Source organism: Sus scrofa, chromosome 6, assembly GCF_000003025.6.
Source record: "Sus scrofa isolate TJ Tabasco breed Duroc chromosome 6, Sscrofa11.1, whole genome shotgun sequence".
NCBI lineage: Eukaryota > Metazoa > Chordata > Mammalia > Artiodactyla > Suidae > Sus > Sus scrofa.
The window spans coordinates 64,187,990-64,459,257 of record NC_010448.4 but is presented as its reverse complement, the minus strand read 5'-3'; the positions used below and the strand labels follow the sequence as shown (position 1 = coordinate 64,459,257).

Genomic DNA, 271,268 nt, shown 5'->3' with positions numbered 1-271,268 from the left:
GACCTACAACACAGCTCATGGCAACACCAGATCCTTAACCCACTGAGCAAGGCCAGGGATCAAACCTGCATCCTCATGGATGTTCCCTGGGTTCGCTAACCACTGAGCCACGATGAGAATTCCTAAGGTGATGTTGCAAATGGCATTGCCCTTATAATTTAAAATCCCAGCTCATTGCTGATATACAGGAAAGCAACTGACTTGTTACGAATGTTATGTTATGTATGTTATGTATGTTGTATGTTATCCCTGTGTCCTGAGACCTGCTATGGTCTCTTGTCAGTTCCAGGGGGGATTTTGCTTGATTCTTTGAAATGGTCTACACAGACGATCGTGTCATCTGCAAACAGAGTTTTATTACGTCCCGTTCTACCTGTGTGTGTACCTTTTATTTCCTTCTCTTGTTGTTCTGAACCAGCAGGACCCCATGCGGTGCTGGCTAGGACAGCGCTGCCTGTCCCCGTCTTAGGGGACGTTTCCCGTTAGCCCTGCGTGGTTTTGTACATGTCTTGCTCCGTTCCATTTCTTTTCATCTTTTTCTTTGTGGTTCAGGTTGGATAACTGATACTGACCTTTACATGCTGACACTAGCACTTTCGTCTGTAGAGGCAGGGGGTTGTTAAAGCTAAAAATTGAATTCTTCGCCCCTTGTCTCACATTTCCACTTAGTTCTTTTTTATAGTTTCCGTTTGGTAAAATTCACCTCATAGCTCCATGCATTGTCCGTCTTTTGTACAAGACCGTGTGACTTCAGCATTGGGGTCATTTTAAATACTTTGCTGACTCTGACACGTGATCACCAACAAACGCCCCTCTTTGCGCTGTTTCGGGTCCCTTTGGCCTGCTTCCTCGTGGGGGAGGGTTTCTCCCAGCTTTCCTGCCCCGCCCCCGCCTTCAGGCACCGCCTCCGTGCAGGGAGGGGGGCGCCGGTGAAAGAACCTGAGGGCAGGTGCGATGCTCTCTGGGCTCTCGGGAACCTGGATCCCTCCCAAGCCAGCGGCGAGCTCGGAGCGCTCCTTAACTGGGCCTCCGCTCTGAGGCCCCGCCCCTTGCCCGCCCCTTGCCCCTCCTCCTTCTCCGCCCCCTGCCCCTCCTAGAGTCCCCGCCCCGCCGCTGGTGAAACAGCCGCTACCCCCAGTCACTCCCGGGAGGGCTGAGCTGTTTCTGGAAGGCGGTTCTTTTGGTCTCTTTATGTTGTTGGCTCTCTGCCGCCTTCCAAGACTCTCCTGTCTCCTCTCCGGCTTGCTGTCCTTGTTCGGTGTGTCTCTTTGGCGGCCACTCTTCCGCCCCCTTGTCCCGGGGCTCCCGGTTACTGAGCGCGGCAGACGCCCCGGGTGGCAGCCAGACGCCCCCACTCAGCACTTCCCGTCTCTTTCTCACCCGTGGGATTTCCTTGTCTTCTCCGAAGCTCAGATGGACCTTTAAACCGCGGGCCTCAATCTGTGTATCACTTTTCTCCCGTTTGCCCGGGACTGGGCGCCCCTTAAGGACGGGGCGGGTCGGGGACCCGGACTTGAATCTCCAGAACGCGGCCCGGGGCTGGCTTGTGAGGTTAACAAGTGTCAGGTTCATGGACTATTCGTGGAAGTGGAAAGAGCAGCAACAGACAGGAGCAAAAGAGGCACCTGTCCCCACCCCAGCCCCAGATGACACGTCTGGTGAACACTCCTGCCGATGGTCTGGCCCCCCAGGGCCACCCAGCTTGTTCAGGGCCTCCTGTCCCCTATGCAGGCTCGAGGGTGGGCTAAACTGGGTCCCAAACCTGCCCAGAGCCCCAGCCTGGACGAAGCCCTGTCCCCTCCTGCCCGTCAGGCCTCCGTGGGCTCCCTGGAGGAGGATGGGCAGGCCTGCTGGGCTCTTCCCTGGGCCTGAGTCTCCTCTTCCCCCCAGCAGCCCTCCTCCCCACGCCCCCTCCAGGTGTGGACAGCTGTCCCAGAAGATGCCGCTGCTGACCAGGCAGCGCTCCCACCCCGCGGGGCAGACAGATGGGGCAGGGCTTTGAACCTCCAGCTGCCTGCAAAAGTGGAGGGGCTGGAGCAGAGGGTGGCCAGTGGGCCAGAAAGTGACCCCCGGAGGACCTCCTTCCCCCTGAAGGAGTTTATCGCTCTCCCTTGGCCCCCGGGAGCTGCCCACTTGCCCAAGGGGACGCCCTGGCCCCCACGGCAGAGGAGGATGTTAGAGGGCCCTTTAGGGAAGAGGCCCTGCCTCAGGCGCTCGGCCCGGCCGCTGGGGGCCCCCAGACAGTAAGGCTGGCAAGCCAGGGGAGCCCCTTCCCCCTCCGCTCGGGTCTGACTTCGGCTGGGGTCCCGGTGTCCCGGTTCCCTGGTGACCAGCCCTCACGACAGCAGCACACTGGAAGCGCCTGGACTCCCCCGCCCGCCCGGAGGAGGAGGATGCCAGGGTGGGTCCAGGCAGGCCCCAGCCCAAGACGGAAGGCTGAGTGCTGTGTTTCTCCCCAGGGAAGCAGCTGCCACTCTTTTCTAGCCGGCTTTGCTTCTCAAAGGAAGAGAAGACCGTTGTAAAACGAGCACCCCGAGGTAGCCCCGCCGTCCCCACCTCGGCCCGAGCAGCGGGCTGGGAAACCGGGCCGGGCTCCACAGCCAGCCAAGGGCGTGTGGCAGGAAGGCGGGGCCCTGGCCCTGCCCAGGCATCAGAGCTTGGGGGGAAGAGAGGGCGGTGGCAGGGATGCAGCCGAGTTCACCCGCTGGGGGCGGGATGCTCCTGGGGCTCAAGAGCCGCTCCCCTTGACACATGCGGATGCCACAAGGGGGTGGCGGTGGGGAGAGCATAAGGCTGTGCGGGGATGGGACGGCATGGCAGGCTGCCTGAAGGAGGTGACCCCTGGCGGGGTGAGAGCTGGCTGGGCAGACAGGCAGGAGGGCAGAAGGGCCGGCTCCAGCCCTCAGGGGTCTGGGGAAGCTATGGGGGTCAGTGGAGCCAGAGGGTCTAAAGGGGCTCCCAGGGCACTGCTGAGATCAAGCCAGAATGAGCTTATGGTCACTCTTAAGTGGCCCCAGGCCCGCCCTCGCCCCACCCCCCAACCGGGGAGGGTGCAGGCTGCCCCCCGGACGCCCTCAAGGCCACAGGCCAGAACACCCACGGGGCGGGGGCAGCGTGGAGACTAGACCCTACCTGCCCCATCCCTCCCCACTCCCTGTGCCCCTTCCCGCAGCCCCCCCCGCACCCCGTAGGCCCCTACGTGCTCAAGCTGCTCCTTGTCCTCAGACCTCAAAGCGCCCGAGGATGCAGTGGAGCTCTGCACCAGCCCGGGCTGCGTGATGGCAGGTGAGCCCCCCGCCCTCCAAGCCTCCCTCCGTGCAGGGCTGAGGCCCGAGATGCTGGCTGGCAGCAGGGCCTCCGCAGTGGGTGGAGGAAGCAATCTGCTCCTGCTTCTCACCCACCACCCCCAGGCCCCCAGGAGGCCGCGCCCTGCCCCTCAGGCCCCTGTGACCCCAGCGAAGCTGCCGGGACCGCAGGGCCTCTTTTCTGCCTTCGTGAAAGATCGCTCTCTCTCTCACTCACACACACACACACACACACACACACACATGCACATGCACATGCACACACTCCAGGTTTCTCCCAGGAGTTCGTCTTAAAATTGGGCGCCATATGCCATCATTTGCAGATAAAACACAGTGAAAAGGGTGTGAAGAAACACTGGTGTAAAAACCCAGAAATGTGATTTTTCAGCCCCTTTGGGGTCCGGGATGGAATCCTGGGGGGGTGCCTCCTGTGAGGTCCCATCTGGGTGGCACAGTGTGAGGGAGGGTCCCGGGTGGGCTCCAGCCCCGCCACCTCAGCTGGAAGCACTCAGCCGGGGACCTCGGCCACACGCTCCCTGCGGACTCGGGCTTCTGGGGTAGAGGCATCCATCCAACAAAAGGGAAGCCTGCGGTGGGTAAGAGCCCCTCGCCGGGGACCGGCTGGCCGGGCAGGGGCTCCAGGGGCAGGGCCAGCTGCTGAGCCCAGAGGTGCGGTGTGGACTTGGGTGGGGGGGCTGGCCACGGGTTCCGTTGCCTCCGGAATCCCCTGCTCCACCCTTGAGGCCAGAGGGTGACCCCGCCCCGTGGGCAAGGGCTGCATTTCCGACAGCCCCTCGGGCCGCCCACACCGCGATCCCCTCTCCCCCCAACCCACCCACCCCGGGGGCCCGCAGCCGCCAGGATCCTCCAGAACATGGACCCATCCAAGGAGCCGTGTGACGACTTCTACCAGTACGCCTGCGGGGGCTGGCTGCGGCGCCACGTGATCCCCGAGACCAACTCCCGCTACAGCGTCTTCGACATCCTGCGGGAGGAGCTGGAAATCATCCTCAAAGGTGGCTGTGGCCTGGAGCTGGGGTGGGGCCGCCGCCGAGCCCTCCTCGGGCCGGGGCACCCAGGCCCAGCGGGGCAGGAGGGACGCCTGTGACTGCATGTGGCCGAGGCATGGCCACCTTCGACCTGCCCCCCAGCCACCACCTCAGGCCTCTGTCCAGCTTCCTCCTCTGCCCACAGGGGTGCTGGAGAATTCGACCGCCAAGGACCGGCCGGCCATGCAGAAGGCCAGGACGCTGTACCGCTCGTGTATGAACGAGAGTGAGTCGGCGGGGTGGGAGGTGGGGGGGCGCTGCCAGGACCTCGTCCCCCTCCAGGACCCCTCGGCCCTGGGGCAGAGCGGGATGGAGTGGTACCACTCGGAACTCACGCCAGGGGGGCTGTGTGCCCCCCCACCCCGTCCCCGGGTCCAGGCTCCCCGTGGAGTCCGTCACCAGCTCACCCCCTGACCCCAGGAGGCCACAGTGTGTCCAGGCAGGAGGAAGACGATGCGGAGCCTGCCTGAGCCCCAGGGAAAGTGCATGCGTGCATGTGTGTGTGTGTGTGTGTGTGTGCGTGCGTGTGTGCGTGCGTGCGTGTTAAGGAAACATGATCAGTGACACTTGCTAAAGGTGTGAGGCAGCCTATTTAGGGCGTCTCAGTAGGTGCAGGAACCACTGCAGTGGGGTTTGCGGGGGGAGAGCCTGGCCTCCACTCCAAAAACGGGGCGTCGGGGGGGCTAGTGGGGATGTACAGCCGAGGAGCAGGGGCTCAGCCGATGGAAACCGCTAATGGGGAACACCCGCAGTGTTGGGGGGCTTGTCTGGGAACTAACCTAATAGGATGCTTGCTGAAGGCAGGGCCGCTGGGGCCAGTGGGGGACGAGGACACTGAGCAGCCGTCTAGAGGGACCAGACATGGAGGGCGGGGGTTCTGTCAAAACGACCGCAGAGTCTCCTCCAAACCACTTTGACCAGGAAGCGCACTGATGTGCCCAGTGGGGGTTTAGGAGCCTGACTGAGGAAGCAGAGAGTGTGTGTGTCTGTGTGTGCATGTGTACACATATGTGTGTGTATGCATGTGTGTGTCTGTGTGTGTGCAGGCATATGTGTTTCTGTCTATATGTGTGTGTGGGTTTGTGTGTGCATGTGTGTATACGTGTCTTTGTGTGTATGTGTGTTTGTGTGTACATCTTTGGGTGTATCTTTGTGTGTCTGTTGTGTATGTGAGTTTATGTGTCTTTGTGTGAATGTGTGTGAGTGTTGGGGGGGTTCGGGATTTTTCTCGGGGCTTTGAAAGCTATTAATTTTTTTTTTTTTTTGGCATTTTCTTGGGCCGCTCTCGTGGCATATGGAGGTTCCCAAGCTAGGGGTCTAATCGGAGTTGTAGCCACCAGCCTACGCCAGAGCCACAGCAACGCTGGATCCGAGCCATGTCTGCAACCTATACCACAGCTCACGGCAACACCGGATCGTTAACCCACTGAGCAAGGGCAGGGATCGAACCCGCAACCTCATGGTTCCTAGTCGGGTTCGTTAACCACTGCGCCACAACGGGAACTCCTGAATCCTATTAAGAGGATCCATTTAGATTTCCCGTTGTGGCTCAGCAGGTTAAGAACCCGACTAGAATCCGTGAGGATGCAGGTTCGATCCCTGGCCTCGCTCAGTGGGTTAGGGATCCCGCATTGCTGTGGCTGTGGTGTAGGCTGGCAGCTGCAGCTCTGATTCAACCCCCAGCACAGGAACTTCCATGTGCTGCGGGTGGGGCCATAAAACGAAGAAAAAGAGGATTCTCGCACTTGGGCACCTGCAGGCTGACCCACCCCCAGCCCCGGGAGCCTGCTTGGGGCTTGCAAACCCAGCCTGTGGCGTCTGCTCCCCTCTCCTTGGCAGCAGGGGTCAAGGCCGGCTGTTTCCCAGGGGTCTCCTGGAGGGCAGGGCTTGTCGCCTGGTACACCTGACCCCGGTTACGGGGGTGTGTCCGTGGGATCCCCACTTGCGCACTCCTCTCCCCTCCATGGAAGTGCAAGGTCACGTCACCCAGGCTGGCCAGCACCCACTGAAGGAGACTTCCTGCGTCCCTTCCCTTACGGGATTTCTGGCCTGAAGGCCTGAATGTATGTACAGAGGACAAAGGCCAGACTGCATGTCAAAATACACCTCTGCCCAGTCTGCCGCCAGGAGGCCCGTCCATCAGCTACGGGACCAGCCCGGGAAGCCAGACAATAGCACTTATAATGGCCAGCCCTGGACAGCCAGCCCTTGATCCGTCACTGGCGGCTCTTACGTTTTGTCCCTGCTTCCAACTCAGGAGCAAAGAAAGACAGCTCAGAGTGCCCCACCAGCCACGCGGGACACCCCCCTCCGGGCGAGCCTCAGGGCTCACCCAGGCCCTTGGCTCCTGGAACCTCCCTGCCCCCACCCGAGGGCTCCCTTCCCAGGCTCCCGCAAGTCCAGTTGCCCGGCCAGGCCCTCCCAGCCCAGAAGACTCTGCCCTCGCAGTGGGCCCCTCCCTATTCCCGCCTTCGCTTGGTTCTTGACCGAAGTTCTCCCTAGCTGCCAGGGACGCTTTGGTCTGTGCCCTGTCCAGCAGGTGCAGGCTGCCCGGCGCTGGAGGGCTTCAGGGCTTCCTGACCCAGTTGGCACCCCCCACCCCCGCCACCAGGTGCCCAGTGCCACCCTTTCCCGCACCCATCAGAGCACTGCCTGGGCACCCCCCCCATGGGGCCTCCCCTCCCCGCCCTCGTCCTGGTGGCACCTGTGCCTTCACGGTCCGCAGCCCCTTTCACGCCTGACTCCCACCTCTGCTCCTTCCAGTCGCTGCAGAGGCTGTGACAGGAGGGCTGGACTTTGGCAGGGGAGCAGCGCCCTCCAGGTCTGTGTGACAGCGGCTGTCACACCCACCGGGCATCGGGGTGAGTGACTGCTCCCTCCCCCTCAGGTGTGATAGAGAAGCGGGACTCAAAGCCCCTGCTGGACATCCTAGAGGTGGTAGGGGGCTGGCCAGTGGCCATGGACAAATGGAGCGAGAACGCAGGTAAGGCCATGTGTGGTGGTAGCTCGCAGGGGTGGGTGGCCCTGGGCCTGAGGCTCCTTGGCACTGAGGCTTCCAGGCCCAGGCCGGGGAGTTTGCCGTAGCTGCTGGCGGGCTCTGAGCGGCTGGTCTGTGCCGGCTCTGCAGAGGGGCATCCCTCCCAGAGCCCAAGAGGGGGACCCAGGGCTCAGGTCCCCAGCACGTGTCCTGCTCTCTGCACTGGTGGGGGGGCGCCCCTGGCCATCGGCAGCCACCCCCACAGGGCTGCTCTCAGGGAGCCGTTGCTCCCTGTGGACAATGTGGGGAAGCAGACCCGAGTCCCCCACCCCAAGGCCCGCAGGTGTGCTTGCCACCAAAGGCCGGGCAGGGGTCCCCCGTGCCCCCCAGTTCTGGGCTCAGGAGCCTGGGATTCGCCGTCGGAAGAGGGCTGGGCTCGGACGCCAGGGCCGGCGGGTCTCCAGCATGGGGCGCTGACCCCCAGGCCCCGGGTGGGAGCTGGAGCGGCAGCTGGCCGTGATGAACGCGCAGTTCAACAGGCGGGTCCTCATCGACCTCTTCATCTGGAACGACGACCAGAACTCCAGCCGGCACATCATCTACGTACGCGCCAGGGCAGGGCACGGGCGTCCCCGAGGGCCGGGGTCGGCAGGGGGCCGGGGGCTGGCTAGAGGCTCTCACAGGGCCATGGCCAGGGGCACAGGTGGGCTCTGGGTTTCTGTTGGGCCCTCCAGGGCCTGAGAGCTGGCCCATGCGGCCCATGTGCCGAGCTGGCCCTCGGGACCGTCCGGCCAGGCCCTTGGCACCAGTGCAGAAAGCCCAGCCTCGGGGCCACCGCGGGCCACAGCCAGACCTGGTGCGGAACGTGCCCACCGGCAGTGCGGCCCCAGAGCAGGGCAGTCCAGACGGAGCTCCTGTCCCCACCGGAGCTCCACGCCCAGCTCCATGCCCGGTTCCCACACTGTGTCTCCAGATAGACCAGCCCACCCTGGGCATGCCGTCCCGGGAGCACTACTTCAGCGCGGGCGCCAACCAGAAGGTGAGTCAGGCTGCCCAGCACTGTCCTGCCTCCCCCCACCTCCGCCCATCACTTCAGGGCCACCCGTGGCCCCGGGTGTCCTCCTGACCCTTGCCCCCCACGGCGAGCCTTTGAGGGCACCTGCGTGAGTCAAGCCAGTGCTGAGGGCTGGGGACGCAGGCATGGACCTCTGCCTTTATCACCACCATCCGGGCGTCCCTGGACACCTAGAGCCGGGCCCGAGGACCAGCCCAGCCCGGCAGCCCCAAGAGGCACACCCGTCACCCCCATTTCATCAGGGCAAGACTGTGGTCCACGCTGCAGGCTCACTGCATGGGGCCAGGAGAGATCTGAACGCAGGCCGGCCGGGCCCTGGGCCTGCCCCTTGAGCCATGCTGCTCCTGCACCAGGAGGAGAGAAACAGGAACTGCTGGCAGAAGGCGGGCAGGACAGGGCCAGCGGGGCCGATGGGGGGAGTCGGGGGAGGGAGAATGGGGAGCAGATTGAAAAGGCAGGAGGCAACATGACCCACGGCCGTGAGGCGATAGGGCAGACCTCCGGGCAGAGGCGGCGATGAGCGAGGTTGAGAAGGGTGGGTCCAGTGTAACCAAAAGAAGGAACTGTGGCTGGGGCAGTGCGGCCTGGACAGCAGACCAGGGGGCCCGACTCAGAGCAGCCGGGACCCAGCATCTAGAAGGGCACACCTGGCAGCCAGGGGTCAGGTGGGCAGCTGCTGGCCAGGACTGGCCTGGGGGCCTCAGCAGGAGGCTGACTCACTGGGAGAAGTTGGCCTCTGCAGTTCTTGCCTGCAAATGAGGGAGCCCGTCCAGACAGGCCACAAAGAAGGCGGCCGTGGGGGCCTAATTCCTGGCTAAGGCAGCCCCCTCAACCCTGGCACCAGGTGGCCCTGGCCTCTCCTGGCACCTGCTGTGTACCTGGCACTCTGTAGGCGGCCATGTGACTCCCTGGACTAGGCCTCCAGGTCCCAGGAAGCTCAGGAACCGAGTCACATATGGAAGTGGGGGAAGGAGGAGGGAGCCCAGCCCTGAGAGTCTGGGTGTGGCTCCGGTGCAGCCCATGGCGTGGGTCTGAGGGAGCAGGGCCCACCCGTCCACGGAGCCCACGGCCCCCACCCCAGCTCGTGGGGGTGTGAGCCCCTGATCTGGAGGCATTCGCTGCCTGGGCCCCCCTCCCTCAGGGCATCCTGGGGGCTGTTCTGTGCACCCCGCCCCCACAGAGAGCTCCATGGGGGCCCAGGTGGCCGAGGCCGCCAGACTGTCCCGCATCCTCTGGCCCAGGTTCGAGAAGCCTACCTGCAGTTCATGGTGTCAGTGGCCACGATGCTGCGGGCGGACATGAGTCTCCCAGAGGACAGCAGCCTGGTGCAGGAGGACATGGCGCAGGTGCTGGAGCTGGAGACGCAGCTGGCCAACGTGAGGCCGCAGCCCAAGGGGGTGGGGGGACCAGACCCGCCACCCGCCCCCACGTGACCACCCGCCCGCCCCCCACAGGCCACGGCCCCCCAGGAGGAGCGGCACGACGTCACCGCCCTGTACCACAGGATGGACCTGGAGGAGCTCCAGGACAAGTTCGGGCTGAAGGTGAGCCCCGGCCGCCGCCCGCCTCTCCTCTAAGCTTACAACCTGCCCACCCCAAGCAGCAGCCTTGGACCTGATCACCCAGCCACTTCCCGGACAGCAGGTGCCAGCTGTGTGGGGATGCAGGGCCACCCCGTCTGCGAGCAAATTCACCCACTCGAGTCGGACAGACTCCCATGCAGGGCCTTCTGTCCCCACGCCCAGCTCGGGACCCCAGCACTGTTCTCCCCCTGACGGAGGGCACAGACCCGCCCCCTCCCCACTGGCCGGGCCTTAGGCTTGAGGGCCGGGGCTGGGGAGGGGCAGCCTAGCCCGGAAGAGGGAACTCGGTTTGCAGCCCCCCAGCCCCCACACTGCCTGCTCTGACCACACTGAGCAGAGGGACCTCGGCCTGTGGAAGGAGGGGCAGGAAGGGGGTTCCAGCCACCGCCCACTGACTGCAGCAGCTACAGGCCCAGGTCAGAGGGAGGAGGGCGCAGCTGGGGACAGAACCAGCGTCGGAGGGCAGAGATGAGGCCCGTAGCTCCTGCCTCCAACCAGAAACCTAAACATCTAGAGCCAGAGCGCAGGACGGGAAAGTTAGGGGAGCCCCCTGAGGGCTCCTTCGCCAGGGGCTCCAGAAGCCCGATGGTCCCTGGATCTTCCCTCCTGGCTCCCAGGGGGACCCGTTGGGGCACCCCTCCCCTAGAGCCTAACGGCTCGCCCCCTTCCCAGCAGGCACTTGCTGGGGCCTCTCCCTGGACAAAGCTGGCAGCCCCGCCTGGAGTCTGGGTCAGGAAGGAGAAGTAGCCTGCAGAGTGGGTCAGGGGACAGGCAAGGGGGGATGAGGGCAGCCAGGAGGCTGAGCGCGGGAATACCTGGAGGGGGGCCAGCGAGTGCCAGGGTCCTGCCGCACGGGCGAGGGCGGCTAGAGGCCAGCCAGGACCAGGGAGGGTGGGTGGATGGACTGCGCCAGTTTGATGGGACAGGACTTGCCTCTGATCGAAGAGGATCTGGCTGCTGAGCAAACAGGAAAAGGACCGAGGGCCAGAAGCAGGGAACGTGGTCGGGAAGCAGCACCGCCCAGACGGGACGAGGCGGCAGCAGAGGCGCGGGGAGAGGTGGCTTCCCAGTCTGTTTAGAAGGAAAACCCGGAGTTCCCGTCGTGGCGCAGTGGTTAACGAATCCGACTAGGAACCATGAGGTTGCGGGTTCGGTCCCTGCCCTTGCTCAGTGGGTTAACGATCCGGCGTTGCCGTGAGCTGTGGTGTAGGTTGCAGACGCGGCTCGGATCCCGCGTTGCTGTGGCTCTGGCGTAGGCTGGTGGCTACAGCGCCGATTCAACCTCTAGCCTGGGAACCTCCATATGCCACGGGAGCGGCCCAAGAAATAGCAACAACAACAACAACAACAACAACAACAAAGACAAAAGACAAAAGACAAAAAAAAAAAAAAAAAAAAAAAGAAGGAAAACCCAACACACCAACACAACCTGCAAAGGGACCAAGCAGGTGGAGTGAGAGATGGGAGGGAACACAGAGGCCCAGAGGTCCCCCCGAGATGAAACGCGGAGCAGGCGTGAGGGCCCGCGCAGGAGCCCAGGGCTTGGGCTGTGGGGTTTATAACACTTAGAGTTGCTGTGTGTGAGCCTGTCCACACAGCCTCACTCAGATCAGGAAGGAAGCCGTCCCTGACACCCCACCTTGTGCCCTTCCCCCCAAAGCAGCCCCCACCCCCGGCCCTTCCCACCACAAGCTGGCACCGGCTTCTTTGGGTCCACGTTTTGTGGGTGAGACCTCGTCTCCCCAGGGAGGCAGCAGCGACCTCTCTCTCGCTCTGAACACACGACCGCCACACCCCTGTGCTGCTCTAGCTGGGCCTCTGGGTCAGTTCTTGTTCTGGATCTCCCTGAATGGTATGGCTTGGGTTCGTCCGTGTGCGTGCCCTTTGGAGAGCCCGTGGCAGCATCTGTGGCAGGTGTGCTCCTAGGGAAGAAGTGGCCAGGTCCTGACATAGGTCATCGCACAGCTTTACGCGCCCTGACGGGAGCGTGTGAAACGCCCTCTCTGGGCTCTGCAGTGTCCGTTCCTTCCCTCTTAGCCCATCTGTGGACATGCCGTGGAATCTCACCCGGGCTGTATTTGTCTTGCCACCAGCGCGACTTCACTGACTGGCCAGCGGTGGTCCTTTTGTGAAGCCTCTCTTCCTCTGTCCCCGTCGGGGCTCTGCCTTCTTCTCACCGGCTTTACTTCTTTGTATGTTGGGCATGACCCCTTGGCCAGTTCCGGTGGAGCAAACATCTTCTCCACTTGGTGGCTGTGCTGCTTTCCTCTCATGCTGGCTCTTTTTCTTAAAGGAGGTTTTAAAAGAGTCCGATTTAGGAGTTCTCTGGCGGCCTAGCTGGTTAAGGGTCCAGCATTGCCACTGCTGTCGCTTGGGTCACCACTGTGGTGCAGGTTCCACCCCTGGCCAGGGAATTTCTGCATGATGAGGGCGTGGCCAGAAAGAAATAAACAAAATGAAAAGAGTCCCGTTAATTGATCAACTTCTTCAAGATGGAGCAACCTTTGCTCTTGGCGAGTGTTCTCTGTGTCCTGCTTTGCCTGTCGAGGCCGTTTAGGTCTACAGTCTACCCTGAGTTGACTCTTTATACGCAAGGAGAAGAAGGAACGGTTTCATTTCTACCGGGTGGCTGTCCAGATGGTCCAACACCATTTATTGAAAAGACTCCCTCATTAGCCATTGCGCTGTACGCCACCTTTGTTAAAAACCGAGTTCCCGTTGTGGCTCAGCAGGTTAAGATGCTGACATGGTCTCCACAAGAATGTGGGTTTGATCCCCGGCCTCGCTCAGCGGGCTAAGGATCCAGCATTGTGGCAGGCGGCAGTGTAGATCGAAGAGGTGGCTCAGATCCCGCCACATTTGACCCTTAGCCTGGGAACTTCCATACGCCATGGGCGCCATGGGCACGGCCCTAAAAAGACAAAAGAAAGAGGGAGAGAGAGAGAAGGAAGGAAGAAACGGGGAGAGAGGAAGAAAGGCAGAAGAACAAAAAAACAAAAACCGAGTGTCTGTGTGTGTGTGTGCGCATGTGCCTCCGTGTGTGTCTGTGTCCCTGTGTGTGCACCGGTGTGGGTCTGCACTCTCTTCCATTCCATTGGTCTGTGTGTTCCCACACCAGCACCTCCTGCCTGCATGGCCACAGCTCTGTGATGAGCTTCGATGTCAACCGACCTGTTCTTCAAGATCAAATCCATTGCTCCCGATCTTTTGCATTTTCTCACAAGACCCAGAGTCTGCTAACCTGGGGTTTTTGTGGATTTTTTATTCCACAAAAAATCCTGCTGTGATTTTTTTTTTTTTTTTTTTTTTTGTCTTTTGAGGGCTGCACCTGCGGCATATGGAGATTCCCAGGCTAGAGGTTGAATAGGAAGTGTAGCCACTGGCCTACACCACAGTTCACGGTAACACCAGATCCTTAACCCACTGAGCGAGGCCAGGGATCGAACCTGAAACCTCATGGTTCCTAGTCGGATTCGTTGCTGCTGTGCCTTGATAGGAACTCCTCCTGCTGCAATTTTGATAGGGATTTGCTCCAAGTCTAGGTTTCCGTTTGGGGAAAATCAGCGTCTTTATGAGGTTGCATCTGCGGATCTGTGACCTCCCACGTATTTACTTCCGTGTGTTTATGTTTCTTTCATTTCTCTCAACACGTTTTATAGTTTCTATTTCAAGGCTTGATACATCTTTCATTAGATTTGCATTGGATTTGTTCCTAAGTGGTTTTTTTTGTTGGTGGTGGTCGTGATTTCGTGTGTGTGTGTGTGTGTGTGTGTGTGTGCGCGCGCGTGCTTTTCAGGGCTGCACCTGTGGCATATGAAGGTTCCCAGGCTAGGGGGTCCAATCAGAGCTGTAGCCACCGGCCTACACCACAGCCACAGCAACATCAGATCCGAGCTGTGTCTGCAACCTACACCACAGCTCATGGCAACACCAGATCCTTAACCCACTGAGTGAGGCCAGGGATCAAACCCACATCCTCATGGATGCTAGGCGGGTTTGTTACCACTGAACCACCAGGGGCACTCCTGATGTTTGAATAGCATTGTAAATGGTATCATTTTGTAATTGATCTTATGTTTTGTTGCTAGTATATAGAAATACTTGCATTCAGCAAATTTACTCAATGCATTAGTAGTTCCAATAGTTTATCCTTTCATGTTTTATATACATCCTCATGTCCTTTGTGAAAAACGTGATTTATTGCTTCCCTTTCAGTCCTTACTGGTTTTATTTTTTCTTGTCTTTTTGAATTGGCTAGGACTTTCAGCGTAATGCTGCAAGTCCTGACAGTAGGTATGTCCTGATCTCAGAAGAAAAGCTTGCAACATCTCATTGCTTAATTTCGTTTGCTGTAGAGTGGTTTTTGTTTGTTGTCACTGCTGTTGCTGTTTAGACCCCTTTATTAAATTATGGGACTTTTTCTAATTTACTAAGAGTATCACGAATAGACAGCTTTCGATGCCTTTTCGGCATCTATGGAAATTACCATGTGATTTTCTGTCTTCATTCAGTCATCATAGTGAATTATATTGATTTTCAAATGTTAGACCACACTGTATTCCTTGAGTAAACCTATTTGGCAGTTGCATTATCCATTTTATATGGGTATGGATGAATTCCAATTACTAATATTTTGCTTAGAATTTTTGTATCAATTATCGTAAATGAGACTGGCCTATTTTCTATCAATATCTTCATTTCAGTATTAAGGTTGTTCTTGGCCTCAGAGATAAATTGCAAGAGTTTTCTCTTTTTCCTTTCTCTGGGAAGTTGGAGTGCTCCTGGCAGTGTGTAGTCCTTAAATGTCAGATAGCGTCCACTGGAAAAGCCGGATGAGTCTGGAAATTTCTATGTGGGAATATTTTAAATTCACTCCCCAGTTTATTACACATCAAACCATTTATATTTTCTATGTCTTCCTTCATTTGCGCTAATGCATGGTTTTCCAGGGACTCTTCCGCTAGACTTGGGTTGTCAAATCCATCAGCGTCATCTCTGCTCACACGTTGTAGGCCCTGTAGTGACGTCACCTGCCTTTCTCCTGATTCTCCCTGCGCCTTCTCTCCTGGTTCTTGCATGTTCTTTGGTGGGGGCTGGGTCTTAGTAGCCCATGAACTGTGTCGGCCCCTCCCTTCCCCTCTCCCCGCCCCCTCATCCCTCTTCCCCAGGGATTTAACTGGACTCTCTTCATACAAGCCGTGCTGTCCTCCGTCAACACCACGCTGCTGCCAGATGAGCAGGTAGTGGTGTACGGCATCCCCTACCTCCAGCACCTGGAGGACATCATTGACGTCTACTCCCCCAGGTGAGGCCCCGGCACCCTCCCTGCTCTCTCCCCACCGCCAACGGCCCCTCCTCTCAGGACAGGGCCTCGCAGAGCGGTACTCTGGGGCACCGGGGGGCATGATGGGGGCAAACAAGAGTGACCCGGGGAAACTGGCCCTAGAGAGGTGAGCCCCTCCCTGAGGCACCCAGGGGCAGGCAGGATGGAGCTGGGGGACTGTCTTAAAGCTTTTCTCCGCCACCCTGCACTCCCTGCTCGGGTAGAACCTGCTGTCCAAGGGCCCACAAGACACATCCTCTGCGGGGCAGATCCAATACACCTGTCCCAGCGCTGCCCTCTGCCCTCTGCCCCTGCTCAGGACCATGCAGAATTACCTGGTCTGGCGCCTGGTGCTGGACCGTATCAGCAGCCTGAGCCAGAGATTCAAGGACGCCCGTGCCAGCTACCGCAAGGTGAGCAACACCCCCACACAGCCTGACTGGGCACTCGTTCACTGATGCTGCCGAGCACCCGCTGTGGGCCGAGCTCGGAGGTCCCCTCGGGGCCCAGAGCACAATCGAGGCAGACGAGGCACCAACCCTCTTGGCCATAGGCCGTCGACAAACCCAAGATCTGCTCTTTCCAAACCAGTGAGTCAGAGGCAAGGGGTGGGGAGGAGGCAGGGGGAGCCTCTCAGTGAAAGTGACCGTGAGACCTTAAGGCAAGAATGGCCCAGATGTGAAAGGACAGCGAGCGGGTTCCCAGGGAGCAGAGACCACCAGGCCCCCGGGGCCACGCAGAGGAAAGGATGGGATGGGTCAGGGCGGGAGGCAGGGCCGGCAGTCGAGGGCCAGACGGCACCTGGTCCACTGGGGTGTTCAGAGTGGGAAGCTGCCATGGAGTAGAGGGTTAAGAATCCCACTGCAGTGGCTTGGGTCACTGTGCAGCTGTGGGTTCCATCCCTGGCACAGCACAGTGGGTTAAGGATCCGGCACTGCTACAGCTCTGGCATAGGTCACAGCAGAGTGGGGTTCAGTCCCTGGCCTGGGAACTCCATATGCAGCAGGTGCATAAAAAAAAAAAAGAGTAGGGGGGAGTTCCTGTCATGGTGCAGCAGAAACGAATCCGACTAGGAACCATGAGGTTGCAAGTTCAATCCCTGGCCTCGCTCAGTGGGTTAAGGCTCCAGCGTTGCCGTGAGCTGTGGTGTAGGTGGCAGACGTGGCTCGGATCTGGCGTTGCTGTGGCTGTGGCGTAGGCCGGCAGCTATAGCTCCAATTAGACCCCTAGCCTGGGAACCTCCATATGCTGCAGGTGCAGCCCTAAAAGGATAAAAAACCAAAAAAAAAAAAGAGAGAGAGAGAGAGTGGGAACCACAGTCTGATGTCCTGCTCATGTGGTCATTCTTGTTGCTGGGGGGACACAGGCAGAGCAGAAGCAGGTGCCACCACCCAGGTGGGGGCTAGGGGCTGGACCAGCAGCAGGTGGAGGTGCTGACACCAGGCAGTTGTGTGGTTGAGGGACGAGGACCCGGAGTCCCCAGAGGCAGGGCAGAGCAGGCTGGGGCGAGTCAGGCCTCCTGCTTTGCCACGCGGGGCTGAAAAAATTACGAGCCGAGCATAGGGAAGGGAAGCAAGTCCCAGAGCACAGAGGAGAGAGTCATATGACTTCCAAGGGGGCGGGAAAGCCCAGGAAGGTGTTTCCAGATGCTGGGCAGAGCTCCAGGTTGGCTGAGATTTGCGGCCAGAAACCTAACGCTGGACACGTTTCCCTCTTGTGCCCAGTGTCCCTGGGGGCAGGTGGGCAGGCATTCTCTCTGTCACTTTGGAGACGGGAAAGCCAGGGCCCAGACAGCTGACGGCTCAAGGCTGTGCTGGATGAGGCCTCCAAGGTCAATGCCACCAGCCTGTGCTTTGGGGCAGGGGGCGGCTAGAGCCCATGAGAGCAGCGTCTGGTCAGACAGCCAGGCCAGGTGGCAGGGACGGGGACAAGGAGGCACTCGGGGCCGGGATCCCTGCCGTCCCAGCTGCTCCCCTGTCCTCCCACTCCCGGGCCGTCGTTCAAGGGTCTGTCTGCGCTGACATAGCAGGCCTCAGCGGCCCCTCGCCCTGCTAGCGCCACCTCCGGTGTGCAGCAGTGACTCGGCAGACCCCAACTGAGCGCCTGCTGTGTGCTCGGGGCAGAGTTCCTCCTGCAGCCTTGACAGGGGCCATGCGCATGCACACGCATGCACGCGCACGCATACTCACCCCCCCACACACACACACCTTCACACACTCACACCCTCTCCTCCAGGACAGTAACAGGAGGGTCCCCAACCCCTCCTCGGGCCATCGCCCCGTGACCACTGCCTCCTCGAGGCCACATCTAGAAGATTCTTTTTCCCTTCTGTTACTCTGTAAGCTCTGAGGCATTTGGAAAGGCATGAACAAACCCTGGGCCAGAGGATGCCCGGGGCTCCGAGAACCAGAAGGGGCCCTCTCCAGGGCTCTGTAAGGGCTTCCTGCCCACAGCTTAGAGCAGGCAGTCCCAAGCGCCAGGCCTTCACAGGCCTCCAACCTTTCTGTCAGACAAGGCCTCCTATGCTCTTCCTTCCTTCATTTGTTTTAACGCAACAGACTTGCTTTTAACTCACTCACCAATTTTAGTCGCATGCTAGGCAACCCATCCCTGCAGTCCCATGGTAAGTGCACAGAGTTAAACATGCAAATGAGTGCAGAGCCCCTAGGAAAACACAAAGGAAGTATCTGCGTTCACCCGTGTCCCCCACCCGCCGTGGGCACCGGGGTCCGAGGACAGGGAGGAGGTCGGTAGGCGCCGTGGAGGATGACCGAGCGGGGCCCGCCAGGCGCTGTACGGCACGACAGTGGAGGAGGTGCGCTGGCGGGAGTGTGTCAGCTACGTCAACAGCAACATGGAAAGCGCCGTGGGCTCGCTCTACGTCACGGAGGCCTTCCCTGGGGACAGCAAGAGCGCGGTGGGTGCTCAGCGACCCGCCCCACGGGGACCCCAGCCCTGCACCTCCACGCTCACATGGTGACTCAGCCCCAGCAGCTCCTGTGCGCTCAGTGGCACCTCAGTGGCACACGTGCTCACCCGGTGCCCCACTTGTGGGGGGGGTTGATGCGGGGAAGCCCAGCCTGCCCCCATCCCCAGCCCCGAAGGCCACCTGGTGTGAGTCCAGGGCTGGCAGGACTCACCCAGGACAACACACCGCCAAGGGGGCCCTGTCCTGGGGGCCTTTCCTGCCTCCCAGCCCCACCACATCCAGAGTGGCCCGCACGGGGCTTTGGGCCAGCCCCCCGCAGAGACCCCAGCGCTGGACGTCCAGCACCAGGGCCGTGCGCTGCCCACAGGTCAGAGAGCTCATCGGCAAAGTGCGGGCGGTGTTCGTGGAGACGCTGGACGAGCTGAGCTGGATGGATGAGTCATCCAGGAAGAAGGCTCGGGAGAAGGTGGGCAGGAGACCTCGGCCAGGCCTCCCACCAAGAGAGGGCAGCGCCTGAGGGGTGATCATCACCAGGAAGGGGCTGTGGGCAGAGGGGAGACGGGAAGCCAGGCCTGGGAGGCCCTGGCAATTGGGGGGGGGCACAGGAGCAGGAGCCCCACCCCAGGCCCTGAGCTGGTGGTGGGTACCAAGGTCGGTCTTCAGCCGACCCCTTCCACGTTCTGCCCCCTAACCTCCCTACAGCCCTTCAGCCCCCTACCCACATGGCAGGGGGCAGAGCCAGGATGCCCACGGTGTGGTGGGCACAGACCGGCCCTCTCCTCCCCAGGCCATGAGCATCCGGGAGCAGATTGGCTACCCTGACTACATCCTAGAGGAGAAGGACAAGCACCTGGACGAGGAGTATTCCAGCGTACGTGCCCCCCCGGGTCCCCCCAGGCCCCCTGTCCCCCACCCACCCAATCTGCCCTGAATCGGCCCCATGGACCTTGGGCCCTCACCTGCCTAGGGTGTGGAGTTCTGCCCATAACTCAGCCGTCTGGCCACATGCTGGGCACTGGCACTACCCCGACACAGACGGGCAACTGAGGACGGGAGGGGCTTGGACCTCCCCAGTCGCATACGTGCACAGAGCCAGGCTTGGTCCCTGAGTCCCGCTGCACGCAGAGCCTGTTGGCCACGTGCAGGACTGCCTGGCAAGTCCCAAGGCCAGTCCCCAGCCGCCCTCGACCTCCCCCGGCCCGGGCCCCTGGGGGACTCCGCACGCCCGTCAGAAGTGACCCGCCCCTCTCCTGTAGCTGAACTTCTCAGAGGATCTGTACTTTGAGAACGGTCTGCAGAACCTCAAGGCTGGCGCCCAGCGGAGCCTCAAGAAACTTCGGGAGAAGGTGGACCAGAACCTGTGAGTGGGGACGGCCCGTGGGCACCAGTGGGCTGGGCGCCGGGCAGGCAGGAGAGGGTGGTGGGTCTGATCAGAGCCCCACCCCCACCCCACGCTGGCCCTCTGCTTGTGGGACCCCAGGGAGAAGCCCAATCTTTGGGTGGGCAGCGCTGGCCCCATGGGGGGCTGCTGTGCATGCACCCTCGCGGTGGGCTCTGGTCAGAGGGGTAGGGGGGCCTGGGCTCCAAATGACCCACTTGTCTATCACAGCTGGATCATCGGGGCCGCCGTGGTGAACGCGTTCTACTCTCCAAACCGAAACCAGATCGGTGCGTTCACGCCCTCCCCCCACCCTGTCCCTCCATCCCTCAGCACCAGAGAACCTGAGCAGCACAGAACAGCAGAGAGAACTGAGTCCCGGACGCACCACCACGCGCCCAGCCCTCTGGGCTTCTGAGCCTTAGTTTTCTCCTCTGTAAAATGGGGGTGGGGGTCATACCTCCGCAGCTGGGGTGTCAAACGACAGGACCCCTGGGGTGGCTGCCCTGGCTGGCACACAGGCGCGCCCGCTCACGGCTCATTCCGTCTCCCCTCCCCCGCGGCAGTGTTCCCGGCCGGGATCCTCCAGCCCCCTTTCTTCAGCAAGGAGCAGCCCCAGGCCTTGAACTTCGGGGGCATCGGGATGGTGATTGGGCATGAGATCACCCACGGCTTTGATGACAATGGTAGGGGGCCCCCTGGGGGTCAGAGCGGCACCTCGGATCACAAACACACCCCAATTGCTGGCACCCAGGGAGGCTGGCTTTCCCACAGGGCTGGACCGTCCTGACCTTGTGAGGGCGGCCCTGTGTCCCCAGGGTCCACGCACTCCCCTGACATCACAGCAAGGGTCATTAGTCCACAGTGCCCCTGGGGTGCCAGGACCGGAGACCCCAGGCCCTAACCTTGGGAGCGGCACAGGCACCACTGAGCCTTCGGCCTCCCAGAGCCCAAGCAGCCCTTCGGGGGCCCACTCTGCTCACAGACGTGAGCTCCAGACCCCGCGCCCCCTGGGAGGACGTGCTGGAGGCCCGGTGGGCAGCCCCCTCTGCCCCTGCCCCCTGGGAGGACGTGCTGGAGGCCCGGTGGGCAGCCCCCTCTGCCCCTGCCCCCTGGGAGGACGTGCTGGAGGCCCGGTGGGCAGCCCCCCTCTTCCCCTGCCCCCCAGGCCGCAACTTCGACAAGGACGGCAACATGCTGGATTGGTGGAGTAACTTCTCGGCACAGCACTTCCAGGAGCAGTCGGAGTGCATGGTCCACCAGTACGGGAACTACTCCTGGGACCTGGCAGACGACCAAAACGTGAGCGGCCACTGCCCACCGCCGGCCTGGGAGCGGGAGGGGAGGGAGCCGGGCAGCCACCATCCTGTCTCCTGCGCAGGTGAATGGGTTCAGCACGCTGGGTGAAAACATCGCCGACAATGGAGGGGTGCGGCAGGCGTACAAGGTGGGTCCGAGTAGGGCCCCTCGAGGTGGGGAAGGGGAGCATCCAGCCCAGGGACAGGACCCTCGGCATGGCAGGGACTACCCTGCCACACTGCCGCCCAAGCAAGGCCTGGCCAAGGTCCCTTCTCCATCCGACTGCAGGGGCAGCAGTGCCCGGAGGGGCCTGCCGGCCGCAGGTGGGCGGGCACCATGGCCATCTGCCTACGTGCTACCCCACCCTTAGCGGAGACCTCCACACCCTGGGGAGGCCACTGTCCAGTCCCAAGTAAGACAGTGACAGTCACCGCACGCTTTCCAGCCTCAGCAACTCCCGGGCACTGGCAGCCTCAGACCCTGGGCGTCAGGAGCTCATTCTGGCGGGGCCGGGGGGCACCCTGTGGGGGCTGCCTGGCAGTGAGCCCCCCCAAAGGTGTGTGGATGGCCACTGAGTAATTGCCACGGTGGGCACCCACCGCTGGGTGTGCTCAGAGGGCCCCTCACTGCAGAAGTGGGACTGCCCACGGGGGAGGCCAGGGAGCCAGACCTCCATTCTGCCCTGGCCAGAGGACTCTGGAGTCCTGGCCAGGCTGGTGCTGCCCCGGGGTGGGGATGGGGGGCCGGGCCGGCCGGGACAGCACCCTGTTTGGTGCCTACAGGCATATCTAAAGTGGCTGTCAGAGGGCGGCAAGGACCGGCAGCTGCCAGGCCTGGAGCTGACCCACGAGCAGCTGTTCTTCGTCAACTACGCACAGGTGGGAGTCACGGCCCCCCGCGCCCCCGCACCAGCTGGAAATCCGCCGCCCGTCCATATCCTTGGAGAGCCCCCACTGTGGGGTGCCTCCCGGGACGCCACGGGCGGGCAAGTCTGGCAGAACCAGAATTAACGGGCCAGGAAGGCTTCCCAGAGGCAAAGGATGGCAGGGCCATTGGAGCTGGGGAGGAGCCTGACGTGGCCGTGGAGGAACCGGGGCCTGGCGGGACCCCTGTGCCCAGAGAGGAAGGAAACCGCACTCCATTCTTGCGGCGTCCAGGGGCGCCCCGCCTCCCCAGGCCCGCCTCCGCCCCCTCCGGGGTCCCCGCGGGTCCCCCCTTACCCCGCCCAGCCCCGCCCCCAGCCCCGCGGCCTCGCCCCTCGTGCCCCCGCAGGTGTGGTGCGGCTCCTATCGGCCCGAGTTCGCCGTGCAGTCCATCAAGACTGACGTCCACAGTCCCCTGAAGTACAGGCAAGTGGCCCCCGCGCCCCCGCGCCCCGCGCCGCGCGCCTGGCACCGTCTCAGGCTCCTCCGTCCCCCCGCAGGGTGCTGGGCTCGCTGCAGAACCTGGCGGCCTTCGCGGACGCGTTCCACTGCGCGCGGGGCACCCCCATGCACCCGAAGGTGCGATGCCGCGTCTGGTAGCCAAGGCCGAGCCGCGCTGCGCGGCCCACGCCCACCCGCCGCCCCGAGGCGCCCCGTCCGCGCTGAGACCGTACAGCCGGCGGGAACCGGGCGTGCGCCCCGCGCCCGTCTGGCCACCTGCGCCGCGCCCTGCCTGGAGCGCGGCCGCCGCCCCGGGCACGTGCGGGTGCGGGAGGCCCGGCCCGGCCCCCTCGGCGCGGGAGGCCCGGCCCGGCCCCCTCGGCGCCCGCTCGCCCGCCCACGATGGTGTACGCCGACCACCCAGCCCTGTAGACGCAGCTATCGGTCTTCCCGCCCGCTCTCCAAAGCGCTCCTCAGTTGTCCACCAGCTTCCGATCTAAGTAAACGCTTTCGAGAAGCGCGCTGCCGTGTTTGCGTAGCAGGGGCCCCGAGGGCAGTGGGGTCACAGTGCGTGAGAAAGTGCCCGGTTCTGCCGCTGACCGCTGGTGGCCAAATGGGGAACTGCAGGGCGCTCAGGGGAGGAGGGGGCACCCCAACAACCTCCCCGGGGGCTTGGTGCTGGGGGCACAGCAAAGACCAGGAAGCCCCCGAAGGTCCGCCCTCAGGGGGCCACGGGTCAGACACGGGGAGAGGCTACTGACTCAGGAAGGCGCTGAGGTCCAGGATGGGGCAGGGGGCCCCCAGGTGCAGCCCACTCTGGATCTGGGGCTTTGTGTAACTGGAAGCCAGTGAGGGGTTAAACCTTGTCACCTGCCTGAGTTTGGTTTTGTTTTTTTTGCTCTTTAGGGCCACACTGGGGGCATACGGAGGTTCCCAGGCTAGGGGGAGAATCGAGCCACGGCAACGCCAGATCCCCGACCCACAGAGGGAGGCCAGGGATCGAACCTGCATCCTCATGGATACCAGGTGGGCTCATTACCTCTGAGTCACAATGGGAACTTCCTGCCCTTTGTTTTTAAACGACCACAGAGAGGATGGGGGACCAGGGAGGCCAGCTGGAAGGCCACTGTGGGCATATCCAGGCCTGGAGCAGGAGCACAGGGGAGGTGCCGTGTGTCATCTGGACCTAATCAGAGGAGGGGGGGTGGACCGGAGTCCTGCTCTAGACCTGGTAGGTGTTGGGTGCTTGTCACCCCCTTATGCTGGTCGAATAGGGGGAGCTGGACATGTCAGCTGGGCCAGAAGCCCCCTAGGCTGGCCACCCCCAGGGTGCAAATGACGATTCTCCAGAGAGTGAGGGTCCTTTCCCTAAAAGTCCCTGATGGTCCACCAGACGGGCAGGCAGGATGGAAAACATCTCCTTGGAAACCATGAGCTGCGACCCAAACCCTCAGGGGCCAGGCTCCTCCTCCCAGGGCCTGGGGCGATTCCTCACTACCAGCCGGAGCCCGACCCCACCCCTGTCCCCTGCTCTCTGGGCACCCCCAACCCGCCAGGGAAAGCAACTTTCCTTGGTGAGGAACGCGACGCCTCGTGCATGACCGCCCCGCTGGCCCGGGCGAAGCCAAGAGTCGGAGGCAATGAAGAAACGCTGCCCAGGAACCACCCTTTAATGCTCGATGCTGCCTGTAGACCAGGCGGAGTTCAGCCCAGCCCAGAGATTCCGGAGTTTCTTCACACCCAACTTGCAGTGTGTCCAGGGCGGGAGTCATGGGGGCCTGGGGTCTTCACCTAGAGCACGCCTCCTCATCACACTGCGGGGACAGGGGCCCCGTCAGGCCGGCCACATGTCCCAAAGCCAGGAGCAGCTGACCCCACCCTCCAGGGTGTGTGGCCCAAGCAGAGGAGAGAGACAGTCCCCTCCATTTAGGGCACAGGAGGCCGGCCACCAAGACCATGCTAACATGGCTTACAGTCACCCCCCCCAAGGCTGAGAGGATGAGCGGCCCCTCCGCCTGCAGCCAGAGTAGCCCACAGGCCTCTGCAGAGGGCCCTGCTGTGCCTGCTCGTCTGGCTACCCTGCCCTGGCCTGCCACTGCCGTGAGCCCAGAATCATCTAGAGCCCACAAAGTCCAGCTTAGCATCTGACCACATCAAACATTCAACCCAGGGGAGTCGGGGGTTGTGGGGGATGGGGTGGGGTCTTAGCAAGCAGCCTGCCCTAGGCCGGGCTCACCTGGGGTGGCTGGTGGGTGCAGGCCGCCTCTGCAGAGATGCATAGAGCCTGCAAGATGCTCTCCTGGGGGGCGTAGTCGCCCGGAGACTTCTGCACAAAGTGCAGCAGCACTTTGTCACCACCTGCAGCAATGGGTGGTCAGGGTGTCCCTGTATGGCCACCACCCACCTGAGTACCGAGAAGAGGGAGCTGTTCTGGCCACACCACCCAGCTAAGACGAGACTCAAAGCTGGGCCACGTCACACGGGGGACTGTGGCAAGATCGATAAGCCGGAGGGAGGGAGGGAGGGAGGGTCAGGGCAGGGTCAAGTTCAGCAAGACCTTCCCACTGAGTACTGGCCCCCTTCCCGCTCCCCAGCCCAGGACCAGTGTTGGCCCCTGATGCCCCTCCCCTGGCCCACCTTTGGCCACCACCAGCAGCCCTCCACTCTGCAGCAGATCCCCAGACAGATTCCCCTGGATGCCCGCAGCCTTGGCCTGGAGGGAGGGGAGCAGGCCCAGGTCAGCCCCAGGCAGAGGCCCCTGCAGCCGAATCCCACATGACCTTGGCCGGCACAAACCTTGGCGGCCACATCACGAACGGGCTTCCCCAGGGCGGCCGGCAGGATGCTCAAACTGCTGTACCTGCCAAGACACAGTGGGCTTGTTCAGGCTCTGACTTTTCACCAAAGACAGCCCCAGCACCTGCCCACCGCCCCCCCCCAGCGCAGCCCCAGCACCTTTGCCCCACACCGCGTGCCTGCCCCTCCCCCAGCACCTGCCCCCCAGTCGCCACAAGATGCACAGTCCAGTCCCTACAAGCAGGCCCCACCCCTTCTTAGCAGAGGCTCGGGACACAGGGCAGAAAGACCAGCAACCGCCCAGCCAGGAGCAGCTGCCAGAGCCATGGGGCACCCAGCCTGTGGCCTGGGGCCCCACAGAGGGTGTGGGAGGGCAGACTGGGTAAGCCTGGGGAGCTGGCTCAGCTGGTGCTGCCAATCAGACGAAACAGCCAGCCCGTGGCCCAGGCACGGGGGTGATTGGAAGGGACCCTGACTGGGGCACTAGACCCAAGCCCCCTGTTCAGCCAGCTGGGCGCGGGGGGGCCCTCGGTGAGAAGCCTAATTTTCAGCTGATAACAGATACCCAGCACCCAAGGGAGAGTCCGGCAGAGCTGGCAGGAGGAGCAGTTGCGGGGGGGGGGGGGGCGCAGGGAAAAGAGGAATAAAGAAACAGTGAACCCCCATGCCCCAGCTCACCGCTTGAAGCCCAGCTCCTTGTAAAACTGCTTGCTCTCATCCAGATAGAGATCTGGAAAGCAGAGGGCACAAGTCTGGGCCCTAGGCCCACCGGCCACCCCAGCTCATGCTCCTGCATCCTGCCCTCTGTCCACCCTTGGTGCCCAGCTGGCCCACCTAGGGCCAGGAGGGGCAGAGCAGGGCTGAGTGTCCCCACTGTTAGAGGTGAGCAGAGGCCCAGAGGTGACAGAAAGGGAGGAGCAGGACTTGTCTGAATTGTGCCACTGGTCCCAGGGCTCTGCAAGGGCACATCCTGGGTGCAGGGGAGAGGCCAGTGGGGTGGGGGTGGGAGGCAGCCGCCAGCTGGGCCCTTGTCCCAGAGGGTGGGGAGGGGATAGAAGCATCTGGGGACCTTGGATCTGGCGTCTGGGTAGGTGGGGAGCTTGCAGCTGATTTGGTCAAGATTTTTGGTCCTGATTGGAGGCCAGAGTTACTGCTGAGCCAGTGTCCCTCCACAGAGGAAGGAACAGCATGGCTGGGGCAGGCGGGTAGAGGCCACAGCTGGGGATGCAGAGGAGGGGAGGGGACACAGGAGCATATCAAGGCCCCTTCTGGAGTGAGAAGGGCCAGGGCTGGGCAAGGAGGAGGCAGTGAATGCGAGCAGAGTTTGAGGAGGGGGTTTCAGGGCGGTTGGGCAGTTTAGGGGGTGTTGCTCCAGGGGCAGGAGGGTAGGGAGTGCAGGCACCTCCCGCGAAGTAGCCACCGTCCAGGAACTCCTGCAGGCCCAGGGCCTCGGGCCCCACGCCCACCAGGCGCACGCCGTGCTGGTCCAAGAGCCCCTTGAGGCTGCTGAGGTCCCGGGCGATCCAGCGACACACCATGCAGCCGAAGCGCCGAAGGCCGGCCACCACGCACGCCTGCTCCTGCCACAGGCTTCGTAGCTCCACGGCCTGCGCGGGGGCGGGTAAGGGGCGCTGCCAGACCTCGGTCCCGCGCACGTCCACACCCCCAGCCCCACTCCGCCCCACGCCCCGGGCCCGCAGCAGCACCGAGCAAGCCCAGCCTACTCCCCCGGCCCCGGCCCCGCCCCGCGCCCCGGCGCCGGCCTCCGATGCCCCTGCCAGGCGCCGAGGCGCACCCACCGCCCCGGGCCCGTCCGGCCTCACCTCCCCGGTCACTGCGTGCTTCAGGACACACGCTCCCACGCGGGCAAGGTCCACCGTGCTCATGGCGGCGACCGCCCGGAACCCCTGCCGCAAGCCCGGCTCCGCACCAGCCCTCTCCGCCTGCAGTCCTGCGCGCGACCCGGCTCCGCCCCAGACAGGCCCCCAGACGTCGCCCCGCCCCGCCTCGGGACTGCGCGCAGCCCGGCTCCGCCCTGGCCCCGCCTACCCCAAAATAGGTTCTCGCGGTATGCAAATTAGGCTCTTGGTCACCTATTTTGTATATGCATAAGCCTGTCAGCCAATGGAGCCGCCGCACTGGTAGCGGGGGGGAGCTTGGCGTCCAGGCGCGGTGCGCCTGCGCAGAGTGCCTGGCTGGGGGCGCGCTCCCGTCGGGTAGACATAGACTTTGAGAGATAGAACAGCGGCGGGGGCCCCGGGATCACCCGACAGACGGCAGCAGGAGCTGCCACCCGAAGTTGGAGTGGCGGCGACGAAGCGTGCGGTTTGCAGGGCAAGGTTAAGGCGAGCAGACTGAGTGTCCCTATCACGGATGGGGAAGCTGGCGGGAGTCCCAGCTGGCGGAGGAGTCCAAGGGCTTTTAGCCTCTCCTGAGATCTGTTTCATCTTGAAAATCCGTGAGAATGCAGCGTTTTCTCAATTACACGTCCGTGTTGGCTTTAATCATAAAATACTATCAATTTAGTGCCAGCTAAATATCTGCTTTTGACCCCAAAACTTCGGGTACAATGGTCCCAAAAGAGATAGCAGCTTACTAGGTGTCTTGGGAATTTGCCTTGGTTTCTTCCTCACGACGCCTTTCAGGATCACCCAGTTTTTACCCACGAGGGCCCAGGCACGGAGGCCGAGAGTGGAGCCAAGGTTACACAGACAGTGGGGTCCCACCTGGTCATGCCTGAGCCCCACTCCCCACGGTGGGTCTGCGACACCTGGCCCTCGGCCTCACTCCCCAGCAGACAGCTCCAGGCCCTGGGCCAGGCTGCAGAAGGAAGGGGCAGGGGTCTGCCCTGAGTTTGAAGAAGCGGGAGCCCCCCCTCTTGACACCACACTGTATTCCATAGGACCCCCAGTAGAGAGGGGCAAAGCTGAGGCCCAAGAGGGGTGCTGCTGCCTCCTTAGCCTGCCCTTGGGCCTGGGAGGATGAAGGTGGGAGTGGCTGAAGGCCCAGGCCTGGAAACGGAGTTACTATGTCAAAGGGAGAAAGATTCCGTTTCCTGGTGTTGAAGGTAGGAAGAGCAAAAATAAGGGCAGGCCCTACGGAGACAATCTCTGCAGGACCCCTGGGCCAGCAGGAAAGGAGAAGCAAGGGGGAAGTGGCCCTGTTTCAGAAGCAGGAGCGCAGCCCCAGGGGCCGTGGTACCTCCTGGGTCTCCGAACACAGGTGTCCAGGTGTCAGTGCGCTGCTCTGCATTCCCACCTCTGCTCTCTCCAAGGCACAGCAGCCCTTTGGGATGGAAGCAGACCCTGGGGCCAGCAGCACAAACGTCACATGTTCTTCCTGGAGCATTGACCCGTGGTTCTCTTCCCTGTCATTCCTGGGGAACGTGGCACGGTATAGGGCAATGCACGAACACCAGAAGGCCACCTGGTGAGCCATAGCTCTGATCGTATCCAGGCTCAGGTCACAGCTCCAGGACCCTCCAAGCTCCATCCCTCCAGTCTGGATGAGGCAGACCCCAAGAGTATGTCAGGCATCCTTTGGCCCCTTAGAGATATGGATTTCCCTGGAGCCAGCGCCACCATGTCACAGGACCTCTCGAGGGTGTGGGGACAGGACGGGGAGTCCCTGTCCAAGGGACCCTCTGCCTCCGCGATGCCCACTCCCTGCCGTGCACTCAGAGCTCCCGGCCACCCTCAGAGGGCAGTGGGAACACAGGGCAGCTGCACATACCTGGGAGAGGTACTGGGATGAAAAGTGAGAGGCCCCGAGGGCAAGGCTGTGTCCCCGCCGAGAGCCTAAGTGTCCCTCATGCCTTTAATGCTTCCTTGTCCTCTTTCTGCCCTGCTCCGGACTCCTTGCCTGGGCCAGGTCCTACCCTCATGACTTTAATGCTTCCTTGTCCTCTTTCTGCCCTGCTCCAGACTCCTTGCCTGGGCCAGGTCCTAGCTGGGCACCAGGAGCCACGCTGCGGAGATCCAGCTGTGGCCTTTGGGAGGGCCCAGGCCTCCCCAAAGGGGCAGGGACTCAGCAAGGTTGGCGACAGTCTCAGGTGGTGTCAGCAAATCCTTGCTGTGTCCTCATCCTGGGCCCCCCAAAGGCTCTGGCGGGGAGGCCACAGCCGAGGTTGCTGGGCAGCTCTGGGTGTGACCTCAGGTCTATCTGACCCTCCAGCCCCCCCCCCCCCGGGGTGAGGGGGAAGAAAGCGGAAAGAGAACCAGGACCAGGATGAGGAGGGAGAGAAGAAAGGGGAGGGCAAGGGCAACAGGAGCAGGGAGGGAGTGAGAGCAGAGACGCGGCACGGCTGGTGCCACCGCCAGTGGGAGGAAAGAGAGAGGAGCCTGCGCCCCTTCTCTGCAGCAGTCGCCCCAGTCTCCGACCCCCTCCCAGCCAGGGATCAGCACCTAAGTCAGCTCAGGGAACGGAGTGGGCACCGGGGGTCCTGCTGCAGGAGGAGGGGTCCTCGCTTCTTCAGGAACCTCCGTTACCACCTCCCTGTGACTCCAGAAGGGCAGGAAGTCCACCCTCAGGCCCGACCCAGAACCACAGGGGCCCAGAGATCTGGCAGCTGCACCCCGGGAAGCTGGTACATGCTGACACTCGGCTCTGCCCTGCATGGCATGTGTGCAAGCCCAGCATGCAAGCAGGTGTCTTCTAGATGCCAGCCCCAGACAAGGAGCAGCCGGGTCAAGCCTTTGGGCTTCCTCCTAGGGGAGGGCCCTTATCTCCCAGGGGGGCGTGGAGGAGACGCTCCCAGGGACCACCTACGGGCCCAGGGCTGGCACTCCTCCGGGGTCCTGTCCAGAGAAGGTCCCAGGCGGGCCTTCCACCCAGTCCTGCCACCCAGTGCCTGAAAGATGAGAGGGGCGGGCAGAGGTGCCCAAGAGCCCAGGCCAGGAGGGGAGCTAGGCTTGCAGCCCCAGGCCTGGGTCTGGGATCTGTCTCTTCAGAGGACTTCACTGGGCAGGGAGACCTGGAGGTCGAGAGGCCCAGCACCTCCGGCCCCCCTCTCTTGGCCTGGTCTGCAGGTGGTATGGGGCCTGGCCCCGGGACAGTGATCCCCGTTCTTGCTAATGCAGAAGTGGCCTTGGTGGCCGCCACACGGTACTGTCCATGCTAGTTCACTTCTGCCTGGAACCGGGCCCATGGCTGGGGTCCGAGAGCAGGAGCTGAGAGCAGCAGCAAGGACTCCTCCGGGCGGTGGTGAGCACCCAGCCTGGGGGGGGACCAAGCAGAGGCCTGGGCAGCCCCTGAAGAACTGAGGGCTCCTACGGGGGTCCAGGCGACATGGGGTGATGGGGCCTCAGCCAGCCCTGCAGCCCAGGGGTGTGTGTCTGGCCCCAATTCTGCCTCCACCAGAGAATGGGCAGGTGCGGCCCCAGCGCAGCCACGTGTGGTGCCCAGAGACGCCAGACACAGGGGGTGTGAGGCCCAAAGGGCCTTGAAGGATATTAGGAGCAGCGGCAGTGGGGGGGCCAGCCAGTGGGAGGATGGGCAGGGGGGGCTGAGACGTTCTCTCCCCTGGGCTCAGACGGGAAGCAGGAACCACAGTCAGCTAAGGGGGCAGGTCCCCGCCCAGAGCCACCCACCCCTGAAGACCCACCCCTCAGACGGGACTTAGTATGCAAACCAGGCTAGTCAGATGGCAGAGACAGACCCGTGAGAGCACCCCCTCAGCTGGCAGTGGGGTGGATAGGGAAGGCCTGACCCCCTTCTGAGGGACAACCTCATGTGTCATTGCCCCCAGATCCCACCCCAATCAGAGAGGGGTTTTCTTGGGGGGGGGGAGTAGGATCGGTATGCACCTTGAAGCTCTGAGCCCCAATCCCTGCCCTGCTGATCCCCAAAGCATTCCAGCCTCCAATTTGGTCTGTCCTTCCTCCAGGGGTCCCGCCTCCCCAGACCACATGCCCTGGGCAGGAAGGCCAAGGGTCCGAGTACTGAGCCCGCAAAGAGGGCCCCTGCAGCTGTGGTATGTGGGGACCATCAGGGCCTGAGCACCTGCCTCCAGGGACCACAGGCCATGAAGGCATCAACCGACCCTCTTCTCTGGCGGGGACTGTCCCAGGCTTGGGTGCCCATGACACAAATGTGTCCTGGAGCTCAGGGCCCAGGTGACAGGGTGATGGGGGGCTCACAGGTGTGAACCGAGGTCCAAGTCTCACGTGACAGACCCCCCTCAGGGAGCACCCCTGGGAGACGGGCTTGACCGGGCGGAGCAGCAGCAGTCCTGCAGGTATGGGTGCATGGTGGCAGCAGGATTCGGGGTTGCAGTCAGCTTTCTCACCCCGGTCATGGACTCAGCATTGCAGACACTCGCTCAGGCCATCGAGGCGGGTGGCAGAGGTCCCAGGGTGCAGGGAGCACACAACATGCTGGGCACCTTCACCTGTACCCTGCAGCCCGGGGTCCATGGCCCTCGGGGCTGGGAGGGGCTGAGTGCCAAGGGAGCCCGCCCATCACTGGTACCTGGACACACTTTGCAGTCATGACACCACCTATGGGGACCGAAAGGCCCCTGAGCCCTTCCCACCCAGTAGTGCCTGCTGCTCCCACCAGGGAGCCTGCAGGGGGCAGGGGGTGAGACCACTGGGTGAGAAGGTAGAGGCCTCCATGGACACCCAGGTCTGGGGCTGTCACAGCGCCCGCTCTGAGCCCCTGACTCAAAAATGGGCGAGCCAGTACCCGGGATGGGTCCCCCGAGCAGTGTGGCTGTGAGGGTCTGGGGGGGAAGAGCGGAAGCTGAAGGGGGTGCCCTGGGGCGCTCATGCCCCCCACCCCCAGTCTGTGCCCCCTGCCAGGGTTTTCAGGCCGCCCTCGGTGGGGGGCGCTGCGAACAGAGGAGCTTCTGGATGCGGAAGGGGCAGAGTGTCTGCCCTCAGCCCACGGCACTGGCCCCCCAAACTCGCCCCCAGAGGAGGTCCCTCCAGGACTGCACTTGGGCAGCTCTCAGCTCCTCCTCTGTGCACCTGGTCACCAGCAGGGCACCCCAGTGGGAGACCCCAGAGGAGGAGGCGCAGTGCCTATGGGAGATGGCATGGCCTTGGTCTCGCCCTCTGTGAAGTGGGGCAGCAGCCCCGGCAGGGGGCAGTGCCCAACAGGGGTGACACGGATGGACCCAGGACAGGCTCCGAGAATGATAGAATGCCTCCCCCCTCCACTCAGGCCTTTCCTTTGCCTGCCCTGGGAAGCCCTGAGTCCTCTGGACTGGCCAGCCTGCTGGCCTCCCTGCTGCCTGTGCGGGGCCTGCTGAGCCCTGGGAGCAGCAGGGGCAGAACAGGGAGGCGCTCAGGGGCTCACAGGCCCACCCAGCAGGGGAGTCAGGCTGCTCTGGGCCTGGAGCTGGGGGAGGCCTTGGGGGGGCTTGGCAGTCAGGGGCTTCCCTGAGAAGTAAAGGCCTAGCCTGGCAGGGAGGGTGCCACCCCGCCCACCTGTGGTCTCTGCCCCCATGGCAGCAACATTGGTCCTTATCAACCAGGACGGCTGCTGGGTGCAGGTGGAGTTCAGGGTTCCTCAAGGGACGTACCAGCCAGGCTTTCCAAAGGTACCGGGAAGGGAGGCACCCTCCCCAGGTCAGGCTCACCCAGGGCCCTGAATGGGGCTGGGGCAGGGCACAGAGGAGAGTTTCTGCTGGTGTGGACATAGCTTTCCTGCCTGTGTCCCCCAGTCCCTGAGGTCAGGCACTCAGATCTGGCACTGCTGTGGCTGTGGTGTAGGCCGGCAGCTGCAGCTCCAATTCGACCCGTAGCCTGGGAATTTCCATATGCCACAGGTGCAGCCCTAAAATAGCAAAAATAAGAAAAAAGGGTTTTTTGTTTGTTTGTTTTTTCAGAGAAAGTAGAGGTGGTCCTTGGGGTGGTAGAATGTCCTGAGCTTGACTGGATCAGCGCCCCCTGCTCCGATCCCCGGACCACAGGCGTTACGGTGGGAACACCAGGTGATGGCCCCTGGGATCCTTCTGCGCTATTTCTGACAAGTCCCTGTAAATTATCTCCAAACAAAACATGCAATTGCAAGAATAAAGAGAAAAGAGAAGCACTCCGAGTTGAAGTTGCATGAAGAGTTGGCCAACAGGAGCTGGAGCTCACGCTGGGGCTCCTGCACCTACAGAGGTGACACCCGGGGGTTTCACCAGCTTCCGTCCTCAGCCGGAAACAGGAAATGCTGCCTGGAGGCGGCGATGTGTGGAGGGCTGGGCGTTGGAGGGCTGGTAGTCGGAGGGCTGGAGTTCCCTTCCTGTCCACCTTCAAGGACGATAGTTTCTCTGTTTAAAAAACATGTGGGCGATCCTGTCGTGGCTCAGCAGAAACGAATCTGACCGGCATCCGTGAGCACGCAGGTTCGATCCCTGGCCTCGCTCAGTGGGTTATGGATCCAGTGTTGCCGTGAGCTGTGGTGTAGGTTGCAGACGAGGCTTGGATCCTGCATTGTGCTGTGGCTGTGGTGTAGACTGCAGCTGCAACTCTGATTCAACCCCTAGCCTGAGAACTTCCATATTTCACGGGTGCAGCCCTAAAAAGACCAAAAAAAAAAAAAAAATGTGAACCATATCATATTTTCCCCCTGAATTTTTTTTTTTTTTTTTTTGGTCTTTTTGCCTTTTCTAGGGCCGCTCCTGTGGCATATGGAGGCTCCCAGGCTAAGGGTCTAATCAGAGCTGTAGCCACCAGCTTACACCAGAGTCAGCAACACGGGATCTGAGCCAGGTCTGCAACCTACACCACAGCTCACAGCAATGCCAGATCCTTAGCCCACTGAGCGAGGCCAGGGATTGAACCCGCAACCTCATGGTTCCTAGTCGGATTCGTTAACCACTGAGCCACGACAGGAACTCCCTGAATTGTCTTCAGAAAATAAAAAGATCACTCCAGCTGGCCTGCCTCCTTTGTTGAAATATGGGCACAGGATGTAATTTCACAAAGAAAGCCTGGGACAGTGAAGGGAACATTGGTTTGTGGCCACAGCCACTCACCCGTTCTTGCCGGTTCGAGCAGCGTTTATGGGGCAGCCCTGAGTCCCCACCCCGCCTGTGAAATGGCCAGGCTCACCAATGTCCTCCGCAGAAGGACTCAGGCAGCCCTTGGTCGGCCCCCAAATAATCTATCTTGTCCGGGGCACCCCTGCACTGCTGCTGCGGTATCTGACAGGTGACGGATCCGCTCCCTGGATTTGCCCCCGAGCCGTACTGACCAGCTGTCCACAGGACCCAAAAGCAGAGGCCCGTGTTTAGGGCCCCAGCCCGGCCCTGGACAAAGGCCCTGAGGTAGGCTGGCCGGCAGAAGAGGGGCGTCTGCGCAGGGACCAGGCAGTTGCCTGTGGCAGGGCTAAGGGTCTCTGACAGGGAAGCTGGAAGGCGCTGGGCAAGCCCCAAGGCCTGGCTGGGATGACTGGGTGCACGGAGCCACTCCCCTGCCACAGACAGTACAGCACTTGTAACACACAAAACCCTGGTCCGGGACCCCTCCTTCCACCCCCGGCAACTGCGGTAGGCTGGGCTGCCCAGCCTTGGCCCAGGTGGGCAGGAAAAGGAGAGGAAACCAGTCTACACTTCGGGAGGAGCGCTGCGCCCAGCCAGCCCGGCCCCCTCCTCTGGGTCCAGGAGTTCTTGCAAAGCCGCACCAGGGCCTCCCCAGAACCCTCGTGGGAGGGCTGCACGGGCACGCTGCTCGGATGCAGCGGCGAAGGGGAATTCTTCTGGAAATCACTCTTCAGCTCAGCCTGAAACCCTCACTGGCTAGGAGAGGTCCAGAGGGCTTCACGGAGGCGGCGCGCCTTCCCGGATCCATCCGCGGTGCGGGCAGCGTCAGGGAGGCTGCTCGGCGGGAGGGGAGCGTGCGCGCAGCCGGTGACCTCGCTGCGAGAGCAGGGGCAGTCTGGCCGCCCGACCCTCAAGCTCGGGTGACATCCCCCGCCACCACCCGCTCCAGGCTGGGTGCGGTGATCACCAGGGGTGGTGCCACCTCAGTCTCCACTGTGTCCCTTCCCCAGCTAGGCCCTGGGCTGGCGCCGCGCAAACTTCTCGAACATAAGGGAGAGCAGAGACAGTGCCCCCCACCCCGAGTGCGCCCTGCGCCCTAATCGGGGTTCATTTTAAGGGTGCTCAAAGGGCCACGCCTGCCGCCAGGAGCGAGGAGTCGCGGCGTCAGGCATGGAAGGAAGGCGGGAAGGCGCTGGCGGAGGTGCCTTTATGGGACGGGGTGGGGGCGGTCCCAAGGCTAGGCGCACCGCCCCCACGATGGGTAGCCAATCGGCGGCCAGAGCTGGACAAAGCTGGGGCTGTCAGAGGCCGATGGGCTGGGAAAATGACGTGCCTCCGCCCCCAGCAGGTGGGCTGTGGGCGGGACCAATGGGGGACACGTGGGGAGCCAACCGGATGCCCCTGCTCCTGAGTCCAGCCCTCGAGCCCCCACAGAGCGGCCCCAGCGGTCCAGCCAGGGGTCCGGGAGGCAGGGCCGGGAGAAGTGTCCTTCCGTTGCGTCTGAAAACCCAGGGCGGTTCCTTCCCTGACACCAAAGACAAGGGTCCCTGCTGGCCACCCTCTGGTTACCCTCTGGTCACTCCCTGTCCACCAGGGACACACTCGGTCCCTCCCATGAACCTCTCCAATGCCTCACACCTGACCAGCAGCTCTCTCCACCAGGGGACCTGCTGGACCTGGCCATTCTCATCAGGTGACAAAAGTGGCTGCAGGGGCCACCCAGGATGTGGGAGCAGCATGAAAACACAGCCTGCAACAGAGAGGGTCCTTACCAACAGGGCTGAACAGAGGGGTCAGGGCCCCTGGACTCCCGCTTGCTTTAGAGAGGGCCGGCTCCTCCTCCAGGACACTACCCTGACGCCTCCAGGCTGGTCCTCATCTGATGTGGTCTGGGCACTTAATTTCTGGGGGCAGGTACCCTGACGTCCCCCCACCCCACCCCACCTCTGCTCCTCCAGGACCTGTTTCTATTGTTGTTTGTTGTTCTGTTTGGTTTTGGTTTCGTATTTTTAGAGCTGCACCCGCAGCATATGGAAATTCCCAGGCTAGGGGTCGAACTGGAGCTGTAGCTACTGGCCTACACCACAGCCACAGCAACACCAGATCCAAGCCTCATCTGCGACCTACACCACAGCTCAGCACAACACCAGATCCCTAACCCACTGACCGAGGCCAGGGGTCGAACCTGCGTCCTCATGGAACCAATCCGACTGGTTTCCTCTGAGCCATGGGAACTCCAAGGATCTGGTATTTTTAAACAGCTGAACCCCGGGGGGCTCTTCCTGCATCTCAGATGAAGAAGCTGAGGCCAAGGAGGAGGCCCTGCCAGCCCTCTGCCCCATGTCCCCTCCTGTCACCTGCACTGTGTGGCAGAGCAGGGTCAGGTGGGTGAGAGTTTCCAAAGAGGAGGTAAGAGCACACGGCCAGACTTGCAACGCGGTGGCAGCACAGCGGCCGGCGAGGGACGGTCGGAGAGAGAAGGCCCAGAATGAGTGATGGGGCCCAGGAAGTGTGCCAGCCTCGGGCAAGTGGCGGGGCGGGGCAGGTGGCTGGCCTGGGTGGCCGCGCAAGAGCCTGAAGTGCTCAGCCCCGGAGACCAATTGGGGCCCCTTGGCCAGCGGGCAGGCGCTGCCCCATGGACGCCGGCGGTGCTGGGGGGTGGCCAGGTAGCCCGGCTGCGCCTCTGCTCACCCCGCCCGCCTGCGGGCCCTGAAAGGCTGGGAGCCTTTTGTGGGAGAGCAGCTGGCGGCCGGCCTTTATGTGGGGCTGTGGGAAAGTCCTGGGCCAGCCTCTCACAGCCTCTCAAAGGCAGGGATTATCTCGGCCTGCGGGGACATCCTCTCAGGGACATCCCTCCCGGCGTGGTGGGGGCAGGGCGCCTCCGCAGAAGTCCTGCTGCCAAGCCCTGGCCTCACAGGCCCCTTGGCCAGGAAGGGCCCCCTGAGTGGACCCCCCGACCCTCACTCCCTGCCTCCAGCCATCCAGCTGCCTGGCTCCGAACCGCCCGCCACCCAAGGTGGGGCTTTGGGGGAACCCCACCCACTTAGCCCCCGTGGGGCTCTCCTTTCTGATGGGCCAGGCTCCTGGCCCTTTGGGGGTCACAGCCCCCTCCCACCCCACTCCCACAGCTGGGCTGACTCAGGGCAGGCCCAGGGCTGTGGTCGGGGGCCTGGCTGGGAGGGCGGGGTGTGCACATGTGGCACCTACTGCGTGCGTGCGGGCAGAGCAGGACGCACACTCATTGGACTACCTGAAATCCTGAGAGGCGGGCAGACGAACTCCTGCCCCGCCGAGGAGGGGACAAACCCAGACCCAGCTCCCTGCCACTGTCACGCCTTCACCCCCTCCTGGGTGCACTGCAGCCCCAGCACCCAGCCAAAAAGCTTTCCTGTGCCATTAGCTAGCTTCTAGGCGGCCCAGAGGTGGGCAGGGATCGCCCACCCAAGAAACCAGACCAAGTGGGCAGAGACCAAGGCTCTAGATGGCCCTGGCATTAATGCCCATGGCGACTGCGAGCTGCCCAAATATCCTGCCATTATCCACTCCCTCCACCCTCAGCACACGCCCGTGGTACTGTCATTAGCCCCATTTTACAGACGAAGAAACTGAGGTCCACGGAGACCAGCCACTAAGTGGCGGTGCCTGGACTTGCATCCTGAGCCCACAGCCCTGTCCCGAGGCCGGGCTGCCCACAGAGGGTCTCCGGAGACTCATCCAAGCAGCAGCAATCTGAGGTGGGGGCGGGGAGGTGGCCCCGGGTGCCTCTGTCGTGCCTAGCTGTGCCCAGCCAGGGCGTGCAGGCACCGCCCAGGGGCTGTGGGACAGGAAGACAAGGCCAGGCCAGATGTGCGGCCTTCCAGCACGTTGCTGGGAAGCCGCTGCTGCTTCCCCAACCTTCAAAGGCGACTCAGGGCCCCGCCCGCTGGACGACTGCTCCCCAGATGGCCTCTGGGCCCGCAGCTCGGAACACAAAGCCGGGCGGCCCGTGTGAATGAGTTTGTCGCCGGGCACGCGCCTTTTGTGCTGAATGAATGCCCTCCTTGGGGGGCGGGGTGTGGGAAGCCACCCGGAGCGGGCCTCCCGCCCGATTCCCGCTGGTCTGGGGTGGGCAGGGCGGCGGGCGGCGGGCGGTTATGAGGAACACAGCCCAGGGCCAGGAGCTGGCAGCCGCCGTGGACAGCCCACACTCTGTGCCCACACTCCTGGGCCTTCCCAAGTGGCATCAGAGCAACAGAGACCCCGGGGTCCTGGCAGGGCCGTCCCGTTCCCGTGAGAGCGGGCTCCAGGGTAGGTGGCAGCTGCCCCCTGCTAGACACTTCTGGTTGCAACCAGGAGCCACCTGAGATACGGAGGGCAGGGCAGGACAGTGAAGACGGGTCACTGCCAGACTTGGGGGCAGCCAGGAGGGGCCACCTTCCAGAGCTGTCACCTCTGTCACCTCTACCCAGTGCCTTCAGCCATCACCTTGCTGAGCCTCACCCATGGCCAGGCTCTGGGCACTCTACCTGGCACACAGCAGCCACTTTAAGTGGGTAATTATTGCCCAGCCAGGGGTGGGCAGCCTTGCCATTGCCACCCCCTAAGCCTTCTGCTGGCCAGGATCCCACCCTTGGCTTCATCTGTGAACCCTGCCCCACTGAGTGGACCAAAGGAGACCCCCAGCCCCGCAGTGGGTGGGAAGCCCCGAGCCCCTGCCAGCAGGCCCTGACCGCCAGCTATGAGGCGGGGTCTGCAGGAGGCAGGGCCAGCAGGTACCCGAAGAGAATGCTGAAAAGACTTGTCATTTGGAGTCAGGGCAGGGGTCCTATGAGGGGCTGGAGGAGTCCAGGATGAGGGTGGAGGGCCCTCGAGGGCCACGGAGCCTGCGCCCCACATCTGTGATCCGTTGGTCCCCTAAGACCTGGCAGCAGAGGGTCCCGGCTGGGATGGTACCTGAAGAGCTGGGGTTCTTCTCTCCTTTTGCCATCAGAGGACTCAGTTGGGGGGGGTGTCAGTCCAATGAGGTAAAGAGAAAGCACTTCCAACTCGGCACCCCAGAGCTACAGGTCCCCTTCCCACCCGCTCCATCCCCCTTAGCTGATCCACCAGCAGGTGGGCAGTCCTGACCTCAGGGCCCTGTGCCCTCTCCTGCCGTCCCCCAAATCCCTCATCTTCAGCATCCCCCGCCCCCCACCCCGCCAGAAAGCAGGATGCCCCCCACCTGGCTTCATACGCAAGTCCCCAGGGACCTGACCAGGAGGCAGAGGCGCTCCTTAAAGACCAGCCAGGCCAACCCAACCATCAGATGGGGAAAATGAGGCCCAGAGCAGGCGGCCTGGTCTCCAGCAGGCCCACAGCTGAACCACTGGTGGATGTGGGGCCTGGCTGAGCACATGTTGTTAAGAGCGAACTTAGCCAGGGAGCGGAAGCGGGGGCGCTCTCAGGACAAGATGGATCTTCCACAGGTGTGCCATGGTACACGTGTTCTTGGGGGCGCTGACCACCTGGTGGGTGAGAAGAGAAAGATCCCCCCAGGCCCTAGAAGAAGCACAAGCGGGGATCTGGAGGCTGAGTGACCTTGGTGCTTTCTGGGGGAGAGGGACCTGCCCCATCTGCCTGCCCCGGGCTCCAGTCCAGCCACCAACGGGCTGCTTGGTCTGGGGCACAAACTTCAGTGGGCTTTGGTTTGCCTGCCTGTGAAGTGGGCATGAAGTAGCCACCTCAGCAAGGCGGCCACTCCTGAGGGGCTCCCACACCAGCCCCCGGGGTGGTAAGGACAGAGGTTAACACGGCCACAGTGAGGGGGCAGAGTCATCTGTTAGGGTCCAGGCGGCTGCATCTCACCCTTGGCCCTGCCTCGCATCAGGAAAGCAGCAGTCTCGGTGGTAAAGCAACTGCCTGGCTGCATTCCAATGAAAAGTTATTTATGGGAGCTGAAATTTGAATTTCAGCTCATTTTCAGGCGTCTCAAAATATTTTTCTTCTTTGGGTGGTTTTTCAGGGATTTAAAAATGGAACAACGTCCTTCTTAGAAGGCACAAAAATGGGGGGCCTGATGCTAACCCAGATCTCAGCACCCTACCTTAACCCGGTGGCCCCTCCAAAGCCTAGCAGGTGGGCGCTGGCGTCGCCCTGCCCTCCTTAGATAAGGAAGCGGAGGCGCCCGGGTCAGTGCCCTACCCTAAGTCGCCGGGCGAGACACCGGGGAGGGTCTCAGCAGTCCTCCGGCGCCTCCCACCCGCAAGCCTCCCCACGGGCTCCCTGCAGCCCGGGCGGGAGCTCCGCAGGCGCCGATCCGCGCCCCTCCCGCGGCGGCGCGGGCTGTGGGTCCGCGCTGCCCGGCGGTTCCCACACTGCGGCGGCGGCCACGGAAGCGTGCCTGCCCCCCGCGGCATTAGTGCCGGGGTCTGCGTCTGAATGAATGAGGGCGGCCGCGGGGGGCGAGGGGGGGCAACTCCCAAAAGACCATCTGGCTCCGCGTTATAATAGAGCAATAAAGGGCTTGTCTGCCTTTCAGAGGTTGGGAACGAGCTGCTCTCTGACACCGCGGGGTTTTTAACCAGCTGGGGACAGCGACCCGGCCCTGCCCCGGCCTCGGGGGTGGGGGGGCGGGGGCGGGGCGCGGCCACGTGGGCCGGCGCGGCCCCTAATCCGGAGGCGCCCGTGAGACGCGCGGCCTCCGCGCTTTCCCACCGCCCACCTCTGCGCGTCCCTGCGGCCACCGCCCTGGCCCCGCTGCGCACCTGCGAAACCAAACCCTGGCCCAGGAGGCCGCGGCTGGTCGCGCCTGGGCTCTGGCCCAGGAGGTTCCACCATCCGAGGGTCGCCCTCTTTGGACGTGAAGCCTGGTTGGGTCGGGAAATGCCAAGGTCCCCAAGTCTGTCCAGGGCACTGGGCTGGGCTGCCATCCTGGCGGACCCCACCCCCACTCCCGAGTCCCTCATCTACTGACGCTCTGCCCAACCCCACCATCAGGTCCCAGGGGAGCAACTGACCTGCATCAGGTGAAAGGAGGCGGCGGGGGGGGGGGGGGGGGGGCGCTGGGCAGCCACCCCAGGGCAGCTTCTGGGGAAAGGTCCAAGCCCCTGAATCACAGGATCTGATCAAGTCACTGGGTTGGTGACCTGAGCCCCCAGGGGGCGGACCCCAACTGGGCAGGCCTTGGAGATGGACCCTTGCTCTGCCTCCTGGACCCTTGCACACAACCCTCCCTGGGCCCCCTTCTCCGCCCGGGCCCCCACTGCAGACAGAGAGGTTGCTGCATGGATGGGGACGTGGAAGACCCCGTTCCCTGACAATATGGCCCTGACTCAGTGCACCCCGTGAGAATCACAGGCAACTCCAAGTCGTCAGCCCCAGCAAGCAGGCTCCTTCTGGGCCAGGGGCCCAACAATGCCTCAGCCCCCCTTCAGCCACCCACAGTCCCCTCCAGCAGCCTGGACCCGGTCTCTCCATCAGGTGGTCTTGGCAGGGAGAGTCCACCCTGCACAGGCAAACTGAGGCCCAGAAGACCAAGGGCAGAGCCCAACGTCAGCCTGGACGCCCCCTGCACCCAGCCCCCCCACCCCGTGCACTACTGAAATGCCCGTGCAAGACCATCCTCAGGGATGTGTCCACACACGTGGGGCACTACAGACCCAAGAACCTGGCAGCCAGCTGTGGAGCCCGGCCGACCAGGGGGAAGGCCATCGTGGTGCCGTCTGGCATCCAGGGGGAGGTGCCACCAGGTGCCCCCAGCAGAGCCCCTGGAAACCGCCCCACCTTGGATGGGGGCTGCGGCGGGACTCTGGGCACCCAGCCTGGAGAACTGCGGGCCTGGGGATCAAGTCAGAGGCTGAGAGTCTGGCCCTCTGGGGCGGGCCTGGGCGGGGGGTCCATCGGGAGGAACAGCCCCGGGCCAGAGCCAGGGGTGGGTAGAGAGGAGCCAAGCACAAAGACAGAGCTGCCCGCCCCTGACCCGGCCCCTCCAGCCGCACCTCTTCTGACCTGTGGGCAGGAGGGTCTGCAGGGCCCCAGCTGTCTGGCTCTCACTGTGGCCTGGGGCCAGTCCCCTCCCCTTCCAAAGCCTCAGTTTCCTCATCTGTGCAATGGATGTGGGAGTTATCATCCCTAAGGCCCTTGGTCGCTGTCTGGGGGGAAGACCCTCCCCTGCGCTTGGGTGCAGAGGGTGCTCAGGAAGGGCCAGCTCTACCTAGGGCACTGGGGGCAGCCTGGCTGACAGGGTGACTGGTGTCCACCTCGGGCAGATAAGATGCCCAGCCCCGACAGAGGAGACGCAGTCTACAGGTCTGGCTGGAAGAGGCTCCCTGCATGGGGGCTGGTGTGTGTGCCCATGTATGTGTGCCTGCCTGTGCGTGTACACGCCTGTGTGCGGGAACCCCAGGAGGGGTGGCACAGAGCAGTGCTTGGCCCAACTCAGGCACCCCTCCCTTCGGGGCCTCTCATGGCCAGGCAGCGGGGCAGGGCTGCAGAGGACACCAGAGACGTGTCCACACAGTGACCAGCCAGGGAAAGAGGGCCAAGCTGGGGGCCGGCAGGGGTCGGGGACGGCAGTGCCAGGCCCTTGATCTCAGGCACAGCGCACAGTCACAGGCGCACATGGGTGGGCACACATACCAGCACCCACGCGGGGAGCCTCTTCTAGCCAGACCTGCAGACTCCCAGCCCCATTGCAGCTCACGCCCAAGTCAGCCCAGCCATTCTCTTTGCCTGGACAAAGCTCCCGGAATCCCTCAGGTGGGACACACCCAGTCTCCCTTCAAGGACCTCCTCGGGCATCGTCTCCTCCAGGAAGCCCTCCTTTGGTTTCCCCGCCCTTCCTTTCATCCCCCGAAATCCAGGGCCCTTCTGAAAAATATCGGCGCCTTGAGTCTTCCCCAAGACACTCCCACACTCCCCTGGCCCCTGCAGGAGCCTCAATGTGCATAAGTCCTTCTAGAAATTTCAGTGGTAGGTGCTCCTTCAAGAAAATCTGGACAGTAGTTCCCGTCGTGGCACAGTGGTTAACGAATCCGACTAGGAACCATGAGGTTGCGGGTTCGGTCCCTGCCCTTGCTCAGTGGGTTAAGGATCCGGCGTTGCCGTGAGCTGTGGTGTAGGTTGCAGACGCGGCTCGGATCCTGCGTTGCTGTGGCTCTGGCGTAGGCCGGTGGCTACAGCTCCAATTCGACCCCTAGCCTGGGAACCTCCATATGCCGCAGGAGCGGCCCAAGAAATAGCAGCAACAACAACAACAACAACAACAACAACAACAAAAGACAAAAAGACAAAAAGAAAAAAAAAAGAAAAGAAAAGAAAATCTGGACAGAAAAAAAGAAAAAGAAAAAGGAAATCTGAAGAATGAAGACAGAGGAAGAACTCACCCAATTTCCGGCCCCCAAACCGCTGGCATTTGGGAGCTTCCCCTCACCTCTCACCAGTGTCAGGTGGGCCTTGTGGCCACAAGCTGGTCTGTCTTCAATGTCACTCCACGGTGGGCGGGACCACACACCCAAAGTGACTCCTACATGTAAGGGTCTCTCCAGCTCCAATTTCAGCTCTTCTCTGGCCACCCATGCCCAGGGCAGGGGCCCGGGCTCAGTCCCCTCTCAGCCCAGCTGTGCCCAGGTGTCTGCTGCCCAGAGAAGGGAAGCCTGCAGGGAGAGGAAGGAAAGAGCTCCGTCTTCTATCCGGTTCTTTGGTTTGGTTCTGGGGGGTGCGGGGAGCTAGGATGGAGGGGGCTGGGGAGCGGAGGGCTGGGACATCTTCCTGCACACACCCCCCCCGATCACCCCCACTGCAGTGCAGCCATGCAGCGGTTGTTTCCACACTTTGGGATCCACGCCTTTGCATTCAAGGCAACAAGGCAGCCCGCATGCCTGGCAGGCCCCCTGACAGCTGCGGGCACCCTCTGTCTGCTGTCCTGGTCACCCGTCTTCTGGAGCGCAGCTCAGGCCAGGGGTCCACGTGGAGGGGAGAGCCCAGCCCGGCTTGGCGCACCCCTTCCCTCCCTCCACCCACCTCCGCAGGTTTGAGTCCCCCCGCCCCCCCGTGGCTCCAGCAATCTCTCTATGCCCATGGGCTCTGGGCAAAGGGGATACCAATGCTGGCTCCGGTCCGCAGGCAGGTCTACGCTGGTGCATATACCGGGGTGCTTAGCCCTGCCCGGTGTGAAATAGCAAGAAGTGGTTGAAAACAGTGTCTCATCGTCATCACCCAGTCAGCTGTCCCGAGCACAGGATCCCGGACACGGCTTAACCTCCGTGACCCCCGGGTCCCCGCCGTGGAGGGGGTGCCCTCACCTCGCAGGCCCTTCTAAGGAGGTGGATTCCTGCTCCTGCCCAGGGCCTCATAGAGGCGCAGCAACTGGGACTCTCCCCACTGCCCCTTCAGCCCTGCCAGGCTCCCCACGGAGAGACCAACCCCCTCCCGGCCCCCAGACACAGCAGCCTACAGTCCCAGCCCTCCAGGGCCCCCAGGGGGCTTGCGTGGCAGGGACTGGACTCCCTTCACACCTGGGACATGAGCTAGCGCCTCCCTGCTGTCCTGGGCGCCTCCTCAGGGGTCTGCAGGGGGGGGGCGGGGGCACCGTGCTGCGTTTGGAGGGGCCAGGGCCAGGGCCAGGGCCCAGAACAACCCCAGGGGCGCCTGGCTCCGTGCTGTGTGCAGCCTGGCGGCCACCATGGATCATCCTGTCCCCCCTTTCCCAGGGAAGCCCAGCCTCACTCCTGCCCTCCTCCGCCTGCCTCATCCCCACCTCCCAGCAGGAAACCCTCTAGGGGCCACCTGCTGCTCCTTAGGATCCCACTCTGCGGCAGGCAGGGGCTGGGGTGTCCCCTCAGACCCTGTCCCCTCTGGCACAGGGTCAGCTGAGACTGGGCGAGGGCCTGGCGGGAGGAGGGAGGGGCTCTTTGCCAAGGAATCGTCCTTGTTCAATTTCACATAACCTGAAATTCACCATCTCACCCACTTCTGAGTGCCCAGCTCAGTGGCATGAAGCATGTTCCTGTCCTGCAACCGTCACCCCCGCCACCTCCAGACCGTTCTCTTCTTCCCAAACGAACGTCCCGTCCCCTCCCCGGCCCGGCCCCATCCTCCAACGTTCCGTCTGGACTCCGGCTCCTCCAGGGACATCGGGAGTGCATCACACAGGCCTCGGGCCTCTGTGTCGCTGATGCCACTCGGCGTGACATCCTCAGGGCTCGTCCCCGCAGCCGCGGGCATCCGTGTCCTCCCTTCCCAAGGCTGAGTGTCACTGCCCCAGGGACAGACCGTGTGTTCTCATCCTCAGCTTGGGATGGACCCTTGGCTTCTTTCCACCCCTCAGTGACTGTGAAGACAAGGCATACAAGTGTCTCTTTGAGACCCTGCTTTCAATTCTTGGGGGTACAGAGCACGAGTGGAATTGCTGGGCCTCGTGGGAAGTCTGTGCTTAATTCTGGAGGAAGCACCACAGCCTCCTCATGCTCCACAGAGGCTGTACCACCCGCATTCCCACCCAGAAACTTTCCCTCGACCTGGGGGCAAAGACCGCTGGATTCCACCCCCACCCCCAGCCCCATGGTGCCCTGTGCTTAGCGGTCAGCCCGGGAGGGGTGGAGTTGGGGGCATGGGCTATTTAGAAATGGGTAATGGTCCTAGTTTCCTGAATTCCAGCAGTATCATACCCGCTGTGGGGCATGGAGCAAAGGCCTCATGGCTGTTTCCAGGGGCATCGACTGTCGGCACCCAGCCCAGCCTAACTGGCCAGCCCCTCAGGCCTAGCGAGCTCTCAGGGTGGGGCAGGACGAACTCTCCTCCTCACCAGCTGCCGGGCAGCCAGCGCGGAGGGTCTGGCCCCCCTCCACATTCTGGGAGCTTCTGCGCAAAGCCTGCCAGCCATGAGCGGCCCTGGCCCTCCCCCCCCCCCAGCCCACCGCCCTCCTGGGCAGCCCCCCCAGGCTGCAGGGCCACTCACCTCGGACGTGTGAGCCGGGAGCCCAGCGACTTTCCCACACTTTGGCCCCATTCACAGCGTTAAACGGCCCACAAAGGCCAGGCGTGTGCCTCGGAGGCCGCGCTGCCATCTGGCCGGCACTCGGGGAGGGAGCGAGGCTTTCATCCAGTGGCCTGAGATTTAACACCATGCATTTCATATTTCCCACACCTTGAAAGTCGATCAAAGCTGCTCCAGTCCAGGGGAAGGGGGACAGGGGAGGAGGAAGGGAAGTGGCCGCCCCCACAGGCCACCCGCCACCCTCACCTCCACCCTGGCCCACTGAGGGTGGGCGTGCAGTTGGGGTGGGGTGGGGGCTGGACCACATCTCCTGGCACGTGTCTCCTTTGGGCTGGGAGCTGGCTTGGGGGAGGCAGCCAGGGCAGACACACGTCCCAGTCAAGTGGCCCCTCCAAAGCTGGGGGGGCAGGGGGACACCCAGCCTGGGTGCCGCCCTCAGTTCCAGGCAGAGCCTTGGGCCCCCCGCTGCCAGCAGCAGCCCTGGGGTAGGCACACGTGGGCATGTTTCCAGCTGATGGAGGCAGCGGCCCAGGCTCAGCCCCCTGGCCCTGTGACCCCTCTTCCTTGGCCAAGCACCTTCTTGGTGCCAGGTTGGCAGGGTGTGGGCCATGGGGACCCAGGTGACTAGGCCATGCTGCCCTGCCCTTCTCAGCCTGCCTCTGGGGAGTACTCGGGAAGGGGAGGGACCCAGAGAAACGTGGTGGCCACCCAGCTCAAGCCCTGCTTTGGCTGCACAAACGGCTCCACGAGTGCCAGCCCACTGAGTGATCTTTGTGGACTGAGGAACCTGCCAGCCCACGCTGACAGTGCCAAAGGCCGTGGAGCAGAGCACGTGTCCTGGGCACTCCCATCTCCAGTTTGCCCGATAAGGCCAGATATCTGGGGTAGGACTCCATCTACCCAAAGCACAGCCTAGGCTCGGGCTGTGGTGCCCCTCCCCCTCAAGGGCACCTGCCTCCCACGGCCTGTGCCCTCAAGACAGGTACTCTGGGGAGGAGCAGTTACCAGAGGCGAAAATGGGCTGCCTTCCATCCCCTTCCAAAGTCACCTGAAGCTTTCACCCTGGGAGCCCTGCAGCCTAACCCATCTCAGCAGGTGACCGGCTGGCTCTCACTCCAAGCAGAGCCCAACCTGGTCGTCCCAACACCATCCGCCTTCCCAGATAGGCCCATCTCTGGGTTACCAAAGGCTCCCTGTGCTGCCGACTCTTGAGCTGGTCCACCTGACAGGCCACTCGTGGCTCAGAGTCACTGCCAAGACCCTCGTGAAGGCCCTGCTACACTCGGATGTGGCTGCCATCCAGGGAACTGGGCTCCGTGAACACTGACTAAAGCGCCCTGATGCCAGCCGCCGGCTCCCCGCTGGACCTGGCTGGCTCTCACCCTGCCCCTCCCTCCAAGGCAGCCCCAGCCTCACCCCCTCCCCCAGTCCCTGCAGACCTGGACTCCTGGTTGCAGAAAACCAAAGGAAAGCAGCTGTTCTGGGCGGAGGGGTCCCTCCCCTGGGGACCCAGCGTGGGGCTGGGGGCTGGCCTGACCAGGTACCGAGAGCCTCTGTTCCTCCGGTGGGTCTGAGCTGGTACAGCATTCATGTGGGCTCCACGCAGGAGCCTCACCATGTCGGCCACCTGGCACCCCCTTCCCACTGCTGGCAGAATGCCTAAGGCCGGCAAACCCTACACGTGCTCGCGGGCTGTGCAAAAGGCCGTGGGCGGCCAAGGCTCGAGTCGCGTGGCAGCAGTGACCGCACCCCTGCAGGGAGCATGCAGGGAGTCATGTGCCCTCCCTCGCATGTTCACTGGATGGCCTCCCTCGGACTCCCATCCAGATGGGAATGGGGGGACCCTGGAGGGCAACTGCTGGTTCAGAGCACCCAGATGCCTCAGCCTGTAAACTGCTCCCTGGAGGATGGGGTGGTGCAGCAGCCCTGGGGGGACTGCCTAGGTGCCCGGCTCCATGCGGGACGTTGCAGGTACGCTGGCGCCCTGAAGCTGCCCAAAGCCCAACCAGGGAGGCACGGCAGCCCTTGTTCTAGCTTGAAGTCACGTGTCCCAGGTGACAGTCTGGGGACTTGCCACCTATGCCAGGAGGTCTGACCCTAAGAGCCTGGGCACCTACTCCACCCGTGCGGAGGGAGACGGCTGTGCCTGTGCAGGAGAAGCGAGGCTTCCTCTGATCCCCCCCACGCCACCCCACCCCACCCCCGAGGGGCAGCCGGCAGGTCCCGGCGGGGAGGGCGCCCATCCCCTGGGAGCCGCTGCACTTGTGTATTCTAAAGCTTTTCCTTGATCTGCCAGCAGCGGGGAGTCGGTGGGGAGGAGGGAGGGTGCAGAGAAAAGGGGAGGGGAGGGGCGAGGAGGGGCGCCGCTCCTTCCTGCCCCCACCCTCGGCCCCGCGGCCTGGGAAAAGGCAGCATATTGAGGCGCGGGGCTCCCAGCATCAGGCCCCGGGATGCTAATGAGGGCGAGCGCGTTCCCACAGCCCGGACATTGTGCCGCGCGGCCCACCTGCTCCTCGGGGAGCGCCCATTGTGCCCGCGCCAATTCACAGGCAATTTAGCGTGCGCTAATGGGCCGGCGCCTTTGTGCGGCCCGCGCCGCCATTGGCCGCCGAGTGTGGGAACGGCCGCGGCGCCCGGACCCCAGGCGCCAGCCCGCCGCCCGCGCCTATATAGGGGCCGGGGTCCGCGCCAGCCCGGGACGCGCCCGCTCCGCTCCCTGCCTCCTCGCCGACTCGCCGCTGCCCGCGCCAGGCATGGCCCCCAGCACCGTGGCCGTGGAGCTGCTCAGCCCCAAAGAGAAGAACCGAGTAAGTGCCCGGGCCGCCCGGAGCGCGGCCCCCCGCCGCCCCCGCGCCCTCGCGGCCCCGCTGACGCCCCCTCCTCCCGCAGCTGCGGAAGCCGGTGGTGGAGAAGATGCGCCGCGACCGCATCAACAGCAGTATCGAGCAGCTGAAGCTGCTGCTGGAGCAGGAATTCGCGCGCCACCAGCCCAACTCCAAGCTGGAGAAGGCCGACATCCTGGAGATGGCCGTCAGCTACCTGAAACACAGCAAAGGTGAGCCGGCCCCCCGCCCCGGCCCGCCCCGCGCCCCAACGCCCCCGCGCCGCGCGCCGTTCGCCTCACCGCCTCCCGGCTCCCCGCAGCCTTCGCCGCCGCCGCCGGCCCCAAGAGCCTGCACCAGGACTACAGCGAGGGCTACTCGTGGTGCCTGCAGGAGGCCGTGCAGTTCCTGACGCTGCACGCGGCCAGCGACACGCAGATGAAGCTGCTCTACCACTTCCAGCGACCCCCGGCCGCGCCCGCCACGCCCGCCAAGGAGCCCAAGGCGCCCGGCACCGCGCCCGCGCCCACCCCGGCCAAGGCCGCCGCCGCCGCCGCCGCGCGCCAGCCCGCCTGCGGCCTCTGGCGGCCGTGGTGACCGGCGGGACCGGCGGGCAGCCTCCCTGACCCAAGGACCAGAGGGCCAGCGCGGGCCTCCGGCGGAGGGAAGGGCCTTCCCCTCGTCTGTGCCGCCCCTGGCTTGCACCAGCCCCTCTCCAGGGGCTCTCTCTCCAGGCTGGCGGGCCAGCGGGAGGGTCATTCTCAGAGAATGTGTGCGCAGAGTCCTTGTCACTTAGGACAATCAGGGCCCATCTTCTGCCAAATGTCCGACCCCATGGGGTTGCTCTGTGTTTGCATTTCAGCAAGTGACTTCTGGGAAGTCCCCGCTGCTGCGGGGGTTCTATGATATTTGTAGGCGGCGGGGCTCGGCCAGCCAGCGCCCCGCGAGTAGAGGGCTTGCTTCAGATCCGGTGCTGCCGGGCCAGCGGGCCGGCCGTGCCATGGGCACATTTGCCTTTTGTAAAGGCGGAGCTCAAGGTGTATCCTCATAGGAAAGAGAGTCAGCCTGGATGGGTGCGGAAGGACCAGGCAGGGCCATGGCTGAGGGGCCCCTGCGTCGGCTTGGTCATCTGGTTCGGGGCTCACAGTGGGCTGTGTGTGGGGGGGGAGGGTCCTCCACATGATCCTTAAAGGATTCCCGTGTGGGTGGGTGTGCGTGGGCACGACTCTGTACTCAGAATTTGAACTCTCGGTCACGTGGGAGCCACGGGACTGCTCTTCGAGACTCTTCTAATAAAATCTGACTACTCAGCCCCCTCCACCGCCTGTCTCTTGTGCCTCACATGGGCCCCTGGCAGCCGCCTGGCAGGCGGGTCTGCCGGGATGAAGCGGGGGGTGGGCTCTATGCTGGCATGCAACCACGGGTGGGCAGTGTCCCGGCCAGTGACCCTCTGGAGGAAGGGCTGGGCACCCACTGAGGGGAGGAGGGAGGAAGGAGGAGGGAGGGGGGAGGGAGGCAGAGCAGAAGCCAGTGTTGAGGGGCAAGGGAACAGGCCCAGAGGCAGGGGAGAAGCAGGGCTTGGGGAAGCAGAGGAGAGGCGGGCTGGAAGGGAGCAGGCCTTGTGGAGCTCCCTGGATGCAGGAGGAGGGGATGCGGTGGGGAGGAGCTGGGGGGCCTGGGTTCCAGCCCTAGACCTCTCTAGCTCCCTGCGGGTGGGGGTGGGGACCTTCCGGCTCTGTCCAGCTGAGAGAGACCAGAAAGCCACAGCCTGCCAGGGATCTCTTGCTGCAGCAAATGGGGCTTAGCTGGCTCCAACGCACAGGAGATGGTGGCCTCTCCCTGCATATCCAACAGCCTTCGCACTTGGACGAGCTCCTGAGGGCACCTTCCTGGACAACCCACAGGTGGCTGCCCAGACTTCCCTGCAGCCCGACTGCTCCCTGGAGCAAAACAGGCAGTGCTGGCAACAAACCTGCCAAGGGCAGGCCTTGCCTTGGAAAGGGCATCTATTTTTAGGCAGGCCACAGGCTGCAGGAACCTGGAGGTGCCCAGGCTGGCCCTCCCTCCTTCCTGCTCGCCTTCCATCCCTGTCTGTCCACCCTGCGGGGGACGTCCAGAGCAGTGCTGCTAGTGGCCTCTGGGGTCCCTGCTGAGCCCTGGGACTGCCGAGCCAGGGATGGGAAGCCCCTCCCACGTCCTCCACATCTACTGCTGTAAGGCAGGCACGTCCATGAACTCAGCAGGGGCAGCACTCAGCAGGGGCAACCGCTGTCCTCGTGGGAGTGCCCCCTGGCCAGGCTGGCCCACAAGGCTGCTAGCCCTCCTGGTGCACCAGCCCCTCCCCCGAATCACCCCTGGAGCTCTGAGTTTTTGTCTCTGGAGGGCCTGTGCTCCTATGGGCCCTACCAGGCAACTGGTAGCACGCTCAAGGCCGGAAGCCAAAGACTCAAAGTAGCTGGTTCAGGGTCACCTAGAGGCAGGTCCAAAGCCACCTTAAGGGCCAACACGGGGCTCTTTCACAAAGCGCCTCGCTGCCTTAGGAGTACACCCATCCCCGAGGTTCTCAGTAACCAGCCCTGGAAGCCCATCCCCAACACCAACTGGGAGCTTTCTCAGCTTGTTCCCTGCAAACTTCCACAGTGTCCCTCTTTTGCCAGAAAAGTAACCTTTTCCAGGCAGGCTCTCGTGCCTTCCCCTGCATTTTCTTGCCCCCTTTTCTTCTTCTTCTTCTTTTTTTTTTTTTTTTTTTGGCTGCGCTGCTGAATGTGGACGTACCTGGGCCAGGGATTGAGCCCCAGCCACAACGCAGACTACATACACCAGACCCTTAACCCACTGCATCACAAGAGATTCTGGGCGGGGCGGGGTGGGGGCTCCTAGGGGGCAAAGTCACCAACTACTCCTTGTTTGCATGGGAAGTGGGGCACCGGCGGCCCTGCGCTCCCAGGGATCCAGGCTGGTGGCGCTCAAGCACCTTTGCCGTAGTTGCCAAGCTTTTCAGTACCACTCGCTGACAGAAGCGGTCCGTCTGGTGGGCTGCAAGCCCCAGGTGCCGCCTCTGCACTTGCTCAGATCACTTGAGGTCAGCATCCGGCCAGCTCAGTGAAGGGACAGCAGAGACGACGACAGCCCAGAGGTTTTGCGTGAGCTGCCCACCGCCGGGTCTCTGGAGCCCGCTTCCTGGCCAGCGCGAGTCGGCGCTTCGAGCTGCAGCGGAGACGGGGGGCGGGGGCCTGCCCGGGATCATTAGCATAATATATGCACAGGAGGCGCTTAACAGTCAAATATATGCGCATATATCTCCATGGCTGATGAGACTGGCCGGGCACATTCAAAATGGCGGAGTGTGGAGCGAGCGGCAGCGGGAGCAGCGGGGACAGCCTGGACAAGAGCATTACGCTGCCCCCCGACGAGATCTTCCGCAACCTGGAGAACGCCAAGCGCTTCGCCATAGATATAGGTCGCTGCGGGCGGGCGAGGGGAGCTGGGCGGCGGGGGTGGGCGTGGGCGCGGGGCCGGCGGGCCGGGGCGGTGGCAAGGACGAAGGGCGGGGCGTGGGCCGCGGCGCCAAAGGCTTGTCGGGCTTTGTAGTCCGCGGCTGCGGGCGCGCATGGCCTATCGGGCCTTGTAGTTCGCTACCGTCTACAGGTGCACGCTAGCCGTGGCAGCGGGACTACAGCTCCCGGCAGGCGCCTCACGACCGGAGCGGGGCATGCCGGGGTTCGTAGTCCCGCGGGAGAGGCTGCCCGGCGGGAGCTCAGGGGCCGGCGGTTTGTCGACCTAGGCGCGGACTCAGGTCGAAAGTGCCCGTGCCCCGCCCCCCCGCAGGGCCCTCCTCCCACCCTGGCGCGCTGGCCCTTGTCTCCGTTGAGGAGGAGGCGCGGCGACCCGGCCGGCCGACCGCCAACGCTAGGCTGCTGTCGCCCTGCCTGCGTGCGGCGCGCTGAGTGGGGCGGCCCTGCCTCTCGCGGTCGCAGCCGATCCGGGCTGCGGCCCGAGCTCGCGTGGTCCGGGACCCCCCAAGGCCTGGCCCATCGTGGCGCTCCTCTCCTGGAGGGGTTGGACCGGCCCGCTCCCCTGTCCTTGGGTGGGTGGGGGGGTCCCTGGAGTCACGGGTTTTGGGGGAGGGGGCCGTCCAGAGAAGTGGGGGCGGAGAGTGGCCCGCGTCCCTAGTCCCCACCTGGAAACCGCAGTGGGCTTTAGGAGACTGGCCTGGAGGCGGGGCAGAGCCAGGCGGGGCGGGGGTGGGGGTGGGCGTGGGCAGCTCTGTGACCTGGAGCTTGTCTCCCCGAGAGGGAACCTGAGGGATCCGTGCTCTGCTGGACGTCGTGCCGGGCTGGGTGGGAGCCCCAGCCCCTGGGAGCCACCTCCCATGTTCTCTGAGCCCTGCCTGCACTGCTGTGGTGGCATTTCCCCGGGGGGCGTGTGCCCTGAGGCCCCAGGCTTGGTGCCGCTTGAGTCTGCTCCAACCAGTTGGCACCTCCCGTTTCTCTTCCCCCCCGGGGTGTTCTGTGTGGCTCCTGGGGCCAGCTTGTGGCCGCAGAGGGAGGAGTGCCTGCCTGGTCCAGTTCCTTGGCAGAAGGACGCTCAAAGGAGTAGTTTCAATGGTTGGCATTTATTTCCTTGTGAGATCCCCCCACCCTGGGGCTGGGTGCTCTGTCTCTGGTTCTTCGAAGGACATGTTTGTTGCTGTGAAGCACAGACTGGCTCATGCAGCTGGTGAGAGGTCACAGGTCAGGGCAGGCAGGGGTCCTCCACCCAGGAGTCCACAAAGCCAGGGTGCTCGTCAGCGTGGGGTTGACAAGCGGGCTTCCGGTTTCCTCTCCCCTCCCCTAGCCTCCCAGTCCAGGAGAGCTCAGTTGCTGGGTCCTAGGCAAGGCTTTTCCTTTCTTGCATGGGGCACCCCTGTCCACTGGTATCCCCTCCCAAAGCGTCTGATGCTTTGTGTCAACACATTCTTGAAGCTGACTTGACTCCAGGTTCCTGTGGAAGGAAGGGTCCCTCAGGTGAAGGCAAGGGGTGTCCTGCCCGCCTTGGTGCCTGGGGTAGAAGGTCAGCCCTGTGCCAGGCCCCCGTGGGTCTGGGCAAACTGGATGGAGGGTCTTGGCTCAGGTTCCTCTTGTCAGTCAGGGATGCCCTGTGGCGTCCACAGTGCTGTGTGCCATCACCTGGTCCCTGCCCTGGTCAGGTGTGACTTGCAGGGGCAGGGGGCCCAGGTTGGCATCCCCTCTCATCCTGAGGGATCCTGGGACTAGATGAGCCCACCTGCGCCCCGCAGGCTCCGCCCTTCTGCTCTGTGCACTGAGCCGTTCAGGGTGACTGTCCTGCTCCGCTTGCACCCAGACCACCATCCAGTGGCTCCTGGGGGGGAGAAGGAGGCATTGCCCCACTCAGGGTGTGTGGTGTGCGGGACCCCCACAAACCCTAACACTGTGTTTCGGTGGTGATTTCAAGCTAAGCTAACACGCTGTCTGAGATGGCACGTCTGTGACCCAGGCCTCTGTTTGTGGTAACTCTCGATGAGCTGCTCACAATGCAGCTTCATCTCTTCGTGTTGCTTGTCCTTTGGGGAAGCCGCTTATTCACAGAGGTGACTCAGGCCCAAGCGCTTTAGTGACGCTGGTGGCCAGGCCATGGGTGGGGGCAGGGAGGAGGGATCAGGAGGCTCCAGGCCAGGTTCGCAGCTTGAGCTCGCGGCCTGGGGCTGAGACAAGCCTGTGCCGCGGTGCTTAGTAACTGAACACGGGGCCCATGAGGCCAGGTCACCGCAGGTCGGGAGGCCCTGGCCATGCTGCCAGGTGGCGGCTCCACCAGGCCAGGTGTGACCGAGCTCACACTGGGGTGGGGTTGACCTGTGTCCCCTGCCGTGGTCCTTGTGACCTTGGTGTCTCCAATATGCTTCCCCCCCCAGACGGTTCTCATACCTTCCCTCAGTGTTTGTCACGAGCCAGCAGTTGTTGACACCTGTAGCCTTCTTCTCATAACGAGGGAGTTCCCTCTGAAAACACAGTTGGTTCCAAAGCCGTCTGGCGGGGCTGAGGCTTCCGCTTCTCCGCTCACCGGCGGGCCTTGAACAGCTGCGAGCTCCCTGGCGCCTCCCCCGAAGCCTCACTTCGGCTCAGGAGAGGGCTCCCCTCATCCTCGGGAAGGACACCCTGGGGGTCTTGACGTGCCGAGGCCTCATCTGTTTCCCCGTGGTCGCCGGGTAACAGGGGGCACCTGGCTTCCAGCGATGCCCTCTGCAGGGCCTCATGGGCGTCCCCGGCCCCGAGCATCTCCCAGGCAGGCCTTCCTGGGCGCTCCCGGTGAGAACAGCCCCCTCCGCCCCTTTCCACAGGCCGCCAGGTGTGTGCTTTTCCATAAACGCAGTGAGTGTGTCCACTCTTGCCCCGGGTCCATCCTCAAGATGAGAGCTTGCAGCAGAATTTCCCAGGCCACCCGTGATCGCCGAGGTCACCCAGAAACAGTCGTTTCCTTTTCCTCTGGACGTGGCGCTGGAGGGGAAATGGGCCCTCTCAGCGCTGGTCAGGGGCCCTTTTCAGAGAAAGCAGAACGTGTGGCTCCTGCAGTTCATCCGCGTCCTCTCTCTGGCCCTGCAGGGTGTTCAAGTTCAAGCAGCATCAGATTCTTTGTGGGCAGGGCCTAGGTCTGGCAGAGGCAGGCGTGTGGAAGGGTGGCCTCTGGGTCCCTTCCAGCCGCTTCTCACCCTGCTGCGCCTGTGTCTCCCGCAGGCGGCTCTCTGACCAAGCTGGCCTACTACTCCACCGTGCAGCACAAAGTGGCCCGAGTGCGCTCCTTTGACCACTCGGGCAAGGTGAGCCTCCTGGCGGCCTCGCGGTGGGGAGCTTCCTGCCGATAACCCTTCCCTGCCGCCCCGCTCAGCGCCCCGCCATCCTGGGCCCTGGCAGAAGTGCCCCCGGCCTGCTCGCTCTGCCCTGCCTGCTCTGCCTCCCTCCTGTGGGGACTCGAGGGTCCCACGTCCCTTCGGGTGACCGAACTGCTGCTGGGGTGCTAGGGGTGGCCTAGAGCCAGCCCCTCCCTGAGGCGGCACGCGCGGGTCCCCGCCTGCATCCCCAGGACACAGAGCAGGACCACGAGCCACCCTACGAGATCTCCGTCCAGGAGGAGGTCACCGCCAGGCTGCACTTTGTCAAGTTCGAGAACACCTACATAGAAGCCTGCCTGGACTTCATCAAGGACCACCTGGTTAACACCGAGACGAAGGTCATCCAGGCGACCGGGGGCGGGGCGTACAAGTTCAAAGACCTCATTGAAGAGAAGCTGCAGCTGAAGTAAGTGGGACCCAGTCGGGCTCTGAGGAGGTGGCCGCAGTGCCCCAGGCCCTGCAATTCCCGCGTAGCCCAGCTCAGGGAGCTTCAGGTGGCGGCTGGGGGCCAGGCTCTGGGCCGGCTGCAGCAGGATGCTGGGGGTTGACCCTCCGAGTGGCTCAGGGGACCGAGGACCATGGGTGGGCACGTGGGGAGGGGCGAGGGCCGAGAGGAGGGAGATGGAGCCTCGAGACCACGTCTGCTGTGTTCCCATGGCAACGCAGCGATCCCCGGCCCCCGGGGGCCCTGGCCCTGTCGTGGGAGCAGAGGCTGGGGCCATTCGTGCCCCAGCCAAGTGCCGGGCCCTCAGGTTCCTGCAGCTGGCCCACCCCCGAGTCTCGCAGGGCCAGGTGGTGACTTCGCGAGCTGCCCGGCAGGCTGTTTCCGAGAGCCAGGTGTGCTGTTGGAGCCAGAAGGCGAGCCCGGGCTGGCAGCACCGGGCTGCGGGCCGAGGCTGTGCCATGGCCCCGCTGGTTGCAGTGGCCGGCCCTCCCTCTCAGGGTTGACAAGGAGGACGTGATGACCTGCCTGATAAAGGGCTGCAACTTCGTGCTGAAAAACATCCCGCACGAGGCGTTCGTCTACCAGAAGGACTCCGACCCCGAGTTCCGGTTCCAGACGAACCACCCCAACATCTTCCCGTACCTTCTCGTCAACATCGGCTCTGGCGTCTCTATTGTGAAGGTGAGGCCTGGCTCATGGAGGAGAACGATGCCTCAGCCGTGGCTTGTTGGGCTACTGGCTACGTGTTAGGGCCCCAACCGGGCACAGGGCCACGGACACAGATGGCCCGGCTGCAGTGTTCACAGGCCCCTCCTTCCAGCATCAGCATGTGCCCCACCGCCCAGACGCATCATCACCCAGGTCTGGGGACGCCCCTGGGCCACTGTGTCCCGAGACCTGCCTGCTGACACACCTGCCACCTTTCTGCTCCAGGTAGAGACGGAGGACAGATTTGAGTGGATCGGCGGCAGCTCCATCGGGGGTGGCACCTTCTGGGGGCTCGGGGCCCTGCTCACCAAAACCAAGGTATTGGGCAGCCGTGGGAGAAAGCCCCCACCTACGCAGGATGTCAGGCTTCCCCCGCCCCCCTCCGGAAAGGGTTGCTTGGGGGTCTGAGGCTCGTGCTTGGCTGGGATTGTTCTGAAAGTGAGTCATTCCTGGCCCTCGTCCTGAGTCCCTGAAGGACGGGCGTCCACGTGGCCGCAGCATCTCTCTTGGGTGGTCCTGGGCAAGAGGAGCTGGCTCCCCTTGGTGGGCTTGGTGTGCGGGCTGTAGGGGTCCCGTCAGCTCCTTGCTTGTCACGCGTCTCCGTCGCTCTGTCCCTGCAGAAGTTCGATGAGCTGCTGCACCTGGCGTCCCGAGGCCAGCACGCCAACGTGGACATGCTGGTGCAGGACGTCTACGGAGGGGCGCACCAGACGCTGGGGCTCAGCGGCAACCTCATCGCCAGCAGCTTTGGGAAGTCGGCCACTGCGGACAGAGGTACCGCCCGTCGCCTGCTCTCGCTCACCGGGTGCACGCTGCCCCCAGCCGCCTGCCCAGCGGCTCTGCTTCCGTCCCGCAGAGTTCTCCAGGGAGGACATGGCCAAGAGCCTGCTGCACATGATCAGCAACGACATCGGGCAGCTCGCCTGCCTCTACGCCAGGCTCCACTGCCTGGACCGGGTCTACTTCGGCGGCTTCTTCATCCGCGGCCACCCGGTCACCATGCGCACCATCACCTACAGCATCAATTTCTTCTCCAAGGTGACGCCCCCGCCCCTGCGCCGCCCCCGCGCCACCTGGCTCTGCCAGGCCGTTTGCCGGGGACAAGGCCCGGGACGGCCTCCCACTGTCCAGGGCGCCAAGTGAGCCTGGACGTGGCCGTCGCGCTGCGCCTGGCTGACGCGGGGAATCGGAGGGGTGTTGATTTTGTGACGGGAGGTGTTCAGCCTCCAGCCGGCGGGCTTTTCCATTCTGCTGTCCCGTACAGTTCCCTGCCTGGTGCTGGGACAGCCGTGTGGCGGGCAGCCCCCGCCCGCTCGAGGGGGCGGCCCGCATCCCACCAGCGCGCAGCCTTGGGCCTGTGCACAGCGAGGCCGGCTTCAGGGGGTGTTTCCACGGCAGGGGGAAGTCCAGGCGCTGTTCCTGAGGCACGAGGGCTACCTGGGAGCCATCGGCGCGTTTCTCAAGGGAGCGGAGCAAGACAGTGAGTGCCGCTGCTGCGGGTGGCGAGGGCAGGCGGGCGCAGCTACTGTCGTCAGGGGACCGAACTGGCTGTGAGCAGGGCATGGCCCACATGCAGCCTCGCCTCCGAAGGCCCTGGCCTTCCTGTGTCCTCCGGCTCCTCGTCGCTGTCGGTCTGGCGTCTGCAGGTGCTTTTCTGGTCTTTCCTTGTTGGAAGACTCGTGAAAGACCCGCAGGTGGGATTCTGCCCCAGGAGGTGCAGGGCCGGGTGCGTGGGGGTCAGCGCCAGAGAGCCAGCTGACTGTCACCGGGTCCCCAAGTGCGGGTTCACCCTGGAGGTAAATCAGGGGATGCCGTTAAGAAGCTCAGAGAGGCCTAAGCACTCCGTGCATGAGGCCCTAGTGCCCGTGAGACAGCGCGACAGGACGCTGGGCCCTGGGACACCCGCAGCGAGTCCTCTCCCCGAGGCAGTGAGGCCCGCCGCCCGACCCTCAGGTGACGCCCCTCTCTTGTCCCGCAGACCCAAACCAGTACAGCTGGGGAGAGAACTACGCCGGCAGCTCCGGGCTGATGAGCTCGTCGCCTGAGCTCTGCCCGACCCAGAGGGCCCGGAGCGGCACGGTGAGTACAGGTCCCAGTGGCTCGCTTCCCTGGGGGAGGGCCCCCCGCGCTGCCGTGGCCAAGCTCAGAAGCGCCCCCTCCTGGTGCAGGCCGGTCTCGAAACCGGACTAAGGGTCTCTCGGCAGGGCTGTGGGGCTGTTCACAGCAGAATCAGAGTCTAACTCCTGGTCGCAGGCACCTGCTCAGGCCCCTTCGCGCAGTCCTTTCTCTGTGTGACGGTTCCAAGGTGGGGCCGAGCCTGCAGAGTCTGGTGTCCTTGGGAGGTTCTGCCTGGCCTGCAGGGGGTCGAGGTCCACTGTGACTCGATGGGGGCTCCCCTGGCCTGCCAGGCCGGCCGGAACCAGCGTCAGCCAGACACGGAATGGTACCGCCCTGGCCCCGTCCCTGCGCAGATCAGTTCCACGGGTTGTTGCCAGCTTACTGACCGCGTGTCACAGATGTGTTCCTGTCGCCATTCGGGGAGTGGTTATCAGAGCCTGTGCGCTGGGCATGTCGACCCCCGCGGGTGCCTGGTCTGGGCGCGCTGGTCGGGTGCCGTCCTCAGGACAAACCTGTTTTGAGGAAAGGCTGCTTTTAGGTTGTAGATGCAGGTTCTCCGAAGGGGGAACGAGCACATCCCATCCAGCTCTCACTTCCCTGGGGACAGCCCCCCCGTTCCCACAGCGAGACCCGTGCCCTGTGCCACATCTTCCACGCCCAGCTGTGCCAGGGCACCGGGCCCTTGGCGCCCTTTGCGCTCTTTGCGAGAGCAGGCCCCATGGCCAGGGCCAAGACCTGGGCTGGGTAGGACCTGTGACTGCTGTGTGGAGAAAGGGCCGACACCCCGCAGGCCCTGCTTCTGATTCGCCGAAGGGTGATGCGGTCCCTGCTGCAGAGCTGGGTGGGTGGGCACGAAGCCCTTTAACCAGCTGCGAAGCTCAGTGTGGTCCTTATCCGCTGCAGGGCAGGCGCTGCGTGCCCCGGGCGTGATGGGTTCTCAGTGGGGCTCCCTGCCTTACCCAGGGAGGGCCCTGGCTGGGGGCGTCCTCAGGCGGGACCGGGCTGGGCACAGACCCAGCCTCGGCATCTGTCAGGGAGGCGGGTGTCCTTTGCCGGTGAGGAGGGAGGCACCCGCCGCGGCCTCTGACCCGGGATTCGCCCCAGTTCCTGCCGAACACGCTGTTCCAGGCACAGCCTAGAAGCCATCTCTCTCACGGGCAGGCCTTGTCCAGACCGTCCCCGCTCAGAGCACACCTGCCTCCCCGTCTGCTGGTGGCCAGTTGGAGCATCCCCAGCAGAGCAGGGCCCGGGCCCAGCTGGGGGCTTCCTGAAAGGTGTGGAGGGCCTGGCGGGCAAGCTCCAGGGTCAGTTGCTTCTTTTGGCCCCAGAGCAGCTGCATGGTGTGGTTTTCATCTGAGAACAGGACCAGACATGTAGGACCGTTTGTTTGGGAGATACTTCGGTCACCCCGCGGGGCTGGGGCGGGGCTTCTGGGCGCCAGGCCCGTGATGCACACACATGCCATCGGGGAGGGAGCAGCGTGTCCAGTCGGGACTCAGCAGCTTTGCCCAGGAACCAGCCCTGAGCAGGAACTACGGGACCAAGGCCTGCCGGGCAGTGAGTGAGGGTGGCGGCCGTGGCACCCTGGGCAGGAGAAGCAAGGATGGAGAGGCTATCAGTGTGAAGGGGGCGCGGCAACGGTGGGAGAAGCAGTGGGAGCGCAGGCGCCAGGGCCCGGCGCCTGGCAGGAACGGGCTTGGGGTCAGCCATCCGGCGCAGGCCACCAGAAGGGCAGGAGCACTGCAGGCTGTGAGAGGGCCTGGGGGGAGAGGGGCCCACGGACGGGGCAGAACGAGGTCGTCCCTGTCCTGCCCGCAGAAGCTTCCACTTACCCTCTGCTCTTTGTGCAGAGAAGTTGCTTCTAAGACTTGGGGGTGGGGTCTCGGTCTTTCAGAAAAAACCCATCTGACCCGCCCCTGCTTCTGGTCCCCAGTTTGACTTGCTGGAAATGGACCGGCTGGAGCGGCCGCTGGTCAACCTACCTCTTCTCCTGGACCCTTCTTCCTACGTACCCGACACGGTTGACCTCACAGACGACGCCCTGGCCCGCAAGTACTGGCTCACCTGCTTCGAGGAGGCCCTGGACGGGGTGAGGCCCGGGGCGGGGCGGTGGAAGATGCGTGCGAGAAACCGGCGGCAGGCCGGGGTGGCCCCAGCCACGTCTAACCACCTCGGGCTCCCGGGGGTGGCGGGAGCGTGATGGAGAAGGGTGGCGGTCTCCCCAGGAGCCCTTGGTCTGCGCATTTGAGGCGGGATCTGTGGCGCCTAGGGAAGAACGTGACCCTGAGTGGTGTCAGCAAGGCGCGGCCTCTCGAGCTGGCTGAGCAGCTCTGCTGGCTGCTGTGTTTCTCTGGAAAGCCAGCGGTTTGCATAGGGGTCGGGGCAGCAGTGGCCGGCCTGCAGGCTCTGGAGGGTGGTGTCTCAAGGCCACAGTAACTCCACGGGAAGCCCTGTGCCTCTGCACAGCCCCCAGGGAGGCCCGTGGGATCTTTCCTCAGAGTGAGAGTCCCACCCTGCTGTGAACCCTGCCCAGACCCTGAGCCCTGGGCAGGCAGGAGCTGGCAGCGAGTGTGCCTCCTGGCCCTCATGTTGGAGGGTGAGAAGTGAGCTTTGGGTTGGGGTTGGTGGACCCGTTCCCACCCAGCAGATGACGCATCAGGCTGGCGAGCCCATCACAGTGGCTGCCACCAACGCTGCCATCTGTGGGTCCGGGCCGCTCTGAGCACTGCTGACTGCCCCGTGCTCGGCAGGTGGTGAAGCGCGCCGTGGCCAGCCAGCCGGGCTCTGTGGACGCAGCTGAAAGGGCTGAGAAGTTCCGCCAGAAGTACTGGAACAAGCTGCAGACGCTGCGGCACCAGCCCTTGTGAGTGGGGCGGCCCTTGTGGGGGCAGCGCGCCCGGGGCCGGGGGCTCCCTCGAAGCTACTCCAAGTTTCCCAGGAAGCCACGCGGCCTCCCCACGTGGCTCGGCAGGCAGGGCGCACCCCCTCGGCCCGGCCGCCCCACTGGCTGCCTGGGTGTCTCCCTTGGGGCCGCGGGTGCAACGGGCAGCGTGCTGAGCCCTTCTGCCCGGCTCTGTCCCCAGCGCTTACGGGACGCTGACCGTGCGCAGCCTGTTGGACACGAGGGAGCACTGCCTGAACGAGTTCAACTTCCCGGACCCCTACTCCAAGGTGAGCGCCGCTGCTTGGGGCCGGCGTGGGGCAGTGGGCGGGGGCGGCAGCCTCGGAGCCCAGCCTGGTGACCGGCTGGGTCCCGCAGCCGCCTGGTGAGGGTCCACCCCCCAGGAGCAGCCGCTCCGCTGGCAGCGTCGGCCGACAGCTGCCGCACGCGGGCACCGCGCTGGCTTCCTCTTCAGGGAGGTGTCGTGGGTGGTGGGCATGTGGCGCCGAGGCCCCTCCCGAGGCCAGCCTGGAAACTCAGGGTCGGTGCTGAGAAGATCTGTCCTGGTGATGAGCCGTCAGAGCCTGGCGGGAGGCCAGGAGGGAGCTCCTTGGGCTCTTTGGTCAGGAGGCCACGTGCCCTGGAGCTGTGGCCGGGGTCCAGGGCCAGCTCGGTGCACCGGGCCCCCCTCCCCTCCCCTCCGCTTACACAGGAGACCGAGCAGCGGGAGGTCTGTGCTGAGGCGAGCAGTTGGTGCCCCCGGGGCCCTGGGTCCTCCGCCCCGGCCCAGACGCCCCGGGTCAGGCTTCGGAAGCAGCTCCCAGGGCAGCGTCACCCTGCACGGCCTCCGGCACCACCGGCTCTCGGCCCCCGACCACGATGTCCCGCATCAGCAGCGCTGACCTGGCACGGCCGTGGTGGTGGAGATGCCCCCGGGGACGGCCCAGGGAGCCTCTGTCCCCACGAGCAGGCTCAGGGCTGGCAGTGTCCCCGGCAGCACCCCTGGCAAGGTGCCCCCTCGCCCTGCCCACATCCCGACAGGCCTCTCCCCGCAGGTGAAGCAGCAGGACAACGGCGTGGCCCTGAAGTGTTTTCAGAGGGTGATCCGCTCCCTGGACGCCCTGGGCTGGGAGGAGCGGCAGCTGGCCCTGGTGAAGGGGCTGCTGGCCGGCAACGTCTTCGACTGGGGAGCGAAAGCCGTCTCCGAGTAGGTGCCTGCTGTCCTCACGGCCCCAACCCTCGGTCCGCCCGACTTGGAGCCACCAGGACGCAGCTCAGGGCTCGCACCGGGCACATGTGGCCTTGGGTGTGGTCAGGACCCCGCCTCCCCGCCCGCCCATGCAGGCGCAGGGCTTTTCAGGATTAAAGTACACGTTGACCATCACTGCCTGGAGGGGCCCCGCCATGCGGGGGACACGCGCGCCTTCCCGGCCCCCCATCCCCGCGTGTCCCGGCCCACCGGCCCTCTGGCGCCTCCCCCCTGTACCTGGGTCTCGGCTGCAGCAGCGCCGCTGCCAGCCCTCGCACCCACCCACAGGGGGCTTTTGTCCCGGACACCACAAGCGCCGCCCGCTTCATCCCTGCCCTGGGCCCTGCTGGCCCCTGGGCAGCACGTTGGGGCAGGGCTGGTGGCTGGCATCGCCCCCAGGCCTGGCTGCAGGCACAGAGGCTCCCCAGTGCCCCAACCCGCTTCCGTGACTTGAGCTCCGGTGACAAATGGCAGCGTGGGAGGGGCCTCACTCGGGGCTCACAGGAGCAATGCGGAGGCCTGGGTCAGGGCTTTGGGTGACTTTGTGTCCTCCTCTCCTGTGCAGTGTCCTTGAATCCGATCCCCAGTTTGGGTTCGAGGAGGCGAAGAAGAAGCTGCAAGGTAGGGTAGGGTGCCCAGGGCTCGTCTCTCCGGCTGGGATACGGGCTGGGCTGGGGGCGGCTCGTGGGCGGGCAAGGGCGCTGGCCACTGGGAGGGCGCAGCTGAGCTCAGCCCTGTGTCCCGCAGAGCGACCCTGGCTTGTGGACTCCTACAGCAAGTGGCTGCAGAGACTGAAGGTACCGGAGCTGCCCACCCCCTCTGTCCTGTGCTCTCGAGCCCAGGAGACAGGGCCCTGGGCGGGGTTCACGGGAGGGGAGGCAGAGCAGGGATGGGCACAGAGCTGCCCCCAGGTGGGGGCCAGGGCATCCAGCCAGGCCCCCGAGGAGTGCCCAGGGGCCCCGGAGAGTCTCCCAGCCCCGGCCCAGACTGCGAGCACATGTCGACCGCTCCCCGCTCTGAGCTTGGCTCCCGCGGGACCAGCGGTAGCTCAGCCGCAGTCCAAGGTCCTTTGAGCAACAGTTCTGGAAGCAGCAGGGGCTGGTCCTGCCCTGGCGGCCGCAGCACCTGCGGGACCAGCAGCCCCCGCCCGTCCGCGGGGGGCGTGGAGCGCGGAGGTGTCTGGAGCGCTTGGATGCGCCTGTTCCCGACTGAACGTCCTGGTTTTGTCTTACAGGGGCCCCCTCACAAATGTGCCTTAATTTTCGCAGATAACAGTGGAGTAGACGTCATTTTGGGAGTCTTCCCCTTTGTCAGGGAGCTTCTCTCTAGAGGGACGGAGGTGAGTGCGCAGGGCCGGAGGCAGGACCCTTGCCCGGGCTCCTGCGCTCGGTGGGGGCGGCGGCCAGGGCTCCTCTGTGCGCGCAGGTAGGTGCGGGGGAGGTGGCGGCCTGGCGGGAGGAGGAGACCCACCTGTCCTGTCACGGGGCTGAGGTCAGCCTGACCCCAGTGTCCCGGGGGCCATCCTTGTCCTGAGCCAAGAACCGGCCCTTTTGGAGGCCCCCAGCCGTGAGAGGTCGCCAGAGGTCATGGCCGTCCACCGGCAGCCGTGGGAGGGCGGGCAAGCCCAGGCTGGCTTGGTGCCACCCGTGGCCAAGGTCCCTAAGAGCCTGGGGCCTCCTGCCGCAGGTGATCCTGGCGTGCAACTCGGGCCCCGCCTTGAATGACGTGACCTACAGCGAGTCCCTCATCGTGGCCGAGCGCATCGCAGCCATGGACCCTGTCGTCCAGTAAGCTGGGCGGGGGGCCGGGCCGGCGTGGAGGTGGGGGCACCGTGGGGCAGCCGCCCACCCCACCTCACGGGGCAATCCTTGTGCTCGGCAGCTCAGCGCTACGGGAAGAGAGGCTACTGCTGATGCAGACGGGCTCCAGCTCCCCATGCCTGGACCTCAGGTATGCGGCCGGCCCGCCCGCCCGCGGAGGCCAAAGTCAGCCGGGCAGGGAGGGGCCGGGGGGCGCAGGGACACCGGGAGGAAGGCACAGGCACCTGGTCCCCGCCTTTAGACACCTCTCCTGGGGTGATTAGCGCATCCCTTGGGGCCTCCCACCTGGCGGGGGGCCCCTAGAAGGCAGAGAGCCCGGCCGTGGAGCAGCACTGCACAGGAGGGCGTGCCTGGGCTCGGGACCGTAGCCCCCCGACTGCTCCAGGGTTGGCATGACCCCCTCTCCAGGCCCACTGGTAACCAACAAGGGGACGATAAGAAACCTGTCGAAAGGAGTAAGACGCTTTAAAGCTCCAAGCAGAGGCGTTTCCCCAGGGCCCAGTGTTCTGAGCAGGCTGCCCGGTAGTAACAGCTGTCCCCGAGGCCCCGGGGGACAGCTGCCAGGCTGGCTGTCCTGGGAGCGGGCTGGACTTGGGGCACCTGCGGCTAGGGAGCCGAGGGTCGGGGGTCTCGCTCACTGCCACCTTCTTCCCCAAAGCCGCCTGGACAAGGGGCTGGCCGTGCTGGTGCGGGAGCGCGGCGCCGACCTGGTGGTCATTGAGGGCATGGGCCGAGCCGTCCACACCAACTACCACGCGGCCCTGCGCTGCGAGAGCCTCAAGCTGGCCGTCATCAAGAACTCGTGGCTGGCCGAGCGGCTGGGCGGCCGCCTCTTCAGCGTCATCTTCAAGTACGAGGTCCCGGCCGAGTGAGGCGCCGCCCCGCTTGCCGCTCGTCAGGCGCGCGTCTCGACGACAGCAGGGACACCGCGCGCACATCGGAGTATCTATGTCGTGCTTCTGTGCCTCAGAGCTGGGGGCATCCAGACGCGGGCACGGCGCCCGTGGCCTTGGGTCGGGCTTCTTTAAGGCTGCCGTGCTCGTCGGGGGGAGACAGCGTCTGCTCCCTGAGACGCGCGTGTCGGAGTATATTTAACTGTTAAATAATCTTTTATATATATATATATATACATATATATATAAATATAAATATATACATATATGCCTCTGACAGAGGATGCCGGAGCCTCGGGGCGCAAACCAAATAGAGTTTCCAGAGTGAGAACAGTGTCTCTGCCTTGGCCGTTTGCTTTGCTTTGGACGAGCAGGAGCCCGGGCCCAATCTGGGCGCCTGCGGGCAGCCCCGCCGACCCCTTCTCCGTGGAACCTGACCTGGGGGGGCTCTCCCTTTGGGTGCTTCGGGAACTCTTAGGCCCCCCCCTTAGCTTGGGGGCTGGAGCTGTTGCCGTGCCACGTGGCCTCCAGCATCTCTGGCCCCAAGAGGGAAGGAGGGGCAGAGTGGGTCTCTGAGCAGCACTCCTGATTCAAGAGCCGCTGAGAGGCGGCCACGGGCCTCAAGGGCCCTCAGAGCCTCTCAGCCGTGGTGGCCGGCCCTCTTCTGCTCACAGCACATCAGGCCACAGAGGTTTCGTTGCCTGGTGCTCAGCACCCTGCCCGTGGGGAGGGCCCACCCTGGCGCTGCTGCCAGAGGCCAGGGACCCCTCCCCAAGCTGGACCTGACCCTCGGGCTGTGGACCGGAGCCACAGATGCCACGTCACTGCAGAACTGGCCCTGGTGGCAGCTGCGAGGCTGCCTGTGTGCGCCAGTGGTCTTGGGAACAGGGAGCTGTGTGTAGTCCCACCGCCATGGCCCCCGGGCCTTGGGGGACAGCCCTGTGTGCTGAGGAGGCCCAGCTCCCCGGCACCTGGGCCCCTCACCTCAGGAGGACGCAGAAATGTGAGGCCACTGAGGCTGTTGCCTGCAGGGGCCTGTGCCCGGCCCTCTGTTCCCCAAACCCCCTCCTACCTGCCACCCTGCTGGGCCCTGAAAGCTGGGGCCCTACCCCCCTCCCCTGCCCCAGGAGCCTAAGTGCGGTGGTCTGGGGCCAGCGCTGAACTGCAAGGGGTGCGTGACCCGTCCGGGGCCAAGGCCTGCCCCCCAAAAGTGGGACTGGGAGCGAGGGAAGGGACAGGGCTGTAGATTGGGGGCTGTGGCCTCAGGACGCTGGGCCAGCCAAGCCCCCATGGGCACAGCCCCCAGCCCAGGAACAGCAGGTCCTGGCCCCAGAGGGACTGGCCAGCAGCCCACATGGAGCAGACGTGAACGTGTTTATTGGAGTCGCGTTCAGGGGTTTACAGAGTCTGAAACATCCCATACAGAGCAGCGTTTGTGCAGAACAAGCCAGGACTCGAGGTGGGGGTGGCGGCTCTCTGGGTCACTCTGGGCACGTGACAAGCATTCCTGGGGGCCTCGAATGGCAGGACCGAGCACACGTGCCCACGCACACCCACGCGGCCAAACCTGGTGATGGTGGAAAAGGACACGGCACCATGTTCGTGGGGTAGGAGATCGGTCTCAAAATTTAAACCTCTCTCTGTGTGTGTACACAGATCTGAACATGTCCTAGGCTCCCTCCTTCCCCAGGAGGAGGCACAGCCGCACCCAGATGGCCTTGGGGCCGGCTCGGGACAGCAGTGGCGTCCAGCCGTGGGGCTGCCTCGAGGGCGGCTGGTCAGAGTCTGAGCAGGAGGCTGGTGGGGGCAGCACCTGGCTGGTCAGTGGTGCCCTTGGCGGGAGCCAGCACATCTCCATAGCCCTCTTGGCCCACGGAGCAGGCGCCCTCAGGGGTACCCCGCTCCTCCTCCGGGGGTCCCCTCGGGCCCTGCAGCCGCTGCTGCCGCTCCTGGGCCTGGCGGGCACGGCTGGCGATGGCTCGCACCCGGCTCTGGCTGCGGGAGGAGGAACGCCGCAGGAAGCCCGGGCCCCCCGTGACCCCCTCCCTGGCCAGGCCCAGGCTGGTAGGCGACGTGATGTCCCCTGCCTGCTGGAAGCCGGTGAGCCAGCGCAGCTGCTCTGTCAGGGCGTCCGGCCGCACCCCCTGCCCTGCCGGCCTCTCTCCAGCCAGACCCAGGCTGTGGCCCAGGCTGTGGCCGAGGGGCTCCACACGTGGGGCAAAGTCATCAGCCGTCAAGTCCCCAAGGCTCTTGGACTTGGCCGTCACGGTGCAATCCCCGAGGCCCGCCAGCGGGAGGCGGCCCCGCAGCTGCCGAGGGGCCAGGGGGCGGGGCTGCAGCTTTTCCGGCGCTGCAGGCAGCTGGCCCGCCACCCGCAGGTTGGGATTGGATTTGCTCTTGGTCACAGCGGGCAGGTCCAGGCGGGCGGCCGGGGCCGAGCAGGGCCGCAGGGGCAGACAGCCTGCCGCAGCCCCTGGGAGGCTCTCGCGGCCCAGGCCCAGGCCCGGCAGGGAAAGGTCGATGACTGTGTCACCAGACGAAACGCTAGAGGACGAGGACACACTGCCACGGTGGCTGCCTGGCTCCAGCCGTTGCCACAGCCGGTCGCCACCTGTGGCATCTAAGTACATGGCGGGGCAGGGCCCGGCCAGGGGCCACCGCCCACTCGGGGGCTCTGAGGACCCCTGCCCCTCACTCTTGGCCCTTCTGGGCAGAGGGCCTGGAGCCCGAGGATGGCCCCTGCCGTCGGTCTGGTTGCTGGGGCCTCCGCTGCCACCCGCCCACTGCCAGCTTTCAGGGGCTGGCTCGGTGTCCCCTTGGCTCCTGGTCCTGAGCTGGGGGGGGCCAGAAGCTCCCAGAGCCACCCTTGGGGGGCTTGCTGAGTTGGCGCCGGGACCTGCGGAGCACTGGGGCCCTCCGGGGGAGTGTTGGGGGTGGGCAGCCACGGGCAGGGGGGCACCGGGGCCCAGGGCTGGCTCCTCGGCAATGGTTTCCAGGCTGCACAGGGAGGAGACGGACCTCTGCGTGGAGAAGGGGCGGGTGTCTGTAGGAAAGAGGGGGGGAGTGTGTCGGGGTGTCCCCATGGCTTTGCGCCCCAGGCCCCCCCGGTTAGGCCCCCCAGACACACAGAGCTGCCCCCCACCCTGCCCTCCGGCTCCAGGGCTGCTGGGGCCAGGGCAGGTCAGGGCACTGGGAGGCCGGACCCCCGTTACCTGGCACTCGGCTACTCTCAGTTCCTAACTAGGGAGGCAGCATGGGGACAGAAAGGAGAACAGAGAGGTCAGAGGGGGCGGGCCAGCGGATAGACGGGAGGATGCAGGCTGGGCGGGTGCAGGGAGGGAGCGGGAGGGAGGCTCAGCTCCCAGCCTGCCGTCCCCAGACTGGGCCTGCTTCTTGTGGCCTGGGGCCCTGAGCAGTCCTCTGTCACCACCAGCCCTTGGGGGTTGGGGGGGGGGCAGGGGATCTGGAGCTGAGCTGCTCCTGAGGGAGTCCCCAGGGCTAAGGCCACTTGCAGTCTGCTCCCCCGACCCCACACTCAGCAAACTGAGCCCCGTCCAGCGCCCAGGCCAGACTGCCCAGAGAACGGCGGGCAGGCGGGGGCAGGGGGGAGGGGGATGTGGGGTGGGAAGCCAGCAGCCTGTCCCTGAAGGGAGGCGGGAGGGTGCGTGGAAGCTGCCCCCGGGGGCCTGCAGTCAGGCCACGGAAAGGGGGCTCGGCACGGGCCCTGGGGCCGGTCTCCAGAGGTCACACTTTCAGCCACTGGCCTCAGCAAGCAGAGCCTGGCTCGCAGACTCCCCGGTCCCCACCCCAGGGCCCATTCCCTTAGCCCCTTGGGCGGACAGACCAGGGACCAGGGGCTGAGGGGCCCGAGGGACCAGCCGATGGAACACAGGAAATGAAGGCGCGTGGAGTGAGCACACGGAGGCGATGGTTCTGACACGGAAGCGCAGCAGGGACGCCTGGCCAGGCCATGCGAGGGCGGGGGGGCCAGCACGGGACTCTCGGAGGGGCCTCTGGTCTTACCGGTGGAGAACACGGGGGATTTACTCCTAATCTCCTCCAGCTTTTGAACGAACAGGGCATTCATCTCCCGCTGCAAGGCCCCCGCCTGCCTGCGGGGGGCGGCCTCGGGGCTGTGGGGGGCGACCTCGGGGCTGCCCGGGCTGCTGGAGTCTGAGGACACGGAGCCACTGCCGCCTGGACCCAGCCGCCGGGCCCCAGGGCCCTTGGGAGCCCTTCCGCTTCTCCCGGGGACGGCGCAAGCAGCCCCCAGTGCATCCGCCCAGGCCCGGGGCTGCTGGCTGATGGCCGAGTGCCCGCCCTCGGGCCCCGGGCTGGACGGCCGCCCCCTCCGCAGGCCCTCACTGTCCTCGCCGGCGCAGGAGCCCACCACACACTTCATGCAGGTGGCGGCCATCCCGGCAGGCCCAGGGCCTTCGGGGGCCCGCGGGGGCGGCTCCTGCACTGGGCGCCCCTCCGCCGGCGCCTTACCTCGGGGGCTGCAGCTGCCCGGCTTCTCCGGGGCCGGGACCTCCAGAGCAGGGCCTGGGCTGGAGGGTGCCGTGTCGCCAGCCTCCCCCTCAGAGCCCACGTCCTGCGTGCCCAGGACCAGCTCCGGGAAGGCCTTGCGGCCCGGCTTCTGGCTCTTGGTTGGGGCGCTGGCCGTGCGCCGTAGGAGCCGCTGGCTAACGGAGGGCCGGGGCGGGGGCCGCCCAGCAGCATGACTGTCCAGGGAGCCGGGCTTTGGGCCTCGGAGGAACAGACCTTTTAGGCCCAGAGCCTGTTTGACCTGCAAGAAAAAGAGACACATAGCCGACGGCCAGGCACAGGGGCCGGAGACCACCCAGCCCCGTCCAGCTGCGCCCCGGCGGGCCGCGGCCTGGGTGAGCCCGCTGCAGCCCCAGGGCCGCCTCACTGAGGGCGCTGGTGGGCGTCTGGCTTGGGCTACTCAGGGCTGTGCGTCAGGAGGAATGTCTCCGGGCCAGCTCCACCAGGGACAGCGGCTGCCTGGGCTGCAGCACAGGCAGGGCTACACCTGCCTGCACAGGGGTGGGGAGCATGGGCACCAGTGGAGGGACGGCAGCTCTGGGGCAACTGTGCCAGGGAGGGCTGGGGACGGGGCCCCGAGGGTCTCCCAAGCAGAGACCTCGTCCCAGCCCCATGCCCCCCTCGCTGGCCCCTCGCCCCCAGCTCTGGCAGGGCAGGTTGGCATGGGGCCCCTCGGGTGGTTCTGGTGTGGAGAGCAAGACGGGGTGAGACCCAGATGGAGCAGACCCCAGCCACGTTCCCCGCCCCCAGGTGCCGCGGCCGAGGAAGCAAGCACAGCCAGGCCAGCCCAGCGGTCCGCTTGCCCGTGCTACTTCTTCCAGGAAGCCTTTCTGGACTCCTCCCAGCCTCGGCCTACTCTCTGTTCACGCTGGCTTGGTGCCCCCTAAACCACTGGGCCCGGGGCGGGGGGTGGTCCCTGCAAGGCCTCTCCCCGCAGCCTCCCTGACTGAGGAGGGCAGCCGGGGTCCCCAGATATGGCTGACAAGTGCCTGGGTCAACCCCGGACAGGCTGGCAGGGTCCACACATGCAGAGACCCTGAAAACAGCTCCAGGCCCCAGTGACATAGGGGCCCTTCTGGGCAGAGGCATCGGTGGCCAGCACTTGAATCAGCTGCCTGATTCAAGATCCCAAATCCAGAGCAATTTGGTCAAAGTCGGCTGGAAAGTCATTTAGAAGAAGGTCCAGAATTCAAGCTCGGAGCTTCTGGTCCCTGGGACTCCTCCCACCCCCCCACCCCCGCCCCGGCACTGGGCACTGTGACACACACAGAGCCAGAGAGACACACAGGTAGGGGGCACACAGAGGGAAGTGGGGGAGAGGGCACAAGCACCAACAGGAGGGCCAGCGGCCGGGGACCAGACACAGAGGGGGTGGGGCAGGGAGGACGTGCGGGGTCGAAGGCCAGGGGCGGGAGCAGACACACAGGTGGCCTGGCTGAAGTCCTGGACCTGCCTCATAAATGCCTCTCTGTGCCTGAGGGGGGCGCAGGGGACCCAGAACCACGTCCCGACCCAAGTCACATGAGCTGACAGTCTCCAAAATGCTACCAGGAATCACGGATGCTAAGGGGACGGCCTGAGCATGCAGGTGGGGGCGGGCAGGCCACGCCGCCCCCGCGCTGGGGTACCTTCAAGCTCCTAACAGGGCTGCGCTTCTAAGGTGGACTTTGGACATAGAGAAGCCCACTGCAAGACCAAAGAGACAGGGTGAGCCTCGCCACACCGACGGCGGGCGCAGAGCCGCGGAGACGGAGACAGGACAGACGGGGCAGACGACGGAGCTGGGAGGCCTGCGGGGCCCACAGCGGCTGGTGCCCAGGCCGAGGAGCTCGGCAGGAGAGAGACAGTTAGTGCCGGCACCTGCGCAGACCCCCGCGTGTGCCTGACAGACGCCACCTGCCACCCTGAGCACGGAACGGGGCCTGGGGAGTCAGAGCGGGATCCATCCCGGGGCAGCGGTGCTGGCGGCTGGCGGGGGGACAGGGGGGTCAAAGCCAGGCAGACGCCCTCAAGGCGGGACAGAGAGCCAGGGGGCCCTGAGAAGTAGAAGGGGGAGGCTCAGGAGAACAGGAAGGGACTGGGGATCCTGAGGAAGGGCCGTGGCATCCGTCTCCAGGGGGCCATGGTGGCCCAGGATGTGGCAGCAGGGCTGGCGGAGACATGTCAGAGGCAACCCTTTCCTGATGGGGACACATGCCCAGTGAGGTAACCGCTAGGCCTCGTGGCCCTGGGGACAGGGAAGGGGTGGGGGTGGGGCTGTGGCTGGTGTACCCCTTCCCGCAGCCAGTGGCCCTGCAGGTGGCACTCACCTTACCACTGATGTCACTGATGGCGACGTGGACAAAGATGGAGGCCTCTTCCATCCCCTCCAGGTACACGTGCCGATAGCCTGAAACGGCCGGGGTCGAGGCTCACCCTGGCTCCCGCCCGTCCCGTCCGCGTCTCCCACGCTCAACTTAAAGGGCCCAAGGCCCTGAATACCACCCGTGAGCCCAGCCCTGGGGACTCCACCTCCTCCGGGAAGCCTGCCCACATTGCTCTGGCCTGCAGGGACCTTTTCCTCTTCTGGGGGCTGGGGGGGCTTGGTAGCTGGAAGTCCCCTCCCCCCTTCCACCCACCCAGTGCCGTGGCCTTGACCCCTCCTCCTCAGCTCCCCCTGTGTCCCCACGCCCACCCGTGGAGGGAGCCAACTGGCAGGAGGAAGCTGAGCCCACCCACCCTGTGCTGGAGCCCTCTGCTGGCCCAGGCTCTGCCCTCCTCACCCCCCACCCCACTGGCCCTCTGCCCACCTGGCATCATGCTGCTGAAGGCCAGCGTCCTTTGGCCGATGAAGTCACGCCCAATGGGGTCATGGTCCCAGACGAGGAAGCGCACCAGCGCTATCTCGGGCATGTGTACTGTGAACACCAGTGTCTCCTCCCACATGGGGTTGAATCCTGGAGGCCGCCAGGGGGAGGTGTCACTTCCTGCCCCCTCCTCACCTCGCAGGCAGGCCCGTCCGCACCACAGCTCCACCCCGGAGGCCACCCGGTGGGCTTAGGGTTAGTCTTCCGGGGAAGACTCCGTGTCCAGCAGGGGCGGGGGGCAGCCTGGACAGTTACCTGAGGCACAGGAGGTGGCTCTTGCCCTTCCCTCCCAGTCAGAGGAACTCACGGGCACAGGGGCAGTGACAGGGTCCCCTCCCGCCCGCCCGGGCTGCGCCCTCACCATTGTCGTCCACCACGCGGGTTTGCCCCTTGTCGCAGTCCACGGGGAGTCCGATGACCTCCACCTCCACGAAGGGGTCAATGATCTGCACGGAGGGCGGGGGTGGCGCGGGTCCAGCCTCGCCCAGGCCCCTCCCGCCCCCCAGGCCCGCCTCCTACCTCCCCTCGGTCACCCAGCACCGAGTCCCGCGGCTTGGGGAGCTGCTGCCCGCTGATGACCCGCAACACCAGCTGCTTCTTGAGCTGCCCCGGCAGGGGGTCCTCGGAGTGGGGGTTGAAGAAGCCTTCGGGGCGGGCGGGGCAGCCTCAGCTCCCACCTCGCCCAGCCATGGGAGGAACGGGAGGGAGCCCCTGCCCCCCCACCCCCCTCCCCCAGCAGCTGCGTGTGGGTCTCCTCTGTCCACCCACGACGGGGCCCGACTCGCTCCCTCCCGCAGGGGAACCCGGGGGCTCAGGCGTGCGAGGCCTCTCGCTGCCTCTGGGGGGGCGGGGGCTGAGCACGTTGAAAGGTGGAAAGCTGAATGCAGGTCAAGGCTGCAGAGCACAGGGGCGTGGAGGAGGATCAGGGTTCAAGTGCGAGGAAACCCACAAGAGCATTCAGCGGGTCACGGAGGAAACGGACGGTCTGGGAAGGGAGGAGGCCGCTCCTTAAAAGGCCCAGCCAGCCCTCGCTCAAGGGTGTCTGGCCTGGGGCCCCGGCCCGCTGGGGAGGGGTTCTCAGTTCCTGCACAATTGGGGGTCCTTCCCAGAGCGACCAGCCAGGTGGCTTTGCGGGGTCCCCCCTGCAGGCTCCACGCAGCCCACCCCCAAGTTTTGGGCCCACAGCCTCACCCTGGCACATGCACTGGGGCTTGAGCACGTAGCCGCAGCTGCCGTTGGCACTGAACTTGGCCCGGTTCAGCTGCAGCATCCGCCCCTCCGACTGGTAGTTCAGGGCGACTGCAGGGAAGGGTGCGAGGCAGTCGGTCAGCGCCAGACCCACGTGCCCTTGTCCGCACTGCCCGAGAACCCGCGTCTGCCTATGAGAGCAGGGGACCAGGGCCACATGTCCCCCAGGACTTCCCCGGAGCAGACACCTCGGGCCCCGCATGCCTGAGGAGCCTGGACAGACTCGCGTCACTTTCCTGCCTCGCCCTGGGCCTAAAGCCCCCGGCCCTGGGGCCCCACCCGTGCCAGCCTGGTGAAGGTGGCTGGATGCCACGAAGGTTCTTCAGAGCCACGGGCAAGACAGCCAAGCACAGTGTCCGTGGAGCGCCCGGTCTCACCCTCCTCACGCCCTGGACCCACCCATCTGGCAGCCGGCGTTCCAGAAGGGCTGCGGGTCGTAGTTGCTGGAGTCCACGCGGTAGGAGGAGGGGTAGATGCGTGAGAGCTGGTGCTGGTTGAAGCGCAGGTACTGCATTGGCTTCTGCTGCAGGATCTGCTGGGCCTTGGTCTCGCTGAAGGACGACACCTGCCAGCTGGATGCCACTGCAGGCGCGAGGGCAGCGTCAGGACTGAGCTCAGCCCAGCGCCCCCCGCCCCCCCCACACCCGGCGACCCTCACCCTCTGTCTCCACGTCATGGATGCCCACAGACTTGGTGTACTTCACCAGGTCCGAGAGGGCCCGGGACAGCTTCACCGTCTTCTTTTGCCGAGCGGCCCTGCGGGAGGGCAGGGCGGGGTCAGGACTCTGGGTGGCGCCCCGCCCTGTCCAGGCCCCAGGGCTTGCCGGGCTCCCTGATTGACCCAGAACGTCCCTCAAGCATTCACTGCGCCCCTGCGTTCCAGGTGTCAGGACACAGTGGACGGGCTGAGAGGTGACACTGGGGGAGGGGCAGGTGCTGAGCCCACCAAGGAACCTCGCCTAGGACAGGTGCTACCGAAAGGAACGCACAGACCCACCCTGGCCAGCCTGGCCACTGCACCCCGGGGTCCACACCCTGGGCCCCCACGCCCTTCCCACAGTGGATCCTGAGCCTGCACATCTGACTCCTGCCGTTGCCAGGACAACAGCCTCGGGGTTCCTGCCGCTGTCTCTTCAAGGGTCCAGACACTGTCAGGACACTGACCCTCGGCTCTGGCTGCCTTGGGAGTCCAGGTCCTCGTCCCCCTCCTCCACGCTGGCCGCCTTCTTTAGCTTGCTGCTCTTTTTCTGTGCAGAGGGAGGGTGCAGTCGGGACCCACGGAGCCCAGGCTTGGCGGGGCCCCCTGCAGAGGGTGCCTCGTGCGGGGGGAGGGCCTGCTGTCCTGGGGTCCTGGTGCCTAACCCTTAGCTGGGCCTGCCACGCCCTGCTTGGCCTGGGCCCTGGGTGACCTGAGCTCTGGGCACTGGCCAGTGTGGACCCGGGGGGCTGGTCAGGGCTCCAGACCCAGCACATACAGCAGGATGAGGCAGTCGGGAACGCCAGGACCCTCGGGGCTGGAGGAGACCCCCCCAGGGCTGGCTGGCCCAGGGAGAACTGGGCACACGGGGGCAAAGAGCGGGGTTGGCTCAGGCAGGGCCCCCGTCTGGAGCCCAACGGACCTTGTGCTTGGAGAAGCTGCTCACACGGAGCCGGCTGTTTCGTCTGCTTGGCCCGGCGTCCTCCCCGGATGCCACGTCCTCCTCGCCCTGGGAGGGGAGACAGCCGTGGGCGGGGGGCTGCTCCCAGTGCCCAGCCCCCGAGAGGCGCAGTCCCCAACCCACTCTGGGGGCGCAGTGTCAGCAGCCAGGAAGCAGCCGCCTGGGACCAGCGCACAGGGCCCAAAGGAGATGCTCGCTCTGCACATGCCCCTCTCAGGCCCCGGGATGTGCTGTTTAAACTCCTTAGGTTCCCAGGGAATTTTTCTCCCATGGATGCTGACTGCATGATAAATGCCGTTTGTGTGTCTGGAACATTCCTCAGCGTGCCTGCTTATGTAATGCTCGGACGAGGAGGATCCCTGCGGCTCTGGAGTCCTGGCCTGCTTCTTGCAGCAGCAGAGGTATTTACCTACTTAGACAACCCCCAGAGCTGCGGCCGTGCACCGTTCACTCAGCAAAGGCTGAGGTTCCTTGCCACCATTTACAGAACACGCGTGTCAGCGGCTCCCTCCTGGCTCCCGGCCCCCGGCCCAAGGGCTCCTGGGCCAAGGCACAAAACTGCCACCCACCCTGATGCTCAGCCACATCCCCAGAGCAGCTGGGAGCCTGTATAGTGTCCCAGAGGCTGCCGCAGCTGCCACCAGCCACCCCCAGCCCCTTCCACGGATGCCCCCCAAACTCTCTCAACATTGCTCAGGATGTGCCCACCGGGGCGGGAGCTGGCTTCTGTCAGGCTCCCTGGAGCCGTGCACCTGCAGCCAAAGTCCCGTGTTAGGGAGGGGTTTCAGCTGAAGGCACATGCATCGGCGCATATCTGCACCTGTGCCCTGCTGCGCCCATGCGTGCTTCTACATGCAGCCTGCGGGCGCACCTGCACGCAGGCACACCTGCACACGGGCGCATCTGCACACGGGTGCCTCCCTGGCTGCTGGCCTCTCCCCCAGCAAAGGAGCGGAGCCCCTCAGGTCTGGCTTTCTGGCGCGTGGCAGAGGAGCCTGGAGCTCAAGCAGGGGCACAAGGCGTCCCATGCCCAGCAGAGGAGGCAGGATGGTCAGTGTGTGCCCCAAGGGCAGAGGATGGGGACAGGCTTGGGGCCCCATTGCCTGGGCTCACACACTGGAAGAGGGAGCACCTGGCCAGAGACACCACCACTATCAGCTGCCCTCATGCTGGCCGCTCCTCTGAGCCCTGCCTGCGCCTCCGCCCCCTGGTAGTCAGGACAGGCGCCTCCCAGCTCCTGCCTCCAACCGGGTCTGCCCTCCCTGTGCCCTTCCAATTAGCAGAGAGCAGGGAGAGGCGCTGCTCTGGAGCCCAAGGGCACAGGTCCTCAGTAATGGAGGCGCTTGGGTCTGACCTGGTCTCTCCCAGGCCCCCAGCTCCCCTCCTCATCTGTTAGGGATGTTCCACAGGCTGGTGGGGCGCTGGACGTGTGTTTGAGCCAGCGAGCTGACACATCACCCAAAACACCGTGGTCACCCAGCACAGGAGTGCCCACGAATCTGGGCACAACCCAGAAGGGCACATGCTGGCCCAGCATCCTGAAGAAGTGCTGCAGCCAGAAACCACTGTCGCTGTCACACTGAGCCTGGCAGGGAGGCAGCGCCCATGAGCACCCACAGGAGATGGGGGCAGCAGGGCCACTTCTGGCTGCTCCCACCCAGGACATGGTGTCGACGGGCCTCTGTGCTCACAGGAGCCCGGCAGGGCGGGGACGCCTGCACCACAGGCAGGACACCCATACCTGGGACAGAGCTCAGGCTGCAGGGCCTGGCCTGGCAGGTACCTCTTGACTGAGGAGGTCCAGTCCTGGCCACACGTGGGCGCCAGGTCCCCCCAAAGGAGCAGGCCTATCCCTGGCAGAACCAGCACCCACTGGGTTGTGCCCAGCCTGTGGATGGGCATCCATCCATTGCCTACAGCCACTCCCATGGCACCCTGGGCCCCTGCCTCCTCCCAGAGGGACCCTTCCTGGGGCCTGGGGAACGGGAGGCCATGGCAGGGAGACAGAGGGGTACAGCAGGAGCAGGTCCACGACCCCACTGCCCAGATACTCCCCCTCTGCCTTGACGCCCCCTCAGGGAACGCTGGCTCCACCCCCTCGTCCCCATCGGAGGTGGGGCCACTGCGCTGGTGGGAGGGGGTGAGATTCCCTGCTCCCCTCCCAGCCCAACCCTGGGTGGCGCCTCCTCTGGGAAGCCTTCCCTGAACACCTGCCCTGCACGCAGAAGGCCGCCCTGACACGAGGTCCCGGGGCCAGACTGCCCTGCCAGTCGCCTCTGGTCCCCAGCGGAGGGAAAGCAGATTTCACACAGGCCCTGCGGGTGGGGCAGCACCACCATGCACGCTGCCCGTCTGCCCACCCGCTGGAGCTGTGGGCGCTCCGCATCCTCCCTGCCTCCACGGCACGTGACCAGCAGGGGTCAGCCGCACAGGGCCACCCTCACGTTTCTAGGGTGCCAGCTGCACCTTGTACCCCATGGTCGGACACAAACACCCACATTCAAAAACACTTGGACTTTCCACACGGCACAGCGGAAATGAATCTGACTGGCATCCGTGAGGATGCAGGTTCAATCCCTGGCCTCGTTCAGTGGGTTAAGGATCCGGCGTTGCCATGAGCTGTGGTGTAGGTCGCAGACACGGCTCGGATCTCACATTGCTGTGGCTGTGGCGTAGGCCAGCAGCTACAGTGCCAATTCAACCCCTAGCCTGGGAATCTCCATATGCCGCAGGTGCGGCCCTAAAAAAAAAGCCTATTGCTCCAGGGGTGCCCCTCACCCGGCCAGGGAGGAGACGCCTCCCCACCTAGAGCTCAGACAGCTGGTACCCCCAAGAACAGGGAGACGTCCCCCAGCCCACCTGCACAACGCGGTCTGCACGGCCGACCGGCACCTCCCAGCCCCACGGCCCACTGCTCCGCCCGCCACAGCCCCTGTGAGGGCCCCTGCCTTCCACCTACTCAGCTACTGTGACCGTCCTTCAGCGTTTTCGGGGACCCCCCAGACCGCACCACAGCCGCTCAGCCTGGCTGCCCCCCTGCCCCCCACAGCACGTCTCACTTCATCTGAGACCTCATCACCCGTGTTCTCCACACGAGCTACCCCCAGAGCGCAGCGCATCCCTGCAAAGCCAGCCCCACCTGACAGCCTGGAGCCCCGTCGCCCCCGCAGGAAGTGAGGCCCGGCCTCCTGGCCCCGCCCGCCTGGCCAAGTCCTCTTCTGTGAGGAGCTGCAGGGCCCTGGGGCCGCCTGCCCCTCCTGCCCACAGGGGGGAGGGTGTGGGCCAGAGCCACTGCCCGCAGGCCTCCAGGGGCTGCCCAGGCCACCTGCGCAGTGACCGGGGATGGCCCTGGGTCCCCCAGGATGGGAAGCAGAGCAGCCCGGTAGGAGAGCTTGGAGAACCTAGGGTAGAATAAAGATGCACCAGCAGGCAGGGGGCTGGGGCTGTGTGCGCGCAGCTGTGCGTCCAGGTGTTTGGGGGAAGGTGAGTATGTGCAGATGTGTGTGTGCAAGTGAGTGCGGGAAGCTACGTGAGCAGGTGGGGGGGGAGGTGAGTGTTGGAAGGTGCGTGTGGGGGTATGTCCAGGTGAGTGCGTGCAGGTGTGTGTGCATGCAGATGTGCACAGGCGTGCAGAGACCACACACTCGCGGCCCCTCACCCAGCTGCAGGCCCACCCCGCTGGCCTCAGGCACTCACCTTTCTGGCCTCTGCCTTGTGCCCCGGCGGGGGCAGTGGGGACACAGGGATGTCACTCGGGTCCTCACAGTCCCGGATCTTTGACTCCTTCATCAGGGAATCCAGTTTCTTCTTGGCAATGTTTTCCACGCGTTTCCGATTGGTGGAGGCCTGCGAGAGTCACACCGCCAGCCCATCAGCCTCGATTCCCAGGCTTGCGGGCAGCAGGGTCCCGGGCAGGGCCACAGGGGCCTGTAGGGAGCAGGGCCAGCGCCACCCCACCTGGCGTCTTGCAGGCAGCGCTGGCTGCAGGCTCACGCCCACGTCACACTGCTGCTCCTCAAACCAACCCTGGCTGCTCTGGGGTGCACAGCGGGCATGCGATGTGCCCCGGGGCCACGGGCAGTGGTGAGCGGGACCCGATCTAACCCTGCCTGTGTCAGCGGCACACCTTTGCCCCTGGGACCCAAGAGGCAGCTCACCTGGTGCACCGTGGGCAATCTGGGCTCTGAGAGCCACACCGCAGCTCATCTGAGAACTCATCTTGAGCCTCAGGGAGATGGGCGGGGACGGGGACAGTGCCTGGCTGGACGGCCCGCAGCGTGGCTCTGATGCCCTTGGACCCTAAGCCGCCACACCCGGGCTGGAGTAGGTACAAGACGGCTATCACAGCACGTGCGTTTACCATTGCCTCTGGCCAGGAGCATGCACCCTAAGCAGGAGGAATCCAGGGCCTCGCAGCCTCACGGCTTCTCTAAACCAATCCACTGGCGTGGCAAGGAGGCTCCTGCATGCTTGTGTCCCCATCCATGGGCCCCTCCCGCGAGGGGAGGAGTAATACCTTGACCCTCTAGGCGGGATCCAGAGGAAGGAAGATGCTAATTAGAGAGCCCCCCACCTTCATTTCGCTGCAGGAAACCCCTGCTGAGTCCTCCGCCACCCAGCATAGCCTCCAGCCCGGGCTGCTGGATGCAGAGGTGACAGCCCTCTGGCTGGGGACGTGGCGTTCATGCCCTACATAGAGGGGTAGGTGGGAGGCCTGGGCTGAGCACCTGCTCAGCAGCCTGGCAGCTTTGCAAACCACCCTCGAATCTGCCCAATGCCCCTCCCTGCCTGCCTGCCGGCTCGCGTCCTACCCACAGGGAGGCCTGCCCTCCAGGGCTGCAGCCCACGCCCCGTCCCCACTCACATCCCCATTGAGGAGCTTGCAGTCCTCCTCAATCTCATCTGCGCTGTCCTCGTCTGACACCTCGCCCTCCTCGGCGTCCTCGCTGATATTGGCTGGGAGTTTCTTGCCCTGGTGAGGGAGGGTGGACCGTGGGAGGGGCCCCGCGGGAAGTCCTGGGAGGCTGGCACCCACGGGAGCAGCGGCGCAGGAGCCTGTGGCTCTCAGGCCAGGGGATGGGGTGGCACAGGAGAGAAACGGCCAGGGGTGATGCAGAGGGCCCCTCGACTGAGGCCAGGGCAGGGGCAGGGCTTGCCGTGACTCCTCAAATCTATCACAGACAGGGGGACACCTGCCTGGAGCCGGGCACTGCCCTGGCCCTGACCCCAGGTCGGAGGCTCAGCAGGATGCTGGCCCCAGGCGAGGCAGGCAGGGCCTCACCTTCACCAGGATCTTGCCCTTGAGCATGTGCGGAGAGGGCAGTTGGGTGGCATCCTCACTGCTCACTGATGACAAGTCTAGCTTGTCTCCGAGGATGTCGGTCAGATACTGGGCCATCTTCTTTTGCTGGACAACACTGCAGTGGTTCTCAATGGACAGAATCACTGGGTACCTACAGCCCAAAGGTGGAAGGGATGGGATGAGGCCAGGGGATGCCGGGCCCCACCCATGTAGGACCACAGCTCACTTGCACCGCTGACCAAGGAGGGAGCGTCACAGGGTCCCAGGAGAGATGGGACTACCTGCCACTCTGGGAGGGGGCCCGCAGTGACTTTCCAGACCAACTGAGCGTGTGGGAAAGGAGCTGGGAGACTGCAGGGATAGGTACAGAGGGCACCCCCGCCATTAGAAAAACAAAGGCAATTCGAAACTCCAGGAAAAAATAAAAGGAAATGCTGCAGCATATCACCAAGTCATGGTTTAAGAACGGTGTGGACGGAACTGGGGTGCAACACGGAGCAGGGGGTCGGCCGTGAGGAAGGTGATTCCATCCGCCAGATGCTGAAGGTGCTGTCCTGTGCATGGCTCTGGGGCCCAACACCAGCCCCATAAACAAGGCACAGCTTGGCACACACCATCTGGGGGACACCGTTCTTACTCGCGTGGGGCACGGTGGGCCTTGCCGCACGGGGGTTTTCACGATCAGTTCTTCAGCGGTTGGAATTATTTTTTCTAGCCTTGTGCTCATTTACTGGGATTTTTTTTTTGCCAAAAGGCAACAAGACGGTTTTCGCAACTGTAAGAGGCCGGGACCTAGAAGCCCTAACGACAGAGCCCTGGGATGTGGGGGCAGGGCGGGCAGCAAAAGGGCTCAGCCCCTGATTGTGCAGGCGAGGGACTGGACTGGCGGGGGATCCTTGTGCCAGCCAAGATCGTGCGGCCACGTGAGGCTCTGGCTCCCCGTGTGTCCAGCCCCCACCCGGAGACCCCCTCCCCTGCGGAGGCCCCCCTCCCCCTCTGCGGGCCCCTGTTTCTCGTTCTAAATCAGCCTTCCTTCCCCGCCGTCCTCCTCGTCGGTGAGCCCCGCTGAACCAAGGAACAAACAGCGTGGGGAGTCAGCCTTCTGTTTCCAGAAACTAAACTGGATTTTGTTCAACAGTGTCTACAGCCGCGGCTGAGGGACAGCAAATCGAGTCTGGCCGCCAAATGGCTTCTGAAGGGCAGTGAGGCCGGACCCACCACACAGGTCTCTGCCACCAGCAGGTGTCACCAAGGGCGCGTGGACAGGCTGCTTAACACACACGCCCACAGCCTGCATGGCCCCCGCTTGCCAAGCCGCTGCTCCTGCACCCACCCCTTTCCCCTCCTGGGAGCGGGGGTCCCACCCCCTCCTCCAGCCCTCCCCCTCTCTCCACGAGAAGCCCCCAAGCCAGCCGCTCAGCCGCCACAAGCCCTGCTCCCCCAAAGGACACAGGGGAGGGCGGGAGGGCCTGTCCCCGCAGCCCGGCCGCAGCCGCTCACTCGTTCCTGGCGAAGGCGTGCTTGTTGATGGCCTCGATGACGTCTTTGAAGAGGATCTTGGAGGTCAGGGTGTAGCCATGGTGCACGACCGGCTCCCCATCCGCCCCGTCCCAGCAGTCCACTGCGCCGGGCAGCAGCCTCAGTGCGGCCCACGGCTGGCCCACCGGCGCCCGGAGACCCTCAGCCCGTGGACTCCAAGCGGAGGCTCAGCCGGCAGCAGCAGGAGAGACCTCCCCCAACCCCTGGCCAGGCAGAGGCCGGACCCTGCCCGCAGACTCCAGGGCGCTCCTGGGGCCACCCCACCTCCCACAGGAGACGCAGCCCCTGGGCCGAGGGGATATGGGGTCCCAGAGCCCCCCCCACTCACCCTCCACGCAGCGGCAGCCGGCCTGCAGGACCCAGGCGTACATGTCCACCCTGGACTGGGACATGAGCTGGTCCCCCACGAGGTAGGTGTTGTGGGACGAGGTGATGAAGTAGTGGCTCAGCGGCCGTGTCATGTCCTGGTGCACACGGTGGTGCTCCGGGTTGAAGATGTCGCCGGCGGGGCTCCGGGTGTAGTTGGTGAAGCCTGCCGGGGGAGCACAGCAGGGCCGGGGGCTCAGCCCCACCCCTGGGCTCACCTCCGGACCCCCCGCCCCCACGCCAAGTGGACCTTGGAGTGACCCGCTCAGGCGGCCGGTCGGGGCACACAGGCTGCCCGTCAGCACCCGCTGGCTGGCAGGACAGCTGGACCACTCACCATCAATGCCCATGGCCCCCTTACTCTTGTTCTCTGGGCAGGGCTCAAACTGCTCAATGATGTCTCGGCAGGTCTCCAGAGTCACGCCCGTCATCTAAGCCAGAGCAGGTGCTTGAGCCCCGGCTGGCCCGTCTCCAGCCCAGCCCAGCCCCAGGCCGCCCCTCGTCCTCCACCACCACCTCCCACCCCATCAAAACCGCCACATGGTGTGGCAGGACTGATGCGCTGGTCCCTGCTGCATGCTCCCCGCTCAGGGGGCGTGCTGAGCACACCCAGTGCCACGAGACTTGGGACTCAGTGGCCAGCAGACCACAGGAGGGTCCCATGGCTTAGGAAGAGCCAACACTGGCTGAGGATCCTTGGCAGGGGGAGGGGTCTCTGGCCTTGTCAGCTGGGCCACCCCCATCCCATTCCCAAGACTAGTGGACCAGGTGGGCTGCCAGGGGCGAGGCCCAGAGCGAGAAGGTGTGGGAGAGCCAGGACGACGTCCCACTGGGAGGAGCCCCTCCTGTCGCCGGCCTGAGTCTCTCACAAGAAAGCTGCACACAGCAGCTGAGCCAAAGCTGGTCCCGCCCTTCAGTGGGGACGTGCGCCAGAGGCTGAAGAGTTTCCCAGGGCCCTGTGGGGCAGGAACCCCAGCTCCCCGAGGCAGGCCCACCAGAGGGGCTTCCTGGACATCGCCAGGAATGTGGGAGTGGGTATGGGGGGGTGAGGGGCAAATGGGCTCAGAGCTTGGGGCAGCTGTGAACCCAGGAGGCTCAGAGTCCCAGGGTCAGGGCTCAAACCATCCGGCTCATGGACAGTCTTGGCCCCAGACTGGAGAGAAGGTGCTGGAAAGTTTAGGGCAAATGTTAGGGAGAAACTGGTCAGTCCTGCCCATCCCAGATGGGCAATATTCCCTCCCCTCCCCCAAGCACACCAGCTGACGGGACGGAAGACGTATAGCCTGGCTCCCACACCACCCAGAGTGGCCAGGCTGGGAACGGGTGCCCTGAGCAACAGGGCCAGCCAGGCTGGAGCCAGCCTCCTCTGCTTGGGCCAGCCCCCAGTGCTCCCACCAGCAGGACGGGGGTACAGGGGAGGCAGGTGGGCGGCCACAAGGATAGAGACCTGCAAACTGTCACAGCGGCCGGAAAGGAGCCTGGGGCACAGTCCGGAAAGGAGCCTGGGGCACAGCCTGTTACTGCCAGGTTTGGGGCAGCCTCACCGGGCAGAGCGGGAGATCCAGGGCAAACGCCACCCAGTCCCTGCCATGCCCAGTGCCCCATCTGGCCCACGGTGACTCTGCACGGGAGGCAGGGGGGCACGGAGGCCTCTCAGCTGCCCTCGGCCGGGGGTCATGGCCCCAGCTGAGGCTTGAATGTTGCCCCCCACCCCACTCTCCGCCCGAAAGCAGCTCTAGGAGGGTCCCGGGAAGTTACAGGCCTGGAAACCAGTCCTCACAACCTCCTCCCTCAGCCTGAGGGTGGGGCCGCATGCAGGCTGAGGTTGAACGGCTCCTCTGGGGATGCTGGCCTTCCCCCCTGCCGCCACCCACAGGCTCCCAGCCTCCCTCCAGCAGAGCGGGCAGCACCAGCCTCTGCCTGGGCCTCAGGCGAGGGGTCTGGACACTGAGCTTCAGCCGGGCAGGGCTCGGGGAGCATGCAGCCTCTCAGAGGGCCCATCCGGGGTCGAGGGAAATGGGCAGGCAGACCCTGCTGGCCCCAGAGATCTGGGCGTCTGGGGGACAAAGGTTTGATGGAGTCGGCCATGGTCCTGGTGCTCTGGGGGTAGGAACCAGCCAGACCCACGTGGCTGGACAGGGCGGGAAGGCTGGACCACGGAACCCCAGGCCAGAGGATGCTTGACGCTACAGTCAGGGTCGTGGTCAAGCTCACGGTCAGGGCTGAGCTGCTCTGCTTGGCAGCCGGCCTGGCCCGTGGTGAGGACCGAGGCAGGTCCCTTAAGTGGACCTCGAATGCCAGGCTAGTGCCCCCCTTCCCCGAGCTCTCAGCCACCCTGCTGATGGGCTCGGCCCCCCTGGGAGGCCAAGGTGAGGCCACAGCAAGAGGAAGCCTCCAGCTGGGGCGCCCTCACCTTCTGCTCCCCCTCCAGGAAGCGCTGCAGGTCCGCGGCGTCCAGGTGGTCCTTGTGGCCGCTGTAGGTCAGCATGAGCAGGTAGAGGTCCCGGCGGGTGGACATCATTTTGTAGAAGGCACAGAACTCCTCGAAGCCCAGTGTCCCCTGGTGGTCATCCGTGTCCGCTTCCTGAAACGCGAGGCCTCTGGGTCCCCTCATGCCCCTCCCTGAGCCACAACCACTCCTCAGTCTGCCCAGAGTCAAGGATCCCCCACGCCCTTCCCATGTCATTGCCCAGGTCCCTGGCTCATGAGTGCCCCCAGGCCTTGCAGCAGTGCCCTCACCCTGCCTCTCCCTCCAGGAAGCCACAGAGTGACCCTTACACAAACCTCACCCACCTTCCTCCAGGCCCTCCAAGGTCAACTTACGTCTGAATCTGGCAACTTGCCTCACCCCACCCTGGAGAACCGCCCCCCCGGAGCCGACACCCCACCTGGGGGTTAACGCCCAGCCTGTGGTTAGGGGGTCTGCCCATTGATTCGGAAAGTGCAGGACGAGGGGCCGACAGGAGCATCCTGACTCTGGCTGCCACGGCAGAGCTGCGAGGACCTCCTTACGCTCAGACAGCAGCTCACACAGGACACCCCCGCCTCCAAACCAGCAAGCCCACTGGACCCCTACTGAGGCCACAGGCTCCTCCATGAATCCACTCACTCTGGGAGCACCTACGGAGGCATCAAGCCCTGGGGACCCTGAAAGCCAAGGCCAAGGACGGGCCCAGAGGACAAGGGCACCCAGTGATGGAGGCCGGGCTGCCCAAGGAAGACTGAAGTGCTACCGGGCTGCGGGGGGGGGGGGGGTGTGCTAGGACTGGGCCCTCGGGCCCCTGAGCACTGAGGTCGTGTCCTTGGCCCAGCGAGTGGGGTGGGATGAAGATGGGGTGGGTGCAAGCCTGACTTGCTGGGAGGTGACTGCCCGGCAGAAAGCGAACCAGGCTCAGCACCATGGACAGCAGTGTCGCCGCCAGGCCCCGCCTTTCCTCCCGTGGAAACGGGGCAGCTGGGAACGGGACTGAGGGGTTCCCTCTGAACCAGGAGAGTCACCAGTGAGCCAGATGGCTGCAGCCACTCCCATGTCCCCGACCCAGAGACCGCAGGGCTCCTGGGAAGGCTGGCCCTGGCTTGTGCTCCTGGCCGCCTCCTTCCCCCCAGCACGGAGGTGGGCGCCCAGCAGGGCCCAAGCATCTTGCTCCAGGACCGAAGTGCCCACTCCAGGTGCCCATGCCAAGGCTGAGACGGGGATGAGGGGTCCCACCCAGAGCCACTTGTGCAGACGCCAGTGAGGACCCCGAGCCTGTGCCAGGTCAGAGGGCAGCCCCATGCCTGAGAGCCAGTGGGCCCTGCTGGGACCGAGGCCGGCTGGCAGCCCCGGGGCTGTGGCTGGAGCTGGGCAGAGGTGCCCACTCTGCTGAATGTCCGGGGCAGGATCGCCTGCCACTGGGCTCTGTGCGGGGTGGCGACTGGAGATATTTTGGGATGAAAAGGCCCTCGGGGACCCGGAAGGCTGGATCTGACCCCTCAGCCCCAGAAACGCCGCCTGACGGATTGAGCGGCTGTGCTTCTTACCATGAAGGGAAACGGCAGCAGCTGAAATTACAGGCCGGCCGGAGCCGATCTGCTGAGCCAGCCTCAGGGCCACCCAAGGGTGCTCACCAGGCAAGAGGCCTACAGCCACGCCAGCTGCACCCACGTAGTGCTGTTATTTTAGACTTAATGAAACAATGTTCTTACCCACCACACGGACCTCTCCTCTGATCATGCAGTTTCAGGCGGCGGAAGCAATATTGAGATGCCTCGGCAATAAAGGTGACGCTAATTATCAGATCCACCGTGCAGGGCCCGGAGGGCAGTCCTCCTTCCCGGGGCCCCAGAGGACTGGCAGAGGGCAGCGTGCAGATGGGCAGGGAGGCCCAGGCGCTCAGGGCCCACCGTGGACAACGGCCACTTGGGGCTGAGCTGCCCAGGGTCTGCGGTCAGAAGCCCCTGGCCAACAGTCCCCTGCTGGTTTCTCTCCAGGGCTCCCCCTGCAGGTCCCAGAGGCCTCCTCCAGTCTGAACAGCACCCGGACACAGCCAGGCCCGGGGCTGGTCAGAGGGCTTTGTGGGGAGCCCCTCATGTGCCTGGGAGGGCGGGAGAGACCCAGGCTCCTAACAAGAGGGGCAGGGTTTGGGTAGGGGCTCTCCAGAGCTCCCCCCGGAGGTGGGGGGGCACTTCAAGCCAGGACTTTGCCGGGAACCCTCTGGCCCCAGGAGCCTGCATGCACTCCCACTGCATTTCATCAGGGGCGCTCTCCTCTCGTCCTGCCCCCAAGGCCCTTCTGAGCCCCGGGTCCTAAGCCAGCCTACTGCCTGGCCCCTGACACATCTTGCTGTTCTGGATGGGACCCCTGACCTGGAGGCGGTGTAGGCAGGGGACAGGTGGGGGTTGCTCTGCAGGCCTGAGCGGTCTGCCCGCCCCTCCCCACCCAGGCCAGCTCTGTCCACTGGGGCCTTCAGGAGGGGCTCTGGGAGGCCCCCCTGCCCCAGTCCCCGTCAGCAGTCCTGGAGCTCTCTCACTGCCACCCCTGCCACTCACACTCAGGCCCGTCGGCTCGGAGCTGGCCAGCTCCCGTAGCACTCCAGCCAAGCGTGACCTCCTGTCCATCATGAGAGCGCAGGAGGGGGCTGCCAGGGCCCAGGCAGTGGAGTGGCTGGCTGTGTGCGTGTGTGCGTGTGTGTTTGTCTCAGGGCACGGGACCTGGTTCTAACACACAGAATGCACTTCCCAGGCAGCAGCAGGACGGCAAGGCCCGAGTCAGGGCGGGGGCACTGGCTCACCCTGACCCCAGACCTGCTGACTCCGCCTGCCTCCCCCAGCCCAGCAGGCGTTCCAGAAAGAGAGAAACTCATTAGACAATCAAGGCAGCTGCTCAGCTGAGGGTGCATTTTCCTAACTGCTAACACCAGGGTGGCTGGGGACTGGCGGCTGGGCGGCGGGTAACCAGAGCTGCTGCTCACAGGAAGGCTGGGGAGTCTCGGGGCGGGGGGGTGGGGTGTGCAGCCGCCTGTGGGTGGCTCCCCTTGCTGACCCAGTGCCTGTCCAGACGGCCCGTCCACCAGCCGGGGGAGGCCCTGGGGGCTGCTGCTATGGTGTCCACACAGCTGCCAAGAGGTGGCAACTTGGGGTGTCTGACTGCCTTCCCCCCACGGGTCCAGGAAGGCTGGCCAACTGCCACCCCGCCATTTGCTGCAGCTTGGATGGCACCGCCTGTCACCCCCTGCCCCTCCCAGACACACACCTGTGCTCCTGGAAGCCCTCGTTCGGGGCCCCATCTCCACAGCTCGAACTCCGCCCCCCGCCCCCAGCCCTGCCAACCTCACCTTGAACATCTGCTTCACCCGCTGCCGGGGCAAGTTCACGTTCAGCTTGTGCAGCAGCTGCAGGACCTCAGTGATGCTCAGGCTGCCGTCGCCGTTCTTGTCGGCCTCGTCAAACGTCTGCTTCAGCCACTTTGGGGCCAAGTTAGGGGCCAACGTGGGTCCAGCAGGGCCAGCCCCCTCCCCTCCCCCGCTTCCCGAGCAGGAACGGCGGGGGGGGGCCTCCCACCCCAGCGCCCCTCCCCAAACATGGGAGCCAGCCCAGGTGGCCAGTTGCACCCAAGGATATTGGTCGCGGGTGCGCTGGCGGCGGGCCAGGCTGTCCTCGTCGCTGATGCCGGCCATGAGGTAGCGCAGGCCCGTGACCCAGGTGCGTGCCTCGTCCCCGCTGGGCGAGACCAGGTCCAGCGACTCGCGGTGGCTGCCGTGGTAGATGCTGAAGCAGCAGTTGGGGTCAAAGCTGCCCTCTGGGTAGCGCTGGAAGATCTCGGACTGGCGCCCCTCGCTCACCTCATGGATGGAGTCAATGGAGACTGCAGGGGGTCAGGGCGGGGGGGGGGCATGGTCACAGCGCCCCCGGGCCCGGGGGCCCCACCGCAGCCCCGAGGGGCTCTCAGCCACAGCTTGGGGAGGGGGCGTTTTAAGGGACCCTCAGGGTGGGAGGGGAAAACGCAAATGCCCTACCTTCTCAGGCTGGTGAGCCCCTCCCCTCTCTGCTCCGACCCTGGTCTGCTCCCTCTCCCTTTGGGCACCCCCCACCAAAGTGAGCCTCCCGACCCAAGGGCCTGCCCTGCCCACCCTCTCCACCCTTGAGCACACGAGCGTTCATGGCGGGGAGCTCAGATTAGGGGGAGACCCCACCCACCTGCTGGCCTGTCACTCCTTCCCCAGAGGGGCTTCTGTGACCCCCACCCACCTGCTCCCTGCTCTTGGCTGCTCTGTGTTTCGCTTGTCACTCAGCATGATCCTCCTGTTGAGCGGTGTCACCCACCTCACACGCGAGGACCAGCCTCATGTCAGCGAAGTTCCCAAAGGACGCCCAGTGCCGGGAACAGCGCCCGGCACAGAGCAGGTGCTCCCGGGGGAGCACAGGGGCTCCCGCCTCACTGTGCGGGGCCCACAGGGGGGCCCCAGGCCCCTCCTCCAAGACACCCTCCCAGGGGGCTGCACGGAGTGGCTGTCTCCTGGGCCCCGCAGTGGCAGCAGTGCCCTCAGCAACCGCTGGGCTGAGGCCCTGCCCTGGCACACCTGGGTCTCTCCAGTCGGCAAAGACAGAGGGCCCCTCCCGCCTATAAGGACCCACATCTCTTCCTGACACTCAAGCCCCAGCCCGGCCCCTGCACTAATCCTCCAAGTTCACGGCCGCCCCCCAGCCCCATCCAGGCAGCCCTGCAGCCTCCACAGCCAGGCTCCTGGGCTGTCCTGCCCTCAGGGCCCCCAGCGGGGCCTCCCTCTGTGCTCCTGAGAGGACTTATCTCCCTCGAGACTGGAGGTCCTTTAGCCCCAGCATCTGGCACAGTCGCCCCCAGTCCAGGGGGCTCTGCTAGGTGGGCAACAGGGCCAGGGGTCTCTCCCCACGGCGTCCAGAGATCACCACCAATCTCCAAGGCCAGCTGAGTGCACGTGCCAAGCCAGAGCCACCTGGAGACTTCCAGGGCCCCAGGTCTCACTGCCCCTTCGGCACCCCAGGGGCTGCTCCGGCCCCGCGCCCTGAGTGCTGGGCCGCGACGCTCCCCCACCACTGTGCTCCGCCTCCCCCACTGCCACCCCCGGCACACTCACTCTTGGCCTTTTCATTCTTGCGGGAGGGCCGCCAGCGGATGCAGGAGCGATGCTCGTCCAGGAAGTAGAAGCGGACTAGGCCCTTGGAGCTGCCTCGGAGCTTCACCATCTGCGTCCCTGCCTGCATGGCGCTCATGCAGCGCTCCACTGGAGGCCCGCGAACCCAGCGCACAGACACCACACACAGACAGACAGACAGGGGTGCCGGTGAGCGCTGCGGCAGCCCCTCCCCCACCCCTTGGGCTCAGGGCCACGCGGAGACCCCCCACCACCAGGGTACCAAACCCAGACCCCCGGGTCCCAGCCCAGGTCCAGATCCATTCTGGGACCCTGCACAAGGGCTGGATCCACGCAGAGAATCAGACTCTGCCCAGCCCTGCTCCATGGCCCTGGACCCGAGTCCAGGCAAGGTGCCAGATGGACCCTGCTTGTCCCCAGCTCTGCCCTGCCCAGCCGCCTCCTCAGTATCCCCTCACCACCACTACCTGCCCCAGGGTGTGACACATGAGAGGGCAGGGACACGGTGATGAGCCACTCTCAGGAGGTCGCCGCTCTGGCACAGGGTGGGTCCTTGGTGGGCAGCAGGGAGGTGGCCCCCATGACACCCAGCCTGCTTTGCTGGCCCAGACTCCTGACAGCACGCACCCCTTCTGTGGTGCCTTGAGGAAAGCCACCCTCCGCCCAGGTGCCATGAGGGTGGCACCACACACATCCACCACTGAAGCCCCAGAGGAGGCCCCACAAGGCCAAGGCCCCCCACTGGGCGGAGACCTGGGGAGGAGCTGAGTCCCAGTGCCCACGCCCAGCCCACGGGGCCCACCTGCCTTCCCCACCCCCGGCCTTTCAGCCTCCCATCTGCAGCTTGCTTGTCTCCCAGGTCCTGGGGTGGGGGGGGCGACCAGGACAGCAGCTCCTGGCCTGGAGAGGCTGGGGGCTCCCAAAATTCCAGGGACAGGTCCGTCCCAGCCCCCCTCGCACCCTTCACAACTGCCCATGGAAAGCCCAGGACCCAGAGTGCCACCCGGTGAGGCACCCAGGGATTAAACCCCCGACATGCCCCAGGGAGGGAACCTCAGGGGCTGTGGGGGCTGTGGAGGCTGTGGGCAGAGCCAGCCTGAGGGGACCAGCCTGTGGTCCCAGGAAGCCTCTGACCTTGAACTGCAGGCATTGCCGGGGCAGGGGGCCCAGTGGGAGCCGCTCACAGGTGGGCTGGGCTCCATGGGAGACACTGGGAGCTAAGGACACAGTGTGGCAGGGAGCAGGTGGGGATGCCGGAGGGGGGGGCCTCGGAAAGCCCCAGAGGCTTAGAACAAGGTTCTGAGAGGCGCACCTGGACCAAGCTCCACCTGTCAGCTGGAGCAGAGACCCGGACGGGCAGGCAGCCCTGAGTGGGCCTTCCACGGGCCAGCGCCGCTGAGACAGACTCTCGACCCTGCCATCACCTGCAGGGCAGGCCTCGTCCCCCAATGCCAGGGCGCTCTGCTGCTTCTAAGGGCCACACACCTGGCACCAGCCTGCTGGCCACACCACACCCAGGCTGAAGGTGCCACTGCCCCCACAGGCCCAGACTCACCCCTCAGAGCGGCCAGCAAAGCCACCAGGGCCATGCCCCAGCCCCACCGTGCCCCTGGCTCTCCCTGCAACTGCTCAGCTGGGGTTCAGCCTCCAGACCCTGAGAGGGGGTCAGAGAGGCAGCCCAGGGGAGGCTGTGACCCCCAGAGGGAAACCCCAGGAGTCAGGAGTTTGTGTGGGGAGGGGGGAGCGCCCCCCCCCAGGCCTTTCACACTCCTAGGAGCAGCCCCCACCCTCCTGGTCCCAGGGACCCTGGGCCTGGGCGGAGCTCCAGCCAGGGCGCTGCAGGCCCGTCCCCGCCCAAGAGACCAGGCAGGCCTGCCCCCTTACCTAGTGGGCCAAGACGCCACCGTGGGGACACAGCCACGCTCCCGCCGACACAGAGGAAGGCCTCTGCCAAGCAGGCCACTGTTCCCTTGGACCGGCTGCGGGTAAACGGCCCAGGGACAGACATGCCAATGATGATGGCTGGGGGCGGGGGGCTCCCGGAGAGGCCAGCGCCCTCGCCCCGCCTCAGCAGCAGGTCAGGCGGTGGTGGGCAGCCCAGGGGCTCTGCGGGGCCCCCTTGTCTCCTCCGCTTCTTTCTCCTCCCTGTCACTGGCCCCGAGGCCCCCTCAGGGCTGCTCCAGGCCCCTCGGGCACTGGCTGGACTATGACCTGCTCTCCCAGAAGGCCCCCAGCCAGGCCACCCCCACCGGGGCCGCAGAGGGGTCCCAAGAGAAGCAGTGTGCCAGGGTTTGGAGGTGGGGGAGCGGCGGCGCCTCCACCCGCCTGTCTTTGCCCAATCCCCTGCGCTAATCCAAGCCTGGATCCAACCCAGCTGGCCAGAGGATTTAGGCCAAGGGAACTCCCAGCTGGGACCAGGAGGGGACCAGGCAGGTGGCAGTGTCATCCAGGCCCCAGGCCACCAGCCCCCACACCCTGGCTGAGTAACGACAGGCAGGACAGAAGAGTGGCCTCCTTGGGGACCCTTAGGACCTAGCAGCACAACGGGGGGTCCAGGGAGCATGTTCAGGCCCTGCCAGGAGCGGTCTTCCCGCCCCCCCGGGCTGGGTGCCATGCTCCAGCCCTGCCTGAGCTCAAGGAGGAGGTGCGGCTCTCACCCCCCATCTCTTGCGCTCCTGGGGAGCTCCAAGCAGGTCCCCAAGTCCCAGTGGACCTGGAGGTGGGACCCAGGCAGCACCCTGCCCCAGCGCCCAGCAGTCGGTGGGCTGGAGGCCTAGAGGCTGGCTGGCCGGGCCTGTCTGGCTCAGGGAGGCCCCAGGCACATGGGGCCCCTTTCTGCTACGACTCCCGGCTCTGGTTGAAGGAGGCAGGTCCCCAAGGGTCCACCCCTCACGCCTCCTTGCTCAGCTCTGGCCCCTGGCATGCAGCTGCCATGCCCAAGGACCAGCCCCAAGCTTGGCCTTCCCTGGTGGAGGGGCACATTCATCATGGCATTCTGCCCCCGGGGGCCGGGGCTGGCCGGGGCCCCCTGCCCTCTCCTGACCGGCCTGCCTGCTGCCTGCTAAGTGGACACAAGGCCCAATCAAGGCCATGCCAGCCGAGGCCCAGACAAGGGCAGCTCAGGGCAGCCAAGCCCAGAAGGAGCCCACTGCTCTGCAGGCAGCTCTGGGGCAAGCGAGAGACATCAAGGGTATCTCATGGGCCAGGGCCACTAGGAGCCCGAGGTGCCCGAGGCAGGCCGGCCTGGCCAGCAAGGTGCACGAGGCTGGAGGACAGAACCCCAGCCTGGTCACGGCTACTGGCCTCCCGTTCCTCCCGCCCCCGGGCCCATGAGCCCCCAAGCCCACCTGGGTCTGTGTCCCAGGCCGCCGGTGGCAGTGCCAAGCCTGCAGGCCCCAGTGCTCACGGCCATCAACCCCACTGCTCCTGGGCTGTGTGGGAACAGATGCCCTCACCCCTCCAGCCAGCACAGAGGGCAGGTGCCAGAGGCCAGGCAGCTTGGGACAGTCGCTGGGGTCCAAGGTCAGGTTGGAGGGTTGGGGGGACCGGGCCGTGAGGATGGCTCCTGTGGCCTGAGCACAAGAACCAGACCCCTGTGGGCAGATCCGATGTAACTGACTCCAAGCCAAATGCCAGAACCCAGTTAAGAGCCTGTGCCCGGAGGCACCGGCTGGGTGGCTTTCAGGAGGCAGCTCTGCTGGAACTGGAGACACTAGACTCTGAAGCAGGAAAGGGGAGCGGGTCCTGGGCATCCTTAGGACAAGGCTGGAGCCCCCTGAGCTGGGGACAACTGCGGGGAGGGGCCCAGAAAGCCCAGGGGAGCAGCAGGACCAGAGCAGAGCCAGGAGGCGGGGGGAGGTCCAGAGACAGTTCTGGCTGAGACCTGATGGCCCAGACGCTCTGTGTCCTGGGCCCGGTGGATACCACCCTCCTGAAGGGCTGCCCCTTCTTGTGGTCACTGCCCCCGTTCCCTCCTGGGCCCTGGCCGTGCAGTCCCACCCACACACGGCCTGGGCTCCTCCAGCCCAGCCCACACCGGGTCACACCTGGTCTTTCCTCCGCGGCGCTGGCCTCCGCCTCCACCCCCCAAAGCACCCTCCTAAGGTCTCACCCCTGTGCTCTCAGCCACCAGCCCAGGGAGCTGGGGGGCCCCCATCTTCCTGGGCAGGGGCTCTGGCACGGGGCACTGAATGAGGACAGCATATCCTCCACAGCAGCCCAGGCCCTAATCCTGCACTGACCAGGCAGATGAAGGCTCAGCTAATCCGGCCCCACACAGGACCCTGCTGGTAAGGCTCCTCCACCGCCCGGGGCACTCAGGTGACCCCCACGCCCCCAGCACTCCAGCAGACTCGGGGGTGCAGAACCATAGCCGCTGCGCAAAGCTGCGGGTGCCCCCGGGCTGCAGGACTCTGGGGGGAGAACAGCTGCCCAGGGGGTGGCCGCGTCACCCCCACCGTGCAGGTGGCCTCGCTGGGTGCAAAGGCCACGCCCAGGTTAGACCCCGAAACCAGGAGGCGTGGATCCCTGCCTCCCACCCCCCCCACCCCAGCCCCTCAAACGCACCAGGCCAGCAACACCAGCTGGGACCCCTACATGTGGTCACCCAAGCCAGCCCCACCCTTCTCCCCCCTGGAGTCACACTTGGGGCCTAGGTCCCAGGACCTGAGAGGCCCCCACCCCAGGGGCTGCCTGAGGCAGACCCCAGGCTAACACCTGGAGCAAGAAGGGCCTAGTTCCCCACGCCTTGACCGTTCACCCACCGACACCTGCCCCACCGCCCGGGGCCCACGCACCTTCGCTGGGGGTGGGAGGAGTCGGGGGAGGCTTCCGTTTCTCACAAGGCCCCAGACCCCAACTGTGGTCCGTGCCATCAGTCTACATGGCTGCCCAGCCAGCCGCCGCCCGGCCCTGGGGAGGCTCAGGCAGGGGTGGACAGACACCCCCGGCCTCCGGCCCTCACACTCGGCCCACCCTGTCTGACAGGCCCACCCGGGAGGCAAGCCCTGCCCTGGGACCCCCGCAGCCCCAGGCCAGGAAGGGGCAGGAGTGCTGCATCGGGGCCCTGCCCTGCACATGCCAGGGGCCACCTGGGAGCCCCTCCTGGTACGGCCCTCTCCTGGTCCCCTGTCCCGAGACCCTGAGTTATTCCTCCAGTCTTCACCGCTGCCTGACAGGACCACATGTCTCTGTCTGCACCCCCTGTGACCCCAGGACTCCCGGGTAGGGCCACCAGGTCCCACCCAGCTCTGCCCCTGGACCAGCTCACAGCAGGAGCTCCAGTGTAGGTGAGCACGGGGCCAAGGCCACCAAGCCAGCTCCTGGAAGAATCACAGAGCCAGCATCTGGTGTGGCCGTCATGGGCACTGCCCCGCCGTCCAGCTCTCCAGGGCCCAGCCACACCAGGCAGCGCCCACACCTCCAGCTGTGGCCTGGGAAGCCTGGTGTGCAGAGGTGCCCGGCAGACAGGACAGGCAGGGCCGCCTCCCGAGCGCCTTGGACCCCATGAGACACCCAGGGAGGCGTGGGTAGGACGCTCCTCACCTGAGCACCCCCTCCCGCCCCCGCAGCGGAAAGGCTGACCCAGCAGCAAAGGCCCTGGCCGGCCTGGGCTCGGTCCCCCCCGCAGCCGAAGGCCCCCAGCCTCTCACTCCTTCCTTCCCAAGCCCCACGGGGGACACGGCCATGGGACACGGGCAGCAGCTGCTCTGAGGAGGGACAGCCCTCGAGGTCGGGAGCTGGGCAGCCTGGCTGAATTCTGTTTTTATGGCATAGATGGACCTCATCCTAACACAGCGGGCAACGCGGGAGCCGCGCAGTCGGTACCTCTGCCGAGCCCCCATGAAGGCTGGAAAATCAATTTAATCTTCCAACAAACCCCACAAATTACACCCATAGGCTTCCCAGCGCGAGCACACAGACACACAGACACACACACACAAACACACACACAGACGCACACAGACCCATGAGTGCTGCGGGCACTCCCCCAGCAGTGCACACAGGGTCCCCTTACCCTTCATGGGGCAAACCTGCCCCCCCACCGCATCTGCCCCCAGCCCCTCCCTCCTCGGATGGGTCTTTGCCTTCCCCAAGGACCTTTGAGCGGGCCCCTCCCAGATCCACTTGACGCAATCGTCAGCAGCGGCGGGACCCCTGGGGACGAGGCGCCTCTGGCCCTGCCACCAGCCTGTTCCTGCCACCAGCCCCCTCCGCGGGTCAGCCCTCTGGGTGCTCAGCCCTCCGGGTGCTCAGCCCTCTGGGTGCTCTGGGTGCTCCGAGAAGGGTAAGGAAGACAGGCCCCGCCCAAGCCCCACACGGGCTCCAGCGCCCACGGGGCCTCAGCCCGGCCCCCGGCCAGCGCCTCAGGGAGGGAGGGACGGACGGGCCCACTCACATATGGCGGAGATTTTTTAAACGTCTGAGAAGCAGCGCGTCCCCCCGCACGTCTGGGCGCCTCCTCCCCAACTATTTTTATTTTATCAGGGAGTGTGAGTTGGCACCTCAAGCCCACCCTCCCAGGCAAGACCCCAGGGTGGCCGTGCCCAGGGCTGGGGGCACAGGAGCCCAGGCTGGCCCACAGGATCCATGCCAGGGCAGTGGAGCCGGAGGGCCATTTGGCCAGGTCAGCAAGGCTTGGGCTTGGCCCCAGACAAGCCTGGCAGGGGGAGGCAGAGGACGGGAGGTGGGGACAGGGGAGCAGAGGACGGGGTGGGGGGAGGAGCGGGGGAGGAGGGGAGGACGAGGAGGGGGAAGCAGCTGGGGAGGGAGATGGTTGCCAGGATGTGCCCTTTTCCTCCCGCAGAGCCCACGCCCAGGGCAGGGAGCTGGGCCCCCCAGCGGGAGAGATGCGCGTTTGATGCCAGGGGCCTGGCCTCCGGTAGGGTGGGGTACGGCCCAACTCGGCAGTGAGGAGGGTGGGTGGGAGGTGAGCAGGCCAGGCTTTGCTCTGCCCAGGCTGCTTCTGTCCAGCCACCCTCTCCAGACCTCAGGGAGCTGGGGAGCGAGTGACCTAGACGAGGGGACAGACTCTGATGGTCTACACCTTCCACCTGCCCGCAGAGGCCCCAGGTGCTCCTGCTCCGGGCGGGAACAGCAGCAGCCTGGCCCCCCAGCCCGGGCCCCTGCCAGGATCAGCCCCAGGGACCTTTCTGTCCACCACCCGACAGTGACGGAACAGAGCATTCACAACGGTCCCACCATACATAGCTGTCCCCTCTCCTGCAGCAGAGGGCACAAGCAACAGGCCATTCTCTGAGACAGGGGGTGGGGGGTGTCCAGCGCCCTGCCCTGCGCCTCCCCCTGGAGATACCCCACACTGTCATGGGGCCTTCTGAGCACCACGGGGGCCTGGGCAGCACAGCGGGGTCCCAACGTTCAGCCTGCCCCTGCCCACCCAGCAGAGCCTAGGGTCTGCAGTCCCTGCTCAGCAGTGGCTTCATCACATCCTGTAGACTTTGGGGAGAAGCCTTGCCCACAGCCATCCGTGGCCTCCTGCCCCCCGAGGGCCCTGCTGCCTGTGTTCAGGGCCCCCATCTCCCGGCCCTTACTAAGCGAGGCTGGCAGGGCGTGGGGCAGGAGGGCCACGCACCCACCTAGGTCCAAGCTCCTACCTCGAGCTGGGCCCCAGGGAGCCCCGGGGAGCGGCTGGAGGGACAGAGCGGCTCACAGCGGCACCGGGGGTGGGGCTCGTTCCTGAAAAGTCACCAGATGGAGCCCGGTCTGCCTGTCGGAGGAGAGGAAACTCCTGCAGGGTGCGTGAGGGGGCAGCTTCCAGGGTGGGGTCCTTGCGGTCCTGGCCAGTTGGCCCTGCCCCCACCCCACACCCACCCAGGCCGGCACAGGGAGGCTGGGCGGCAGCTGGCGGGGCTGGACAGCCGCCGGGCAGAGCGGGCACAGAGCCACGGAGGAGACAAGAAACAGAAGGCTGAGCCTGCGGATCCATCCCCCAGCCCGGCCGGGCCATCCAGCCAGGACAGCAGCCACCCCGAGAGCAGCTTCTTCGAGAGCCCAGGGCCTCAGCACAGAAAGGGGGTCCAGAAAGGGGGCGGGGCCTCCAAGTCTGACTTCCTCAAGTTTCCCACACATCCTGCAGGACCCCCACCTCACCTGGGCACTGGGCCAGCTGCCCACCCCTGCCCCCCGCCCTGTGGAGCCTGTAGGCCCTGCCTGGGTAAAACCCCCAAACGCACACTGCTGACCTGGGAGGAAGCTCAGGAGGGGCCACAGTCACCTCCACAGCAAGGGCCTGACCGCCAGGGAGAGTTTTCAAAGAACAGCACCTCAGCTGATGGGGGGCGGGGAGCAGGCAGGGCCGGCTCCTGCTCAAGGTGAAATCGGGGCCACATGAGTCACCAAAAGGCCTGCCTGTGGGTCCCTGGATCCGGGGACACCCCAGGACAGGGTGGCGGCCATCCCTGAGTGGAGGCTTCACAATGGCTCCGAGGAGCCTGCCTACTGATGGAGGCTTCCTTGGGCACCACACCTGCGTTCCCTGTTCCCACGTACCAGGACAGAGCTGGAGGGGGCACAGGGCCTTGGCGCTGCTGGAGCAGGTGGACTCCAGACAGCCGACCCCTCCACGCACACGGGGTGCAGTTGAGGGCTGCAGAGGTGGGTGACTTCCTCTCCCCACAGCTTCCCAGGAGCCAGGGGGACCAGCCTGTCCTGGGAGAGGTCCAACGTCCCATCTGGACGCCCATGCCCCCTGGCCTTTCCCACACGGGAAGGGGAGCCCGCGTGTGCATGGCTGGAAGCAAAGTTCCAGGAAGAAGCAGGCATTTCTGATTACTCATCCCATCCTCAGCGCCCTCCCCGGACAGCTCTCAGTGACCCTGGAGCCCCCCTCAGCTCGGCCCTCGAGGGGCCGCCGTGACCCTCCCTCTCACGCTCTGCCCCAGGAGAGGGGCTCTGCTCAATTTTCCAGGGGAAGGGGGACAGGAGCGGTGAAACCACCACTCTCAGCTCATTAGCTGTGCAGACGGAGGCCAGACCCAAGACTCCAGCCATCTGCTCCCACCCTCAGCGGCCTGTTTGAGACTCTTCTGTCACCGAGAGGGGAGCACCCGCATGCTTGTCCCAGCAAATAAGGGCCATGCCGCACGTCTCCCCCCGCAAGCCTGGCTGAGCCCTCAGCCCCAAGGATGGGGTGTGGGGGGTGGGCTCACAGATGCTCCTGCTGCCATCCAGTCCCCTCCCAAGACCAGGCCCTTCCCTCACTGGCTGCAGACCCAGGCCATGTGCAGTCAACCTGCACCTCGGGGCCAGTCCCCGCTTGGCTGCAGACATGTGTCCTGCACCCAGGGCTTCTGACCCGGCTGGACAAGCCCAGAACGGCTGATACCATGACTCTCTGCAGGCCAGACTGACAGAGATATGCTGGGCCAGCACCCCCCTCCAGGGACCACCCACTCATGGGAGCTCTGTCCTGCCCTGGGCTACGGTCAAAGAGGGGGTGCCCCCAGGGTGGCCTGAGCACACGACCAAGCCAGGTATGTCTGCACCACCAGCCCATCCACACCTGCCCCACTGTCCTCCATTCATAGAGGACAACTCAGCTCAGGACGGGGGGTGGGGGGAGGGGGGAACAGGCCCTCCTGAAGCAGCCACACAGGCCAGGCACTCACTTCTCACGGGCACCCTAGGAAGGCAACCCCCTGCGGTTCCTCCCTTGAGAGAGGCTCAGAGAGGGTGGGCACTTTGCTTGAGGTCACACGGCTCATCAGACGAACTGCCAGGGACCCATCCTTAGTCTGCGGGGCAATGACACCCCTGCTCACCATACCAGCTTTCCAGGGCTCTCCGCCCCCCCCCCACCCCCACCCTCGAAGCCCGCGGCATCAGAGGGCAGAAGAAATCAGGTCCAGAACAGCCAGGATGCAGACAAATCACCAGAAGGCAGCGCCCCCCTCCACAGACCCCAGCCCTTCATCAGGAAGTTCTCCTGTGGTCTGGCGCGAGTCGCGCCTGCGGCGGCGAAGCACTGGCTGCTTCCCCCCTTTGCCTCTCCCACCCCTGGTCTGGAGCAACTGCTGCTTTGGGGACAGAGACCCTCTTGTGAGAAGCTCTGCCCCATCCTGTCCCTGCAGGACAGGGCTTGACACCAAGCTCCAGCTGTTATCCCAAGCTCCTCAGTGCTGGGCAGCCCCGGGCAGACTCGGAGAGCTCCCTGCTCCCCTACTGACCTGTGCCGTCTGCCCAGGCAGTGCCGGCCCCAGGTCAGGACAGATTTGAGCAAGAAATTGCCCACCCCAGGTGCCAGGGTTCGGCAAACTAGGGCAGGTCCCTGGGCAGAGGCTGCCGCTGCCCTGTCCATGGTACTGACGGCCCAGGGCGGTTGGGGGTGGGGCAAACAGGGTCCCAGAGGTCGGGACACCCCAGATCTGACCCCCACAGAGGCTGATGCCTCCGGGGGCGGGCTGGTGGTCAGGGGACTGTGGGCTCTGCCAGGGTGCCTCTCCCCACGCCCGTCAGGACTGCCATCCCCCCTTCAAGAGATAAGAGCCCCAGTGGGGGTGATGTGAGGACCGGAGGGGGATGCGCAGGTGTGGGTGGGGAAGGGGTTGCCCAGAGATCCTGGTGGGGGAGCTGGGCACTGCCCATGTGGGGTCAGTGGGTCACTATGGGCAGCTCAGCCTGTCCCTGGACTCCCCGCCGGGGTCATACTAGCCTTTTTCCTCCAGCCCCTCTTGTCCCCTTACCTCGGTCCCGGCTGAGCCCGCCGGGGTCGCTGGGCACGTCCATGGCCCACAGGCGCTACCGACACCGTGAGCAGCACAGCCCAAGGGGTCCCCAGGCAGCGTGCTGGCCCCACGTGTCCCCGTGAGCCGTGCGCCCCTCGCGTGCCCATGCCCGCTCTGCGCTCCACGAAGAACGCGCTGCCCGAGCCGCCGCTGCTGCTGGGACCGCCCCTCCCCCGGGAGCCCCGCCCGCTTTAACCCTTCGCTGCCTCGCTGCCTCGGCTGCTGCTGCCACCACCAGGCTGGGGACCAGAAAGGGTGGCTTGGTGCAGGGGGCAGGGGTGGGGGCGGGCTGAGGGGGAGAGGAGGGGCAGGGGGTGGGGCAGGGCTGCACATTCCTCCAGCAGGGGCTCTGACCACTGCCCACCCCCACCCCTGCTGTCCCTGGCCTCCCTCTCACCCCAGGCCAGCCCTCCTACCGGAAGGGGTAGCTGAATGGACGCCCCCCCTTCAGGAGCTACATGTCCCCCCACCGCTGGCATCCCCCACAACCACAGGTCCTTCTGGTCACTGCACACAGCCCCCCCCCCAGCGCCCCCCAGGAAGGCTCAGCACTGCAGGGTGGCTAGCGTGACATTTCACTGGTTATCCTGGTCGGGTAACCATGTGTGCAGGGTAACGACAGCCGGTGTCCAGGAGCCCCCTGGTGATGGCCCAGCCCCTCGGCCTCCAAACCCCTCCTGTGCTCCCTCGTTTCTTCCCACTTGGCCCTTGGCGAGGGTCCTGCAGAAGCCAGATGGGGGTACCAGAGAACAGCCCCCCGGCCCTGCACACCACCAGGAGCTGGTCCTGCTGGGGCCAAGCAGGGGACGGAGTTTCAGGAGGATGAGTGCCAAGCAGCCCAGCTGGTCCCCATCCCAGCAAAGCCTGCCTCTCCCAGCTGTGCTCCGGTTTGACCTGCCTCATCCAGCTTCCAAGGGAAACAACCTTCCCCAGATCAACAAAAGGGCTCTCTCCCTCGGGTGCTGTTTTGAAAGCTGCCGTTCCTGCCCGCAGCCCTGTTTGGCAGCCCCAACCCATAGCCCCGAGGGTGGCCTGGAGGTTTATGGGGGTAAGGAGGCCTGGTCTGTGGACAGGCAGGCATCCAGCCTGAGCAGAAGGGCCTGGGGCTCCCCAGGTTCTGAGCTGCTGCCTCCCCAGAGTGTGACTGCGACTGCTCCTTGCCAGGAGGCCCCTGGGCTCAGGGGTGGGGAGGGGTTGACAACAACGCTGTCGCACCGCCACGTGGACCCTCCCTGGGGAGGGCCCAGGGCCCACGGCCAGCTCCCACCACCCCTGGTGGCCCCTCCTGGAGCCCTGGCCCCTGGCTTGGAGCGGCCACCGCCTGGGCCCCAGGGACCTGCCCTCGTGAGCCAACACTGTGATACTCTTGTGTCCACGCTAGTCATGTCTGAACAGTCAGGGTCCCCTCTGGTCAGTGGGGCTGTGGAGATGGCAGAGGGAGGGGCAGCATCAGGTCTGACCGAGGCTCCCGCTGGGGTGGCCAGAAGGGCCCTACAGCTGAGGCCTGGGGAGGGGCCGTCCAAGCAGAGGCACCAGTGCAAACATGCAAAGGATGACAGGGGCCAGGCGGTGGGGGAGGGTGGTCCAGCGGCCCACACCTGCGCTTTGAAAGTCCGGCCCCCTCTGGGAAAGGGCCAGGAGCCCCGAGATCTCAGGAGAGGGGAAACGGAAGTCAAAGGGAGACAGAGGCCACGTCTCGGAGTACCACCTGGGGGAGGGGACGTGCGGACGCAGGGTCCCAGGAAGGGGCTCTGCCCGCCAAGCAGCATCTCCCTGGAGTGGACGGAAGGGCCCTGAGCCCTCCCCCGCGGAGAAGCCGGATGAAACCCAAGTTCAGGTTCTAATGAATAATCCATCGGTGTTGCCAGCCCCACCCACCGCTTGCATCCCAGTGAGATGATTTCCGTTACTGGGCCTGCGATTAAAGGCGGTGATTAAAAGCTGCCTGCTGCACATGTTAATTTGCTTAAGATTCTGATCTCCTAAATCTCCTTTCTGGGCATTTAAGCAAAATTCTGCCTTTGAGAGCATTTGGCCTGGCTACCAGTGGGTGGGACCTCGCACGTGGAAGAAGGGCCTGCTGGCCCCCAGGAGTTTCACTTCCTTCTTATTTGAAGAAGGGTCTGGAATCAACAGTCAGGTGATGGGGAGTGGCCTGGGGCCCTGCGTGAGCCCCACCCCCGGGTGGGCTCCCTGGGCCCTTGACCCTCACTGCCGTCCCTCCCCCCAGCCCCCTCCTGCAAGTGGCACCCCCGCCTCAGGACCAGGCCTGCCTCAGGGCCAAAGGGGCAGGGGGCGTTGCCAGGCCTGGGGTTACAAGGGGTGGGTTCCCCCGCCCCTGGGGACAGCAGGTGTGGCTCCACAGGTGACACGGACAAGAAGGATCCAACCCAGGGCTGTCCCCGCTCTCGCCCCCCTGGGACGGACTGGGTCCATGTATTCTGGGTCTAAAACGCTGCTTTGGGCAGGGACCAGTCTGAGACTGGACTTGGCCGTGAGCTCCAGCTGGGAGTTCGGTTCCCAAGTACCACCCGGAGGAGGCTGGAGGGGGCCATGCCCTAAGACATGGGGCCGGCTGGGACCTTGGACCTTGAGCCCTGCGTGCCCGGCCAGGTCTGGAAGCGGGCATCCTTGGGTGCCGCCCAGCCCCGCGTGCTCGCCGTCTGTGCTCCCGAGCCAGGCTCTGCGCAGGACCGCAGCCCCTCATGCCCACTCCTGACTACCAGAACCGCGTCAAGACCCTGCCCCGCCCCTCCCTGCTCACGGTGAAGCCCCACCCAAAACTGCCCCTGCTGCTCCAAGAGCTCCATGGGCGGCCCGCAGCTAGCGCCGTGCTAGGTGCAGGCCCTGCAGCATGTCCATCTAGTTCTGTCTCAGGTGGGGTCAGCGGCAGCAGTGTTTTCCTGCTCTATAGCCTGGACAGAGACCCCAAGAAGGGCAGGAGCCGCCCAGGGTCTCCATGGCAAAACCTGGGTCCCCAACTTCCAAGGCCTGCCGGCGCCCCGCCACGCCCTGACACCTGCTTTCCACTTCAAGTTTCATAACTTACTTAAAAGATATGATGCAGCCCCCCTCTCAATGTCCTGCAGGAAAAGCTCCTACACCTCTGATCTCCCAAAACCCCATCAGGCAGCCCCGTGCCGGCAGCAGGTGACCAGAGACAGGGCCAGGCTGCAGACCTGGGCCACAGCCAGACTAGGCTCCTCCTGATTGGGGGGGTGGGGGCCAAGGGCCTATGTGTGTGCACACGCATGTGCCCAGGGGCCGTGCACACCTGTGTCATCCTGCCTCACTGTGACCCGTGGGAATCCACTGGCCTCTGGACTCAGCTCCCCTCTCTGCAATGGAGAGAGGCCCGGCCTCCAGCTGGGGCCTGGGAGGAAGGTCTGGAGGGCAGGGTGGGGCTGTGGGTACGAGGTGGGGACCCAGCTGGAGCCAGGCCACCTTGTGCCGAAGGTCCAAGGATGGCTGCCACGCGAAGAGGACAAGCTGAGCCCGGGCGCACTGCCGGGCCCGGGAGCAGGAGGCCGGGAGAGGCCACCGTCCCACCAGGGCAGGAAAAGCATTCCCCGCCCACAGCCACGGGCACCTCAGAGTCCGGCGTCTGTCCCACATAAATCTCCAAGGAAATGCCGCCTGCAACCCCCTGCAAGAAACAGGTTTGCAGGTGCAGGCGGGCTGTGCCAAGGGCCCCAGCACACGGGGCCTGGAGCACAGCAGAGGGACCACACAGCGTGTGTCCCCGATGCAGCATCTCCAGCACTGTGTCAGAAATCCTGAATCTGCAGGCCCCCAGGGACGCCCAGGTCCAACCTCTGCTTTGCTGGCAGGAAGACGGAGCAGTAGGGTCTTTGCCTGGAGTTCACAGCCGTGCAGAGGCTGCGTCAAGAGCACGAGCCAGGCCCTGACCCCCGGCGGGTCACCCCAACAGTCACACGGGCCCCCGCCGCCACCTCGAGGGTGAGCTCCGCGGCCCACGGCAGCCAGCACGCGCCCGTCTTAATCACCTCACCGAAGAGTGGTGCGTGTGTTTAAAGACGGAAAGGCGGCCCCTTGGGTGATGAGTCGGTACTGACGGCCCCGCCGCTGGGAGAAGCACGCGGCCCGGCAGCCGCGCCTGGAAGTTTTATTAATTATTCAACATTGAAGCCAATTTGGTATTGCTTCCTTGGTTGGTTTAAGGATTCTGTAAATGCTAGGGCTTCTGCTAAGGGACGGAGCCGCTGGGGAAGGATGTCCTCGTGGGTGGCGGACCCACCCCCGCCCCCCCAGACACACACTCGACACGCCAGTACGGGCTAAGCAACTTCCTGCTCTGGGAAGCACCTGGGGAAGGAGAGGCAAGGGGCATGGGGGGCCAGGCAGAGGACGTCCCCCTACAAAGACCCCCTGCTGCCCCGGGCCCGGATCCCCTCGTGGAATCACCCTGATGATGAGCTGAGCCGGGGCCAGGCCTGAGCTTGAGGTCACAGGGGAGCCCTCAGCCTGGCTGGAGAGGACAGACCAAGGGGAGCCAGCCTGACCTCAGCTCCCCGGAAGGAGCACAGGCCGTGGGGGACACCAAGGGGGGCTGGGCAGAGCCAAGGCAGCTCCCAGGCATATGGCCAGCGCACGCCAAGCTCCAGAGGCGAATCTGGGAAAGTGGGATCCAGGCCAGCTCAGACAGAGACGTGGGGTGCTGGGTGAGCAGCCCAGGAATCCCCCTAGTGCAGAGGGCCTGGGCGGGAAGGGTGCTGCTCTGGGCCTGGCATCCCCCACTACCACCAGCAGCCCCCACCAACCCCAAACAAGGCATGAATCTGCCCCCTGGTCCCCCAAGCCTGGAGGAGCCAGCTTCACAGGGAGCACTGCTCCCTCTTCCCAGGCGGAAGAGCACAGTGGCCACCATCGCGAGGAGTGGCTGGGTTTGGGGTGTATGGGGTCAGCGGCAAAGGGAAGGTGGGGTGCCACTGGCCCGGGAGGTCATGACCCCACAGCTCCTCGAGGGCTGCCCGGTCAGAAAGGGTGCTGAGGCCCCAAGGGTGGTGACGAGTGCCAATCTGGCCAGAGCCCTGGGGCCCTAGACATGCTGGTGGGAGGAGGCAGGAAGAATGGGGTGATTGGGGGCGACGATGGGCTGGCAGGGAGGGGAGGCCGCAGACAACGCGAGGGAGGAGGAGCTTCTAGAAGGCTCTGCCTGAACGGTCGAGGTCACACTCACACCCAGGACTCAGCCCCCACGAGGACACTGGCACCCAGAGCCGCGACACATATCCACACGCCTCCCTCTCGCTTCCACCAGGACAGCCCTGAGCCCTGATCAGCCAGAGGGGCCCGGCGAGGTCACTGGGTCAGGGCCCAGCCCCAGGCTGCTGTGACCCCATTGGACAGAAGCCGGGGGAGCAGGCACTGCCCGTGCCACCCGGCCAAGCCTCCCTGCACCAGCCTGACCTAGATTCCACACCCTCATGCAGCAGCCAGGCAGAGCCATGGCCGGCCTGGCACCAAGACAGCCGGCCAGATTCCAGGCCAAATGCAGCCTCATGGGCACCAGCCCAGCCCACCCAGGGCAACCCTCAGCACCCAGGTAGGGGCCGTCAGGAGCTGCCCACCTCCTGCCAGGACCGGGTGACGTCTTCAGCCCTGCCAGCCTTGCTGCACCACATGCCCAAGCAGCCCATCTTGGCTCCCGTGTGCCGCCCAGGCATGGGGCTGGGCAGCCACTTGGCCACTTGCATGTGGATTAAAAATACAAACATCCTTGAAATTAGAAGCACGTGCATGCAGTCGGCCCTGGCTTTGGCCCCCAGGCCCGCAGGACACGTTCCTTCCCAGCCGGGTCAGCCACCAGCTTGTGCCCAGACCATCCCTCCCTCCCCCGTCTCCCTCCCACCTGTTCCACAGCCCCTGCCCCCACCCCACCCCCAGCCAACAGTCAACATTTATGAAGCACCGGCTGTGTCAGGCAGCGCACTTGGGGCCAGGAGCAAACAGGGGCAGCCCCCACCCTCAGGGAGCTTTCAGTCCAGGGAAAGGCGGGGTAGCTGCTGGTGGTCCCAGCTCCCTGGGGAGCCCTGGGCACAGGTGGGCAGAGGCCGGAACTTTGCTGCTTTTACAAAGCCCAGGAGAGAACAGACCACTTCACAGGAGGCCAGGGGCGGGGGTGGGGGGCATTCCTTTGGTGGGGCAGGGGTTAGGGTACAGAGGGCACGAGGGCCGGGACAGGAGCCAAGCTGTCACCTGGGCCACGCGCACGGCAGTGGGAAGAGCTCCAGGTCCAGGACCCGGCTCAGGGCACAGAGGTGCCAGAGGAGCAAGGCGGGCTCCTGGGCCTCCTAGGCCGTCAGCACGCGCCCCACCGCTGTGCCAAGGACGGACAGCCCTGTCACGGCGCCTGCCTGAAACCATTCTCCAAGTGCCGCTGCCCCAGCCTTCCCGGCGGTGCAATTTTGTGTACAAATTATTTCTAAATTTACTCCATCACCGCATTCCGATAACTGCTTACTTCGTGTTCACTGGTAGAGTGGAAACCATTTAAAAACCCGGGGTGGAAGCTCAAGAGTCTCCAGCAAGAAAACTGTGTGAAGAAGGCAGAGGGCTCGTGATGGGGGCAGCCTTGGTCATGACGACTGGCGGGCGGGCAGGCCAGGTGCCGGGGCAAGGCCACGGAGGGCGCGGTTTGCGGTTTAGCTCCGAGGGCTCCTGGCAGGTGGAGAGAGCCTTGCTCAACCGTGCCTTCAAGATTCCCAAAGTGTCCCCAGCGCGTGGCGAGCTCCAGCCCCTCCCTGAGCTGCGTGTTCACCCCCCAGCTGTGTGTTCAGGCCCCAAGCTGTGTTCACCCGCCCTCTCCCTGAGCTGCAGGTGCGGCGGGAGGAGCCTTCAGGGCTGTCTTTACAGAGGGGCCGGGTCACCCCAGGGCAATGGTCAGCACAAAGTGAGAACACCCTGGGCCTCAGCGTGAGGTGTGGCGGCCACGGTCAGGGCTCCACCCCCCCACCTCCTTTTGGACCCAAGGAGCAATGGCTGCTACGCACAGACCTTCAAAGACGGGGAGCAGGGAGGCTGCCAAGGGGAATGAAACTCGGCCTGGGGACCATCCCGCAGAGCTGGGTCTGGGCGGGCGCGGGCAGGGGCCACAAAACAACAGCAGCTTCCCAGGGCACAGGTCTGCCCAGGGGGCCTCAGCCAGTGCCCAGCCCAGAGCCACTGCCCCTCCAGCCCCTGCCCCGCCCTGGAGTCATTCCTTCCGAGACGCGGGCAGTGACCTGACCGGCTGGCAAGTGGGAAGCAGCATCTCAGGGAGTGGGGTGGAAAACAGCAAGGGGGGTGTGAACACATACCTGGGAGAGGGGTGTGAACACACAGCTGGGAGAGGAGTGTGAACACAGCTCTTGGGTGTGAACACACAGCTGGGAGAGGGGTGTGAACACAGCTCTTGGGTGTGAACACACAGCTGCGGGGTGAACATACAGCTTAGGGAATGGGGTGACACACAGCTTGGGGGGGGTGAACACACAGCTAAGAGGGTGTGAACACACACATGGGGGGGTGAACACACAGCTGGGGGTGAACACATAGCTTGGGTGGTGAACACACAGCTCGGGGGTGTGAACACGCAGTTCGGAGACGGGGGTGAACACACAGCTGGGGAGGTGAGGGAGGAATGTGAACACATTTCGGGGGTGGGGGTGAACACAGCTCGGGGCGGGGGGAGTGAAGACACAGCTTGGAACCAGAGGCCCTGGAAAACATAGTTTCTTTCCAGACCAGAGAGATCCCAGGACCAGCCTCGACCCAGTGACCCAGCGGGACAGGGGACAGCCGAGGTCCTCGGGGCCGGGTGCAGGCCAGGCAGAGGCCGCTGCCCAGCAGGTGGTCAGTCTGGGCGCTTTCTTTCCATGAGCTTCCTGCTCAGCTTCCTTGAGGGCCCCAGCCTAGCCAGTCACCTGTCCTTCGCTTTCCAGGCCCCGAGGATGACAGGCCGGGGTGGCGACAGGTCACACTCCCTGCCACATGGTGACAACCACGTTTCCCCTCCCAAGCACTTTCACCCACAGCCTGGGGTGAAGCGAGCCCTGGAAGGACATGGGAGCCCCAGGAGCCATGACCTTGGCCCGCCTCCACCCTCGTCCTCGGCACCCCTGCCCCCCGCCCCCTCCACAGCAGATCGCGTGGGCCCCAGCACCCATCAAGCTCCACGAATGCAAATGTTTATTTTCTCTTTAGGGCAAAAAAGGAAAGAAGCAAGGGGGTTGGCCTATGGGGTGAGTCACTGGGTGCTCAAGCGAAGGGCGCGGGGTGGGGGGGGGCAGCCCAGCGCCCTGGGGCAGGACAGGAACTGTCCCGCCTCAGCCACCCTGCAGGGGCCGGGCACTGCCGTAATGCGAGGTGAGTGGATGAGCCTGGCCAGCCTCTGGCCAGCCGCTCGGAGGAAGGCTCCCTTCTCCGGGGAGTCCTCACGGACCACCTGCAGCTCCTCCACGCCCCTCAGGGAGGGAGGCCACCCAGCAGGCTCACCCTCCCTCACCCTGGGAGGAGGGGGTGCCCCCGCCATGGTGGCAGACCTCGCTTCCCCAGGGAGCATCTGAGGCGCCTTCCCCAGAGAAGCCACTGGCAGTTGCGAATGGAGGCAAAGGGGAGGGTTGCGCCCCCACTGGTGGGGCTGCTTAGGTCAAAGGCCACTCCCCTCCCCGGGCCCTGCAGCCCCTACCCCAGAGGGCAGGGCGGGCAGAAGCCCCAACTTGTCAGGGACAGGCTTCCCCTGAACGGCCCCTCAGGGCTGGATCCCATTCTTCTCCCCAAGGATGGAGCCAGCAGCCGGTCAGTCCAGGCTAGCTCCCGAGAGTCGCCCCCTGTGTCTGGCCCACCCCGAGAGAGCCGTGAGCACCCCAAAGCCCAGCTGCCACCTCCCCCCCAACCCTGGCAAGGGCTGGCCTGTGTGACAGCCATCAGGACAGGACCAAGAGCCACCGCAGTCACACATGGGCACCTGAGGGCAGGACCCGGGGTTCTGATTGGCTGCCCGCTCCTGACGGTGGCAAGGGACCCAGGCTGACCAGAGGACCTGAAGCGCAGGCCCATGGAGGGTGCAGACCGCCTCACGCTGCCCATTCCTGGGAGCGAAGGCCCAGGCCCCATCCCTTCTGGGAGTCTGTGTGGCTCCAGCCCGGCTCACAGCCCACCCACTGGGCACAGCCCTTCCCGGGCCTGGAACAGGAGAGGGGTCCTACTCCAGCTGAGGGCTGGTCCTCTGAGGACCGGGCAGAAAGTCGAGGCCAGGGCAGGGAAGGGCGCCAGGCGGCGGTGGTGGGGGGACGCGTCCAGCCCAGGGTCCCTACGCGGAGAGCACCCCACCCCTGCACTCCCCGCCCACCCCACGGGCCCAGATGGTGGCGGTCACGCACGCAACCTGGGCTCCACGGGAGGCCACCTGCTGAGGTCCCGCCTGGTCCCCAACCGGGCCTGGGGGTCTCAAAGGGGCCAAGCAGCCCCCGTGACCTTGTGCATCCCCAGGAGCAGGGCCCAGTGGCGACGGCTGAGTCACCGTGCAGGGCTTTTTAAGGCACAGCTGAGAGCGAGGGGGCAAATTTAGGTCTTTCTGAGGAGACAGGCGAGCACGTGGCAGAGAACACGAGGTCAGGGCTGAGCTTGCAGCCACGTGTCCCCCAACGTGAGGCCCCACGGATCCTGCGGGTGTCGGGGGCTGCCGCTGGGACGGGACCTGGCACCCCAGAGGTGGGCTGCGTGACGGACTCGCTCACCTGGGGGGCCGGGGTGGGCCTTGTGCACGACGAGGGGTGCAGTGTCCTACAACGGTCTGTGGACTTTGAGGCTCTGCTAGGAGGAAGGGCAGCGTCCTGTCCCGGGCAGCAGCCAGAAGAGGCTGACGGCCAGCAGCTCTGATGTGCTCTCTGGTCCCGGAGGCTTGCCGACTCCTCCTGAGACTACAGAGCCAAGCAGTGTGGGCTGGGGGGCCTCTGTCCCTCCCTGTCCATCTGTCCGTCTCTCTGCTTTCCTGGAAAAAGTCCCCCAGGACCGTGCACGGCCTAGAGCCTGGCCTTGCCTGGCACCCCCGCCGTCCAGCTCAAGCCGCAGCCTCTGCTGAGCAGCCCCGTGAGCTGGGCCGGGGAGGGCACCCCAGGCAGGACCCTCAGAACTCACAGGCAGGCGGACGGGGGCAGCCCCCCCTGCCACGCACAGCCCCCAAGGCCACCCCGAGGCACATCCAGGACCCCCCAGCTCAGCCCACCGATCCCCGTGCGCTGACGCTGTTTCCTTCAGACACAGAACGTGCCTCCCAATAATGCCAAGGCCCAAAATAGCCCCACAATGCGCCACGTGCAGAGCTCCCACCGGAGACGATGCAACTGCCGGGAGCACAGCTGCAGAGTCACTTTAAAAATACTCTAAACACGCACACGCAAACACACACACAGCGCGCTTCCAGGAGGCCTGCCCCGCCCACGGCAGGTAGTGGGTGAAGGTGGGGGCACAGGAGGGAGAGGGGCCGGTCCTCCCCCTGGGGGCCCAACAGGAGACTCCAGGCAGGGCGTGGAGGGGTGGGCGGGGCACCCCGAAAAATGCACCCACCCCTGCCTGCAGCAAAGTCCTCCAGGGCCCTTGACGGCCAGCCCTCCCTACCCTTTGCCCCCAAGACCTCTTGGATCAAGCGGGCCTGGGTAGGAGGTGCCTGGGGGCGCTCACCTCCACAGGAGGCTCCACCTGCCCCCCACCCAACTCGGCCCCCTCCTGGGCCCTCAGCCCCTCCTGCTTTCCTTGCTCCCCTCACCAACCCAAGGAGCAGCCCATGACCCAGGCCTGCGGGACGCATCCGCAGGCCAGTCGAGCCGCCATCCTCTGGCGCTGCCGGTCCCAGGCCAGGCGCATGTTGTCCAGGCCAGAGCACGTAGGAAGCATCTACAGGACCCTTGGCAGCTCCAGACCCAGAGCTCTGGTGCCCGGCCGCAGGTACCCACTGGGTCTGCTCCCATTCCAGGGGGTCCTGGGGGGCCACTCCCTGCACCCTACAGCACCACGGGGTGCAGGGAGAAATCCGCTCCGTGGTCCAGTGGCTTTTCTGAGGCCGGCTTCCTGCCCATGGACAGCCCAGCAGGGTCCAGACGCGGCTGAAGCTGATCTGGACCCCATGGACGGCTGGCGAAGCCCAAAGGGGCCCAAACCCTCTCCTTTCCCAACCTCAGGGGCTTCAGTCGAGAGGGGAGCTCAAGGGCTCTGCCGGGTCCCAGACCCTGGGATTCCCCAGGAAGGCTGGGGTGGAGGGCCAGGACCACACAGGGCATTGCTGGCCCAGCCCCTGCAGGAGAAGCCAGGACGTGAGCCTCCACAGAACGACCTCATTGCAGCCCACCCGGGGGTCGCCATGCCGGGCCTTGCCTGCTGGGCTGGACGGGCAAGGCGATGAGCACAGGCTGCAGTGACATGCCTTTAGATGCTCGGCCCAGTCCCTTGGCCCAGTCCCTCGGCCCAGCTCCACCCAGGCGGGCGCAGGCTGGCCTTGCTCTTGGGGAGCAGCCCCCCGCGCCCCCCTCACCCTCAAGCCCATCCTGGCAAACGAAGGCCCGCTGGAGCCCTGGCCCTTACCGCCCACTGGCTGGCGCACGGCCACCTGCTGCTCTGGAACTGCACTGTGCCAATCCCACTGCAGCCTGAGAAGTGGGCCACGGCCTGGCCTGGAAAGCCGTTGCTCAGAAACTGGCTCCCAGTCACGGGATCTGCTTCTGCGGCAGGCAGCCTGCAGGGAGCTGCTCGCGGCAGAGGGCCCCTTCCTCAGGGCGCACCCGTGCGCCCGGACCTGGGGAGGGGCTCCGCAGTGTCCCTTCCCCTCGCCCCCGGGGAGCAGCCCCAGAACCCCCGCCCGCTCCCTCCCACAGCAAGGCTCCAGAGGGGCTGGGTGAGGAGACCAGGCCCGGGGCTCCCCTCGCTCCCCTCTCCCCACGTGAGAAATGCAGGAAGGGCTTTCCAGCGCCCCCTGCCCCCGCGTTGGCCACAATCCTGGGGACCCTAGGGCCACGGCAGCCCACCTCAGCTGGGGGGGGAGGGGACAAGCTCAGGCGGGGCCCGCTGTGGGGTCTGCCAGAGAGGGGTGATGGCCTCCCGGGGGAGGCATGAAGACCCCGGAAGGGCAGCCCCGGACACCTGGGCTCGGCTCTCCTCTTTGGGGGGGACAGAGGCCGCGGCATGGACGGGAGGGTATGGGGCCCTGTCCCTGCCAGGAGGCCAGCGGGCCCCTCCCATGAAGGGCAGAGGGACCAGCCTACTGTGCGCACAGACGATTCTGTCTAATGAGACAGCTGAGGGCCTAGCAGCCCCGGGACTCAGGCAGTCACTCGCCAAGCCTCGGCATCCTCATCTGCTGAAAGGGGCAGAAACAGGACCAGCGCACACGGGGGAAGGGCCCCCAAGACCTAACCGATGGGCGAGGCTCTGGAAAGGGAAGCCTGTTCCTGCCTCTGGTCGGGGGGGCCCTGGCCCAGGCCCCCAGCATCCCCTCACCCTGGGAATTATTTGGGTGCCTCCCCAGGGAATCCACTTTTCTGGGAGGCTGGGGCAGTAAGCGCCCTGTGAGGAGGCCCCCTGGCCCTCCAGAGAGAAGCATCCCACCTCCCCAGCCTCCCGCTGCTCTAGATGGCAGGGCCGGTTCCCAAAGACCAGTGACATGGGGTAGGGGGAGGCAGGAGGGGAGGGGAGGGGAGAGGGGATGGGGAGAGGGGAAAGGGAGGGGAGGGGATGGGGAGAGGGGATGGGGAGAGGGGAGAGGCAGGAGGGGAGGGGGAGGGACGGGAGGGGAGGGGATGGGGGAGCACTGGGACTCTGGGTCCCCTCCAGACTGGGAGCTGACTTAAGCACCTTGGCCGGGCCGCGCTCCTGCCCAGGAGATGGGCTGAATGGTCAGCAGAATGGTCAGGCATTTCCCTGGGAACCTTGGGTTTGCTTCCTGAAGGTTCTAGTCCTTGGTCTAGCACCCAGGCCCTGGCGTCCCCCTGTCTCCCCTCTCCTTTTGTAAACTGCGTGGTCATGGTGCAGGTGGGTGAGGCAGAGTGACACGGCCTGCCCACCTGGTCCCCAGGGGTGCCTCCTCCTGGAGACAGAAGGAGGGCTGCCCTCATTCACCTGCGCCGCCAGAGGGGCCGTCAGCCCTGCTGGGCCTCCCGCCCAGGCCCTTGTGGAACGCGACCCCCACTTTATAGGTTTGGCATTTCTGAAGGATGACAAAGATCCCGGGGCTTCGAACGTGTCTTCTGTGTGAACAGACACTTGTGCACAGCGAGTCGATGCCAGCACCTCCCACAGCTCAGGCCTGAAGCACCACCTCCCGGCAGCCCGGGTGCTGGAAGGGAGCAGGGCTGGGGGCCCAGAGCCCATGGGACACAGGAGGCTGAGGCCCACCGCCCCCTGGGCCCACCGACCTGCGACCTGCAGTGCTGGCTCGGCCCCAAGGGCACGGCACAGAAGCAGGGAATCTGCTCCCCTGGGCAGCGTAGCCTCTCAGGGGGAGTGGCCGCCCGCAGCACAGACCTGCAGGACAGCCCATCACCCTTCTCAGTGAGGAAGTGAGGGGATCGCGGCACTGTGGGTGAGCTGCCTGTGGAGCTGATGCCCGGAGCTGGAGGAGACGCTACCTGGTGGGGGAGGGGGCTTCCCAGGGAGGCAGGGGCCACAGAAGGCACCCTCGAGTGGCCAGGAGCTGACAGGGCTTCCCAGCGGCCAGCTCTGCTCTGGGATCCATCTTCATTAGCCACGTTCTTGGTGACAGTTTCTGGCCTGTCCCTAAAGGTGGCAACCCTTGGTGACCCTCCCCCAAATAACTGTGGAGTTGGGGAGGCACCACTGAGCACACGCAGCTCTGGGCTCTGGACCCTACGGTTAGGAGCCAGGCCCCACCCCCCCATTCAGAGATGGGGGCACCTGGGGGCTCCAGGAGCACCTGGGCCACTTGGTGATGTGGAGGCCACCAGGCTCCATCAGCTGCCCCTGTCTGGGCTCCAATCTAAATGGAGCCCCGGGTCCTGCTTTCAGGGTCCTGCAACCAGAGCCCATCTCCTCTGGGGGCAAGTGAGGAAGCCCCAGCCCCAGCACAGCCATCACCCCCATCACAGTGCAGCCATCACCCGCCTCCCCCCACACAGCTATCGCCCCCCACCCCAGTGCAGCCATCACCGCCCCCCCCACAGCCCCTGGCACAGCCATCACACACCCCCCACCGGCGCAGCCATCACTCCCGGCTACAGGTCCCTGCTCATCCACCACCACTGTGCCCCCTTTAAGCAGATGAGGGCCTGAGGGGGGGACCAGTACCTGGCCCAGGAGCCCACAGCCCAGGAAGCAGCTCCGCAGCGGCTCCTGGGCCAGGCCTGGCGTCCCCAGGGTGAAGCTGAGCAAACAGCAGGTCCGGGAGCGCTGGGTGGGTGGGAGGCAGCAGTTAGGACCAAGCTGGTGAATCTGCTCCTTTTACTCGCTCTGGCTGCAGGAGGCCCCCAAGGAGGCCCCAGGGGAGGCCCGAATCTTCAGTGCTCAGGAAGGCTTTGGGGGCTCTTAGGAAAGGGGGGGCATGTGGACATGGGTTCAAAGCCTGTGCTGAAAAGCCACTGAGAAAGGACGGAAGGCACCTCGAGGCCCCGGAGCCCCTCCTGGGAGGCTGCGGGGTAGGGGGCCAGGGCCTCCATTATCATCCTGGTGCCAGGGGCTCAGCCACAGGAAGGGGACGGCCACCTGCGACCCAGCTTCAGAGTGCCAGCCACGGCTGGGCGGGTGCTGTGGCTCTCTTGGGAGGCCCCGGGGGAGGCTGAGCTCAGGGCGCAGAGCAGTGGCCTCACTCACCCACGGCGCAAGGCTTGCAGGCCACCGGCAGCCTCTGCTCGGCGCCGGGCACTCCGAGGCGGAGGAGGCAGAGGGAACCACGGAGTTCCGGGGAGCATCCGGGAGCAGGCAGGAGGGCAACTTGGGGAGGAGGGCGAGGAAAGGGTGGCAGAGGTCCCCGCGGGTGGCAGGGCCAGAGCTCCACACATGGACTCTCATTTGCCCTGCCCCGTGCTACTACTCGCCCATTTCACAGGTGAGGACGTTGAGGCGGAGGCCTGTCCAAGGCCACACAGGGGCTGGTGGCAGAACGGGGTGCCAACCCACGTCTGCCCACTCTGGGGCGGTGCCCCCCACCCCGGCCCACCCTGGAAGGGCCAGCCGGGGCAGAAGGTGCTCCCAGGAAGTGCAGAGCCCCTGCGGACCTGGCTCCACTCTCCGCTTACCCCACCGGGGACCCCACCCGGGATCCTGATGAAACACATGTTTCTATGGAAACAGCCCCAACCATTCTTGAATCTGCTCCTTAGGTTCCAGGGCCCTGGGGCTGTGCTGGGTCAGGAAGGCCTGCCCAGAGCCGCTGACTCTCACACTAGGGCTGCCCAATCCACTCCAGGTCCAGGGCCAGGCTGCAGCCCCCTCCTCTGCCAGCCAAGGGTGGGCCTTGAGGAGAGGGGCTCTGGGGACAGTCTGCCGGGGGCGGGGGGGCGGGTTTGGGAGCAGCTGTGCACTGAGGGAGGGTCAGGCCCCCCGCCCGTCCAGGAGTGACCTGGCCTGGCCTCCACATCCCCCAGGAGGCCAGGACCTCCAGCGCCCCCTCCCCTCCCCAGCGCAGGGCGAGGAGAGACTGGGGGAGGTGGGAGCCTGGGAGGCAGAGGCCCGGGGCTCCACAGCAGGCAGCACAGCCACCCCACCCCAGGTCAGAGACTTCCACGCCAGCCCCAGCCTCAGCAGGGAGGCCCCGGGGGGGGGGCTGAGGTTCAGGCCCCTGCCTCTGGAGGGCAGGGTTCGGCAGTGAGTGCGGCGGACAGAGACCACAGCCACTGCAGGGGCCCCAGTGATGTGACCACAGCCTAGAACCTGTTTAGGAAAGGTCTTTGCAGACGTGGTCAGGTTCAGGATCTTGAGACGCAATCATCCCGATTACTCAAGGGAACTTTCAATCCAACGACAAGTGTCCTTAGAAGAAGGGGCAGGGCATGCGGGGACCCGGCCCCGGGAGATGGAGGCAGAGGCTGGAGGGATGCAGCTGCTGGCCCGGGAAGGCGGGGGGCCAGCAGACGGGCGGGCAGGAAGGACCCCCCCCCTGCAGGTTTCAGAGGGAGCTTCCAGCCTCTAGACGCCAGAGAAGAAACCTCTGTCTGTTAAGCACCCCAGCTTGTGGCCATGTGTCCAGGAAGCCCCAGGCCACCCTGGCGGCCCCCGTTCAGGAAACAGGATGCACTCCTGAGGAGTGGGGAGCCTCTGCCCGGGGCTGGCTGCCCAGGAGGGCACTGGGACAAGGACCACAGCAGCCTCGGGCCCAGGAGCCTCCCCGCTCCCAGCATTCTTTACTTGAACGACTTTGGTCAGAACCCACGGCTCCCTGCAGTGGGCAGCTAGGTGACGGCCTGAGGTCCCACAGCCAGCGAGGGGACCAGAGAGGTCTGAGACGGCCCACCCCCCGACGGCCCACCCCCCGCCCCCACCCCCATCTGCCTGCCTTCCTGTCTCCTGGGGTCGGGGCCTCAGTCAAAGCGGAGCCCCCAGGCACAGCCCTCCCCAGCGCCTCTGCACCCGGCCCTTGTCCCTCCCTGCTCCGCACACCACCACCCCCGCTGGGTCCCCCTAGCCACTGGGAAGGACCCCCTCTGAGCACAGGGGGAAATAGGGGGACCCTGATGTACCAGCCACTCACCCTCTTCCCTGGGGGGCCTGGGGGGGAGGATGTGCACAGGTGCAGGGTTCACACGCATGTCCGCGGGCCCCGTGGGGGAAGGAGACGATGAAGGGTCACTGACCCTCAGGCGCAGGTGATGGGAGCATCTAGGGGCCCTTCCCACGCAAATGCTGGGCTCTGAGTGGACAGCCCCAGCCCAGGCCTCCTCAGGACCAGCTCGTTTGACCTCAAGCCCGAGCCTCCTGGAGCCCCCAGTCCATCTGCGTCTGACACAGAGCAGGAGCTGCCAGAACAGGTGTGAAGAGTCTGCCCTGATCTGTGGGGTGGGGACCCTGTGAGCAGCACCCAGAGGCTGCTGGGAGCCCGAAAGGAGGGAGGAACGCAGGATGAGCTCTGGGGCAGAAGGGAACCCGGGGCATCCCCCAGACACCGTGCCCCCAAGGGACGGGGACACACACACACACACACACACACACACACACACACACACACACTGTCTCTCTCGGCTGCGGGGGCTGGAGGTTATGGGAGACCCAAGCCAGATGTTCCCCAGGGAGCAAGCGCCCGCTGGCCCCGAGCCCCTCTGCACAGCCTGGGCTGGGCTGGGTGGCCAGGCAGCCTCCTTTGTCCCTTTGTGCTGGGCGGCAGAAGTGACAAAAGCTCCGCTCCCGGCTGGCTGGCGGCTGCTGGAGACATCTCCCAGGAGCCCTTCCTCCCCGTGCCGTGGATGCGGGCCTGTTACACAACAGACCTAAGAATAATCCGGAGGGCGGGCAGTGCAGGGGAGCCAGGCCGTCCTGCCTCCCGCGACCCCTCAAGCTGTGGCGGGGGTGGGGCCCACGATGTAGGTCCTGCCTCTGCCAGGGGCCTGGGTCTGTCTGGAGGCCCCAGGGACGCCCCGGAGCATACCCACCCCCGCACCTGGGGAACCCAGCCGCAAAGGCCTGGCTCCCACCCCCACCCCTGGCTGCTGGGGCCTGTCCTGGCCACTGGGAGTGGCAGGCAGGACCCCGGAAGGCCCAGGGCTGTCTGTGCCCCATGCCCCGGGAGGGTCCAAAACCCTGCAACTTTCAGTGGGTGCGTTTTCCAAGCGCCTCCCGGGAGGCCCCCAGCCCACAGGGCCATGGGTGCGGGACGGGGACGGCTGGCCCAGCAGTGACAGGAGCGCCGCCACCCACCCCTTGCCTTGCCCCCCCCAGCAGGTGGCAGGCAGCCCGTGGGTCTCCAGACCTGACCCCCCCTTCCAGGAAGCGGGAGGCATGGTGGCAGGACAGTTACCAACTAATGAAGTAGTCCTATCAGGCGCAGAGTAACCGACTGTATACAAATTGGCCCACAGCTCTTCATCTATTGCAGACATTAAAAATTAAAATCCAATTACAACCCGTATTGTCAAACCTGGCTGCTGCCTCTTACGGCAACCCGTGTGCCAGGCGGGGCTTATGTAACCTGAGCTCTCAGCTGCACAGAGTGAGGGCTGGGGAACCTCCCACCCACAAGCCCCTCTTGCACCAGTGGGACCCCACAGACCTGGTCCAAGCACCAGCTAAAGGGCCGCTGCCTCGTCACCTGCCTGGAGGGGCCACCGCCAGCCTGCCGGACACCCTCCTGGTGCCCCCAGCTGCTCCCCAATGGCGGCCTCATCAATTCTGCCAGTGGCTGGGCGAAGGCCCCACCTCTGGAGCCCCCAGCCCAGCCTCGTGCTCACCACGCACCCTGGATGGGCCACGGCTAAATGTGAAGGCCCCCGGACCCCCCCTTCTGGGAAGCCCCAGGGGCAGCAGCACTGCCAGCCTGACGGAGGGTCAGCCCTCCCGCACCCCCGGCTCAGGGCACAGGCCAGGGCAGGGCCACCAAGGAGCTGGGCCTGGGAAAGGGGTCCATGGGGACCCTTCAGATGTGCCTGACGGCACAGGCTCTACCTGCCTCCCCATCCTCTCTGGAGCCCCAGACCCTCCTCCAAGGTCTGCACGGAGGATGTGGCTGTGGCCCAAGTACCAAGGGAACGTGAAGGGACGCGGGGTGGTTGGGCGTCTTCAAAGCCAGCATCTTCCATTATCCCAGCGTCCCGGGGAGATGTGCAGCCTGCTCCTGTCGCCGCCACAGGAGAGGAACGAGGACCTCCAGCCTGCCTGAGCCCCCTCTGTGGCTGCAGCTCTCTGACTGGCAGATCACAGACGGGCCCCCAGGACAGACGCACTGGGCACCACGGAGTGTCACCTCTCAGAGGTCAGGCATAAAGGGACAAGAGAGGACACAGACCAGGTACATTTTCATGGGTGAGGGTGGAGAAGGCCATGGGGAAAGGCCAGCCTCGGCAAGGAGTCAGGGGACGCTCTGTCCAGCTCGAGGGGCACACTGGGCAGGGTAGGGGGAGGAGAGGAGAGCGGAGACCTCCTGTTCCCTTGGCATCTTCCCTCTGCCAGCTCCAGAAGTGTCCACGTCCCTTAAGACACCTGTCCCGCAGCTTTGCTGGCTCAGGCCAGGAGGACTGCTCCCCCAACCCTGGCAGCAGCACCTGCAGACAGCCTGGGGCAGAGGCGCCCCAGATCCTGGCTGGGTCCTGCCTGCCCCTGGAGTGCCCACGGCTGCCCTGCCTGCTGGCGCTGGGCGTGGTGGGCCCAGGGCCAGCAGCAGCACCTGCAGCCCTGGCAAATGGGCCAGGCCCCTCTGCGGGCTTCTATCCTCCACCTCACCACAGACCGGAGGGCAGTGTCCCTGCTTGTACCGCCCACATCGAGAGAGGGGACCGGCGGGCTGCCCAGGACTGGGCTCGCGGGGCTCCCTCTCAGACAGCCATCCTCAACCAGGGGAGGAAAGTTCGCAGGGGGCGGCCCTCAGATCCCTCAGGCCGCACCTGTGGCCTCCAAGAGAGCCCGGGACCCCTCACCTGCCCGGCGCCATCCTACACCCACACCCGCCCGACCCCTCCGAGATCGGGGCCCTCCCCTACGGGGCGTGGACCTCGGAAGCAGCTTGGCCACCAGGCGGCACGAGGGGAGCAGCGCGCGCCCCTTCCCCGCGCAGCTGGGACCGGCCGCCCGAGGCAGCGGCGCCCCCGCGCGTCCACCGAGCCCGGGCGGGCGCAGCAACAGGAGCGGCGCGGCACCTACTGTGCTTCCGCGGGGCGGCTCCCGCGTCCATTGTCTCCGCGGCGGCGGCGGCGGCGGCGGCGGCGGCGGGGGGCGGCTGGGGCGGGGGCGCCGTCAGCGGCCGGCCTCGAGCAGGGGCTGGGGCTGGGGCTGGGGCTGGCCCAGCATCGCCCCGCCGGCTCGGAAGCCCGCGGCGGGCTGTGCGCGCGGCGGGCTCGGCGCGCTGACACTGCGCCCCGTGGAGGCGCCGCGCGCGGAGAGCGCTGTCACTCGTGCCGCCCGCACCACACCCCCTGCCCGCCCCGCGCGGGGAGGGGGCCGGGGGCGCGAGCGCGCGGCGGGCGCAGAGCCCAAGCGCGGGATGCGGGGTGCACAGTGGGGCCAGCCTGCCCGCCCCGCGCCCTAGCGGCCAAAGTACTTTCCCTGCAAAGATGCGCCCGCAGCCTCCACCCCCCCCAGCCCCCGTCGGGGTGGCCCCAGCCGCGGTCCGGGAAGGGGGCGGAGCCGGGAACGGCTTCCCCATCCCCAGGCAGCGGGAGGCTTCTCTGCTGGACACTAGGCACCCCTCGGCTCATGGCAAGGGGCAGCGGGCCCTGAGTTGGTGGCGAGAGGAGGGCGCTTGGCGCTGCTGTCTTGGAAACCGTGACCACCCCGCTCCCAGGTCTGAAGAGAGCATGCAGACCAGGAGCAATAATGGGAGCTGGCCACTGTCCCCTCCCCCCTACAACTGGCCCCACGCCCCCGGGGCAGCGGGGCCCCTGCACACTCCCCCTCTCACTGCTCCAGGCCCTGGAGGCCCTAAAGCAGCAACAGGCAGGCTCTGGGCCCTGGGAACCCTCCCAGCCAGCAGGCTTCTCAGGAGCCCCCCCTCTCCGCCTCTCCCCCCTCCTTCCACTGCAGTGGAGGAGGGGAGAGACAGGTGCCGCCAGGCACCATGTCCACAGAGGCGGAGGTCCCACCAGCTGGCCCTGATCTAGTGACAACAGGGGACAAGATGCAGGCTCATGTCTCAGCTCCCCACAGATCCATGAGTGGCCTCAGCTAAACCCCTCCCCTCTTTGGGCCTCAGCTTCCCCACAGGTGTAAGACCTACTGGTTACTAGGGTTCTTTCCAGCTTCCTACAGCCCAGAGAGGTCCCCGACTTTCCCCAAGCCACACAGCAGATTCCTTGGCTGTGCCACAGACCCCAGGGTGGGTCTTGAGGTCCCTCTCAGTGCCAGAGCTGCCCCACGAGAGACCCGCTCTGGCATCTGCCCAGGCCAGCTGACCTCCAGAGGTTTCCTGCCTTCCAGGTGCCCCCGACAAGGGCTGAGCTCCAGCCGCCACCTGCCCTGCACCCCTGCACTGGCCACTGTGCCCAGGCGAGCATTTGGGGTCCCTGGTCTGGCTGAGGCTGGGCCGGCTCGGGTGGCCTTGGCTCAGGGTGGCGTCAGGCGTTCCCACTGGGCTGCGAGCAGAGTCCACAGACATTTCAGTGAGGGGCTGTCAGAGCGATGCATCCAGAGGGGCAGAGGCAGCAATTAGCTCCCCGCCACGGCGCTCCCTGCGCGGGGTCAGCTGCCTCCTGGCTCCCTGGGCCCTGGCTTCCTCTCCTGGAAGATGATCTCCAGCAACTTCTCTGCCCCCCACCCCCACCCCGTCAGGGTCAGGGCCTGACGCCCAGGCCAAGGCAGGACCGCCCACTCCTCTCCCTCCTCTGCAGCCCCAGCCCCAGATGACTAAGGTGGACCGGTGTCAGAAGGTGGAGGGTGGAGTTACCCAGAAACGTGGAGGGAGCAAAAGGGGTGAGAGCGAAAGAGCCCAGCAGGTCCTGGGGAGCTGGTGGGAGCCAAGCCCGGCCAGGACGGGACTCCCACCCGGAGGCCCCATGACATTCACACGGGTGGGTGCTCACCACAGGGGCCTGGCAGGCAGGGCTGGGGGCTTCCTTCTGCACGTTGTCCATCCCCAGCCTCCCAAGGCTGCCCTGAGGGACAGCCCTGAGCCCCTCCCGTCACTGGTGTGCTGATGGGCCCTGCGCTGGGGGCAGGCGGATGGGAAAACGGTGCGGTCCTAGTGTGCGCGGGCCTGCCTTGGCCTGGGCATCAGGCCCTGACCTAGGGGGTGGGCAGAGAAGGTGCTACCCACAGGTGGGAAAACTTCCTGGGCACCCCGAGGGGGCAGCGCCTTCTACCTGCCCACCTGCCCACCTGCACATCTGCCCCAGGCAGCATGGGGCTCAGCTGGGGGGGAGGAGTGGCTCTGTGCATGGGGACAAAGAGACCAGTCCCACTCCGACAGCCCATGGGGATGTGCCCAGGGGACAAGGCTAAGAGCCCAGGACTTGGGGACAGAGAGACACCAGGACACCCACACCCAGAGGCAGAGACCGAGAAACCAGGGGCAACAATGAGACAGGACCTGCTCCTGCACGAAGCCAAAACTGAAATGCAGACTAGAAACTTCGAAAGAAATCTCCGTCCTGAGCCAGAGACTCCGAGAGTCCCTGGAAGGAGACCACGGACACTGGGGCCGGCGGGGCTCTGGCCCCGGCCCTGGATAGACAAGGAGCTGCATGCCGCGTGCAAGGAGCCTGCCGCCCACCGGGTTCTCTGGGGCAGCTGCGGCAGCCAGGGCACACAGCCTGCCCCCAGCCCAGCGTTGCTCCCACTGAGAGCCGCCCTACCCCCCTTCCTCCCCACATCCACGCAGGCTGCTCTCCAGGCCTCCCTCAGGCTGCCTCTGGCCTCTGGGCCTCCCTCCCCTTCGGCTCCAAACCCTCAGGGCGTCTGCTCTCCTGGTAGGTGACACAGGAGCTCTCAGCCTGGTACCCACTCCCTGCCCCTCCCACTTGGCTCCCAAGGCCCCTCCTCCAGGAAGCCTTCCCTGGCTCTCTCATCTGTCGTGCTCACCCACTAGTGACACAGAATTTCCCTTGAGATGTCACCAGGACCTGTGCCGTCCAGTGAGATGATGAGGGTCCTGCAGGCAGGGCACCCCGTGCCCACCACTTCCCCCAAAATACCAGCCGACCTGGCTGCAGGTGGCCTCAGGAGTGTCTGCAGACCAAACTGAGCTCCGCCCCCTGTGCCCCGACACCATCCCCATGGGCAGCGTTGCCCGGGCCCAGGAGTAACGGGGGCCCTGATGAGAGCCTGGCTCAAAGCTTTCTGCAGCCTGAGGTCATCAGCCAGATCACACGGGCCCAGAGACACACACACAGAGGCGGCAGGAGGCACAGTGAGCGCCGTAGCCAGAGCAAGCGCACGCTCGCCAGATCAATGAGCTTAATTGGGCGGATGTGCAATCTCACCCGCTAAATTTAGAAAGTGTGTTTCAGTTTTCACCAGCATCTGCTCTCAAGACGTCTTGTTCTCAATCAGAACTCAGGACAACGCGCAGAATGATCCCAGCTCTCCCGTCTCCTGCTGCCTACACACGGCGCCCGGAGCCCGCAGCCGCCCTGGCCAGGCCTGGCCACTGCCCATCCAGGTGGCAGCCAAGCATCTCCAGGGGCACAGGAGGACGGCTGAACGACCTGGCCCCCAGCCCACGGCAGGGTTCACCCACCTGCCCCAAGGCCCCAGGGCACTTTGCTGCAACAAGGGGGTGCCAACCAGGGAGGGAGGCCTCTGGGGGCACCTCTGATGGGCCAGGGGTCTTTACAGGCACTGCCAGCTCTTGGGCACCATTGATACCACATTTCCTTTCAGGGGGAAACCGAGGTACAGCGAGAGGAAGGCACTTGCCCCAGGCCCCCCAAACCAGGTACCCTGTCCCCAAAGACACCTTTGACTGGCAGAGGTGGGTGTTTCCAGCTGGATCTGGCAGCACAGGGAGGGGGCCCCTGAACTGGGTCAGGACTGAGGGGACCTGGCCAAGGCCACATCTAATAGGACTATCCACAGGGCCAGAGCCTCAGCTCTTCCCGGCCAGCCTGGACCCCTGGGGAGGACAGCGCAGCCACACCTGGATGGGGGAGGGAGCTAGAAACGCTAGATGCCAGGAACACGGGAGCCCCCCACAGGATCTCTCTAGCCCTGGGACCCGCAGGGGAGGTGCCTGTGGAACGGCCAGGGAGGGAGGCTGCTGGGCAGGTGCGGGGCAGGGGCTGCTCCAGTTCTCCCAGTGCCAGAGCCCAGGGAGCTGCTGCTCAGAGCTAGGGTAGCTGTGGAGGCCAGGAGGAGGTGGGATGCTGCTGGGCCCAAAGGCTCAGCAGGGGTAGGAGGGATGGGCCTTTGACCTGCACAAACCAGGGGTGGCTGGAGGTGCCCTTCCTGGGCCCTGGGTAGGGGTGAGACAGGGTGGGGAAGCCCAGTCCCCTCCCGTCCTCCCTGCGGGCACCACACCACCACCCCCAGTGCCCACCACCGCCCGCTCACCTGGCTGGGGGTCAGTAGCCTGGGAAGCCAGGAAGGACCTAGGTGACAGGGAGGGAGGGGGGGGAGGGGAGTGTGTCTTGGAGGGGATGGCGGGGGGAGAGGGGGTGGCCAGAGCCCGGGAGGTGCTTCCCAGCCAAGCAGGGACCCTCCCTAGGGCCTTCCCCAGGGGGTCTCTGGACCAGGAGACACTGGACCCTGCCCCCCTTTTCTCACCCCACCCTGAGCCCCCAGCCTACTGCACCCATCACTGTTATAAACCAGCTATGGTCCCGTATGCTGGGCTGATCATTCGCCTGTTCATTTACCTGCTTGTTCCTTCATTCCTGTAACCACTGACACTTTCTCTGAGTCCCCAGGGTGCCCAGGTGGTAGCTAGGAAACCAGGGAGCCCTTAGTCCCCAAGACCCCTGTCCTAGAGGAGCCCTCTGCCCACTGGCCAGCACAAGACAACCACCTCACCATGGCATTTACAAAAACTGTCACAGCGGACACTAGGCGGTCCCTAGAGGGGGCAGAGCAGGAGGGGTCCTCAGGTGGGGGAGCTGAGCAGAGGGAGAGGGGCTGGGGGGCGTTGAGGAGGGAAAGGGATGCAGGGGCCAGATCACAGAGGGTCTTAGAGACAAAAGCGAGGGGGTGATCCTGGGTTCGGTCCCAAGGGTCACTGAGAGGGACAGCTGGGGGGAGGGGGAGGGGGACCGTGGAAGCAGGCAGTCTGGCCGCTGGCCCTTGCTCAGCAGGGCCAGGACACCCAGGTGGTTCAGACAGGCAGGGTGGGAGAGGTGGAGAAAAGTCTGGGGCCTCAAGACCCTGAGGCGCAGAATTCCGGCTCCAAGACCGCGGCCGGGGAGGGGCTTGCTACTCCATCACGCCGGAGAGCCGGGGGTCTGAAGTCAAATTTTCATGCTGATGGGTTTGAGATCCAGGCAGAACCGTCCAGCTGGCCTCGGGAGGCCCGGGGTGCACCTGGCGCCAGGGGGAGAGGCCAACGGGATCCCAGCGGGAACACAACCAGAAAGGTTCTGTCCATCTGCCTGGCCAGGAAACCCAGCACCTGGGTGCTTCTGTGTTTGCCTGAGTGAGGCATCTGGGAGGAAACGCTTTCACCGCCCACGCCAAGGCGGGCGTGTCTGACCCTCTGGGCCTCCTGTTGGAACTGTGCGTCAACTAAGAGTTAATAGACCGCAAGCGAGCACCAGAGGGAAGCGAGTGAGCTCATGGCACTTGGACGGAGGCGCTAGTGCTCCATCTACCCAGAGGCAGGGTGTGACTTTGCTTTTCCCAACCAGGCCACACTCTGGACACCGAGGAAAAGGATCCTCCACGTGAGGGGAGCAGGTCCCTGCCCAGAGGCCCTCAGGTGCGCAGGGACTACAGGGGCCCAGAGCTACGGCTGCTTTTCCCTGGTGTAGGTCGCCTTGAGGGCGCGTCCACATGTCCTGCCTTCTCCAGAAAAGCTTCTGAGCCTACACCAGGCAGGGCCTGATTCTCAAAAGGCGGCCGCAGAGACCTGGCACGGAAGCCGGAGGCGGGAGCTTCAAAGAGCTCCCTGCGCACATGAAGTGCTAGGGCCGCCGCGCCGCCAAGGAGACAACGCGAGGCACAGATTAGAGGCTGCGCGAATCTCCCTGCAGCAGGAATATAGCAGCCAGTGCTCAGAAGTCCCCGAGCTGGTCATTGACGGCTGCGGCGCCACGTCCCCCAGAGTGAGGCCATTGTTAGCATCAGGCTCCGGAAGAAGCTGTGACGTTGGAAGGGACCCGCTCCAAGCCCCCAGGCTGCGCGCTACGGGCGGGAGGCGGAGAGCCAGGTGGTGACCTGGGAACAGTGAGAAACCCGCACACCCACCAGCTCAGGAAGGGGGGTTTTCTGTACTTTCAAAGCATCTCCTCGGAGTCCTGCTTTCAGTCAGGAAAAAGAAACACAAGCAAGACCAAGGCAGAGCCGGTGCCGAGTCCCGGGGGGGAGCAGTGGATCTGAACACACCGTGGACCCGAGGGTCCGGAGTCCCCTCGCCCCCCAGCCTCATGGCCTAGAGGCCGCAGCCACCTCAGCCCCTCGGGCTCTGGGTCAACAGAGACACAGACGCACACTCCAGCTGCCAGAGCACAAGGGCCAGCGCCTCCTGCTGGCACTGGAGGGGATACAGGCCACTGGCCGGGACATCTGAACCAGCCTGCGTCTTGGCTCCAAGCTCAGCCGTTTCTCAAACAGTGTCCTGGCTGCCCCCGGAGAGGCCCAGGAGGGCTGGCGGGCTTCAGAGGCCCGCTCCATGCAGCCTGCCGCGGCCTCCCCACCCCGGTCCCCCACCAGTCAGCTCCAACACTCTGGCCTGTGTCCTGCCCTCCCAGCAACTCCCTGGCCCCCTCAGTGGGCCTGTCTGGCATCAAGATGCTAGCAGCCTCACAGAGCCTGGTGGGGGCCCCATCGGGACCAGGCTGGGGCACAGGCACCCTCAAGACATGCAGCAGCACCCCCCACCCCCATGCCCGGGGATCTGGGCGGTGCTGCCCGCCCCAGCGGGGGGCCAGCCCCCGGCCTCGGCCCCTCCCGCATCCCCCCCATCTCTGAAACTAAAGGGCAGCTCATTTGCATACTCCCTGTCCCTCAGCCTGTGGAGTGGGATTAAGTGGCTCTGAAAGAAGCCGTTACCAGGGATACAGGAGAACCAGGCTAAGAAGATGACACTGTGGCTGGGGCTGTCCCACTGCCCCAGCCCTGGGCCCGGGTCCAACACGGTCCACCTGCCCAGGCCCAACCCGGGGAGCACCATCCCTGCCAGCCACCCTCACTGCCTGGCTTGGAGCAGGGCCTGCCCCCAACATGGATGCAGCGGATGCATCCTGGTGCAGGGGGCACCGAACAGGCACTGGGTCATGTCCCTGGGCCCCAAGTAGCCGGCTCCAGAGCAGCCCCCAGGCCCACACCTCCCGGGCACTTCTCGGACCCTTAGCCACCCCCCACTGTCCACGTGTAGACAGGCTGGCATCCCCCAGGACAGGCGCTGTGGCTCACAGGAGCCCAGAAGCTCCTCGGTCCAAAGCACGTGAGTAAAAAATGTTGCTGCCACATCCGTGAACAAAGGATGCTGCAGCCATCCAATGACCACAGCTGCCCCCACGGTGACCCCTGAAGGGACGAAGGGTCGGAAGCACAGGACGCTGGTCCAGACGGCTGAGCGGCCCATCAAAGGATGCTGTCGGGGAGCCCAGACCCAGAGAGGCGCTAAAGTCCTTAACTCGAGATGTCTGATTATCTTCAATTAACAGTCACCTTTTGAAGTTCCTGCCACTTGGTCTTTGTTGCAAAAACTCCTATATCCCCTGGCTGCCCCCTGACCTCTTGGGGCCGCCCCTCCACGCCACTGCGAGGCTGCCTCCCCGGCTCACATCTTTATGTTTTACCTGCCATGTAAAACACAATCCTCAACTCTTGTGCTTTTTTCACTTGACATCTCGAAGGCTCCCCAGACAGCCTGCAGGATGTGCTGGCCCACTTCCCAGGCTTTGAGCCTGTCCCCAGCCCAAGGTCTCCCTGCCCTTGTGACTGTGAATCCTCCCTGGCTCACTGGGCGGCTGCCTTAGGAGTCTTCCAGAAGCACCTCCAAGGCCAAACCAGGTGTCCGCACTGCTGTTCTTGTCCCCGCACCTGTGCAGGACCTGCACAGGACAGCGCCAGCAAGCCAGGCGCAGAGAGGGGCGCAGGGCGCGGGGAGTGTCAGCAGTCGGAGGGTGGAGCCCCTTTCCTCCACGTCATTGGCGAGCTGGATCCTGTCACCACCAACCTACATCCAGAACTGCAGGCTCCCTCCCCCGCACCCCTTCCTCTGGGCGTCCGTTCCCCACTGAGCTGAAAGCAGGGCCCAGAGCCCGGGCAGGGGCTGTGTGCCTCTGAGCAGACCCACGCCTCTGGGAGGAGGAGACCCGTCTGGGCACATCTGGGGAACGTGGGAGGAACAAGTCAGGGCCGGCCCTCACCTCTCAGGCCTGGGGGACATGGCGCACGCAAGCCCACAGGCAAGCATGCAGGCACACGTGCACATGCACAGACCCTCGTCGGCGTGCACTCAGTTCCTGCCGCATACACCGTGCACACGCACAAAGACCCTCCCGCCACCCCCTCCCTCTCCTGGGGCCACAGCCCCCAGGAAGAGCAGGTGCTCCTGGGCAGGAGCACGCGTGCGCACATGCACGCCCCACGGAGATGCAGATCTGACGTCACTCCCGCAAGCCCCACGCTGGCCAGGCACGGTGCAGAACCTCACCCCAGGAGTGTCCCAGGAGAGCTGAGTCGGGGTCCCAGGAACTCCTATGTCCACCAAGGAGGGGCCACCAGGAGCCCCTTACCTCCCGGTGTGGCAGCCAGAGGCCGACCTGCCGCTCAGCAGAGAGCCCAGAAAACCAACCGGAAATCCACATTCCCCGGGGTCTCTCTCTCTGGGGACAAGATCCCAGAGCCCTGTGACCAGCCCGGGCACCCGGCTCCACCACACAGCTAAGCCAAACACACTGGTGTGCCGGGCACCTGGAACCACCCCCCCCAGGTCCACTCACCCCCTCTCCCAGGGGGTCTGAGCGCCCTCATATCCTGCTGCAGCAGCTCCTGAGTCGGGGGTGGCAAGCCCAGGGCCAGAGGGTGCCAGCTCAAACCAGGCCCAGGCCGGCAGGGGTCGGACACACAGAGCGCTGCCTCAACTCAGCCCAGCACGCTGGGCTCTTGGGGCAGAAAGCAGCCCACTGCTCTGGCGGGAAGGGAATGGTCCCCACCTCCTGGACAGCACAGCCTGCTGTGTAAGCCTTCCTCCCCGGGCGGTGGGGCCCATGCTATCCAGCTGCCCTGGGAAGGGCAGGGCACCACGGGGCACCCCTTCCCCTCTGCAGGGGCACTCACACCTGGCCAGGCTCACCTGCACATCTGTAATTCTGAACGAATGTTGGAGCCAGGATGCAGCAAAGCGAGAAGAGCTGTGAGCCCTGGCAGGTGGGGTACAGCCCCAGGGAGGGTGCTCAGGACCTCCCACTCCCTGCCCCCGCCCAGCCGCACCCCGAGCTCTGAGCCCCTTTCAGTGTGGATACCAGAGTCCCGTGGTTGTTAAAGTTGAGAGGGGAGTGAAGGGAGGCCACCAGTGTCACTGCCAACAGGTCGTAGAGAAACGGCAGTTAGGGCCAGGCCTGGAGGTGCCATGTGCGGCCCTGGGACACCCAGCCCAGCAGCCGAGACACGGGCTGAGGCCAGCGAGCTGGCACCGAGCTCTTGGGGGTCTGATGGGGCAGGACAGGGCTGGCAGTGCCCGAACTGTCTTCCGAATGAGTTTGTGCCAGGAGAGGTCCACGCCAACCCCCGCTCTGGAGGAGCAGGCAGGGCCCCCTCTACCCCAGGAGGGACCAGGACACCACGCTCACCAGGGAACCGAACCCGGACCTGCGCTGCCGTCAGCCCGAGGCCTCACTCACCCACAGGCAGAATGTTGATGCTCAGGAAAGGCCGTCTGCTCTCCAGGTCGGGGCCTGGGTCCTCAGGCGAGGGCGCCATCGCGGAGGGACAGAGGGCTCTGGGCTGTGGGGGCGGCTGGCAGGAGGTGGGACGGGCCTGGATGACCAGCTAGGGCCAGCCACCTGTGGGAGGCAGGAAGTGGCCACTCTGAGGTCTCGTCCCAGGCCCAGCGTCCCCATTGTGCTGGAGCCTGGCCTGCCCCCCATCCGACCTAGAGAGGGCGGGGGCCGCGGGGCTGGTGGGTGAGGCCCATCCAGCTGTCCAGGCTCCGGCCAGGGCTGGGTGCAGGATGCTGCCTGGCAGCCTGGCCCCGCCCCCCTGGAAAGAGGCAGCCTCCGAGGCGGCGGCCCAGGCCAGGAGAGGGGCAGGAAGGACCGAAGTGTGGCCGGAAGGCCACAGGCAGCCTCTCACCGGGGACAGGAGCTGTGGGGGAGGGGCAGGTGACACCAGAGAGCCCGTGACCGTATTAACGGCTTCGTCGCTAAAGTGTTGTCTGTTTCTGGGTGCTGGCACTTGTTCCATAGCCTGATGAAGTTCAAAGGCCAACCAAACCCGCCAGCCCCTTCTGTTATGACAGTGCTGGAGGCTCTGGCCAGCCTGGGCCACGCTGCAGCTCCAGGGGCCACGGGAGGAGCCCAGGGCATGGGGCGAGGGGGAGGGGCCTCGCCTTTGTCCAGCCCTCCCATTGCACTGTCACTGTGATGTCTCAGGCCCTTCCAGCCACCACTTGGTCCAGCAGTGGGGCAAGGCCGCGCTGGCATCCCGGGTACCATGTGCCCCTTGGCTGTCTGGGCTCTAGGCCCTGAACTCTCACCACCCCTAAGGGGCCCCAGGCCCCGCCCAGCCTCCCATGGCCTCCCCGCTCCCATGGGCTCAGTCCCACCCCGGCCTCTGCTCGGCCCCTCTCCTGCCTGGGCCCCCTTTCCACCTCCTCCTGTCCATCCAGCTCCTCCGCCCCAGGCCGGCTCCTTCAGACACAGTCTCCGGCCCACTCCCTCCTCTGAGCCTCCTCCCTGGGGGCCACAGAGGCCACAGAAGCCAGGCGACAGGCCTTGGCCGCTGGGCTCTGGAGCCCTTCTGACGTGTCCAGGACAGCTTCAGGCCTGACCCTCAATGGACACCAGGATACCAGGCCATCCAGAACCCAAGTCAGGCTCTGCCCAGCAGGAGAAACCGCTGGGGGCAGGCAGACAGCGCCCCTCCCCCGGGCCCTCAGAGCAGCCCCACCTTGTGGCCCTTCTCCAGCTCAGGCTCCAAGAAGAGGCCCCGGTGGCCTCAGCCCCCAAGTCCCCCCTCAGCCCACCCCCTCTGGGATCAGCAGCAGACCTGGAAGAGGCCAGCCAGGCATTCTCCCAAAGGCCCAGGGCCCCCAGAGGCCTCACCCCCCCAAGCCCATCTGGGCCTGCCCAGCGTTTCACAAGCCCACCTCCCGTCCTGGCGCCCTCCCAGCTGCCCAGCCCCCAGGCTCACCTGCAAGGTGGTCCCCAAGACGGTGGGACCCCACCACAGGCCCTGGGCCACACAGCCCGAGAGGCCAGCGCCAGCTCCGGCTGCCGTGCGGGCTGCTGCCGGGTTTCTGAGCAGGCACCACGGCTTCCTGCTCCAGCGGGAGTCCAGGAGCCATGCCCGGACACGCCTGCCAGAGCGCGGGCCGGGCGTGGGGTTCCGGCTAGGCTGGCACAGTCGAACCTAATTAGGCAACAGCGCCCACTGCAAGCCGAGGCGAGGCCGTGGAGGACCATGAGGTCAGCCATTGGCGAGCTGAGCCCCCTGGCAGCGCAGGTGCCCGTGAGCCCCTCGCCACCCATCCCCGTGCCCAAGCCATGCCAGGGCCTCTGACAGAGGCCTCACTTCCAGCCAGGCTGGCACCTATAACTTCTGAGGCCAGTAAGAGGGGGCGTCTGGAGCAGGGTTGGCGTCCCCATGGGGAGGGGGCTGAGAGTCAGAGCAGCCGGAGCTGATGACGCTGTGAGCTGCTCCCCAGCTCAGCTGCTCGTCCTCTTGCTGCCCGGCCCCCAGGCTAAGGAGGGGCCCCTCCCAACTCAGGCCTCCGGCCTCTGCTCGAGAGCCACCATCACGCCCTGGGAACTGGCCGCTGCCCAAGGCGAGCAGTCACGATGGCGTCATTCAGAGCCAGGCTGGGCCACACGGGTGGGGGGACAGGGCAGAGAGGTCCATAGACACCGGCCCCCAGAAGCCAGCCCCCTTAATCAGGACACTTGGCACAGACCCAGAAGGGCCAGAAGGTGGCCCAGGCTGAGCCCAGGTGCCCAGGGTGCAATGTCCACACTCAGACCAGCAGACCCGCCTCCACGAAGTGCAGGCCCCCCGCCTCGCAGCCCCCAAGGGGCCGTGGCTGCCAGCCCACCCACCCTTGTGGCTGATATCTTCGCAGAGGGCCCGGGTGTCCCTGAACCCCTGGCTACAGCTTCTGTTCCGACACCTGCAGTGCCCCTCGTCCATGGGGAGGCAGGCTCGACCTCTGGCCCCGCTCAGTGGGTTGAGGATCCAGCATTGCCGGGAGCTGTGGTGTAGGTCGCAGACGCGGCTCAGATCCTGCATTGCTGTGGCTGTGGTGTCAGCAGACGGCTGCAGCTCCGCTTCAACCCCTGGTCTGAGAACCTCCAAACGCAGCAGGTGCAGCCCTAAAAAGACAAAAAAAAGAAGGGTGGGTGATTGAGGCCACGTCACAGAGCACTGCTTCCCAAAGTGTGACCTACAGACACCACGGCTTCCTGCTCCAGTGGGAGTCCAGGAGCCATGCCCGGACACGCCTGCCAGAACGCGGGCCCAGAACCTTCCAGGGGCCCATGAGATGGGACCTACGCTCGCAATGGTCCCCTCCTCCCCCACACTGACATTTGCACCATGGCGAGTCACACTTGGCACGGATCGCGGCAGCGGCTCCAAGGCTACGGGGGGGCCCGTGCCAATGCCCCCCATCACCAAGCACTCAGGATTAAACAAAAGGCCAGCCCCCCAAGGATGTCCCTGACACAGCAACAAGAAGGATGCATCTGATCAAACTGCGGCGCTGGATGTGCATCTTTCTAGTTTCTGCTCCCGCTGATGCGGAAAGGCTCCTAGGTCCACGCAGAGCCGCCGCTGCTGACACGGCCGCAGCCCGCACATGTGTCCCACCCAAGGGGACAGCAGGCAAAGTGGCTGTGCCATACCGGTGCATCCAGCTGGTGGCTGTTTCCTCAAAACCACATGAGATGAGCCTGCCCCTTTGAAAGAAAATAAATAAAATGACGGGCTCTGTCACCAGCGAGAACAACCACCACTTAAGTGAACGCAAGCACTGGGAGAACTTGGACCCACACTGCGCGTTCAACAGCTTCCACACGTGAAAGGCTTTTTCTCGTGAGACAGGTGGTGGCGATAAAGCGAGAGAATGAAATGCAGACCAGGACAACGTCCAAAATCACGCACACATGAAGGTCTTTCCCAAGCGAAACCACAGCAGTGGGTGTCAAGGTCACGGAGTCCCCGATGGCCATGGATGCGGCTGCAGTCTTCACAGTGCAGGGAAATGTCAGAGTTCCCTGGTAGCAGAGTGGGTTAAGGACCTGGCATTGCCACTGCTGTGGCGAGGGTTCGATTCCTGGCCCAGGAACTTCCACACGCCGTGGGTGTGGCCAAGAAACGAAAACAAAGTGTGGAAGCCACCTAAGTGTCCATCGACAGAGGAATGGATAAAGAAGACGTGATACCTGTACACCGTGGAATATTATTCAGTCATAAAAAAGAATGAAATTCTGCCATTTGTGACACCGTGGGTGGAGGTGGAGGACATTGTGCTAAGTGAAACAAATCTGACAGAGAAACAAAAACTGTACAATATCACTTACATGTGGAATCTAGAACACACAACAGACCGGTGGATATAACAGAAAAGAAGCAGATTCACAGACGCAGGGAACAAACTGCGGGAGACCATCTCGCGGGGGTGGGGAGGGCGAGGTACAAACTTGGCTGTAGGAGAGGCTCAAGGATGTCTTGTGCAACGTGAGGACGCCAGCCAATACGTACACAATATGTATATTTTTGGCCACGTCTGCAAAACAAGGAAGTTCCTGGGCCAAAGATAAACCCCCACCACCGATGTGGCCAGAGCTGCTGAGGTGAGTGTGCTGGATCCTTAATCTGCTGTGCCTCGGGGGAACTCCACGGAGCCAATATTTTGTAATAACTGTAAATAGAGTGTAACCTTTTAAAAAGCCTAAAAAAAATGTTTAAAGGCCATTGTAATAAAACAAAAAGCATTCTGAAAAGTACCTAAAACCCAAGGTGCACACTGAACACGTCTCAGGGTGTGTCCCAAGGGGGGTCCAGGGCGGGCGAACACAATCAGTCAGTCTGCCCAGGGCCGTCCAGACCCAGGCTGGGAGGTGGCGGGCAGTGGTCCCCGGAGCCCTCTGCGCCCCAAGCCTGTAGAAGATATTGCTGTGGAAGTGGGGGTCTCCAGATCCGGACCTGGTTTGAAGGCTGCCTCCGCGTAGCCGGAAAACTCCCTCTGGGCCTTGGTCTCCTGGTCTGTAAAGCAGATGCAAGGAGACCCCTCCCCAGCAGGAGATGGTGGGCACGGAGTCACCAGCTGGCAGGCCGCCACGGGCCCCTCTGTGTCTTCCTGCCCCAGGGCCCTTCCTCACCCTTGGTCCAGGAGCGCGCCCCTCGGAGAGAGATGGGCCCTGGGAGCCCCCACCTCCACGGGCAGATCCCGGCCCTCTGTCCCCCCGGAACCTCACCCTCTCCACCCAAGCGCATTACCTGGGCCCCAACAGGCCCTGTCCCCCAACTCAAGTGGGAACCTTGACAAGCGCGGCAAGCTCAGTCCACACATCACATCACGGTGCAGGGGCTCGATGGGATCAGACGCCCCCAGGACCAGAGGAAGGGCCGGAGGAGGGATGGCAGAGGCCCCGCCTGAAGGCCCCCAGCCACAGCAGCTCCCTGGCCTTTGGAGAGGAGGCGGGTCTGCTGAGCCCAAGAGGTGAGTGGAGGCTCAGGCTCGGGCTCGGGGGGTGGCACAGGGCATCCCCGTGTCCTTAACGCAGCTCTCGCTAAGCTCCTGACCAAATGACCAGAGACCCAGGGCGGCCGAGGGTCCCTGCACCCACCCTCAGCCCACAGTAATCCGCAGGCTGGCAGGCAGGCAGACGTGGCTGGATCTGGCAGGTGCCAGGGGCCCAGAGGGGCCTGGTTGAGCTCAGGCTTCTGTGAGCAGGAGCCATTTGCAAGAGAGGCCTCAGGGAGAGGGGGCGGCCAGCACAAAGGCCCGGTGGAGGCCCCCGTCCCGTCCAGCTTCCCCAGTCACAAGCCCCAGCCGTCTTCCAAGCTGTTTCTCCCTCACTGTCCTCACATCCCAGGAGAGGCGGGAGACAGCCCCCCCGCCTGCCTCCAGCTGCCCCCCCATTTTCTCCGGGGTGTTGTTACCCCTCCAGACTCAGCAGCAAACTCAAGGGCAGACAGAGGACAGACAGCAGGACGAGCCACCCCTGGGTGACCCCTGCAGACCCCATCCTGGGGACCGTGAGGGTGGCCAGGACCACAGACCTGGGAGGCCCAGCCTCAGGGGCTGCTGGGACCCCAACAAGAGCAATTCCCGGGGGTGGCAGAGAGTGGAGGAGGGGACCTTGGAGAAGTCGTGTTTGTGGTGCAACAGGACAGGAGGGCTCAGGTCACTGAGGTCGCAGGTGCACAGTCCGGGGCAAAGAGGATGCCAGCGGCCGGGCGTTGGGGTGGGGTCCTCTGCCTGAAGTGGGAGCCTGGGGGCAGGGCTAGGAGCCCGTGACCCCCAATGGGCCCAGTGTGGGGGGCTCCTGTGGGGAGGGTTCTCCAGGCCCGGGGGTAGGGGGGAGTGGGACAGCCCTGCTGAGGCTGTGAGCACAGGTAATAAACCAAGACAACAGACAGAGCCACCAGCTCCAGGAAGGGAAACGCCACCCAAGGCCACGGCAGCCGTCGCCCACCCACCTCGCTGCCCTGCTCTGCCGCGGCGGACCCACAGAGCATCCTGCGCTGCCCACCCGAATTCCAGACCAACCCAGGGACCCACCGGCCCTCGCGGCGTCTGCAGACCTGGGGCGACAACCCGTGTCCTCCGTCCCCCAGAGCCTCCAATGAACTGGGGGAAAGGCTGCTGCCTGATTAAAGAGGGCACACACTGGACCCAGGGCCCCCCACCCCAGGAGGAGCTGTGTGGTAACAAGCCCCCCTCTGTGGCACGCCCTGCAGTCTGGTCCAGGGACAGGGCCGAGGCAACGCCTGCCCCCAGCCTCTGCCCCGAGGCCCCTCCCAGGCCAGGGCCACAGGGCCAGACCCCTGTCCCTTCCCCACCTCCGGAGCGGGTCCGTGTCCTGGCCCCTCTGAACTTTGACCTTCAGCTCTGCCCTAGGGGTGGTGCCCCTTCCCTGCTGGGCCCCTCGGGCTCGATTCCTGTGTCCTGCTCCTTGAAGCCCTGACAGTGGCCCCAGAGCTCTGGGCCAGCTGTGCTCCTGTCAGACACACCATTGGGCCAGGACGCGGGCCTCTCCGTCCCAGGCCAGCAACAGGGACACGCTGGCCCTTGCCACAGGCAGGGTTCCTAGCCAGCTGCCGGTGCCCTGCAACCTCGTACCATCACTTCCTAGGCCAGCCCAGGCCCCAGGCAGCCCTTGACCTGACGCCAGCTAACGAGTCATGGACAGAACACCACGGCAGGTCCCGAAGCAGGGCCTCCCCTGCCAGCGGCCCCCACACTGGGGGAGGCCTCCGCCCGAGGGGTTGTGGGAGCCCCAGCTCAGTTCTGGGGGTGCCACCCACCTATGGCGGTAACTCACCTCCTAGTCCAGGCACCCTCATCCTTGTGGGGGAAAAGTGACTCCGGCTCAGATCGTCACTGTTGGACAACAAGACACGTGAACATGGGGAGACGTCGACAAGGCTCTTGACTTCGGCAGAAGGGCGCGGGCGCTCCAAAAGCGCGCGCAAAAGCGGGAAGAGCCCCCATTTATCCCGATCGCAGGTGATGGACCTGCCCCTTCCCATGGGTCAGGTCAGGGCGCACATTCTTCTTGGTTGGCTAACTTGAAACAAACGGTTACTGCGGGAGTTCCCGTCATGACTCAGTGGTTAACAAATCCAACTGGGAACCATGAGGTTGCAGGTTTGATCCCTGGCCTCGCTCAGTGGGTTAAGGATCTGGCGTGGCCGTGAGCTGTGGTGTAGGTCGCAGATGCGGCTCGGGTCTGATGTTGCTGTGGCTGTGGTAGAGGCTGGCGGCTGCAGCTCCAATTAGACCCCCAGCCTGGGAACCTCCATATGTCACGGGAGCGGCCCAAGAAATGGCAAAAAGATAAAAAGAACAAAAAAATTACAAATTAAAGAGGGCGGTGAGGTGGGTGTCTCAGGAAAGCAGGAAGACGTCCTTTGATAGAAAAGACTCATGTTAATTCTCACATCCTGAGCCCGCCCTGTGCCCACCGCACTCCCACCCTGAGCACCTCCAGGGACCAGACCCGCGGCTGCCGCCACCACCACCACCACCACCACCACCACCGGCTGGAGGAATGTTCTCGGGGTTTGTCCCAAGGGAGTCTCTCTGCCCTGATGGTCATTGGGGTCAGGGCAGGGCGGTGGGCTCTTTCCCAGCCCCACACCCACCCAGGCTGGGGCTGCAGGGGACGGAGGAAAGAAGCCACGCCAGCCCCACACCCGGGGCCAGAGCTGGAGCTGCCCACAACGCACCCCCACCTCCGACAGGAGGCACCCCCTCAAAGGACAGCAGGGCCCACCTCTGCTCAGCACCCCCGAGGCACCTGCCCAGTCAGGGATGGCAGCAAGGCTGGTGCCGCTTTCCCATGTCCCCCGGCCCCTCTGCCACCCCTGGACGATGAGAGGCACGTGCTCCCCCTCTTAGGACAGGTCGAGGAACCGGGGGTCCAGGGAGGGCTCTGCGGGAGCTCCATGCCCTGCCCCCACCTAGGACAAGGGTGCACACAGTCCCATGTCCGGCAGCCACGGAAACCCTGAGCCCTGGAGACTCGCGGGGAAGTTCACACGGTGAGACCGCCTTGGCTGGCGTCAGAGGCCTGGAGCCCACCCATCCTGCCCTGCCTTCCGTGGGCCAGGCCAGACCCCACGGCAGCCACCCAAGCAAGAAGGCCTCCCAGCAGAATGACCCAGACCAGGTGGCCAGCCGGCCAGCTGGCCACCGGCTTGCCCACCAGGCTGCCCACCTCGTTCTCCTTTGGTTCTGATCCAGATTCACTCTCAGGGTGAAACTCTACCCGCTGACCTGCTGGAGCAGATGGGCCAACGGCGCCACCTGCTGGCCATTCTTGAATTTGATCCTAAACCCAAGTCATCTTCCTGGGGGCCCTGGGGACCTGGGGGCAACCCCAAACAGCAAGCCCCCCACAGCACCAACCAGGAAACTGAGGAGGTCTGAACCCAGCTGGATCCCAGGCCCCATGTCCCTGAGAACAGACACTCAGTAACATTTACGGCCTCACCCAGCCCGGTGAGTGTGCCAGTGAGAAGACAGGGGAGGATGCTGTCCTGGGCAGGGAGCTGGGACCTGCCAGTGGGGTGCGGTGCCCAGGGAAGTGCCCACCCCTCAGGCTTCCTGAAGGAGCCAGCTGGTGATCTTGAGAAAGGGGACAAAACCTCCTCCAGGGAGTTCGCATCGTGGCTCAGCAGTAACGAAGCCAACTAGTAGCCATGAGGATGAGGGTATGATCCCTGGCCTTGCTCCATGGGTGAAGGATCAGGCGTTGCTGTGAGCTGTGGTGTAGGTCACAGACGCAGCTCAGATCCCGTGTCTCGTGAGCTGTGGTGTAGGCCGGCACCTGTAGCTCCGAGTAGATCCCTAGCCTAGGAATTTCCATATGCCACAAGCGTAGACCTAAAAAAGACCAACAAATAAAAATAAAAAATAAAAAATACTCCAGCTCCAACTTGGTGCCAGTGGACACAGGCCAGGGCGTCTCTGTGGTCAGGAAGGAGCAGTGTGTTTCAGCCTGTTGGGTGAGGACTGACCAGAAATTTCTGAGGCATCAGTGTCTCCCCCAGGCCCCGCTTGTGAGTCTGTCCACCCCAGGCTGGAAGCCAAAGGAGCAGGCAGCCTCTGCGTTCAGGAAACAGGGTGTACCCACAGGCAGGGGTGCCACTCTGAAGGGACAGAGGCGCTTCATTAGCAGGAAGGACTGTGGGACCATCCAGCTTCTGCCCCTTCCCTCTAAGAGCTGCCTACAGCTGTGGGGCCCCGATAAGCTCTAGACTGTGCCCACAGCTCAATTCCAGGGGGTTGAGCTGCACCAGCCTGGGCACGTACCCACAGCTGATGCCGGGATACAGGAGCAGAAGTGAAGCCAAGAGCTGCAGCCTGTCTCAAGCCACGGCCTGCTGGCCAAAGTCACTGCTGGTGACTCCCCCACCCCCTAGGTTCACCTGCATTTTTTCTCTCCTGCTGGTCCCACAGCCCCCCCTTTGTGCCCACAGGACGGGGCCCTTTTTCACTGGGACCCCTCTGGTCTGGGGCACAGATGCAGATGTTGTGACCTGCTCCAGGCCCAGAGCCCTCAGGGTGCCCCACTTCCTCCTCCCACTGTCCTCCCCCGGGGCTCCTCCCTGGGTCCTCCTTGCAGCTCAAATCCAGCTGTGCCTGTGCCCAGGTGCTAGTCTCTCCTACCTCTGTCCCCCCTAGTGCATGGCCTCCCAAGGCCCCCAAGTCTCCCTCGGTCCCACTTATGAGAGCAGCTCAGAGAGGTCAGGGGTCTGCACTTGTGGGGCCTGGGGGGCCACCAGTATAAACACCGTAGTTCAAGAATCCGTACTCCTGGCCCCGCCCTGGGCCCCAGATCCTATTCCGCCAGCCCGCGGGGGGCGGGGGGTGGTCGCAGGGATTAGAGCACAAGGGATGCCAGCACCCCGCGGAGGGCACTGCAAGGAGAGGGAGCAACGCCCTCCTCACTTCCTGCCCCAGAGAGCGGACGACTGTCTCCGCACCGGGGAGGGCGCCCGCGCCGGCTCTGACGTTCCTCGCAATACCTGAGGGCTGTCCCCATGGCCCCTCGCCCCCATGCCCCGCCTATCCGCCCCTCCTGCTCTGCGCCTGCCCTCCCCCGGGCCGCGATCGCCCCGCACAGACCCGACCCGGCACAGAGCCGGGCGGGCTCGGCTTTGGCCTCTGCCGCCCCGCCCCGCCCCGCCCCGCCCCGCCCCGCCCCGCCCCGCCCCGCCGGCTCGGCCCCGCCCCGCGCGCTGTGACGCTCAAGGTCTGTGCCGCGCGCCACGCCGAGCCCGAGCCCCGGCCGTCATCTGGCGCCGCCGCGTGGGCGTGGCCGTCTCCGTGTCGCCGAGGCCGCAGGTCCCTTCGACTCCAAGCCCTCGGCGATGGCTCTTACGGCCGCCAGCCCCCCGGAGGTGGTCCGTGCGGCGCAGAAGGACGACTACTACCGCGGCGGGCTGCGGAGTGCGGCGGGCGACGCCCTGCACAGCCTGGCGGGTGAGGCCTCTGGGGGGGCCCGCGGGTGGTCCTGGGCGCCAGGCTGGGGGGCCAGGCGGGCGGACGAGCCCCAAACCCGTCGGCTCGGCCACCGCGGGCTCGGCCAGGCCCTGCGCGCCGCGCTGAGACCTGAGCTGCAGGAAGAAGCGAGCGCCTCGGTCTTCGCCCCCGGCTGCCGGGGGCGGGGTGGGGATCAGGCGCCAGCTGTGGGAGCGTCCACGGCTCTGGGGACACACGAAGGCCCCCGTTGAGCAGCGGCAGTGGAGCCCAGTGGACGGACGAAAGCCTGGGGTGGATTTTGGCCCACAGCTGGGCTGCTACTCGGAACAGCCGAGGCGAGGCCGGACCGTAGATTCGGGACTTGGGTGGCCGTCAGCAGGGAGGCACCCACTTGTGTATTTATTTTTGCTAATTTTTTGCCTTACTTTGTGTCAGACCCTGTTCTCTGTGCTTCAGAACATTAACTTCTTTTATTCTGAACACATCCCTGCAAGTTAGGACCTGTTACTGACAGGGAAATGTTGTAACTTGCCTGAGGTCACTGCCATTGTTGTGGGGAGCTAGGATTTGATGCTGGACGGTGGGCTCAGCTTGAGCTTCTGGTCACTGTACTACCCCGTCTGTCCTTGTGGCCCTTCTGGGCTCTGGAACAGTTGCCCAGGTGGGTCCTGGAGGGGGAGAGGGCTGTTGGTGGGTAGGTTCTCAGGACACTCAGCGGCCCAGGTGAGGCAGGTATGGATGGAGCAGAGTGGACAGCACAGAAGGCCAGGGAGAGAACAGAGTGTGGTTTAGACCAGTCTCAGCCATTGGAGCGGGGACTGGGCGGGGCCCTGGCAGCAGGAGAGAGAGCTGTTTCTAATTCTCACCAGCGCACCGCCTCACCCCCCGGCCCTCAGTAACAGGCTCTCTCTTCTCTCAGGTGCGAAGAAGTGGCTGGAGTGGAGGAGAGAGCTCGAGCTGGTGTCGGATGTAGCCTACTTCGGCCTCACCACACTTGCAGGTAGCAGCCCCAGGCGGGACCGAAGGACCCACGACACACCCAGAGGACAGGAGAGGGGCTGCCAGCCAAGGAAGGAGCTTCTGGAGGTGCTTCCTGGTGTCCCTGGCCCAGACCAGCCTCAGGGAAGCAGAGCCCCTTCCCTGGATGAGAGGCCAGGCCCAAACCCAGGCCAGGGCCCCTGGAAACTGAGAGTCCTGTCATGCAGGCCCCGGGACTGTGTGTCTGTGGCTGAACTCATGGCCCCGGGGGCCCGCCCTGAGGGAGCCTCGTCTTTTAGAGGAGGGGCGGCCGTGGTAGAGGGAAGGAGATTGCTGCCAGGTCCCCATCCCCCACAGGCTACCAGACCCTTGGGGAAGAGTACGTCAGCGTCGTCCAGGTGGACCCGTCCCAGAGCCGAGTGCCCTCCAGGCTGCGCCGCGGGATCCTGGTGGCTCTGCACACCGTCCTGCCCTACGTGCTGGACAAGGCCCTGCTCCACTTGGAGCACGAGCTGCAGGTGGCCGGCGACAGCACCCGGCCCACGCAGGGCAGCCTGGCGCCCACTGCACGCAGCCAGTCAGCCCCAAGGCGCTGGGTGCGCAGGCGGACGGCCACCCTGACGGAGCAGCAGCAGAGGGCGCTTCTGCAGGCCGCGGGGATGCTCAGGCAGGTCCTTGGCTGCCTCCGGCGGCTCCACGTTGCCTGGTTCTACATCCACGGTGCCTTCTACCACCTGGCCAAGAGGTTCACTGGCATCACCTATGTAAGTAACTGGTGCCACCTGGACCTGCTCGGTTCTGGCTCATCAGCAGGGAGCTGGCTTTTCCGGGCCTCTGTCCACGAGCAGTCACAGGCCTGGAGCCAGAACCTTCCATGGGAAACATGGGTTGTGTCGGCTCCATTTTGCCAAAAGGCCCACGGAAGTCTGCTTTCCATAAACCCTGAAGGTCGGGCTGGTCTGTCTTCCTGCAGCCTGCGCTTGAACTCTGTGCCAGGCCTGCCTCCCACGCCCCTTCCAGGCTGCCCGCCAGAGTCAGGTATAGGGACCCCGGTGGTGACCCCGCAGCAACCACGAGGCCACCCTGCTGCCAGCATCCCCACCGGTCTCCACCCTCCACCTGCAGATGCCCCTTCCCTTCGGGGTCTCAGCTGCCGCCCTTGCTTCCAGATTCACCCTGAAGGCCTCCCCAAGGGTCTGCAGGCGCCCCGCCCCAGGCCTCGCTGTGCCGGCTCTGTTGGTTGAGGTGTTTGCTGAGCTGCTGCAACAGACACAGGGTGCATCCAGTCAGGGTGTCAGGCTCCAGGCTCCAGCTGTGTGGCTGACCTGACTGTCCCCACTTCCAGCCAAGGCAAGGAGATGGACGTGCAGGGCAGGCCCCTCCCCCTCGAGGATGTGGCCTCAGTGTCCTCAGCTGCAGGAGGGGCCGGGTGGTGCCTCGCTCTGTTCCTTGGACAGGGCCACGCAGCCGTGTCTGCAACACTGAGCCCGCGCCTGTCCACTGGGTGTGCTCCTCAGGCTCGTTTGCCTCCGAGGTCTGGGTGCCTGGCCGTCCCCCTCACCCTGCGGTCCTCCCTGCAGCCAGTGTGACCTGCAGAGTCTGACCCCTGGGCTCTCATCCTCACTCAGCACTCGGCTCCCCGGGGGACCAACGGGGCCACCACTCAGTGCTCAGAGCCGGCAAGGAGCGTCTGCTCCCCGAGCAGCCAGAGGCCAGTGGTCCCTCTCCATCCTCCTTGTGCCAGAGGGTGGGCCAGGGCTTCATTCACCCGGGAGGCCTGGCCCTGGGGCGGTGGGTGCTTTGTGCAGCCGATCATGGGACTGTCCCTCCACGTCCTTGGCAGCTCCGCGTGCGCCGCCCGCCTGCCGAGGACCCCAGGGTGCGCACCGGCTACAGGCTGCTGGGGCTGCTGTCCCTGCTGCACCTGGCACTGTCCGCGGGCCTGCAGCTCTACAGCTCCCGGCAGAAGCAGCGCGCCCGGCAGGAGTGGAAGCTGCACCGCGGCCTGTCCCACCGCAGGTACGCGGGCAGGGGGCGCACCCCAGGGCGCCTGGCATCGCCACCCACCCAGAGCAGGCTGGGGACTCCGCTCTGTCCCACCGTCCCTCCCCCACCAGGAGCCATGTGGACGAGAGAGTGGTCAGCACCGCGTCCCTGTGCACGCTGTGCCTGGAGGAGCGCAGACACGCCACCGCCACGCCCTGCGGCCACCTCTTCTGCTGGGAGTGCATCACCCACTGGAGTGACACCAAGGTGGGTGCCAAGGCAGGCCTCCCGCAGGGGCGGGAGTGGGGCCACGTGCGGGGCCAGGCTCCACGGGAGCAGACGGGCTGGCTCTCGTGGCTCCACTGCAAAAGGCCTCTGGCTGCCTGCACAGCCTTGACACCCTGGGTGTGAAGCCCACCAAGTCCAGTGACCAGAGCAAGTGGCTGTGCCACCCCACCTTCCCCCCGGACCCCCTGGGCCTAGACCCCGCCGGCCTGTTCCCATGCGGGTGCTTTCCCAGTTCCAGGCCGCTTTTCGGGGGGCGCCGAGCAGAGTGGGCCTGCCTGGGCCCGGCCCTTCCCAGGGGTGAGAGGGACCCGGTCCTGAGGGGTGGACGGAGGACACGGGGTTCACTCCCTCAAACTCCTGAGCCTCTCAGGACAGCCATCATCTGTCCCAGGTCGCCGTCCCTGCTCTGCTCCCCAGGGTTGAGGCCTTCAGGTTTTGCAGCGACCCCTAAGATATCATTGGAGATGCTGGTGGGGGTGGGCCTGGGGCTCAGCTGACACGGCAGTGACCCCTCCTCCCCCAGGCGGAGTGTCCCCTCTGCAGGGAGAAGTTCCTTCCCCAGAAGCTCGTGTACCTGCGGCACTACCGCTGAGCCGACAGCCGGAGGAGGGGGTTCGTTCTCGAGGTTGGTTTGACTTGCGCAGAAACCCTAGACTCTCGCACCTTCTGTTCTTTGTCACATGAGATACTGTGCCAGCTGCTTGGGAGGACAACGCCGGCCCTGGCAGTGAACTGGCTAACCCAGGTCCTCCAGACAGGTTCGGACGTGGCCTCCGCGGCTCGCCAGCCCTGGTCTGCAGGGCCCAGCGTGCCTGGGTCACTCAGCTCCCCTCCCTTCCCCAGGCCAGTCACTGCGCGGGAAGGTTCAACACCAGGCATGGGAGAGGCCGGCCTTGCAGGCCAGGACTGTGTGCGAGCAGGGAACCAGCAGCTCGCCCCCAGGTGTGGTGGTCCGCAGGGCAGGGAGCTGCTGCTGGCCGAGCACAGCTGCTCTCAGGAGCCCTTCCTGCCGCCCGACACGCTCACAGGTGTGCCAGGTTCGTTTCCCGTCCTGGCCTCACGGCACGAAGGCTCTCCTGCTGGGAGGGCCCAGTGGGCTGGTCTTGCCCAGAGGCCAGCTGCCCACACCAGGGCACTGCTGTGTCCCGCCCACTTCCTGCCACCTCCGTTCTTTTCAGTTTTTAAAACTACGCAACTGATGCCAGGGGTAGGACTCTGCCCTGCGCCGCCCACAGAGGTGCTGAAACGGTCACGGCCCAGCGAACGGATGCCCGCAGGGAAGGCCTCCCAGAGGCCCGCCTCAGTGCCAGGCCGCTGCGACCACAGCCCTGCCGCAGACAGGCAGGAGCCTCCGGGGGCCCAGAACCACTTCTGCTCCCCAAGTGCAGGCCCTTTCCCTGCACGTCGTAGGCTTGAGTGTTCACTATGGAAACTGAAAAACAGGCAGAGGCACCTCGAGTGCTGCAGTGTGGTGGTAAAAGTGCCGACTGGAGGGAGTTCCCGTTGTGGCGCAGTGGTTAACGAATCTGACTAGGAACCATGAGGTTGTGGGTTCGCTCCCTAGCCTTGCTCAGCAGGTTAAGGATCTGGCATTGCCGTGAGCTATGGTGTAGGTGGCAGATGAGGCTCGGATCTGACGTTGCTGGGGCTCTGGCTTAGGCTGGTGGCTACAGCTCTGATTAGACCCCTAGCCTGGAAACCTCCATATGCCGTGGGTGCAGCCCCAGGAAAGACAAAAAAAAAAAAAAAAAAAAAAAAAGTACTGACTGGACAGCGTTTACATGTGGGCTGAAAATGTAGGTCCAGTTCCCATCATGGCTCAGTGGTTAGCGAACCTGACTGGCATCCATGAGGACATGGGTTTGATCCCTGGCCCTGCTCAGTGGGTTAAGGATCCAGTGTTGCTGTGGCTGTGGTGTAGACAGCAGATGCAGCTCTGATTCAACCCCTAGCCTGGTAACTTCCATATGCTGCAGGTGCATCCCTAAAGAGACTAAATAAAAGAACATTCAGGCCCAGGTATAAAAAAGATCTTAATACGGCCTCTTAAAAGTAAGAGGAGGTGCTTCCGCTGTGGCGCAGTGGGTTCGTGAACCAGCTTGCTTCTTGGAGGCACAGGTCCAGTCCCCAGCCCAGAAATTTCCATATGCTGTGTGTACAGCCAAGAAAGCAAGCAAGCCAGAGGAGCTGGTTCGGATGCAAAAGTCGGCAGAAAGAAGTGCCAGGCGATAAAGACACTGGGAGCAGGGAGCGAGAACCGCCAGCCTAAAGACCTGGGAGAAAGCACACCTATTTGTCATCAGCTTCTGGGCCTGGGGACCGTGACGGCCCCACCCTCGGCAACAGGGTCTGGGGAGGAGGCGTCTCTGGCCAGGCTTCCTGTGCAGCAGGCTGCAGCGTTTCAGACAAAGACTACACGAGAGCGGGAACACGACCTTTAATAAAGTTGGGACTGAAAAGTCATTTGGTAAAATGTTTACGAGTGTTTGTTTTTATCACATCAAAAAAGGTGCCATGCAGATCAGAGTTGTTTCCCCATAGAAAGTGGAAAAAGCCAGGTGTTAAAACCCATGAGACTGGGCAGTCTTGCCAGCTGTTTCTGAAAAGGGACTGCTGCATGGGAAGAAATTTAAATTAAAAACAAAACTCTCCATGTATCAAAGAAATGTGTCAAAATAATCTCAAACAATTAAAATATAATATATATTTATAATTTCAGGCCCTCAAAAGCAATCACGGCAGTTAAGAACACAGTTTTGAGTCATCAGGATAAGAGGCCGACCCGACACATCTCTACTGAGATGAAACTGGGAGACTGGCACTCGAGCCCAGGGTCCCCCCGGGTCTCCTTCACGCGCAGGAACCGGTGAGCTTCCTCCAGGCGGGCGATGGGGTCACGGGTGGCGTCCCTGGCGCTGGGCATCAGGGTGCCACCTGCCCTCCCCGCCCTGCCCCCCGGCCACCCTGCCTGGTCGCCTAATGGCCCTGAAAAATAAATCAATGCGATTCAGTTTAAATGCCAGTTTCTTCAAGAACCTGGTATTTCAGTTACAAATAATTGAAGCTCCTTTTTAAAAAGAAAACAACTCCCGTGATCAACTACTGTACGCGCAGGCGGCGCAGCGGGGCGGTCTAGCTGGTGAGCGTCTTGGCCGAGTCCTCCTTGCCCCTGTACGTCCTCTTGCCGTGCGTGAACGGGATGTACCGGTACTTGATCATGTGCTGGGGACAGGCACACAGGTCACAACAGCCCCCTGGGCCGCCCCTGCGCTCCCCCAGGCCCCCCGCCCCCCTCACAGGGGCAGGCAGGCCTGGAGTGGCTGCCCGGGGCCCAGCCGGGGCGCCATGCCCGGCAGACCTCCTGCACCCCGCGCCTGAGCCAAGCCCTCGCAGCCGCTCAGAGCAGCCACGCGCCCCCCCGCAGGCCCTGGACGCTGTTACCTTTATCTGCCTCTTCATGGTGATGCAGAAGAGCATGACGAAGTACATGACCAGGATGGGCCAGAACACCGGGACGTTGAAGGCCTCGAAGAAGGTGCAGACCATGGCCACGAGGACGCCCTTGGTCGCTGCGTGCCTGGGCAGAGGGACGCGGTCAGAGCCCACGACGGCCTGCACCGGCCCCGCCACCTGGGAGCAGGGGCGCTGTGACCATGACACAGCCCAGTCCCCGGAAGGCACCAGGATGCCCGAGATCACAAAGCACCAGACGCCAGCAGCTGCGCCGACACTGCTCAGGGCAGCTGCGCGGGGAGCCGAGAGGCCTCACGGGCAGTGCAGGAGCCGCGTCCAGGAGGAGCCCGTCCCAGCCTCGAGGCTCCCGTGCCACCTGCCCAGGAGGCCGAGGACAGGCCGTCGGGCCTCAGGCCCAACCCCTCAGGGTCACGGCCCCCACCCCACCCAGCTGCCCCAGCCGCCCCAGCCCGGCGCCACGAAGGTGAGGTGAAGGTGGCAGCGTGCTGCCTGCCGCTTTGGGTCCCCGACACAAGACAGACACGCAGAGATCCCCGCTCCTCCACCCTCCTGCCACATTGTCACATCACAGATGGGACGCCTCCAGGGGCCTGGGGGACGAGGCAGCCTTGCCCCAGAGCAGGGCACTCACAGTCCACCAAGTCCGAGCAGGGACAGAGCTGGTCCACCTTGGCCAGCCAGTGAGTGGGGCGCCGTGCAGAGGACCAGGGACCCACTGTGCAGCCTTCCCCCGACGCCACATCTGTGACCTACCCCGGACCCCATCCCAAAAGGGCCTCTCCGTGGCTTTGAAGCACGTGTCACCTCGCCACCCAGAGCCGCGGGCCAGGGGCTCTCCTAGCGAGGCCCAAGGCCCAGCCCCCGTCCCGGGCAAGTCGGCAACCAAGCAAGGAGACAGGACAGCATGCACGTTTCCCCAGGGGGAGGGGTCCCGGCTCTGAGCTGCTAACACGCCTCCCCGCCACGCATGGGGTCACCGGCTGGAAGGAACTCACCAAAATTTGAACTCCGGGAGCCTTCGAATGAAGGGCCGGAACTCCTCGTTCTGTTTGGTCGGCAACGAGGGGCCATCATCTGAAAGGCAGAGGGTCGGTCAGAGCCGGAGTAGGCCTTTCCCCTCGTGGTTCCCATCACTGCGCTTCTGGGGTCCCGAGGCCCCTGGCCCAGCAGCCCTGCCGCGGGCCGGGACGCCACCCTCGAAGGCGCGACGGCGCCGCCCACCCTCCAGGAACCAGTCACCACTTGGAAGATGGACACCGACGCGGGGCCCTGGCACGGGACAGCCGCCTGCCCACACGGGAAGGCGGCCTCCCCCGTCACAGAGGGAGACCCCGAGGCCAACCGAGGGACCTCTGTTTCCGAACGCCCTCAGCGCTAAATGAAAAGGTTGGTTCCTTTCAGACGTTCATCAAATACTCTAGACGGAAAATTCACAGGCTCTGCTCGCAACCTGGATGCAGGCTCACAAAGTGCCTCCATCACAAGGAGGCCCCTGCAGGCAGGAGGCTGCAAAGGGCTTTCCAGTCGACGGAGGCCCCCACCTGGCCCGGGTGTGCTAGGTGCAGTGCGATCTAGAACTTTCAACCCATCGTCCTGGGAAATCAGAGACCACCACCCTCTACGGGGCCCGCAGCCTCGTCTGCCGTGGGAAGCCGCCCACAGAGCCCAGTGCCGGGAGAGGGGACACGGACAGGTCGGCTGTCCCAGCGTCCAGGCTCAGCCCACTCCTGCGTGCGGAGGGGATGGGGCCCCCAGATCGCCCCACAGCAGATTCCCCCGGGTCGGAGTGCACGCTTTAAACTCCAGGCTCCAGATCCCAAATGTTTCCAGAGAAAACAGCACTGTGCAGCTCCCAGGGCATGAGCTGCCCTGAGGAGCACGGCAGCAGGTGGGCGGCCAGCACGCTACCTGAGTCCTCCATCAGGGAAGGGTCCACTTTGGGGGAGAGGAAAGCTATGAAGAGATTCAGGTGGTAGATCCCCAGGGCGTAGGTCACGATGTACCAGCCCTGGAAGAGAAGGGGACATGGTCAGTGACGCCACCCGCCACCAACTCCTCGCATGGACCGAGCCTGGCCACGGAGATCACAGCACGTGACAGAAGCGCAGTGACGGTCCACCGTGACAGCACCTCTCATGAAGGTCCTGAGAGCGGACAGGCCAAGGTCCCAGCGGCCAGACGCCCCCTGGGGCCGGGAGACGCACCCAGCCCCTGCCCGCCCCACGCTGAGCGCCGCCGTGGCTCCCAGGGCCCGGCCCCCGACGCTGAGACAAGCCATCGCCGTCCCCCGCTTCCTCCTCCCAGCAGCGCCTCGCACCGCCAGCCTCCCGGTTGGCAATGGTAGACCTGCTGCCCAGGAGAAATCCGAACCGGAAAATCAGGAAACAGAGAAGGCGGTCAGAGGGTGTCCAGGAGCCAACCCTGCCCCGGGACGGCCAGGCAGTGACCACTCCGCTCGTTCTTCCAGAAGAGCCGAGACGCCTAAGGCGTCTGCACCAACAAGACGGGGTCTTTCTGCTTAGGCTCTTCAGCCAGACACATGAACACTGGGTGAGACGTCAGTGGCTGAGTGTTTCCCCAGCCCCACAACGAGGGCTATGGCGGAAGGGAGGCCGAGTCAGGCACAAATTCGATTCAGAACACGGAAAACCCACCTGCACGAGGTGCCCCGCCACCCCCACCCAAATCCCTGCATCAGGGTCTCTAGGTCATTCTTCCTGTCAGAGAATGGCTTGAGGTCTGATTTTTTTTTTTTTTTAATCTAGACCCAATCACAGTAAATTCAACATTAATCGCAGGCACCCGACACACACGGCGTCCTGCTCCACTGAGCTGGACTGGGCGCGGCCTCCTGCAGGACACGGACAGAAATGGTTAAGAGCCAAGGACAAGTTTCACCCTCCGCTCAGGCGAGAAGCCGGCGCAGCACCGGGCAGAGTGGGGCGCCCGGCCAAGAGTGTCCGCCCACGTCCCGGGAGATGCCTAGAAGGAGGGTGCCTGCTGTCCAGGAGCAGACGTGGGTCCCAGTCGGAGACACAGCGCTGACGAGGCCTGAACCGGCCTCCGCCTGGACGCAGGTGACGCCGGGGACCCTCACTAGGGCCCAGGTGGCCACCAGGTCCTGGTCCCTGAGGAAAGCCCGTCCCCCGCTGGCCACCACACCCCCTCCTCAAATGCAGCACAGCTCCTGGCGCCCAGGGGATGAGGTGGCCGGACCAGGTTATTCTGTCCCCAGGGTCCCCAGCCCCCGGGCATCCTGAGGCAGCGTCGGGAAGGGGGGCACTGGGCAGACCAGGACACGGGGAGCACTGTCAGGGTCACCAGGCCCCCGGCTGACACTGAGACTCTCGGGAACCCCAGCAACAGGCTAGGAGGCACCGTGGCACGGTTGGGCTAAGAATCTGACTGCGGCAGTTTATGTCGCTACAGAGGCACAGGTGCCATTCCCTGCCCAGCACAGGGCATTAAAGGATCCAGTGTTGCCATAGCTTCGGCTCGGAATCAAACCTGGGCCTGGGAAGTTCCATACGCCTTGGGTTGGCCAAAAAAAAAAAAAAAAAAAAAAAAGGAAAGACAGTCTCTAGAATTCTCCTGTGGCTCGGTGGTTAAGGATCCAGCATTGTCACTGCTACAGCTCCGGTCGCTGCTGTGGCGTGGGTTCAATTCCTGGCCCAGGAACTTCCACATGCCATAGGTGTGGTCAAAAGTAACAACTCTTAAAAACAAAGGGCATTCCTGTTGTGGCACAGCAGAAACGAATCCAACTAGTATCCATGAAGATGCGGGTTCAATCCCCGGCCTTGCTCAGTGGGTCAAGGATCCAGTGTTGCCGTGACCCGTGGCATCGGTCACAGACAGGCTCAGACCTAGCATTGCTGTGGCTGTGGTGTTGGCCAGCAGCTGCAGTTCCGACCTGACCCCTAGCCTGCGAACCTTCACATGCTGCGTGTGTGGCCCTAAAAAGCAAAAAAAAAAAGTTTTAAAAAATAAAAATGAAAAACACAAAAATCAAGTCCCTGAGCTTCTCATATTTGGTGCTTAAAGGAAACTGATCATCAGACACCATTTCCTTCACCATAAAGCCCCTAATCCCGAGACAGAAGGACCACCACCCCCTCACTCAAGGCACGGGGACGCCGGCCGGCCCGCCTCACCTGCAGCAGGTAAACGCGCACCATGTAGACGAAGCTCAGGCCCAGCGTCACCACCCATCGCACGGCCGTGTATGGCGTCGACCTGTCCAGCCAGGACTGGTAGATCTAGAGAAAGGAGCATTCGCGCGTTAGGGAGCCTGCCAGCGCCAAACTTTAGACAGTGAGTCGCTGGCGCCAAGCAGTGACAGCACTGGGCCCAGCAATTCCTGAGGCAGGTCCAGCCCTCAAGGCAAAGCAGAACCACCTGTCACAGCAGGAGGTCCACAGCACGGGCCCCGAGGGTCACCCCAGAGAGCCCGAACTCCGAGCCCGCGAGGAAGGGGATGAGAGAAGGTGTGTCCACGTGGGCGTCACCACCAGCGCGTAGGACTCCACCTGCTCCCCCAGCCAGTACCAGCGCCCACCCAGCCTGGCAGGCACCTGCACAGCTGCACAGCGAATCCTGGCTTTTCACACATCTGCACGTTGTGTGCACACGTACTCGACAGACAGACATGGAGTCTTTCTTTTTAGAACTAAACCTGTGGCATATGGAAGTTCCCAGGCTAGGGGTCAAATCGGAGCAGCAGCTGCCAGCCTACACCACAGCCACAGCAATGCCAGATCCAAGCCGCTCTGCCACCTACACTGCAGCTCATGGCAACTCAGGATCCTTAACCCACTGAGCGAGGCCAGGGATCGAACCTGTGTCTTCACAGAGACTATGTCGGGTTCTTAACTCACTGAGCCACAACGGGAACTCCACAAATTAATTTTAATTTTGAAATTTTTTTCTTGCCTTTTTTTTAAAAAAAGGGCCGTACCTGCAGCATGTGGAAATTCCCAGACTAGGGGCCGAATTGGAGCTGCAGCTGCCGGCCTACACCACAGCCATAGAAAAGCCAAATATGAGCCACACCTGCAATCTACACCACAGCTCATGGTGATGCTGGATCCCTAACCCACTGAGCGAGGCCAGGCATCAAACCCACATCCTCACAGAAACTAGTTGGGTTCATTTCCGCTGAGCCACAGTGGGAACTCCTAATTTTGAAATTTTAATTTTGAAAACCTCAACCATTCATAAGAGGGAGGCATAAGCCCGCAGGCGCCCATCGCCTATAGCTTCACTAATCATCAGTGACTCCAGACACTGTTTCCTTTTCGTGTCAGGAAGCTCCCAGACTAGGGGTCGAATCACAGCTGCAGCTGCAGGCCTATACCACAGCCACAGAACGCCAGGGGTGAGCCCCAGTGGCAAAGCTGGATCCTTAACCCACTGAGCGAGGCCAGGGACTGAAAACACAGCCTCCTGGACACCATCAGTGTCTTAACCCACTGAGCTACAACGGGAACTCCCCAGATGCTGTTTTTAATTTTAAAAACCAAGATGTTTTTAGTTCAAACCAAAGCAGCAGTCTGTGCAGCTCTTCTTCCCCAGACCACAGTCCCTACAGGGTCAGGTGCCCGGCCCGCTCCCCAGCCCCAGTGCTGGGAGGGGGGCGGCAAAGGCAGAGCCGGGGCCCCTGTGCCTGTACCACCCAGGAGCTCGGAAGGGTTTTCACACTTTGAACGCTGCTGGAAAAAACTCACGATACTTCTGAGAGGGACTGCGAAACCAGAGGCGGTGACGCCCTCTCCTCGGGGACCGCCAGCACACTCAGGCCCCAAGGGGGAATGTCCCAGGTCAACGCTCATTCAAATTTTTACACTCCTCAGCTACCCCAGACCCACCTGCCCAAGCCGTGTGAAGAATCTGTACACCACGGAAGGCTTCCCATGGACAGAGTCTCCCACGCTGTCACCTTCGGACATTCTGCAAAGGAGAAAGACACGAGACGCTCTCACATTCAACAAGTATTAAGCGTCCGACCCTTTGCCCTACTCTCATCAGTCTATCAGGCAGGCTTCTCGGTACTTGCTCTTTCATCCGTACCCCCGCCTCGTCCCGTGTGTCTTTACCACGAGTCGTCCAGGAAAAAGAAACAGGCAAGTGACAGGCCTTGGTGGAAAGCCAGGGGGACGCACACGCAAAGTGACACGGGTGGACTTTCGCTTCTGCGAATGTCGCCATGATCACACCCCTCCTGCTGGTCCCCAGTGGCCACCCTCGCTGCCTGCAAAGACCTGGGGACACGGTTCTGTGTCCACCTCCCTAGGGCCGATCCACCACCCGTGTCGCTGCCCCCACACCTCCCCCCTCCAGCACCTGCTCCCGCCACCTCTTCTAGGCCCTGCCCTGGTTTCTGTCCAGGCTACAGCACAGTGCCAGCAGCCAGCCATGCGCCTTGCAGGCCTCTCAAGACCAGGTCCCTCCAAGGACAGGAATGTGTCACCTGCAATTCTCAGGTAATCACCGTCTGTGCCCCAGTTCCCGTGCATGGAGGTAACCCTATCCGCCCCGAGAGGAAGCGGATCAGGTGGGAAGCAGGCAGGCCTCAAAGCAAGGTCAAGAGCCCAGCCCGACCTCAGCTCTTCCAGCCGACATCTGGCCTGGCTGCCCCCAAACCTGTGGGCCACACCTTCCGAACCTGGCCCCAGGCACGGGTAGGGCTGGGGGACAGAAGTGGACTGCAGCTCTGGGTTTCTTCCCGGGGCCCCTGGGCAGCGTGGCAGTGGCCGGTGGCCTTGGCTTCCTCACCTGGAAGACGCCACTTGCTGACACAGCAGCGCTTCCCACCCAGACAACACCGCCCGCCCCACTGCGTCACCCACACCTGCCCAGATGCCCGACATGACTCTGGGTCCTGCTAACCCTTGAATAACGCAGGGTTAGGGGCACTGGCCCCCAGCCATTGACAGTCCGGAGAAAACTTTACCATTGCCTCTGAGTCCGCAGTGCCCCCAGCCTGGATCGTGCCGACTGCAGCACGCGCATCACGAGGTAACCTGCGTGTAGGGGACCCAGGCCGTTCGAACATGAGCTGTTCAAGGGTGAACTGTCCAACTCAGATATGAAAGCGACCTGAGCAGTCCTAGGCCCACTTGCGTTAAAAGCGTAACTGTGGGGTTCCTGTTGCGGAAACAAACCTGACCAGCATCCATGAGGACGCGGGTTTGATCCCTGGCCTCGCTCAGTGGGTTAAGGATCCAGCATTACCGTGAGCTGTGGTGTAGCCCAGCAACCACAGCTCCAATTCAACCCCTAGCCTGGGAACTTCCATACGCCGTGGGTGTGGCCCAAAAAGACAAAAAAAAAAGTGTAACTGTGACCCCATGACACCACTTCCTGGAGCTGCCATGCAGAGGGGGCAGGGCGTCAGGGGTGCCAAGGAGCCCCAAGTCACGCCCTTTGCTCTCCCGGGAGCCAAAGCTGAAGCAAACAGGTGGCCTGCAGCTCCTAGTGCCCTTCGGGGGGGCCGGCTTTACAGTCGGCTGAGGAGAAGCCCGTAGTTTAAAAGGGGCTGAATTCGAACTTGCTACCCGGAGGGCCAGCCGCCCGCTGAGGCCAGAGCCGGGCCAGCAGAAAACTACGGCGGCAACATTCTCTGTCCCGTGGCTCCCTACAAATTTTCCCCAATTTTACTTTTTTATGACCCAAGTGTTTACCGTGAAAATGCTTCTGCTCGAAGGGAGGGATCAGGAGGAACGTGAGAAAGAGGACCGCTGCCCACCCCGTGGGCCTGCGTGCCCTCCATAGACACGACGGCTCAGAAGCCGCATCCTTTCAGCTGAACACGTGCAAAATCCCCCAAAAGCACGCTGGCCGGCTCCAGACCACCCAGCAAACAAGCTGCAGGTGAACCGCGGCCCCGGCCTCGGCTGAGCTCCCGACGGCAATGACATGAAGGAGGTGAACTTTGGAGTCTCCGGCCCGTCTGGGGCCGCCTCAGCACACGGCTGTGAGATGCAGGCGACAGGTCCTCAGCCCCCACCCAAGACCTCCCGGGGGGAGGCTCAGCCAGGCCCTTAGAGCCGCCTCGGGAGCAAGCCAGCCTCTGCCGCACACGTCAGCCCCGTTCCCAGATCAGGGCCTGCCGTCCCTCCCTCTGCTGCTTAGAGGCCGCCTCTTCAGAGAAACACCCTCTGTGCCCAGCCCCTTAGCTCATGTCACCCTGTTTTCTTTTGTGGGACAATCATCTGCGACTGCTCTCCACTTCATTTCTCTGCTCCCTCCCGCTAGGAGGCAAGCTCCTCCAGGGGGAGTCCTGGCCGGTCCACTGCTGGGCCCTATGGCCTACAAGGGCCGGCCACTTAGCCAGTGGGGTGGGGAAGTGCTGCCGGACCTAAAGGCTTCAGGCTCGGCCACGAGGAACAGAGGAAAAAGCAAGATCAACAAATCATCCCAGGAGTTCCCGCTGTGGCTCAGCAGAAACAAACCCGCCTAGGATCCTTGAGGCTGCAGGTTTGATCCCTGGCCTCGCTCAGTGAGTTAAGGATCCGGTGTTGCTGTGGCTGGGGCAAAGGCTGGCAGCTGCAGCTCCACTTCGACCCCTAGCCTGGGAACCTCCCTATGTCACAGGTTAAAACAAACCCAAAATCCACCCCAACAGAGGCCATGAGGATCACATCTGAAGTTGTAGCCAAACCCTCCTGGGCCTATAGGTCCAGAGCCATCATTGCACCTGTTTGTGGAGTGGTTCTCCCTGCTCAGACAGCACGTAGGGCAGAGGAGCAGGCCTGCCTGGCGCCCAGGTCAGCCACCGCTTGGCTCCCACAAGCTTGCAGTTCACTGCAGCGCCCCTTCCCTCATTCCTCCTGGGTTCCCAGCAGAGTAATTTCCCACACTTTCAACCTCTGATGTCGTTCCCTGTACTACTCGGCGAGGCCCCGCGGCCGGCTCCTCCCTCCCCTGCGCGTAACCACTTTCCAGTCTCCACCTGGCCCTGATCACACGGCACCTACACTCACCAGGACCTGGGAGCCCTCACACACCTACTGGCGTCCACCTTACACATCTTGCGAAGTGGGAGACCAACCCGGCCGAGAGGAGGCGCCCTGGGACACTCCCAGCCCCAGGTGCCCAGGGCAGGTTTCCGGAGGGCAGCTCTGGGCAGGCACGCGGGGCGCCGTCGGCCGGGTCAGCCCGAGCGCTTGGGATCCTCGATTCAGAATCGCCAGGACCTCGAGCGACCCAACTCCACCGCGACGCTTCCACCCAAACCCTGCAGGCCAGCCTGGATCGGCCAGGACACCGAGGCCCCACGGCCCGGGGCGGCCGGCGGAACCCTCTCGGGACACGCCAGCGGGGGCGGGGGTCTGGTCACCGCGGGGACCCCGGGCCCGCCCCTGCCCTGCGCTCGGCCGCCAGCACCCCGGCCCGCGCCCTGCCCGTCCCGCCCGCCGGCACCTCGCGGTCCGCTGCGGCCGAGCGCGGTCTCCCGAGGGCCGCGGGAAGGAGGACGCGGGTGGCGGCCGCGCCGGCGCTTCTCTCGGTCCTAGAACGAGCAGCCGAGCACTTCCGCTCCGTCCTGTGCGGCGCCGCCTCCCGGCCCTCCAAGATGGCTGCCGGGGCGGGGCCGAGAGCCTCCAACCATTTCCGCTTCCGGTGCGGGGGGCCCAGGCCGTTGGCGGGGCGGTCGCGTCGGCGGAAGGGACGTAACCTGCGGAAATTCGCCGTCCCGCGCAACCGCAGTCGCGTCCTCTGGCTCCCGGCCCAGAGAGTTCCGCTCCAGAGATTGGTAACGCCCAGAAACTGAAACCAGGCCACGCCCCCCGCGACCAACGAGCCAATGGAGGAGGGCTGTGAGGTTGCTAAGGGAAACCTCTAGCGGCAAGATGGCTTCTGCCAGGGAGGGGAGCACGAACTCCCGCCTGACAGACCGCGACCCGCCAGGGCGGCCACCGCAGGACGGTAACCGCTGACGCATCCTACCAGGCCTCGGTCGTGGTGGGAGGGAGGCGGGCAGGTCTGGGAGCTCGCTGAGCGCCCCTGGCCCCTCACGTTCACTTTGGGAAGTCCGAGTCCTGAGCCGGGGCCAGAACCTGAGGCCCCGAGCCCCCCGACCTGCTCCTTCCCCGCGCCCAGCCCTCACGCCCGGGAAGACGGTCCCAGTGCCCGCTGGGTGGGCGGGGGCCCGGGCCCAGAGTAGCAGAACCGGCCGGGTCCTGGAGACCTAGCCAGGAGCAACCCTAGTCGGCCCTAGGTGTCCGGGCCGGCGCAGGACCGCACCTCCTGACGTCCCCAACGCGCAGTTGAGAAGGGCCGCACCCGTAGTATATGGAGGTTCCCAGGCTAGGGGGTCTAATATGAGCTACAGCTGCCGGCCTACACCACAGCCACAGCAACGCCGGATCCTTAACCCACTGAGCGAGACCAGGGATCGAACCCACAACCTCGTGGTTCCTAGTGGATTCATTTCCACTCCGCCAGGATGGGACCTCCCAGAAGGACATTTGATAGGAGTTGTTCATAGCATCAAAGAAGTGGGAACAGAGCGATCCCAGTCCATACCACTAACTTCAGGTAGAACTCAACCCTCGCTTACAGCAGATGCCAAAAGACACCGAGTCTGGCAACCCCAAGCTTCCCTAGAGCCGCCCCCGCCAAATCTGGTTTTGAAACAGGAGGGATGGTGGGGAGAGGGCCCTTCCCCCTCCAGGAACTACTGGAGTTGGGCGTGGGGGATGATGTGCCCAGCAGCTGAGTGGCAAGAAATGAAGTGGGGCAGGCCCTTCCCAGGTGCAGGTGTAGATTTTTGTCTGGAGAATGTGGTGCAGTGAGGTCCCCGCAGAGAGATGGGGGGCTCTTTCCACCCCTACCCACCCCCACCTTCACCCAGCTACTTTGGCTCAGCTGAAACGTCCCCTCTCCAGGAAAGCTCTCCGCCAGGCCTCCCGAGGACCCTGCACTCGCTCGCCCCAGCCCCCTCCCCCACCTCTGCACACCTAGTAGTTGCTCAGGTCTTTGCTGCAGTTCCAGTCCTGACCCAAACTGAGCCTGTGGGGAGAGTTCGCCGGAGGTGATGCCACGGACACCTGGAGAAGCCCCCAGCCCATCCCCACCTCACTGTTTGCTGATCATCAGCCGGGTCACCTGTGCCACGTGCTCACCTGTGTGTCTTCCTTTCAATATTCAGGTTACGGAGTCTACGTTTACCCGAATTCCTTCTTTCGATACGAAGGAGAATGGAAAGGAGGCAAGAAACACGGTAAGGATGGCCGGAGGCCTCTCCCCTCGGCCGCGCCACAGCCCCGAGGAGCTGGGGCCACGCCAGGTGCCAGCCACGATGGGCTCTCAGCTCACCAGTGCCAAGGAAGGGCCTCGCCTGTGGGGCTGAAGACCCAGCCGGCCACCCTGGTGGTAATAAAACTGGCTTTCTTGTCATTTCTGATGATAAAGACACTGCCTTTTTCGAGAGAAAACACAGACAGCAGAGAAGAGCAGGTACCACATGCAAGTCCCTGGAGTCCACCGCAGAGGTCGGCCTGGTCTTTCCGGGTTAGGCCCCCAATTGACATCTGGTTGGGGTTCAGTCTGCTCACACTCTCTGTCCTTCCGACTTTCTGCTGAAGGACTGATCTTTCAGTGTTATGACCTATTATTGTATCTGTCGGCTGCCAGTATTTTCTCTTTTTCTGGCTTTTTAGGGCCACACCTGAGGCATATGGAGGTTCCCAAGCTAGGGGTCGAATCGGAGCCACCGCCACCGGCCTACACCACAGCCACAGCAACGCGGGATCTGAGCCGCCTCTGTGACCTACACCACAGCTCACAACAATGCCAGATCCTTAACCCAAGGATGAGCGAGGCCAGGGATCAAACCTGCATTCTCTTGGATCCTAGTCAGGTTCATTTCCACTTAGCCACAACGGGAACTCGCAGCTGCCAGTATTGTCGATATCTTTAAGCTTTTGACGTTCACTGTAGTGTTTTGGCCACACAAATGTCTCTCACTTTTGTGCTGAAGTCTCCAAATCCCTGCCTCCAGGCCGGGACTCCGGACAGAGCCTGGCCTGAACCCGGTGCTTCCTCCCTTCTAACGCATCCTGCACCCCCAGCCGTGGACTCTTTCTCTGTCCTTCCGCCATTGTGCTGACACAGGCCAGGTGGCCGGCGTGTCCCCTCTGAGGAGGTCTGGGGGCGGGGTCCTTGCACTCATGACAGCCAGTCAGCAGGATGCCCAGTCATGTGTCATGGACGCGCTCACTGGTGGGCACGCACGTGGGTGAGCTGGCAGGGAACACGTGCGGGACCCGAGTTGGAACCGGACGCTGGGACCCCCGCAGCCTCACTGTCCTCCGCGAGCAGCGAGCCAGCCACTCCCGGCCATTCCCTGCCTCCGTGGTCTCCTCCACCAGGGCGCGGGAAGCTGCTGTTTAAGGACGGGAGCTACTACGAAGGCGAGTTCGCAGAGGGCGAGATCACGGGAGAGGGCTGCCGGCACTGGGCCCTGTCAGGTCAGCCCCGCCAACTCCTTCCTCCTACAGCAGCTCTGGTGTGGGCCAGCCCCTCCCTCCATCACCTGGGGACCCCCACTTTCCCGAATGCATCCCCTAACAGCCTATGCCTGCCGGGGCCAGGGCAGCTGCAGTGCAGCCTGCAGTGTGGCCAGGGGCCGTCTGCTGAAGCTCCTACCCTCCCGGGCAGGCAGTAGGTTCTCAGTGGGGAGAAGACTCACCCAGACCCTGGGCGCAGAGATGGCCCCAAGAGGGTCACCTGGCGCCAGAGTCCTCACTGTACCCAGGAGAACCCCAGCAGGAGAGAGAGGCCCTGCTCTCAAATGACACTTGCTGTCACCATGAACTGGGGACGGGCAGGACTTGGGAAATGGCCCTAACCCGGACCCTGCTCCCCTGCCACCAGGGAACACCTATACCGGACAGTTTGTGCTGGGAGAGCCTCAAGGCCACGGCGTGATGAAGTACAAAGCCGGTGGACGTTACGAGGGAGAGCTGTCCCACGGCATGAGAGAAGGTGCTAGGCTTTGGCCACCAGCCCCTGGGGCGGGAAGCTGCAGGACCTCCTGAAGCCTCGGCTCAGTCACCTCCTCCATGTCCTGGAGACAAAGGCAGGAGGCCACAGTGCAGGCGGAAGCAGGTTCTGCCCCAGGGTTGCCAGAGGGAGCAGAGAGGTCACTCTGGTCCTCGAGTAGGTGGTCAGGCCCAGCACTGCCGCCAGTTCTCAGTGTGAGCTTACACCTGCACAGCCTTGACTGCGCGGGGCACCGCCCAGCCAAGGGCAGGGCACTTCAGCCTCCAACGCTGGGGAGCCAGGCCCCTGCGTGGTGTCCCTCCTGCTCACTTGGGACCTTTGAGGTCTGTGCCTGGAGCCACCCTTGCTGCCTGGGGCGGCCAAATCTAATTGCGGGGCCCCGGGACCCCAGGCGGCCAGCCCAGAACAGCGGCCCTGCTCCTGGGGCGCCACCCCAGCCCTCTCCCAGGCACAAGGTGACACTGGGCTCTTGGCTCCTGCATCAGGACACGGGCATCTGGTGGACGCAGATGGACAAGTGTACTGGGGGTCGTTCCACAAGAACAAGCAGCACGGCCAGGGGCGGATGGTCTTCCGGTGAGTCCGCGGGCTGTCCCCTCCTCGAGTGCCCAGACCTGAGAGCACGTCAGTGTCTTTTGATATGATTCTGGCCTTTCTCCCTTAGTTACCCATATTGGTTCTGTGTGTACTTAGTGGGAAAAACATCAGTCCCACCCCCAGAAAATGCCTGGCGGGCGTGTTGTGGGGGAGGAGCGGGAGAGAGTTGGACGGCAGTGGCCGGAAGCTCCGCTTTCACACCCGGTGCCGAGCGTGGCCAACTCCGCAAACTCCGAGGCAGCTTCTGTGCACGTCCTGCCCTTGGATTTGCAGGTTTGGCCTGCCCCCATCACCTTGGATTTGCAGGTTCGCCCTGCCCGCATCATCCTCTCCAGGTCTTCACACCTGGGGCCTGGCGAGCGGACGCTGGCGGCCGTGTCCGCGTCAGGACCGGCCTCCTGTCTCTGCATCCTGCCGGGCGCCGATGCCATCTGTTCTGGGCCTATTTTTGCCTCATCCCGGTGGCGCGTGCTGAGCCCCGGTCGGAGGAGCCGGTCTGCGTCAGCACAGCCACCTGGCCCTTCCCGGGCTGAGCGTGGCCCCTGCCCTTATGTCCCTCAGGAACGGAGATGAGTATGAAGGTGACTGGGTCCAAGGCCAGCGCCAGGGCCATGGGGTGCTGCGCCGCGCCGACGGCTCCACCTACGAGGTACCTGGGACCTGGGCTGGGCTCTCGGGCCCCTGGGCACCCTCCACCCCAGGCAACCCCACGTGCAGCTCCGACGCTGCCCTTCAGGACCCTGCGAGGCAGGGTAAAGCGGCTCTTCCCGTTTTACTGATGAGAAACCTGAGGTTAAAAGCAGTTAAGGGCCCCGGCCAATACCTGTCATCCCTCTGGTTCCCGAAACGCCCCTGAGCCAGCACTGTCACCCTGTGGGAAGGACACCATGGAGCCTTCTGAGGGAAATGCCCTGGGGTCTGGGGGTGCGGGGGAGGCCCTCCCCCTCCTCGCGAGCAGGGCTCTGCGCCCCGTCCCCGTGTCATCGGGCAGCCACCACCCTTGGCTGGGTGGGGGTTTAGGGGCTAAGAGGCAAGGAGATACAGGCCCAAGGGAGACCCTCTGGGGACCCCAGAATCCACCGCCCTTGCTTTTCCTGGACACCAGCCCGTGTGCAGAGTGAGCGGGAGCTCGAGGTGCGTCCTGCCCGGGCCTGGCTCCTGCGCGCAGCCGAGGATGGCACAGCAGTCCACCTGGCGGACGAGGAGCCCCATCGACCCTGCAGACACACGGCCGGGGTGGAGAGGGCCGTGCGAGCTGGGCCAGACGTTGGGATGGGCAAAGCTGGGCTCAGAGGCAGGAAGACGCTGGCGGGGCCGGAACAGGGTGGGTGGGGAGCCAAGAGGTCAGGCGGGAGGTCCCGGCAGTCCCGCGTGGAGCCCCGGAGCCACAAGGGGTGGGAGTTTTATTCTAAGCATCCTGGAAAGTGCTGGAAGGAAACGGTGGCCTGATCCCTGCGTCGGAAGGTCCCTCCGGTCCTCACATGAGCAGTGGGAGGTGGAGAGGCGACGACAATCTGCGTGGGGTGAGCCACACTGGGGACAGTCGGGAGGCCAAAACGCCAGACTGGCCGACAGGTTAGACGTCGAGGCAGAAGCAGAAACGAGGATGTTCCCTTGGTTTTTGGCGCGAACACCCGCTGGATGGTGGCGCCCACACCGGAGTCTGCCCAGGGCACGGGCACCGCACCAGCAGTTGGGACAAGATGGGGGGAAAGTGGCAAACTGCTCAAAGGGATGAAAGCAGGAGCACGGACGCCACGGGTGTGAGAGGAGACACCCCCAAAGACGGGGTTCGGGGCCGGCCGGGTGGTGTCCCAGGGCCTGGCCGGGACTCTGACTCCCGGTGTGCAGCGGCTTTGGGAGTGACCCTGCTGCCACTGTGCTCGGCTGTGACGTGCCTGCTGAATCTAGGCCTTGGGAGCCGAGGTGGCACATGGCTGATGATGCTGAGACGTCGGCCGTGAGGCCCCTGGGGCCCGGGGACCCGTCTGGGAAGGACGGGAGCTCGGGTCTGAACCCAGCTCCAGCCTCGGCCCTGAACGCTCCCTCGTTTCTCACAGCCTCTCTCGGTGCTGGAGCAAAACTTGACTCTGGGCTGCAGAATGATGCAGTTAGTTGAGCTCACATCTCTGCCAGGCTTTTCCTGTGGCAGACCTGAGATGGGTACAGAACGGCCCGAGAGACGAGGGACAGCCAGCCCTGCGGAGGCTCGGACCCAGCAGGCAGGGAGGGTGTGGCCACAGCTGGCTGAGTGCGGGAGTTGCCCAGTGTCAGTGCCCAGAGCACGTGTGCAGGACGCGGCCCTGTGCTTTCGGAGCTCACGGTGGACCTCTGGGCCCACAGGGTCCCTGCAGCACCACATGGTAAAAACCCAAATCAAGACGCTTTAGGGTCTGGCTCCCCTGACACAGTGGTCGAGGAAGGGTGCATTTGGGGCTGGGAGCTGGTAAAGTGGCAGCTGGCCTGGCCCTGCCTGAGGTGGAGTGGGGAGTGTGGGGTCTCACAAGGCCCCCCAGCGCCCTCGCCTCGCCCAGGCCCCCTCCTGGGGCCTCAAGCCCCCGTCCAGGCAGCAGCGGCTCCCAGTGCCACACGCACGTACACTGCTGCCAACCCGCTGGGCTGCTGCGGTGGGCGGTTCGCGTGGAGCCCGTTTGCAGGCGTCGCTGTGACCTGGTGAGAGCGCTGTCTCTTCTCCCAGGAGGGAGGTCCATCCATCTTCGTGGGGCCAGGCTCAGGGCTCAGCCTGGGAATCACGGCCACCGGCCTGAATCTCCAGAGCCGCCTGGGAAGCAGGAAGCACAGGGAAACTCGGGAGAATCCCCACCCTCCTTCAGCATCCACACAGACTGCCGCTCTGGTGGTGCCAGGCACTGCCCTCGGCTCCTCTGATCCATGGACCCCCTCCACCCCTGTTTCCGCCACGGGAGGCCTCCCAGGCCAGATGGCACGGTGGGCTGGGCTGGCTGCCCAGAGACTGGACCCGGCCTCGCTGCTGCCGTCCACCAGGGGGCAGTGCAGCCCTGCCGACCGCCAGGCAGTGGCCTCCGAGTGGACGCCTGGGGCTGGTCACCCACTAGAGGTGAGGAGGCGGCTCAGCAGCGGCTTCGTCTCCCTGGGCACCTTTCAGGGGAACGAATCTTCCCCCAGAATTCAAACTCTGCCCGCGTTTCCCGGGCTCGGACGATCTGCCCGCCACCCAGGCCCTGAGTGTCCCCTTGTCCCTCCAGCCCCCTCTGCAAACGGCATCCAGCCGGTGTGGATGCAGGGTAGGCACAAGGGCCGGCGCCTCCAGGCTGCTCCCTGGTCAGGGGCACAGGGAGGTGAGGAGGCAAAGCTGGGTGGACTTGGGGCTCCCTCGTCTCAGCACCGGCCTCTCCACGCTGGGGGGTTGCCTCCTTGGCCTGACCTCTGACTTTGGCATGAAGGGGGGTGGAGCCGCCGCGATTATGCCCCCACTCCCCGCCTGCGCTCTCACTAGCTCCCTGACTGGATTGTAAAACACAGTTGTGATGAAACCCACGGTTTTGATCATTAAGTGCACAGCTCAGCGGCCTCAAGCAGGTTCCATACTCAGCCGACACCACCACCCTCTGTCTCCAGAACTTTCCCGAAGGGGAACCTGCCCAGTTAACACTTCCCAGCCCAGCCCCCGCCGCCCACTCTCTGTCCTGGACTCTGACCCGCCAGGGAGCCCTGTGAGTGACCACACATCTCTGCCCTTCTGTGTGTGGCTGACCCACTGAGCACAGGGGCCTCCAGGTCCGTCCGTGTGCGAGCAGGTGTTGGCCTCCCTCTTTAAGGCTGTGTAATATTCCTTCCACGTGTTGTCCAGTCCTTGGCTGTCCATGGACACCTGGTCTGTTTCTGCCTCTTGGCGACTGTGAGGAGAGCTGCCAGGAGCCCCCTCCAGCTCTGGGAACAGCACGGCTGCCAGATCGGGTGGTAATTCTATTTTAACTCGGAGGAAGCCAGCCCCCATTCCCACTTTCTTTCTGATTTCCTCCCAGGCCTCGTGTTCTCTTTCTTTCTGAAGCACGTGGTACTGGGGTGAGCCCGCCTGGCAGTCACGCAACTGAGGGGCATGGCCTCTCGCTCTTTCGCGGGACCTCCGCGGCCCGCGCCCTTCCTGGACCCAGCCTCGCAGCCGCGCTCTTGAGCACAAGCAGGGACGCACCTGAGTCCTCGGGCCTCACCCCGCAGCACCCGGCGCCCCTCCAGCCCTCCTAGCACCTACCCGGAGCACTCCTTGCCGTGATTTAGGTTGGAAGAGATGGAGGGTCCAGGGGAAATCGCCCAAGCCTCATGGAACTGGAAGGGAGACAGAGAACACGCTCTGGGTGCCCGTCCCCTTGATGCTGAGCTGGGGAACCTTTAAAACCTTAGTTCTAGAAAAACCTTTTCTTTCTTTCTTTTATTCAGGGCCGCACCTGTGGCATATGGAGGTTCCCAGGCTAGGGGTCGACTAGGAGCTACAGCTGCCGGCCTACACCACAGCCACAGCAATGCAGGATCCGAGCCTCATCTGCAACCTACACCGCAGCTCACGGCAACACCGGATCCTTAACCCACTGAGCGAGGCCAGGGATCCAACCCACTTCCTCCTGATACTAGTCAGACTCGTTACTGCTGTGCCACAATAGGAACTCCTAGAAAAATCTCATTCCTGAAAAAAAAGTGGTAAATCTGTTTTTGTCAGAAAATAAGAAAAATGCATCCCAAGGCCAGAGCAACACCCCTTCTGTCCAGACGGGGCCATGTGGTCAGGCCTGGTCCATCCTGGGACATGGCATCTCTGGCTGCTGCCCCCCCCAACCCCGCCACTCTCCAGTTGGGTGGCCCTGCATTCCCAGTGTGCGGTTGTGGACATTCTGTGCTGTCGCCATCCCCCCAGGATGTGGGAATACGTGTGCCCAGCAGCAACAAGCTCACCACTCCTGCTGAGGATGTGACTGCCCTGGTGACCTGTGGGGATGGGGCAGCCAGGCAGAGAGAGGCATCCTCCTGGCCTCCTGCGTGGAGTGTGGGCCGTGGCGGAGACGTGGGCATGCCGCCGGGTGAGGCTCAGCCTCTGCCTGTGAGCCGCTCCCCACCTGTGCGGCTGCACCGTGGTGCCGCCAACAGCCACGCCTCCGGCTGTCCCTGGGGCGCCATGTGCCTTGGCTGCATTTCTCGCCTTGGCTTTCCCGGAGGGAGGCCTGCTGGTCGGTGCACCTGCTCGCTGCACAGAGCAGGTGGCCGGCCGTATGCACGTCATCACCTGCTGGCGGCCCCGGCCTCCCTCTCCTCACCTGGGCGTCTGCAGGGACAACAGGGGTCTTGTGTTCCCAGCCCACTGTGCCGGCTGGGAGGTCACAGTCCAGGCATAGGGGGCCCTGGCCCAGGAGGACCGGAAGAGGCGTCTGGGCTGATCCGACCCCAAGCGAGTAGGGGCCGGGCTGCCGAGTGGAGCGGGGCTGCGCACCTGCCCGGCGGGGCTTCATGTGGCCGGATGTCGGAACCCTCCGCAGTAAGCAGCTTGTATTTGCATCAGCAGAAGCTGTCACACTTGGAAATCCAAGGAACTGATGGCCAGGATTGTGAAGATCAAGACCGATACCTCAGGGACTTGCTGCTGGTGGGGCCATGAGGGGCCTGTGTCTGTGATGGAGATTGATGGGCAGGAGCTGCCAACATGCCGACAGTGTGGCCACCGCTGCCCGGGCAGGTCATCCCGAGGCTAAGACCCCGGCTCTGGACCACCCTGGGCCAGGCAGGCCAGCAGGAGCTGTGCCCCGACCTGGTCGAGGAGCCTGGCATCAGTGAAGGCCCTCGTCCTCCGGGGCTGTGGACGCGGTCAGGGCAGATGCTGTGGGGAGGGGGACCCTCAGCCCTCCCGTGGGGTCAGCCAGAACCTGGTGCCCCGAAGGCCGGAGGGGGAGAAGGGACCGGTGGGCCGGGCGGGTGGGAGGCTTGGCGTGCCTGGAGACCCGGAAACGCCAGACGGGGCAGCGCAGCTGCAGAGGCGACGCCAGCACGAGCACCAGCACTGTCCCTGGGCAAGAAAATAGCATCGAGTAACTAGAAGACTGCTCCCGAAATGAGACGAGTCAAGCATGTCTCTCTCAATTTATTAAAAACTCGCTGTGGCGTGGGCAGCACCAGGATGCAGGTGCCTCCCCGGCCCGGCTCAGCACGTTAAAGGATCTGGCGTTGTGGCACCTGTGGCCTAGGTCACACCGTGGTGTGGATCTGACCCCTGGCCTGGGAACGCCACATGCCGTGAGGCAGCCACAACAGAAGAAAGAAAGAAAAACTCCCCTGGTGGAGACAGCGCCTGAGGAGCCCAGCCTGACCACTCGGCAAGGCTTGTCACGTCGTCACACGCCAGCGTGCAGACAGCCCCAGGGTTGCCCAGCCGCCTCAGCGATGGATGTGTCTCGCTCACCCTGGGAGGCCTTCTCCTACCTCAGCTCCCAGCCCCCTTGCTTCGTGTGCCGTGTGGGCGGGCCAGGTGGCCCTGTGGTCCTCACCTGCCTGGCCCCGAGGTCATCTGGGTGCCACCTGGCCAGCAGGACAGGGAGCAGGAGGGAGAGCGAGTAGGAGTCCCGCACCTGCTGGCCTGGCCTCCGTGAGCCGTGCTACCACGCACTTGTTCACGCTCAGGTGCGCATCTGAGAAGGGCCGGACCCTTCAAAGGCAAGATTTACTGCATTAATTAAAAGAGTCTACGCTGTTGGACCAGTGACGCTGTGGGAACACGTCTGTCGCGGGCAAGTTCTGTGTCGCAGCCTGAGCCGCAGGTGGGCTCAGATTCCGGAGGGCAGCTGAAGCATCTCAGGTCTTCAAGGACCCTGGTAATGCTGGGCTTGAGAGCACGGTGGCTTCCTGGTGGGATGGGCGCGGGCACCGTCCTCCAAGGCATGTCACTGTGCCTGCACCCCTGGGCGGACGGCAGAGGTACGGAGCCCCACGCGGTCCATGGGCCCAGAGGTCCTTGAGCTGTCAAGAGAGGCAGCCTGGCTCAGCCGAGCCCCTGTTGCCTTTTTATTCATTTGTTTATTTATTTCAATGGCTGTTCCCATGGCACATGGAGGTTCCCAGGCTAGGGGTCAAATCAGAGCTGCAGCTGCAGCGGACACCACAGCCACACAACAAAGGATCTGAGCTGCATCTGCGACCTACACCACAGCTCAGGGCAATGCTGGATCTTTAACCCACTGAGCGAGGCCAGGGATCGAACCTGTGCCCTCATGGATGCTCGTCGGATTCGTTTCTGCTGAGCTCGTCGGATTCGTTTCCCCTGAGACACGAAGGGAACTCCAAGCCCTGGTTGTCTTGATGGAGTGCAGATCAGGAGTCCTTCCCAGGAGGCCGAGGCGGCTGTGTGACGGGGGAGCGGGACCTTGCACACTGAGTTCCCAGCCGGCTTCCAGTATCTTGAACCTGTTTCCCACCCACCCCGGGCGTCCTCAGCCCTTGGCCCAGCTCCGGGGGTCTCGTGTCCATGGGGCGGCCCCAGCACCGCCGGGTCAAGAATGGGGCCTGCGGCAGTGAGGGCAGCAGCACATGCCCAGGCATTGAGTAGCACAGCCCCTGGAAGCCCCCATGGAGGTAGCCCCCTTCCCCGGGGCCCCTGCCTTCGCCAGGGCTCTCTGGGGCTTGACCATACCCCCTTATTCCATCCGTTGGTGCCCAGGCCTGGGGGCTGAGCCGCAGTGGTGTCTGGGTGCCTTGGGGGTTCACTTCGGCTCATAATCATTGCATTCGATTAACCGTGAGTCCTGCTTCCTGAGCTGAACCGCTAATGTCTCTGGTTTGGGGGCGGTCATGAGGGGAGGTCTTCCTAGAAAGCAAAGCATCCAGCAACTTCTCCACCTACAAGCATCAACCCCTTCCCAGCAGACAGACCTGCGGGGCTGGGCACAGGCAATAAGGCTGGCAGGGGTGGGTGCCACAGCTCGGGGGCAGCCACCCTGCCCTCTAGGCCACACCTCCCCTGGCCTCTGACCCCCCACCCTGCCCAGGGTCAGCGAGCATTGCTGCCCCCGGCACACGGGCACATCACAGCGGCACCCCCCGCTGTGCACACGTGGGCGCAGCACCCCTTCCTGGGACCAGGTCGCACCGATGCTTCACAGAGGCCTTACTGGCGCCAGGGCCGCTCAGCTACTCCAGGCTCCCCACCCCCAACCCAGACGGGGCCCCCATCTGCCCTGGTACCTGGGCCCCACCCCCGCCTTGGTCAGGCCCTCTGCCCCCAGACACAAGCTATGCATCTCAGGGGATGTCGCCTTCGTGTCAGCCCTGCTGGACGCTGAGCTTTCGAGGAACACAGCCCCCGTTTGGCCTCGGAGTCTGGGGGCTGGAGGAAAGAGGCTGCCTGTGACTCCAGGACAGCCAGGCCTCTGCCCCTGCCACCCCCACTGGCAGCCCGGCCCCTCCTGAAGCCACAAGCTGTTGTCCACCCGGGAGCCACAGTTGTGCAGAGCCAGGGCTGGAGGCCTCCTCCCGTCCCGTGCTGCGGCCACAGTGACCCTGTGTTCTGAACAGCCACGGGAACTCCTTTCCCCCGGCTTTGGGGGATCTGAGCGCCGCGGGGCTGCAGCTTTCCGGAGCCCCTCCAGAGCGCCCAAGGTGCCCGCGTTTCTTCCCCATGCCCCGCAGCACCCTCCCCAGGGGCAGAACCTGCTGTCCGGCCCCCACCGCTCGGCCACCTTGGGAGGATGGGTCCAATGAGCGTGTGCAGGAGAGCGGAGAGGAGCCGAGCGTGCCTTTGGCTGATTCCTCTTTAATAGGAGTAATTCGTGGTGGGATAAAACAGCAGTAAGATCTCAAAATTTTCCACGGAAATAATTTTTCCTGCTATTGACATCATTCTTCCACTTTGTGTGTGTGGTTTACAAAGCAGGCTTCTAGCGGGGGAGGCAGAGCGGGGGCTTGCAGCGAGCCGCGTCCCTCCAGGGCACGGCTGTGCGGGTTCAAACTGTGTTTTTAATTGGCCTTTCGTTATCCTGGAGCCCAGCGCCCCGGCCCCACAAGCTCAGCCACACCCGGGCCTCCCCGTGCTGCTGCGCACAGGTTCGGCGTCTCAGGGCTCAGAGGGCTTTGTGCTGAAAATGTGCCCTCTGGAGCCGTGTCTTGTTTGTGTCGTCTCTTTGTGCCGTTGTCCCCAGACCTCCCGGCTCCTCGTGAAGCAGGTCACGTCTGCCAGGACAGGTGGGTTCCGGCAGCTCTGGCCCCCGGAGGCCTGTGCGCCCAGGCACCTCGGGCTGTGCCGGGTCTGAGTGCACGCGGTCCCCCCGCAGGGCCAGTGGCACAGGGGCGTCTTCAGTGGACTGGGCAACATGGCCCACTGCTCCGGGGTCGTCTACCGAGGGATATGGATCAACGGCCACCCTGTGGGTAGGTGCACCTGGCCTTCCCCTTGGCCTGGCGGGGTCCCCCTGTGGGGTCACATCGGGGTCTGGCTGTCCTCTCTCGGGAGGTGTGGACCGGAGGCAAGGATGAGGTGGAAACTAAAACCCCTTTTGGCGCAGCGTGCTCTGACCTGTCCTCACTGGGCTCCCGACAGCAGCGGCCCCATCGGACCTCAGACTAAGGGGGTCCTGGTCCAAGCCAGACACCCAGCCCGGGGTCTCCGGGTCACAGGGGTCTCCCCCCACGGAGCTCTGGGCATCTGGCCCCCGCACAGCCTCCACCCAGCCCCCACCCTGCGTGCCCTGCACTGCCCTGCGAGCCAGGAGGCCTGTCACTGCCGGGGCCTCCGCCCCCTCCCGGGCGTGGGAGCTTCTGTTAGGTTCCATGACGAGGGTGCTGCCCCAGGGGTTAGTCTGGCCAGGGACTCAGGTCACTGGTCAGAACCTCAGACTCCTGACCCAGGCCCGTGTGTGCAGGGCGCAGTCCGAGCAGTGGGTGGAAGCACCTGCAGGAACCGCCCCCCTCCCCTGACCCCAGGGTCCCGGACACTGCCGGGCGTCCCCCCAGCGCTGGGGCTCCCCGAGGAGATCAAGTCAGCACTGAGATGAGACGTGATGGTGCTGACCCCCAGGACAGGGTTAAGCTGGTAGTGACAGTGATGGTCTTTCAGCCCCGAGGGCTGCGCTCCTCAGGGCCCCTCGTTAGGTGGGAGAGGCCTGCCCAGCAGTGTGGGACCCAGACCAGGGCTCGCCGCTGTGGCAGGGGCGGGGGGAGGTCCCGGCCCCACGCAGCTCTGCTCTCCTCTCTCCAGCACGAGCCACCAGGATGGTGATCTTGGGCCCAGAGATGATGGACGTGGTCCAAGGGTGCTCCCTCACGCTGACCGTCGAGCTGCAGCAGGACAATGGGGAGATCGCCACGAGTAAGCGTCGCAGGGAGACAGCCGCGCTTTCCCGAAAGAGAGGCGAGTGTCAGGTTCTTGAGTGGAAACACAGGATGCCACGGGTGGCTGGCATCCCGGCCATGCCGAGGTGGCCTGTGCCTGAGTTGGGGTTGCCAGCTGGCGCCTTTGTGGCGAGGACGGTGGTGGGCGAGCCCTCCAGCTGGGAGGGGGCAGCCATGCAGTGCGTGTGCGTGTGTGTCTCTCTCGGTCAACTCACAGTCAGGACAGAAGGGACCCATGGGCGCAGGGCCAGCCACTCTGCCTGGCAAGAGAAGGGTTTCTTGCTGTCCCCCGTGGGTGATTGAGGGGCCAGCTCCCCCTCTGTCTGGGCTGCTCTTTAGATGCTCTAATGAGCCCTGCAGCCGAGCTGGTGCACAGGGTGCCAAGGGCAAAGGGCCGGGCAGGACCACGGCTCTGGCTAGGAAGCCACAGCGCAGAGCTAAACCAGGTCTGATCAGTGGCAACTGGTTGACTTGCAGCATCGCTCACAGGCCATAAAATGGGTCCATATTCGTGATTCGGTGGTTTTGTAGTGAGCTTAGAGTTGAGCAGCCATGGCCACACCAATTCCGTTTCAGAATTTCTCTGACCCCAGAAAGACCCCGAGTTCCCGCCCTATCCCTGCTCTCCACTCCAGGGGCCACGGATGTCTTTTTCTGGAAGGGCACGTGGCTGGTGTCCTACGAGGCGGGTGATGCTCTGTACTCCCTTTGCGGGCCACTAGCCTTGCATCCCATCCGCGGAGCGCCGGACTCCCCTGCTGGGTGGCCTTGGAGTTCGTGGCACTTGTTGGCGGCGGGGAACATTTGTGTGCAGGCGTTTGTGTAAAGGTGTTTTCCTTTCTCTCAGGTGTGAACCTGTGAGTGGAACTTCTGGGTCAGCTCGTGTGGCAGATTTGTGCTTGGATGTTTGAAGTAACAGACAGGGCCTTTGCAGAGTGGCTGCTTGATCCCTCCCCTCCTCCCGGGGGATGTCAGCTTCCTCTCCTGGTGGGTTTGACCCGCGTTTCCCTAAAGCGCACGACGTCGAGCAGCTCGTTGGCCATTTGTGTGTCTCCTACGGAGACGTGTTGGTGCACGTACTTTTCCCATTTTTAACAATCGCATTGTCTGCCTCAGTTTTTAGCTGTGCGAGTTCTTCCTGTGTTCCGGACACAAGTCCCTAATCACATAGATTCTTTGCAGATATTTTCATTTTCTTTCAGTCTGTGGCTTATCTTTTAATCTCCTTAATGGTATCTTTTGAGATGCCAAGTTTTGGAATTTTGGCGAAGTCTAGCTGGTCAGTTTTTTCTGTTCAGAACTTGGTCTTGATGATGTGGCTCAGGATGCTCAGCCCAAGTTCACGGATTTTTTCCCCCTCTTTCCTTCCACAGCTTTTGCTCTTACGTTTAGTTTTCTGATTCCCTTTGCGTTAATTTGTGTGGCGAAGAGGTCTAAACTCATCTTTTTCCATGTGGATTCCAGTTGTCCCAGCACCGCGTGTTGCAAAAACTGTCCTTTCCCCTGTCAAAGTGGCCCCTTGACCGTGAGGGGGGGTTGACATCTGGACGTGAGGGGTCTACGTTCTGCTCTGTGGATCTGTGTCTTTCCTGACGCCCCTGCCAGACCATCCTGATTCTTGCAACTGACTGCTGCGCTTTGAGATTGGAGAATACCTTCAACTTGTTCTTTCTCGGAGTTCCCTCCGTGGCTCAGTGGTTAACAAATCCAACTGGGATCCGTGAGGCCGCGGGCTCGATCCCTGGCCTCACTCGGTGGGTTGAGGATGCAGCATTGCCGTGAGCTGTGGTGTAGGTTGCAGACGCGGCTCGGATCCCACGTTGCTGTCGCTGAGGTGGAGGCCGGCCGCTACAGCTCCGATTTGACCCCTGGCCTGGGGGATAAAAAAAGAGCGAAAAGAAAAAACTTTGTTCTTTCTCCATATTGTCTTGGCTCTTCTGGAACCTTCGAGATTCCATATAAATAGTTTAGGATCGGCTTGTCAATTTCTGGCCAACCAGAAGCAAGCCAGCCCTCTGGGGTTTCGTTAGGGATGCTTTGACTCTGGCGGGAGAGCTGCCCTCAACAGCGCCGAATCCTCTGACTCCTGCCTGGAACAGCCTTCGTCCATTTCTCTTTCCTTTCATCAGCGTTTGTAATTCTCAGTGGGTAGGTCTCGCACTTTTATTAAATTTATTGATACATGATTAATAACCTATTTAATTATGATTTGTTTATTAATAAGTCGTTTAGTCTACTATTCTAAGCAGAAGTGTTTTATCTTCAGAAATTGCTAGACGACAATTCGTTTTTATACACTGACCTTGTGTCCTTGGGCCTTGCTGAACTCATTTGCTCTGCCAGTTTTTTTCTGAGGATTTCTTAGGATTTCCTTTTCTTTTTTTCTTTTTTTTTTTTTTCTTTTCTTTTTTCTGGCTACAGCTGAGGCACATGGAAATTCCCAGGTCAGGGATCAGATCTGAGCTGCAGTTGCAGCAGCGCCGGATCCTTTAACCCACTGTGCGGGGCCAGGGATTGAACCTGCAGCCTTGGCCCTGCAGAGACACCACCGATCCTCTCGCACCACAGCGGGAACGCCAGGATTTTCTAGACACAAGCTCATGTCATCTACAAATAAACACAATTTTACTTCTTCCTTTTCAGTCTGGATGTGTTCTCATCTTTTTATTTTTTTTCCCCCTTGGCCACACCCACAGCATATGGAAGCTCCCAGGCCCGGGATTGAACTGAGCCACCACTGCAGCAATGCTGAATTCTGTAACCTACTGTACAGGGCCTGGGATCATGCCTCTGCAGTGACCCGAGCCACTGCAGTCAGATTCCCCCCGCCTCTTTTTTTTTTTTTTTTTTTTTGTCCTTTTAGGGCTGTACCCGCAGCATATGGAGGTTCCCAGACTAGGAGTCTAATCGGAGCTACAGCTGCCAGCCTACACCACAGCCACAGCAATGCAGGATCCGAGACTTGTCTGCAACCTATACCACAGCTTATGGCAACGGGATCCTTAACCCACTGAGCGAGGCCAGGGATCAAACCCACATCCTCATGGATACTGGTCGGGTTTGTTAACCACTGAGCCATGAGAGGAACTCCTAGACCGACAGCGTTGTGCCAATTTCTGCTGTACAGCCAAGTGCCCCGGACATGGACATGTATACCTTCTTTTTCTCATATTATCTTCTATCCACAAGAGATCGGATAGAGTTCCCGATCCTGTATAGCAGGGCCTCATTGCTTATCCATTTTTAATGCAACAGTCTGCATCTCCTAACCCCAAACTCCCCGCCCATCCCACTCCCTCCCCCTCTCCCTCCCCCTTGGCAACCACACGTCTGTTCTCCACGTCTGTGTGTCTGTTTCTGCTCTGCAGGTAGGTTCATTCGTGATATCACGTGGTATTTGTCTTTCTCTTTCCGTGTCGTCGGATTCTTAACCTGCACCGTGGCAGGAGCTCCTGGATGTGTTCTCTTTCTTTTTTGGCACCAGTTCATCCCCGCCAGCAGCGGCCGAGGGTTTTCATTGCTCCCCCTCCTCAGTGCTTGCTCCTGTCTCCTGGTCTGTCATCCGTCTGGGCACAGGTGGCCTCTCCCATTTCTCATCTGCGTCTCCCCTGTGAGTAGCAATAGAGCACTGACTGGCCATCCAGACATCTCCTTTGGGGAAATATCCGTTCTATCTTTGCCCATTTAAAAATTGGGGCAGTTTGTCCTTTTATTGTGAGTTATTGAGAGTTTTTTTTAAAGTCTGTTCTTTCCCTTCATTGAATGATGTGGGCATTTGATTTGCTAAAATTTCGTTTAGAATTTTTGCATGTCTGTTTATAAGGCTATTGATCTTGATTTTTTTTCTTAGGATGCCTTCGTCTGGTTTTGGGTTATGGTAACTCCGACCTCGTAGAACACGTTGGGGAAGTAGCCTCCTCTTCAACTTTCTGGAAGCGTTTGTGTTGAATTAGTGTTCTTTCTTTCTTAAATGTTTGGAAGAATTCAATATGAAGCCCGTCTGGGCCTGGACTTCTCTTCGTAGGAAGATTTTTAATGACTGAGTCCATTTCTTCTGGATACGAGGCTTTTCGGGTTTTCTATTTCTTCTTGAGTGAGCTTTGGCGGTTTACGTCTTCCAGGTTGTCACATTTCTTCACATGAGCTTGTTTATAGCATTCCTTTGCTCCCCCCTTAATACACCTAGATCACCTCTCTTCTTCCCAGTGTGGATGATTGGTGTCTTCTTTCTTTTTTTCTTGACTAGTCTAGCAGGAAGTTATCAGTTACTGTATTTTGGTTTCATTGATTTCTCTATTGCTGTTTCTTTTCTATTTCGTTAATTCCTGTTTTGATCTTATTACTTCCTTTCTTCTGTTTAGTTTGGGTTTAATTTATTCTCCTTTCTTAGTTTAGGTGGGAAGTTTCTAAGGTTATTTCAGACCTTTCTTTTCTAATATAGAAGCTTATTGCTATTAATTTCCCCCTCAGTACTGCTTTAGCTGCATCCTGCAATTTTTGATATGTCGTGCTTTCACTTTTCATTCAATTCAAAAAGCTTCTGATTTCCCTTTTGATTTCTTTTTGGACCCAAAAGTTTATGAAGAAGTGTGTTGTTTCACTTCTAAGTATTCGGAAAATTTCCAGCAATCTTTCTGTTATTGATTCTAATTTAATTCCATGCGGTTATAGTCGTGCTTTGTATGTCTTTAATTCTTTTAAATTTTTTGAGACTAGTTTAATGGCTCAGAATATGACCTATTTTGTGTGCACTTTGAGAAGAGTGTGAATTCTGCTCTTGAGTGGAATTGGGTAGAATATTCTGTAAATGTCAATCGGGTGAATTTTGTTGGTATTCTTGTCGAGTTTGCTGATTTTCTGTCTGCTTACTCCATCCATCATTGACAGTGGTATATTGAAATCTCTAGTTATACTTGTGTTTTTGACAATTTCTGCCTTCACTTCTTTCAATGTAATTAACTAATAAATTTATTTATTTATTTTAAGGCCACACCTGTGGCATAGGGAAGTTCCCAAGCTAGGGGTTGAATCAGAGCTACAGCTATGGGCCTACACCACAGCCACAGTAACGCCAGATCCAAGCCACATCTGTGACCTGCACCACAGCTTGCAGCAATGCTGGATCCTTAACCCACTGAGCAGGGCCAGGGATCAAACCCACTTCCTCGTGGATACTGGTCAGGTTCATCACCACTGAGCCCTAATGGGAAGTCTGGGTCTTGCTTTTTTATCTAATCTAACCCTCTCTCCTTTAACTGAAGTGTAGGCACCATTCACATTTAATGCAATTACTGATATAGCAGAGGTTCAAACAGCATTTCACTACTTGTTCTCTATTTTTCTCAGCTGTTTTTCCTTCTTTATACTCTGTTCCTTTCTTTTTTGGGATTCATTGAGTATTTTTTCTGTTTCCATTTTATGTTCTCTGCTGGCTTATCAAGTGGAACCCTTTGCTCTGTCATCTTAGGGGTAGCTTTAAATTTTACATTATACGTCTTTAACTTAGCACCTACTTTCAGGTATTACCATCCCACTTCCTGAATAATATAGGGGCTTTACAGTATATGCTTCCTTTTCTACAATCCCAACCTTTTCTTTTCTTTCTTTTTTTTTTTTTTTTTCAGGGCCACACCTGCGCCATATGGATGTTCCTGGATTAGGGGTCAAATCAGAGCTGCTGCTGCCGGCCTACACCACAGCCACCAGCTTACACCACAGTCACAGCAATACCAGATCTGAGCCTCATCTGCAACCTACACCACAGCTCTCAATGCCGGATCCTTAACCCACTGAGCAAGGCCAGGGATCGAACCCACGTCCTCATGGATACTAGTCAGGTTCATCCCTGCTGAGCCTCGAAGGGAGCTCCTGAACAACCCTGATCTTTATGCTGTTGTTTTCTGCACATTTTACATTCATGCGCCTACTAAGCTGTATAACACGTTGTTATTAGTTTTGTTTTAACAGCCATTTATTTTTGTTTTTTGTTTTTTTTTAATGGCCTCACTCACAGCATATGAAAATTCCTGGGCCAGGATTGAATTGGAGCTGCAGCCATGACCTGAGCTGCTGCAATCAGATTCTTAACCCCCTGCGCCACAGTGGGAACTCCTCATTTACCTTTTAAAGAGTATTTAACAAACAGAAAGAGAAATGTGGTCTGTTTGCCAACGCAGTTACCACTTCTGGTCCTCCCTCCTTCCCCGTGTTCAGCTCTCTATTTGCTCCATTTTCCCTCTGCCTGAAGGATGTACCTTTTAACCGTCCTTGTCACACATGTCCACTGGTGACGGGTTTCCTTTCGACTGGCTTTGTCACCACGCACAGGATCGTGGCTCATGTCCCCGTGCCTCCTGGTGTCACCTATCTGTGCCGTCTCCCCTGAGATTCTGCCCTCGTGACACCTGCCCTCCTCCTCTGGCTGTTTCTCAGGTTCTCTCCTCATCGGGGTTCGGGGGTTCGATCCTTTGCCTGCGGTGTGGTCTGGTGTCGTTTTCCATGTGGCTCTTGTGCTGGGAATCTGCTGCACTTCTTGGATCTGGTGGTTTACGGTTTTCATCAAACTGGGGGCTCTCTCAGCCCTTATTTTTTCTGATGGGGTCTCTGTCACAGCCTCTGCCCCATTCAGCCCCCAGGAGTCCATGTGTCACCCTGTCGTGGTTTCCCCCCCTCCTGTCCCCTCCTGTCCCTTCCCGCTTCTTTCTCCCCACGCTTCTTTTGGGTCATTTCCGTAGCTGTGTTTTCAAGTTCATGACCCTTTCTCGGCAATATCCAATCCATTTTTGGTCCCTCCACTGTGTTTTTCGTCGCGTAGTTTTCATCTCTTAATTCAGATTTTTTCTTTTTTTATCTTCATGTCTCTACTTAACTTTTCATCACATGGAATACAGTTGTGACAGTCATTTTGAGAGATGTCCTTTTCTGCGAGTGCTAGCATCTGTGTGGGTTCTGGGTTGGTTTCAGTGGACGGACTGGCCTCTGCGTTATGAACTACGCTTTCTTGCCTTCTCCGCATGCCTGGGAACCTTTGGGTGCTGGACCTGGTGAATTTTACCTTGGGAGCGAGACACGTCTGTGTCCCTATAAACATTCTTTTTTTTTCCAGCCATGTCTGCAGCATGTGGAAACTCCTGGTCCAGGGATCAAACCCAGACCACAGCAGTGACCTGAGCTGCTGCAGTGACAACACCAGGTCCTTAACCCACTGTGCCAGAAGGGAATAACCCTATAAACATTCTGAGCTTTGCCCTCAGACACAGTTGAGTTAGTTTGATCCTCTCAGGTCTTGGTTTTAGGATTTATTGGGTCTGGAGGAGGGCTTGGTCCAAGCTGCTCCCTCCCCATTACTGAGACCTCTGGCCAGCGGGACTGGCCCAACCTGTGACGCCTCGGGCCCTCTGCTCTCCTTCTCCCACCACCTGTGCACTAACCTGGGGTCCTGTCCTCCCTGCTCCTCTCTCCTGCCCAATCTCTGTCTGCACCAGCTCCGTGCTTTCTCCCAGGCGGAGACCTGGGCAGCTGTGGAGTCCACATGGTCTGTTTCCTGTCCTTTAGGGACCACGGTCCTTGCCTGAAGTCTAGGATCTTGAAACACCAAGGTCTCGTTGTATTTCGAGGGCTCTTTTGGTTGCTTCAAGTGGGAGGGCCAGAAACGGAAGCCGACCCCACCGCCGTTGGTCTTGACACGACACTGGGCCCTTCGCTCTCCGAGTCAACCCAGTTCTGACACCTGCCCCGCATGTCTCCTTTTCTAGATCTGCAAACCGGAGGCTGCCCGGGGCCCTTGCTGGCCTTGGTCAGTGCCCGTTGCCTCTGAACCCAAGTGCATTTGACCAGGCCCGTGCTAGGCGCCTGGGGCAGGGGGGTGGGCAAGTGGGACAGAGCCCATCCTCCCGGCCAAGGTGAGAGATGGGTGATGGGCACGAGGAGCAGTCCTTGATGTGTCCGCTCGCCAGCGTCCCCCACAGCCCTGAGCACATAGCCAGGGGAGCCCTGAGGCCAGCCAGCAAGGCGAGGCTGTCCGGAAGCAGGGACAGGCTGGGGCCAGAGGCACAGCGGTGCCCTGCAGCCCAGAACTGGGCTCGACGCTCCCAGGTGGGGCGGACAGCTGGGGAGGAGCAGGGGTGCGGGGGCCTGGCCTGGGGACGTCCTGCCCGGCTGGACGCCCGGCTGCAGATGCAGGGCCGGGGAGATGGGGGGCGGGGGGCGCCAGCCCTCGGCCCTCGGCCCTCGGCAGCCCTGCTCTCCCCGCAAAGGCGAGGACGGCCGGGTTCTGGAGATTTCCGCGGGCATCAGGTACGTGCAGCTCGCAGCCTACTCGGACGTCAGCTTCTTCAGAGTGGACGACGGCCACACGCGGACCCCTATCCAGACCCCGTTGTGAGTAAGGGTGACCCCGGGTGACACCGTGGGGGGAGGGGTCCCTCCTGGACTCTGAGGAGGAAGGACTGGAACCGCTCCCCCCAGAGCCCCTCCTGCGCTGCCCCCACTCCTGCCAGGACGCTGCGGGCCATGGGGACGTGACACGCTCAGTCCGGCAGAGGCGGAAGGGAAACCAGGCACCATCAGATGTGGGGCCGAGCAGGGAGGCCGGGGCTGCCGTGAGACGCCCTCCTCCTGGTCTCAGAGTGGCCGCCTTGGCCCTTTTCCTTCCTGGACCGGCCCCGGGGCCCCACGTCCCCTACAGCCCCACGTCACCCGCTGGGTGCCCTCCCTCCGCAGCGGGTTCCAGTGCATCCCCTACCCTCTGACCAGCTCCACGTCCGGGGCCCAGGAGCCTGAAGCTGCCCTGGGAGGTGCCGGAGCCAACTCAGCCATCCCCAAGGAAGACCCCAGCGGCCTGCCCGGTGAGTGAGTTAACCCAGGGGTCAGAGGGGGAGGCGGGGTCAGAGGTCACGGGGTGACAGCGATGCCCCAGAGCCGGGGCGGGAGAGGTAACGCTGACCCTGACAGCAGCGGACGTGGGAGTCCCAGGCCGTCCTGGGAGGCAGCACCAGGCCCGGGCCGGACAGCTCTAAGGGACGGTTACTGCCACCTCCAGGCTCAGGGCCCAGTCGGGGGGCGGTCCTGGGCGGCCGCAGCGCTTTAACTGTGCTCCACATGCTTACCCCGTGTTGCCGTGAATGTAGAGGGAGCCCTTTTTTTCATCCTGTGACCCGGGCCGATGGTCCCCTGAGGTGGCAAGCCCACCAAGGCCACTGCCACCAGGAGGCCTGGGTCAGCCTGGACAGGACGCCTGCGTAGTTGCCTTGGCTTTCCTGCTGATTCCGCTCCCCCTGGAGCTCGCCATGGCCGGGTCTCCGTGCGCACTTGGCGCCAGTTCTTCCCGGAGACGCACGGCCCAGGGCCCAGCAGAGCCCGACCTCCAGGCCCGGGCAGGGGACCACCTGCTTCCTGGAACGTGGGCCCGGCTTCCCACGGTGGTCCTGGGATTTGCCTGGAAGCCGGTGCTAGAGCCCAGGGGTCAGTGTCACCCTCGTCGCTGGTGCTCAGGGTTCGTCTGGGGCGAGCGTTCCAAGCCCATGGCTGGTGTCTCGGCGGGGAGCCTTTGAGTTTTGAGGGCAGGGGTCCAGCTGAGCATCTGCAGGGGCCCTCCTGGTCCCCAGGCCCTCGGGGAGGGAGTCACCGCTGTGCCCCACTCTTCTGGGAGGGTCGCTCTGTAATTGGCCTGGGGTCCACGCCAGGCAAATTCATGCCACTTTCCTGGCCCTTTGAAGGGGCCCCGTCCCCCAGCCAGCATCAGACCAAGGCCCGGGTCCTGCCCTCGTGGGGCGGGGGGCCCGCTGGTGTAAGGGACCCTTGGTGGCCTGGCCCGAGACCCCCTCTCTGCTCTCACCTTGGTCTGTGGAAGCAAATTTAGCCGCATCATCAGGGAACGTGCTTGTGTTTCATGTCTAAGCGCCCGCTGGGCGCCAGGCCTTCCCTGGCAGTGATTTCAGAGCTGCCAGGAGGTCTCAGTGGAACCCGCGCCAAACACGAGGGCCGCGTGGGCCAAGTGTGGGTTCGTGGGCTGGACGCAGCGTCCTAGGATGCGGGGGTCGCGCGGTAGAAAATTGCCTGTGGGGAGACCGAGCAGAACAGCTTTTGTTTCCAGAAAACCCGCTCATTCCAGCCTCAACCTTCCGCATTTTCGCCAAATCCGAGGGCTCCGGGTCCCCCACCAGGTACATCCAGGGACCCAGAGGGGCTCCGCTGTTTTCTGGCTGAGCCTGCCAGCCTGGTTCCTCTGTGCACCAAGAGGACGTTACAGGGTCTGCCTGGGAGCTGCCCGAGGCCCCTGCCCACCCCTCCATCCCGCCGCGGGTCTGGTCCCAGAAAGTGCCCCTCTCAGAACCCATGGCTCCCTCGGGGGAGCGGGCTCCCGCCACAGAGTGCTGGTGACATGCCCCCCGTCCCCAGGCCTGAGCCCCTCGGACTTGTTGGCTCAGGGCCACGGACTCGCCGCGCCGTCCATCCTCGGGAGCACAATTCAGCCGGTTGCGAGTGGCGCATGGCAGTGGTCGGCCGCGGGTACGAGAAACCCTAAGATAACGACGGCTTGAACCCAGGGCCTGGAGGCGACTGCCTCTTTGGGCGAGGAAGGGGGGTCCTGGGGGGCACCTAGGGGGACCTGGAACCCCGGTGCAGAGCAAAGTTCCAAACTGGCCAGAGGGGGACACGGGGCTGGGGGTGGGGATTTTAGTGAAGTGGCTGCGGGGTGAAGAGCTTTTGGTTTTAAGCTTTCGGCCTCCCTTGTCCTGAAAGAGAGCAGAGCTGGGCCTTCTAGCACCTCCCACCCCCCGCCGTGGACAGGAAACAAACCAGGAATAAGAGTGAACTTTTGGAGTTCCCGTCGTGGCGCAGTGGTTAACGAATCCAACTAGGAACCATGAGGTTGCGGGTTCGGTCCCTGCCCTTGCTCAGTGGGTTAACGATCCGGCGTTGCCGTGAGCTGTGGTGTAGGTTGCAGACGCGGCTCGGATCCTGCGTTGCTGTGGCTCTGGCATAGGCCAGTGGCTACAGCTCCGATTCGACCCCTAGCCTGGGAACCTCCACATGCCATGGGAGCGGCCCAAGAAATAGCAAAAAAAATAAAATAAAAAGAGTGAACTTTTGATCCCCCCCACGCTGACCTCAACATGACCGCCGCCCCTTGGTTCTCGGACCCGCGTCTCCCTTCGGCCAGACCTTCCTGCAGCCCCACATCTGCCCGGTGCTTCTAGGCGAGGGCCACCAGGGGCATGGAGGGCAGCCCCTGCCAAGTCTGAGGGTACCAGCATCGCTGTGAGTGCTGGGAAGTAAGGGGACCGTCCCCTCGGGGCACTGGCCGCAGCGGGATCCGCACATGAAGGCCTCCAAAGAGCAGCCCCAAGAGTTTCAGATCGAAAGGTGACTGAGCTCAAGTCCTGAAGTAAATTTGGGCCAGATGATCCCTGCAGCCACTGTCCGGGCGCGAGGGAGGCCCAAGCTGCGGGCTCCTGTGGGTGGGCTTCTCACCTGCCCCCTCTCAGCCCAGAGTCCACACGTGCTGGACAGCTCTCTCCGTCCCGCGGACACCGCGTGCTCACGGGCGCCCCTACCCCAGCCCCGGCTCCCCAGCGGACTCGGCCGTGGGGCCCAGAGCCCCTGCTTAGATGGGCTTCTTCCTGGACGGACTGTGTGCTTACGATGAGGTCTGGCTGCTTCTGACGACGAGATTGGCTTCAACGCCATCGATGTTTGCATCTCACATAAAAGTCCAGAGGCGGGGTGACATCCCTCCCGGTCGCCAGGAGCTCCAGTTTCTGTTCCCTGGTCTGCCATCAGTCCTCTTCTGTGCAGCGCCTCGTGGTCCTGCAGGGTTGCACACACACCAGCCATCGTGCCCCCATTCCAGCCAGCAGGAAAGAGGGAGCCTAAGGAGCAAGGGCCCTTCCCTTCTAAGATGCTTCGTGGGGTGTCACACCCACTCCTGCTCACCCTAACTGGCCAGAACTTGGTCACCTGACCACACCAGGCCACAAGGAGACGAGGAATGGAATTTGCCAGCTAGGACCAGGTCTGTTATCAGAGAAGAATGGAGGATAGGTCTTTGGCACTGACCAGCCATGTGCCAAGCAGTTTGGAAGCCTGAATCCGCAGTGCCATCCTCACGCTACCTCACGCTACACCAGGCCCTGCTGGGTGCCCAGCCAGTGGGAGACGGTACCCCCACCTGCCTCTCCCTTTAGGAAGTGGGCTCCGTGTACAACCCTCCCTGCCCAGCGGCCTCACCTCCAGTCCCACGACAGGACTGGAAGTTTGGGTTTGGTAAATCGGGCTGGTGGTGAAGGTACTGACCCTCTTAGAGCCACGGGGTGGTCGTGCCGTGGGGCTATTGCAGCTTTGGGAGCTGACGAGGGCAGGCAGCCCACCAGACAGGGCGGGCTGGTGGGAGTGAGTGCTGGGGGTCAGGAGCTTCCCCTGCCCGGCCATGCCCTCCTGGCCTCCTGCCTGGGGGTGTGCACTCACCAATGACAGGCCGGGCCCGGGTGTGGGGGGCTCTCACGCTGGGGTCCTGGGCCGGGGCTCCGTGGGCAAAGAGCTGGGTGCCCGGCCGCAGGGTCGGATCCAGCCTTCCTGGCCGGGCGCCTGCAGCTTTGCTCCCAGAGGTGGTACTGGGTGCGGGCGGGGGTGAACTACTGCAGCCTCCCACCCCCACAACACACCACTGGAGCACAGCTCGTGGGTTCAGACCTTGGCACAGTTGGGTTTGGGGGCTGCACTGGGAGCGGAGGGGGTGCGCGCAAAGCAGAAGCATCACGGCCGTGAGGCTGACCTCACGTTGGAGCAGAGCACCCGTGGCAGTGTCGTCTTACATTTTAAAGCAATTACCCAGTTTCAACTTGTTCTCAGACTGGAGCTCAGACCACAGAAGGCAGGAGCAGCCGCAGGGTGCCCCTCGCCCCCCAGCCCTGCCGCAGGCGCTCAGCTCGCCGGGCCCCTCCCCTGTACCCCAGAATTCTCTGGACTGAAGGGAACGTGGCCTCTCCTTCTCCATTTTGGAAACTTGGGTGCCTGGAGCCTGCACCCAGTGCGGGGGGGGGGGGGACCTAAAGCACCCCAGGGTCCCAGCCCGGCCAGCGGCCCCACCCCTCAGCCTCGCACCACCCAGCACCTGTGATGGGGGCTCGGACCTCACCCCCGAGCTGGGGCCGGGTCTCAGGAGCGTCTTTCTTCCCACACCGGGCGGCAATTAGGAAACGAAGCCTCTGAAAACCTGGCCTCCAATGATACAAATCAGTAAACGAGGGAAAATGCTTTCTCTTTCCAAAGGCCTAATGTCAGTAATACGAATTCAAAACTCCGTATTTTGTTATTTTGTTGATATGAAATATTTCAGTTGTTTAATTATTTTAACTTTTGAATAGACAATGTGCTTTTTCTTGAGAAGAAAAGACGATTTCATAGACGTGGACGCTTGCCAGATATTCTTCCAAACCCTATTTTGGTGAAATTATAGCATCCAGATTGGAGGAACAAAGCGCATTGATTTTATATTCAAAAATTTTTTTATATTTAGTCTCTTAACCTTTTGTAATTCCCACCCACAGCTTTAAACGGTGGGACCCTTTCATGTGAATTGTTGTCAGCGGGGTGTCTGCCTCGCAGCACCCCCCCGCCGCTGCCCCCCGTAATTTCAGCCTATTGAATCCTCATGCAGGTGCTGGCAATTGCCAGGAGGACATTGTCAGGCCGGCTGAGCCCGGCAGCAACAGTCCCCGGTAAACGGGATCTGGGGACCTAAAAACGCCACAGCCTCGAGAGAGAAGCCCGGCTCACTTTTGGAGGCACAGAACCCTCCCCAGAAACGTTTCCATGGATCCTAGGGTCCCTCCTCCTCCCTGAACTGCGCTTCTGAGCGCCCTTCAGGCGGGATATGGGGAACCACCACCCGCAGCCAAGAGAGGGTCTTCCAAACCCAACCAAGGTGCCCTTTGCCGCCAACCCGGTCTTGCCAATAAAAGTGACAGAACGTGTGGCAGACAACGCCTGGAAATCTCAGCGCCTCTTGGGGCACTAGGATGCTTTAATATTAATTGTCTATGGTTCATTACGGCACAGGAGCATGAAAGAGCCACATCCGTAAAGGGAAGTTGTGCTGTAAACCCCTCGCCAAGGAATCACGCCGTCTCGGGGAAGGTCGCAGACAAGCAAAGCTACCGCGCTCCTTCTGGGGCCCCAGTCAGCAGGGCGGTGGGGCCTGACCCCCAGCCGAGGCGAGCACCCCGCTGGCCTCTCCATCCCTCAGCAGGACGCCTGTGTGGTGAGCACCCGCCTCTCCGCGTGTCCTGCGGCCCCATGGGCACCGCCAGCGCGCAGACCCCTGGCACTGCCCCCAATACCCCACGCCCTTCAGCCACTGATGGTGGGTTCTTGGCGACCATCTGGTGGGAACCACAGGGTGGAGAGAAAGAAGGAAAGCGGGCCCCCGAGTTCCCAGCAGAGCTGAGGTCAGGCACCGTGGGGAACTGGCACCCCGTGGGCACTGGCACTGGGCACAAACACATCCTTAGAAGGGACTGCACCGCAGGGCACCTGGAGGTGCCTCTGGGCAACATGGTGCCAGCCTGGCCTTCTCAGCACCTGGTTGTGGCCTCAGAGACCTGTCCCCAAGGGGGCGCAGGAGAAGCCCCCAGGTGACACGTCCTCTCAGACACACCAGCAGTGAGGACGCCCTGCCAGGTGGGCACGAGTCAGCTCTCCCCATGACCTCAGGAGTCTAGACTATCTGCTTGCCGGGCCCCAGACACTGAGGACCACAGCCTTGCTTCCTGGCTTCCCCCATATCTAGACAGGACCAGGAGGCAGGCTTGGCCTTGGCTGCTAGCAGCTTCCAGCATCTGGCCCCTGCCTGGCCCCTGCTTGGGAACCACCGTTGTCCTGGGGGCGGTGGTGCAGGCCTGGCCCAGGCCCCCTGACTGGAGGGGACAGAATCAGGACAGGGTGACACACAGGAGGGAGCTGGGCTGGCAGGACGCCCTATAGGGAGGCGCCAGGGCCATGTGTGTGTCTGTGTGAATGCACACGTGTGTGAGCGTGCATGCACAGCCAGGTGTAAGTGTGTGCTTGCACCCACTGTCAGGGCCTGGCTTCCCGGGAGCATCACGGGGAAGAGGGCGAGTCCCAGGCCCCCCACCTGCTTCTGGGTTCCTGGCGTCTGGAAGCCTTGGAATCAGCATTTCGTCCTTCGAAAGGCCACTTGCCGGCTAGGTCCCCTCCAGTCCTGCCTGTGCAAGGGAAGGAGGCCAGAGGCAGCCGACTTTAGGGTGAGCTGTCCAGAGGGCCGGAGAGCTCAGAAGGCAAGATGTCCAGCTGTGCCAGGGGACAGCAGCCCATCCCCACCGGCTCCCACCGGAACCACCTGCGGTTTCGCAGAGGCAGCCATGGCCCCCATCAGGCAAGACTGTGCCTTTCCCGCCTCCTCCAGTCCTGGGCCATCTCCCAGCACTAAATGCGTCGCGGGCATCGGGCTTGACCCCCAGCTTCAGGGGCAGGAGGGCAGGAATGGGAGGCATGAGGGGTCGGTCACCTGTGGGGCTCAGGGAGCCCTCAGCTCTCATGTCAGACCCTCCAGACTGGACCCCAGGCTGCAGCAGGGCTGTTTGTCCACCGGAACACAGGGGGCGCAGCCCAGAGGGAGCCCTCGCCTGGCACCTGGCCGCCTGGAGAAGGGCCCAAGGGTGCCATCTGGCCATGCGTGGCCTTCAGGCTGCCTCCCCTACCCTGGTCATTTAGACTCACAGCCCCGCACGGCCCCCAGTGGCCGCCCAAATGCTCACTGTTCGTGTCTTTCTAACCCACCTGCTCCCTGCTGATGGAGTCTGTCCTGAAGGTGCGCCGTTCTCTTAGGGCCGATGCCATCTCAGGGGCTGGGTTCCCACAAGTGAGCAAACAGCTCTCCTGGAGCTGACTGTCCACCCGGGGCGGGGGGGGGGCTGGGCCTGCAGGAGCCTTGTTTATTCCAGAGGCTTCTTCGTCTCTCGCCTCTGTGTCCTACACAGGTGACTAGGGAGTCTAATTGAGTGGGCTGTAAAAAGATAATTAATCGGCATTTCCCTCCCAGAGAGGTCAGGCTGCCCGCTCTCCCTGGCAGGCTCAGCCTCCGCCCCCTGGAGGCAGCCCTGTGACCTTTATCTTGCTGATAAAGCCATAGCTGTCATTCAAGTCGACAGAACTCACTGCCAGAGCTGGAGTTGGGCATGGTGTTTACAGGGCCCCCTGGCTTGGCTGGCCAGGCATGGGGGCCCAGAAACGGGGCCCCAGGGCCCTGGAGGCCAGGGCAGGACCCACACCAGGGAACGTGGTCCCCACAAGGGGCTGGGGAGTGTCTTTCTCCTGAGCAGCATCCTTGGGGCCCATGGAGCCCAGATTTGGGGCTGATGGCGCCTCAGGGGCTCTGATGCCCCTTGGAGTAGCTGTGGGCCTGCCCCCAGGAGCGGCGCTGGGGGGCCATGCCGTGGCCTCACCGTGTGCCCAGCGGTGTCTCTGCAACTGAGTGTGTTGTGAGAAAGCGGCACCCGCCTTTCCTGTGGTTGGTTCGGCCGCTCGGGACCAGGTTTGCCACAAGGCGACGTGGTGAGAAAGCCCTGCGGCAACGTCCTGGGAAAGGAGGGGAGCGGAGGCCGCCTAGCATCCAGAAAGTGTGGCCTGGCTCGGCCGAGGGAGGACAGGGCCCGCTCATGCTGAGGCTGCAAGCCGTTGGGTTTCAATCCGGATTGTGGGTCCATGTGCTGGAACGGGAGGGGCGGATGGATGGCCAGAGCTGGAACCAGCAAGCAGGGCAGTGGCCTGGACCCCGAGATGGTGGCCATGGGGCTGCCGGCAAGGACAAGGACCAAAGGGGCATGGGAAGACCAGTATCAGGCGGGAGAGAGGGTCTTGCCCAGGTTCCTGGCCAAGTAACCTGTGGATGGGGCGGCCTCTCACCAAGACGGGCGCCAAGTGGCAGGAGGGCAGGAATCGGGCTTGGAGACAAAGAGGAAGCAGTCAGGTGCCCAGCACAGGCAGCACACACTTGCGGGATGGGTGCCCTCGTCAGCAACAGCACCCTCGGCCTCCTGTGCCCACGCCGGCCTGATTCCAGAGGCTGCCCTGCCGCCCGCCCTCCTTGCCTCTTTGTGGGAGCCATCCCTCGGGATTGGATGCGCTTACGGGTCCCGGGCCAGGGTCCAAATGCAGTAGAAGGTTCCCTCCCAAGACTCAGAGCTGCCTTCGTGATTTGCAGCCAGAAGGGCCCTGGAGCCCTCTGCTCTGTCCCTGGATGGTGGACGGCCCCCCTCGTGGCTGAGACGGGGAGGCAGTCCTGAGCCACCCGGGGTTTTCTGCATCCTTGCCCCACGCAGTCCGCCCACTGGGTCTCACAACGTGAGTGCCGGGGGCCGTGGCTCTCACTCTGCATCCGAGCCTCGGTCCCTTGTCATCCACGTGGCAATCAGGGCAGACCCTGTGCTCCAGGGCGGCCTGGTCTCCCGGAGAACCTCCTGCAGGGGCTGGACGCCCCCGACGGTCAGGAAGACCAGCCTCTGCAGACGGCCCGTCGGCACATGGCAGAGGCGACGAGCGCAGTTGCGTCCCTGCCGCGTCCCCAGCCCGGCCACGGTGCCTGTGGGCCCAGGCCCGAGGCGGCTGCTCTGACTGGGGGCCGCTGTGGCGCAGTCACCTTGGCAGAGGGCTGTCAGGACGGGGCCGGGGGCCTTTATAAAGGAGTCAGTCTGTGAGCTCCTCTTGCAGCTGCGTGGAAACCGGCGGCGCGTTAACAAGCGGAAATTATGCCTCCAGCAGCGGTTCCCCGTCGCTGCCCAGGACGCAAAGTGCGAGGCAGCAAAAGAAACGTGAGAAGGGCATTCGCTGGGGACGTCCTTGCAGACGGAGACTTTGCTTTTTATCGCGGCCCTAATGACGCGATTAAGACACCTCTGAGAAAAATAACTCGCCGCCCGTAACTTGGAGGTGCCATGGGGCCATCTCCCCCTCTCCCTGCAGAAGCTGGGCTCCAGGGAGGGGGGTTAATGCAGCTGCTCAGGGCTCCCCCGGTACCCGGGTGAGAGATGCCCCTCCACTCACCCAGAGCCCCCCATCCACCGGGGACCCCCCACCCACCAAGGGGGCCGCCCTGCAGGCTCGGCTGTGAGGGCCTTCAGCCGCCTCCCTGAGGCTTGGCCGCTTCTCCTTGTGGCTGCTCCCCACCGCAGGGGGCGGGCAGGGACCCTCGGGGCAGAAGGCCCAGGAGCCCAGCCGCCAAAGGACAGCGGGCATGACATGCTTATATTTGGGAGGGTCCCAGGTGCCTGGGGGCAGAGCCCCTCCAGGTTCGGTGTGGGCCCTTGGTTCAGAAGAGGCAGGGAGGGGGTGACTGGGCTGCGAGTGGGATGGGCAGGCATCCCAGTGGGGTGCCCACTGCAAGGAGTTTCGGGGTCTCCTGGGGTGTTGCCTCCATGGGGACTGCTGGCTGCAGGTTCTTCCGTGCGTGTCACTGAGGAGCCCCGTGTTGCCTGCACGCACAGCCGTCGTCAAGTAGGGATGTCGTCTGTTCCCACTGGTCAGAAGAGAGCGTTGGGCTCTGGCCGAGCACAAGGCCTCCGACCTGCAGCCTGCGCAGTCCTGCCCCAGACACCCAGGGCCTCGGCCAGCAGGGCTTTGTGGCAAGAGCATCACCTGCCAGGCCCGGAGCTGGCCCCAGGCAAAGGGGCACTAGGGGCAGTGGAGCCCAGAGCACACCCGCCACAGAGCCTGCTCTGTGCGCACCTGCCTCGGCCCACACATGGACATGGCATGTGGCCCACATGCTGGCCCCGGGGCCGGGATCCCCCGCCCCCCGAGACCCACATGACTATCCGTGTCGCGACCACCTCAGCCACACGGGCACTTCAGAGAGGCCACGGGGAAGGTTCTCTCCCATCTTTGCCTCCGACACTCGGAGGCCTTTCTGCTCTTCGTTGTTCTGAGAACCTCCTTTCCTTCAGCCAGGACACGGGCGGCCCGCTGCCCTGAGGCCTGTCGGCGAGTGGAGCGAGGCTGTGCCCAGTTCTCTGATGTCCGCCTCAGGCCCCCTCCGCCCGGGTACCACCCCATCCTCTTCCTGGACAGCCCCCTCGAGGTACGGAAGGAGAGCCCAACGTGGGGGTGCCGGCCGTGGAGCACGACAGAGCCCCTCTGACGGCCCCACTGCTCCTACAGGGCGGGGGCAGACCCGGCGGCCCAGAGCCCGGGAGGACGGCACCCACAGCGCAGGACCCGCCCGGAGGCAGCAGGTAGGCCAGGGCACCTCTCATGGGCTTGGGGCTCGGTTGGACCGCTTATCCGCTGGGCCCCTCTCCGCTCACCTGCCCCGACTCCTCTGGGGCCTGGGACGGCACAGACACCGCGAGCAAGGCTCGGCCTGCCCGGGACTGCACACACTTCCTGAACCCAGGGCCTCGCCTGGGATGGGGCAGCGCGAGTGGAGCCCACTCCTGCCCCGTGGCTGTCCTACTCGGGGACAAGGCAGGCAGGGTGGAGCCGCCACAGGGGCCTGCGGGACCCTCGGGCATGTAGACAGAGGTTGGGGCCCCACGGGGCAGGCACCACAGCCTGATGCTTTGTCTCTGCACATCTCACACGGGCTCAGGCCGCTGTGGGCCGCCACACCCCTGGGGCCGCAACCAGCCTGTCCTGCAGAGAGACAGCAGCTGATCCGGGCCAGGTTCAGGCTTCTGTCTGCCAGTGGTCAGAGCTGGTGCGTGGTCCCGTGGGCAGGTGAGGGCACACAGGGACTTGCTCCTCCAGCCCCGACCCTGCCCTGCGGGCGGAAGCCTGGATTCCAGAGAACTTTCCAAAGAGAACCTCCTACCCCCAACCCCCGCCGAGCCACGCAGCCCCAGAGGCTCAGGTGGGACTGACCCTCACCTCCCCCTAGACCCCAAGCTCCGGGGAGCCCTCAGCCCAGGGCTGGCCCCTCCTGAGGCCACCCGAGGCCTCCTTTGCAGATAGAACCTGTAGGGTGTGGCCAAGTGGAGCCAACTTGGGCCAGAAGCAGGATGTGCTGGCAACTTGGCCATGGACTCCAAGAAAAAAATCACGGCTTTTGAAAGACAGGCTGGGTGAGGCAGGAGGACATCGCCGCTCAAGTGAAAGAGAAGGGCCTCAGCCAGGGCGGGGTGCCAGGCCCTCCAAGATGCCCGCCTGCCACCAAAGCCCGGCCTCCGACCTGAGCGTGAGGCCCATCAGCCCACAGGAGCCAAGGTCAGCATGCCGTGGACACCTCTTGATGCCAGCTCAGGGCACACGTTGAAATAGCCACGTGAAAGAGCAGAGAGGCCTGTGAGCACAGACGGAGCAACAAAACTCTAGGAAAACGAGAAACACGGAGTGGGCAGAGGGCCCGCAGAGCCGTCCTGAGCTGCTGCGGCCGCCGACGCTCCCTGCAGTTAGCTTGCTCTCAGCTGGTGCCAGCGGGCATGGGATGGACTGGGACGACGGAGGCTGGCGCGGCGTCAGCAGGCTGACAGGCCTTTCCTACTTACAAGGTGGAGCTGGGATGCGCCGTTTCCAGGGGGAGGTGCCCTCCTTCTGCATTGTTCTGAGTCACGGTTTGTGCATTAAATATGAAGCTCACTTTACACGATAACCAGAGTACAGACTCAAAAGAAAAAGAGGCAAGACCCTATGAAACACGGAGACCCCACGTTGGCCCCTTGTCTTGATCTGGGCGGTGGGCGTGAGAGCCAGCGGCTGGGGCGCCTGAGGCGAATGCCCGGGACACGCACAGAGCAAACGCTCAGGGCCAGAGCCCTGCGTGATTTTGTAACCATGGGACTCGCAGCTGACGCTGGCGTGGAGACGTCTATTTCTGCGCAAAGAAGCCTCGCCCTGCCTGGTGCGCAGCCAGCCCATCCCCCGTGGCTGGGCCCGGGGCGTCCAAGCTCCTGGAGTTAAGTGTCCTCTCTGGGGGGGGCACCGTCCCGGGAAGGGCCCATCCTCCCCAGGGGTCCCATCTGAGCTGGTTCGCCGCATACAGAGATGTTTTACTGTGAACTCTCCTGCCGCTCGTGGGCCACCCGCTCCCCAGCCGGGCGTGGAGGGCGGGGCCAGTACCCAAGGATTCCCCCAGGCCTGGCGCTGCCGCGGGTGACATGGGCCAGGCTGCCATGCAAACCCTGGGGGTGCCACAGTGCCCGAGCCCACCTTCCTGGCCCCCCGCCAGGCTCTTGCAGCCCTGAGAGCAGTTGCCTCCTGGGACCCCAGAGCCCCCACAGCCCAGACGCCCTGCACAGATGCAGCACTGGCCTCCAGATGTCCTGCAACCCCAGGGGCACTGCCCCCTCAGTCTTGTGTGGTCCCAGCCCCCATCAGGGGACAGCGTGGGGAGCCTGCCCCAGGCACCCCGCACCTCCTGCAGGGCCGTGCGGTGTGGGCCCTCCTGACTGCCCCGCTGCTTCCTTGGGCTCTTCTGGGCCTCCAGGCCCTGCCCCAGTGTCCAAACCTGGCTCTTGACCCAAAAAGCCCACCTTTCAGATTTCTACAAAAATCGTCTTTTCTGGCAGCCAGGCTCTGGAAATCAGAAGCACCTGGGCTTTCAGCAGCCGCATCGGGTTTGCGTTAGGAATCCTCGGGGAGTTCCCGTCGTGGCGCAGTGGTTAACGAATCCAACTAGGAACCATGAGGTTGCGGGTTCGGTCCCTGCCCTTGCTCAGTGGGTTAACGATCCGGCGTTGCCGTGAGCTGTGGTGTAGGTTGCAGACGCGGCTTGGATCCTGCGTTGCTGTGGCTCTGGCTTAGGCCAGTGGCTACAGCTCTGATTCGACCCCTAGCCTGGGAACCTCCATATGCCGCGGGAGCGGCCCAAAGAAATGGCAAAAAGACCAAAAAAAAAAAAAAGAATCCTCGGGAAGTTCTAAACCTGGGGTTCCCGCTACGCTCACCCCCTCCATGCGGCCAGGGGCAGGGCCGACCCTAAAGGGGCAAAGGTTCCGCCCTTCCTGCCACCCTGCCCGTCCCCACACGCACCCCGAGGCCGGGCCCCTGCTGGGACTCGGGTTTGAGAATGGTGGACCTGTCGGCCTGGGGCCTGGGCAGAGAAGGGGTGTGTGGGCCCTGCAGCAGGTCCTCAGGGACCCTCAGTGCCAGCCCCCAGCCCCACCCAACACACCTGTCTCCTGATCGGCCACCACGTTGTCATCTCATAGGTGCCTGCGTTTCCCGGGAGGCCCCACAGGCTGCAGCCACCTTCTCTGGGACCCACTTTCTGTAACGGCAGCGGGGGGGCCTGCAGGCCTGACCCAGCATGTCTCCCCCAGGCTGGCTCAGCCAGATGCAGAGACCACAGGGCCCGTCCCCGTCTGGCGAGGCCAGCCCCACCCTGGGTCCTTCTGAGTTCCGCTCTGGTCTGTTAAAGTCTGCCTCCCATTTCTACCGTGAGCTGGGGGGGCTGGGGGCGGCGAAGGCAGAGGCTGGGGGTCTGCATGGGGCCCCCGTGGGCCTTACCCTGTGGCAACCACAGGGGCCCAGGTCAGGGGTCACTGCTGGTCCAGCTGGAGGCTGGCCGAGACCCGCCAGGGCCCCCAGACCCAGGCTCTCCCTGCCCCGTCTTCCCTCCCGGGTGGGGGTTCTCTGTCTCGGCCGCGTCTGAAGATGCCCATACTGACAGAGTTGGTTACGAACTACCACCACCGCCTCCTGCATCCCGGCCTCGGGCCGACGGGCAAGCACTTGCCCGCAGACCAGGCTCCCCCGGCATTATCAGTTTTTGTTGGAGGGCGATGGGGTGTGTGGAGCCCTGGAGGATGCGGGGGGTGCAGCCGAACCCTCGCCCTGACAGCAAGTGATGCTGGAAACGCTTTCTGTGTCCCTGGAACTCCTTCCCAGCAGCTTGAGTTTGGGGCCATCAGACAGGGACGACCGTGGCACCCGACACCCGGCCATGACTGTGGGGCCACTGGGCTGGCGTGTGGGTTTAGCCTTTGGATCAGACCCCAAGGCCCAGGAAGGGTGGAATAAGCAGCTGGATTCGTGGGGCCGCCAGCCCACTGGGGACCCGAGGGGGGACCAGGAGCTCTGGTGCCTGGGGAGGAGGCCCCATGTCGCCCGGGTGGCCCGTCCCTGCTCGGGCCTGTGTCTGCCCATCAGTGTCCCATCCATCCCTTACAATAGACGGGGGAAAGGTGGCTCCCTGCCCACAAGGGCCGGCCCCACTTCAGGGCTGCGCAGGACTTCATGTCACTAACAAGGGGGCGCCCTCGGGAGGAACCCCTTGCCGTGTGCCACATGTTCAGGCTTCATTTGGCCGTGTCTCCTTGGATTGAGAAACTCTACCCTCGTGCTCCTGAAACAGGCCTTTCAGTGAAGAGAAGACATCCTGCAAGGCAGTCCAGCCCTTCCAAGAGCGCAGCAGCGGCCCCCCAGGCCCTGGACCTCTGCAGAAACAGCCTCGAGTGTCTGTCCCTGGGGGGGCCCTCACTGCGCAGACCCCACCCCGCAGAGGGAGTGAGGCAGGGCGCCCACCAGGCCAGACCTCCATCCCGAGGGCCCCGCGTGCGAATGACCTGGAGGGGCTGAGTCCCGGGGTTGCAGAAGGGGTGTGGCTGCCTGGACGCTCCCTGGCAGCCCCTGGCTCTTCCCAGCAGTCACCCTTGCGGCGTCCTCGCGTCTCAAAGTCTGGTTCCCGAGTGGCTGCCCCGCCACGGTCAGGGGAGGCTGCCCTGACCGCCTGTCCAGGGTCGGGGTCCGGGCGGGGGATGCGTGGAGGGGGCGCCGCTCTGCGCCAACCGGACCCAGGAAAGCGGGCGGGCAGCCGTGCGTGCAGCGCTGCTGTCCCGGGAGAGCGCGGGCTCCGCCACGGGCCTCACTGCATTCCTGCGGAGACATTCCTGGCATATTACGGAATTTCACAACATGACACAGAGCCCTGTCAGTTCCTGGGTGACGTGGGGCTGTGTCAGCTGCAGAACGCGGGCTTTGCTCCGCAGCCGTGGCCGCGCGCTTGCCCAGCCACGAAGGAGTGTCCCGTCGCGGTGGGGGCCTGTGCCCTGGCTGCCTCTTCCCCAGGGACCCCAAGTGCACCTTCGTGATGGAAGAGGCAGCCACCCACAGCCCCGTCGGCCCAGGGCCGGGCGGAGGGCCGCTCCCCACCTGGCCCCTAACTGCTCCCTAGTGGCTCGGCGGACCCACCAGCCAGAGCCGGACACAACGGCCAGAGCCCCTCCCCCGCTCGCTCGGAGAAAAATAGGTTTAATTAAGACTTCCGCAATTAGTCATTGTATCAGTCACCAGGCCAACACAGATGGAGACAATTCATCTTCTACCTGAGCAGACAGCTGATGCTCCATGAGCCCCACCTCCACGCAGGGTCGCAGCGGCCGCACGTGGAAGACAGGCTTCGTGCCCTCGAAAGAATGTCCCCCAGCCTGCATCCCAGGGTCCCCCCCGCCTGCCACCCCCCGCCTCATCTGCATTGTCCGGGACAGCCCTGGGGGTGGGGTACAGTCCTGGAAGCCCACCCTGGACAGCCCCACTGGCCCCAGGGATGCCCTGGGCAGGAGCCACCAAGGCCAGGGGGTCCCGTCTGAGTGCGGCCCCAGCCCTGCTGCACCGGGGTCAGTCAGGGACCCCATGAAGGAGGATCTCCCTGGCTGCGGGCTGGGGTCGGGCTCCGAGCTGGGCTCCGCCAGCAGCAGCTCCCCTGAGCCCCCATGGTAGGGTCCCTCCCCGGGACCCCCAGGCCTCCTGGCCGCACCTGGTTGCCTCTGGGGACCAATTCTGGTCCCCCCCCCAACTCTGTGTCCCACACAGGGCTAAGCCCATGGGGCCACGGACAAATGCTGCAGAACTGCATCTGAAGCAGCCTCAAGAATCCCCACGGAGGACCGGGATGAAGCCCACATCCCCCACCCCCAGCACTGGAAGCTCCTCCAGGTGGGCGATCGTGGAAAACCAGAGAAACGGGACATTCTGCTCTTTTTAGAAACTTCCAAAGACAGAGGCATGCGCTTGTCTTGTCGGGGCAGGAATAACAAACCAGAGCAGGTGTGGGGGGGAACAGCTGGGCCAGGATCCCCCCCCCAGGGCAGGGCTGTTTCCCGCCTGATACAGCAGATGGAGAGGCTGGAGGCCAGGCGGGCCTTAACCCTCCACACGCCGGCGGCCGGCGACCAGCAAAGCACCACTCTCGATGGCCCCCCGAGCAAGGGGTCCCTCAGCAGGCAGGCAGACACCCCCACACAGAAAACGTCCCGCAGGCTTCCCAGGGCCTGGAGCTGACTGCACAGCGGTGCCTGGTAGGGCTGAGGAGCCTCCGCAGACACGGGCCGCGCTGTCTGGGAGAGGGGCCGGGCTGGGCCTGCGCCTGTCACTCCAGAGGCTCAGGGTCCCAGAGAGGTGACGACACTCTCCGGCCTGGCCCCAAATCCGGACGAGCCATGACGCTGTGGTCGGCCGACATCTAATTTGAGAACTTTCCTGTGTTTTCTCTGCGGGGCCACAGGCGCCTGGGGCCCAGCTCCTCATGGGCTGCAGAGCCTCTGTGTCCAGCTTCCCCTACGGGTCTGGACTGGCACTTGGCTCAGCCCCCTAAACTGGCTCCTCCCGTGGGTGCTGGTGGTCCTGCGTGATGTCCCCCCCCCCCCAGGATCCCAAGCCTTGACCTGGACTGCCGGGGGCTCTCCTAGGCCCAGGCCTCGGGAGGGCATCCCATCCCCTCACAGGAGGTCCGCCCCATGTAGACGGGCTCCCCCCCAGATCAGGTCTCAAGGGTCCACACTGCATGCTGTGCCCATGTATCCACTTCAGAGATTGGAAAAACAACGGCCACAAGGGTCAGGCCCGCACCCGCAGCGCCCTCCCCCGTGGGTCTGTGGCTGGGGCTGAACAGGCCCGGGTCATGTGGGCTGCAAGAGACACCATCACTCCAGAACAAGGACCCCTTTCTCTGCCCCCAGGGTGCGTCTGGCCACAGGGACCCGACACCAACCCCGTACGCCCTCTGCTCAGCTGCCCGAGGGAAGAATGGGGCATGTACAGATGCCCTGCCCTCCAGGGCCTGGCCGACCAGCCTCAGCTTCCTGTCCGCCGTGGCCCTTTTCTCGGCTCTGCCCGTCAGATCGCCTGTCCTGGGCTGTGAGGAAAAGCCACTGAGAAGCCACAGGCCCCAGAGCTTGTCTGTGGCCCCCAGGCCTCGCTGACCGCTCTACTCGGGGTCAGACGTGTTCATGGTCATTTCAGCGGACAAAGTCCAGGGCGGGTTCTTGGGGGCTTGTGACCCCAGTGCAGCCCTGTGACACAGCAGCTCTGGCAGGATGCTCTTCAGGGACCCTCCAGAAAGGAACGGCACGGCCACCGGTGCTGAGGGGACCTGGGCAGGTGAGCGCCTCGCAGGAGGCCCAGCTTGACCAGGTATCCCGCTGTGTCAGGCAGAGGGCAGGCCCCTGGGCCTCACGGGGGAATGGGGAACCCCATGGGTGCTTCGCCAGTCACAGGCCTCGCCTCACAGGGCACATCCATCGGGGCAGGTGCCCTCGCGCAGTCCCACCGGGGAGCCCTGCCCTGGGGATGGCCCCTGACAGAGGAGCTGGGCTCTGGACACCAGGCGTCCGCTGGGTCCATAGAGGCGGGTAACAGGCTTCTGCTTCCAGCCAAGACGCAGTGAGAGGCCGGGATTTGCCCTCCCACAAGTAAACAAGACGAGATGGGCGAGACGCGGGAAGGGGACGAGATCCAAGACGGGAACACAGTGGTGAGCCCTGGGACCACCCTCACCGCCTCAGGAGAGCCCGACTGCAGCGAGGAGGGGACCCAGGCAGGTTCAGAGGTACCCAGGGGGGAAACGTGGAGCCGGGAGTCCTGGAGAGCAAAGGATGGAGCCCCGGAGAGGAGAGCGCCCAGAGTCTGCAGAGTCCAGGTCGGCATGTGCCTGGGAGGCGAACAAGACCAAGGGGAGCCCGTCCGGAGCTCCCACGGGCGGGAAAGGCGCTCCGGCCCACGGCCAGGCAGGAAGACCTCCGAGTCCGTGGGCGTCGGTAGTTCTCGCAAGGGTCCTGCCTTAGCAGTGGGGTGTCATTAACCTTCCCCCCCAAAAAAAACCTTCAAACCAAGACCCAAAAGGATCACACCGTCTCTAAGCAGCGCAACAGCACGAAGGACCCTTCGAGAACAGAAAACATCCAGCACCAAGAAGGTAAAAGCCACACTGAAGGCATCTGGTCCAAGGCCTCCGGGCACCGGGCGTGCAAGGCTCACGCGGCCAGAGGCAGGAAAGCTGGTCAGTCACAACGGCCCCTGAAGGGCCCAGTGAGAGCCTTCAAGACCGGCGGTAATGATTGGATTCGGAAGATGTGGTATACATACACAATGGAATACTACTCAGCCATAAAAAAGAATGACATAATGCCATTTGCAGCAACATGGATGGAACTAGAGAATCTCATACTGAGTGAAATGAGCCAGAAAGACAAAGACAGATACCATATGATATCACTTATAACTGGAATCTAATATCCAGCACAAATGAACATCTCCTCAGAAAAGAAAATCATGGACTTGGAGAAGAGACTTGTGGCTGCCTGATGGGAGGGGGAGGGAATGGGAGGGATCGGGAGCTTGGGCTTATCAGATACAACTTAGAATAGATTTACAAGGAGATCCTGCTAAATAGCATTGAAAACTTTGTCTAGATACTCATGTTGCAACAGAAGAAAGGATGGGGGAAAAATATAATTGTAATGTATACATGTAAGGATAACCTGACCCCCTTGCTGTACAGTGGGAAAATTTAAAAAAAAAAAAAAAAAAAAAAGACCGTCGGTAACCGGACCGAACGAGACAAGGTATGAAAAGGCTGAATCGAACATCCGGAGACGAGGCCGCGAGGCCGCAAGGCGGGCGGCGGGGATTTGGAGACGAGGCCGAGGAGAGCGAGGTGGAGAGAAAGGCCCAGACGGGACACAGGGGGCAGCGCGTTCCCAGTAACCCGCCAGGCGGGTTGAGGATGCAGCTTTGCCTCCGCAGCAGCTCGGGTTGCTGCCGCCATGCACAGTTTCGATCCCTGGCCCAGGATCCCACCTGCTGCAGGCACAGCCAGGAATAAATCATTTAAAAGAAGAAATACTTAGCCAGGGAGACGACTCCAAGGGGCCAGACATGCCCCAAGGCGGAAGCTGCAGCGGGCGCTGGAGGCGGAGATGGAGACGCCATTGAAGAAAGCCGCCAACAGCGCCACAAATCTGATGACAACCATAAACCCACAGATCCCAGAAACTCAAGAGCCCCAAGCCCAGGCAGCCTGGAGGCAGGTAGCTCAGGGTGGGGGGCAGGACCCCCCACGGGGCGCGCCCGGCCCTCCCGCCTCCCCCGCGGCCCCCACCCCAGCCTAGTCACCGGTGGCCCCGGGGCGGGCTTCCCTGCTGACCTGGGCTCCGGGGGGCTGGGAAGCTGATCCCAGGGCTTGGCACACAGCTGGTGCCCAGTGCCCCTTTCCGAGCTCCCTCAGGACCCCCGCCTCGCACTGCCCGGTCCCCTTGCGGCCAGGCCCCGCGCCCGGCGGCTCCTCGGCCCCTCTGGCGGCTCCTTCCTGGCTCTGCCGGTTTTCCCGAAGCCCTGGGGGTTCTGTAAAAACTCTCAGGATTCTTGTAACCCCGTTTGTTTCTCTTAAGGCTGGCAGCCTGACAGGCTCTGGTTATTCTTAGAGCTAAATTATTTATCTGCCCCCCTCCCCCGCGCTTCAGAATCTTTAACGTGGCTCCTGGCTGGGAGCCAAGGCCCACTTCCCCCACTCAAAATGAAGTAATTTTAAAATCTTTTGTCTTTAATTTTTTATCACCCCAACCATGCATGTGGTATTTCAGCTTGGCAAGGTCAGAACCGGTGGGGGGGTCACAGAGCCTGTGCCAGGAGCCCCAGTGCTCCGCCCCCAGCTCCGATGACAGGAAACCGCCAGCCGCGGAGGGCAGGGCTGGGGCTCCCCGCCCCCGGCTTCCCCGAAGTCCCTTTGGAGGATAATTCAGGTCAAAGCCCAGCCCATGCACCTGGCGTGTCTGGGCCTCTAGAGCCCGAGGATCCAGGGTTGCCGTCCGTGCACACGGCCAGCCCCCTCGTGCCCAAGGACACAGACGGGACCGAGGGTGCTGCTAGACCCGGCTGGGGCACCGTGCTGTGCAGCCCGAACTTCCCTCCAAGTGGAGCCCGGGCCTGCTCACCAGGGACGCAGCCAGGTCTCCGGGGCAGGTGACCCTCCCCTGGCGGCAGCAGGGGGCCCATCACACCACAGAGCGGAAGCCTGCCCGCTGAGACAGACTCGCCAAGACTGGGCTGCTCAGTGTGGCAGCTGCGACCTGAAGAGAGGGCCTCCATCCCTCAGCCAAGTGGGCCTGGCCCGGGGACCCCACTCCCTCCTGGCTCCCCTCATGAGGGTCCCCGGGTGCCCCATGCCCCCCCCCACCACTATGTCCCACTGAGTCACTTCCTGCTGGGAAACAAACGCAGCTCATGGGTCCCTTCCAAAGAGACTCAGCAGGTCAGCTGTCTTCCCCGAGGCCCCCTGCTCTGCCCGGGGGGCTCCCCCAGAGCCTGCATGGTGGGGGCACCGTGGAGGCAGCAGTGGGCTCCTCCGCCTGAGGGCACATCCAGGTGTAGACGGTGTGGTTCAGGGGCTGAGGGCCAGGGAGCTGGGCCCCAGGCCTCGGGGGACCAGCCCCCCAGGGCAGGCAGAGGCGCTGGTGCCCACGGCCCCCCGGGGGCAGTGGTGGGCCGGGGACGGACAGTCACACGTCAGCCTGCCCAAGGCCTTTAGTGGCTCCTCCTCTTCTCCCCACAGGCCTGATGGGGTGGCCACTACAGAGCCGGCAGCAGCGGCAGCCTTCCCAGGTAGGTGGGCAGCGGGCGGACACGTATGCCAACCTCCAGAGGCTGGGTGGCCTCTACCTTCCTCTGGAGGCACCGTCAGAAGGGCAGCTCCCAGGCTCCGGGCGGGCCTTGGCTTCCCCAAGGGCCCCCAACAGGCTCCGACCCCCCCAGGCAGCACCAGACCGCCCTGGGCAGCTGGAGGAGGCCGACAGGCCAGGGTCCCCACCAAGGCCCTTCTCTCTGAAGAGTCCTGCCTCTTTGAAGAACGGCACGTGCCCAGCAGGGCCCCTCCCTGTCCCTCAGCCAAGGTCCCTGCTTCCTTGTCTCCATCCTGACTGGAAGGCCACTAGGCTTCCAGGTGTGGCCCCCACCCCTCGGGCCACTGGGAGTGATACAGACGCTGGCTGCTGGGCAGGAAGGCCCCTGGGCAGGGCAGGGCTGGGCTTCCCAGCCGTGCCCCCGCTTCAGGCGGGCACTGGCTGGCCCAGCACCATCCACACACGTCTGCTGACCGGCTGATAGAGCTGGCACCGGGGTCACCCCATCAGGACCCCAGGACCCTCACGTGTGCCGAGGAGGTGGCATGGTAGGCAGAGAAGACGTGCTGGGGAGAGGCCAGCGAGGGAGCGGCTGCATGTCCAGCCCGTGCGGGGGCAGCCAGGTGGACGGCCGCGTCTGACACGTGGGCCAGGCCGGCCCAGGCTCAGCCAAGACACCGGGGCGAGGCGGGACCACGTGGCTGTCGGGGCTGGGCCTCAGGCGGTTTCGGAGGCGGCGAGTGGCCCCCGGCCCGCCCCTCTCCCCTCTGCTGGGAGCAGGGCCTGGGGAGCAAGGTCAGATGTGGGCTGGGGCTCGGCTCTGCGGCCGCTGCCCCCCGAGCCTGCGCCCGCTCCCTTGGCTGCGGGCTGGCGGAGCCGCGTGTTCTGGGAACACCTAGAAACCGGCTGCTTGGAAACACTGCGCGTTGCCATGCGCGGTCCTCCAGGCCGGCCAGGGAGGCCTGCCTCTGGCTGCGGAATGTGGGCCCCTCCCAGGCGCCCGGCCCGGCCCCCAGGCTCCCCAGAACCGTGGGTTCTCCTGAAGGAACTGACTCCAGGCCCCGCAGATTCCTGCCAGCCCCAGAGTCTCTTTCAGGTCCTGCCCCAGGCACGTGGGGCGTCCGTCCGCGGCCCCGGGCTGGTCTGCCTCGCCGCGAGGAAGGCGGCCTGTTTTCCAGCACCGGGTGCTGGAATGTTCCCTGACGGTGGGAGCCGACGCCTGCGCCGCATCGCAGCTGTGGCCACATTCCTGGCGGGAGCCCGGCCAGCCCTGCGCGCTGCTTCCACGCCCGGGTGCCAGCCCCGCGGGCTCGGCCGGAGAGGGCGGTTTCCACGGCAACCTCACTTTCTGTTATTTCTTATTTTCCTTTTTATGGTTTCTCCAACTCTGGAGCTCTCCAGACAGTTTACGGGCTTCAGGAGGAAAAGGCCTTCCTTCTCGCAGCCCCCAGCGGGTGCCCCCCACCCCACCCCAGAGCCGCCCCCTCCCACAGAATATATGCCAGACGGCCCTGCCTTCAGAGGGTAATTATTTTTAAAAGCAGTCTCGAGGAAGCGAATTATTTCTCTCCTAAAAAGATAGGAAAGGATTTTCAACAGAACTCCTTGCCCTCTGCCACACGGCCCCGTCCCGGGGAAGGGGTCTCGAGCCCAGCCCCTCCTGCAGAGCCGGCAGGTCCCTCCGTCTGGCCCCAGCTCTGCCCCAGGACAGGAGCCTCAGCCGGGCCTGCGTCCCGACCTCGGAGATGGGCTTGTTCACCCCAGACGCGCGTGATCACCTCCGCAGCTCGGCCCGCAGCCCGGGGCGGGGTCCCTGGGCGGGGGCAGGATGGAGTAGGCAGGCGGCGGCCGCCAGGCTGAGTCCAAGCGCCCGGGTCTTGCAGGCGAGTACGTGGTCCTGGTCTGCGACGTGACCACCCCTCCGTTCCTGGGCCACACGCTGCCCACCGCCTTCAAACACCTGCGGGTCTCGGCGAAGGGGGCGGGCCAGCGGCCCCACGTCCCCGGAGAAGGCCCCGAAGCCCCGCGCTAAGGGGGCCGGCCCCGTGTACCACCGCTGTCTTTAATAAAACGCTCAACGCTGACTTCCGAGTGGCCCCCAACCAGGAGCCCAGGACGGCTCCCCGCACCCCCAGACACGAGGGCAGCTGGTCCCCAGGCGGTACAGCGGCGCCATCCACGCTCCCCAACCCCCTCCGGCTGAGCCCAGGCCAGGAGGCCCTGGTGCTGCGAAGCCGGCCCAGCCGACCCCTCGGCCCAGCATGGCCTGGAGGGTGGCCTGGGGAAGTCAGGACGGCTCCCAGGCAGGACATCAAGAGGCCACAGGCAGGCGACGGGTCTTCCAGAAACGGGTCGCGGCTGCAGGGACGCTGCCTCCAAATGCACCCACGACCAACGAACCGGGGGCAGCAGGGGGACACGCCAGGAAGGCCTGTGGGCGGCCCAACGTGAGGCCACACGGAGCAGCTGGCAGAAGGTCCTCCACCTGCCAGCCCCTCTCCTCGGGGTCCGGCCACACTCCCGCGCCACCCCCCCCGTGTGCCCAGCCCTCCTCCCCACGCTCAGCTGACCACCTGCCTCCTTCACAGAACATGAGGAAAGGGCAGGGGACCCCCAGAGCCCTCAGCCCCTCCTGGCACAGTGCTGCTTCCCGTAAACGCCCTGCCGGCCCAGGGCCCTCCAGACAGCACGCATTGCCCTCCTACGTGCTCCGTCCACACCCACCCCCGCGAGGACCCCCATCCTGCCTTCAGGGCTCACACCTGCCCTCCCTCCACCCAGCGCCCCTCCGAGGGGCCCCCGCCCCCACCCCCGACGACTCAGCGTCATGGCCAGGCTTGGTCCCCACCTCGGGCTCACTGGTCTCCTGACCCCAGACACCAGCAGCAAGGCTCAGAGGTCAGCGACAGCGGGCAGCCCCTCAGGCGACCAGGGCCCTTTGGGCTTAAGGCACCCGCAGCGGCCTTAGGCTGACACCCCCGACTCTGTCCTAAGGCCCGCATCTCTGGCTCTGCAGCCCCACAGCCTGGCCGGTCTCCGGGGTGCAGCCCCGCCCCTGCCACCTCGTGCCCCGCACTGGCCCCTGCCTCCGACACCTCTTCTCCACGTCTTTACCGGGACCCGAGCAACCAGGGCTGGTCCCCACGACGCCTGCTTCCCCCGCCAGCCACGCAGGCCCTGGTGGTCTTCCACCAAGCCCAGTGCTGCTGCCTCGGAGCCTCTGCATGCGTTCCTCCAGCTGCCTGGCTGCGGGGCTCCCTGGCATCACCTCCTCCCAAGGCCTCCTGGGCCACCTGCCCCACAGCCTCCCCTCCCGCAGCAAGGCCTCCTCTGCACAGCCCCAGCCAGCGCACCCCTGCATTTCACTCCGTCGTCACCTTTGTCACATCCCAAACGTAGGCTTCTTTCTGTTTGGGTCACCAGCACAGCTCTGCACTGGCACAGCATGTGGCCGACAGGAGGCACTCAGACAGTGCTGGTATCAAGGGGTGAATGCAGCGCCCCCTCTGTGCTGGGCCGTCTGGAGGCCAGGAGGCAGAGGAGGCGTGCTGGACAGAGGGACGGTGAACAGCCGGAGGGCCGGGCCGATGGGCGAGGGATGGGCAGCCTGGGTGGACGGAGGGAAGTGGGAACAGAGGGAGGGATGGGTGGGGATGGAGGGTGATGACCAAGGGGGGGTGGAGGAATGGGGTGTGGAGGGGGAGGAATGGGAGATGAAGGGTGATGAGTCTGGGGGATGGGGGGATGGCGGAGGGATGGGGGTGGAGGGAGGGACGGATGGGGTCGAATGCGATTTCGGGTGGAGCAGAGCTTCATCCGTCTCAGGCGCTGAGTCCTTGAGGAAGAGTTAAGAGAGGTAAGAAGAGGCTGCTAAGAGGTCCCCACCTCCACCCGGCCCAAAGCCGGAGCGCCTTCCCAGGCAGGCCAGATCCACCACCACTCTGTCCTTGCCCTTCTCCAGTTCTCCTCGGCATGCCCACATCAGCACTCAGTGGGCAGCCGGCACCCAGGGCAGCCTGGCTGACATTGGGCCCCTGCCGGACCTGAGGCACCGAGCCGGGGTCCCGGGTTATTTTGGACCTCTGCTTGGCCCCTGCTCCCAGACCAGATGGAGCAGCTGGGCCGCAAAAGGGCCAGACCCTGGGCGCTTGGAGGAATGAGAGCCAGCGAGGAGCACAGGACCAGAGGAGCGGGCTGACCCTGAGATATGGGATGGCCGCTGGGGTGCCTGGATCAAGCCGTGTCTGCCAGCCTCTTTCCAGTTCCACGAGCTCAAGGAGACAGAGATGCTGCCAGCCTGGTCCAGCTGGGCTCCTGCCTCCATCCAATAGTGGAGGCTGCGCTGCGGGTGTCCCAGTGGTGAGCTCCCAGGAAAGAGTTCTTGGGAAGCCCTGACCCCTGCGTCATGGTGCCTGGGCCCCAAGGAGCCCTGTCCCCCCAAAAGTGCAAGGAGGCAGGTGGGGCACCGGGGGACAGAGCCCCCTCCAGAGGGTGTGGTAGGTGAGCTCCGGGCGAGGGTGGAGGTGGCAGTGGCGGTGTCCACACCAGGCTGCGTGAACGGGGAGCGGGCAGAGCCCTGGCCAGGAGCCCCCCGTGCATGGCCATGTGCCCTTGAAAAACCCCCACGACAGCCCCCTTTGGGTGGCGTCATCCACGGGGTCTGTCCCAAGACTCAGCAAATTGCTGTGCAGCTCTTCTTTGCCTCAAGATGAAGCCACATTTTTGTCAAAAGAAAAGCAATGAAAATGATGTTTCAATTTAGGAAGAAAAAAATGCTGGAAACAGAAGCAGCTGCTGTGATTCCCACACGCCTGGGGCAGGAGACATCCTTGGGGCTGAATCCAATGGGCATCTCGGCTTTTAGTCCCAAACCAGGGCAGCAGGTTCAGGGTCATGGTCCCACATGGACACTGGCCTCTTTGGACACAGGGCAGCGGCTGCCCCCACACAGGCACGGGACCACGAAGCCGGCTTTCCAGAGCTGTCCCTGCCCCCAGGCCTGCCCTCTGCGGGGCGTCCTGGGTTGGGGGCCAGCAGCCTCCTGCCAATGCACCTGCACCATAAGCAGCAGGCCCTTCGGGGGACAGCCCCGGGGACTTGTCTGGACTTCCACTGAGAGCGCGAGGGTGCTGGGGGGTTCACATGTCGGGGTCCTGCCCCCAACCAACAGGACCCCCAATCCTCACAGAGTCCCACAGACACCTCAAAACTTGAACTTGCATATTAAAAAAAGAAGAGGGTCAGCAAAGGCCCCAGACACTGGCGCGGCCGTCGAGTCGGTGGAGGAGGAGCAGGCGGCTGGGGCAGGTCCTGAGAGGGGCTGCATCCAGCCTGGGCTGTGACCCTCCAGAGCAGCAAGGTGGACGCAGGCTGGGGCCCCACCTGGAGACAGCGCCCTGAAGTTCGTCCCCGGGTCTGTCTACCACCACGAGGCCCCCACAGCCCCTGAGTCCCTCCACCCTGGCCTCTGGGTCCAAGCCAGTGCCCGGCTGCCCAGACTGTCAGGCCACACGGCCAGGGAGGCGCCCAGAGCCGGCCCGCCTCTTTGGTCCCGCTGATCTTTAGGGCAGAGTGGCAAGGCATGGTGACCTGTTTCAGAGGCCCCCTTGCTGTCGGGGTTGGGGACAGGCAGGGCCGGGGCTGAGGCCCCACCGCAACTCCCCCTGGGCTTCTCCGCACCTGGACGCCCACCTGTTTGGCGGGGGGTCCTCAGCAGGTGAGGAGTGACGGCAACTTGGTCACCACTTCCAAAACTGGGGCAAAGCCGCGCGTTGCTGGCCCTGGGGGCGGAGAGCACAGCACCCAGGCGGCTGGCCGAACAGCCATCTGAGGGCAGGCGGTTCCATCAGGCCCACCTCTCGGGGCGCTATGCCCGCCTCTGGCCTGGGACCCCTGGGCCTCGTCCAAGGGAGGCAGGCCCCCCAGAGTGTCCCAGGGAACGGGTACCAAGGGGCCAGGTGGGGCCGCCAAGCCACCTCCTCCACACCGGGGGGCGGGGGGCACCATGAGGCTGCTCCCCCTGTGCCTCTGGTTTCCAGGAGGTTCCAGGAGGGGCTCCATTCTCCCCTGGGCCTCGGTGTCCCCTGCGGGTCCTCCTGCCCTGACTTCTGGGATGGGGGTGGGGAAACGCTGGTTCCGGATGGTTCTCTCATTTAATGAGTATTTTCCGAGTGACAATGACACCCTGAGCCCCTAGCAGAGAGAGCACAGATGAAAGAACATGACCCTGCCTTGACTGGAGTCTGTGGGCCAGAGTCAGAGACACGAGAGAGTTAGAGAGACACCGAGAGAGACAGAGACATGAAGAGAAACGGAGACACACGGAGAGAGACAGACACAGAGACAGAGACACAGAGAGAGACAGAGACACGGAGAGACAGCCTGGAGCGGGGCAGCGGCCATCTGCCCAGCCCACTTCCTTAGCAGGAGTCCCTCAGACCACCCAGTACGTGCTGGCCGTCAGCACAGGACAGACCCTGCCGACCACTGGCCCTGCCTGGCACAGGCCTCCCAGCCTCCTCGCCCGCTGGCCGCAGACGGGTCACCCGGGATGCTCCCGGGGGAGGCCTGCCTTCTCAGCAGCCTGGGCAGGCCGCCTGGTCTCGGTGCCAGGCGGGTGGCAAGGCCAGCTGTGTGGAGCAACCCCCCCCCCACCCGGCAGGGCTTCCTGGAGGACACTGGGTGTGCAGCCTGCCAGCCTGGTTCCCTTGCAGCCTGGGCCGCCCTGCACCCTCACCGCCTGCCCAAGGCGCTCAGGGAGCCCCCGGGGCGTCAGCGGGATCTTGGGCCTGTTTCAGCAAGGCCGCTGTGGCACCCAAGGCCTGCACCTCTCTGCACTAACAGCAGACAGCCGCCTGGGGCCTCCCACTTCCTGCCCTGTCCCTTCAGGGCAGGGCCAGCCAGCGAGGGCCAGCCCAGGGCCTCTCTGATGGAAGAGCTGGAGACCCTGGGAGGCAGGTGGGGAGCGGCTGCCATGAGCCCACCCCTCAGGCCTGGGACTGCTAGATCCCTCCTCAAGTCTGGAGCAGGGTGGGGGGGCAAGCAAGCCAGGCAGTGACCCGCACTGGCCACAGCTGCCCCAGCCCAGGCTCCTCTTGGCACGAGGCCCCCGGGTCTCTGCCACGGCCAGGGACGTTGGCTGATAGATATAAATAGGACTGTCATCGGCTGCAGGCAGCCTGACAGGGGCCGCCAGATGTGCAGGGCTGAGCCACCAGGCCAGTCCTCCAGAACAGGGACACTCCTCCAAGCGCTGGACACTGCTCCTCGTGGTAACTCCTCTTGGTAGCTGCCAGCCGCCCTGCTCTGCACCCTAGACAACCAGCTCCGGAACTGGGCGAGGTCTCTCCAACAAATGCCACTCCAGAGCCCAGGGGGTGGACCCCAGGCTGCGGGGCCTCCCTCCCAGGGCAGCCTGGGGAGGGGCGCAGGAGGAGTGCTGCCCACCCGCAACCCTCCACCCTCCTTGGCCCTCCCCACAGCACAGGTGCTGGCCAGCGGCCCAGAGGCCGCAGGGGCCTCTGCCAGATGGAGGCTGGGCTGGCCCTTCAAGGGCTTCTCGCCCGGTGAACAAAGCCTTGGGGCCCTGCAGGAGGACCCTGCTAAGAAAGAGGGTGAAGGGGGGCCTTCAGGCAGATGCCAGGGCCAGAGCTGGGGTGCACCTGGAGCCCCAAGGCCCTGACCAGGAAAGAACCTGGGGGCCGGCAGGTGTGCTGGAGAGCAGGGGAGGGCACGGGCCTGCTGTTTGCTGGGGACAGGGCCGGGCTGGGATGTGGACCGGGGAGGGGGCAGGTGGAGATCCTAGCAGCAGATGGTACCACGGAGGGCAAGGGTGTGTAGGTCAGGGGGTTGCCATCTGGGGGACAGAGGAGGCCTGGCCCCGAGGAGAGGGGGAGGGCAGGAGGATCAGGTCACCGGGCGCCTCCCCTGGCCCATCCTTCAAGGCCCATCCCACTGCCCATCCAAGCCACCCTGGGGGCTGGGGCGCCCTGGGGCGGTCCCTGGTCCAGAGGTGCTCGCCCCTCTAGCAGTGACTAGGATCAAGTCTGGGCCTGTTGGGCTGGATGGGGGGCACTGGGGAGGGACAGCGCCCAGGGCCCCTATAGACCCCAGCTACCCTTCCCGCCCAGGAAAGCTTTTCCTTCCAGCGGAAATGAGCTTCCAGAGCTCAGGGGGTCTCAAAGGACCGGGTTTTCCTCCAGCTCTGGCGTAAAAGGGAGGAGGCCCCCACTCTCCCCCGAGAAAAGGGCACCCAAGCAGGCAGAGAGGAGCCCTCCTGGGGAGGGTGGATGCGGAGCCCAGAGCGCGCCCCTCCGCGCGCTCAGCCCCTCCGCGCGCTCAGCCGGGAGCTGCAGTTCCCGCATCCGCCGCCGGGGGCCGCGGGGACATTTCCCCCCACCCCGGCCCCCTCCGCCGCGCCCCCCGAGGCCGCGCGGCGCTCGGATGCGCGGACACGTCAGCGCCCGCCCACGCAGAGGAGCGGCTCGGAGCGCGCAGGAAGCCCCGCGCCCAGCCCCGAGCGCTGCAGCCCAGGGGAAGCCCCCTCCCCCACCCCGCTTCTCGCCGGCGGGCAGGGTGGGGGGAGGGGGCGGCCGCGCTCGGGACGCGGGGGAGGGGACTTCCTGCTGCCCGGCTCCCTCCTTCCCGAACGCGCGCGCCCCTGCCGCGGGGGAGGTGGGGGCAGCCCCGGCCCGCCGTGCCCCCCAGCGGGGCCCGAACCTGCTCCCGCCCTTCGCGGAGCAGGGGCTCGGTCCCGCGCGGCCCCACCCCCGCACCCAGCGCAGGCGTAGAGACAAGGGGCCCGGGCGGTGGCGCACCGCCCCGTCAGAACCCCCTCCCCGCCACCGCCCCTCGGCCGGAAGCGCCCCCGTGCCCGCCCCCGTCGGAATCGGAGGCGGACGGAGCCGCGCGTCCCCCGCCCCTCGCCGGGCCAAGGGAGGGGAAGTGAAACCGTGCGGCGGGGGCCGGAGGCCGCGTCGAGGTTTCTGTAGACGCGTAATCGGAAACTGAGGCCGCGGGGCGGGGACGCGGCAGCCGCGCGGCCCTTCCGGAGCCCGGCCGCCTGCGTTCCCGCCGCCCCCGCCCTTCCCGGGAAGCACCATCAGCCGCGGGGACTGGGGCGCAGGACTCCCCCCCCCGCCCCCACCGCTCTGCCCTCTCCAGCTTCGCTGGATCGCCGAAGGCAGCTCCGTGGAAGGAAGTGGTGGGGAGCTGCCCTGCCCCAGCTGGGGCGGGGCCTTCCTGGGGAGGGCGCATCCCGCCCCCCTGGATCCTGGCACAGCCCTCGAGGGGCGCACACCTTCCCGTGACTCACGCCGGCGGGGACGCCCACTCCCTGCCTGACTCACTGGGCACCGGGCCCCACACGGACACCCCGTACTGGGGTGCATCTGCACGGCGTCCTAGGCCTGCGTGACTTGGGGGGCGGGGGGCTTCTTCCTGGTGTGCAGCGCGGCCTGGGGGCGTCCGGCTCCTGACCGGCAGGGCGTGGCCCCCGTGCCGGCTGCCTTCGACCCGGCAGCGGGAACACAGCAGGCGGCAGCACGGCCCCCAGGAGACCCCACCCCCGGACGGCGCACCGGCCCCCTCGGCCCTGGGGTGGGGGGGGGCGTGCTGGGGACCGCGCTCCCGCAGCCCCGCTTCCGGCCAAGCCGGAAGGAGCCGGAATTTGGAATGTTCGGAAGCCGAGGTCCGAGTCTCACGGGGCGTCTCCGCCCCCGCCCTTCCCGCGGTGGGCGGGGCCGCGGGCGAGGCCCTCGCGGGCGGCGGAGGCGGCGGAGAGTGTGGGGCGCCCCGCGGCTCCCGGCCCAGCCTTATGCCCTGGGCACCCGCGCCGCCGCCAGCCTCAGGCCTGGGGGTGCGGGCCGAGGCCTGGCAGCGGGGCTTGCAGCGAGGCCGCCGTGGGAGCCGGGACCAGCGGGCCTCCCAGCGCTGGGCGGGTCTGAGCTGGCCGCTGCCTTCCCGCCGGGGAAAGCAGTTGTGCGGGGAAGGCAGATGGCCCCCAGCGCCAGGGGCCGGGAACACCTGCCTGGCCCCACTGGCCGCAGCCCTCTGGACGCAGCAGCACCCCAGCCCAGCCCAGCCCAGCCGAGTCCTTGGCCCAGAGCCGCCTCCACAAGCCGCCAGAGCCTTTTCTGGGACTGTTTTTTCTTAGAAACAGGAAGTTGGGGTGTGAGCCACTCGTTCCCCCAGGTCAAGGCGCCGCCAAGGGCGGGGCAGGCTGGGGGTTTGGACCCAGAGGAGGTCGCCACCCTGCCCTGCTTCTGCAACCCCCAGCGCCCCAGGGAACCCCAGGTGCCTGGCAGAGAGGTGCCTACAGACAGAGGAGCGGGAGGAAAAGGAGCTGCTGGCCTAGCTGCCCAGGCTCCGCTGCCCACCTGCTCCAGCCCCAGCACTGGGTCACTTCTGCCTTTGGGTGCCACCTGCACAAGTCCGGCCCTGGGCGTGTAGAGCCGGTGTGCTGGCACTCTGTCCCTCCCTCCCTCCTCTGTGGCTAGGCCTGTCTTTGCACCAGGAGCAGAGCCTGCCCCCCAGAGGCCAGGAGACGCCGCCCTAGACAGGTGCCGCTCCCATGCTGCCTTCCCCAGAGTCTCAGATCCTGACCCAGATGGCCCGGCCCGTCCTCTCCTCCAGGGAGCTGCTGGGCAGGCAGAGGGGGGCCTTCTCCGTTCCTGCCTCGGGTCACGTCTCAGGCTCACTGGCAGGCATCTGTCCTTGTGGTCCCACGCCAGCTGCTCTGGCCAGAGCCCCGTGGAGGGGCACGGTGGGCTTAGCCCTGGACGCCCACCCCCAGGCCCAGCCAGCCTCACGAGCGGTGCGTCCACTCGCCCGGCCAGAACAGGGAGGTTTGGCCTTGGAGGGTTGCAGGGTGCAGGACTGCCTTCCAGGCAAGCCCACCACCACCACCACCATCCCCCTCGGTGTGGGCCTGGGGGTGCCAGGGTGGTGGATGGAGCCCAGGAGCGTGTGAGTGGGTCCTGCATGAGGGCACCGTCTGCTCCTGACTCTATGGGGCAACCATAGAGGGACCGAGTGGCCCCAGTGTGGAGGAGAGGCAGGGAGGGGGAGCATGGGGGGAGGGAGAGGGACTCAAGTGGGTCCCACAACCTCACCCTCGGCCTGCCTGGGTGCAGGCGGGGACCTGACGCCCCCTGCCACCTTGGGGCTGCGCCAGGTACCTGCCTGCCCCTCTGGCCTGGGCTTTGTTGAACTCAGGTGGCCTGGACGTGAGTGAGTGCTCTGAGGGGGCCTCATGGGGACAGTGGCTTCAAACTTTCTCCGGCACAAGGTGCCCCGTCCCCAGAGGTTTCTGGATCGGGCTTCCATGGCAGCAGGCGTGACCTGGCCAAGAGCTGAGCCAGGCCTCCTGCCTGTAAGGGCCGCTGGCCGGGAGCAGAGCAGGAAGGCTGGACCCCAGCCCTGCTGGACACCTGCCTGGCAGAGGACACTCGAAGACAAGCCAGGTTAGGCTGGCTCCACCTGCCTGCCCACCCCCTGCAGTGGGGCCACCTGCTCCAGGGCTGGGAGCCCCTGCCTCGGCAGCCCCAGCCCCTGGCACAGGCCTAGGCACAGATGGCCCGGTCCATGAAGCCTGTCTGCAGGGTGCAGGTCACCAATCTTTGGGGGCAGAGGCAGGCCAGGCACCTGGAGTCCTGTCCCCCCTTCTCCCAGGGTTGCTGGTCAGCAGGGCGGGGGGAGGGGGGCAGACAGGTGGGTGTGTGGCCGCCGCCCTCCAGAGCACAGTGCGTGTCTGGGGAGGGGCCGGAATCCCTCCAAGCCCCTGGTTTCACATCCTGCTGACAGCCCCACCCTTTCCTGAGAGCACAGACTGTCCTGGGTGGGGGGCAGAGGGGCATCAACCCACTTTTCCCTACGGACGCTACCTCCCTGCAGGGGGCGCTCACCTAGAGTGCAGCCTGGCCAGCCCTGGTGGAACGGGCGGCTGCTGGGTGGTGGCCTGGCATGCACCGGGTGGGCAGGAGGTCTCAGCGGTCTCAGGAGCCCCGTCTGACTCAGACCTGCTGGCCGAGCCCCAGCCTTTCTCTTCCCGGCCAGCAGGAAGGGGTGACCCTGCAACAGGACAGGGAAGAAGGGGTGTGTGTGAGCAGGCTGGGGCCGGGCCAGGCAGGGCGCTGCTGGCCACAGCTGGGTCTGTGCTGGGGGAAGGCTGGGGCCACACGGAGGGCCATGGGCTGACCACAGCCCCCCTCGGGGCTCAGGGGAGGATGAGCTGTGCCAGCGGTTACTGCAAATGGCAGGCGGCTTCCTCTTTCCACGGAGGGCACGCCTGGCATCCGCCTCTCCAGATAAGGGCCCTAGTTCTTGGCCTGCGGTCACCCCCTAGACCACAGGGCGGTGGGTGGGGGCTGGGGGGCCAGACTAGAGGTGGGGTAGGGACCCCAATACGGGGAACAGGCAGCACAGCTGAAGGCTTAGAGGCTGGGTGGGGCTCCCAGCAGAAGTGAAAGCTGGGGCTTGGGGGTCACAGGGCAGGGGACAGAAGGTGGGAACCCAAGCAGGTTCCCAGGAGTGGCCCCCCGTCCAGGACTCGCTTCAGGACCAGGCCCTGGGGGGCTTGGAATTGGGCAGCAGTAGGGAGAGAGGGAGCTCCGGGCAGACAAGGCCAGGCTGGGCCCGCCCCCAGGGCCCCAGGAGAGGCCCTGGCTGGTACCGTGACCCAGAGAGGGGGAGACAGGGGCTCCTAGGAGTCCTAGTGGGGTTCCTCCCAGCCTGACCTGTCTCTGGGAACCCTCAGCTCCAGCCCCCTTCAGCCAGGCCTGGGGAAGGGGTTCTGAGCCCAGACCACTCCCAGCCTGTCTGCTCCGGGCCGCAGGTGCCCAGAGCCCGCTAATGCCGTCGGCTTTACACCCAAAGGCCAATCCAGAGCTGAGTCCAGAGCTCCCAAGAGGCCCCCGACGGCGGAGCACCACGTCGGCCACGTGGACACCACATGGCACCCCACGGCCGCCACCAGAGAAGCCCCCCTTCCCCGGGGCCTCGCCTCCCTCGGACACCATCCCCACCTGTCATCCCTCCTGAGTGGTATGTGGACTGTCCAGGGGGTGAGTCAGGTAGAGGCAGGGGCTCCGAGGGGCAGTGGCCAGAGATGCTCTGGGGAAGGGCGAGGGCGATGCCCTGCGGGGAGGGGACTCCGGACACACCCTTGGTCGCACGGCCCACCCTACTGGGCTCGGCTGAGGAAGGCGGAGGGTCCGGCATCGAGGCGACAGCTAACTGCTCGAGAGCCCAGAAGGCAGTGGTGGAGGGCGGCCCTCTGATGGCCGGGGCCGGGCAGCACCCTGGACGTCCAGGCAGACAGGGAAACTGCTCAACCCAGTAACATGGACACGTGGCCTTTCCTGCCTGCCCTTCCCTTCTCTGGGGACGTGGGGCCAGGAGCACTCCCGGGGCGCAGGGCTCGCCTCACCCGGGGCCCAGCCCTGCCAGGGGATGGGGGCCCTGATTCTGACCCCCAGCTCAGCCGGAGGCCAGTCCTGAGGAGTGAGGCCAAGTGAGCCCGAGGGCGGGCGGAGAGTGTGGCCCTGTGGCCGCGCCCTGTCCAGGTGGGCGTGCGGTCTGCAGCTCGGGGCCCCAGGACCTCAGATGGCTCCCGGACCAGATGCACAGCAGCAAGGGGCTGGGGGGGGGCTTCCTGTCCCTGACCTGTCCCCTAACCTGGCCTCCGTCTCAGAGCCTAGGTGGTACTCCGTGACCTCGGGCCTTGGGGGTGCGCATGAAAGACAGGCAGGGAGGCAGTGTTCTTCCTTCTGGGCCCCGCTGTCCCCCTGCCCCAGCCCCACCTGGGTGGGACCCCGGCCCACAGGGGAATGGGCTTCTGGATCACACCACAGCCCACCCCACACCCCCTTCCGGAAGCACCTGTGTCGGCGGGTCTGGAGCATGGGGTGGGGTGCCTGGGGACGTCCCCGGGGAGTTGGGTGCACAGGGGGGCCACCGCTTCTCCCTCAGGGCAGCAGATTGGGGTCCGCGGTTCCGACGCCACTTGCCCCCCTCCTTGATTAAAGACGTGAGGCGCCTCTGTATCCCCCCCAGGGAAGGGGGGGCAGGCCAGGAAGGACCCAGCCAGCCCCGCTAGCCCTCGTCTGACGAGCAGAGCTGCCACCTTCCAAGAAGGGGCCACAGCTCAGCACGCCCCAGAGCGAGAGGGACAGGGCACCAGGCCGGGACCTGCCCATCTGTGCCCCATGTCCACTTGAGGTCAGGGGAGACTGGGGGCCCCCATGAGGGCCCGGGGGAGGGGCAGTCCCCGAGAGGGGGGGCTCCCGGCAGGGGATCCCTGGTCTGGGGGAGGGGCGCCAAAGGACGAACGGGTACACAGAGAAATAGATAAATATGCCAAGCTTTTTCTTTTTTCTTTTTAAATCAGGCATTTATAAACAAGAAAGCATACATTAATTACATAAAAATAGTTTTCCAATAGTAGAGTAAGTCATATCGTCATTAGCAGCAGCAAAGGAGAGAAGGGGTCGGCGATGCAGACGCTCCTGGCGGGGCGAGGGGAGAGCCGTGGTTTTTTCCTTAATGGAACAAAAAGGGTTCTTTGTTGACTCCTGACTTAAAGCAAGAACAAGCCGCCTCCCGAGCCGGGCGGGCGGGCGGGCTGTTCTTCCTCAGCTAAAAACAACCCCGAAAACGAGACGAGCTACCCGGTGAGAAGCGAGTCCTGGAGAAGGAACCACCACATACACGCAGGACGCAGGGTGGAAAGGGGGCGTATTTACACGGTCGGTTTTTACATCGCTAGTTCCGCACGGAAAGCAGAAGACGTGTGAGTGAGTTAGCTGCTCCGGAGACGTGAATGTTATTGCTGTTGTTGGTTTTTCCCTTCGTTAAACATCTTCTTTCGGCGGAGAAATAATGAGTGATTAAACTGAATACACAATCATTTCGATGATGGGCCTCACACACAGGGAGCGGCGACCACCTACGAGAGGTCTCCTCCCTTCGCAGAGAAACTCGGGTGCAGCTGCAGCGCGGGGCCCCAGGGCCCTGCCGCCCGCCAGCCCCACGCCCTGGCCTCGCCCGGGGGCCCTCGGGGTGGCCCGGGTGGGCCAAGGCCTTCCCGGGGCCCGAGACCCTGCTGCGCCTCCAGCCCTTCCCGATGGCTGGGGACAAAGCTGGACGGTGGCGGCATGGACTCGACGGCCGAGACGGACCGGACGGGTGACCGGAGGGGACGGTGCCCCCACACCCCCCGGAGAACTGCCTCTCCCTCGGAGCCTGGGAACTCGAAAGTCAACGGAGCAAACCAGGCGGCCGCGGGCCAGAGGTCCCAGGTGCCCAGGAGCTCACTAGATTTTCAGACTTGGCAACAGCACAGCCGCACAGACACACTGACACACTCAAAGCTTTGCTCCGGCTCAATCATTTCGTTTTCCTTGAAGAAATGACTGAAAAACACACCTCTGGAAAGACAAGGCTAAACACAGCGTTCTGAGTGTTGCGTGACTCAACTGACCCTCTACGCGACACGGTGATTAATGCCCATGGGTGGATGTACGATTGGCAGAGGTTTTAAATTCCATGCATACAGATTTAATAACTGCAAAGAAAAACAAAAGCAAAAAATAAAAATAAAAAACAACAAACGCTGCATATACACGACGTCCCTTTTGCATTGCACTTTAGAAGGGGTCCAGCAGCACCGGCCCCCCCCCCCCCAGTAAACCAAGGGCAAACCCAGCAGACTCCGAGACCAAGCATGTCACCACCTTGCGCGGCCGCCGGGCCCCGGCAACCTCCGCCTCCCGGCAGCTGCCGCGGTGTCAGAATGGAGTCAGGCAACGAGCTCTGGTGAGATCTTTCTATGTAAATAAATACCACCATTTCAGGATGGGCAGCCGCCTGTCTACCGGGAAGTCATTTTTCAAGCTGGGGCATAAGAAACCTTACACGATTCGCATACAGCTGAGAGTAAACGAGATTATTTGGAATAACTGCAAGGAACCCATTTTGATAGTGGCAGATTCGATCGCTACGGGAAACGTAGTTTGGGGGTAAAAAGACGAGTCAGGGTTTGCTGTACAAGATGCTGGAAGGCACAGAACTACCCCCCGAAGTTCAGTTTTTGCATTTTCGTTTTCGTGTGATTCCCTTGTTCAACCAAGCACCAGAGGGGTTTCTAAACACTCAGCACTTTGGAGTGAATGCTCTAGAAATCAGTCTGCAGTATCTGAAAATAAAAACCTCAGTTAGCTGGGCGATAAAAAGAGAAGGGAAGGTTTCTGACAAAGTGCAGTTCTAAATATACGTTTAAATGAACGAACGAACAAAAAGAAAAAGAAAACGTGAAATAATGCTGTTTTGTTCCAATGCTGCAGCCTCGGTCCCCAAACAGAAGGAGCGACGTGTGCCAAACAGAGAAGGGCCGCCGTGGCGGTGGGGCGTGCGCCCGGCCAGCGCGGACCTGCGCCCGTCACCTCCCACGAAGACACCCTCAGGCGCGGCTCTTCCAAACGCACCTGCTGACGGCGCGGGGCCGGGCGGCGTAAGGCGGCAGTGTCCAGCTCGGCCTGCGTGCGCGGCGCTCCCGCGGCCCTGGCGGCGGCAGCACGGGAGACTTGGGTCCTTGTCGCTGAAAAAATAGACTCTGGAGAAAAACCCTTCGTGTTCTGATGCAGCCGCAGGCGCAGAGGAGCTGTGATGGCTTCGAGGGGCAGGGCGGGCCACCCCAGCGCCCTTGCGGGTCCTCAGGTGGTGTAACGTGGGGGTGGGGCTTTTAAAATTAGTCATTAAAAAACGTGTTGATTTTTTTGAATATCAAGTCTCCTTACTGGTTTTAAATAGCTTATAACAAAAGTGTAAATGTTAGAATGTTCTGGCAAGCAGGGGGCCAGCCGCAGCCACCGAGCTGGCCTCCGCTCCGGCTGCCGCAGCTGGGGACCGGCTTGCTCACTCGAACTTGGCCAGTAGAAAATTTTGCAGTGGATTCCAAACACTTGCTTGGCTGTAGGCACAGTAAGACGTTGTGCTATTCGGACTGGAGAGGCGGCAGGCCCCGCCCGGCACTGAGCCCCCCAGCGGGCTGGCCGCCTTGCCACCCACCCCTCCCACGGGGTCTGTGCGTGCGGGCACACGCACGACAGCAGACAGTGGGGTCCAGCTAGGGCTCCAGCTCCGCCGTGTTCTCGCTGCCCGGGGCCTCGTTGTGGGGCCGCGGCCACAGCTGCTCCTGCAGCCCCTTCACCACCTTCTCCAAGTGCTCCCGGGCCTCCCGCTCCCGCAGCAGGTCGGCCCGCAGCTGCTCGCGATCGGCCTCCGCGTGCTGCAGCTTCACCTGCAGGTCCTCGATCTGAAAAGGACATGCCACGGCATCAGCCGTGCCCACTCCCCCCGGATGCCGCCCTGGCTCTGGACCTCCTTCCCGGTCACAGGCTTGCCGCGTGGACCGGGGCTGGCGAGCGAGTCGGAGCCCCTCTTTTTTTTTTTTTTTTTTTTTTGTCTTTTTAGCTATTTCTTGGGCCGCTCCGGTGGCATATGGAGGTTCCCAGGCTAGGGGTCCAATCGGAGCTGTAGCCCCGGCCTACGCCAGAGCCACAGCAACGCAGGATCCGAGCCGAGTCTGCGACCTATACCACAGCTCACGGCAACGCCGGATCGTTAACCCACTGAGCAAGGGCAGGGACCGAACCCGCAACCTCATGGTTCCTAGTCGGATTCGCTACCCACTGCGCCACGACGGGAACTCCCAAAGCCCCTCTTGATCTCCTGGGACCCAAAGCCTGCTCATGGGGCCTGTTGCCCAGCCCAGGCCACACCCTGTCTCCCCGACCCTGGCCAGACAGGATGGCCCATCAGGACCTTTTAAAAGTGCGCAGGGATGGGGGTGCAGCCCTCCCCCAGGTCAGGAGGCGAGGAGAGCCTGGGGCCATGACACCTCCTGAGGAGGACGGACCCCAAAGCCCAGCACTGCCGGCGTCACCCTGCGAGCTCCGGACGATGCTTGGAGCGGACCCTGAGATGCCAAGGGGGTGAGGCCATGCCCCGCCCCCCTGGGGGCCGGGCAGCCTCCGCCCCGCCCGGGCCCCGCCCGCGTACCTGAGCCGAGTACTTGGCGCGCAGGCGGCCGGCCTCACAGCCCTTGTCGCAGACCCGCGCCTGCCGCGCCTGCTCCAGCTCCCGCTTCAGGCGCAGCCGTGCCTCGTTGGCCTCCTTCATCTTCTTCTCGTTCTCGGCTCGCAGGCGCTCGATCTCCTTCCTGAGGCTGCGCTTCGCCTCCGTGGCTTCCCGCAGCTTCTCCTTCTTGGCCACGCGCAGAAACTCCAGCTCCTGGGGGCAGCGCGGGCACCGGCTCAGGGCCGCCACCGCCCCTCTGGCCTCTGTGGCGCCTGTTGCCTCCACACCAGGCCTCCCAGCACGGTCCCCCCCAACAAGGTCCCCATCACCCAGTCCCTCCTTCCCCTCTGGGGGGGCGCTGGTGCTCTCGCCAGCACCTGCTTAGGGCCTGGGGTCTGGAGCGGAGGACGCTGCACTCAGTAGGGGTCCCCTCTGTACCCCCATGGCCCCCGGGTTGGGAAGGGAGGCTCGCCCAGCCATCGCGCCTTATGAAGTCCCTGGGGGCCCAACAGAGCCAGACGGAGAGGAGAGACCACCCCCCTGAGCCTCCCAGACTTTGTGAGGCTCAGCCCCCCCGCCCCCGCAAACATGCTCATGAATATGCATGTAGGAAGTCACACCTCCAACCAGAACCCGGGAAATGGGGTGTGCATGCCGGTGTGTGTTCTGAGCCAGTGCCTGAAGTACACTAGGGGAGAGGAGCCCAGTGAGCTGCCCAGAGCTGCCAGACGCGGGCTGAGGTGTGAATGCCACCGAGACCAGTGGGCTCGAGGCGCAAAGCTCTGGTGTGACAGCCCCGCCCTAGCCAAGGTGCTGAGAGCTCTTGTCAACAAAGAAAGGTGGTGTGTGGGGGGTGGCGGGGGCCAAGCTCGGGTCTCCAGCCCTCTTCAAAACTGTCACTTGTGGAGTCACCTACAACCCGTGTGTGGGGAACAGGGCAGGGCCTGAGAAGCAGTGCGTGGGCCTGGAACCTGCGCCGTCCCAAGAAGAGGCTCGAGGAGACCCCGTGGGCTGGCTGCACACTCGCCGCTGGGGCCTGCGGGTGCCCCTTCCGGGACTCAGCGCTGGTGGCAGCGCCCCCACCCCAGGCCCCGCCCCCACCAGGCCGCAGCCCCGCCTCAGGCCCCGCCCTCACCAGGCCGCAGCCCCGCCCCCAGGCCCTCACCTGGTGGAGGCTGCGCTTGGCCTGCAACGCAGCGCTCAGCTTCTCCTCCTGCTTCACGCGCATCTTCACCACCTCGTGCAGGAACTTCTCTTTGGCTTCCTTGGTGTCCAGGCCGCCCTCCAAGGCCTGCCGCAGGTGCTCCAGCTCTGCCTCCAGCCCGCTGCTGGGGGCGTCGGCGGCGGCCGTGGCATCGGGGGCGGGGGGAGCCGCGGGCGGGGCGAGCACGCCGGGGGAGCTCAGGTCCTTGGCCGAGCTGGATGAGGTAAAGGACGGAGAAGAGAGCGAGGACAGGGAGGAGGTGACTACAGAGACAGAAACAGAAACGCAAGTTACAGAGGGTCCTCGGCCACAGCAGCGCCGCGCGCCAGGGCCGGGCCAGCGGACCCTCTGAGGGCGGCGGCAGGTGGCACTCACACTCCTCTCTGCTTTCCACCTCCACCTCGGCCTCCGAGTCCTTGTCATCCTCTGGGGCGGCCGCGGGCGCTGGTGTCTCCGAGGCTCCCGCGGTGTCCAAGGTCAGCTTCCGCTTCCGAGGCTGGATACAGGTGGCCAGAGGCTCGGGGGCCCGGGAGACGACCGTGGTGCACGGCGGGCTGCTCACCTTGTGCTGGGCGGGCGGTGCCAGGGCCACGTTGGGCGCCACACCTGCCTCGAAGCTCTTGTAGGAGTAAAAGCTGCAGGGACAGGGCAGGCGTTGGGGCCCACTCACCGCCAGCACACACCCCTCACCCCTCATCTCGGACCCTCTCCCAGGGGCTGCAGGAGAGAGGACACACTTCAGGTGAGAGACCGCACCCAACTCTAGATGCCACAGAAAATTCTAGCCCCCCCCAACCCCAAATCAAAAGGACCGGCACTCTGCAACCGCCCTGACTAGAAGGCTGGGGGCCGGAAGTCATTAACACAGGAACCTGCCTCCACCCCTCCCCGTCGGGTCAGGTGGGCACGTGCTGTTGGAGCTGGCGGCTGCTCACCTGTCTCGAATCAGGGCCGGGAGGTGCGGGGAGAGCTCTTTGTCGCTCGCAGAAACGGCAGGGGACCAGGGACGGAAGGCGGAGAGGCGCTGGCGAGGGTGGACGCAGCCCAGGCTCTGGAGGGAGAGGCGGTCAGAGGCTGAGCCCCAGGTCTGCCCGGCCCGCCCCCCACACCAGGGACCGCCCAGCACCTTGCTGGAGGAGCCGGCCAGGGTCCGCAGCCAACCCGGCTGCTTTTCCTTCTCAGAGGACGTGGGGTGCTGGGAGGGGGCGTCGTCTGCTTTCCTGATGGAGGCCGGGGGCTCGGAGACCTGTGAGCAACAGGACCGTTCCAGCGGGCGTGTTTGGCAGCGTCCACCGGGGCTGAGGCAGCAGACTCAGCCCTGCATGAAGCGTGTCCAGTGACCCGCGGACGCTGCCCAAGCTTGGGGCCAGCTCGCAGAGACTCGAGGGGACCGGGCCCACTGCAGCCCTGCACACGCGGCCTCCAGGATGAGGGGTGCGTACAGGACAGCAGCGCGAGCCAGGGACCCTGCCTCCACCCTCGGGCTGTGGCCGGTCTGCGAGGGGCAGCCAGAGAAGCAGGCGTGCTGGCCAAGTGGAAGGCCCAACTGGGGCTGCCCCGACCTTCCAGGGGCATCGCACAGGGGAGCCGTGGACATCACCAAATGGAACTAACATTAAGAACTCGCGGCGGCCTGGAGCAGCTGCAGGGTGGGGTGGCAGAGCAGCCCCATGCCGCCCCCCTCTCCACCGGAAGGGGACATTCCCAAATGAACCACGGGCCGGGCTCCGTAAGGAAGCCTCTGCAGCCTTCCAAGTCCAGTTGGGGAGGAAGCGCAGAACACTGCCCTGGCCCGCGGCAGCCTAGCGCCATGACTGGGGGCTGCCGTGGTCCGGGTGTCCTCCTGGGCTGCTGTCAAATTCCCCAAAACCCGACAGCACCAGAATCCCTCCCTGAGGAAACAGAACAGCCTCTGAAGATGGGCAGGCCTCCCGGGAATGGGGCCTGAGCAGAAGCTGCGAGGGGCCGGTGTGCAAGCAGCCTCGCAGGGAGGCTGAGAACAGTGCTGTCCCTTTGCAGACCTGGCCTTGGGGGGGACTTGGGGGTCGAAGCTCCGTCTGCCTCAGGGAGCACCTGGAGAAAGTACCACACCCCGGAACTGGCCTGGGGGCCTCCCGGGGGAGGGGAGTGGCCAGTCTGGGGCCTGCTCACCACGAACCTCAAGAGACGCAGGCGGGGGTCCCATCCAGGCCCGTGTGTGTGCGCACGAGGCCTCGCCTGACCCTGGGCAGCCCCCACCCCAACTCCACTCCGGGAGACGTGCAGGCCTCTGGGGCCCCAGACCTATGGGACTGCTGTGCCCAATGGACGCGCAGTCCCTGGGAGTTCAGAGGTGAACCCGCGGACGGCCGTGGGCAGCGGGCTCAGACTCGATCACTCAGCACAGAGTGGCCCACTTGGTGTGGCTTTTAGGGGAAAGATGTCTAGTGGCGCCCCACTCCACCCGCACCATGTGGCCTCTGCATGAGCACATGCGGGGCTGGACAGGGCGGGGCGGTGACGCCGGCAGGTGGCAGGTGGGGCTTCCCGTGTGAGCTGAGTTCTCACGGGGAGAAAAGCCGCAGCAGCGCAAAGGGGCTCGCGTGATTCCGAGAAACTTCAGGGAGACTCGCAGCCGGGGTCAAGACGCCGGGGGTCAGGCACACGCCAGACAGCTTGAGCTGCAGGGCAGCAGGCCCCTCATGTAGCCCCCCTGCCCCATCACGCAGCGGAGGCGGCTTCCTGCTCAGGGGAAGGGCTGGAGCCCCTTGCACCCCCCCCTTGTCCCCCTACAATGGCCCAGCAGCTCCTCTGAGATCACCATGTGCCTTCCACATGGCCCAGACCCGGGTTAGGGAAGTGAGGCTGCCGAAAAAGAGCCTGTAGACCAGGCTGGGTGCGGGGCCACCGGGGCGCGAGGGATGTCGCTGCTGCCTCCCACCCCCTCTGCTGCTGGCCTGGCCAGGACCTACGGTGGCAGGCAGAGGGGACAGCGCCATGAAGGTCATGGCCATGGTCCCCGCTCTGCAAGGAGGTGAGCCTGTCTTCTTGGCCCATGACCCTCCTGGACGCCTCAAAGCCAGCCTGTCAGGCCGCTGGGCCAGAACACACCCAAGCAGCCAGGCCGGGAGCCCACTGTGGCCCCAGCACTGCCCGTGACCACTTCCCCACACTCAAGGACACAGGCGGCCATGTGTGTCCTGTGCACAAGCTGGCACAGGGGCCTCGTACTCACATGGGCAGGCCAGCCAGGCACACCTACACCTGGGGTCTTGTCCCTGCAGGCAGTGAGCCCTGACTGCACGCTCTGCAGAGTGGCCCACACCCTGTGCTCAGGCCCGGAGCTGGGGAAGAGGGGGCGGGGTCTCCGGGCCAGAGGACGAAGCCCACTGGGGATCTGAGTCCCCTCGGCCAGCACTGCACCGAGAGCCCCACTGAGGGAGCAAGACAGGGCGCTCGGCCCTGGCCTGGGCATCTGGGACCACAGCAGCAAGGACCTCAGGGAGCCCTTGGATGCTGGTAGTCCCCACCCCAGGGGCCCGCCCTGCCGCCTCCCAAACTGCCCATGCCCTTCCCTGGACGTCTTAAAAGAGAAAGAGAAAACCTTGTGGGGAGAAAAGAAAGAAGAAAGAGGATGCCCGGTGCCACTGCTGGTACAGGGCCATGTCTGCACACAGGGAGCTCTGGCTGCTCCAAGGGGCAGCAACCAGCCCTGCCGCCCGGCTCTGGGGTGACCCCGGCAGCCCAAGGCAGAGCCAGGGGCCAGCTGGGCACACCCAGCACTAACCCTGACGGGCACTCAGTCTCAAGGCCTTAAAACACACATGCAGGACTGGTGGGGAGCTCCCCTAGCACGGAACCCACCGGGCAGCACCACCCGGGGCCACCCAGGCCGTTGTCCTATGGAAAGAAGTGGTTTCAGAGTCATCTCCCCGCCAGGGCCAGTTTTACCCAAGGCCCCCCGTGGGATGTGTGGGTCTTGGGCTAAGGGCTCAGCACATCAGGACTCTGCCTGCCGCTGTCACTGAGGAAGTGGCCGTGGCCCTGGTCTGCACGGGGCGCCAGCTCTGCCCTGGGAATGGCCACCCACATGTCTCCGCCTGCGTCCCGAAGCAAGCGAATCTCCAGGGCAGGTGTCGACTTCAGCGCACCCCTTCCTCCCGCCACAGGGCCGGACCCGCCTGTGGGGTCCCAATGCAGGGCCTCCTCCCCCACGGGGGCGCCGGTACCTGCTCCCAGCCGCACACGCGTGGGGCTCGGCTGCGCAGCAGGCCCCTCCCAACTGCAAGGCCACGAGATGAGCCAGAGGCGAGCCATGCCCCCCGCCCTCCCGACGGCTGCGCCAAGACCTAAGGCCAGGAACGCAAGCTGCTGGCAGCCGTCGCCCAGCCTCACTGCTGGCGGAGGAGCACGGAGTGGATGGCAGACCCGCATCCCCGCCTCAGCCAGCCGCCAGCAGCATGAGCGTGCCCAGAGGGCTCCCCTCGAAGGAGGACATGAGACTCCATGCAGGACCAGACCCACTGGAGCGTCACAGGGGCCGCATGGGCACAGGAAGCCATAGGCACCGTCTGCTGCCAGACCCTGGCCTGAGACACGGAGGGAGGGCGGGCTGGGTGAACGCCCCCCCAAGCAAGCCAGGGGTCCATGAGCACCTGCGCGGGCTCTGCAGGGAGGTGGCAGGCGGGGACCTGGTGCAAGACCTGGACGCTGGGTCATAGAGAAGGCGGCCTGGGGCCTCAGCACCCACCCAGGGCCACAAGGGGGGACGCTTCTTTCTTTCCCCTCGCCGGCAAACTAAGGGCCCCCCATTCCACAGGCAGAGTGGCCAGAATTAGCGTCCGTCTCCAAAGGTGTCACCTCACCCGGGACCCTGCTGCCCAGCCCCTGACATCCCCCCATTTGTAAGAAGCCCCCGGGTGTGTCGAGGACAGAGTGTGGCAATGCCGGACCCAGCATCCACGAGGCTGGCAGCTGCCATCCAGGAGTTGGGGAGGCCCGCCACACCAATCAATCCCCACCACGTCCCCAGCAGTGACCCAGCCCAGCGGACGCAGGAAAGCTCCCCCCCTCATTACAGTCAACTTGTTACAGGGACAGCGCTGGCCTCCGCATCACCCCCCCAGGACCCAATGGCCTCATGCCGCCAGGTCTGCCAAGCCCAGGCCAGCAGCACGATGGGCCTCCTGCCACCCCGGAGCCACCACAGAGCCAGCACAAACCCCAGAGATCAGCCTGAGGGGCCCTGGGTGCGAGCACTCTGCCCCAGGGGAAGCTCAGAGAGCGGGGCGTGCCCTGCGGTGCCCGGTCCTGTCTGCACCCGGCCAGCACCTCTTCCCCAAAGTGCAGCCCACACAGGGAGTGCCAGCAGCCCCAGACCCAACCTCCCAGCAGCCCCCGCACTGCGCCTGCCGCACACAGTCAGACCACAGAGCTCGGCACCAAAGGCGCGTGGCTGAGCCGGGGCGGGATGCGCCTCCCACGGCCTCCAAGGTTTGAACGGCAGGGGAGGGTTTCAGGGAAGGGCCCGGCCGGCGTGGCGTGGCCGCAGTTCCTGCTGGCCGCTGCGGGAGGCAGAGGCCTGGGGGTGAGGCCACTGGTCGCCAACCTCCACCACAAGCTGCGCGGGCCTGGCGGGCCCCTGGGGGCCGTGCGGAGGCAGCAGGACCACCCCATGCCCAGGTGAGGGTGGCCGGGGGCAGCCGCTGGGACAGCCCCGCCACCATCGTGACCTTACTTCACTTTCCACGGAGCTGCAGAGCAGTTCCTTAAAAGGACACAACTCCAACCTCCTTGCTGGTTCTCACGGGCTCTCTCTCACACGCTCTCCCGTGGGGGCGGCCCCGTCGCAGGGCCGGCTCTCCAAGGGAGGCCCCTTCGCGGCTCTCCAAGGCGAAGACTGTTCGTGGGCAGCTTCCCTACGATAAAGTGCTTCCTCCGAGAAAACCCCAAGGCCGCAGAAGCGAGGCTGCCAGCGTCTGTTAAGGCTTCTGTTAAATACAGTTTTCACCGTAGGCACCACGAACGCTCCAGCAGCCAGAGCCCCACCCGCAAAGAACTGCTGAGCCGCCAGCAAAGCGCAAGGAACAAAGGATGAAACAGGAAAAGGGGACTCAGCAAAATCACAAGATTTGTGCCTCAGAGAACACTGTGGAGTTAGTGAAAAGAGGAGTTCCCGTGGTGGCTCAGTGGGTTAAGAACCCGACACAGTGTCCATGAGGATGCTGGCTCAATCCCTGTCCTGGCTCTGTGGGTTGAGGCGCTGCCATAAGCTGCGGGGTAGCTCAGCGACATTGCTCGGATCTGGCGTTGCTGGGGCTGGGGTGCAGGCCGGCAGCTGCAATTCAACCCCCAGCCCGGGAACTTCCACAGGCCGCAGATGCGGCCCTAAAAAGAACAAAGAAGAAATTTTTTGAAAAGAAAGTTAAAAAAAACAACCCACAGAATAAAAGAAAAAGTTTGCAAGTCCCATCTGACAAGGTACCTGGACGGAGAGGGCCTCAGGAATTAAAAACAACCCAACTAAAGAGGGGGAAAGACCTGAGAAGCGCTCCTCCAAAAAAGACACACGCGGCCAACAAGCCTGGGAACAAGCGCAGCGCGCAGCACCCCCAACCATCCGGGAACCGCGCCTCGCCTGCCAGGACCGGCCATCAAGTCCAGAAAAGCAGTGTTGGGAGGATGGTGGGAAACGGGGTGGCATGGGGCATGAGATGCCCTGGAAACACCCACGAAGCGAGAGTGCAGGGTGCCAAGCCCAGGGCGCCCAGGGGCGCCGGAGCCGGAGAGCTGTTGCTTCTCTCGCCTGCGTGTCCATCTACAACTGCCGCAAAGGCATCGACGAAACACAGCGAGGGGCCCCTTCACGCCCGCGGGCAGCTCTACTGGCCCGAGAGCCGGACAGGACAGACTTGGTGACGACGTGCAGGACCCGGACGCCTGCCGCGCTGCCAGTGGGAGGCACAGAGCTGGCACTGCGCAACGGTCCGGTGAGGCCTCGGAAATCAAGTCCAGAATCGGGGCAGCATCCAGCAATCCCACCCCTGGGCATCTGCTCAAGATGATGCAAACAGGCCCACAGACAAATCGGACCCGAGGGTTCACAGCAGCATCGTCGGTAACAGCCAAAGGGTGGAGTCAGGCCAAGGTGCCGTCTGCGGGTGCGGGGCACTGGACCAACGGAGCAAGGCCTGGCCGACCCGCACGCTCGACAGTGTGGGGAGCGGGGCGCGAACACACGACATCACGGGACCACAGCCCAGGTGCTCAGGGAGAGACGCAGCCACAAGAGGCCACAGCGTGGACGACCTCGCTCCCGGGCAGCGTCCAGAACAGGCGACCCACCGACACGAGGGGGCCAGTGGGTGCTGGTGTTGGGGCCCTGCTGGCGAGGGGCTTCTTTGGGGTGCTGGGCACGTTCCAGAATGAGATCAGGTGATGGCAACGTGCACTGCAAACCCCTGGCCTGTCTCTGAGCAGGGCGAACTTCATGGCACGTGAATTATATCTCAGTACAGCTCTTATTAAGGCAGCCGTTAAAAAAATGAGACGAACTGTTGCTTGAAAAACCAACCCCCCGAGGGCTCAGAGTTCTGGACTCACAGTCCCCCCAGCAAAGGGCAGAGCAGGACGTCAGAGGGGCCCTGGAGGCCACCACAGAAGAGGGACGGCAGCAACAGGGCGCCAGGTGGTGTGGGGGTCGGGGAGGGTCTCGAGCCACTGAGAGCACAGGTAGTTCTCAGGGAGGGACGAGGTGAGGGCAGCGGTTCAGGGGACACAGAGACCGCTGTACCAGGCAGGGGCAGGCACCCCATGTCACCTCTGGATGAGACCTCGGGGCTGGCACCTGCCGGGCAGCCTCGGCAGGTCCAAGACACGGTGGCCCCAGTCAGGGTCCAGGGTTGCGGGGTGGGGGGCAGGGCTGCACACACACCCAGGGGCCAGGCCAGGAGGGTGACCACTAGGTCCTGAGGCCACCCTGGCCCCCACCTCCCAAAATCCTGTGGCCCAGTGACCTCGGCAGTGGATGCCCTGGGAGCCCCACGCCACCTGGCTCTCTCCAGCCTGGTGCCAACCTCCAGGGGGAGGTGGGGGGCTGCCCAGGACCAGCCCTGCCCCACAGCAGGGCAGGGAGCACCCTCAGCTGCTCGGCCTGCACCCACCACCCAAGGCCCAGGGCCCTGGGAACGAGGAGCACGGCTTCCTGCCAAGCCTGGACCCCCGGAACAGCGCCTTCCGAGGCGCTCACTCAGCACTGCTCGTGGTCCCATCACGACCTGACGAGCAGTCCCCACCCGACCTCAGAGACCTTCCACCGGGAGAACGACCCCCACCCCGCCAGACCCCACAGCCAACAGGGCCTTGGAAGTGGCGAGAGACACGCGTACAGAGCCACGAATCGGCAACAACCCCGTCTAGCTGTAAATGCTGCAAATGGCACCCGAAAGCATCGAGGAACCTTCATCCAAGACACCTCTTCCCAACTCAGAGGCCGCCCAACGGGCCAACCTCTGCAACGGGCACACTTCAACACAGAGCCCACTGCTCGGGGACACGTCCACACGCCCACGTCACGGCAGATGCACACACAGCTTCTAGGTGAGAAATGCGGGGACGTGGGAAGCCTTTCCGAGATTCCCAGGCCCCGGGGACAGGACCTGGGGGCTTCGGCCCCAGACAAAGAACAGCGGGGCTCGAGGCAGGGGCCGGGGGACAGCTCGGCGGAAGCCGCAGCTGGCCGGGGAGGCTGCAGTCTCCGTGACCCTCAGAGCGCCCGAAGGTCCCACTGTCCCTTCTGTAACGTTCCACCATTTAGCAGGTCGGCGGGTAGGCGGCCAGGCCCACAGACGGAGCCGGGACGTTCTCCCCTACAAAGCGCCCCACCCCAGAAGCCCGGGCTGGGGTCCCTGACGAAAGCGTGGGGGCCGCCTGCTCCGTGCCCCCGTCTCGGCCCTTGATGTGGATGGGCTGGACACACACTCTCTCTCTCTCCCTCGGAAGGCAGGCAGGGCTGAGCTCGGGAGGGACACCCAGGTCACAGGGCCAGAGGTGAGACAGCGCAGCGACCTGGGGGGCCCAGCCAGACCACGCGCAGACCTCCCACGGGGAGGCGGGGAAAAGCCCCTCGGGAAGCCGCGACCAGGGACCTGCACAGCCTGGGAGTGAGGGGGACCACGCAGGCACCCACAGACGTGATGCACAAGGAGCACGGGTGGAGACGCCAAGATCCTCAGTGCCAAGGGGGCAGACGTGCCCCTACCCCCAATGCCAGCCCCGGGCCCTTCACGGGACACCCCCCTCCACCAGGAAGGGGCAGCAGGGGCCAGCTGGGTGCGGAGGGCAGAGGCGACTCTGGGGGGGGTGCACATGCTGAGCACAGCAGGGGACCAAGTGCAGGCCCCCAGGAGGGCGGGGGCCTCGGCCACAGCGTCCCACCTCGTCCCCACTGCTAGGGGACAACGTCCTCCACCCCCGCAGGTTACTCTCAGCTCCTGCACGCAGGCCCACCACCTCCAAGGCGGCCTCGGATCTGTGCTCTGGAGGTTCCTGGAGGTCTCACAGTTCTAGAAACTGCAGAGCTATTTTTGTAAGTACCATTAATATTTTCCACATGACAATTCGTGCTTCATATTATGCTTAAATTAACCTATTTTCTGATTATTGTGGTTCAGAGGAAGCAGATTAAATTTGCAAGACAACCCCAAACCCCAAAATGAAGTGAAAATAGCAATTTTAAAGATTCCATTTCATTTTTTTTTAATTTAAGTAGGTCACCTGTTCTGTCACTTCCACGCCATTGACAGAGGAGTTAAGACTTTCCTAAGGAAACAGCCACTGCCCCTCCCCCAGAACAGACCTCAGCGGCTCGGCTGCCAAGGACAGCCCCCCCCACCAAGGAGCCCCGCATGCCACCCGGGAGGGACCTTGGGCGAGTGCGCTTGGAGGCAGGCACGGGCCACACCGCCTGCTGGCCACCAGCCCATGAATGCGGAGGGAAGGTGGGTGTCTGCAGCTGGCACCCACCAGGCCATTCCCTCCTACAGAGACTCGGCGGGGGGGGGGGGGTCTCACTCCTGCGGGGGCAGGAGTTTCCACACAGACCCTGGACAGTCCTGACTCGAGGCCCCTGGTGCCCACCGAGCCGGACCTGCCGCCAGCCCTGCTGCACTAAGGCCCTCAGGCTGGCGAACCCTCACATCCCCGCACCGCCGAGGCGGCGGGAAGTCCCTGACGGAGCGGGCAAGGTGCAACGGAACCTTCCTTTTCCTCTGCACTCGCTGGAAAGTAACCGTTGGGAGGACTCGGGGGAAACAAAACTTAAAAAACCATGACCTCGAGAACAATGAAGCTTTCAGAAAATCCCGTTTTTGTTTCAATCCCAAGACCACGTTCGTGCATCTCGAGGGGGGCTGAGCACCGGCTCGAGCCCTGGCGCCCACAGAGGACTGGCCTCTCCAGGGCTGCTGAGGACGGACAGGCCACCCCGCCCAGCACGAGACGGGCCCGCAGAGAAGGGCTCACCACGGCCCGGGCGGCCCACGCAGGGGAAGAGGGCGTTTGGGGGCCAGCAGGAGGGCCGAGGCCCGACGCGACCTTGCCCCGCTCGGCCCCCGTGACACAGGAACGCATGGGCGCTGCTCCCAGAGGGGCCCCCAAAGGACACCGGCACACGGGAGACAGGCAGGCCGGGGAGCCAGTGGCTCTGCCAGGACCCTGGTCCCTCTCCCAGGGCTTCCCACCTCCTGACCCCCCATCCACGACCCAGGCAGGCTGGTGGGGGTGGGCTCCCAGGGAGAAGAGAGACCCCACACACTGGTCAACACTAGAACAGGACACCAGCCAGAAGCCCGCTGAGGGCCCAGCTTGGTGCTGCAGACGCCACAATCCGAGGCTGCTGGGAGCCGCACCCCCAAGGCCAGCCAGGGGTCTCGGAAGCGGCGTCACCCCAGGCCTTCGCCAGAGCACAGCGGGAACCAGCAGGGACGAGGCGGGGGCAGCGTCCCCAGACACGCCCCAGGAGGAGCGGCAGGGCCTGGGGACAGGCAAGCCCGAGCCCGCAGTCCGACGGGGCCCCTGGGCTGAGACCCGTGATGGGCTCTAGCCTAACATCTAACACCTCAATGGTGCCCAGAGCCTGGGGCGGACCAAGAATCTGGGGTTCCGCGTGGGCAAAAGAGACTGGTTTTGTGGCGGGACTCCAAGGCCAGGAGCTCCTTTTGGAAGAAGAGCCAGGATCTCAGCCTTCAGGGCCCCAGCGGGTCTGTCTGAGCCAACACCCCGAGCTGGGCACGTGTGACTCCCACGGCCGGCTTATCGACGCGCAGATGCGACTCCCTGGAAGAGGCGGGGTTCTGGGCAACAGCAGTCCCCAGGACACATGACGGGACCTCAGGGCACCGGAGCCCAGATGGTCCCCTCTGGCCTCCCGATGGGCACACAGCGAGCGGTGTCTCTGCTCCAGAAGAGCCCTCACCCTGCCGGCCCCCTGGGAGGACGAGGTCGGGGCCCACACACCCCTCGGGCCCCCTGGGGGAGACGCCTCAGGGGAGGTGGGCTCTGGTGAGAGTCGCGCTGGACCCCAGGCTCCACCGTCTAACATCCCGAGTCCACCGGGAGCAGACGGTCCCAGAAGCCACCTGGACACGGGCCCGGGGTCCGAGGCGCTCCCATCCAGAGACCGCCCCTCTCTCCACGGAAGAGCCTTCCCTGTCCAAGGAACGCCCGCCCCACCCTCAAAACCTAAACACAACTCCCCGAGTGGTGTCCGCTCCGACGAGGACCCTCAGCGGGTCTCAGGGGTCCCTGGGGCAGGCCTGGCAGACGGGCACAGGGAGGCAAGCCCTGGCCCTGGCCCCAACCCAGCAGGAGGAGGGTGCGCAGCAGGCGCTGGGTTCATGGCTCTGTCCCGTCAGCGGGGCACTCCTACCCCACCTGCGATCCACTTTGTAAACGAAATGCCCCCCATCGCCCCCTACAGCCCACGCGGGGTCGGAGGCCGCTGGCTCCTCAGGAGGGCAGGGCCTCAGCCCGCAGCCGCGGTTCACCCTGGGAGGGCCGCGTGCCCGCTGCAGGTGTGGACTGTGCCGTCTCAGGGTCTTGCACACACGTTAAATGCTCTCCCACGAGGCTGAACCTGGCATGGCACAAGGTAAAGACCAGCAGCAAGACAGGCGGCGACGTCCGGTTTTAAGGTTTCTTTCTAGAGACGGCATTAAACAGCAAGCAACCCCACGACGAGCTGCGAGACAGCGGAAGAGACGCAGGGCAGGCCCATCACGGGCTCTGGCGCTTGCTTCCCGCCCCCGGGAGGAGGGTCCAGACGCTCCACCCGCTGTCTGGTGGCCCAGGGCACCTGCGAGCACCCCCGGGGTCCCCCCACCGAGAGCCGTGCCAGCTGAGAACCTGGAAACCACCCGCTGATCCTCCAGGGAGTGAAACCTGCCGAAGGAAGAGGCAATGCCCATTTGTCGGCCCCAGGGCGCGGCTGACGGGGGAGACCGAGCCGCCGGCGAGACCGCGGTCCCACAGCCGGACACACCCCACACACTGCCCACGAGGCCTGAGCCGGTCCAACCGCACTTCTGTGCCCCTAATCCAAACTAGAGGAAAAGATGTACAGCGGGGAAGGATCCAGTGCTGCCACTGCAGCAGCGCAGGAACTGCGGCGATGCAGGTTCGATTCCGGGCCCAGGCACTTTCACATTCCGCAAGCAGAGCCAAACAAACAAAAATCACTCCTTTTTATGGTCAGGAAGGTCCAGCCTGAGGTCGTGTCCGTACAGAAAACACACAGGTTGACCCAACTTCCGTCTCCACTGGCCACTGATGAGCGTGACTGACGGAGCAGAGCCCCAGGTGGGTGTGGCCGTGGGGCAGTCCCCCCAAAGGAGGGCGCCCCCAAGCCGGGCTGCTCCCCCCGCTCCTAGCCCTCACAGGCCTCCTGGGGCGGAAGGGAGCTGGACCCAGGGAGCCTTCTTAGCCACACTGGCTCAGGGTCAGTGGGAGCCCCGGCATCCCCTGGCACCAAAGACGTGACAGAGGGGGAATGCAGTCCCCCCAAGAGGGTGGGGGAGCCAGGGCCCAGCAAGGAGGGTGGGGGAGCTGGGGGCAGGCAGTGGGACCAAGGGCAGCACAGGCAAAGGACACACCCTGACCAGGTCAGCCTGGTGGCCCTCTCCGCTCAGTGGCCTAAAGTGACCAGAGGCAGGTCACAGGAAGCCCAGGACAGGAGGCCCGAGGGGCGCGGGCCCTGCATTTGTGAAGAGGGCGTCGGGTGACAAGGCCCAGCCCTGCACGTGAGGTCCTGGCCTCAATGGCAGCGCAGGGGACAGAGCGCTGTCACCAGCTTCCTGGCCAGGAAGGGACCCCGCCGCCACCCCACAGCTTCCTGGGCACCTCCGCCTCCTCCCCCGCCTGGTGGCTTTCTCTCCATGGAAACCGACACAACACCAGGCCCGGCACCGAGCCAGCACAGGTGGACGGTGGCGCTGCCCAGCCACGGGGCAGCTCGGGGCAGTGGCCGCCTCTGCTTCCGGGCTGTAGCAACAAGGCCAGCAAGGGACTGGCAGAGTCATGGCTGGTGGGTCCCTGGTGTGTCCGAGCCCAGGCTGGAAGACAGCTCGGTCCCCAAAGACGTGTCCGTGGAGACACAAAAACGGAGCCACGTATCCATGGCTGTCGCCGGCACCGAAACTTGGATGCCTCTGAGAAGGCAGGACGGGACCAGACGGGGTCCCTGGAAAAGCAACGCAGCAGCCCCTGCGCCAGCGCACCATGTCACCCTCACAGCGGGACACGGGTCTCCGGGCCCGGCCCTCCTGCGTGAGGTCCATCCCTGCCCGGGGGCTTGGGGAAGCTGGCCTGGGGGACCCCAGGAGAGCGGGGGCCTGAGCGAGGGTGTGGCTGAAGAATCCACCAGAGCCGCCCCTCCTGAAAAATGGGTGACACGGGCTCAGAGACCTCAAGCAGAGGGCACGGCGTTTTTGGAGCCACTGACCCGAAACATGTCCCCCACGGGAGGGGCGGGGCAGGGGCGGCGGAGCCAAGGCCTGGCAGGTGCAGGGGGCCCAGGCTCAGGCACCACGGGCCTGGCCAAAGCTGCCAAGCCAGCCTCTGAGTGACACCCCTGTACCAGGGGACCCGGCCAGGACCTGATCCTGGCAGTGCCAACACCAGCCCAGGGCCAACCCCTCACCACCATACACCCTGCTGGGCCTCTCCAGGCAAAGGAGGGGTCTCCCAGCAGCCTGGGCAGGGGTAGGGCAGCCCTGCTCTCAAGGGCTGGGCTGGGGCCTGCTCTCCTCCCTGAGGTCAAGGTCAGAGCAGGCGCCAGAGCCCACAGACCCCAAGGCCCCCTGTCTCTGACCCTCGCTCACTCTGAGACCTGAGCTCGGATGGCTGGTTGGTCAGGACAACTGTGGTCCCCACTACACTTTTTTTTTCCTTTTCTAAGACCGTGCCTGTGGCGTAGAGAAGCTTCTGCAGCTAGCGTCTGAGTTGGAGCTGCAGCTGCTGGCCTTGGGGCAATGCTGGATCCCTAACCCACCGGGTGAGGCCAGAGATTGAACCTGCGTCCTCACGGACACTAGTCAGGTTCCCAGCCTAGTGCGGGTTCACGTTTTAATACCCGCACCGCAGCTGGTCTCCTCGGCTGTTTTCTAGGCTGAGTTCACCTTGTTCAAAGGTGCCGTGTGAGGTGTCAGGTCACAGGCAGGGACAGCAGGAGCCCCGCGTGGGATGGACCCTCGGCCCCTTCCTCAGGGACAGTGATGGAGGAGCGGCCTCCTGAAAGACTGAAGACACAGGCAGCGGGAGGGGGGTCAGTGCTTACTCTGCTTCGAAAGCCCCCCACTTTTCCCCCTTCTCTGTCGGCCGCCCCACGGCATATGGAGCTCCCAGGCGGGGGGTCAGATCCGTGCTGCAGCGGTGACCTAAGCTGCAGCTGTGGCAACACTGGACCCCTAACCCGCGGCGCTGAGCCAGGGATCAAATCGGGTCCCAGAGCTCGGGAGACGCCGCCAACCCCACTGTGCCACAGCTGGAACTGCTAGAAGCACCCACCTTAACCAACCAACAAGGAGCCCTCCCACCACCGCCAGAGGTGGGGGTGACTCAGGCCTCAAGCCTCCGACTCCCCCTCCCAGCTGCCGGGCTTTTCCCTGCCCGCCCCCCTCCGGCAGCTGGGGGGTCCTTGGAGGGAAGGAGGCATTTCCCGTGTCCCCTCCCCCTGATCTCCCGACTTTCTTGGCAAAGCCCAGAGAGGAGGCAGCAAGGCCGGGGAGGGGCTGGGGGCGCACAGGCCATGTGAGCGGGGGTCGGAAGGGCCCAGCGCCCAGAGCAGGCCAACCGGTGGCAGGGGCTCTCAAGGGCGGTTTCCTCTGAGGGGGGTGGGGGTCGGGGTCCCGCCACTAAGTCACAGCAGGAAGGGGAGACCCGACTGGCAGAGCCTCCGCACCGTGGGCGGAGGGGTTCCAGGAGCTCCGCTGACTGTCCAGTCCCTGGCCACTGAGCCCAGACAGCGCTCTGCGACTCGGTGTTCTCCGCTTCCCCAGGGGTCCTCCAAGGCGACGGGCCTGAGACAATCGCTCCAGAAGCACCTGAGGGGACAGCCACGGCCCCCGGCCCCGCACGCTGGCCTGCCAGGGTCAGTCAGGAAACCGCAAAGCTCGCGGGAGGGATGCAGCCAGGGCAGCCGGGCCCGAGGGTGGAGTCAAGTCACCAGGAGAACCCGGCCTATGTCCCTCCTGGAGGTCCACCACACATGCCACGCAGCTTTGGGGGTGCATGGGAGCCTGCGAGGGTACCCTGGGCGTGTCCCTCGCCCCACGCCTCCTGGCTACAGCGGCCACAAGGCCCTCAGTGTCTCGGGGACAAAGGGTTTTCTCCGGGTTCTGGCCTCAGCCCCGGGCCGAGCTTCCTGGGGGTCCATCCAGCGCATCTCTTTTCAGCCTGGACCCCCGGGTCGCCGAGACCCACTGAGAGGCCCATCTTTGGCAGAAGAACACTGGCCCGCGCTCTGGCCAGGACAAGGACCCCTGGCGAGCGACGCTGCGTTTCCCCACCAGGAGTGGCCCTCACTCAAGTTCAGGGACCTGCAGGTGGCCCCGCAAAGCCCCCAGCCGGCCAAACCGCACGGCCTCCCTCCCTCCCTCCCTCCCGGAGGATCCAGCACACCCTGCTCAGCCTGAGGGACTCCGGCCCCGCAGGCCGGGAACCCGCCTCTCCTGCACGTGCGCAGGAAGGCCCAGCAGCAGCCACTCTGGGCCACGAGGCAGAAGAACAAGTGTGACACGGAGCCAGACGGACAGGAGCTCCTGCCTGCAGGCTGCGTCCTCCCCACAGGCCCCGGCCACTCAGGGCCACCAGGACAGACGCGCACCCAGAGGCAGAGGGGCCGGAGTCTCAGGAAGTTTTAAGTTGGGAAGGTTTAAAAGAGTTTTTCTTTACACCCGCCCACACCCCCCCACACACACCCCCACACACACCCCTGATCTCTGTGGTTGGCCCGAGACCCTCCCGCAGGGCACCCCACCTGCTGGGCTGCCGCAGACTCTGTGCCAACACGTCTGCACCATCTTCGCGAGGGGGCAGCCGGAGGCCAAGAGGCAAACACACATGTGGACACAGGGGCCCAAGAAGCCCCCCAAAGGGTGGAACGAAAGAAAAGCGCCTCAAAGGCTAGGCCCCCTCGGGGGCGGGGCCGAGGTTACCGGAGAGGCTCCCCTTCCCAGGCGGATCCGGCAGGGCGGGCCCGCCGCGCTCTGGCCCCCAGGTGGGCCCCTGGCGGCGTCCTCCTGCCGGGACCACCTCCTTCCAGGATGCTGGGCCGTGTAGATGGAACCTCGGAACTGGGCCTCTGGCGGCGGCAGCAAAGCAACACCAGCTCCTCTGCACACGCGGCCTCCCTCCATGCTGGCACCCGACCCGAGGCCCCACGGCCTGAGTAAGGCCGGCGGGGGTGTGTGAGACTGCCTCCCCTGAGCCCCTTGCTCAGCTCCCCGCAAACATTTAAGGACTCAGTACAACATGGGTCAAAACACCAGACCCCCAGGGCTGCCTCCTGCCCAGGGCTCCAGGGGCTGAGGCAGAGGACCCGGCTGCCCACGTCCCGCCAAACCTGCCAGACCACGTCCACGAACCCAGGAGCACACGTCAGATGTCACGGCACATGTGTCCATTGCCCACGGCCCCTCCGTGCTGCACCCTCCAGGTCCCCGAGGTCCTCCTGTGGGACACACTGCAGGGGGTGGGGGCAGTTCAGAACCTCAGGAAATACAGCCACCCGCCCTCGGCCAAGTGGGCGCCCTTCCCTGCTGCGTGGCTGGGACACCCCAGCACCGAAGCCCCACCTCTGCCTGCCCAGCACAGCTGGGGCCCCAAGACGCGCCCATCCGGCTGGAGAAGCTGCAGTTCCCCCAGGCTGCTGCGGGCCCCTGGATGGGAAGCTGGCTGGGGGGAGGCTGCAAAAACCTGTGAGCCAAGGACTCAGACACGACCAGGTGCCACGGCCCTGGAAGGGCAAGGAGGCCCCGGACAGCGTCCCACGTGGGCCAGAGAGAGTGTGACAAGTGGGTGTGGTCCCTGTCACTGCCACCACCACCCCGGGACCCAGGACCCAGCACCGCGGCCGGTTGGCAGCGTCCCTCACCCCACGGGCCCTGACCTGCATCCCACTTTGGCAACACGACACTGCCAAGGCCGCCGCGGTGGGGACACCAGCCACAGCATGGACGCGGAACCCTGGGCATCACGTGAGCATGGGAAGGCACACGGAGGCTTGGCTGTGCAAACGCTCCGCAAATTCACGGAAAGAACCAGAACAGATGTGCGAGGGAGGCGTCCCCAAACACGTGAGTGTTTCCAGCCTGTGGGCCAGTCACCTACTCCCAGCAAACCCAGGAAAAGGAGAACAGAGCTGCGAGCCGGGCCTTGCCCAGACCGGGCCCTCCCTGCCGCCTTCCAGAGGCGGGTCCCCGCACCCGCCACGCCCTTCTCCGCAGCCGTCTGTCCTGCTGCTCCACGTCCTAGGGCCCCGGGCACCCCACTCAGAGCCCCATCCGCCTGGCATGCCAGCAGCCACCAAGCCGCACATGGTAGGAAGCCTCACAGCCCCTTCTGGAGACCAAGGCCCCGGAGCCACCCGCCTCAAGGACCGCCCCTGCCCCTGGCCAAGGGGACACCAAGCCTGAGGGTCCCGACAGGAGCAAACCAGCACGGACCGCTTCCTGCCTGGAACAGGGCCCGGCCACATCTCGCCGCATCTCTGCCCGAGGCCAGGCTCCCCCACGCCCCTCGGCCCCGGAGCCAAACGCTGACGGCCCAGGACCCGCGCAGCCAGGCCTCAGCCGCTGACTCAGCCCGGGGGGCATGCAGATGCTTCGGAGGTGGCGTCCATTCCTGCGGGGCCGCAGCCCTCAGCCCGGCAGCCCTGCTACCTCCCAGACCTGGTCCCGTGCTTGAAGAGCGGCCGGGCCGGGCCGCGGCGGGAAACGCATCTCCCCAGAGCATCTGGGCCCTGCGCGAGCCTGGGAAGAAGCACAGCCAAGGCGGGCTGCAGGGGCCCCCAGGAACGTCTCGCCGCCCAGGACCGGAGGTGCAGGGCGGTGCAGGCCAAGGAGAGGACAGAGGCCAGGTGGCAACGGGGAGCGAGGTCTGGGTCCGGGAACAACGGACCCATGGCAAGGACGACAGCGACAAGACGGCACTCGGTCCCCACGCAAACCGCTGCCGCGCCCGCCAGTCCTTTTCAGCGAAGCTCATGGGCATCCCGCGCCCGCTGCCCACTGCCCGCTCCCTGCCTGAGCCGGCGGCACTGTCCCGCGCAAGTCTGTCTCTCCGTGTGGAACCCAGTCGGCCCCGGGTGTTTTCGCAGCTTCTCACACAGGTTCTCAGAACTCAGGGCACCTCGGTGGCACTTTCATCCCCCGAAAGGCCCTGGAGCCCCCGCCCCGCCCACGGCGCTGAGGGCTAGGGGTCGTGAGAACGCGCGAGGCAGCAGAAAAATCAGGGCTGCGACCTTGCGACCCGGCGTCTGTGGGGCGCCTCTCCCCAGGCCCCTGGCGAGGCTGGCCCCGCACCTGCCCCGGGGCCCAGTGCCCCGAGGAAAGCAAAGACCACGCGGGGCTGGCACCCCCTGCCCGCAGCCCCTCGTCCCGCGGACGCTGCCTAGTTTGGAGAGCAGAGCCCTTGGCGCGAAGCTGGGCCAGGCGGCCCTCCCCCGGCACTGCCTCTCAGGCCATCTGCACGAGGCCCTCAGCAGTCGGTGTCCCAGGGTCCCCGAGTCCCTGTGGGCTGGGGCACCAGGCCCCCTCGGGGCTGAGGGCCACATCTCAGCCCCTGAGGTCCTGGTAGTGCCGAGAGGGGTGCGCGCACTGGTGGGCTTTTCAGAGGGACAGAGCTTTCCACGGGGCAGGAGCAGCCGGCACAGAGGAGCCCCTGGGCCGCGCGGGGCAGCGTGGAGCACAAGGACCTCAGCCTTGGCGCTGGGGGCTCCGCGGCTGCAAGTCCCCAGGTCGGCCTCTCACCCCCCAGGGGACGGGCCCCTCCCCGAAGCGCCGACGCGTGAACCGCACAGCCGACAGCGCGGAAGACGTCACCCCACGGCTGCCTCCTGGGGTGGGTGACAGGTGCACTCCTCCTGGGGCCGCGGGAAGGCAGGCAGGGGGGCGGAGGGGGTGCGGACCCCAGGTGAGGTCATGCCCAGGGTGCCTGCGCTCCCGCCGCCCCACAGGGGGGGGCCCCGGCTGTCAGTCTGCAGCTGCAGGCCCGCTGCCCTGCTGTGTCCGCCTCCCCAGGACCCAGGGGCCGCGGCAGCTCAGGCGGCCCCTCCGCCCCGCCCCCGGCCCTCCGGACGGCAGCCTGAACTTTTCACCCTCGGCACAGACCCCGGGACAGGAGGCACAGAGGTGTCCGGCCGCAGGCGCGGGGGGCTGGGGGGGGGGGGCGCCTCCCTGACCCCGGCCGTGGTCTGCGCCTCCAGCGCCCCCGCCCAAAGTGTGTACTGCCTGTTTGACAAGCGCCAGATGGCGGCCCAGGGCCTGCAGGCCTCGACGCCCTCCGTGACCGCCTGACCTCTTGCACACGGGGACACGGCCAGACCTATGTGGCCACACCCCCACACAGGGAGGGCTGGGGAAGGTCGCGGGGCTGCTCCCCCTCCTCGGGGTGGAGGACAAGCGCCTCCCGGACCCACCCTTGTGAGAACCAAACCCCGGGAAGGGACGGGGACAGAAGAGGCATGAGGCCATCACGGGAAGGGGACACACGGGACGAACACACCCGCCCTGGAGGCGGCCGCTCCCCAGGCCCAGCAGCAAGACCAGACAATGCCAGAGCCTCAGGACTGAGCCTGGGCACCACGCGACCCTGAAAGGCAGTCCACGGTGCCCGCCTGGCACCTCCTGCCCAGTCAGAGCTCATGGGCCAGGAATCGCCTTGAACCAGGCCCTCCCACTCGGAGCAGGAGGAGAAGTGCTGGCCCTGCAGCTCTGTGGCCTCTGTGAGACTTGCAGGCAGTGGCTTACAAAGGGCTGCCCAGAGAGTCAGGAGCAGCTCTTCCAGAACCCCCAACAGCACGGCCACACTGAGGACCCAGCGTGGCCGGGGGACCCCCAACACCCCTGGACACCGGCCAGCTCCCCACGAGGATCCCAGGACCCTCTACGAGCGCCCTCTGACCTGCGTCCACAGCGGCAGCACCAAGGCCTCCCCCACGTGCACCCACGGCTCTCCAAGGATTAGATCCAACAGCCCCACGGCCCGGGCAAGGGCCGTGCCACAAAACCAGGCAAGGACGCCCCTCGCCCCCTCCCCCCGCAAATTACTTACAGATAGGACAGTCCTCCAATGTGACTCGGGAGCCTGGGGCCTGGGCAGGCGCTGGGCAAGGGTCTCGGTTGGCCCTGCCTGCCTTTCTCATCACCAGCATTCATTGCCTCTTGCCCCACGGCTGCCCAGCGGTCAGCTCAACACTGCCTGGGGGCTGGACAAGGCCCTGTGCCCATGGATGCAACTTCCCAGGTGTCCATAACCCAGGAGGGTCCTCCCCAACTCGGGGAGCACAGCGCCCCCCACAGCCAAGACGTGCTCGCCCCCCAAACGTGCTGGTGCTTCCCCCTACCCCCGTCAGGTGCAACTGTGGCCACAGCCCTGTGGCTTGGCCCATGGGGACCTCCAGCTGGAGCCCTCCCATCTCAAGGTGCAACACCCAGGTGTGCTCACTCGAGGCACCGACCCCACACCCGGCTACGCCAGGGCAGAGGGGCTGGGGCTGGAGGCACACAGGGGCATCATCCAGCCACCAGGAATGACCCAGAACGGTAGCAGAAACATGGGACCCACTCCCCAGGGCCAAGGCCCCGCCCAGGAGGCCACAGTCCAGGGCTGGGGTTGCCGGGGTGAGCCGTGTCCACTGAGAGGCTGGCGATAGGTGTGGCAGCCACCAGCCTGCAAGGCCTCCCCAGGCAGCACCCAGGCCATCACAACAGCCACTGTCGACCACAGTGCTCGGGCCACCCAGGCCGCTTAAAAAGACCACCAGCCTCCAGCGGAGTGGCGTTGATCAGTCCCTGGGCAGACACCGAGGCCAGAGCCGCACAGCAAGTTCTCAGACCCCGGGGGCGCATCCTCACTCCGCGGCTCCTGCTCTCGGTGGCAGCACCAGGTATCTGTGCGCGGTGGGGCGGCGGGGGGGAGCCACCGGGCTGCCCTCAGACCTGGAGGCACGCAGGCCACTGCTCTTGTCCATCCTGGACACACCAGCACAGGCCGCCTTCTCAACCTGAAAGGGACCGGACGGCCGCCTGGAGAGTTCTGAAAAACAGAACGACTGGCGCTGCCTCCGCTCAAGCTGAAGCGTGTGGCACGTGGGGCCCCTTCCCCGAAAGCCAAGTCCTCGACTCTGAGCACCGTGCGTTCCGGCAGGTGCCGTAAGCAGCGTGTGGACACCAGGCCTGCGACGGCGCTGGCGGAGGGCTGGCTCCGCGCAGCTGCTCATCTGAATAGTCAAAATCACGGCACTTTGTTCGCAATCAATTCCGACTAAAACTGAAAAGGCAGTGATGACGACGTCAACAAAAGCAAATTCAATGCAGCCGAAATTACTGCAGAAAAAGAAGATGTATCCGCTCACAAAGGGCCAGCCAGCCAGCACGATCTGGGGACTTTCTGAAGCCCCCACCGCGGAGGCTGATCTGCGCACCTTCCTTCCTGGAGGGCAGGCCACCCCCAGGACCTGGCGCTCGGAGCCTCGGGTTCCGGGTGCTTCCCGTGGATTCGGGCGAGGACCCTCCCCAAGCTGGGAGGCCTCCTGGCTGCAGATGTCCACGTCCGGCCTGAGGACAGCAATTTCACAGTTCTGATCTCGTTTTTCCGTCCTCCATGAGGAGTGCCTGATTAGACGAGCTGGAAGCGAGTGCACGGCGGAGAGAGGACCCGCCTGCCTCCCAGATGGCGCTGCCTGAGCGCCAGAACCCAGACGAGGCAGGAGGCGGCCACCCTCAAGGCACCGGACGCCAGGCAGTGACCCTGGAGATGCGCCCAGCTCACTGCCTCGAGCTCCCAGGCCCTGGGCTCTAAGTTGAGATGTGTGGATGGATGGTCCAAAGGGACCGGCGTGGCCAGGCCCCGGAACAGGGCCTCACGGGGCTGGCGGGCAGGCAGAGCGCGGGTCAGCAGGCGTGCGAGAACACTGCACGAGGCGGGGGTCAGGGCAAGCACAGCCTGGAGTAGCCCTGCTCCACCAGGCAGGCTGGGAAACCTGCACCCGGGTGGCACCGGCCACACAGGATGCCTGGCACCATGTGGGGCACAGCCAGGACTAGAAGCCCCCCCAAAACACCAGAAACCCCGGACTGTAAGCATGAAACTGTCTCCAAGTAACGTAACTGCGCCCCAAACAGCTCAGGAAGATTCACAGAACACCCAGGCCGTCGGCATCAAAACGGGTGCCTTTCAAAACGCCCGCGCCCGTGGAAGCAGGACAATCGGAACCTCATGAGACTTGTGAATCCCTGGAAACTGCCCAGAACCGACCCGGACACTAGAATCTGTGCAGGACATAAAAACCATTACTAAAGCCAGACGCCCAGAAAGGTGAGCAGAGGCCTGAGAGGAGCTGGAGGAGCAGATGCGCGGGAGGAAGCTCTGAGGCTGAGCACCTGGTCACAGAAACTGTGCACGACAAAGCTGAGAGAAAGAACCCAAGAGAGGGGCAGCTCTGAGCTGGCGCGACGTCACACACATGGTCCCACCCCACGGAAGTGGGGGAGCAACGAAAAAGGCTTTAGAAACACTGGCCAAGAAGTTCCCGTCATGGCGCAGTGGAAACGAATCCAGTTAGTACCCTGAGGACGCAGGTTTGATCCCTGGCCTCGCTCAGTGGGTTAAGGATCCAGCGTTGCTGTGAGCTATGGTGTAGGCTAGCAGCTGCAGCTCCAATTCAGCCCCTAGCCTGGAAACCTACATATGCCACGGGTGCAGCCCTAAAAAAGAAAAAAAAAAAAAAAAAAAAAAAAAAGAAAGAAAGAAAAAAAGAAAAGAAATACCGGCCAAAAGCTTTCCAAACCCCATAAAAACTATGAATGCAAAAAGCTCAATAAAGCCCACACACAGGCCCTCTAAAGAAAGCTATGGCAAAGCCCATCAAAACCGAGATGCCCCAAACCAGAGAGAAAATGAAAATCTTCAGACGTCACAGGAAGAAGAACAAGGACCACAGCAGGTCAGCATCTTTAAAGGACTGGAAGGGGCGAGACGTCAGCCTGGAATTTGATACCCACCGCAAACATCTTTCAGAAACAGAGGGAATGACGGACACAGAAAACCTCACCAGCAGACTCACCCCGACAAGAGTGTGTTAACAGAGCTTCCCGGGGCAGGACAACACCAGCTGGAAGCCTGCGCCCAAGGTGCCAGAAGGGCCCACCACATGGGGAAATAAACACCGCGCTTTCTTCTTCTTACCGAAAAGCTTCACACAGTCACTGTCGATGCACACGCGGTACCGACACACCAGGACAGGCGCGCCACAAAGCCCCTCGCTGTGGGTGGAGGGCTGGGGTCCCCGGCGGCGGTGGGCGTGGGGAGGGGATGCCAAAACCCCCGGCAAGTCATGAATGTCACGAATCCCAGCACAGCAGAGAGGCCGACGGGAGACCCAGCGGCACCGCAGACGGCAGGTGATTAACCCAAAACCTCCTGGAAAGGAAAGGGGTGGACGGAACAAGCAGGAGACGAGGCGAGACTGAAGCCGCCCCCACCGAGGAGCACCCGACCGCGGGCAGACGAGAACCCCATCAAAGGGCAGCGGTGAACAGACCACTGGTGCCGCCGAGAAGCCCCCTGTAAACCAGAGAAGGTAAAGGGAAGACATGGAAAGAGACGTGTGTGCACACAGTCGGAGAAGAGTCAGGGTCAGGGTTAGGGTTAGGGGGTTAGGGTTAGGGGGTTAGGTTAGGTTAGGTTCGGGTTAGGGGGTTAGGGTTAGGTTAGGTTAGGGTTAGGGGGTTAGGGTGTCAGAGTTCGGGTTAGGGGGTTCAGGTTAGGGGGTTAGGGATGGGGGTTCGGATTCGGGTTTGGGTTAGGAGGTTCGGGTTAGGGGGTTAAGGTTAGGGGGTTAGGATTGGGGGTTCGGGTTAGGGTGTTAGGGTTTGGGTTAGGGGGTTAGGGTTAGGTTAGGTTAGGGTTATGGGGTTAGGGTTGGGGGTTAGGGATGGGGGTTCGGGTTAGGGGATTAAGGTTGGGGGTTAGGGTTAGATTAGGTTAGGTTAGGGGGTTCGGGTTAGGGTTGGGGGTTAAGGTTAGGGGGTTAGGGATGGGGGTTCGGATTTGGGTTCGGGTTGAGGGTTAGGGTTAGGGTTCGGGTTAGAAGCCGAAATGCTTGTCCCCATATCAGACCGCACAGACTTCAGAGCTCGGTGGTCCCCAGGGAGGACAGAGGTGCCCCAGCCGGTGAAAAGGGTCGAGTCACGTTACAGATCACGAACGTCACCGCCCCTCACGACAAGGGCAGCCCCCGTGTGACGCGGCCACCACACGCCTGAACGCAGGGACAGTACACCCCCAACCTGCGTGCACCCCGCCCGACCCCAGGCGCAGCAAAGCCGACACTGCTGCAGAGACCGACGCTCGAGCACGGCGCAGGGAGGCCCGCAGCTCTCCCCCCAGCCCCAGCCCCACGCCGCCCCCGGACGCGGAACCACCGCACACGGGGAGGGTAACAGAACGCGCTCCCCAGGTTCCCCAGCGCCTGGAAAGGAAGACACGCCAAACCGCCCACAGAGCCGGGAGGGGCCGAGAGGTGACGAGCTGTGCCAACCGCATGAAAACCGAACCGACACCTCAGAGGCGGCGCGCTACCCTTAGAACAGGGCTCCGGAAAAAATCGAGCGTTTCCATCACAAAAAAGAAAGGCCTCGAAGAAGTGACGCCGCATCCAGCTTGTGAACCTGGAAAAAGGACGAATGCCACCCAGTCAGCCAGAGAAAGGACAAACAGCAGCGAACCAGCCAACAGAGAAAGCCATGAACTCCCATGGGGTCTCTGGGAAGAGCAACAGGGTGGCTACGCTGCTGGCAGACTCATCAGGGAGCAAAGCCACCAGAGTGATGAGCGGCAGGACCACGAAGGCGCCTGACGTCAAGGAGCCGGTGCCCTGACGACTGACCAACGGGGCAAGTCGGCGTAAAACCCGCCCCTGAGAACAGATACAGTGGGAGTTCCCGTCGTCGTGGCGCAGTGGTTAATGAATCGGACTAGGAACCATGAGGTTGCGGGTTCGATCTCTGGCCTTGCTCCGTGGGTTAAGGATCCCGGGTGGCTGTGGCTGTGTCGTAGGCCGGCAGCTGCAGCTCCGATTAGACTCCTAGCCTGGGAACCTCCATACGCCCCGGGGAGGCCCTAAAAAGACAAAAGACCAAAAAAAACAAACGAATAGATAAAAGTGGGAGCCCTGTCGAGTTAAACTGCTCCACAAAAGGAACTCCACAGCCCAAGGGGCTCCCATGGTAAGAGCTACCAGGTTTAAAAGAGCTAATAATTCTTTAAGAAAATTTAAGAAGGGGGAGTTCCCGTCATGGCTCAGTGGTTAACAAACCCGACTAGTAACCACGAGGTTGTGGGTTCAATCCCTGGCCTTGCTCAATGGGTTAAGGATCTGGTGTTGCCGTGAGCTGTGGTGTAGGCCGGCGACTACAGCTCCAATTAGACCTCTAGCCTGGGAACCTCCATGTGCCGCGGGTGCGGCCCTAGGAAAGACAAAAAAAGACAAAAAGAAAAAAAGAAAATTTAAGAAGGGAATACTTCCCAAATAATTCTATGAACCCAACATGACTCCGACACCAAAGTCAGGCAAAGACATGACAAGAACAAAAACCAAACCAAACCCCAATATCCCTCACAAACAGAAAGCATAAAAATTCCACAGCTTGATCAAGATATCGTGTTCTCCCAGGCCGAGACACCATGACCAGGGCAGGTGAGGTGGGCCCGGAGTGAAAGGCTGAATGTAACTCACTACAGCAATGAATTACAAAAGACACTGACCGTGTAGTAAACAATGCGGAAAAAGCCTTTGACAAAGTCCAAACCCTGTTTCTGGTGAAAACAGGACAGACGTGCAGGGACTTCAGCCTAACGGAGACAATGCACAAACCGAGCAACTACCGACACGCCTGACAGGGAGCAGAGCCCCACATCGAGGCAAGGCCGTCTGCTCGCACTGCCGGGACTCAACACAACGGGTCAGGCTCCAGCGGGAGCAATCAGGCAAGATGCAGAAACGGCGTCCCACCAGAGGAAGGGAAGTGTCTTTACTCACAAATGTAAAGCCCGACGGAATCTATAAAAAGCTACTAGAGTGAGCTACGAGGTGCAAGACACAAAAGCAATACACAGCAGTTCCCTCTACGGCTCAGCAGTTACGAACCTGACTCGTATCCATGAGGATGCGAGTTCGATCCCTGGCCTCACTCAGTGGGTTACGGATCCAGCGTTGCTGTGAGTGGTGGTGTAGACCGCAGATGGAGCTCAGATCCGGCACTGCTGTGGCTGTGACGCAGGCCGGCAGCTGCAGCTCTGATTCTATCCCTGGCCTGGGAACCTACTTGCATGTGCCACAGGTGTGGCCATTAAAAAAAAAATTTTAGTTTTTACTCTTTGGGGGTTCCCGCTGTGGCGCAGAGGGTTAAGGACCTGGCTCTGGCACACGTGGCTGCTGAGGATCTGATTCAATCCCTGGCCCAGGAACTTCCATACGCCCGCGGGTGCAGCCAAAACAAAAACAGACAGAATATAAGATTCCACTCTTCAAACGACTTTATACAAGAGAAAAGAAAGCCACAGACAGGAGGAAGCTTTGCAAAGCGTAAATGTGAGAAGGGACGTGTCCCCAGGACACACGAAGAACTCTGCAAACTCACCAGCAAGATGACAACTCCACTCAAATAAGACCAGACTCTTGGACACCTCACTGCAGAAGATGTACGAAAAGACGGCAGAAAAGCACACGCAGGACACCTGACAGCGCCACTCGTCAGAGGACGCAAAGGAAAACCACGCCACGCCTCCGCGGGCTCACAGCTGCTAGAACAGCCAGAACCAAGAGCAGGGACAGCAGGTGCCCGGGGGGAGGAGGGGGCGGCCCCGCAGGACAGCTCACCCTGTGGCCTGCCTCAGTGACCACACGAGGGACTGAATGTCCACAGCAGCTTCCCTGTGACAGCCAAGCCCCAGGAAAGAGCCCGTCTCCAAGAGCAAGTGAATGACGCACCATCCAGCAAAGCCGTACAACGGGACGCCCCCTGCCCAGAAACAAGCCCCCAACGCCCATCTTTTGCCCCACGGCCACACTAGAGAATCTCCAAACGATGACGCTGAGTAGGAGAAAACAGACCCACCCCCCCAAAAAAAGGTGTCGTTTCTACAAAGTTCTAGACAAGGCCAAAACCCACCTACAGCAAAGGAGGCTGATCAACGGCGGGTGGGGGGTGGGGCAGGGCAGCAAGGAGGGCCCCAAGGGACATGGGGACACAGTGTGTGTGAGAGACAGATCCAAGGGCTTGAATAAACGCAGCCTACTGCGTGAACTGCACCTTTAAAAAGCCGTTTTAAAATAAATGCACAGTAATTAGCACCATCAGAGCCTTAGAGCCCAGGGCGCGTCCGGCCTATGGCTTTGAACAACCTCGGCAGGTCAACGGCAAGTGTCAACCAGCAGCCTAAAGCCACCGTTCCTCTTGTTGTGGATCCCAGACATAGCCTCCTCCTCCATCCCCCGAAAGAGTCAGAGAGATGCCAGCGCGTGCGCTCAAGTCACTTCTGTCCCAGACAAGGAAGCTGCAAGCCCTTCCTGTCACATCCAAGCCCTGCCTGCGGCTTTTCGGGGCCTGGCTCTCAGGCTGCTGCGGTCCCGCAAAACAACCACAGGCAAAGTGACCGCAAGCCAGTCAGACGGTGTTTACAAAGAGGACTGGCTCTGGCCCAGGGCTTCTCCCAGGGGGGCCCCAGCAGGGTGTCACCTGGGAACAAAGTACTACAGATGCAAATTCTCAGGCCCACATCAGACCTAGGAATTTGAAACCCACGGGCCGTCACTGGAGAATCCTGAACCTGTTTTAGAACCACAGGTCTCGAAAACTGCCGAGAATGACAGACTGATCCCGAGCCAAGGACGAACAAACCTGTGGCAGAAAGCTGCAGACCACGTTCCCCAGAAGGCAGCCATGGCAGAACACACGTCTGCTGGCTCAGCACCCATGGGGGACACGTCCAAAGCAAAGGAGAAGGGAGAGGGAGACTTGGCCCAGCTGCTGGAGCTGGTTCTCTTCACCTCGCACCAAAGGGCTTTCACCCCATCTTAAAAAGCAACCCCCGAACTGACTTGGTTCACACTCCACTCTGTGCGCCCCTCAGGTCAGCAGGTTCTGGAACTTCCTCACGCTTCGGGAATGGTTACGTCTCAGAACAAGGGTCGGAGTCACTCCTCCAGACGTCAGCCAAGCCCGGACTCGGCCAGCGACACTGAGTGTAAGACCTTGGAGGATGGTGACTCCTGGTCACGTGCACACTCACAGCAGAAGGAAATAAGACGCTGTCTCTTCCTTTTTAAAGTGGCTCTTTATGCTCTTCCTTCCTCATGCTTAAAATGCCAAAACCTCCTGCACATCTCAAGAAACGCGTCACAGAAATGCAGAGCGAGGAAAGAAAACCAGGTTCAAGACGCAAAGAAGAAAAATGCTTCAACCCCACTCTCCTCTCAAAACACCCGCCCAAGCCCCCAGCCCCTTGTGGGAAGGGAGCAGCTGGGTCGAGCAGCTACGGGGAAGGCCCGGAAGCCGCAGCGAAAGCCTCAGGGTGTGAAGGTGCCAGTGACCAGGGCAGGCAGAGAGGGCACTGGGCAAGAGCAACACAAGGGGCTCATCCGCAGGTCTGTGAAAGGAACAGTTCAAAGGCCCCCAAGTGCCCCTGCTGCGCCACCTCGCTGCTGCCCAAGCGCTTCAGCCTCGATGGAACCAGACGGCCCAGAATCGCCAGTGTGGGGAAAGCTATCCCCATGGCCGAGGTCCAAAGCCAGAAAGGGTTTCAGAGAAAACCCCCGTTAATATCCCTGGGGGAGGAGTTCCTGTCGTGGCGCAGTGGTTAACGAATCCGACTAGGAACCATGAGGTTGCGGGTTCGGTCCCTGCCCTTGCTCAGTGGGTTGACGATCGGGCGTTGCCATGAGCTGTGGTGTAGGTTGCAGACACGGCTCGGATCCTGCATTGCTGTGGCTCTGGTGTAAGCTGGCGGCTACAGCTCTGATTAGACCCTTAGCCTGGGAACTTCCATATGCCGTGGGAGTGGCCCAGAAATGGCAAAAAGACAAAAAGAATATATATATATCCCTGGGGATAGGAGACAAGCTATGCATCCGCGACACTAGAACAAGAGAGCACTTTTACAAACGAAACAAAGAACAAAGAAAAGACATCTCAAAAGTTAAAAATGAAACCGCAAAAAAAAACCTTAACAGCAGGCGAAGAGAGTGATGGAGGATATAAAGAGGAGGAAATCCCAGGAAGAGACACCAGGAGTCAGAGAGGCCGACACCCACGTAGAAGGTGCTCCAGAGGGTGGGGGGCAATGGACCAACAGCCAGGAAGCACCCCCCTTGGGGCCACAACCAGGCAGAGCCTCCGCGGAACCAAGGCATGCAGGGGACCAGCACAGGGCCAGGCCAGCTGCAGCCACCTTCCGGACGCCAGGCTCAGGAGGGAAAAGGCAAGCCACGTGCCAAGTCCAGTACATCAGCCTCCAGGAGGGGAGGGTGCCAAGGAGGGCAGCGGAAAACAATGACCAAGCCCAGGACGCAGATGAATAGGAAGCGAGGTCAGACCGTGGGACCCGGGGCAGACAGGAAGTGAGGTCAGAATGTGGACCCAGGGAGGACAGGAAGTTAGGTTAGACCATGGGACCTAGGAGGACAGGAAGTGAGGTCAGAACGTGGACCCAGGGAGAACAGGAAGTGAGGTCAGAACGTGGGACCCAGGGCAGACAGGAAGTGAGGTCAGACCATGGGACCTGGGGCAGACAGGAAGTGAGGTCAGAACGTGGACCCAGGGAGGACAGGAAGTGAGGTCAGGGTGCAGGACCCAGGGCAGACAGAAAGTGAGGTCAGACCACAGGACCCAGGGAGGACAGGAGTGAGGTCAGACCATGGACCCAGGGAGGACAGGAAGTGAGATCAGAAAGTGGGACCTAGGGCGGACAAGGAAGTGAGGTCAGACCGTGGGACCCGGGGCAGACAGGAAGTGAGATCAGAAAGTGGGACCTGGGGCAGACAGGAAGTGAGGTCACACCATGGGACCTAGGGTGGACAGGAAGTGAGGTCAGAACACGTCTGACTTAAGGTGAATGCATCCTACAGTCATAACAATCAGCACAAAGGATGGATTCATCCAAACCTGAGACACAAGGACAGGCCACATGCCACCTGGAAGGTGGCAGGCACAGGATGTAGTGCAGGTGATGGAGAAATACTGGTTGTCAGAAGATAAGCTGAGAAGAGGTGCAAGCCCCACCCGAAGCCAAGTGGAGAACACAGGACAGGACACTGGGTTCCTGTTACCTGCCCTTTAGCCACAGACCAACGGTATAGGTGAAGAGGACAGACACCCGCGTCACAGTGTGAACGAACATCAAATCCCAAGCCCCAGACAGATGGAAAAGTGACAGCAGCTGGCCTGGGAAGCGGGGCCGCAAGCCCACCCCTTCTGTCACGTGGCTAATAAAGGCCACCTGTGCACCTGCAGGAGGCAGCGCGCCACACCGTGCCCGCCCAGGACACCCCAATCCTACCTGTGAAGGCCGAGCCCAGCCAGAGTAAGCTGACCGAGACCTCGAGGACACTGGAAGCAAACAGAAGATCCCAGCTCAGAATCCCAAGCCTGTTCCGTGCATCCCCAGAGGCAGCGGTGACAGCCAGGCATGCAGGCAAAGGACAGTCCCACAGCCAGAGGGTGCAGGCAACACGTCCAGACTGAGCACCGAGTCATCAGAAGGGGAAGCGGCCAAACGAGGATCTCGAAATGGAGGCGGCGTCACTCAGGGCACGCAAGGGACGGGGAGCCATGGGACAGCCTCGGGGGCGGGGGTTCCCCAGGGGCCCAGTGTGCTCCAGGATGGGCGAGAGGGCCTGGGGCCAGCTCCCTCCATCAGCACCAACCCTAGAAACAATACCACCACTGGGCTCACAGCCCAATGGTGCCTCCAAGGGCTGAAGGCTCGGCCAGAGGACAGGGCCAGCGAGCTGCAGGGGGACCAGGCCAGCCCAGCCTGCACTCCAAGTAGGTGCATCCAGCTAGACGACAGCTCAAGCCATACGGCAGGCAGACCTTCCCAACTCTTTAGAATCGGGGGTCAAAGAAGAAACTCCCACATGTATCAGGTGGTCTAAAAGAAACAGCGGTCCCCCCTGGACCCACCTAGAGGCCACTTGGGAAGGCCATTTGGCACAGCCTGGGGGCTTCTGGCCCACAAAGACACACACACACTCCAGGACTGCAGCCCTGAAGGCTGCCTGCATGATGCCTGCCTCTTCTGTCACAGCCAGGGTCCCCCAGGGCCCAGAGAGGCACCTCTAGGCCTCCCTTCTCTGACTGCAGAGCAGAGGGCAAGCGGGGAGCCCAGACAGCGAGGTCACCTCCTGTGGCAAGGGCACCACGCCACCAGGGACAGTCACAGCGGGGCGTGGATAGGGCGCAGGATGGCTCCCCAGAACAGGGCCGGTAGGAGGCGCCCAGAGAACAGAGGCCCTTCCTCTGCAACAGCCACGCCCCGTCCAGTGTCCCCCTCGGTGCAGGACTCAAAGGGACCACCAGGACGAGGCCTGGCCTAGGCCTTTGCTGAGGGGTCATCCCCACCCTCCCGCACTGGGAAGGAATCCCAGCCGTCGGGTTCCTTCCCACTCGGGCTGGCCTTCCTGGGGCCACAGCCCCTCTGGCGTCCGAATGAAGGCAGGTGCACCAAGCTGCCCTGAGCGGCAGAAAGCAAGGCAGGGCTGACTGCATCCCGTCCTGCCCGCGGCTCATGCACCACAGCCCCGGGCCCTTCGGACACCAGGCCGGGGCGGCGCTCAGCGCCCACTGCAAGCACTGGCCGGTCCACCGCCACACCCTCTCCCAAGGCCCGTTTCTGCCTCTGCCTCCAGCCAAGTGGCTGGTTTACTGACACATGCGCCCTCGCAGGAGCAACAGTGAGGCCCCGGGGGCATGCGTCTGGGAGGTCTGGGAAAACCCAGGCCTGCGCACTGTCCCCTCAAGCGCTGAGGACAGACCCGCATCCTTCACCCTCAAGCGCTGAGGACAGACCGGCATCCTTCACCCTCACAGGAGGCCTGGCCCCAGGGACACACACACACAAAGGCTCCATCAAAGGCACAAACACTGTTTCGGGAGCCCAGGGGACACCTGCCCTTGAGGACACAGAAGCTGGTGTTGGCCAGGGCGCTCCCAGCCCACGGCCACAGGCTGCCCATTCGGATGGCGAGGCTGGGCGCTCAGGTGCGTGACGCCCAACAGAGTGGCCAAGGCCACCTCCACCAAATCAGGCCAAGAAAGACTCGTTCCAATTAGCCAATCTTTGCTTTTGAGTCTCCATGTTGCCAACCTTCCACTGACAGGCTAGAACCACTGGAGGGCTATTCCGGAAGAGCCGGGCATTTGCCTGGCACTGGCCTCAACCAAGGGACCCTCCCCAGCTCGGAGCCCAGGGTGGAGTCGGCGGAGGCAGCCCCACGCTGTCAGACAGGGAACCGCCAAGGGGCGCAGCCATGTAGGAGGCCCCCAGAGCCAGGGCCAGAGGCGACCACCAGATGGGAGGGCGTGGTTTGGGTTCCACCAACGACCCACGACAACGAGACGTGGGAAACGGCCTCTGCCATCAGCGGCCGATGGCTGTCAGGACCCTACTGGCACTGAGGTTGGCACCCACTCCACAGGGCTCCTGCGAGGGAGGACAAGTCCCCATCAGGGGGACTAAACTACCCTGGTGGCCTGGCCCCCACCACGGGGAGCAATCGGAGTGTCATGAGGTGGGGGCTGCAGGGGAGGCTGGAAAAAAGAGGGCAAGAGGGACCAAGTCCCAGAAGGCGGCCAAGAGAGGGACAATTTAGGCATCCAAACAATGGCAGGAATGACTGCAACCCTCTAATGCCACCAACCCTCAGGGAAAAGAGGAGGGAGGCGCAGGCAGAGCCCTGTCACTGGTCGGGCAGCGCCATGCAGAAAGGCCGCCAAGAGGACGCGGGCGGGCTCTCAAATCTCGCCCACTTATCGACCCACCTGGGGAGGCCGACCCCAAGCCCCCTGCGTCCACCACCCGCATCCGGCCAGGACACACGCCCAGCACCCACCCTCCAAGTGCACCGGTGTCAGGACCGAAGGTGCCAGAAACCCAGAGACCGGGGGGCTCAGGAACAGACAGCTGACTTGCAAAATGTACCCTGTGCCCTGGGCAGACCCCCTCTGTACTGGCGGCAGCAGCAGCAGCAGCAAACGCCCTCAACACAGCGCGGCAGGTTTGAAGATGTCCCCAGACAAAAAGTCCTGAACCAAGGAGAGGCGTCCCGTTGGCAGAAGCTGGTTTCAGCTCCTCCGTCCCCTGGGGCAGCAGCCCCCCACCCTGCACGAGGACCCGGGACCACGCACCAGGACACCAGTGCTCTGGGGACATCCAGCTTGTGCAGGGCAATGACCTCCGCAGACACTCGAGCCGCGCTGAGTGACCTTCCTGAAGCAAAGGATCCAAAAGCATCGGAAATGAACCCAGAGACTGAGAACCGTCTAACTCTCGAAATTCCAAACCTCCTAAAGAACAACCACCCCGCTGACAAAAACAGACCCCAAATTCTGGATCGACTCTGGGTGCACTGATCCAGAATCCAGCACCTGGACCAACAGGCAGGCAATGGAGCCGCTCCTACCACCCCCCCACACACACACACAGCCAGGCCTGCCGAGGGCAGAGCCCAGACGCCGGCTCCTGTCCCTGGAGAAGTCGACCCGTGGGCCTGTCCCAGCTCTTCTCCCGCGAGCCTGACAGCAGGACGGGAGCCGGTTCTCTACACACCGCCGGGTCCCACTTTCCCAAAACCCTCGCTTGTCCAGTAAGAACGCTCTGGCATTGGTTTCACCCCGTTCAGACCCAGGCTGTGGGTGGGGAACTTTCCAGCGTCGGCTCGTGTACCCAGATCACCGCTTGAAGAATGATGCCCAAGTTGCCCCACCTGAAAGCCCCTCCCACCAGCCCTGCTCTGAAACACAAAGCTGGGCTTCCCTTAGGCACGGGCCGTCCCAAGGCTGAACTTGGCAGAGAAGGGACGCCCCAAGCCCATCACCAGACACCGGCTGCCAGCACAGCTGCACCCCCAGCCTGCGCACACGGTGGAGGAGCTGAGCCCGACCCTGCGCCCTAGGGCCTCCAGGACAGGGGTGGCCCAGCTTCCCACAGGAGTACATGCAGGGGCCCAGGTCACCCGCCACCTCGGACGCCACCCCAGTGAAATCGGCTGAGGCCTTGGGGGGTGGTCAGCATGGGGCACACGGACCCCAGACAGCACAGGCCCCGGTCCACCCATGAGCCCGCTGCTGGCACACCCACGTGTTCTGTTCGCAGCACCTGCTGGCAACCGTCCCACTGGCCTGGCAGGCTGTAGGGAAGGAAGGCCACTGTGCCAGCCCTCGTGTGCCCACACGTCTGTCAGAAGATGCCTGGGCTTTGGAAAGAGCAGGCTGGAACAGCCGAGGACTCGGTGCTGAGGCTCACAGTTACCAACACGGGACAGGCACACCATCACCCCATCGGGAGACTGAGGCCCGAGGAAGTGAAATGAACCTGAGTAAGTAACTGACTGAACCAGGATCTGGTCCCAGGAACCAGGTTCTAGGAATCCATGCCCCAAACCACAAAGCTATGCTGCCTCTACCCAGAAACTTCTACCTGATCAAAAACACCAAAAAAATCAGAGTTCCCGTCATGGCTCAGTGGAAATGAATCTGACCAGCATCCATGAGGTCGCAGGTTTGATCCCTGGCCTTGCTCAGTGGGTTAAGGATCCGGAGTTCCCGTGAGCTGCGGTGTGGGTCGCAGACGCAGCTTGGATCTGGCGTCACTGGGGCTGTGGTGTAGGCCAGCAGCTACAGCTCTGATTCGACCCCTAGCCTGGGAACCTCCATATGCCATGGGTGTGGCCCTAAAAAGGCCAAAAAAAAAAAAAATTATACTTACTACTGTTTGCACAGAGAAAATGAGGGGGGAAAAGAGGTTGAAAGTGGCTCCGGTGAGAGCGATCCTGCTTCCCAAAGGGCAGCCCGCGAAGCGAGCCGTGGCCTCAGCGACTCCCGTTCTCCCTCTTTCTCTAATACAAAAAGCCACGCTTATTGCCCGGGTCCCACCGCCAGGCCTGCTTTTTGATTCCAACCAGGGGAGTCACCCCCACCCAGCGGGCAGGACCCAGGCACTATTTGCAAAACAAAAATCGAGGACCCTCCTTTCAAGAGCGAGCTGCCCTCAAAGCCCAGGGCCCATTAATATGCAGCGGCTGAGACAAAGCTGGACAAAAGGGCCGAGGGTTGCCTCGGCCGGCTGATCCCACCCCTGGTCTCAGCGCAATCCTGCGGGAGGCCAAGACCAGGCTTTTCGAAGCCAAGCAACGGAGGTGTGCCAGCGGGTAATCGGCGCAGCCCAGGTGCCTGTCCGTCCCCGCCAGGGCCACTGCCCAGCCTCCAGGCGAAAGCCCGCTCCAGCCTCCCCACTATGGTCACCTGCTCACGAGGTGCCTGCCTGGACGGCCTGCACCCATGGGCCAGCTGTCACCCGCGGTGGGTGCGGACCTGGACCCAGAAGCCCACGAGCAGGGACGAGCTGTGTGGACAGGCGCCGTGCACTGGGACAGAGTCCAATGGCGGGAGAGGAGGCAAAGTGGCCAGTGGTTCCGAGCCCCAGAGATCCCGGTAGTCCCGAGCCCAGGCTCCGCAGTTCCCAGCGGTCCTGGAGCGGAGCCCACGTGGCTGCAGGTCTGCACCCACACCAGCCGCCCAGAGGCAGCTTGGCCTTCCTCCCCGCCCCGGGGAAGAGCCGGCGTCCTGCCACAGCGGCTCTGGCCCTGTGCTGCCCCCAGGCTGTCTGGGGCAGGGGTCCCCTTGCTCTGGGCCCAGCATGCCACCCGCACGTGGTAACAAGATGAAAAAGGCAGGAGCGCAGACAGGTCTGTGTGACCAGAAGCATCACTTTCACTGAGTCCTCGCTCCTCTGAAAAGAACTTCCTCCAGAAACCACGGCGGGTCACAGACTTCAGAGAGGGAAGGAAGTTTCCCGCCAGGCTGGCCGGACCACTGCTCGGCGCCTGCCACCTCCCGTGGCCCTGGCTGGCCATCTGCCCTGAGCCAGCCTCTGTCGGGGACACGCACAGGCCTCCCCGGGAGGCGAAGGCAGCCCCCCGGGGGCGGGGAGGGGAGGCAGGCCCGGTCCGGCCCCGGCGGCTCCTCCACAGGCCAGCCGGGCACACAGCAGGCGCCCAGAGCCAGGTGGGCTGGCTCGCGGCCCGTCCCCCACGGGCCCGGTGTCGCTGAGGAGCCCTGCCCGGAGCGCACGGCGTCTGCAAGCACGCAGGGCCTCTTCGCAGAAAGACGCATCTCCGGCCAAGGGTCGCTTCGGCCTCAGACGCACCCCAGTGAGAACAGAGCCAACGCGGCAGCCAAAACATCAGACAGTGTTTGACAGGATGAACGGAACGGCCGGAACCCTAGCAAACGCCCCTAACCGATCAGAACGAAACAGCCCGGTTCGAAAGGGGGCCAAGGACTTGAACAGACACATCTCTGGAGAAGACGCACACGACCCACAAGCACGCGGCCAGATGCTCCACACCCCCGGTCATCAGGGAAATGCACGAGCTGCTCGGCGAGGTGGGGGCGGAGGACGGGGAGCCCCCATGCTGCTGGTGGGGGGCAAGCTGGCACAGCCCTGTGGGGAGGGGCCCCGGGAGCTCCCTGATGCTCTAGTGCTTAAAGACTCAGCACCGCTACTGCTGGGGCTCAGGTTTGGTCCCCAGCCCAGGAACTTCCGCATAGAAAGGGAAGGAAGGGAGGGAGTTGGCGCTCTAAAAATAGAGCTGCCACATGACCCCGCAACCCCGCTCCTGGACAAAACAGCAACTGAAAAAGACACATACGCACCAACATTCGCGGCAGCACCACTCACAATGACAAAAACATGGAAACAACCTAAACGTCTGCCCACAGAGGAAGGGATAAAGGAGATGTGGGGCACGCACACGGTGGAATATTACTCAGCCGTGAAAAAGAACGAACTAATGGCCTCTGCAGCAACATGGATGGACCTAGAGACGATCATACTGGGAAAGCCAGACAGAAAAGGACAAACAGCATGTGGTATCGCTTATGCACAGACTCTAAACACGACACAAGTGAACCTATCTGCGAAGCGGCCACAGAAAACAGACTTGCGGTTGTCACAGGGGGACGGAGATTGGGGAGGGAAGGGCTGGGAGTTTGGGATGAGCAGATGCAAACCGTTAGGTACAGGATGGACGAGCAACAAGGCCCCCCCGTACAGAACAGGGACCACCGTTCCACATCCTGTGATGAACCAGGACGGAAAAGAATATGAAAAAAAGGCTGTATACGCATAAGTAATGGAATCACTCTGCTGTATGGGAGGAATTAGCCCAACGCTCTACGTTAACAGAAAATAAAATCAAAAATATAGATAATTTCAAATGCAAAAAACACCCACCCAAACAGCACAGCAAGAGACCCCTCACACCCATCAGGACGCTGCTGTCTAACAACCGGGAGGAGGGTGGCGAGCACGCGGGGAGCGGGGAGCTGGCGCACCGCAGGGCGAGCGAGAGACGGCGCAGCCGCCCTGCACGGTGGTGCGGAGGGTCCTCAAAAAACAGAGAACTCCTGTGGGACCTGGCAACTCCGCCGTGTCCGCCGCCCGACTCCCAGAGCCTGGCTCGCCACCTCCACACTGTGGACCAGCCCCGGTGTCCCTACCAGGAGGTGGGTGAACGAAACACAGCCCAGCCACACAGCAGAGCAGGATTCAGGCTCCTTAGGAAGGAGACAGTGACGCCCGCTGCCACGTGGACGCACGCCGGGGACACGGTGCCGGGTGATGTCAGCAAACACAAGGACAAAGCCTGTGTGACGCCACTTGCACGAGGACCCTGGAGGAGTCAGCGACAGAGAGGGACGGCAGAGGGTGGGGGAGTCAGCACCCTCTGAATGCGGACAGAGCTTCAGCTCAGGAAGGTGAGAAGGTTCTGGAGGTGCCGGTGGTGATGGCTCATGAAACGGGAATGCGCTCAACGCCACTGAGCTGGACACTTGGGGGGGCCTCCCGGAATGCAGATTTCACCACAATAGAAGCGCAGGCGTTCCCACCGTGGGGCAATGGGACAGTGGCATCTCTGGAGCACCGGGACGCATGTTCAATCCCCAGCCAGGCACAGTAGGTTAAAGGAGCCAGCGTTGCCACAGCTGCCGTGCAACTCACCCCAGCTCAGGTCTGACCCCCGGCCCAGGAAATCCACATGCCACAGGGTGGTCAAAAAGTGAAAAAAGGAAAAAAAAAAAAAAAAGCATAAGGAAATTGCAGGGAAAACCTGAAAAATAATAAAATGGCTGGAGTTCTGCGGCAGCTCAGCAGGTTGAGGATCCAGCATCAACACTGCCTGGCTCTTGGTTACTGCTGTGGTGCGGGTTCAGTCCTTAGCCCAGGAACTTCTGCACGCTGCAGGCTTGATCAAAAGAAAAAAAAGATGGCCAGCCTTGCCAGAAAGAAACCAGGAGACGTTCACCTTTGAAATTCACCAAGATGGTCTGAGCAGCCCGCAGTAACCTAAGGTTAGCGGGAGGGAGGAGGCCGGCCGCGTGACTCACACGCCATTTAGAGAGAGATTTTTGGTAACAAAATCAAGATCCCTTAAAAGGGGCCTGCACCTCCAGGAGACCAGAGTCTACTGAGGAAATGCCCAGAAACCGATTTATAAATAGAAGGTTTAAGCACAAGCACAGCCACCCCACGTAACTTGAGAGGCCAGAGAAACCTACAGACACATACGGCGTGTGAATAATTAAATGAAACAAATGAAGATGTTACAAAGGGGCCGGGGAGGTCCCTCTGAGCCTCGACATCTCCTACAAGGAAGTCACCGAAAGTCACACCAAACGGATAGGGGCCACCTGGGGATATGGCCCTGTCCTCCTTGCAAGGGACGCTCGGCAGGTGCAGCCCCACGGGGGGACCCACTCAGGGTGACCTCTGAGGAGTCCCACCCCCGGCCTCGTTCCAACACACCCCCCACGGATGCTGCACGCTCCCGCCCGACGGCGCCCCCGCCCAAGGCCCCAGTCCCGCAGCACAAGAGCGCGCACAGGCAAACCACACAGCAGGCGCCAGACCGGGTGACCGGGCCTGGGGAGAGGCAGCCAGCAAGCCTCGCTGGGCACAGGTCCGGACCCCAGGGTGGGCAGGAGGCAGGCGCAGGTGCTCGGGACTGTCCTGCCACCACGGGCCACTCGCCGCAGCTTCTGTGAAGCGAGATCTCCCTGGAGAATCACTTGTGACAAGACAAATAAAGCCCAAACCCTGGGTGGTAAATAAACTCCAAAACCTGGGAGCACACACACAGGTGCACGCCTGCACACACGTGTGTGGGCCCCGCGCACGCGCACACAGGGCCACGCTGCCGCACCCGACGGCGACCCTGGATCCCAGGAAGAGCCTGCAGAGCAGCCGTTTCTGAGATGCGGGACCTGCACACAGGCTGCCTCCCGCCAGCGTGAACACATCCTCTTCAACTCTGCCAGGTGTGCCACTGGCTGTGCTTTTACACGATTCCACGTCTGTGAGACGGACACCGTGGGAACACGAGGCGGCCGGGGGCGCGCTTAGGACACGACAGCCCCTCCCCAGAAAGGCGGGCGCCTCAGAGGCAGGGGCCGGGCACAGACGAGGCTGCGCTGCTCTACACCTCAGACTCGTCCCCACGGCCCCAAAAGCCAAGTGTCCCCACTGTCCCTTCGGACGCGGGTGCTGTGGGTGTGACCGGAAGGCACCTGGCCAGCTGGGCTCTGCCTTTAGGGCCAGCGGCTCCTGATTTTTTGATTTCCTGCTCCACTAGCCCCTGCAAGTTTTAGCAGCGAAGGCACAGCCCCAACTGCAGGGCGACCCCCGCTCCTAGAGCTCTCTCGCCAGCCCCTCCTCCCTCCGGCCCCCGGAGTCCTCCCGCCCCAGTCCTCAGGGCCCGGGATTGCAACCCGGACCAAGATGGACCCACAAAAGAAACCGCAGTGCAGGCAGAACACGTAAGAGAAGACGAGGAGGAATTCCCTTGCGGTGCAGCGGGACAAGGATCTGGTGGTGTCACTGCAACAGCTTGGGTCCCTGCTGTGGCACGGGTTCCCTCCCTGGCCCAGGAGCTTCCACAGGCTTCGGCCATCGGGCCGAGGAGCTCTTCGGGTAATTAAGTCTGGGAGGGGCACTAAAGATCACACAAGACCCCCAAAGCCTCGAGACCACCTCAACAGCAATGACAGGAAAATCAAACCAAATTCTCCCCAAACGGGAGGAGATTCCAACATGAATCCAACAGAAAGAGCAACGTGCCCCAGTCCCCGTCCCCCGCCCCCCAGGCAGAGGCTGGACACCAGGCCATGCCGTGGGGACCCGAGCCCGGTGGGGGGTGTCCCTCCTCCAGCGCAGGAGTCAGGCCCCTGGGCCTCCAGTGGCGAAGGACCCGGGCGGGGGCCACAGCTCGCAGCAGTCCCACCAGTCCAGCCCTCTACCCTGCCCTCCTCCTGGGAGCCCAAGCTCCACACAGCCCATCGGGCTCCAGGCTCCAGGACCCGCGGCGCGGAGCAGCCTGACTCCGGAGCCGCCACACGGAGCCGAGCCGTGGGCTCACCTTGTCTTCACAGCTTAAAGAGCTTTGCAAATGGAGACGAGACCGACTGGGGTCAGACAAGCTGGGCGACACTTATTACACACAAGGATGTTAAAAAAAAAAATCACAGTTTTGATAGTTCTGCAAAAAAAAACTTAGCAAATTTACAACAAAACTGTCAAGTAATTAAGGCTAGGCACTTCACACATGAACTTAAACTGCTAATTAAAATCCCCTCGCTTAATTGACTGCATTTGCATATCATTCAAGGAGGGAGTATAATTTTGTTAATGGTTTGGGCATCTCGGTTCTAAGGCCAGGAAGGGGAAGCGGCAGGGGAAGGGAGTCTGCAGGCACCCGCCTCGGGCAGGGCCTGGGGGGGGGGGCAAGGCCGGTGAACCCCACCTCGGTCCCTCCCTGCCACCAGCACCGTTGCCTCAACCTCGGGGTGAGTTCCCCGGGGGACCCAAGACCACACAGGGGAGCCCGGACATGGGACGCAAACACTTGCGCCCCCTCCAGGGGCAGCAGGGAGGCCCCTCTGCCCACCTGTCCAGCTCCTCCACAGGCTCACTGAGCCCTGGCCCTGCCCTCGCCCCCCAGCGCCCACCTTCCAGTCCAGCCCAGCACACGCGGCCTCTCTGAGCAGCAGGAAGGACCGAGCCTGGGCTCCAGCCCAGGGTAAGGCAGGCCGGCCATGTGGACCAGGCCCCTGGGCCGTGCAGACACTCACCCTCAGCACGGGGTTGCGTGGAAGGCGGCTCGCGGTCCCTGTCACAGGCGTTTTTCCCTGCAGCGAGGCCAGCAGGACCCACGCGAGGTGCCCCGGCCCCACGTAGGGTGTGCGGGCGTCCACAGGGCACTGGCCACCTCTTGCGCCAACGGTCGAAGGGCAGCGCCGTGTCGACACAAGCAAACGTCAGGCAAACAGACGACGGGCGTGCACAGCACAGGGCCGGCCTGTGGGACCAGGGGCCACGGGCCTCGAGCAGCAGCGGCTGCCACGGCGAAAGCCAGCTCGGCGCACAGACGGCAAGGAGGTGGGTCTGGGGGCAGCACACGCAGTGGGAGGGCCACAGCCTGGAACTGGCTCACCTGTCACTTCCGCCGCCGCAGGAACACCTCCCCAACCTGCCAGGCCCGAGCCACAAAGCAGTGCACGGGGCTGGGGTCACGAACGTGGGGGTGACAGAGAACAGACGTGGGCCCAGAAAGCTCGGCCGGGCACAGGTCCTTGCAGCTTGTCCGGCCCCAGCCTCCGAGCTGGGGGCCGGCCTCCCTGGAGCCCGCGGCTCCCCTGGCTGCCGATGCCAGGTGTGGCTGTGACCGCCCGCAGATGGTGGAGGGCTCTGGTGCTGGGGGCTGCGTCCTGCACACGAGGACAGACCCTACCTCCCGGAACAACAACAGACACGGGCTGCCGCCACCCAGCTGGGGAGAGCAAGGTGCAGAGAGGTCACCCCCGCAGGCCCAGGCATGTCCCCAGACACCAAGTCGCAACCAGCTGGCCCCTGTGACCGCGGAGCCAGGGGGAGGCCGGCGCACGCACACGGGACCTGGGCACCCGGTCGGTGACCCTGAAGTGCTGCCACTGGCCCCACCCGCACTCCTCACGAGCTTCTGGGTGACCAGCCAAGCTCCTTATGCCACCCACACCCAGGGGCTGGGCACACAGCTGAGCCCCTCCCGGGATGGTGGTTCCCACAGGCCCCTCACACGGGGCTCAGGGGTGAGTAAGGAGGGAAGGGCTGTACAACCGCCCATGGCACCGGGGTCCTCAGACCACCTGCCCCACCTGTGGCCGCAGCCGCCAGCAAGCCCACCAGCTTCAGCTTCCCTCCCCCAGCCGCCCCCAACCCGCCACCGTGCTTCAGCCCAGCAGCCCCACAGGAAGCCCATTTTCCACAAGAGACGGTTCCGCCAACATCTCACCATCCCTGCAGAAACCGAGTCAGGCCCGCGCCCCCGCGAGGCGTGTCCCAGCCGGGCCACATCAACAGGCAGCGGCGCCGGCCAGGTGCGGGACCAGCCTCGCACACCCCACGCAGACCGAGCGAGCGCCAAGTGGGCGAGGACCGGGGCGCGTGAAGGACAGTACGCTCCTGGGGGCGCACCCCGCCCCCTCCTCTTCTAGCCGTTTAGGGAGCAGAACTGCCAGCAAACCTCGACGAACTGCCAGCAAACCTCGACGACGAGCGGTTCTGCCTCAATGAGTCATTCAACGAATGTTTATTCCGGGCCCGGAACTGGGGGCCCCGCCGTGACCACCCCCCACAAAGCCGACAACACAACCACAAGCACACCCCCCCCCAAGGGCCGGGCCGCAACAGGGGCTCCCGGGGGAGCCCGACCGCGGGGCAGGCCTGACCGCGGCGGCGGCGGCCCACAGAGCCAAGCCGAGACTTCCTGAATTATCATCTGTAGCTGCAGCACCGAGAAGTCACAGCGCCCGGAGTCTCTCCAAGGCCCAACGGGTAGAACCAGAGAGGACGCCGAGGCCGAATCCCAGCGGGCATCCCAGCCCCAGCCAGCCTTGCCCCGAGGGAAGCAGCGCTGCCAGGGCCTGTCCTCCGGCCCCGAAAGAGGGGAGAGCCGGGCCGCTCCCCTCCTCCCCTCCGGGGGCTCCTGGTCCTCCTGGGGGGGCCCCCACCGGGGGATGGACTTCCCGGCCCCCTTCCGAGGTGGTGATGCGGCGATGTGGGGCCCAGCCTGCATCCCAAGGCCACCGTCTCGCGGGAGGGCGGCCGGCGGGTAGGAGGCAGGGCCCCGGGAAGAATGGAGCCTTCTCCTTCTCCCTCAGCTCACACAGACCTTAAGGAAATAATTCAGCCTCTGTATTTTGACTCAAAACAAAGAAACTTTTTAAAAACATTTCAGTTGAAACTTGCATAATTCTTCCAGTGGAGAAATCCTCTCCGACTTTCGCAATCCTTAGAAAGAGACACATTATTGCTGCTTGTGTAACAGTCTCCGGGCCACAGAGAGTCCGGCCGCCGGCCGCGGCCACCTCCCGTCTGGCCGGGGCGCAGGGCCCGGAAGCACCGCCTCCCCCAGGCCCTCCTGGCGCCCTGCTCGGCGGGTGGGGCTCCGGTCACACTCCCCAGACTTCCTCCTTGCGCCCTTGCCCGACATCCCCGCAGACAGACAGACAGACAGACGGTACCCAGACGGCTGCAAGGAAAGCTGGGAATCAAGAGCCCTCCTCTAGAGGCCCCGTGCCGACGAGGGACCCCGGGAGGCAGCTGGGACAGAGGCAAAGCCGCCCAATGGCCCCGCTGTCCCGAGGCAACGGGGGGCCCCACCCAGCTCAGAAGGGAGATCCTGCAGGTGGCAGGTGAGCATGGCTGCTCACCGCACACACACGGGAGGCGGCTCGGCCGACCACAGGGCGTGGGGCTGAAACCGTTCAGGAGCCTCGCCTCAGGGCATCCCTTGAGACGGCACCCACCTTCCCAACCAGGAAGTCGTCGCGGAACCCCTCAGAGACCCAAAGCACAGCAAGTGGCCCGAGAGGCAGCTGACTTCCCTCCACACCCGGCCCGACCCCAGGGCACCTGGGCACACGGCCCCCTCGCCCCCGCTGTTTAAGAGGGGGCACCCGAAGCATGTTGGCCCGAGTCCCTTCCAGCCTCTGGGCGCTCCCGATGCCACGCCTCCCCGGGGTCGGTTCAGCTTGAACACGCGACACGAACAGGCCAGGGCCCCCCCCAAAGCCGCAGCCACTCCCCACAAGATGCACGACACGGGCCTCTGCGCGCACAGCCGCGCCAGTCTCTGCTCTGAGGGAGCCCCGCTCTCCCTACAGGGCCGTCGTGGAAGCTCAGGCTGCACCCCTCGGGGGCCGTCAGCCAAGCAGCCCCAGGCAGACAGCAGGGGCAGTTCTACGACAAAGCCTCCCCGGAGAGCCCAGCGTTGGAAGGACGGGGGACAACGCGCGGCCACACGGTCTCCGCTCTGAGAACTGGGACCTCTGTGCCCCCAGAGGCCGCGGTCAGCAGCCAGCAGGACGGAGGGAGCTGGCGGCACCAACGCCCCCCAAACCGACAGCACTCCCCACGGTCAAGTGCAAAGGGCCTCAGCCGTGCAAAGAGCTCGTGGACAGAAGAGAAGGGGAGACGGTGCGGGAAAGGCCCCGGCCCCTCACCCCGCATCCCCGCCCCGCCTGGCGGCACTCGCCACCGGAACACCCCAAAACCGTCGGCAGCGGCCGCCACCTACCACAGCCCCCCTTTCCCACGTGAGAACACCGAGGCACAAAGAGATCAAGCCAGTGCCTCGAGGTCAGGGAGCCCGCGAGGCTGAGGGCAAGGCGCAGAGTGTCGCTGAGGACGGCCCCGCCTGCACGCAGGGGTTCCGGGCTCGAGGCTGGAGACCCATCCCTGCCCCCGGCCCTCGCTGGGGCGACCACAGGGACAGCCACCCCGCCGTGGTCAGGCCGCAGGCAGCGCAGAGCAAGCCTCGGTCGGGCCTCAGAGCCACGGGGCTCACGCCGCTGCTGATGGCAGAGGAGTCCCGGCCGGCAGGAGACCCGGGCCACCCCGAGGCCCCCAACACCGGGACCCCGAGGCCCGGCGAGCCGTGTCCCTGCTGAGAGAGGGCCCAGAACAGTCTTGGTTCCCTTCGGGCCTCGTTCTCAGTGGGACAAACATATTTAAATAAGCCAGAAAAGAGGCGGAAAAAAGTCAAAACAGACTCCATGAAGACCCGGGCGCGAGGAGCGGGCGGAGCGGGGCCCGAGCAGGCACTGGGAGGGAGGGTCTGTCTAGGCTGCTGCCTCCAGAACAACCCTGAGGCTGAGACCCCCGCCTCCTCCCGGGTGTCGCTGGCGGGTAGACAGGCAAGGGCACGGCCGGGCGCACCCCAAAGGGACCAGGCACCCCAGAATTCCCGGCTGCTCAGCCACAGGGCCAGGGCGGCGGGTCCCAAGACGGGGGGCGGGGGGGGGGAGCCAGGGAGCGGCCGGCCAGCAGCCGGGGCCTGGAGGAGGCCCGCGACCCTGGTCACCAAGGGCGGGGTGACACTGAGACCCGGAGACTCCAACCCCTTCCGATGACCCTGTCTTCATCGTCACCCGTGGCGTTTTTCTAAGCAGGAAACGAGGTTTCCGAGCAGCACTGCGGAGAGCAGCGGAGGAGGACGGGGCGCTGACCATCTGTTGAAATCACCAGCATGCTCCGGCCTCCCCTCCAGGCCACCAGCTTGGGCCAGGCCTTCCCTGAGCCTGCGGACACCAGGGCCCGGAAGGGCCTTCAGCGATGACAAAAAGCAGACCCCAGCAAGACAGTCCCAACCACCCAGGACCCAGACCAGGACCCAGACGGGCACACACCCTGCCGCAGTCCCAACCACCCGTGGACCCTCTGCTGTCCACTCTGGAGCAGAGGAACCCGCCACAGCCTTGCCCACCACAGGCTTAACCAGCCCGCCAGAACCCACCAGCGCCGGCAAGATGGCTGTCGAGGGAGCGGGCACCCCAGGCCCCGGGGAGCACCCATCACGCCACCCACAGCCAACAGCAGCCTGCACGACGGGCCTGGCCAGCCTGCTGAGATCTGCCGGCAGCCGTTCCCATGGGCACCCTCCCCCACCGAGCTGCCCACCCAGACCGGCTCCCCCACCCCGTGCCAACTCCACAGCCTGCAGACAGCTGCCACCTGGGCGCTGGCCTAGCCAAGGGCAGCACCACCACCAGATACACGGACGCACACGCGGTGGCCCCTCTGAGCGCGGGCAGCAGGCCCTTATTCCCTCCCCTCCTCCGCTCCCTGAGACTCTGACACTCCGCTGGAGAGGCGCCCAGAGAGAACTGGGGGGAGCATCTATTCACAGATTTGGAAAAAAAAAAGTTTGATGCAATAGCTGAATTAATTAGGCCTCCCAAGAATAGCTGAGCCAGTGCAGCATTCTGTGTGTGCAATTTAATAAGCCTGCATATTTCAAAGAAAAGTTGCAAATACTTGGGGCGGGGGGAAGACGCCATGAAAAGTTGGTGTCGACCCTGATGGAGGGCTGGGGCGCCTGGTGGCCCGGGAGCAGCCAGGCCGGATCACACAGACCCCCAGCCTGGCAAACAACAGCGCCTCGGCCAGCGGCCTCCCTGCTGCACCCTTCGGCGTTTCAGCGAGAAGGAAACAAGGAGATAAGGACATGTCCAAAACGAATCACAGGCCGGCGGCTACCCTGACACCCGGGGCCCTGGGTGCCCGCTGACCAGTCCCCAAGCCCTGTGCCAAGCAGCCCTCGCCCCCACACGGGGGACTCCACAATTCACTGCCTGCCAGGCCAGGGCAGACACAGAGAGCTGGAGTCGCCAAGTCTCGGCCCCCTGCCACCAGGGCCTGGACACCTGGCTTGGGCTTTGAGTCTGTCTCCCGAGACTTCAAGGCACAAACAGGCCCCGCCTGGCCAAGTTCTGCCTGCTGGGAAGTGCCAGGCACCCCGTGTGCGAGCCTGGGAGCTTGGGGGCCAGGGCAGTCCCCCTCGCGCATGGGGGCTGGACACTTGCTTTGGGCCCGAGGAAGGACTGGACTTGGAGCTCCAGCTTGGGCCCAGCCAGAACCACTTTCCCGGGGACTCGGGACAGAGAGTCCAAGGTCTGCAGCCTGCCCCTCCCGGCTGTCTGGGCAATGACCGTGGGCCTCAGCAAGGCTTCGCCCACCAAGCCTGCCCCAGGCTCCCCAGGGCTCCCAACCAGGCCAGCCTGGCTCAGGCTGGGAGTCAGACAGGAGGCTCTTCCTCCCGGGCTACCTGGCCCTCTAGGGGGACAAGGACACTCCCCTGCCCCCCCACCCCAGTCTCCTTAAAACAAAACAAAACAAAACACCGAGACGTGTGGAGGCGGAGGAAGCACAGGTCGCACCGCGCGCCCCAGCCCCTGCCCACAGCCACCACCCCCCCCCCACCGCCGCCGCCCCCCCCCAGGCGCGCCGCCGCCGCTCGCAGGACACTCACCCGGGGCGCCCGCCTCTTGTACTTGTTGCCGTAGTCGAACTTCTCCTTGACGTCGTCCAGGCATCTGCCGAGGCGCGCCTGCTCCTCCTTGCCGGTGTAGTCCTGGCTCAGCAGGATGTAGGCCCGCCAGTTGGCCGAGTCGAAGCCCCAGTGGCAGGTCCGGTTCTCCAGGGCCTTGTGCGAGTGCACCACGAACTTATGCGGTGGGTACAGGAGAGAGCAGTCCAGGCACTGGATGCAGGCGGCGCTCGGGCTGCTGTACAGCTCGGGGACCAGCAGTCCCTTGCACTTGCCGAAGCACTCGTGGTACACGCGCACGCTGCGCTCGCTGCGCTCCAGGCCCAGCGCCAGGCTGGCGGCCAGCTCCTGCTTGCAGGGCGGCGGGTAGGCGCCGCCGTAGAGCAGCGCGTTGCACAGGCGCTCGGCGTCCGTCTTGGTGATGAGCCCGCACGAGGGCGCCGAGAAGGGCAGGATGCCCATGACTTTGAGGATCTCCAGCTGGTCGGCCGTGCAGCGCGAGCAGTAGATGTGCAGCTCGTCGCACACCGAGTTGATCTGCTGCAGCGAGAAGTCGCGCAGCACCGAGTTGAGGATCTGCGGCAGACACAGGCGCTTCTCGCCGCCCACCACGAAGCACGAGATGGTCTCGCCCTCCAGCACGGTCTCGCAGCGCTCCGTGGAGCGGTCGGACGGCATGAAGAAGGGCCCGGGCAGCACGGGCGGCGGCGGCTGGATGGCGGGCAGGTGCAGCACCGGCGGAGGCTCGGCGGCCGCGGGCACCGGCGCCGGCACCGCGGCCGCGCCCGCCTCCTTGGCGCTCTCCTTCTTGTAGGCCTCCTGCGCCCAGCGCGCCGAGAAGGCGGCCGGGCCGCCCAGCGAGCTCATGGAGCTCAGGTGGAACTGCTCCAGCGTCTTCTGCAGCCCCGGGTGCGGCTGAAAGCCGCCCCGGCCGCCCGCCGCCGCCTCCATGGTGCGCTCCGGCTCCCCAGGCCGCTCCCGCTCCCGCGCGCCCGGGCCCCCGCGGCCCCCGCCGCCGCCGCCCCGCGCGCCCCGGCGGCGCCCCCGGCCCCGGCCCCGGCCGCCCCCCGCCACCGGCTCCCGGCCGATCACGGCCGCGGCCTCGGCCTCGCCCGGGGGCGCGAAGGGGAAGGCGGGCGGGGCGAAGGGGTCCCGCCGCTGCAGCCCGCCGCCGCCCGGGCCCGGCGCCACATCCACGCGCCCCGCGCCGCGCCCGCCGCCGCCCGGGCCCCCGCGCGCCCCCCGCGCGCCCCCCGGGCCCTAGGCGCGGGGCA

At 64.0% G+C, this 271,268-nt stretch overlaps 10 protein-coding genes across 31 annotated transcripts in view; 6 read left to right on the top strand and 4 right to left on the bottom strand.

Annotated features, from left to right (window-relative positions):
- Nucleotides 1-22,480, top strand: part of MMEL1 (membrane metalloendopeptidase like 1) — a 34,111-nt gene extending 11,631 nt beyond the window's left edge. Inside the window, exons 2-23 of the mRNA XM_021095207.1 lie at nucleotides 2,460-2,537; nucleotides 3,226-3,285; nucleotides 4,160-4,321; nucleotides 4,500-4,580; nucleotides 7,242-7,337; nucleotides 7,816-7,934; nucleotides 8,305-8,370; nucleotides 9,648-9,782; nucleotides 9,861-9,950; nucleotides 15,158-15,294; nucleotides 15,632-15,725; nucleotides 18,101-18,229; nucleotides 18,609-18,707; nucleotides 19,029-19,112; nucleotides 19,498-19,601; nucleotides 19,851-19,909; nucleotides 20,186-20,305; nucleotides 20,788-20,921; nucleotides 21,001-21,066; nucleotides 21,701-21,796; nucleotides 22,191-22,267; nucleotides 22,342-22,480. Coding sequence (XP_020950866.1) covers nucleotides 2,460-2,537; nucleotides 3,226-3,285; nucleotides 4,160-4,321; nucleotides 4,500-4,580; nucleotides 7,242-7,337; nucleotides 7,816-7,934; nucleotides 8,305-8,370; nucleotides 9,648-9,782; nucleotides 9,861-9,950; nucleotides 15,158-15,294; nucleotides 15,632-15,725; nucleotides 18,101-18,229; nucleotides 18,609-18,707; nucleotides 19,029-19,112; nucleotides 19,498-19,601; nucleotides 19,851-19,909; nucleotides 20,186-20,305; nucleotides 20,788-20,921; nucleotides 21,001-21,066; nucleotides 21,701-21,796; nucleotides 22,191-22,267; nucleotides 22,342-22,441 — 2,186 coding nt within the window. The 3' untranslated portion in view covers nucleotides 22,442-22,480. The remainder of the gene's footprint in view (nucleotides 1-2,459; nucleotides 2,538-3,225; nucleotides 3,286-4,159; nucleotides 4,322-4,499; nucleotides 4,581-7,241; nucleotides 7,338-7,815; nucleotides 7,935-8,304; nucleotides 8,371-9,647; nucleotides 9,783-9,860; nucleotides 9,951-15,157; nucleotides 15,295-15,631; nucleotides 15,726-18,100; nucleotides 18,230-18,608; nucleotides 18,708-19,028; nucleotides 19,113-19,497; nucleotides 19,602-19,850; nucleotides 19,910-20,185; nucleotides 20,306-20,787; nucleotides 20,922-21,000; nucleotides 21,067-21,700; nucleotides 21,797-22,190; nucleotides 22,268-22,341) is intronic.
- On the bottom strand, nucleotides 23,930-27,071 carry FAM213B (family with sequence similarity 213 member B). 3 transcript variants are annotated; one of them, XM_005664949.3, is made up of 7 exons: nucleotides 26,902-27,070; nucleotides 26,481-26,685; nucleotides 25,757-25,808; nucleotides 25,079-25,142; nucleotides 24,920-24,995; nucleotides 24,519-24,608; nucleotides 23,930-24,096 (listed from the first exon to the last, which is right to left on the bottom strand). In XM_005664949.3, the coding sequence occupies exons 1-7, from the start codon at nucleotides 26,962-26,964 to the stop codon at nucleotides 24,092-24,094; spliced, it is 555 nt and encodes a 184-aa protein (XP_005665006.2). In that variant the 5' UTR covers nucleotides 26,965-27,070; the 3' UTR covers nucleotides 23,930-24,091. The 3 variants fall into 3 exon arrangements, with proteins under 3 accessions (XP_005665006.2, XP_013854376.2, NP_001106912.1); NM_001113441.1 differs by having other exon boundaries at nucleotides 24,070-24,096; nucleotides 24,519-24,640; nucleotides 26,902-26,964; XM_013998922.2 differs by having other exon boundaries at nucleotides 24,519-24,640; nucleotides 24,920-25,142; nucleotides 26,902-27,071.
- HES5 (hes family bHLH transcription factor 5) lies at nucleotides 48,717-50,148 on the top strand. Its single transcript, XM_021097834.1, has 3 exons — nucleotides 48,717-48,815; nucleotides 48,898-49,063; nucleotides 49,153-50,148. Exons 1-3 carry the CDS (start codon nucleotides 48,762-48,764, stop codon nucleotides 49,425-49,427), a joined length of 495 nt encoding a protein of 164 aa, XP_020953493.1. The 5' UTR covers nucleotides 48,717-48,761; the 3' UTR covers nucleotides 49,428-50,148.
- PANK4 (pantothenate kinase 4) lies at nucleotides 51,815-66,166 on the top strand. Its single transcript, XM_003356124.5, has 19 exons — nucleotides 51,815-52,290; nucleotides 55,562-55,644; nucleotides 55,908-56,122; nucleotides 56,659-56,842; nucleotides 57,095-57,187; nucleotides 57,490-57,643; nucleotides 57,726-57,907; nucleotides 58,268-58,349; nucleotides 58,848-58,948; nucleotides 60,921-61,076; nucleotides 61,738-61,850; nucleotides 62,071-62,158; nucleotides 62,924-63,075; nucleotides 63,683-63,738; nucleotides 63,865-63,914; nucleotides 64,352-64,456; nucleotides 64,804-64,904; nucleotides 64,999-65,067; nucleotides 65,596-66,166. Exons 1-19 carry the CDS (start codon nucleotides 52,167-52,169, stop codon nucleotides 65,807-65,809), a joined length of 2,322 nt encoding a protein of 773 aa, XP_003356172.1. The 5' UTR covers nucleotides 51,815-52,166; the 3' UTR covers nucleotides 65,810-66,166.
- PLCH2 (phospholipase C eta 2) lies at nucleotides 67,188-133,340 on the bottom strand. Of its 5 annotated transcripts, none has more exons than XM_021095205.1 (23): nucleotides 132,779-133,340; nucleotides 131,269-131,430; nucleotides 90,930-91,076; nucleotides 89,437-89,680; nucleotides 89,151-89,280; nucleotides 85,751-85,921; nucleotides 83,699-83,768; nucleotides 83,300-83,503; nucleotides 82,933-83,053; nucleotides 81,412-81,583; nucleotides 80,995-81,102; nucleotides 79,827-79,976; nucleotides 76,092-76,178; nucleotides 75,637-75,719; nucleotides 75,131-75,228; nucleotides 74,872-75,054; nucleotides 74,416-74,523; nucleotides 73,744-73,868; nucleotides 73,586-73,670; nucleotides 73,168-73,314; nucleotides 72,688-72,767; nucleotides 70,322-70,619; nucleotides 67,188-68,873 (listed from the first exon to the last, which is right to left on the bottom strand). In XM_021095205.1, the coding sequence occupies exons 2-23, from the start codon at nucleotides 131,345-131,347 to the stop codon at nucleotides 67,609-67,611; spliced, it is 4,155 nt and encodes a 1,384-aa protein (XP_020950864.1). In that variant the 5' UTR covers nucleotides 131,348-131,430; nucleotides 132,779-133,340; the 3' UTR covers nucleotides 67,188-67,608. The 5 variants fall into 5 exon arrangements, with proteins under 5 accessions (XP_020950864.1, XP_013844177.1, XP_013844179.1 ...); XM_013988723.2 differs by having other exon boundaries at nucleotides 83,675-83,768; nucleotides 132,779-133,336; XM_013988725.2 differs by lacking the exons at nucleotides 131,269-131,430; nucleotides 132,779-133,340 and adding an exon at nucleotides 121,478-121,541 and having other exon boundaries at nucleotides 83,675-83,768.
- PEX10 (peroxisomal biogenesis factor 10) lies at nucleotides 141,565-147,515 on the top strand. 10 transcript variants are annotated; one of them, XR_002344851.1, is made up of 8 exons: nucleotides 141,580-141,800; nucleotides 142,720-142,800; nucleotides 143,136-143,542; nucleotides 144,622-144,797; nucleotides 144,896-145,031; nucleotides 145,576-145,677; nucleotides 145,896-146,089; nucleotides 146,231-147,515. XR_002344851.1 is itself a non-coding variant. In XM_005664952.3 (7 exons), exons 1-6 carry the CDS (start codon nucleotides 141,689-141,691, stop codon nucleotides 145,642-145,644), a joined length of 981 nt encoding a protein of 326 aa, XP_005665009.2. In that variant the 5' UTR covers nucleotides 141,580-141,688; the 3' UTR covers nucleotides 145,645-145,677; nucleotides 147,214-147,515. The 10 variants fall into 10 exon arrangements, 4 of the variants coding, with proteins under 4 accessions (XP_005665009.2, XP_013854378.2, XP_005665008.2 ...); XR_002344849.1 differs by having other exon boundaries at nucleotides 141,565-141,800; nucleotides 143,136-144,797; XM_005664952.3 differs by lacking the exon at nucleotides 145,896-146,089 and having other exon boundaries at nucleotides 147,214-147,515.
- RER1 (retention in endoplasmic reticulum sorting receptor 1) lies at nucleotides 147,732-158,119 on the bottom strand. 3 transcript variants are annotated; one of them, XM_005655986.3, is made up of 7 exons: nucleotides 157,950-158,119; nucleotides 154,394-154,475; nucleotides 152,681-152,785; nucleotides 150,435-150,534; nucleotides 149,522-149,600; nucleotides 148,494-148,629; nucleotides 147,732-148,274 (listed from the first exon to the last, which is right to left on the bottom strand). In XM_005655986.3, the coding sequence occupies exons 2-7, from the start codon at nucleotides 154,472-154,474 to the stop codon at nucleotides 148,185-148,187; spliced, it is 591 nt and encodes a 196-aa protein (XP_005656043.1). In that variant the 5' UTR covers nucleotide 154,475; nucleotides 157,950-158,119; the 3' UTR covers nucleotides 147,732-148,184. The 3 variants fall into 3 exon arrangements, with proteins under 3 accessions (XP_005656043.1, XP_020950862.1, XP_013844186.1); XM_021095203.1 differs by lacking the exon at nucleotides 157,950-158,119 and adding an exon at nucleotides 157,511-157,534; XM_013988732.2 differs by lacking the exon at nucleotides 157,950-158,119 and adding an exon at nucleotides 155,479-157,000.
- Nucleotides 158,278-193,074, top strand: LOC100624218 (MORN repeat-containing protein 1). 5 transcript variants are annotated; one of them, XM_005655983.3, is made up of 13 exons: nucleotides 158,278-158,453; nucleotides 159,679-159,750; nucleotides 160,901-160,999; nucleotides 161,406-161,516; nucleotides 162,020-162,110; nucleotides 162,693-162,780; nucleotides 171,416-171,512; nucleotides 172,339-172,449; nucleotides 180,728-180,851; nucleotides 181,227-181,318; nucleotides 191,435-191,568; nucleotides 191,649-191,722; nucleotides 192,678-193,074. In XM_005655983.3, the coding sequence occupies exons 1-13, from the start codon at nucleotides 158,378-158,380 to the stop codon at nucleotides 192,739-192,741; spliced, it is 1,233 nt and encodes a 410-aa protein (XP_005656040.1). In that variant the 5' UTR covers nucleotides 158,278-158,377; the 3' UTR covers nucleotides 192,742-193,074. The 5 variants fall into 5 exon arrangements, with proteins under 5 accessions (XP_005656040.1, XP_005656039.1, XP_005656041.1 ...); XM_005655982.3 differs by having other exon boundaries at nucleotides 181,194-181,318; XM_005655984.3 differs by lacking the exon at nucleotides 160,901-160,999 and having other exon boundaries at nucleotides 181,194-181,318.
- LOC110261081 (MORN repeat-containing protein 1-like) lies at nucleotides 201,893-204,378 on the top strand (the record flags this gene model as incomplete). The annotated part of the gene is made up of 2 exons (XM_021095204.1): nucleotides 201,893-202,301; nucleotides 204,202-204,378. Coding segments are annotated over 2 exons (558 nt in total), but the record flags the coding sequence as incomplete, so codon positions are not given.
- Nucleotides 216,662-270,993, bottom strand: SKI (SKI proto-oncogene). The gene is made up of 7 exons (XM_021095201.1): nucleotides 269,977-270,993; nucleotides 222,724-222,843; nucleotides 222,533-222,648; nucleotides 221,973-222,232; nucleotides 221,559-221,860; nucleotides 220,376-220,606; nucleotides 216,662-219,629 (listed from the first exon to the last, which is right to left on the bottom strand). Exons 1-7 carry the CDS (start codon nucleotides 270,943-270,945, stop codon nucleotides 219,441-219,443), a joined length of 2,187 nt encoding a protein of 728 aa, XP_020950860.1. The 5' UTR covers nucleotides 270,946-270,993; the 3' UTR covers nucleotides 216,662-219,440.

What these genes read in the sequence shown, in the direction of transcription:
- LOC100624218 (XM_005655982.3), top strand. Translation starts at nt 158,378, where the DNA reads ATGGCTTCTGCCAGGGAGGGGAGCACGAACTCCCGCCTGACAGACCGC. An exon ending in GTCCCACGGCATGAGAGAAG is followed by an intron (nt 161,517 to 162,019) that starts GTGCTAGGCTTT and finishes CTCCTGCATCAG; the next exon opens with GACACGGGCATCTGGTGGAC. An exon ending in GATCAACGGCCACCCTGTGG is followed by an intron (nt 171,513 to 172,338) that starts GTAGGTGCACCT and finishes TCCTCTCTCCAG; the next exon opens with CACGAGCCACCAGGATGGTG.
- PEX10 (XM_005664952.3), top strand. Translation starts at nt 141,689, where the DNA reads ATGGCTCTTACGGCCGCCAGCCCCCCGGAGGTGGTCCGTGCGGCGCAG. An exon ending in CGCCCTGCACAGCCTGGCGG is followed by an intron (nt 141,801 to 142,719) that starts GTGAGGCCTCTG and finishes CTCTTCTCTCAG; the next exon opens with GTGCGAAGAAGTGGCTGGAG. An exon ending in CCCACTGGAGTGACACCAAG is followed by an intron (nt 145,032 to 145,575) that starts GTGGGTGCCAAG and finishes CTCCTCCCCCAG; the next exon opens with GCGGAGTGTCCCCTCTGCAG.
- PANK4 (XM_003356124.5), top strand. Translation starts at nt 52,167, where the DNA reads ATGGCGGAGTGTGGAGCGAGCGGCAGCGGGAGCAGCGGGGACAGCCTG. An exon ending in GAAGAGAAGCTGCAGCTGAA is followed by an intron (nt 56,123 to 56,658) that starts GTAAGTGGGACC and finishes CCTCCCTCTCAG; the next exon opens with GGTTGACAAGGAGGACGTGA. An exon ending in GGCGAAGAAGAAGCTGCAAG is followed by an intron (nt 63,739 to 63,864) that starts GTAGGGTAGGGT and finishes TGTGTCCCGCAG; the next exon opens with AGCGACCCTGGCTTGTGGAC.
- HES5 (XM_021097834.1), top strand. Translation starts at nt 48,762, where the DNA reads ATGGCCCCCAGCACCGTGGCCGTGGAGCTGCTCAGCCCCAAAGAGAAG. An exon ending in GCCCCAAAGAGAAGAACCGA is followed by an intron (nt 48,816 to 48,897) that starts GTAAGTGCCCGG and finishes CTCCTCCCGCAG; the next exon opens with CTGCGGAAGCCGGTGGTGGA. An exon ending in CTACCTGAAACACAGCAAAG is followed by an intron (nt 49,064 to 49,152) that starts GTGAGCCGGCCC and finishes GGCTCCCCGCAG; the next exon opens with CCTTCGCCGCCGCCGCCGGC.
- RER1 (XM_005655986.3), bottom strand. Translation starts at nt 154,474, where the DNA reads ATGTCCGAAGGTGACAGCGTGGGAGACTCTGTCCATGGGAAGCCTTCC. An exon ending in TTCCCTGATGGAGGACTCAG is followed by an intron (nt 149,601 to 150,434) that starts GTAGCGTGCTGG and finishes TCTGCCTTTCAG; the next exon opens with ATGATGGCCCCTCGTTGCCG. An exon ending in CCATGAAGAGGCAGATAAAG is followed by an intron (nt 148,275 to 148,493) that starts GTAACAGCGTCC and finishes GCCTGTCCCCAG; the next exon opens with CACATGATCAAGTACCGGTA.
- PLCH2 (XM_013988723.2), bottom strand. Translation starts at nt 131,347, where the DNA reads ATGGCGCCCTCGCCTGAGGACCCAGGCCCCGACCTGGAGAGCAGACGG. An exon ending in CACGCCTTCGCCAGGAACGA is followed by an intron (nt 81,584 to 82,932) that starts GTGAGCGGCTGC and finishes TTTGGGCTGTAG; the next exon opens with GTACCCAGTGATTCTGTCCA. An exon ending in CTTCAGCAGCATGATGCCAG is followed by an intron (nt 72,768 to 73,167) that starts GTGGGCAGAGGG and finishes CGGCCGTTTCAG; the next exon opens with GCTATCGGCACGTGTACCTG.
- SKI (XM_021095201.1), bottom strand. Translation starts at nt 270,945, where the DNA reads ATGGAGGCGGCGGCGGGCGGCCGGGGCGGCTTTCAGCCGCACCCGGGG. An exon ending in TGGCCGGCTCCTCCAGCAAG is followed by an intron (nt 222,649 to 222,723) that starts GTGCTGGGCGGT and finishes CTCTCCCTCCAG; the next exon opens with AGCCTGGGCTGCGTCCACCC. An exon ending in GCGCCAAGTACTCGGCTCAG is followed by an intron (nt 219,630 to 220,375) that starts GTACGCGGGCGG and finishes TGTCCTTTTCAG; the next exon opens with ATCGAGGACCTGCAGGTGAA.
- FAM213B (XM_013998922.2), bottom strand. Translation starts at nt 26,964, where the DNA reads ATGAGCACGGTGGACCTTGCCCGCGTGGGAGCGTGTGTCCTGAAGCAC. An exon ending in AGCACGCAGTGACCGGGGAG is followed by an intron (nt 26,686 to 26,901) that starts GTGAGGCCGGAC and finishes GCCCCCGCGCAG; the next exon opens with GCCGTGGAGCTACGAAGCCT. An exon ending in GCACCCACCAGCCACCCCAG is followed by an intron (nt 24,097 to 24,518) that starts GTGAGCCCGGCC and finishes CTGTCCCCGCAG; the next exon opens with TGTGATGAGGAGGCGTGCTC.